The sequence below is a fragment of the Myodes glareolus genome, chromosome 16 (genome assembly GCF_982192425.1).
Source record: "Myodes glareolus chromosome 16, mMyoGla1.1, whole genome shotgun sequence".
NCBI classification, from domain to species: Eukaryota; Metazoa; Chordata; class Mammalia; order Rodentia; family Cricetidae; genus Myodes; species Myodes glareolus.
The window spans coordinates 18,003,783-18,292,140 of NC_142041.1; the positions used below are offsets into that span (position 1 = coordinate 18,003,783).

At 44.0% G+C, this 288,358-nt stretch overlaps 3 protein-coding genes and 2 long non-coding RNA genes across 8 annotated transcripts in view; 3 read left to right on the top strand and 2 right to left on the bottom strand.

The window, feature by feature from the left end:
• Positions 1-34,045: 34,045 nt before the first annotated feature.
• On the top strand, positions 34,046-206,674 carry Svep1 (sushi, von Willebrand factor type A, EGF and pentraxin domain containing 1). 2 transcript variants are annotated; one of them, XM_087897112.1, is made up of 48 exons: positions 34,049-34,969; positions 60,758-61,013; positions 64,253-64,429; positions 93,530-93,688; positions 94,609-94,788; positions 100,719-100,898; positions 106,511-106,705; positions 108,774-108,892; positions 115,391-115,520; positions 118,168-118,275; positions 118,995-119,126; positions 122,838-123,032; positions 124,197-124,318; positions 128,182-128,290; positions 129,674-129,838; positions 130,410-130,643; positions 132,606-132,767; positions 133,021-133,182; positions 136,624-136,785; positions 137,352-137,443; positions 138,602-138,698; positions 140,388-140,501; positions 141,715-141,828; positions 142,392-142,593; positions 145,993-146,150; positions 148,289-148,490; positions 151,696-151,871; positions 154,195-154,319; positions 155,397-155,520; positions 156,470-156,640; positions 157,417-157,590; positions 158,202-158,321; positions 160,596-160,772; positions 160,971-161,055; positions 162,323-162,514; positions 163,623-163,790; positions 175,061-175,733; positions 177,405-180,163; positions 181,869-182,094; positions 183,626-183,781; positions 189,306-189,369; positions 191,317-191,490; positions 192,625-192,801; positions 198,995-199,165; positions 200,029-200,124; positions 202,315-202,410; positions 205,087-205,180; positions 206,300-206,674. In XM_087897112.1, the coding sequence occupies exons 1-48, from the start codon at positions 34,436-34,438 to the stop codon at positions 206,319-206,321; spliced, it is 10,680 nt and encodes a 3,559-aa protein (XP_087753238.1). In that variant the 5' UTR covers positions 34,049-34,435; the 3' UTR covers positions 206,322-206,674. The 2 variants fall into 2 exon arrangements, with proteins under 2 accessions (XP_087753239.1, XP_087753238.1); XM_087897113.1 differs by lacking the exon at positions 183,626-183,781 and having other exon boundaries at positions 34,046-34,969.
• LOC148119537 (uncharacterized) lies at positions 56,209-76,991 on the bottom strand. Its single transcript, XR_015735090.1, has 4 exons — positions 76,888-76,991; positions 76,312-76,409; positions 75,180-75,233; positions 56,209-56,833 (listed from the first exon to the last, which is right to left on the bottom strand). It is a non-coding gene; the product is annotated as an uncharacterized LOC148119537 (long non-coding RNA).
• Positions 206,675-227,641: 20,967 nt separating the features above from the next.
• Positions 227,642-251,364, top strand: Txndc8 (thioredoxin domain containing 8). 3 transcript variants are annotated; one of them, XM_048420421.3, is made up of 6 exons: positions 227,642-227,767; positions 229,696-229,800; positions 234,059-234,118; positions 236,558-236,623; positions 249,859-249,924; positions 251,255-251,364. In XM_048420421.3, the coding sequence occupies exons 1-6, from the start codon at positions 227,750-227,752 to the stop codon at positions 251,315-251,317; spliced, it is 378 nt and encodes a 125-aa protein (XP_048276378.1). In that variant the 5' UTR covers positions 227,642-227,749; the 3' UTR covers positions 251,318-251,364. The 3 variants fall into 3 exon arrangements, with proteins under 3 accessions (XP_048276378.1, XP_048276377.1, XP_048276379.1); XM_048420420.3 differs by having other exon boundaries at positions 227,644-227,782; XM_048420422.3 differs by lacking the exon at positions 249,859-249,924 and having other exon boundaries at positions 227,646-227,782.
• Positions 251,365-252,195: 831 nt separating this feature from the next.
• LOC148119538 (uncharacterized) lies at positions 252,196-262,166 on the bottom strand. The gene is made up of 2 exons (XR_015735091.1): positions 262,024-262,166; positions 252,196-254,358 (listed from the first exon to the last, which is right to left on the bottom strand). It is a non-coding gene; the product is annotated as an uncharacterized LOC148119538 (long non-coding RNA).
• A 15,505-nt stretch (positions 262,167-277,671) lies between these two features.
• Txn (thioredoxin) overlaps positions 277,672-288,358 on the top strand; it is a 10,998-nt gene continuing 311 nt past the window's right edge. The window contains exons 1-4 of the mRNA XM_048420179.3: positions 277,672-277,829; positions 282,092-282,196; positions 283,057-283,116; positions 287,314-287,379. Of these exons, the coding sequence (XP_048276136.3) occupies positions 277,806-277,829; positions 282,092-282,196; positions 283,057-283,116; positions 287,314-287,379 (255 nt within the window). The 5' untranslated portion in view covers positions 277,672-277,805. The remainder of the gene's footprint in view (positions 277,830-282,091; positions 282,197-283,056; positions 283,117-287,313; positions 287,380-288,358) is intronic.

Genomic DNA, 288,358 nt, shown 5'->3' on the forward strand with positions numbered 1-288,358 from the left:
TTCTTTCTTTTTATAGTAACAGAAAGCTAAGTAATACAAGTTGGTTAGAACAGCCTCGGGCTAACAGACCCCTCTTCAGCACATCTAGCAAACCTATTCAAGCATCAATAGTATTGGGGCAATGACTCAATTAATACAATGCTTGCCTCACAAGCACGAGAACTTCAGTCTGGCCTCCTAGAACCCATATAGAAGCCTAAGCAGGGTGGCACACCTGTGATCCCAGCAACGGTGAGACAGGAGCTGGAGACAGGTAGATGCCTGCAAGCTTTTAGGTCTACTATCCTGGCCTACTCTGTGAAATCCATGGCCGTGAGAGACTGTCTCAAACAAAAAGGGTGAGAGGTGCCCCAAAACCAACGTCTGAGACTGTCCTATGACCTGTACATATATGATGTCAGATAAACACACACACACACACACACACACACACAGAGAGAGAGAGAGAGAGAGAGAGAGAGAGAGAGAGAGAGAGAGAGAGAAACAATGAAGGCCAGGATATGACGGCAATCCAAAACAGCACACTGAGGAGTAACAGCTGTTGCTAGATGCTAGACTCTGGAAGAAATTTTCTGTAATTATTGGACCAGTGAAAGTGAATCCATAACGAATCTGATTTGTGTTCTACACACTCACTGCTTTATGAAATGAACTGTTCCTGCCACACTGGAGTCTGTGGGACAACTGAAAGGCGCCCCCTTCTCAATGTCTTCATTAGGAAACACTACTCACTGTGACTTGCCTGAATGAAAAAGACTTCTCAGCTAAATTGTTCACCAGAGTGCTTGGTACAAAGTAAATAAGAAGCAGACAGTAGCTTCTCCATGTATCCACCTACATACTGATAGATATTTCTGCACATACACAGAAAAAAAGAATTTGGAAGAGCTGACAATGGTCAAAAATGTTGACAGCTTATTACAAGATCCGGGAGGAAGTCTAAGAATCTCCAATTCTACTATAAGACCCTCACTCTTCAAGGTATCAAATCAGGAACACTAAGCCAAGCTGCATATTCATAAATAATTTGTAATTTGTGCAGAAATAAATGCTTGTAAATTAGAAGAATAAAAAAAATGAAGTCACTAAATTTAACCCTAAAATGTTAAGAAATAGAAGTCAGCAGAGACCAAACAAGACCTCTTATGAAATGGCCCCAAAGTAATTATTCACGAATGCAATGCTATTAGTTTTTTCTCCCAGCGTCTACATTTTTTAGCAACAGTAAGTTTCTAGGTTAGCTTTTATAATGGTGGTTGACTCATTACATTCTGGTTACATTTGAATTTCTGGTTCTCAGAGTGGGCATGGGATTTGGGGTGGCCATGGAGGGTACTTCATATCTCGTCAAAATGCTGGTGCCTTTCTTGCCCCTTGCAAGGACCAGTGAGCACAATGGTGTCACAGCCCTTTGGGGAATTCAGAGCTAACTACTCAAAAGTAAAGAGAGCCTTTGTCTTATCCTTAGGGATAGAGCAGCTGGATTGCTCCCACGGTAGATAACCTTTCATTTGAGGTGTCTCCCATACCTGCACGTCCTCTATTCCTATCCCCATGAACACAGTTTTGCAAACCAAGAATCAACATCTTTAAGATCATCAGGAAAGAGATGATTGGCAGGTGACTGACAGGACTCAAAAACAATCTGTTCACCCCAATTGGGTGAAGGCTTAGGGTGGCTTGCCTAACCAGCAACCTTTATAATACAACCTCAGGTAGCTATTTTCGCTCATGAACTTCAAGTGCCAAAACCAAAAGTATTTTTTCTTGCCTTGTTTGGTTTCAATGACTCATATATCCTGACTGACCTCTAACTCACTATGTAGTTAAGGGTGACCTTGAACTTTTGACCTTCCTGCCTCTATGTCCCAAGTGCTAGGATTACAGATATGTACCACTCTACCCTGTTTATGTGATGCTAGGGATCAAACCAAGGGACTCATGATGTTAGGGAAGCACTCTCCCAACTCAATACCTGGGTCTTTTTTGAGATTTATTTTCAGCTTCCATGACGATGAATTCTGCCCAGTCCAGATCTGGAGAAAAAGCAGTGACTCTGAGTATTTAATCTAACACCTTTGAAGTTCAAAATTTGTTTAAAAAATAGCATAAAAGTTGTATCCCATCATTTTGTTGCTATATATTTATAAAAAGTGGTACTGGGGTATCTGAAGATGTTTGATGTAAGTGTTCAATTTACATTGCACATATTTTCGACATCAAAGTGTCTTTGTGACATGTTGACTTGAGGCCCATCGAGAACAGGTATGGCTGCATCATCTGTAATGTTTGCTGTTAGTCCTGGGAGAACGCTAAAATGTTGCAGTCAGGAAAGTTGCTTTGCTACTTAAAAGTCACCTAGGCAAGGTTTTCAAAAGTCGTGATCCTCAGGTTGCAACTCACACAAGTCAAATCAGGGTGTTCAGATAGGACTTGGCTCAGTACTTTTAAATGACTCCCTCTCTTCCTAGGTGCAGTCAAGTTTGAGAGTCGGTGTTCTGAAGGACAAAGGCAGTACAAGGTCACTCTGATTCCTACTCATCCTGTGACTCTCAACTTCAACAAAGCATTGGATGCTATCATATGCATCAGAAAGCATCATTGATGGTGGGCATTGCACTTCATTATAACATCAGCAGAAGGATTTGTTTGTTTTTGTTTCCTTGCTTCATTCCTTTAACATTGTTTTCCTTTCTCTCTCACCTATCAGGCTATAAGTCCTCTGATAGCATTGGTGTCACAGATGTGGAAAACATTTTGAAGTCAAAGTTAAGCCTTAAGTTTAATACATCCCAGGACCAGGAGGAATAAACAAGGGAACAAAAGAGGAACACTTGTTTTAGGAAATGGAAACACAGGAAGAAAACTGTATAGTGGCAACAGGAAAAGATGGATAGGGCTCCTGACTGCTCACGGTTGGAATCAGTACAGTCAGCCCGTGGGAGTCATGTGGCAAGAGAGTGAAGATGGACACTTAAAAGAATCCCACACTAGCTCTGAATTGAGTCTAATAAAGGGTTATTTATTTAGGGGTAGACTCACAGATCACAATCCTCTGCATGAACAGGAAACAGGAACCAAATCACACCGTGGGAAGAGAGGCCATGTTGGTACCCGGGCTTTTTCTCCTTTCTTCGAGGTGCTATGCAGGGCTGTTTTTCTCCTAGCTTCCTGCCTTCTCTGCTCGCTGCACAGGCTTGGGGGATTAGTTTAGAGAGAGCTTGGTCCTCTTTTGATATGGTAATTCCACCTGCAAGCAAAGGTTCCCACCAAGTCTGACTTCACAGCTGCTGACACTCCCTCCCCTCAGTTCTCTAGCTGGCGGCGCCTGGCACCCTCATTCCCTGTCCCAGATGGGAGGGGGCTCTTGTCCTTTTGCCCCCAGTATTTAAGCCGACATGTGCTGAATAAAATTGACATTTACCCTTTGGGCAAATGTCTCTGTGTGTGTGCGTGTGTCTGTTTAACTCCTAGGATATTGATCCAGTCTCGCGGTTCAATACGGGAAGTGCGCCCCGTATTGGAGAGTAGGGCTCCGCAGATTCGGACGAGACAAGGCCAGACACACATTTTATATCAGAATATATAATATAAGAGGCCACACCCAAGTGGGCAGGTGACTTAAAGGCTACTGGCTGTAAGAATTCCTACAGCACCTCCCCTTTTTGTTTAAATAAGAAAGTTCTAAGCCCAATACAAAATTATATGCAATAAGAACAAATATCAGGTATAAAAATTAGAATTATAACCAGCATAAACAATATCAAGCAAGAAACATGTGATAAATGTTTCAATAATTATCCTATCCTAATGAGTTTAAGTCTTGTATAATAAATAATTTGGTCAAGTCATGATAGGAAAGTAACCACAATTATCTAGTCTTCAACCCCATCAAAGACCTAAGAAGAGAAATAATATTACTTGAGTAAGCAGGAAATACAATCAAGCAACTTCCAAAATGTGCAACAAATGACAGAAACAACTGGCTACCTGGGCAATCATCCAAAGTCTCATTTGCAACATTTGAGCAACCAACTTTGGCTAAGGGCTAGAGTAACTGACAGACCATTTTCAGAGGCAGAAAAAAATTTTCAAAACTGTCTTAATCTGTCTTGGCAAGATTTGACAGTCTTTTTTTGTGTGTCTGTCCTGTTTGTCCTGTCTGGACATCATGCATTTTGTCAGTGGTCGATGCATGGGCAGTTCCTTGCCCAAAGGCCAGTTTTGCCAAGAAGAAAACAAGCTCCAAGTGGAGTGTCTTTGGTGCTCAACAGTCTCTTGTGAATAGATCGTTGTGCCAGGAGCACTCATGTCTCACATCAACAGAACCCTAAGTTATTTATGTGTCATATTCTACAGCTCTTTGAAGTGGTTGAAGATTGCCTATCTATGCAGAATACACTCTCTATGTAGCTAAAGATCCTGATTAGTCTAACTATAAGTATGACAAACATGGATGACTATTGACCTATAATTCTTGACACCTACAAAACTTAAAGACTAAGACTTCATATTAGAATATTAAACAATCTTTAAACAACTGTGCAACAAATGAGGACAATGACCTCAAAATATAAACAATGTATAAGTATCAGCCAGCCTTACAGACCAGGCAGCAATGACACACACCTTTATTCCCAGTAGCCACACTACCTTGCCATAGAAACCAGGTGGTAGTGGTGCATGCCCTTAATCCCAGAACTAGAGAAGATTATAAAACAAGAGGAGACAGCTCTCATTCTCATTCTGATATTCCTGGAGGCAGGATGGCAATTTCAGACTGAGGTAGAGGTAAGAACCAGTGACTGGCTGTTTTGCTTTCCTGGCCTTCAGGTTGAACCCCAATTTCTGTCTCTGAGTTTTTATTAATTGTGCCTGCAAGGTGGATCTTTCACCACCTCCCTTTAAAACATCCTGCATCTTAACAACTTCCCTCCTTCCAAGATGTATGGTTTTATCTCAGAAGAAATTGCAGCACAACACATGGAGACCATGGCTTCTCACTCATGGGTTCTTCTAAATTTCCAAAGAACCTGAATGTTGCTATCATCATCTCTCTGATCTAAGACCTCGATGCTTCTCCCTTGTTTAAGAAAAAACCACTTGTTTGTTTCCCAGGTGCCCAGATTCCCAAAATAATCACACAGAAACTGTATTAACTAAATCACTGCTTGACCCATTAACTCTAGCTTCTTATTGGCTAACTCTTAAATATTAAACTAACCCATCTCCATTAATCTGTGTATCACCACAATGTCATTGACTACCAGCAAAGTTTCAGTGCATCTGTCTCTGGCTGTGGCTCCATGGCTTCTTTCTGATTCTGCCACCTTGCTCCCAAAATTTGGTTTAGTTTTCCCCACCTAGTTTTGCTCTCCTATAGCTCTGCTATAGCCCCAAAGCAGTTCCTTTATTAACCAATGATATTCACAGCATACAGAGAGGTACCCCATATCACCTCCCCTTTTCTGTTTAAATAAAAAGGAAGGCTTCAACTTTAACATAGCAAAATTACATATAACAAAACAGGTATCAAATAACAATTACAGTTACAATATTTGTATCTACTTTATCTTTTATCATAACTAAGGAAACCTATAATTATGACTATCTATTCTTCAACTACATTGAAGACTCCAGAAAGATATAATATTACCTAAGTAAACAGCAAGTGCATTGTAAGTAACTTCCAAACTCTAGAATTGACAGAGACATCTCACTACCTGGACAGTCACCCAAAGTTCTTCTGTACCATTGGGACATCCATCTTCAGCCTACAGGCCCATAGTATCCAGCATACTTTTCCATAAAGCAGGAAATTTCAAAGACAATTCCACCTATATTGGCAGTGTGTCAATCACTTTCTTCTGTGTCCAGCAGAATGTCTTGCAGACTCTTTCATGGAACAGAAACCCTGAAGGACCATCTCACCTTTAGGCAAGTTCAGCAGTCATTTCTTTGTGGGTCCTAAATGTCCAGTTCGCATAGCATGCCATCAAGCAGTCCAGGCAAGAGCAGTTTCTTGCCCAAATGGTGATCTAGCCTCCAGGAATCTCAGAATGAGACTGAGACTGAGAGCTGACTCTTCCTGTCTTATAATACTCTCTAGGTCTGAGGTTAAGGGTGTGCACCACAGGAATTAAAGGCATACACTGCCTGGTTTCTATGGAAACTAGTGTGTCTACTGGAATTAAAGGTATGTGTCATTGCTGCCTGGTCTATAAGGCTAACCATTGGATTGTTTTACTTTCCTGATCTGCAGGCAAGCTTTATTAAAACACAAATGAAATGTCACTACAGGCAGGCTCTTTAAGTTCAGGCAACAAACAACTAAAAAGCTTCAGGAAGTCTCTGAAAAAGACCAGATTCACTAAACCTTGTCTTCCCCAAGCATATGTAAGCAATAAGGACTACTGGGAGACATTCTCAGAAAAGCCAAGCTGCCCAGAAGAGGTTCTGGTCAGTTGAACTGCTTAGAGAAGACTCTGTAACATGCAAGTTGTTCTGTGAGCACCACAATTCTAACTTTCATAGGTTGTCACTCACTTTTGGGCAGACTCTTGGTGACATACCTGCTTTAGAGTTATTTCTGCTTCTGTAAGTCACCCCACACACATGCTTCTGTAAGAAACCCACTAAATTAGTTGGTTCATCAAGTTGGACTTTAATGGTATACTTATTTTGTCTGTCATTGGTTCCCAGTCTGGGTTGAGTAGACATTTGTGCATACTCCCCCCACCCCCAAACAATGTCACATGACATAATTGGTGGTTGAAGACAAGTTGACAGAAGCAAAAATGAATCTGGGAGCAGTGGTTGCATGGTCCTGGTTATGAGTAGTCAGACATGCAACTGAGGGTGAGCAGTCCAAGGATGGAGCATCCTTGCGGTCAGAGGACGAATCCCATATGGCTACCTTTTCCTACATGGTATAGGATAGATAATGTACCTTCTGGCCAGGTCAGTGATTATGTGGCCTTTACTATGGAGGCTGAGACATGTAGCCAAGACTTAATCCTCTCTCCATGGGAGAAGTCTATGTTAGGAGTCCATAGAAGAAAACCCCACATGACTACCTTTTCCAATATGGTATGTGATATGGTGCCTTTGTCTTTAAGCCAACAGTCATAGGACCCTTAATATGGCTGCTGACACACGCAACCAAGACTGAGTTCTCCACTCAGTAGTACAATCTAGGTGGGGGAGTCTGCGGGATAAATCCCAGGGAAGCTCTCTTTCTTTATATGCACTGGGGAAGCGTGCCCGCTTGGTAAGTGGAGTCCGATGTATGAGTATAGAGATGCCCTCACAAAAAGTAAATGGTTTAAATAAATTTCACAGTCCACGAGAGTACTAAGTAAGAGAGGAGAGGGTCAGCACACTGCCGCAGAGGCCACTGTGTGTGTAGCAAAAGCTGTGTTGAAGGCTGAGATCATTGCTCCATGGGATTTGCTTGTTTAATAGAGGATTGATGGAGATGCTGTATACAAGAACAAGGGAGTACGTGAGGTCTGCACTAATGAGCCTCTTACTAGATCCAGAAGCTTTGGACCCATGGGAAGAATCAGTGAGTGAAAAGAACAATTACAGGACAGGATCAATGGGAGGCGCCCCTTAGGCCAGAACTTTAGTTTAAAAATAAGAAAATTCTGTGATTCAACATAAAGGCAGGCCTCATAGTCATCTGGTACAGAAAGACAAGGTAATTGGGGGACACTAGGCCCCTGGTCTTCCTGGATTGAGTAGGACTGCTAAACAGTGAAAGACTCTCGTCACCTAGCTTGGGAGGCTAGGGTTGTGGGGCAGGAGGGATCAATCTAAGTATATCAGAAGTGGGAAGGTTGATATCATACACACACACACACACACACACATATATATGATATCACATATATAGCATATATAGAATATATCATATATATAGCATATATATGTATGTTAAGTAATATACATAACCACCTCTGTCCCCAAGAAGACTAAGTAACCAGAGGCAGCGTGAAGGCAATCAGTGCTGATGGTTTGACTCACACAAACCATTAGAGACACAGGCCTTGCCCAAAGGAGGAAGACATTTGTGGGGCCCGAAGGTGGTGGATGCAGGCTTAGTACACATGCAGCCCAAGGGAAGAGAACACAGACCCATCCCAAAGCAGGCAGACATAAGAAGAGCCCAAGGGGACAGGTGCTGTTCAACCTTTGGCCCTAGACTAAACCAAGCAGCTCCAGCTGGTTCCGTTGAACTTAACAGGGGTAGGGAAATGCCGAGATCCCGTAAGAACGGCCCAGGGTAACAGGTTTGCATAGCACAGGGGGAATGACCAGAAATTACAAAGAACTGAACAGTCATCCACCATAGACGCCAATGAAATCCAGACCTTCGTTAGAGAATACTTGAAAACTTCTGCTCCAAAATGCTGGAAAACCTAGACGAAAATGAATGAGTCTCTAAGTGCCTGTTATCTATCAAAATTAAAGCCAGGAGATAAAAAGGACCCAAGGCAAGGAGATTGAAGCTGTAATAAACCCCCTGCCAAGGCAAAGCCCCAGAACATATGGAACCTGAATTTCATGAAACTTTTTTGGAAGATCTTAGAACAAATCTTCTTGCTCCAAAATATAGAAAGCAAAGGAATATTACCAAATTTATTCTATGAAGCTAGCATTAATCTAATACCAAAACCAGTTCAAGTAACAACAAAAACTACAAACTAGTTTCTTTGCTGAAGACTTACACACAAAACACCCGCAAACTGAATTCAGGGACAGATTAAGAAGACAGACATCGCTAAGTGGGCTCCATCCTGGAGACACAGATTGGTTTAACCTGTGTCAACCAGTAAACGAACTGCTCCAAACACACATAGTTAAGAATAGAAACCACATAATTATCTCTGTAGTGCTGAAAGGGCATTTGCCGAAGCTCAGCAAGCTAGAGAGCTGCCTGGAAAAGACACTGACCGATCCTGACCGCCTTCGGGTTGTACAGTGAGCTCTGGGTCTCTGGCTCTCCTGAGTCATCATTCATGAAGGGTTTGGCCTTGGGTGACGCAGTTGTCTCTGGATCATTTCTGCTCCTGTATGTAACCCCTCACCCATACCACAGACAACCCCAATAAATTCACCGGTTGGCTAAGCTGGACTCTACTGGTGGCCCTACTTAGAGCTGTCAGCTCTTCCCATTCTGGCTCGAATAGGCATTTGCTCCCTTCTTCCCAGGTGGATGTGACCACAATCCCATATAACTAAAAGCAGGAGTTCGGTGTAGAAGACGGCACACAGACCGTTTCTTTCTCGTCTTGAATTGCTATGACAGTCTTGGACGAGAGTCAGAATTTTCAAGGAGTGTGTGGGAGAGGGATGAGGCCCAGTCTGGTGGTTTAAAGAAATCCATATTAAATATGGGGGTGGCTCTTGGGAGGCTCAAACATTATAACTTTTCTGCTTAATCAGTGACTCTATTGCTCTCTCAAACGGCAATCTGCTCATGCCTCCCCCACTGGTAACAAAACCCTGCCTGTAAGTCTGTAGTTTCCGTCACAGGAATTGTTTAGCAAAAGGTTCCTTGGGATCAAAATAAGAAAAAGAAATGGTGTTTTGAATTTTTTTTTAAAAAAAATAAACTACTTACACATTTTAGGCAGAGAGGAGAACTCTACATTCGCTGTAAATTTCTCCTAATAAACTAACAGTAACAAAAGCTGAAAAGAAAGGCAGGTCTGAGTCGTCTAAGCAGACACTGGGTCTGCAGGCGTACGTTGTATGAAGCACACTGTGCTCTTCCCTGGCCTAGAGGAGAGTTGGAGCAGATGTTCTGTTTGTGTCCTAGCCTTGCCACAGTCATTCGGGCAGGAACTTGGCTCCTCTGAGAACGCTGTTGCTTCACGTATAGCGGGAAATAAAGCTCACGAGACAAGCCACGTGCGCCCGATAAATTGGTTGAGCGGGGGAAACAGTGTTGCAAGACCCAAAGAAAGAGAAGGCCGTGCTGTTAACAGTGATCACACCGCAGAAAAATCACCCAGAGTCGTTCAGCTCTGAGTCAGAAAAGAGAGGAATGCACAGATCCGTGGGAGATGGTCCAAGGCCTCCAGCGCACCTCTGATGTAGAAGGGTTTCAGGCGGCAGTGAGGGGAGGACTCCAGATGGGAAGACTAATCAGATCATGTCGCACATGTTCCTGAAGAAAGCTGAGCTACACGGGGTTCCTGAAGGCTGTAGAGTCCTCACTCCTAATGAACACAGTCTGGGGAAAGAGCAGAGATGGAAATAGAGGATTATGGGGGAAGGGTCAGATTAGCCGAGATTCAGAAGTAAGCTCTGATGGGAGCAGCCAATAATTCTAACAGAACCCTGGAGAGTCTCCTGAAGTAAGCGCCCTCACTTTGATTTGGGGCGACTTCAAGAAATTGGCCCATTGTATCTAAATTGTCAAATGTACACATGTGGGTTGTTTATAGTATGTGCTTTCCTTTTTATTTCCGTGCCCTGCAAGGTCTGTAGCGATACATTATTTTTTTTGGTCCTGGGTTGATTTTTTTTAAAAAAACTCTTTTGCCTCCTCCAAGCTCCAAGATCTAGTGTTTTCATCAGAAGACCTCTTTGTCTCGCTGACTTTTAACTATTGTTGTTCTCCTTTCCTGGTCATTTTTCTTAGTTCATAAGCACACATTTTTCCCCCTTGCTTTGAGTTCAATTTGTTCTTTTTCTTTTCTTTTTCCTTTTTACTAGCTTCTTAAGAGGTTAAATTATCAATTTGAGGTCTTCTTTTGAAACATGAGCATTTCATGCTATAAAGAGTTCTTAATGTGAGCATGAATGTTGTAAAGTTTTCTGTAATTACTTCCTTTAACTGCATTCAAAAGTTGTTAAATATTTACATTTTTGTTCGGTTTAAAATGTGCTCTAATTACCCTTGAGAATTTTCCTTTGGCCCACAGATAATTTTGACTTCCAAATATTTGGAGAGTTTTTTGATATATTACTCATTGATTTTTCATCGAGTTCCATTATGATTGGAGCCTGCGTTGTTATAAATCACCTGAGATTTGTTTCCCGGGTCAGGATATGGTCTTGGATGGAGCGCAGAGGCCAGTTTTGGTCTCTTGCTTCCCTCCTTTCACCCACTTCTAACTACCGAGTACAGCATCCCCGGTTGGGCTTGTACTGTACCATGTTCTCTTCAGTTTTATTTTTCCTCTTTCTTCCTGTGGTTTGTTTCTTGTTGTCAGGGACAGACGCTATAGGGCACTTACGTCTTTTTTGGAGATTTCTGTCCGTATTCAATGGCCCTCCTTGTTCTTGCTAATTTGCCTTACTCTGACTGTTACTCTGATATGAACGTAGTCACTTCAGTGTTCCTCTGAGTGGAATCTCCACAGTGTCTTTGGCTTTTCTTTTATCTCTCCTCGTATTTAAAGCTGATCTCTTATAGTCATCATAGCACTGAGTTTAAAAAGATTCTAATATGCCAGCTTCTTTTTTATTGTCACATGTAGAAATATAGAAATTTTATATAAATAGTTCCCCTTATGTGGTGCCTTTTTATATTCTAATTATACATACACTTTTCTAGTTACCTTCAAAATATAACCAGAAAACGTTTTAACTTTCCCATCTGATAGTTACGCTTGCTGAAGAACTTTAAAGGGCAAGACGAGGCCATTAAGTTTACCTTCAAGTGTGCGGTTTCTGCTGCTTTTGTTTCCAGAATCCTCCAGTTTCCTCCGGTTTTATTTGGTTTGGTGTGGTTGGCATTTTTGTCTTTGTTGTTCTTGGTTTTTCATCTTAAGAACTGAGAAAAAAAGAGAAACGTCTTTGATGCAGCAGTTTGATTGTGTTTTGTCTGGACTTGGTGCCTTTGATATTATCCTGCATGAGGGTCTCAGAAGCAGCTGCTTTGGTGAATATTTTCCTTAGAGCTGCATGACTTAGTGATGTGCCCCCGTATTCCTTCAAATCACATGGCGCATCTCTCTCTCTCTCTCTCTCTCTCTCTCTCTCTCTTCTTTCTAGGACTCTAAAGTACAGTGTTAGATCTTCAGTGCTATGCCCCTGATGCTAAAGACAGCCTGTCGCACCCCTGCACTCCCCACCCCTCCCGTGCAGCTGTGCTTTCCTTCCTTCCTTCCTTCCTTCCTTCCTTCCTTCCTTCCTTCTCTTCTTTTTTTATTTAATAATTCAACTGTTTCTATTTATCTAACGTCAGGTTCAGTGAACCTCTCTTCCCTCTGCCATCTCTCTTCCACCACTGAAGCCATCTGCTAGATTTTCATTTTTTCAGAAGTTGTACTTTTCAGTTTTAAAATGTGCATTTGAATAAGTTTTTATGGTTTCTGCCCTCAAAGCTCCTACTCTTCCGTCCATTCTAAGAACGTTTGTTTTCACACATAAGCAGGTTTCTGAGAGGTGACCTGACTTCTGAGTCAACTCAGACCCCAAGGGTCTGCATGTCTTCATTGTTTTCTTGATACATGATTGCTTCTCTGGCTCTTCCATTCTTAAAAATAATTTGGGATTGTGTCCTGGAAATGTTGACAAAAATTCAGTGAGTTTCTTTGCTATTTAAATGTCTTTTAGAGGTGTCATTGGTTTGGCTCTGTTTGAGCAGTCAATCACCCCAGTGGGTGATCTATATCATAACTTCTCTCACTCCTTCTGTGGGCTGCAGCTCTAACCTTCAAAGCTTTTCCAACTCCTATTCTGTAATATAGGTGGGAGGTCACTTTTCAAAGCTGTGTTGTTTGGGTCTGCTCCATGTAGTTGTAGGTCCTGAGTAAGGACTTGCCAGTTTGCATGCACAATGAGAGAATCAGTCCCCCACACCCTCTTGTCCTTAGGGTTCCTTTCCTTAGTTCTTTAATTATAAAGCTAAGGTATTTCTCAGAATGCAAGCACCTCATTCTGGGCATAAACTATAGAACCACCCTCAGGATGAAGTGTCAAATACAAGAGACAAAATTAGTGACGGTTCTCTGAACATCCTCTGGACCACCAGACACCCCTTCCTGAGTCTTTCATACCTGTATTGCTACTTCAGAGTCAAGTATTCCAAAACTTAGCACAACAAACACTTAATGTCTGACATTTTCTGTGATTTAGGATTATAAATTACGGAGTTGGATGGAATTTACAGTCATCTCAAGGCTGACAACAAAAAGTCTACTTCCAGGTTCTCTCACAGAGCATTGATAGAATTGGGAAGCTCTAATGTCAAGTTCTTAACATTGACATGCGAGATCCTCACTGGCTCTTGGCCAAAGGAAGATTCTTACCGTTTGGGTTTCCACAGAGCATTTCGCAACATAGCCATTGGTTTTCCTCAGATGAGCAAGGATGATGGTGGGGGGAAATGCCAAATATGGAAAACAGAGGCTTTGTGTAACTTAATCTTGAAAATGTCATCTGAGAACTTTCTACCATATCTTGTCCAAGCGAATTATCAAGGCCCACTCCATTCAAGAGGAAAGAATTACACAAGAACAGGATAGTTAGGGGTTGCCTAAAGGTTGTCTCCAGTGCTATTTTTTATTGATTTTTATTGAGCTCTACATTTTTCTCTGCGCCCCTCCCTGCCTCTTCCCTCCCCTTCAACCCTCCCCCAAGGTCCCCACGCTCCCAATTTACTCAGGAGATCTTGTCTTTTTCTACTTTCTCCAATGCTATTCTTAAGCTGCTTGTCTGGCGTCTGTGATTCGGAAGGGCGTGTTTTACCTTTAGACCTCTTCACAGAACAAGGAGAAGAAACTGTGTCACATGCTTTGTTTTCCTTTCCTGGCAAATTTAGGCTCCATCTGGGTTCAATCGAAATTAAGGACGTTAAAAACTGCAAAGCAGGTTGAGAGAGAGCCAAGGGTATGGAAAATACATGCGGGTGTGTTCGGTGCATCATTTGAATGCTAGAATAGTTTCCTAGTCTGAATATGTTAAGTGAATTAAATATAAGAAACATCTGGATGGAGGCAAACAAGGTACCAATTAATAGGATGAGCAGAAGCTAGCAGAGCATATTCTAAAGGGTTCAAGTTCGCACACACTCTAAGTCTGAGATAAAAGCCCCAGGGAACTAATTAAACTACTGTAACTTAGTCTGTTATCAAGCAGTGGAACGAGACATCCCTAAACAATTCGACTTTGCATGAGGTTAAGACCCACTGAGCGCACTAAAGTTCTTGGTAGGAGATAGAAAGTTGGAAGAACAAGAGGGAGATCCCTGAGAGTGATAGACTTGGGTGTAATATTGACTGCCGGAGTGTAGTTTCCCCAACTGGTTCCTGGCAGTATCATGTCCCCTGCTCCATGTGGTCTGCTGCTGTCTGAATCTAGATTGGACTCGGGTTGGTTCTGGCCATTGGAATATGGCAGAAGTGATGCCGTTCCAGTTCCACACATCACTCTCAGTAGGTTTGTACGCTTCTGCTTTCTGCCTATTGTAGCCATGCACAGCTGCATAAAAAGTTCATGCCATTTTCTGGGGAAGAGAGCAACACAGAAATGGGTTGTATTTTATAAAGAGGATGGAAAACGCTGCTTGGATGTTAATGAACTGTGTCTCTAGATGGCCCCAGACCTAGCAGTTAAGTGTAGTCTCATGGAAAACACAAATAGGAATCATTCAACTCTTCCACTCAATTGACAGAACCATAGAAAATAACAGCACATTTTCTTTTCAAGTCATTAAATTGTAGGGTAGTTCATACACAATGGATAATTGATACCCATTATTTGTCTAAAAATAAGAATTAGGAAAGCATCATTATATGATATTTAAACTTCTCTGGATATTTACAGCATTAAGTTACTTAAGTTAAGGATCCCATTAAGTTATTAATCCTGGGATATATATTTTACAATATGACAGTATGTGCCTGCCTATCTGGATAGACACACACATTTATATATAATATAGCTTAAAATATAATGAATAAAACAGTCAACAGCAGCTCAGGTAAAATTATTACATATGTTTATATTTCTTCTCATTATCTTTTCTATGCTCAGATATTTTTTAAAAGTCACATGACATGAGCATATATTTTTTTCCTCCTCCCACCTCACTAGAATGAATGGAGTGTTTTTATAACATATATATATATATATATATATATATATATAACAGTTCTGAAAACACAGGCGTAATGCTGTATGGATTATCTTCATATTCATCTAATGTGCTCTAACCACTCTACTGTTATTGGCTACAGGTGTTTCCAATATTTCCAGCATTTAACGTGGGTAATTAATTCTGTATGTATGTAAATATGTGTGCTCACTTCTCACTATTTCCTTAAGAAACTTTCCTATATAAATAATAAGGTCATCATCATAGCATTTAAAAATAAATACACTATTGAATCATCTCCATCAACAGCTAACCACATAAAGCAACTCCACTTTTGCCAAAGCTTGGCTCATGAGTGGCAGTTAGATCTTCTCTGTGGTACCAGCACTCATTAACTAGCAGTGATGACTTGGTGCTTCTTTTTGAGAAGGACTGTAAGGCCCCATCTGGGAACGGTGGCAGAAAAAAAAAGTTAAGATAAATGGGTAACATTTAACCTCAAGGAAGGATGGATGGAAGCAAGCAAGAGCAAGCACATATGGTTTGTGTCCACACACACAAGCATAGCCATCTCGGGAACTAAAATATATTAGTCAACTTTTGCCAACATGAAATGCAAAAAAGAGAGGTTCTTGCTTTTGTTACAATGCATATTTCCATAACTGTAAGTGTGCTTGAATGGTTTTCTGTGGGGGGCCGCAGCCACATTCTCCATCATCAAGATGGCGCTGACATCCGGCTTCACCGCCAGGTGAACGCACACGTGTTGGTATTTTTCCACTAGTGTCCCCGCCTACTCCCGAGGCATTCACCTGGGATTATGGACAATTGACCAATCCAAGAGTGACACGTCCGAAGCAGGGTCTGTTTCCTTTATAAGGGATGGGTTCCATCTTATCTGGGTCCCCGGCCATGTTGGCTGATGCTCGCTCTCCCAAGGGGTATTAAAGCCATTCCTGCAGAAGGATCCTAGTGTGCCGCGTGGTTCTTGCTGGCGAGGATAGCATGGGACAGTTTTCCACCACCTTGGAGTCTCTCTCTGTTTACTCCTTTGGGAGTCGCCTTTCTAGAAAATCCACATTTTCAATTCTCTTGCTAATATGTACTTATAAGAGGGCTTTATACGTTTATGAAGACCATAAGATTTTCCTGCCATTTTCAAGTTAATCATTTGCATTTTATTTATAGCATTTTCTGACGAACCAAACAATATTTTAATGTGGACAAATAAATAACTTTTCTCTGGTTCTTTCCTTTCTGTGTATTTAAACATTCTTCCTGGCCCTATGATCTTATAATCATCTATACATTCACCTGACTACTCATCATTTAATTTCCTCGTGAGTATCTCTTACTGCCTTCAGATATCTAGCTATGTATTCTTCCATAATTAAAAATCATCCCAAATATAATTGTCAAGCAAGTATTTTCAACTCTTCTGGAATGTCATTGTTCCGGTAGTCTAGATCCTTGGAGTGCCAGTGTCTTTCAGGCATTCCATCAAACGTTTCCCCAGGAAGGGCATTAATAATAGCAGCAATAATAATTGACCCTCTAAGTCATTTAGGTTCTGATTCAGCAGCTAAATCCAGATCCCCTGTCCAACAAAGAATCCAAATTTCCTTGTTGACTTGGAATTTTCATGGCCCCACAGCAACAGGCTAGGCCCCTCCACCAGGGGGCAGACCTCCCCGATACTTGAAGGGCACCTGGCTGCCTTGGTAGGAGGGTTGACATTCAAGGCTGACATTCTGAACTGCAATTTTCTGGTTCCCTCCAGAGCACTGTTTCCTGCTCTGAGCTCTGAAGCTGCGGGCTCTTCCCGCATTTTTATATATCATCCTTTCCAACAGGCAAGCCGTACATAAAATGAAGCATCTCTGAGGAAGGCTAGTCTGCCTTCTTGGTCCATACTTGCTGTTTTATTCTTCATAGATTCCTGACAGTTAAACCCCTGTCGTTTTCTATGAAACAATTCAAGAACTGCTTGTTGTTTTCCTGATCCAAATTTTTTTTTAAAAATCATTTCCTCCTTCCCTCCTTTTTTTTTCAGATTCATTTTATTCTACTTCCTAATGTTAGGAACTGAATTTTTAATTCATCGCTGTGCATTGAAAAGTTGTGGTAACAGGAGGTGGAAGGAAATTCCCATCTTTGCAGAGAGCTGAACCCTGTTGTCCATCAGTACAGTGAGTATTCATTCAATGCCCTCAGGGCTCAGCCCTTACCTGGGAGCTGGTCGCTGCAGTCAGCAGCTCACCCAGAACCCTGTCCAGAGACAAACCCTCTTCTTACCCCAATGAGCACCAAACCCAATGCCTCTTTTAACCCAGTAAGACGGTGAATCAAATTAACATAGTTTCTCAGTCCAAGAAAACGCTGGATCACTTTTCTATTGTAGCTACTAAATATTAGCATGGATTTGACTTTTTTGCTGTGTTCACACGAGGGTCTGAAGGCTGTTCTCCTTAAAAGTTTACTTTTTGATTGTGATTTATTCCCACAGTGACACTACATGATAAAGTAGTAATTATTCCTCTTAAAAGCATGCTCAGAAGGAGTTTTGTTACATGAGGGTGTGTTGAAAATTGCTTCTTATTGCTTATTATAAAAAGAAAATGCCATAACATAATGAATATATTTAGAAGGACTCTTTTAACAACTATTACGTAAGTTAGACTGTTACTTAAGTTAATGTCAGTAACTTGTATTTCTTAAATTATAAAATATTTAAAAATTCTCTTTCTATCCATAATTGTACCATGTTTGTAAATGTGTATGTACATATATAGATACATAGATATATGGATATAAATATGGATGATATAGATATGCATGGTATATAATATTTGGGTATGAGTATGCATGTGTATGTGAGTGTGATGTGTGTGTATATGTATGCATGGTATATGGTATACGTGTATGGATATGAGTGTGCATGAGTATGATGTGTGCATTGTGTATATGTATTTTTATATGTGCATGTGTGTGTCCATATGTGCATGTATATGTGTGTGAAACATGTATATATGTATGTATATATGTGTGTGTGTGTGTTTGTGTGCTTTCCAAGATGGCTACCAGATCAATAATTTATACTTCCCACTATATTGATTCTCCTCTCATTGAAGGATTTATATGTGAGAAAGCCATCAGAATCTCTCTGGCGCGGCCACCCACCATTAAAATGCACAATGAGCAGCATTAGCAAGAACCATGTCGCTGATGCCCAAGCCATGAATAATAAAAATTAACTCACTGTAAACGGTCCATTGGCTCAAAATTGTTTTGCTCTTTGGTCTTAGCTTTAACTAAGGTTCATTTGTTTTCTTCCCACAGCCTTCAAACCTACAGATGGGTCATGTTTTATCTCTTAAAATCTAGATATTTGGAGATTTGTCATGATTATTAATTATCTTTAAATACTAAGCTGTTCTTACCCTAATGAGCACCGTACCCACATTTTAAATGACCAAACTCACTTCTTCTTTTAAACTACTAAAAACGAAAGGATTGCTACAAGAGCACTGACCTGACAATTTGCAAACACGTGGGAGAAGGTAAGCAGTGATAGGACGGGTCCTGAGGTTAGAGAAACAAAAGTGAACATGGAGACATCTCTGCACAGCAAGGCCACACGGTGAGGAGACAAGCTGCAGAATGTACTCCATCCATCAGAAGATTGGCATCCAGACAGATACGAAACTCAAAAACAATTACATAATCAAGAAAGCCAAGCACTCAGTAAATAAATGGGAAGGTGAATTGAACATGCACTGCTCAAAAGCAGAAAATGGTAAATAAATAAACAAACAAAATTCAACATCTTTGGATGACTGAGATTTCATGTCCCAGGCAGGATGGCTGGGAAGGAGGAGGAAGAGGAGGAGGGAGAGGAGGAGGAGAAGCCAGAGGAAGAAGAGAAAGAGGAGAAAGAAGAAAGAGAAGAGGAGGAAGAAAAGATGGGAGATGTGGGGTTAAAATTATACTCTGAATGTAGAGTGTAAATTAGTCCAGCAACTATGGAGATTGGTATGGAAGTTTCTGAAAAACTTAACAATAGAACAACCAAGCCTCTTGTCCCCAGAGAATGCACACCAAACATTATGCATCAGGTTAGGGTAGAGATAAGTACACATTCATGTTTATCACTGCACTCTACACAGCAGCCTAGGGCTCAGCCGAGGCGCCCATTAAAGGCGAGTGGGTAAAGATGGTATAAGTATGCGATGGAGCATTATTTAGCCATCAGTGAAATTAGGCTGTTTTCAGGAAAACACATAGAACTTGAGATTTTCTTGTGAGGAAAAAATAAGTCAGTCTACAAAGATAAGTGTTACCGCGCCAGCACGGTCTGGAACCACGAGTCTCGGCGGAGGGTGTCCAGGTTAAATGGATCCACAGAGCACGAGGTTGAGGTGAAACAGCAGCTTGTTTATTGTTCTGCTGGGGCTAGCTTTTATACCATGGCACCAAAAGGAGGGGGCTGCGAAGGGACTGTTACCTGACCCCAGGAGGAACTGTCACCTGACCACAGTAAAGGTCAAGGACTGATCACATGCACTCAACCTTCACCTGTCCCCAGTAGGGACTGTCACCTGACCCCAGCAGGGATCAAGGAATAATCATGTGCACTCAAACTTCCTTATCCAACTCCAGGAGCAGAGGGAAGTTATGATTCTTTGCAGATAAGCACCTCAAATGAGGGCAGGGAAATGTAACTTGGGGCAGCAATTCCCACAAAGTGGCTCATTTTCTCTCATAAGAAGAAATTTGGGGAGAGATGGGTATCTAACTTATGTGAATATGGAAGGGGGAAAGGGAGTGGAAGGGAGATGAGAAAGGTTAGTAAATCTGATCAAAGTACATTACATATGATGTGTAGAAATAAAAAAAAAACCCACTCTTTTGTTCAGATGCACTAATAAAAACTGAAAAAACCCAACACAGTGCATTAACTTCTACAGAGCTGTCATGCTTCACTTCCAATTAAATCGGAACAAATAAAAAGCATTTTGCTAGTTTTTTACTTTAATTTTAAGGACAAAGATGATTCTTATTTGTCGTACATATTTTGTGCGCACACACACACACACACACACACAGAGAGAGAGAGAGAGAGAGAGAGAGAGAGAGAGAGAGAGAGACTGTATACATGAGCTGTGTGTTGATGGCTCCACATTTTTTAAAGCCATGGTAGTCTAGCAACCAGAGAGAGGCTTAGCCATGGAGGGGCACCCAGAGCTACCATCCCATTCCTCTTTAAGAAGGAAGAGCTCTGGATGTGGCTCAAGAGAACAACTTAGCTCTGTACCACTGGGACAAGGGTTCTCAGTGAGGACTGGTGGCTGCATAGCAGCATGACTTGGGGGGCTTTAAAACTGAACAAAATCAAAGGCTGCCCAGGTCCCCACTTCATTGGGACCATGACATTGTCTGGATATTTGTTAGGAGGCAAATGCAGCCAGGGTTGAACATGTTTGCTCTTGAGGCGGGAGCAGGAAGCTGGTTCCCCAGAGGGTGGTGACCTCCTGACTTTCTAGGGTTTGTGGAAGACTCTCTTTGCTGGACATGTTGGGTGATGCATCCATCCTAGTGGCCCTCTTGAGCGGTGGAAGGATTCCTGCTGTTTTCCCATTGTCCCCTGAGGACCAGGCTTGGACCGCATGATAGCCGAGCCATCCCCAGGCTCCAGATGTGCCGAAGCAGCTGGAGCAGTACGTGGGAATGATCAGAAGGACAGACTCCAAGCAAATGAAGGCCATGGAATTCCCTCACTTGCCTTCTACAGGAAGCGAAGTTCACACACAATGTCGGGTAAGAAGGCCCAGGAATTAATTTTATTTATTTATTTATTTATTTATTTATTTATTTATTTTCATTCAAAAATTTACACTTCCTCCCCTCCTCCCATTCCCCTCCAGCTCCCCCACTCACCTTCTTCCTATCCTTCTCCCTCCCCCTCCCTCCTTAAGAGGGGGCAGGGAACGCTGCCCTGTGGGAAGACCAAGACCCTCCCCCACTACATCCAGGCCTAGGAAGCTTTGCATCCAAATAGACTAGGGTTCCAAAGAGCCAGTACATGCAGTAGAAACAAGTCCCAGTGCCTTTATCAATGACTTCTCAGTCAGCCCCCATTGTCAGCCACATTCGGAGAGTCCAGTTTGATCTCATGCTCATTCAGTGCCTGAACTGGCCTTGCCCTACTATCACACTGATGATTATCTTGAATATCACCATAGAATCTTCCTCCAGCGACGAATGGAGATAGAGACAGAGACCCTCATCAGAGCAATGGACTGAGCTCCCAAGAGCAGAAGGAGGGAGAAGATGAGCAAGGAAGTCTGGACCACGAGAAGTTGGTCCACCCACTGAGTGGTGCCTGTTCTAATGGGAGCTCATCAAATCCAGCTGGACCAGGAAATAATTTTAAAGAGAATTATTCTCCATGTTCAAGAGCAGAGGACAAGAAAGGAAGCTTAAAAATATAAAATATAAAATAAACCAGGCAGAAAACAAAACAAATAAACCTTGGAAACTAGAGGCTCCACTACAGCTGATTTTTTTTTTTTCAGGAAAACAGAAAACGTTCCAGTTGCCAGCCTCTGCATGGGGTAGGAGGTGGCTTTTGTTTTCTGGGATACCAGACACAGGATGCCCCTCTGTACGAGTTTGAACTGGAATAGTTTCTAGGCTATTAGCACTGGACTGCCAGTAGCTTGCCAGGCTGGGAGGACGGAGATGCTCCTTCACTTTGTGGGGTTTAGTTTGTCCTTTCTTTCCTGGGGATCTCTGGGTAAAACGTAGCTTTGGTCTTGGTGCATGACTGGTAAAAGCACACTACAGCCCAGCAGTGGTCGGTGTTTCTAGGACTTTTCTCCATCATCTGGGTGGTTTCAGCGTGGACCTGCACTGTGACATTTCTGTGGATCCTGGAAAAGTTAAATAGGCATTATCTTTTCCTTAAGTGAAAAACCAGAGGCTTCAGAAAAAGCTTGTCGTGGAAATACACTTCAAGGCCAATTCTGTGTCATATTCTCAGCGTTTTGTTTGTTACAGCAAACCATGAGGCTTAGCTAAAATTGAAGATGTGAGGGTAGACCCATACCGCGGCAAGGGGGAGGAGAGAGAGTAATCTCCCAAGAAAAGTAAGTATGGAGACGAGGACTGTGAACAATCACACACATGGGGAAATCCGCACTAAAGCTGTTGGTTTTAGCAGTTCAGGTGCCTTGATACCTTCTTAGGGCATCTGAAAGAGAGACAGAGACAGAGAGAAAGAGATGGGGGAGTCAGAGAGAAGCCATGGAGCCGCCATAGACAGACACTGGGAACTTCAGTCAGTAAGCCACTATCATGTGGCAATACACAGATTACTAGAAATGGGTTAAATTAAAGTAAGAGTTAGCCAGTAAGAAGCTAGAACTAATGGGCCAAGCAGTAATTTAAATAATACAGTTTCTGTGTGATTATTTCAGGTCTAAGCTAACTGAGCAGCCAGACACCAACAAGCGGCCCCCCTCCTCTAACATGGGAGAATAAAAAGACAGACTGAAAGAAAGATTAAAGACAATGGACAAATGATGTCAACAAACTCAAAGTGTTGGTGTTGGTGGAGGATGAAATAAAGGCACCATCTGGAGATAAACAAATTCAAGGCAAATACATTAAAATGGGGAAACAGGAGGGATGCCACAGTGGTTAGAGAACTTGCTATTCTTGCAGACCTGCGTTTATTAAGTTCCCAGCACCCACCCATTGGGTGGTTCAGAGTCTCCCACAACTCTAGCTACTGGGAGATTCAATGCCTTCTGGTCTCCAAGGGAACCAGCACTCACATGGCGCACGCACACACACACACACACACACACACGGATGAATACAAATAAATCTTTACAATATCTATACTAAATAACTAAAGTTTAGTTGTATGTTCTTAATGTTATGAATATTCACAGAAATTATGTAACTATTATGAGCATTTATGAATAAAAATTTAAAGACTATTCAAAGCATGAATTTTGAAAGCACAAATATAATTTGTCAAAACTGGATCAGACTTGAACACATTCTCAGTCTCCTACAGCTGGAAAAGATTAAAGTGAATAGAGACACAGAGTCTTTGACTAATGAATAAAATAAAGATGATTTATAAGACAGGAGAATTTATAGCCCACGACCAAAAAATGCTTATTTTTGTCTCAAAATCTAATGGCTTGTCATATCATGTGCCATGTACTAGGTCATGAGACATCTCGCTGAGTACATAAAATGTTCATGCCTGCTCTTTAACCTTTGTGGAATGCTCTCAAAAACAAATTAGACAGATGTAGGTTAACAAAACACACAAAACCCTTAAAGTTAGAATAACAAGATAAAAATAAAACAAACCAACACCTCCATAATTTTTGGAGCAAAGAGAAAAATAAAACTCTGATTATCGGTTGTTTAGAAAGTAATAACTATGCCACAGAGAAGGCACAGCTAATGTAACCCTCTGTGCACAGCTGGATCTGGAAAAGCCCAATTTAAGAAAAATAATAGGAGGCAGAAGAGATGGCTTAGGGGTTAAGAGCCCTTACTGCTCTTGCAGAGGACCCGGGTTGGGTTCCCAGCACCCATAGCGGGCAGCTCACAACAGCCTATAACTCCAGCTCTTCTCCCCACTGAGAGCACTGCATTTGCAAACCCACATATAAACACACGAGTAAAACTTTAAAAACACAGCATTTAGAAATGCAGTTGGACTGGTGATGTGGTGCAGTTGGTCAAGTGCTTGTCCAATATGCTAGAACCCTGGGTTGATCCCCAGCACCATATAAATCAGATACGGTACATCTGTAAGCCTAGCACTAGGAAAGGAAGGGAAGAAGAGAGCTAGGATCAGAAGTTCAAGGCTACCCCTAGTGGCACTGTGAGTTCAAGGACAAACTGGAACATAAGGCACCCTGCCTAAAACAAACCAACAAACAAAAAATAAAATACACACACACCCTACAGTAAATAAAAATAAGTGTGAAGAAATTTGAAGTCAAGGAACTACAGAATAAATTGCCCAGGGCAAAGGCATAAATTAATGTATTTAAGAAGTGCCCAGGTGTTAGGTCTCTAAAAATTATAAAATAATCAGCTGTCCACGAATGTAACCAAGATGGGAAAAGATTAAATACATAATACAAAAATGATATTTAAAAATGTCATTGGTAGACATAGAAGAGATGCAATAAATGCTATGAACGTATCCGTGTTAATGAGCATTCACTGGCAGTGGTTTAAATTAAGGACACCATCCTTAAGAGAGTGTAGATGGCTGAAACTTTCTGGGGGAGTACAAAACTTTAAGTGGAAAAAAGCCTTGCAAGAGTGATTGGGAAAATGAACTTGTAATTTGAAAGAAAGAATCTGAGGTCTCAGGAAAATGGAGGAGGTTCCTTCCACTGCTCCCTTTCCACGGAACAGGACTTTAAGATGCGCACAGAGAGCATAGAGCCGCTCTTAGTGGACAAAGAGAGGTTAACAGTAACAAGCTGTTTGGGTGGGAGACCAGAATTCACAGCGTTTCCAAGTGACAATGAGTTTACCACTTTTACTCTCCCAGGGCAGCTGCTGCTAATCCAGGATAGCTTGAAAGGCCCCGTGTAGACCCTGATATAGAGAGACCAGCGGAAGATGTGTCAGAGCTTGAGTACAGATGTGCGTGTTGCTTCCTTCCTTGTTTGGGTGTTTACTTTCCTTTTCTCTTACTTTCTACTTCCAGACAAGCCCTTCAAAGCAGCCGGCCAGGATGAGGTTGCAATGAGAGAGGAACCTTTGGTACAGATGCAGGCGTATTCATAGACATGCACAGGACTGCTGTGGAACAGAGATCTTGTAGCCTGGAAAAATGTATCAGTTGTATTGCTTTAATAAAACCCTGATTGGCTAGTAGCCAGGCAGGAAGTATAGGCGGGGCGACTAGGCAGGAAGTAGAGGCAGGGTGACGAGAAGAGGGGAATTCTGGGAAGAGGAAAGATGCAGTCTGCAGTCACCCAGACACAGAGGAAGCAAGATGAAAATGCCTCGCTGATAAAAGGTACCAAGCCATGTGGCTAACACAGACAACAATTATGGGTTAATGTAGGGTGTAAGAGTTAATAAGAAGCCTGAGCTAATGTGCCAACTGGTTTGTGATAAATGTAGACCTCTGTGTGTTTCTTTGGGACTGAATGACTGCGGACCTGGTGGGACAGAAACCCATGTCAACACAGGATAGCAGAGCACCTCAGGCCCTAAGCGCTGAGCAGAAGACTAGCAGGGAATGTCAGGAAATAAAGAGTGGAGGTGGCAAGATGGCTTCGGAGGTTAGAACGCTTGCTGCCAAACCTGACATCCTGAGTTAGATCCCTGGGACCCAGATGGTGGAAAGAGATCCAAAGCCCAGGAGTTTTCCTCTGACCTCTACAAATGTACATGAATACACACGTGGATACATACAAAAAGTATGAAACTCCTTTTCAAAAAGAAGAACTAAAAGAAGTCCAAAGATTCTGGGAGTAAAGGACTTGGCAGGTCCAGCTCTTTCCTGAACTGCGTGCAAGAATCTGCTCCTAATCACTTGTTGCATTCTCAGAATTCCACCCAGGACTCCAGCTGACCACAGGAGAAATCCCCAAAACCCTGAAATCTGATTTGATGTTGGAATTCCTTCTGCGACCAACACCCACAGAAGGCAGGGTGGATATTGTGATCTGAAGCTCCCTAGGCTAACTACCAACTACAATAAGAGCACCAAGCTCCATCTGTGTGCTTTAAAACAAGACTTCTAGGTCCATTGACACAATACCCAAAATATCCAAAATACAACTGAAAACTACTCACCTTTTCTAAAGCTAAACACACCCCCCAGAGCATGAACAAGTTAAAACAGCCCCCAGATGCCGTCAGAACCGCACCACAGAGTTTAAGGCAAGTCTCACAGAAATTCCCAGTGTGCGTTCATAAACGCTCCGTAAAGTAAATGGGAAAACAGAAGGTTCCATCTAAGAAATGGAAGAGATGAAGATAGGTGTAAAATTTTTTAAACTGTCAAGAAAATAGAGTAAGTTAAAAACAAGTGGGTAAAATATAGATTTTTGTGAGTTTTTTTTGTTTATTATTTTGGGTTGTATATTTTTTGAGACAGAGCCTTGCTATATAGTCTAAGTTGGACTCAAATTTGCTATGTAGCCCAAACCAGTTTCAACCTCACAACCCTCCTGTCTCAACCTCCCCAGTGCTAGAATATAAGTACATAGCATAACGCTCAGCTCAATAGTAGATTTGTACTAAGACAGACAAGGGGGGTTCTCTCTTTCTAGAACTGTACATCCAGCAGAGGCCCAAACTAGGCCCTTGGAATGTGGGCGACAGAGTCAATGAGCTTCAAATTCTTTTCTACAAAAGCTTTCTAAAGGAACTCTTCACAAAAACGAAGAGGAATCGTGAACTATAGGTATGAAGAATAATGTCCAGCACCGTTGCTTATTTAAAAATGGTAAATTGCAAGAGTGAAGGCGGAGAGACTCAGCAGGCGTCCCTGCTGAGATGGGTGTCCCCGGACTTGCAAGCATGAGAACTAGAGTTTGGACCCCCAATACCATGGAAAAGTCAGGCAGGCGTGGCAGGTGTGTAAGTCCCGTACACAGGAAGCACAAACAGGGAATCCTTGGGGGGACAAGATGGCCAGCTAGACTAACCAGAATCGGTGAGCTCTGGACGCAGGGAGAGATCCTCACTCAATAAATAAAGTAGAGAGCAATCAAGCAAGACACCTGAAGTCAACTTTAGGCTTGCACACACACACACACACACACACACACATATGGTTTGCCCTGATACACGAGAGCATACGTACACACACACACACACACACACACACACACAAAATAAATAAAAATCAATTGCTTTAAAAAAAAACTGCAATGAGATACCATTGCAGGTTAATGTGAAAGGTGATATTATGTGTGTATATATACACATATATATATTTATCCTCCAAGTCAAACAACAACTACCTTTGGCAATTTGGCTGGACCCACTTGCTAAAGATCATCACATAAGGGCTTGGTGACTCTTTCCATGCCCCGTGAGGGGACAGGAGTGTTGCACTAGTATTGTTATAGTGTGCACCAGCCCCTCTACAGCACCGTTTGTAGGCAGCTTTGCCCTAATTGCACACGGCCTTGGGGAAGGGCTGGAGCATAGAGGCTGGAAAGACTAGGGGAGGGGGCTCCATCTTTGCAGCTATGGGAAAACCGCCATCCCTTCTGAGTAAAGAATTTCTGTGTGGCTTTTGGGGAGGGGCTCACCCACATTCCAGTAAGCAACCCTTTCTATGTGCTTTGTAAGAGAGCCCAATAAAGTCATTGGTTTCCTAAACTGAACTTTGGTGGAATGGTGCCTCAGTTTGTCATTTGGAACCTTTAAAGGAGGGGTAAATGTTGCTTACACCTCCCCGCCCCCGGAAGGAATTTTAGCAACCGTCTGTACATTTGTTCACAGACATGTGACTACTAGAGAAGATGCAGGGTCAGCAAGAACGCACACACATCTAAAGTGATTGAAACCTGGTGTGTGAACCCCTCTGGAAAACGCTCTGGCAATTCCTTATAATGAAATCATACTTTTGTCATATGATCTAGCAATCCCATCCCTAGGCATTTAGCCGACAGAAATGAACATTTAAGTTCACACACAAAATGAATGAATCTCAAAGTTATTACGCTAAGTGAAAAAGAAGTGCTTGTCTCTAAAAATTGCGTGCTATTCCATTCCAATTCTATGTCCTTCTCAGGAACACAAAACAGACCAGTAGTTGGGATGAGGCAAGGGTGTAATAGAGAGGAGGCTTTGGTAATGATGGCGGTGTACCATGGCTGTAGTCATGGTTCCATGAGGCTGTTTATGGACTTAGAATTCCACTTGGACAAAAGATAATTCAGTTGGGCCCTAATTTTTAAAATAAAATGTCTGAAGTAACTACAGCTAGAGTGTTGCCAATCGGAATGAATGGTGGTGGCAGAGTTTGACCCTAGGAAATCAACTGTCCCTCCCTGGCCCCTTGCTCATTTCACACAGGAGTGAAAGAAGGAAGGGAAGCATCAAAAGGGTGTGCCTTTCCCAAACCACCCTTAATTGATTTTTAGTGGACTCTCTTTAGTGTCATAATTAAGATCACAAACGGCATTTGGTTCAGTCCTTGACCTCGGATGTGATGTTGAGATATGTATACTTTAAAAAAAAAAAAGGTTAAAAGTGATGAAACATGGCTGTGTACATCTGTGGCTGTCTGTAAGCATTCATAAGGGCTGTCAGAGAATCTAGAGAGGTCTTCAATCTATGACATCCTAAAAGAGAGGCTGTCTCACACATTACCTTTGGGAAATCCAAGGAGATGGGTAATATTTGGGGCATGTTTTTCTGTGGTTTGTTTCTGAGGAGGTAAAGGAAATGGCTATTGTGATCCTAAAGTCAACTTGAACTGTCACACAGAAAATTCTAAGGCAGTCACGGTTCACCAGTCCCAGACACAAGCTTTGTGGTGTTTGGTTTAGGAGAACCTCTGCAGTTGCTTTGAAATCTTTCCTGGGCTCAGATCTTCCAGATGTAAGAACCCTGATCTTCTGCTGATGACGCTTAGAAACCAGCTTGCTGTTCACCTAAAAAGAGAAGCAGATAAATGTCTCGGGGGACACTGGCAGACGTCAGTCACCCATTTGCAAGGCCAAGGGATGATGGGATGTGTCTTAAGGAAGGTGTATCTAGGTACCATTTTTCTTTAAAACAGTTTGCCTGATTTCAACACATGTACTTTTCCATATAAGTAAACCAATTAACACTTACGTGTCATAGGTTATGACAAGGACTCTGCAGTGGTCCCAATACCTGGCACTACACCCCGCTGAACCAGTGCAGTGAGAGGAGGACCAAGTGATAATTTTCAAAAGTGAGTTGGCCAGCGTGGCTGTGTGAAGAAGACTGCATACTGATCAGGTGTGAAGTCTCTCGATTACTCTCTGTAGGGATTGTCAAGGCTCAGTTTGCTTCAGCAGAGAGTTCCTTGTCTGGGGACCTGCAGAGTAGATGCAAATGCAGGGAGTGGCAATGACATTAGCCTACCAACCACCCCACCCTCACCCGCACTCCCCACCCCCCACCCCCTTCCACCCTCCCATCCCCATACTGCATGCTGTGGGAACTCATTCAGCCAATAGCCTTTTGGGTACCCGCCCATTAGGGCGTGGTCTGAGGTGCTACTTGTAGACTGATCTGTGCATACAGGAAGCAACTTGCTCTTGGCTGGTGGTCTCAGTTTCTGTACACAGCTCCCAGCCTGCATTACGTTACATTTTCCTATTTGCCGTTCACAGCCATCTGTAATGCCAAGGGCACATAACCGAGATGCAGCTCGCGCGTATAACCCAGTACTTAGGCGGCTGAAGCAGGAGGATTACTGTAAGTTCAGGCCAACCTGGGATATGCAGTGAATTCCAAGTAAGTTTAAATTGCTGAGTGAGATTTTGTCTCAAAAACCGAAAACAGAAGCAACACCCTGCCACTTGCCATGTATTGACATGGTGTACAAAAATCCATTTATGTCCTCAAGTGTGTCTGTTGCCCTATATGGTTCTATTTCTTTAGCTTTAAAGCAGAAAGAACTATAATATAAAAAAGAGATAAACAGTATATTCATTTGCAAACATACATGGTAAGTAAAATGAAATTCAGTGATAGGCATTCTCAGATGTTTTGTCTACAATAAATACTACCATCAGATTATCAGTATTAATTTATGTTTTACTTTATATTTTATTTCATTTTTTTTTCTATTTCATTGTTCTCAGTGTCTCAATACCAGGGTCTTTCTACTGTAAACTCCACCCCTAGGTAATTCTACCTACACGAAGTATAGAGTAGTGTACTTTCCTAAGTATGACAGGAAATGTCTGTTAAATCCTTACAAGTCACAAGAGGGCATCTTCCTCTCATCACCACTGCCTGCCGCTGCCATTCAGCAGCAAGCTTGTAAATTTCGAAGCAAACAGAACGTAATTCCCAGCAGGAACCGGGACTGAACTTTGTCCCGCCTCTGCTCCCATTTCTAGGCCTGTTCTTGCCATCCCAGAGGATCTTTGCTGGGACCAGTCCAGCCTCTGCTGCCTCTAGTCCCACTTCCAATCTCTCCTAGACACATATGCATCTTACTTCGCTTTGACACAGGGACAGATGGCAAAGGTGACGGCCTTGCTTTGGGAACTGGTCCCAGTAGGAACACAGGATTTGAGGTTTCCATTTTCTGCTAATGTTTTTCTGCTGATTTTGAAGCAGGATGCAGGAGAGACTAGCGTGCCCCTTTAGTCTCCCACCCTCCGATGCAATTGATTTTGTTTCCTAGAGAATTTATTTCACAAGATGAAGCCTCAGCAGTTTCCCTCAGCTCAGCTCCATATTGCCAAGTCGTTTAGGTTCTTCTTCTACTTAGTATTAATATTTTATCATTTCCTGAGCCTACCATTGTACTCTTGTATAGCCCATCATTTCTGTCTGACTCGACACAACACATGTGTTGATATGGATGATTGTTCATGGTGAGGGCTGTACCGGACACTCAAGCGGTTAGCTGTGTCCTAGTCTTTATACGGTCATGCCAGTAGTGCTAGTGCACCCCCTCCAATACACACACACACACACACACACACACACGCATGCACGCACGCATGCACGCACGCATGCACGCACACACTACCCGGTGTTTTCAAGGTGAGGTGCAATAGCAGACCGCCCCTTGTTCTCAACCACTGCTGTAAAGTATTTCATTGGCTCCCTTTGCCATCTTAGTGACAAAAGCTTGACAGAAGCAGTCTAAGGGGGGTTAGCCCATGGTGGCTTAGCTGCATGTGCTGAACAGAGCACCCCAGAGGAAGAAGCAGATGGACAAGAAGCAGAAAGGGTCAGATTCAGCCCCTCCAAAACACACTCTCCATGGCCATCTCCTTCCAGTTCTATAGGCTCTACCGAGAAAACGAGACCAGTGTGAAAGAATCACAGATAAAAGCTGCTGCTGGTTTTTGTTCGTTTCTAAGAGAATTTCTGGGAGCTGTGCATAAAACCAACTCAGAACCTGGTTGTGCAGACATATTCAACTGCAGAAGATGCTAGGAAATGTGGATGCCTTTGTGCTCAGCTGAAATTGGGGGACTCGGTTGCTCTTAAAGAGGGAGGTCTGGATGTAAGAGTCTAAGGTGACGGTGGGTAACTTCTGCGAGTGTATGAGGTGACAATTAACTTCCGTGAGTGTATGAGCTCAGTGGGGACACTCCTGTGGCCTGTCCTTGCTTTCACCAAGCTGAATGAATTAAAATGATCTCATTCTGCTTCTTTAGGTGATGGTAATGGTAGGTTTTGATAAATTGGGGCTCATAGGCAAGAATCTTTCTCATCTCATCTGAAAGGAAAAAAAAGACTAAATGTAGCATTGTAAAGAGAAGCAGATTGGGGGACAAAAGGGAGGTAGGAGAGGAAGGAATGGGGGGAGATGAGGGAGGGGAAACTGTGGTCAGGATGTAAAAGAAATAAATAAATAGATAGATAGATAGATATTTTTTAAAAGAGATGCAGAAGTGGTTCTGAGTGTATGTGTGTGTGTGCGCGCGCACGTGTGTGTGTGTGTGTGTGTGTGTGTGTGTGTGGGCTAGAGTCTGATGTCAAGTGCCTTCCTCAATCACTCATCGCCATATTCTGTGAGTTAGAGTCTCTCCTGAGCCTTGAGTGCACCAATCCAGCTAGACCAGCCAGCCAATGAGTTCCTGGGATCTACCTGTCTCTGATTGCAACCGCACATCACTGTGTTTCACTTTTTACATGGATCCTGTGATTCTGAACTGAGTGTCTCAGGCTTGCCTGCCAGGGATCTTACACAGCCATTTCCCCAGCCCCCTAACACCCACGCATGCTCTTTTGTGTGTGTGTGAGACAGGATCTTACTTGTGATCTAGAACTCTCAACCCTCCGGCCTCAGCTTCTCGAGTGCTGGGATCGTTATATTCAGGCAGACTCTACTCTGCCTCGTTTTCCAAGGCTTTCTGAGCCAGGCTTCACCACCCAGCCCTTTCCCCAGCTTCTCTGCTTGAGCCAATAAGTTCCTTTTGTTTAAACAAGGAGGAGCTGGATGCTCATTGCTTGCAACTAGAAGGTCTTTAAGCAACTCTCTACCTTTAGCTTGTTGAGGGTGGGGGTAAAGGACACACAAGATAGCGCATACAGCAGTCACCACGAACCCAGAATGCCAGCTCTTAATGATGTGTTTTAAATAACATGGTGTAGATGAAATTTGGAAAAATTCTCCTTTTAAAAGAGTTCCAAGTTGATTGAGCTCTTATCCCCTCTCAGAAGATCCAGATCTTTCTTTGCCCTGCTCCTTGTCCCTTTTGCAAACACACAACAACTCCGGAATGATTTTCAAACCTGCGTTTTCTTCTGATGTGGTCTGACCAGGAGTACTAGGATTGAGTCCCACTCCCTTTTCAGTTCAGGATTTCGTAAGCTGGCACATTCTTGGTGGTCAGCCAGAACTGCTGGACGTGGGTCTTGGCGAGCATTCTTGAATAAAGGCAGCGATACGAGCCGCCAGCATTTACTGAGTACGTGCTGTGTTCTGAGCATGTTCCTAAGAGTTTTATGATTTTATGATTTCGTTCTTAATATGTTATTATTACTCCAGCTTCCAAATGGGCAAAGTGATACAATCAATAAATCATAAGCCAGGATTTCGTGTCAGGGAAATTGATCCAAGAGCGCGAACACCTTGGCTTCCATGCTCTGACACCTCCGCTGTTGAAGGCAGTTCATTAAGGAGAGTTGGAGTCCAACCACTCCTGTCAGAGACCAGGAGAACTCCGGAGTCATTTGATCCCATTGCAAAATAAAAGTAGGCACTGGGCCAAAACCCAGAGGTGTTGGAAGTTTATATAACCACACCGGGTTTCTGATTTTTAGCTGGAATCTTTTAACCAAGGGTCCCACCTTTCGTGTAATAAGTGTGTGTTTTATGCATGTACGTCTTTGAGGTCTTACTTGGTAAAAAATCACCCCAAGTAACAACTGGTATTCCCAAGGGTATGTATGCCAGACAGATCCCATTTGCTGAATTAGATCAAAATAGAGGATTTTAAGAAAATTCATAGGTAAGAATTCACCATGAACTTCACACCCTCATAGAAGGCTTGCCTGCCCTTGCCAAGATCAAATCTGTCTTTCCAAACTCTTCTATTTAACCACAGTCAGTTGGAATTACTTGTAAGTATCTGTGTATCTATGTGCATGCACAGAAAAGTGTGTAATCATGCACATACATTTCATGTATGGATGTCGAGTTGGTGGTGACGGTGACAACACTTTTACTTATTACAAGTTCCTAGAAGACAGGGTTCATGTCAGTTTTTCCCCTGCTCATCCTCTTGGCACCTATCAGACATCACAAACTGCTCCAGGAAGGAAAGAAGGAACAAACGCATGAATTATCAGATGCAGGAAAGGAGTGCAGGAATTCTGCATTTGCGAGGCGGAGGCTGGGCGCCACGTCAATACTTGTGATTCGAACTGGTTCTCAGGAGCCTGCGCCACTGATCAGGCAGGCCCTTCAGGGAATTTATGCAAACATCCCCTTTGGGCGGCTTAGACACTCCCCACCCACCCCCAAGAGTGGAAAAGAAGCCCAAAAGGTGAGCAAGCAGTTTTCAAGGCACGCTTTCAACTCGGCCAGCTCCCCCGCGTGTTTTCTTCTACAATGTTTCCAATTACTGTGGCACTCTCGGTATCCAGATCCATCTCCAGCGAATTCCTCCGCAGCTCCTTGCCAGACATATGGGATCAATCAGTGCGCTTGTGAGGGAATGTTGACAGCATGACAGGCGAGGGGTTCTGGTGTCATGGAATCTCCAAGAGTCTTAGGCTGGATCCCAGGGAAGAGAGAGGGGGAGGAGAGAGATAGGGGAGAGATAGAGAGAGGAGAGAGGAGAGGGAGAGGAAGGAGAGGACAGACGAAAAGGAGGGAAGTGACTCTGGCTTCACTGCCCCCTTCCTTCAAACATTTTATAGGCTTCGGGAGAGAGGGGAGGAGGAGAGAAAAGAAGTAGCCGAGAGCCAAAGGAGCACAGCGCTCCAGTCCCTCCAGAGTCCCGTCCGTCCCCCGAGCTGCCAGAGGAGTCTGGATCCTGTCCCCAGTGTCACATGCAAGGGCTCTGAGTCCGTGGCCGCTATCCCGGGTCCCGCCTGCCCAGCTCGGGCCGCCAGGCTCTTCTCCGGCACTCTCGGGGACTGTCGCCTTGCACTCCCTGGGGCCGCTGCTCGGTCCCCAGCGCGATGCGGTGGTGCCTGGCCTTCTGTTGCTGGTCTCTGACACTGGTGTCCGGCTGGACCAACTTCCAGCCCCTGGCTCCGTCGCGCAACTTCAGCTTCCGCCTGTTCCCCGAGGCCTCGCCTGGGGCTCCGGGCAGACTGACCCTGTCACCCGCGTCCGGCGAGGAGGAGGCGACGGGGAGCAAAGTGGAGCGTCTGGGCCGCGCGTTCCGGAGCCGCGTGCGGCGCCTGCGGGAGCTCAGTGGCCGCCTGGAGCTCGTCTTCTTGGTGGACGAGTCGTCCAGCGTGGGCCAAGCCAACTTCCTCAACGAGCTCAAGTTCGTGCGCAAGCTGCTGTCCGACTTCCCTGTGGTGTCCACGGCCACGCGCGTGGCCATCGTCACCTTCTCGTCCAAGAACAACGTGGTGGCGCGCGTGGATTACATCTCCACCAGCCGGGCACACCAGCACAAGTGCGCGCTGCTCAGCCGCGAGATCCCGGCCATCACCTACCGCGGTGGTGGCACCTACACCAAGGGAGCCTTCCAACAAGCTGCGGTAAGACCCGAACTCCCCAGGCCAGCGCTCCGGGGTTCCTCCCGCCCACAACTGCCATCCTCTTCTCCGGTGGGGTTCAGCCCCAGCAAGTCTCAACACGCTGGAGGCGAGCTTCTTCAGCCTCACAAACAGGACCATTCTCCTACTGTCCTTGTGGGGGTGCCTTGGGATAATTGGTTTAAAATAATTAGCGAGGTGCCAGGCTTCTCAAAAGATCCCTTTGACGGATTCTGAGAGGAAGGGACCCCTAATCTACCTCTCACATCCACACTTGTGTGTATCCGAGCCAGAACAGATATGGTTTCACTAAAACGTTTGTGAAGAGGGGCAGGCAGTGAACTGAGGACAGCCCTGAATCTTTTTCACGTTGTAGAAAGAGCACACAGTAACTTCGCTCCCAGCCTTTGCTTTGTTTATTTGTTTGTGACAGGCTCTCCTGTCTCCCACACTGGCCTCCGCTTGCTATGTAGCAGAGTGTGTCCCTGAGTTTTGATCCTCCTGCCTTCATCTCCCAAGCGCTGGGATGACTGTCATTGGCCACCAAGACTTTATGCTACAGGTCTTTCATAGATAAATGTTGAGCAATTGGCAAAAGTCAGTTTCACGTGGTAGGCCCTTATAAAAATGTGTCTTTTTCCTAACTTCACAATAATACATGGCTGAGCATAATTTGGAACACAGAAAAATAATTAAGGCAAGTCAATGTTTGTAGAATAAATGAAACATAAAGGAGCTGGGAACCCCAATAATCTCTTCATCCTTAAAATTCCAGTTGATATGCAGTTGAATATGTCCCATATGTATATTTATATATTATTTCAACAAACTTGCTAGCCTAGAGCTTTGTAGCCTGCATCCTTCAGCCTTTGCATGTGACCCAAATGCACATTAGTTCATACTATCCTGTGGCATGACCATGGATGTCTGAAGAGGAAATTGGGTCCCCTGAGTTACAAGCAGTTAGTTGTAAGCTGCCATGTGGACGCTGGTAAGGGAATGCAATGCATGTGTCTGAGCCAGTGCTCTGACCCCTGAGTCATCTCTCCAGCCTCAGGACCGCTGAGTGTTCTGAACTAAAGTGTAGGCAGCACACATCCATGTCTTTTAAATAAGGAATTTGGGAAGCTCTCCTTGGCTGCTTCTCTAGGAGGGCTTCTCAGTTCCATATTTAGTAAACGGTCACCTCCTCCATTGGAGAGCTCTATAAATCTGCATTCATCTGTTATGTGCACACAAATATACGTTTTTTTTTAAAAAAAAAACATTTTGCTAACTTGATAGATAGCTAGAGGCATTATTCTGGAAAGTTCAATTTTATAATTTTTCAGGAGGAATATTAACACTGTATTTTATGTATGTAGCTAATATGTAGCTACTGGGCATTTGTCCTTTTTTTTCAGCCTGGTCATAGCTTTTGCCTTTTTGCTATTACAGGAATATTTGTTTCTTCTTAGTGATTTCTATACACTCTTTTTGTAGTGTATATGCAGCAAATATATTTTGCAATTTGTTGTATTTTACCTGCTTATTACAGTGTTGTGTCATTGAGTGAATGGTTCAAGTCTTCTTTTGGTCAAATCTTTCAAAGTTTGCTTTTAAGATCCAAATTTGGGTAACTTTGGAGAGATGGCTCAGTTAAAAGCACTTGCTGCTCTTGCAGAGGATCCAGGTTCACTTCTCAGCACCCAAGTGGTGGCTCACAGCCATGCTTAACTCCAGTTCCAGGGGATACAACACTCTCTTCTGAGCTCCCTGGGCATTGGCATGCATATGTTGTGTATTCAGCGTGCAGACAAATCACTCAGACACGTATAATAAATAAATCTTTTAAAATTTTTAACAATGTATTTGCTTATACTGTTAGGACAACTGCCTTACTGCTCAAATGAGAAGTGCTTTCCACTTAGCAGTCGGCTAACCTGGAACTTTGTTAGGGGTCCCATGCAAAGATGTCTCGTTTTGTGGAATGTTAATTGTCCCAGCTCACTAGTTTGCTCAAGTATCACTAATTCTTTCCCAATTTAGTTGAACCTCTCTCTCTCTTTTTAAAAAGATTTATTTATTTTATTGTGTGTGTATGTATGTCTGTATGAAGGTGCCAGATCCCCTGGAATAGGAGTTACAGGCAGTTGTGAGCTGCCATGTGGCTGCTGAGAATTGAACGCAGGTCCTCTGGAATTGCAGCCAGTGCTCTTAACCACTGAGCTGTCTCTCCATCCCCCCAGGTGGTTGTCTCTTTAATCACCTAGTAAATGTGCATGGGCACTTGGTCCCTGCTGGTCTTCTAGTTCATCCTATCTTACCTTAAGTTGCACCAAAGTGATTTAGTTGCTGTAACTTTAAAATGTATTTAAACGTGAGATAGTAGAAGATCTCTTTTGTGTCTTGACTTTTTCATCAGCCCTCCCTAGGTGTTATGCAGCATAAATTTTTATTGTTTTCATATAGTTCCAATAAAGCTAATAAGACTTTTTGTTTCAATATAGAAAATATTGAAGTGATTGGAAACTACTGCATTTTTATAATAGTACTATGCTCAACTATACTCTTTTATACCAATCAATAGCTGTGGTTTTTCAAATTACTGTAAATACTTTTAAAATCATAGACCAATATACAACATTATTGTCTATGAATCTATCCTTTGTGGTATCAAGGATCAAGCCTGGGCTCTCACATAAGCTGGGTAAGCACTCTATCACTGAGCTATATCCCCAGGTTTCTTTATTAACTTTTACTATTATGAGGCAGGGCCTCATTTAGTTGCCAAGACTGGTCTTGTTCTTTATGATGCTCTTGCCTCAGCTTCCTGAGTAGCTGGAATCACAGGCCTGCTCCAAGAGGCCCAATCCATCTTTTGCATGTTATTTTAAACAATTATTTTTGGATTATAGAAACATTCTTAATTTTTATATCTCTATTTCCTTTTAATGCATATCTCTTAGTCATATCATCCCTCATTTCTTTCCTCTAGCATGCCCTAGCCCCGAACCTCCAAAATATCTCCCACTTCATTTCATTTCTTTATTTTTATTTGTTTGTTTGTTTGGTTGGTTGGTTTTGGTTTTTTGAGACAGGGTTTCTCTGTGTAACTGTCCTGGTTGTCATTGAACTCACTTTGTAGACTAGACTGGCCTCGAACTCACAGAGATTCAACTGCCACTGCCTCTGCCTCCCAAGTTCTGGGATTAAAGGTGTGCACCACCACCACCTGGCTTTTATAATCTGCAAAGTCCAGTTAGTGCCGCCATCTGTACATGTGTGTCTAGGACAAAATCGCACTATACTGACCAAGTCATTCTTGAACCCCGGGAACAGGGAATTCTCCTGTTTTCACATCCCACGTAGCTAGGGCCACAGACTAGCGCCACCATACTTAGCAATCAGATTCTTAGTCAAGTCTCTTAGACTAACGTTTTATTTCCTCTTCACAAATTGTACTTTACTAACAATGTACAGAAAATCAAATAATCAGAAAAGTTTCCTGCAAACATACTGTGGTATGTTGATGTACAATATGTACATATATGTGCATATGTATGGGTGCATAAATAATATTTACTTAAACGTGAAGGAATTGCCCATTCTCTTTAGGTTTCTGTGTCACCCCCTTCCCTCTTTTTTTTTTTCAGCCTACTGTTGATAATGGAAAATTCACTTCTACTATATCAGTTTCATTTATGGTCACGTAGTTTCTTACCTTATGATTAGCTATTATTGTACATGTAGGCTATTACAAGCAACATGTTATGTATTTGTTCACATCTTTGATCATCTTGTAAGTACAAACCTATGAAAGGACATCACTGCATCCGAGAGTATGTGTGTGCCAACTTGCACAGCAGAAAATGGCACCAGATTGTCCTCCCATGTGTGGTGACTATGTAGTACTAGGGTGTAGATTGGCCAACCCAGGCCAGTATTTGAATACTCCCTGATTTTGTGTGTGAGGGGATGCATTCCCCTATTAGTAAGGCTAAATATGCCCCCACGCGCCCTGCCCCCACGCGCCTTGCCCCCACGCGCTCTGTCCCCACGCACACTCTGACTAGTTCTCAAACTGCTCCTTTCGAGTGCGCGTTTGAATATTCCTGACTTATCCCCCATTTTTCATCTGGGCGTGGTTCTCTCTCTTCCTCAGATTGGCAAACACACCTTAAATCTTAGTGTGGCCCTCAGCTGACAATGAGATGGTACCTAACATCTTATCAGTCTACCGAATCTGGTTTTCTTTTCCTTTTCTGGCATGCTTTCCCCATGAAGTAACAACCCAGGGGTGGCTTTTTATTTATTGAAATAGCTGTACCAGGCAGAATTCCCTTTAGAGCACAGCCTGGCCTGCCATCCACTCCCATTACCTTTCAGACCATGAGAACTGGCTCTATTAACATCAATCATTGCCCGCTTTGTCAAAGGGAACACAGCTGCCCTGGGAACACCATACTGTGATCCAACTCTTCTCTTTGGTTTGGCCAGGCTTGCTCTGGAGCTCTGAGAATGCCGACCCCTACACATGGAGTGAGGAATGAGTCAAAGACACAGTGCTCTGCTTCAAGACCTGCTTTGCTCTGCCCCAGGCTTCCCCCTTCCAAATACTGCATATTGTCTTGGAAATCAGAGTGGGAAAAACCAGGTTCCTGATGTATTGATTCTTTTTGGTGCCACCTGTGACTAGCAAACAGAGGTTTCCCAAATGTTTTTCTTAATTGACCTTTGTCCTGACTTTATTCTCTTTCTTCATTTTGACTGAGTTATGAGGAGAGACAGAGGTCAGCTGGATTCAGTTCCCGTCCAGCCAGAAACCTACATGCCTTTCTTAAAACCTTTGCAAGCCTCTGATGGGCATACTTAGATATAAAATATGGTATTTCCCCCCTTCTCCCCTCTCCCCATCTCCTCCTCTGTTCTCTCATCCTTTTCCTTCTGCTACTATCAGGAAGTCATTCCAAGACCTCAGACAGAGCAAAAAGACAAAGACAGTCACACTCCATTTAAGGAGACTCCTGTCACAGTCCCCAAAATATTTTTCTGTGTATCTCTTTGAGGAAAACTTGCGCTTATGCCCACCCTTAGCTTCAGGAAGCTTTACTAATGAGATGCAAGACCAGGATAGATGCCAACATATCTGATGTATATCAGAGTCAATAAAATCGTGTTTTTTAAAACTGTTCAATAGCATGGCAAATTGTCCAGAGGTATATATTATCAAAAACTTCCTATCGCATAACTGAAATCTCATTGGCAATTATATTTGTCATTACCCAGATGCCATGGTATACATCTCTAAAGCTAGCAGTTGGGAGGCAGAGTTAGAAAGATCAGGAGTTCAAGGTCAGCCTTGACTTAGTAGCAAGTTTGAGACCAGTTTGAGTGACATGAGACTGTATCAAATAAACTATGTACATATGTATAAGGAAAAGGCAAAACAACCCTCCAGAATATGAGCAGTATTCATGTACAGGGAATATATTTATCAATTTGAGTACATATGTTTCCCTCCATTTGTAAATGTAGTTATAGTGATCACGTCCAACTTACTAGGAAGCAAAGTGTCAATCTCATACATGAGCCAAGGTGACTGAAAGGGGACAATACCTTTGGGACTTCGAGAGGTCCATCCTAGTATGACTGCTTTCAAGTATGAAATGCTTTTAATTCTTTAAATATTTATTTGCTTTATGTGTGCGAATGTGTTCTGCAAGGATGTGTGTGCACCATGTAAGTGCTTGGAAGCAAACCTAGGTCCCTTCAAGAGCAACCAGTGCTTCAAACTCATGAGGCCTCTCGTCAGGCCCTAAAATCCTCCTTAAATGTCAGCGTTCCCCCTTAATCTTCACGAGAATGTAGCATCTACCCCACAGGGCAGCTCTACTTGCAAAACCAAGAAGATGTCCAAGTTTCTTGTCTGGAAGTGGAAATGAAAAAATTCCAGTCTTGTTTTGTCAAATGCCTGAGGCTGTAGCGTTGAGTCTGCCGGGCTTTGCACGCCGTGCTGGCTGCAGGAGTCACCGTCTGTGCCCTCCTGCTCACTCCAGCTGTCCATCTCTCTCCCTGGAATTCACACCAGATCTTGAGGCTGCAGGCACCTGCGTACATGACAACCTGGGTACCAGTGGCAGGGGCTCCTTCAGTGCCTGGAGACCTCTGTGAAAAGGAGACGTGACAGTTAAGCTATGACACCCAGCAGGTGCTGAGGCTGCAGGCGGTGGAAAGAACCAACTCCCTCCCCTGGGTGAGAGGCCGGGAGACAGTGGCCTTTCTTGGCTTGTCACACATGCATAGGTCAGTGACTAATATTCTGTCAGGTGTTCTCATTTTTCCTAATAATGAGCATCAAAGAACATTTCCAGGGAAGAAAGGAGAGATGTCTTTTTTTTTCATTTATTTATTTATTTATTTATTTTGGTTTTTCGAGCCAGAGTTTCTCTGTAGCATTTCAGCCTGTTCTGGAACTAGTTCTCATAGACCAGGCTGGCCTTGGACTCATGGAGATCTGCCTGCCTCTGCCTCCTAAGTGCTGGGATTAAAGGCGTGTGCCACCACCGCCCAGCAAGAAATGTTTTCTAATATCTGATGCTATCCCACATAAAAACCCATCACATCAAAGAATCCATTTTTTCTTGGTTGATTCTCCTTCCGTAGCTCCCCAGCTTACTTGAGTTGTGAGTTTTGTTCTGTCCAGTCCAAGGCGGCTCTTGGCTTCTTGACTCAGAAGAGATGTTTGTTGCTTGCTAGGGGCATCTCTTTGCATCCTTGGCTCCAGCGTTTTTTGCCTTATACCATTGTCATCCTATTTGCATCCTAAAACTGCGCCCGTTAGTCCCGTGGTATGGCCCCACCTTTCCGACTGCATCTGAATGAGCCCTTGAGAAAAAGACAGCACTTCATTTGCTTATTTCTGGGTTTTTCTTCCCAGCACCGTTTCTACCCAGGCTTTGTCTTTTTAGTCACATTTCCCCGAAAAATATGCACTCTTGACTTTTGAGGGTTGCTTCAAAAGGAATGATTTGGGGGAACTAATTACTGGAATTCTCTGGCCTTAAAGATACCAGAGTTAAGGCTGTTTGTACACAGCTCAATCTAATTAGTAAAACCTCACATTGCAAGTAAGCTGCAAGGGACGTTATAGGAGAGTTTGTTTTCTGTCGCCCTAGATTTGGTGCCAAGACCCATGGCTGGCAGTAAGGAGCACTGTGCATTCCACATGTTAATGAGAGGCACTGACAATTGAGAAGAATATGTTCCTCAGAGTTCATGTGTGGATCCACCCCTGCAGAGTCAATTACACCTCTCCCTCCCTCCCCACTGTCCAACGCCTTTCTCTGGCCTTGACAAACAGGCAAGAAGGAAGTAGAGAAACAGCGAGAAAGGAGGTATTGGATTTTAACAGAGAGTGGTATTCTTATAGAAAACCAGGTCTCTCCCATCTCTTGTCTTTGTGTTTCCCTCGCTCCAACTGGGTGGAGGGAAGACCCACAGCCTATGTGCCAGCTGTTAATTTAGCTGGACCAAAGCCTCGATTTGACACTGTGACTGGAAATACAGCCTGGGTCTTGATTTAGATTCGGACAGAAGTCTAACCCAAGAACAGCATGCAAGTGTTAGAGGTAGCTGATCTGGGAGGTGATCCAAGCAGCTACGGGTAGGAGAGGAAGGAAGCGAGACAGATAGGAAGGATGCCAATGACAACACCAGTGGTAGTTGGTGTTTAATTCCACCATGGAACACTGGGAGCCAGAGTCGATGCAAGCCTCAAGCCTTAAGTACCACAGCTGGAGGATGAAGGGAATCGCAGGCCTTTTCAAACCTCTTCATGTCAGGCACTGTTGAAGGTTGCTGCGGTGGTTAATTCTCTGTCGCCGGCACGCCCCCTGCATGTGACCAGAGAGGTCTTCAGGCAGTCAGGTAAACCTCAAGCAGAGAGGTGGTGGTATGAGGAGTCTGGGTAGGGGGAAAAGGTGCAGAGAGGAATGGGCGAGGGCTGGGGCTAGGGGTCCGTGGTGCAGCGGATGCCATGCATGATGCGCTGACTTCAATGCCCAGCACCACAAAACAAAGATGTGTGGTTTTACATGGGAGGAGAATCACAGGAAGCAGCTGTGCCCGCGTGATGCTCCAACCTCTAAGCAAGAAAACCACAGTAGCCTAAAATTGTTACTGAGGTAGAAGGTGAGCAAAACCTGGAAGATTCTCCAGAGAGCCCACCATGGGCCAGCCTTTGACATCCCACAAGTGCAGAAAGCACCGCTGAAGGCGTTTCCTTATCTCCTCTCACGTTCTCTATTGCAATATTCTCTTTCTCTTCTGGCTTCAAGGCTAAAAGAACTGAAGACGGGACTTATCTGGCAACAGTGGCCGCCATATCAACAGTATATTTCTTTTCAGGAATTCTGCAAAGTGCTTTCTTTGACGTTCCAAAACGTGGGAGAAATAACGCTTGAGCTGCTTTTCCTGTTCTGTGATAAAATCCCCTGCCAGAAGCGGCTCAAGGGGGAAAAGGGTTATTCTGGCTCACAGCCCAAGGGCACAGGCCAGCAAGCAGGGGCGGTTGCAGAAGCAGGAACACGAGGCAGCTGCCCCCTTGCATTTGCAGTCAGGAAGCCGGGAGCTAAGAATGTTGGTAAGCAGCCATCTTTATTCTCACGCCCATCTAGGTCCCAAGCCTGGGTGGGGAACGGTGCTTCCCATGTTTTCATAGCTCCTCCCATCAGCCAGCATGATCAAGATGGCCTTTTGCAGGTGTCTTACTTTTCTATTGCTGCAATAGAGCACCATGACCAAGGCAGCTTATTAAAGTGTTTAATCTGGCTTACAGTTTCAGAGGGTTCTAGAGCCGAGAGCTCACATCTTACTCCACAACCACAAGGGGCAGAGGGAGAGAAAATCCCACAAGTCTTTTGAAACCTCAAAGTCTGCTGCCTGTGACACACTCCCTCCAGCTAGATCACACCCCCTAAGCCTTCCCAAACCATTCCCCCAACTGGAACCAATATGAGCCTGTGGGACCAAGTATTCAAATATATGAGCCTGTGGTGGTATTCTCATTCAAACCACACAGCAGGCAGGTGTGGTCAGGAGCTTGTCTTCTCCATGATTCTAGAGCCTATCAAGTTGACAATCATCAATCACCACAAATAATACAGGGAAAGTAAGGACCCAGCATCCAGGACAGTTAGTACATAATTCTCTCAGAACACTCATTGGCTAACATTAGATCTCCCCAGGACCTAGCAAGAGTCTCGGGGTCCTTGCACAGTGATACATTCAGTAAGGTAATGTTGGCACAGTAAGGGTAATCTGGCGTTTCTCTGACTTCTCTTCTGCTCCAGAATGGTGCAGTTAGGAGTCTCAGGGATGCTCCCCCTTTTAAATCATCAGCGAGTTGGAACAAATTCATCCTCCTGTGGGAGCAAGAGGAAGCATACAGGTATGGATCTCTGTAGTTTTCTCCTAAAGTCTGATTAGGGAATCATATATCAGCTCCTATAATGAGAAGGTTGTGTGGTAAGCTCAGAGAGAATGTGCATGTTTTAAGCTTCGGAGCACATGTCCCCTCAATGTCACCATCAATATCACCTTTGGCCACCTCTAGGGTCCTCATCAGTATAGGGTTTGGAAGCCATTCTTTTCCATTCCATGTCCAGGCAATGCCAAGTCCTTCTTGTGTCTGATGGAAGGGGACATTTAGTTGTTGGAGAATCACACTTTTCTAGAATCTCTGGTTCTTACTTTATCAGCCTCCAAAAGCTCTCAATAAAATTCTGGCTCTATTGTAATAGATACTTGTCAGGTCTGTTCTAGGAACATCATAGAATTAAATCATTACAAATAGTAGGAGTGATGGGTAATTACCAGGTCCCCCTCTAAGCACTTTCCCTGTGTGAAGTGACGAAACCCCCACAAGAGCACACTTTAGTTAGGTTATGTTACTGTTATCACCCCAAAGTACAGAGGACACAATGGAAGCAAGTAAGACCAACGTCATACCATGAATAAGTGTGTGAACTGGAATTCAGATCTAGGGAGTCTACACGCAAAGCTACCTCTGTAGTCTATACCGTATTATCAGGAGGTCTAGTGCATGCAAGATGTACTCATGTGAGTTTGATGGTTATGCTGGTTGATGAGTCTTTCTGGAGAAGGCAGCTGGGAGAGGAACCTTTGATGTGGGGTGCCATTCTGTATGCTGTGAATATGTTTTATTACCATTGGTTAATAAAGAAGCTGCTTTGACCTATGGCAGGGCAGAATATAGCAAGGCAGGAAATCCAAGCCGAGATAGAGGAGGAAAGAAGGCAGAGTCAGACAGATGCCATGTAGCTGCCAAAGGAGAAAGATGCCAGAACCTTACCAGTAAACCACAAGCCTCATGGTAAAATATAAAATAATAGAAATAGGTTAATGTAAGATGTATGAGCTAGTTAATAATAAGTCTGAGCTAATAGACCAAACAGTTTGTAATTGTTATGAGCCTCTGTGTGTTTCTTTGGGACTGAATGGCTCCAGGACCAGGCAGAACAGAAACTTCCATCTATAAACCTTGGTGGACAGATGACAGAGGCGTGATAAAACAGACACACAACCAAAACCCATGAGCATTTGGAGGCTATCATTTTCATTGATGCTGTCTGAGGTGCATGGTAATCCCTATTGGCCCCCATTGCCCTCACTGGTTCTGCCCTCTTTCAGTCCAGATAATTGCTTTTCTTGTGTATTTTCATGTGCTGTAGTTGGATCCACTCCCACCCCCCACCTCCCATGCCAGTCACTGTAGAGTCACCTGTGGACATTGCAGGATCATACCAAGTCTCCCTTAATTGTCTAGATTTTTTAAATCTCAGGTTTACCTAATCCAAGATAGCACTATGCCATATTCATTATTGAGATAAAAATATAATGCAAGGAAAAACTTCAACATTTTTAGTCCTAGACACCTTAAATGCTACTATCAATCATGCAGCTCAAGATTAAGTTTATAAATTTAATTGATCTTTCAGCTAAATTTTATTTATTCTAATTTGAGATCTTCAAAGTTTATCTCCCCTCAACACACAAGTATCTTTCATGTACTCTATGTATTAAACTAGGTTTTTGTTTTTATAAATGTAATTCGTTAAAAAAAAATGTGTGTGTATGTGCTCACATGCACATGTTGGTGTGCGTCTGCAAACTGGTGTGTGTGTGTGTGTGTGTGTGTGTGTGTGTTCTTGCACCCTAGTAAGTGTGCATGCTGGTGTGTGTGTGTGTGTGTGTGCGTGCGTGCGCGCGCGCACATACCTCAGTCCAGGCATGAGTTACAATGTGTGTGTAGAGGTCAGGGAACAATTTTAGATGTTGTTCCTTACCCTCTAATTTGCTTGAGATGTGACTTCATCTCCGTCCAGCTTCAGGAGAGTATCTTGTCTCTGCCTCCGGTCCCACCACAGAAGCAGTAGAATTCCAGGCATGTGGGCTGCTGGATCCAATGTTTTTGTGGGTTCTGGGGATCTGAACTCATGCTCTAAATCACACCCACTAAACTACCTTCCCAAGTCTCTAAAGCATTTCCTAAAGAGTGGTCGTTGTTCTAAAGGTATGCACGCAAGTGAACTGTACAGGTTATTGAACACCCCTAGAGATAACACTGTATTCGAAGTCATTTCAAAGTCTATACCTTTGAACAATGACACATGTAAATATCTTAGCCATCCCTGGTTGGTAATTTAAATGCAGACACCAGTTGAGCAGAACCAGAAATATTTGGGCGTTCAGAATTTAATATTTGCACAAGTGTAACGTACTATATTGGAGATGGAACTTAAGTCTAAGCATGAAACTTGTCTACATTCCATGTACACATAGCTTGAAAGATTTTTATAGAATAGTGTCAATGATTTTTCTTGTGGACAGAAGTTTCATCGTTGGGATTTTGTGCTCATGACATCGGTTTGGAGCTGGAACATCCCTATTTTGTAGCATTTTGGATGTCAGAGTCTCAGATTAAGGGTCCTGCAATCCTGCACTTGTATTGCAGCATCTAATCCACAAACAAAGCTCAACTCTAAATCATTTAATGGACTTTAATTTCTGCTTTCCAAAGATATAAACAGAGCACTTTATTCCATGTTTTAATTAATGTAGTTATTTGTGCAAGCCAGTATAAATGAGAAAAAAATACAACAAACTTCCAAATATCATTTACTTGGAATGCTAATAGATGTCACAAATTAAATGTGTTTTTAAAAATAAATTTACGTAACTACAACAAATAAAAGACATCATAAGTTCATGAACTTAAAAGTCTCTCTTCAATCCTCACCCCTTTGAGTTTCCCATTTCTTAGTTGATTTGACTTTTAAAAAAATCTCCCTGACTTTCTGAAGTGCTGACGACTAGCGCTGTTAAAGCCCACATATTTTCAATTGAACAATTAGAATTCCTGCATCTTTCCTGTATTCTAAACACCTGCTGATGTTTTTTCTTTTCCTGGTTAATAAAATGTCTTGTAAAATGCATCATTTCTTTCCTAATGAATTTGCATCATAAATAATACTTTCTCGGGAATTCATACACTTGAGTTTTCCAAACTTTCTCACCATGCTGTCCAGTGTCTGACCCCCATGTGGAAGGAGAACTGATCTAATAAACTTCTCTAGCATCTTCTCTACTGGAAACATCGAAGCATACCAGTTAGACCATTTCTTCTCTGTGTGGGTTTTTCGCACATGTCAATAAACAACACCCTTTACTGAGAATCAACACCACCCCCTCTCCGCTTGACCACCATGGAGGTTACCACTCTCTGGCTTTATCTGTTTCTCATGGGTTGATATGGCCCCTTTTGATTTCCCTCCTAGCGATTTGGATTAAGGCACAAGGAGCCCAACAAGAATAAAGTTTGTTTTGTTTTCTTTGTTTAACCCGTAAGTAGGGGAGATAGAGTCAGTACACAGGACACAGGAGTCCTGCCAATGTAAGGAAAGTGAGTAAGGATGTGCAGAGAGGAACCCACATCATGCTGTGCCCCCCAGGAATAGAAAGCAGGCGGAGGACTGAAGGGGGAGGAGCCACATCTCTTCCCAGAGACCTCTTGTTTCTCCTTCCAGTCTTTTCTAGGGTTCTGCTTTCCTCTCTGTCCTTCGGTTGGGAAAGATATTCTTGTGTCCAACTCCCCACTTTGTTTAGGCCAGCTAAGTAGACATTCATTCCTTATGGACCTCCAAGTCCGATTAAGGTGTCTTTTGAAATTTTTAAATTTTAAAAGTGAGTATGGTCAGATGGCATTATATACATGTATGATACTGTCAAGAAGTAAACGTAAAGATAAAAAAAGGAAGTGCTGCGTTTGACTTTGCAAGTTAGGCAGCACGGTGTTTGTTATTTTCTAATAAACAGCAATCTAAGAAGTTATTAGAATTAAAAACCTTTAAATCAATGATAACCATGATTTCTCAATTAACTTGCACTTATGTTTTAAATGAAGCAAAAAAATATAACTTTCATAGTTGTGATTCTTATCTTTGTTTATATTTGTGTGGATTCATTGATACTCATATATAATATATAAAAAAATACTTCCTAATTTTTACTTCTGGATTTGGATACTCAACAGTTTCCCATACAAGAAGATCTTCTAAATAGCATGTTTCAAGTATAAGTTATCATGTAAACATAACCGTGACTGAACTTTTTAACGTGTAGCTTTCGTGTGTCTGCAGCCCCGGGGATGGACCCCAGGACCTGACACACACTAGACAAGTGTACCACTGAGTTGCATCCTGAGCACACAACTGAAATTTTAATCTACTCATGTTCATTTGTTACTATAACATTTTATAAATAAAATACTTACTCATACATTTTTCTCAAAATCTCTATTCTTTATCTTGATTTTCTTCCATCTGAAGTAGGATCTTTTAATTACTAGATTTGCCTCTGGTTTTTGCCCCGTCATATTAGCTGGCATCCCCACTCTTCAATAATGGAGACTTTGGTCTCATTCTTGAGTTTAGTGAGAATTCTTCAAACATTATTTTGGCCATTAGTTTCATGCTCATTTTTATTTGCCATATTAAGTAAACATTCTTCTATTCTTTGTTTAATTCGCTTGCAAATTACAACTGTGTGGTCAATGGCCAACGATAGTTGTAGTATTTGAGATTGTCTTTATCCTTTGATTTTTGGATGTGAATCATGTGAATGAATTCTTTATATATGGTTTTTGAGCACTAAATGATGTTTGATAATATTGTATAGGCATTTAATACATCAATTACTATTATTTGTGTGTGTGTGTGTGTGTGTGTGTGTGTGTGTGTGTGTGTGTGTGTGGTGTTAAGTGTGCCACGGTTCATGTGTGGACATCAGAAGATAACTTGTAGGAGGGGTAGGTTCTCTCTTCCACCATGTGGTTCCTGAACTGAATTCAGGTTTGGCAGCAGCACCTTGCCAGCTCGATTGAAGTTGTTTTATGAAAATTTCACATCAACAATGCAGTTTACTTTGGTATTTACTTTGGTATTGTCTGTGATAGGGTGACGATGTGATTGTCTGAGATAGGGTGACAATGTGATTGCCTTCAATAGAGTTGCAGCGTATTTGTCTGGGATAGGGTAGCAGTGTACTTGTCTGTGATAGGGTAGCAGTGAGCTTGTCTATGATAGGATAGCAGCATGCTTTCTGTGATAGGGTGACAGTGTGTTTGTCTGTGATAGGGTAGCGATGTGTTTGTGATAGGCTAGCAGTGTGCTTGTCTGTGATAGGGTGGCAGTGTGCTTGTCTGTGATAGGGTAGCAGTGTACTTGCCTGTGGTAGGGTGCTTGGTGTTCTGATGACTCTGCCTTTACCATTCAGATCTTCTGGATCTCTGGGTGGAAGGAATGAATGTTGGAGGTTGGCATGAGTAGGCAGTTGTTTGGTCCTTGCAAACCTGTTGTTGTTTTATGGTTGGATTGGGTCGGCTACTCATCATCTCTAGCACACAGCACTTTCTAATTTGATGTACGGTCCCTATGGGTCCACTTCAAACTGATGCGTGTCCTTGTTTAATAACTAAGGCATGTATGTGGGTGGATGAACTCTGGATCCATAAATCTGGGATTAAGTTCTCCTCTGACCCGCTGGTTCCTCTGTGATTTGATTAGACCATCACAAAGAGCCTAAAGACTCCCTGAGCCAACATTTTTTTCTCATTCTAGAATTTCAGTCCATGAAGGTTGAGTAAATACTTAAAATAAATGAGACTTACTAAATATGATTCATTTGAAATTACAAGATTAATGGGAAAGCTCCATTCCTGTAGAACACTCTACTTACATTTCTGACATTTTTGTCCGATTTGGTTAGTGCTTCTTTTCCCTCACCAAATAGCAAGCACAATTAGGAAACACTCAACACAGTGCCTGCTATATTATAGAGATCCAGTACAGATGTGCTGAAATGGCCTTAAAGATGATATTTGTCAGTTTTCAGTTCAGAAGAGCACAACAAGATTCACTCTGACAGTTTTGTGTCTTGGGTTTATTATTTTATGCTATTGGACGTATAGAGAGCAAAAAATTATACCATGTATTGACTTGTTCATTTGCAGGTTTTCATGTTAGTCTGGAGACGGTTTCATGTAGCTCAGGCTGGTTTGGAATTCCTGATCCTTCTGCTTCTGTTCTGAATTACAGGAATGTGTCACCATGCCTGGTTCCCAGTCGCCAAGAGAATAAGAACATAAGATTGATTTTTCACATTTAAGTCTACTTTAGGACATAATCAGACATACAAGCCCCAACCTTAATTTGATAGAGTCAGAATGATGAAAGAGGAACAGGGTCACCAAGATGGGTTTGCTTTGTGACAGAAGAATTAGAAATTTCTACAAGATAAACTTTGAGTCTAAACTCTGATAGACCAGTCAAAGAGGGTGGGACATGTTGGAAAAATGAAGAAGAGTTGTGAGGAATTTTCAGGTCAAACAATAAGAAAGGATTTTCCATTCCAAAAGCCCCCACTGGGCCACCATAGCTAAACCAGATTGAGGAGGTGGCATAGTGGACTCGAAAAGAAGCAGGCAGGTGGGAAGGGAAGTGCCTAAAAGGATTGTTTAGGATTGAGTTTCACTTTACAGACTGATTAATAATATTGCAAGTTTGAAACATGATTGCATTGGATTTCAGAAAAAAAACCTTCATGGCAGGTCAGAAAACAGGCTTGAAAGAAGAAGCCCCTTCTCTAGAGTTGCTCAAATGGGCACCTGGAGCAAGGCTGGGGCAATGAGATGAGAGGGACGCAGGTAATGTGGGTGAAATGCACGGTTTGGGCTGCCACTAATAGTGGCAGAGCAGAGCAAGGCCATCATAGGTTACTCCAGGACTGTAGTCTCGGAAGGCAGGGGATGCAGGGCCCTCTTTGAGGTAGGGAACCCTTATTGGTGCATGAACTGAACGTACTGGGTTTGCAGCCCTTGTCACACGTTCAGATAGAGATGCCCACGAAGGGAATCTTGGGGCTTCATGTGGGGGAAGCCTTGGAGTTTAATTTGGTGTAAGCTTAGGAGCCATTGACTTGTAGGTGAGCCTCAAATGACATTTTCTGGGAAAAGTCCAGAGGAGAGGAAAAAAAGAAAATACGAAAATGGTGCAATTCTCCATTGTAGAAGTGAGGAAAGGTCCCCTAAGTCCGCTATCAGGAGGCAGTCGAATATTTTGATGTGTGTTGTTCACCACGCTCAAGCATAGGCTTGCACACTTACACAAATACATAGGTTTACACACTTAAACTCACATAAATATAGTGCATGCACACTTCAGTGCTCATTCGTGGTATTTCCTTCTGTTTATTTCACTGAAATTTCTTGTTAAAATTAATAGTTTCTGATGTTTTTTTTTTTACTATTTCAAATTGCTCTGAGATGCAAAGCCTTTTGTCTATTTGTATGTGTGTGTCCATGAGTATTTACTCAGGACAGTTATAACTGTAGTACTTACTGGCAAATTGTGTGAAAAATGTAAGACTTTGATCACTTCCTCAAACGATATTCCCTATGTTAGGGTTCAGGTGTCTTTCCCAGCAGTCTCTGCCTTGCCACATGTTTAATAACTTAAAATATTTAAATAACCACAACCATATGAGAAGTCAAAAAAGAATGCTTTTATTTTTACCTATCATATTTTGGCATTAATAAGACTAAATATTTTTGTATATTCTACCAGTAGCCTGCTTAATCTCCCTCCTCTTCCATCTTTTCCTTCCTTCCTCCTTTTTTTTTCTTTCATTCATTGCCTTTGGTTTGGGCAAAACACACACCTAGTTTCCTGTTACTTTTCTCTTTCTAGTTAGATTTCTGTAAATTTTCTTTATCTTTTAAGGATAGTAAAACATTGTGATAAACATGATGTGTATGTTTGTTCCTTGTTTTTTAATGTTGATTAGATAGATAGATAGATAGATAGAGATTTATACAGAGAGAGAGAAGACTAGTAACAAAACAAAGTGACAGTTTCTAATGATATGTCTTAGAATCTTCACTAGAAGTTTCAAAAGAATCCTAAGTAATGGTAGAAAAAACTGAATCACTGATTTTTTTTCCTTTTCTACTTGGGATCTGCTAAGTTTTTGCAGTTGGTCAAAGTTTCTACTTTTGTTTCAAGGTAAATAATTTAGGGCTAGCAAGATGGCTCAATAGATAAAGTACTTGCCACCACACCCGATGACCTAAGTTCAGTCTTCATGTCCTACATGGTAATGGGGAATTGATTGTGAGTTATCATCCAACCTCCACACATGCACCATGGCATGTCCATGCCTCCCCACAGCTAATCAGTAGACAAGCATCATTAAAAATTAAGATTATATGCAAAATATTCATCAGTATGGTTATGGTCTAAGGCCAGTTCAGGCACCCTCTCCTCCGCTGCCCAGGGAACAATCTGGGAACCTCTCCTTGGGCCTGGGAACCCCTCCAGAATCAAGTCTCTTGCAAACCCCAAAATGGCTCCCTTAGTTGAGATACACACCTCCCCGCTCCCACATCCATCCTTCCTCCCTCCCCCCATCCCATTCCCCCAAGCCATCCCCAATCCTCCCCCCTCCCTTCTCTCCAACCATCTCCCCTTAATTCCACCCTCCCGCAATGCCCCGTGCACCCAAGTTTGCCTGGCAATCTTGTCTAATTCCAATATCCAGGAGGATAACTATATGATTTTCTTCAGTTTCACCTTCTTATTTAGCTTCTCTAGGATCACGAATTATAGGCTCAAAGACCTTTAATTAAGGGAGATAGAGACAGACACACATTGGAACACTGGACTGAGCCTCCAAGGTCCAAATGAGGAGCGGAAGGAGGGAGAACATGAAAAAGGAAGTCAGGACCGCGAGGGGTGTATTCACCCACTGATACAAGGGGACTGGTCTGGTGGGAGCTCACCAGGGCCAGTTGGACTGGGACTGAACGAGTGTGTGATCGGGCTGGATTCTCTGAATGTGGCTGACATGGGTACTGACTGGGAGGCCATTGACAATGGCGCTGGGTCTTGTTTCATCTGCATGTGCTGGCTTTCTGGGATCCTGGTCTGTTTGGATGCTCACCTTCCTGGACCTGGAGGGAGGGGGGAGGAACTTGGACTTCCCGCGGGGCAGGAGGCCCTGACTGCTCTTGGGACTGGAGAGGGAGGAGGAGAGGGTATTGGGAGGAGGGGAGAAAGTGGAAATTTTTTATAAATAAATGAATAAATAAATAATTTAAAAGTTAAGATTATATAGTTTGTACAAGTTATATAATTTTTTCATAATGTATTCATTGAAAAAGCAGAAAGTTTAATTATTTTTTTGAATATTTTAGTTGTTTTCTTACTGTAGTACTGCATGGTGTATATGTATCCTTCTAGACTCTCAAGTTGATTTTGTATTCCTCTCATTTACAGCCTATCACAAACCTACTCAAGATTTTCTGTGTTTGTTTGGCCTGGAGTGAAAATACAACTCTCTTTGTCTGTCCTGGCCAATCCTGTAGCCTCTGGCAATGTTTGTCTACGTAAATATTAATTAATTAAAATTAAGGACAATTTTCAGTTTGGTTCCCAACTACAACAGACCCAAGTGCTCAACAGTCACATGTGGCAAATGTCACTGTGTTTACACACAGGTAACCGGCTCTGCTGCTGTTTTTGTTACCTTGACAGAAGCCAGGGTCACTTGAGAAGAGAGAAACTCCACAGAGAAAATGTCACCATCAGGTTAGCATGTAGGCAGATCTGTGGGACACTAATTTAATGGCTGGTGTGGGAGCGCCCTGTCCATTGTGAATGGTGCTCCCCACCCCGCCCTGTAGGTGGCGCTGCTGGTTCTAAGTAAGCAGACTGAGCAAGCTATGGAAAGCAAGTCAGTCAACAGGGTTCCTCTATAGCCTCTGCTTCAGCTCCTGCTGCCGGGTTCCTGCTTGAGTTCCTGCCCGACTTCCCTTCATGATAAGAGTATCAACTGGAAGCTGAGGTAAAGCCTCCTCCCAAAGTTGCTTTGGGTTATGATGTCTTATCCCAGCAACAGAACACTAACTAGGACCCTGCCAATCAGAACAGAAAGGTCTCCTGGGCAGCGCTGACCTTGCTCATCTGCTTTCAAGCAAATACAGCAGGTAGCTTATTCATGACCCTTTTCAGTGTTCACGTGGGTTGCTTATCAGCTTATTTTAATAAAGATGATAATGGCCATCATGGCAACGATAATAGGTAGGAGCATTAATAGCCGTGGGCTCCAAGTGCTTTATTCTCCCAGATGTTTATTGTTTGTGGCAAATGGTTTACCAAGACACATATCTTTGTTTAAAGATAAGCAAAATGAGAGACAAGCACTCAGCTCTTTCTGGTTTCCTTTTTTATTCTCTGATAGGTATTATAAAGATGGGGTGTAGATAAAATATAAGAATTCACTGTGGGGGAAAAAAGAACTAAATCCTAGCATGCGTTTGTTGTATGCCATTAAATAAATAAAAACCAGCTTCAGAGGGGCAAAAAATGGACAGAAAACAGACAAGACAAAACTAATAGAAAAACTGAAAAAAAAATAGAGGACTGAGTAAGAGAAAGAAATATTGAAGCTGGAAAGATAAAGTACATTGCTAATATCAATCCTTTTGTCATTTCAAAAATTTATTCTTATTCTTTGAGAATATCATATATATATATATATATTTCTTAAGGAACATAGGAGAAAATAAAATAATATCATTAAACAAACAAAGAAGCATCAGCAAAAAGGATATTCAAGAAAAGACTTGAGATGCCCCCACTGGACCCAGACGGTATTAGGATGAAATCAAAATGAAAACAAAGAAGAAGGAGAAGGAGGAGGAGGAAGAGAAGGAAAACCTAGAATAGGTGACATCCAGAAGATGGTGAATCAACAGGGAAATTTCTTTTCCTATAATCTCCAGAATATTCATAAAGAAAAATTCCCAAAGAGCATCAGGCAGTGTACAATGAAAATAGCAGCTAGTACTCGAAGGAAGTTGGCGTGTGAAGGTGAGGGAGTCCTAATGTCACTTCCAGTACTCAATTTGTGCTTAATGGTTCCCAGCAAGAAAGTGCACCATGTGGAAATCATGTGGAAACTCTGCCTTGATTTACTAATCTGTTCCAAGGCAAAGAGGTCCTCGGACACCATATGAAGCCATTAGAGGTATCTAATGGCCTTCTCTAGTTGGCATCCTTAGGACAGGCTGGCTGTAATGGCTAGTTGCAGTTTGGTTCTCGCACGCAGTGGCTCGTGTTGTGTTCTGTATTTAACAACTGGGGTTCAGGAGAAAGTGCTGTCTACTTTTCCTGTCACCTCCTTGTGTTTCCATAGCATTTTTGCAGCCGCTCTTTGGAGGGGGGAAAAAGCTTTGGGTAGGGGCACCAGTGGGCGCTTGTGTGAGGGTGATGGATCTCCCTGTTAAACCTGAATTGCACAATCCTGCATTTTTATCATTCTGACGACTCTTGCTGGACGCAGGAAGCCTGTTTCCTTGCCAGCTGTTTATACTAGCAAATCAGAGGCTTGATACAATGCAGATGGCGATAACCTTTTGCCATACAGAATCCATGTCCAGTTTTTCTTTGGCAGCAAATTCTTTGTCTCATTCAGCATTCTGGATGTGTCCCCCCCTCCGCCCCCCGATATGTAGCAGATGATGTAAACTATTTCAGAAACACAAAAGAAAAATGCCAAGCTTCTACCACATTCCATGGCCATTACCACAGACTCGTTTGGCTCTGAAGGCTTGGTATGAAAAGTGTTTTATTGAATCATGTTTTAATTCAAGAATAATGGGATAAGTAGATGGGGAGAGCTGTAGATCATTTTCAGTAATGTACCCTCCCTCGTCCATCTTTAAAGCACATTCCAGGCCTAGCTCTTGTGTAACTCTTTGCCTGGACCGCTCGTCCTGCCATTATTCTTGCTGTCTTCAGTTTCATGTACTGACTTGCCAACAGAGCTAATGGCTCCTGGAAATACCTACCAATGCCTCTGCAAGAGAAAATGGCAGAATCCCAGCTTAAGGTTTTGTGAGTATTTTGTTTGTTTTAGATTTATTTATTTTTCTTAGTGTACACAAGTGTTTGATTTTCATCTGTTCCCGGTGTCCATGGAGGTCAGAAGAGGGTATCAGATTCCCTGGAACTGGAGTTATGGATGATTTTGAGCAACCGTGCGGGTGATGAGAACTAAGCCTGGATCCTCTGCAACAGCAACCAATGCTCTTAACCATTGAACCATCGCTCTGCCTCCCAGCCAGCTTACGGTCTGTGTGTCTGATGAGCAGTAACTGTGAGAAGGATGTGCCGAAGTCCACTCAGACCTGAGGGAAAGGCATTGGGGTCAACTGAGGCTAACATTCCAGGAAAGGATTTGTTCATTCTGGAAGGCACAAAAAGAAAATTAAATTTTAAGGATTATTTTAAGTATTTGTTAGTCTTTGAAACATTCACACATTTATACAGTGTTTATTGACCATACCCACCCCCTATTCCCTCTCTCCAACTCCTCGTAGAGTAATTTTTGTACAAATATTACACGTTTACACACTCACATTCCTACTACTTATTCAGGACCAACTCGTTCCAGCATCCGAGAGTTTACCCACTCGGTTCACTGAACAAATGTTTATGAGCACATACTTCACACATACACTGCTCTTGATAGCATGATCAAAAGGACCACAGTGAAAAAGAAAACCTCCTCTTCTCCCTTTCCCTCTTCGTCATTGTGCTCTTGTTTGTCATGTCTTGCTCACAGCTAGCAGCCATGCCTCATCAGCTGGCCATTCAGAGTGACCATGAGCACGATGGAGTGTCTGTGGAGGTGCGATTGTGGCTTCCGGGTGGAACTAGAAAGAGAGAGCGTCTGTCTCGATCTTTGCTCATGGTGAATAGCAAAGATGAGGCAGACCCAACCGTCTGCCTCCTGGAGGGCTGGAATGAAGGCTTGCCCTCCAAACATGGAAAAATTGGATTTTACAAATTGCCTCATGTCATCGCAAACAGACAATTGGGCTTTCCCCCAGAAAGAGGACTGAGTTGAGTGTGTGTTCATATGGATGTTTCGGTCCATTCCAATTATTGTTTGTGCTTGTACGACTTCCCCCTTTAATGTATACATACTACAAATGTAAACACCCCCCGTAAGTATAAACTTGAGGTACTTAAGTCCATCCAGTTTCTCATCTTTGTCCGCACCCAAGCTGCCCCTTGCTGCTGTGCGGGGGAGGTGGGGGGGCGACTCCGCAGCTGCCCCTGGTTTCTTGGACTGGTCCATGCTAGTTCTTAGGTTTCTCTGTCTTCTGTCATGAGAAGCCCCAGCCTGTGTTGTACATTTCCTGCCCTCGGACAGAAACCAAACACTTTCTTCACAAATTGCTGGCACCTTCTACTGGGCAATGGTATTTAGAGACTGCAGCCAGCTCATTTCTACTGGGCTTGGTCCTTGATTGTGTGCGTGTGTGCATGCATGCCTGTGTGCGCGCGTGTGTGTGTGTGTGTGTGTGTGTGTGTGTGTGTGTGTGTGTCTGGGTAGATTCCTAGAAGTGAAATTGCTGGGTCAAACAGAATTTAGAGAAGAATTTCATGAGCTGATTCTTGAGCTCAGCTGACAAAAGAAACCTTTAAGTCTAACCACAAATACTTAAAAAAAGAAAAAAAGATGGTTAAAATTTCCTTTCCAGTTATAAAAAAGACTATAAACCAATAGCACCTCAAGTTCTGTGGCACTAACCAAGGACAGACAAGAATAAAACAGAAAGGAGAGGCTCAATTAGGGAATAGAGTGGGGGAAATCATTCTCAAGTTGAATAAAAATGGAGGTAGTCTCTGCTGTTCACTAAAGCACAGCAAAATTCTAAGTGTACTTAAGAATTTTATAAATAAGAATTTCAGTGTAATGCACAGAATATTGAGCAGGTTTGGGGTGAGGAGGTAGCAATCGCTGAGGCTTTCTCCTGAGCGAAGGCGGAGCTGCTCCTTACTGGTAGCCATAGACTGGGATTGCTGTCTGGCTCAGCTGCCGAGGAGTTTAAATAACCTGCCCTCAGAGGATCTCACTTCCAACCGAAACCGCCCTTACCCTCGAGATGCCCGGCTGCCACTCTGACCACCCTCGAGCTGTGCAGCAGAGTCACCTTCTCCTCTCCTCCCTGCCTCTCATCTCTCATCCTGGAAATGCGCGGAGATGCAGAGGTCCCAGTGAGACTCTCTACTCACCGCCCAAGCCCAAGGGACCACGAGGACCCATTGGGATGAGAAACTGTGTGTTGGGGAAAAAAAAAAAAACAACATTTTCTTACAAGCTGGTGATGGTTTTTAAAACTCCATCTTACTGATGCTGAATAGACTCACATTCTGTGGACATTTCTTCAGCATTATATTGGGGATGGAGTCCAGGTGTGACTCATACTAGCCACGCACTCTACTCCCAGCCCAGGACTTTTTCTTTCATCCATTTCCACCTGATGAGGCAACAAGGCCATCTGTGGGCATCCAAGAAACTCAAAACTAGAAGTTTCCAGTACTTCACTTTTGAAAACTGAGTCGTGAATAGAATTTCTCATCTTTCTGCAAAGCCGCCCGGGGAATGGTCCCTCCTCAGGTCTCTGCACTTCTGTCTTCTGAGTTGTACAATGGCCTCATGCATGGTCACATCACCCTCCTGAATATCCAAGTGGAAGAGGATATGTGACTCTCCGTGCCTCATGGGATGTCCATCTGTCAGCTTTTCTGTGATTCGATGGGTGTGGAGAGAGATTGGTACAGACTCAGAGGCTCACAGAAGAGGAGAACATCTCCTTTCTCTAGCCTTCCCCATCACCCACCAGAGATTCTTGTCTGGGGATTAGACAACCTCACTCTTGGCATGCCTTCATCCACTTGTCCTTCACCAAAGGGACAGCTTTCTAAACTCTAAGAACCAAGCCCATGAAGGCTGTTGATTGAGTAATGTCTGTTAACACTGTGTGTCTTGTTCTGTCCCACGCCCAGCCTTATGTGCCCGTCTTCGTGGCTCCCATCTGACCTAGCTTACATCACCGGGCTTGATCCTTAGGATGTGTGGGGACAGAGTTAAACACTTCTTCTCAAACTGCTGGCCCTTCTAATGGTTTCTGGTGTCATTTGCAATTTGATTTTCTTTAAATTCGGGTTTGGCAGCTTTAGTTGCAGCTTACAATAGCAAAGTTTACATAAGAATAATTCAATTATAAGCAGCATCCGTTGAGTATCTAGTAATAGACTTTCCTTTACATGGAGATCGGTCTTATAATCTGAAAAAAAAATCTATCCTGACTCATGAGTCTGCTCCCTAAAATAATTAAAATCGAACTTATTTTTCAGAGCATATCTTATTTTAATTTTGAGAAAATCTAGGGTATAATTGTTGCTATTCTGGTCCACTTTCTAGAAAACAGGTAGTGGCTCTCCCATTATTGCCAGATAAACCAGGCTGCCTTCTCAGATCTTGCTAGAAAATGTATCCTGCCTCTTCCTCATCTTTCCCACGCAATTCTAAAGAAAAGTCTCAATAGACAATTGCATGACAAGGCTAGATCCACCCCTGGAGCTCTGTTACCTTTGAGGTTTGATAAAGCATCTCTGGCAATGGAGTGTTAAAAGCGTCCCTTTGCTTCTGTCCATGGTGAAGGAGTTACACACATCATAAAACAGAATGACCTGTCCTAAAACAATAAAGCTCAGATGTCAGGGTTGGCGGAGCCGTGTTTTCCCATGAAGATAGGGTGCTGCCAAAACCTGCTGATTTCATGCAAATCCTGGGTGGTCCAGAAAGATGAAGCATCGGATTAATTCTACATTTTTGAAGGAGTTGTGGAAAAACAAATATAGGCAGGAGGTCAGCCATCAGAAGCCCTGAAAAAGACACTTTCCGATAAATTTTTCTAGTGAGGCTGGGGGTGGTTTAGATGGAGAGAAAGGTGCAATGCAGATGCTTAGAACTCGGGTTGGTTCATGTTTCCAGGTCTGGAGGAGACCTGAGAGAAGATTAGCGCCACAAGAAGGGGTAGTTATTGAGTCAATGTTATTCTGTAAATCCTTGTTCCTCATTGGCCAGTTCAGTAGTATTGAGGATCATGGAGCCGTGATTATAACGATGACGATGACCACGACACTTTTTACATGCTATTGAGGCTCATTTAGCGTCTGTGAGGCCAGAGCCGATCCCAGTCTGTGTTCCTGGTTTTCTCTCACTGACTGGTGTTTCTCAGGCCCTGCCTCAGCTGGGAAAGGAAGCAGAGGGGCCGGCGCCACTCACGCTCGGATCTTCCCTGTGTCCTTACAGCAAATCCTTCGTCACTCTAGAGAGAACGCCACCAAAGTCATATTTCTCATCACCGATGGCTATTCCAACGGCGGAGACCCTAGACCCGTTGCAGCATCCCTGCGGGACTTTGGAGTGGAGATCTTCACGTTTGGGATTTGGCAGGGAAATATCCGGGAACTGAACGACATGGCTTCCGCCCCAAAGGAGGAACACTGCTACCTGCTCCACAGTTTTGAAGAATTTGAGGCTCTTGCTCGCAGGGCATTGCATGAAGGTAATGGAAGCTAATAGCATTACAGGCACCTTGAAATGTTGTTTTCATTTGTTATTTTCTCTCTCTCTTCTTGCGTGAAGAAGAGTGATTTCAAGCTCTCGCGTTGCTCTTGGCGGAGCGTGAGGCTCAGGAGCGCTTTGGGTGTCACGGAATCCTCTGAATTGCCCGGAGATGGCATGCTGACCTGGCAGGAATCTTGTTTTGCCTTGTTTCTTAACAGCTGTGATGCATCTTGCCTAGAATATCCATACATCCCCACCTAGATCCATGGGATGAATTGAGGTGTGTTTGGAGGCCACACACAGAGTGGGAAGCCTTGACTGAGCTCGCCTTTACAGCTATCTGGACAGATGAAGTAAACATTCTGAGGCATGAGCCCTGAATCTCATCAGAATGTTTCCAGAAATAGGAAGATAGGACGCTAAACACTTAACGCACACTTCTTCCCCTGACAGCTTGGAGATAAATGGCTTTTGTCATAAGAGCGTCGGTCTTCAAGGGGGAGAAAAATTGGCAAATGCATGCATGCGACACACCACATAGAAGGATGGTTAGCCATACAGTTCTCCGTTAGATGAGCTCGCCGGCTGTAATGTGAGCCAGGAGAAGAGAATGTGAACTGTGAGGAGTTGACAGGAGACTTAGCCATGGGCCAAATTGGGCATGATCCTGGCAGGTACTCAAGTGAAAACTCTGACATAGAGTGGGAATCATAGCAATAGATTCGAAGCACGCTGTGAGGCTCAAAAAGCAAACAAACCGACAAGCAGGTTAGCCCTAGTGTAGTTCCAAGAGAAGGGTTTCCAGCAGGCTATCAGGCTATTGCTGTGAATCTAGTAAAAACGATTAGACTCTCTGGGTAGGGGTGGGGGGTCTAGCTAAGCTTATTGGGGATAAGAATCCTAGAAGAAGGAGAGGGACTTAGAGGAGGGCTTGGAAGTGGGGAGGGGGTGAGCATGGGAAGGAAAATAGGGCTCACATTTAAATGCTAGGCCTATAACTGAAGCTTAATTTTTAAGAGCTAGGTCATAAAAATTTCACAATTCTTGCATTTGGATCCCAGTTTCATCATCTACTAAGAGAATGATCTGGGGGCAAATTATTTGTCTTTTGGCCCTTCTTAGGTTTCTGGTCAATAGAGTAGTACTTCACAGGCTTGCTATGGGGGTCAAGCAGGTTAAGGCACAAAATGTTGCTGGAGAATTGCAGACGAGGCCCGCAAGGTGGAACATTGGGTAAACGGTGCTTGCTGCGAAGGCGGACAACCTGAGTTTGACCCCCAGGACCCACGTGGTGAAAAGAGGGGACCAATGTATGCCCACATACACGTATACTATATAAATGCAATAAAAATAAAAATTAGCGATGGAATGCTTAAAGGCTCAATAACTACTTTTCCCGCTATCAATTGCTTATTAAATATAAATGACAGTGAGCCATTTGTTTTTAATTGCTTCAGGCAATCAAGTCTGGGCCTTAACATTCTCGTCTTTCAAAATAGGGATTATGTAATAATCTGTACCATGGTTTTCTCAAGGGAATGAAATCTCTGCATTGTACCAAGGCAGCAGGATCTAGCCCGTGACTGGAAGTAACTGGTACCTTCCTTTGCTTCTCCTCTCTTAGAGAAAGTGGCATGCTATCTGGGGGAGCAGGGAGATTAGAGTTGGGGATGGTGGGTGTTGTTAGATGTGAGTATGAAGTTATGGATGCTGTGATCTATACATGATATATCAAGTGACTCTCTAGCCCAGTTGTCACTCTGTCTTATGGGACCAGAGACTCTGCCCTAAAGAGAGTTATAAGAAGAAGAAATAAGAGCAGACAGGGCTTTCAAGGAAAAGGTTGTTTTACTGTCACACTGGACTTAGACGGCGCCACACTCACGACACTAAACTCACTCCTAGAGTGTGTCACACTTTGGTTGACTCTCCAGAAGAATTTCTGCTTTTACCGAAAAGATGTAACGGCCTCAGGGGCGAGTCTGATGTCCTCGCCTCCACGCTCCGAACACTCACAGCGGTCCAGGTTACAGTATGTTCCCTCTTACTCCTCCTCTGGGCCCGAAAGCTACTGCACCACCTCTAGTAGCCAGGCTTTCCTTGCTCCCTAAGGTCTTCTGTGGCCAACAGACCTCTGGTCCAGTTTCTCAGAGCTAACTCCCGGGACTACTGTGCAAAACCTTTCGCCCATTGTGTGGTCTCCAGGTTGGGCTTTTAATGTGGTGCCCTGATTTTGAGCTCCTTTCCTCGAGACTGAGCCTTCCCCTCATTTTTGCCCCCAGTTACAGTACAGACTTAACAGAAAGTCAGATAGTTTGTATTCGAGGCCATCTCTCATCTCCTTCCCAGATCTTCAACTGCAGACTGTCTGCTTTGCCAACAGTCACCCACTTGCATTCTTCCTAGGGGCCCATCCCTGTATCTGGACTGAGCAGCCTGACCCTAGCACTGGAATTCAGGCAGAGATTTCTTAACTTCTTTAGCTGGAGATGCTTACCGACTGCTTGCTCCATTCGAGGCCATCCATCCTGGCTCAGTCATCTGCGGCCTTAACCCTGCCTCAAGTCTGTTTCTGCATGACTCTGCACAGAGATTCCTGCCATGCTTTCTTTCATCTCTTGGCGCAAATACTCAGAATTGTCTCTTTCTACATAACATATGTTCCTATGCTTAAAACTAAGAGGCAGACTGGATTATGGTTGTGTTATTTAACTTATGCGGTGATGCTCTGGAATCAAATGACTACAGTTGTGATGCTGTTTATTCTAGAGTCGGTCGCCCACAGCATCCTTACTCAGTGGTCAGGATTGTGGTTTTGTTTCTAACTTCAACAGGATTTGGGAAGTCTGGCTACTGCCGCCTGACCTCAGCCAGAGGTCAGGGAACGCTGCTCTGGGAAGCCAGGGGAATGACCAGAAGGACCGAGTGTGTTAATTACCTGCGGCAGCTGGACATTCCACTCCGCAGGGCTTCATTTCTGCCTGACCCTGCGTGGCCTCGAGCACTTAGGATGAGATCCCAGAATGAAGTAACTGAACTGGCCAACGCTAACCCCCAGAGTGTGTTCCTGCAAACAGCACACATTCATATGTGGGTGAAGGGAGGTAGGGAACCGGGCAAAGCAGACAGGTTAGAAAAGCTATTTTCTCCAGTTTGCTCTTGGTCTGTAATGACTAGACAATGTAACAGCCAGTTGTTGATTTGTTTTGATCGCCTGATATCATATGTTCCTGGCAGATCTCCCTTCTGGGAGCTTTATCCAAGAGGATATGGCCCACTGCGCGTATCTCTGTGAAGCTGGAAAAGACTGCTGTGACCGAATGGCCAGTTGCAAATGTGGGACACACACAGGTCAATTTGAATGCATCTGTGAGAAGGGCTATTACGGGAAAGGTCTGCAGTATGAATGCACAGGTAAGTCTCCATTTGGGTCTGTCTGTATCAGTCACCGGTTGCCGTGTAACAAATGAGCCTGCAACTCGATGGTTTCGGAAGTGGTTCTGGTTGCTCTTGAGTCTACTGGGTAACTCCTTTGGTCTTAGATATTCTGTCATCAGCTACAAGGTGGTTAGGATCTTGAGTGGGTTCTCTGAGATGTTTTGGCGTTCGTTGACTGTGGACTGATTCTAAAATCTTTTCAGACATAGGAGTCTGTCTTATATGAGGCTTCTCATACTCCACCAGGCTATCCTGAACTTGTTGGGGAAGTGGGTGGTGGCAGGCTTGGAGGATGAAGAATGAAAGCTTGCAAGGCCCCAGAATGTGGAGGGATAATTGAGGTCTGTTATCTGTAGTCACTCTGTCTTCTAGGTGTCTGAAGCTAAAATATGCCTCTGTCTATTAGATCAAAGTCAGTGGGATTCTGGTCCCTGTGGGTGGAGTTTTTCTTCCCCACTAACCAGTTCCCAAATAACCATGCAGAGACTTATTATTAACTATAAATGCTTGGCCAGTAGCTCAGGCTTATGACTAGTTAACTCTTACATTTTAAATTAACCCATATCTCTTATCTACCCTCTGCCACATGATGGTACATTCTTTCAACATGACACATTTATCTTGCTTCTGTCTACCTCTGCTCATGACTATGAGACTCTATCCTTCTTCCCAGCATCATTTGTGTCTTGCTACCCCACCAAACCTCCTGTCTAGCTATGGGTCAGTCATCTGTTTCACTGAACCAATCAGAAGGCACCTTGGCAAAGACACATCTTCACAGAGTACAAAAAGATGATTCTATAACAGGCCTCTGGTCTACAAACACTTGTCAGATTATCACAAAGCCAGCAGCATACACACTATGGTGTTTTAGGTGTCTTAGCTTGTCACAAGACTCCACGAAAGGAAACGAATGGGTTCTGAATGTGCCATCCCTGAAACAGAACTCATTCCAATGACATTTGTAATTTTACTTCTCCACGTGTTCTAAAAAGACCTTAACACTCAATAATGAAATGTCCTCTGGTTTCTTGTGCGCTGCAATGTATTTGAGGTGTAATTAATATTAAGAAATAGTCTATAGTTCTTCTGTATAGGGTTGTGTCCTTGCTTATACTGATTTTAATCTAAAACAGTAGCTTTCAGATTTCTATGACTTGTTATTTGGAAAACTGTGTCCCCATGGAACTCAATTCCCACCAGGACCACATAGGATCAGAGCTCTGCTTTCCTCTGTGCTACAAGGTCACCCCTGGTTTTCTTTTTTTTATTGCGTGTAATATTATTTTGCTCTGGTGATTGGCTGGGAGGGGTGAGCTGCATCATAGACACACAGAACACCCCCTCTGTACCTGCTATTCTTCTTTTGCTCTTTCTCCTTCCCTCCTTGCAGGACACTGCCTTTGTGTCATTGTCTAACTCTCTTTTATTCTTACTCCTCTTTGTATCTCCTGCCTCCCCGGCTCTGAGGCCAGATGGCCAACACATCCTTGCCAGATCTGACCATCCATGTTCACCCAGCAGATCTGCTACTCTCTTGGCCCCATTCCCACCCCACCCAGCAGGCTTCCCCATTTAAACAGAAAGGAAAGAGAGGTCAACCCAATGGCCTCCTACCTGGCACAGAGCCTCCTCTTGATTTTTTTTTCCCTTCTCTCAAATCTTCCCACACTCTCATCAACAGCTTGGCACTTTCTGCAGCACTGCTTCCCTCATTCCTCCCGTCCTAACCTACCAAACAGAGGCGGAAAATCTTATTTTCTTTGCTTGATGCTGTGTGGTCAGCATGTCTGCCTTCCGTGTGGTCCTAGACTGCACTGTTCCCTGCCAACAGACTGCTGTCTTCACCGTGTGACTGCCTGGCCGCATCAGTCACTAGTGGCCACAGTCCCCGTTGCTTCGAGGGGACTGGAATTTTGCATCCCAAAGAATAAGCTGCAAGAACAAAGAGGGGGGCAGTTCACAACCCTCTGTCCCCACTGGAGACTAAATACTGAAAGGAATAACCATCCACAACATGTAGGAGGTTGGATGCCATTGGAGCGTCAACAAAGGGGATCGGAGGCCCTTCTGTTGTTCCTTCCAGCCAAGATGACGCACAGAAGGCTTAGTTCTCCACACAGTGTCCTGAATTAGCAAGCCTCCATTTGATGCTTTCTGACAGGCAAGCCCGAAGTCAGATGGGGTTACACTGGTGTGAATATGCACACCGTCATCTTCAGCTGCTGTCTTTAGGAGATGGAGGAAGTGATATTAGAACGTGAAGATACACACTGTGACTTTGCCCAGCTGGAGGGGAGCACTTGTGGCTGACTGCTCTGGCCCAAGAGAAAATAAACCGAGAGAAAATCAACAGCGTGCTTCCTACAGCACGAAAGACACCATGTAAGACGTGTCTCCCCAAAGGGCAGGGAGAAGTATTAGGTGTGTAGTAGCCAGTACTGAAAACTCAAGAGCACAGAGTGCCTTTTAGAATCTATTTAGAACAAATGTCGTGGGGCAGCCAAGGAACCCACATCCATGCTCACTGCCTTTGGATCTGCACCCTAACTAGGCAGGTCAGTTTGTAGTTACAAACTGTAATTGGTGCCGCCAAATACAAACGCCTGTGGTGTGATAATTTAAAAAAAGAAAGGGCAGGGAGGGGTCACACCATGCGACAGAGTTCACATAGGAAGAGGAGAGAAAAGAGGCAGAGAAAGGGGCCGAGATGGGGGTCAGAGACTGGTCCCTGGGGACAAGAGCAGGAGAGGGAGGGAGGGAGGGAGAGAAGGAGAGAGAGAGGGAAGGAGAGGGGATTAAAAAGGAACTTACTGAATGTGCACAGGAGCTGCTCTTAGTGACTGCAGCTGAGGTTGTAGCCTGTTAGGACCCCAAGGGCTGGCCAGTACAGATGCCTGAATACTAACCTTCCTTCTTTTTATTTATTATAAAAGATGAGAAGTTAGAAAGGGGTAGTAGGTAAGGTGGGGATGAGGACACCATGTTCTCGAGACTACTTCCTACTGACATGAGGGGCGTCATTCGTCTTTGGGAGAGCTGAGAAAGCTGGGATGCTGGCCATGTCCTTGAGTATCTGGCTGTTTCGCTTCACTGTACAGTCTCTGTGGAACCATCAGGTGCCACTTGGACCTGGCAAAAATGCCGTTTGAGCTGGATCCAAGTCGACTCCTTAGGGCTCAAAGCACCTGACCCTTTCCCGTCACCACAGCCTCACCTGAACACCCACTTTCTACCCAGTCAACCAGAAAACACAGGTGGTTGTTTACTGAGGATTGTTTACAGAGTTAGCACTTCTGGGGTGCTGTTGGTTCTCACCACCCACACGTGTTTGGTAGTCTTGCGCCGCCAACTCTGTGGCCAACAGCTGGTAGTCCTGCAGCGATAGCTGATTAGGAATGGTCAGTGGGGCTCCAAAAAAAAAAAAATCCCAATGAAAAGGAAGAAGTCTAAACCATGACACAGTTCCTATGAGTGAGGAGACGAAGTAAGACCTGAGAGTCTGTGATTCCTAGTGCTTGAGGAATTCAGGGAGGGTCGATTTTAAGAGGACACAGGCTGTTCCGTGATTTGTCAAACACAGAGCAGCAGCCAATGGCTCTGAGCCTGAGAGATTCACAGTTGCCTGGTACCAGGACTTTGAGAAAGTCAGAAGGGGAGGGGAGGATTGTGCTCGAGAAACGCAGCCTCACATCCAGGAGAATAGTCAGAGGTGGGTAGCCCTGTCAGAGACCCAATTGCCCATACTGATTGGAAGGCGAAATTGCCAGTGGAGGAGAAAGCAGATTTGTTGCAGGTGCAAGGGAGCAGATCTGTGGGACAGGTGGGTAGGGTCCCAGTGTGAAGTGATTACCTTTCGGTGAGCTCTGCCACTGAGCAAACATGCCTCATGCAACAGAATGAATGTAAGAGGTTTATTGGGGGAGGGAAAAGGCAGAAGAGTGAAAAGGTGATACTTCCTTCCATCTATAGGGATCGCTGGCAGAATGTTACAAAGTTCCCATAGACTATCAGGATATAAAGGCCAGGAACTTCCCCATGAGTGAGGTAGAACAAGATCCAAAGGCTTTTAGCAAGTGAGGATCAAGCGAGAAAGGCACAAGCCGCTTGGTGATTTGTCATTCAAGGAACGGGGCCGAAGGGCAAAGCCCTAAAGACCCAAGGGTCCAAAAAACGAGAAAGGCACAGTCTACCAGTATGCCATTATGCAAAAGGCAGGGGCTAAGGGCTCTGAGAGGCGTGATTGCCTGGTACCAGGGCTTCATGAGGCTAAAAAGTGAGAAACCACACTCAAGAGACAAGTCCTCCTTCGCGGGAAACAGCGAAGGGGAAGGGACTCATCAATCATGCTGCTGTTGAATGGAGGGACCCAGTGGTCTGGAGAAGCAAGGCTCTCTATGTGGACTGGGTTCCAGGGTCCCAGCATACCTCAGACCACCTGTGGGCAAGAGGAAGCAGAAGGAGAGTCTTTCCCTGTGGGGGAGCCAACATTATAATTTAAAAAAGAAACAGCAGGAAGGAGTCACACCGTGCAACAGGGCTCATGTTGGAATTGTATTGCAAGAGGAGAAAGAAGGGACAGAGAAGAGGGCAGAGAGGGAGGCAGAGAGTGGTCCCTGAGGACAAGAGTGGCAGAAGAGAAACGTAGGGGGAGAGAAAGAGAGAGAGAGAGAGAGAGAGAGAGAGAAAGAGAGAGAGAGAGAGAGAGGGAAGGAGGGAGGGAGGGAAGGAGGGAGGGAGGGAGGGAGGGAGAGAGAGAGAAATGGGAGGTGGCCAAGGACCACCTTTTAAAAGGGAACGTAGTGAATGTGCACAGGAGGTTCTCTTAGTGGCTGCAGCTGAGGGTGGACGTATTCTGTCTGGACCCAAAGAGCAGGCCGGTACACATGCCTAGATACTAACACATGGTAAGGAGTAAGGCTCTAGGGAAGGCTAACACACCCTAGTAAGAGGAACGAGGCTCACTCTATTCAAGGGAGAAGATGCCAATGTCCATTCTGTTAGAAAGCCCAATGTATGTCCTCACAGAAACTCTGCCTTTTGGAAGCCAGTTACTTCTTCAGAGTCAGAAGCAACCTTAGAGATGATCTATTTTAAACCTCTCATTTTGCAAGAGGAAATTGAGGCCTTGGCAAGATGAGAACTTGATCAGGTTGACACCCTAGCCATCGGTAGGGCATAGAAATCAAGCCAGGATGGTTCTCTCAAGTTCTCTATCACTTCTAAGCTGTCTGGTTGCATTTTTTCCCAGTCTTTGAAAATAACCTCTTGTGCATCTTGCTTTTCTGAGACCAGAGACGTGGAACTTTGCTCAAAATATTTAAAAATTTAGAAAGATCTGGTTTAAGCTAAATCTCTGCTAATTACTGTCAGGTCAAAGGAAGCTCCATTTCTGCAAAGTCTGGTTAGAAAAAAGTCAGCATTCCTCGGGAACTCGTGAAGTCAGTTCCCCTCTACCAAAAGATGAGACTTTGGACAAGTTAATCTCTTCTGATTTAGTTTTTCTTTTTCTGCAAAATGAGCTTAATTATGGCCATGTGTGCTCGTGCACACATGCATGGATGAACACTATAGTGCACACTATATTAGTTACTTCCTCGTTGCTGTGACAGTACACCTGGCCAGCCACCTTAAGTGAGGAAGGGTTTGATTTCGCTCACTGTTTGAAAGTACAGTCCATCATGGTGAGGAAGTCACATCTCCAGAGGTGTGAGCACATTCCACTTTCATTCAGGAAGACATGAGAGATGAATGCCAGGGCTTCAGCTTGCTTTTCCCATAGGACTTCAGTCTATGGAAGGCTGCAGCCCATATATAGGGTGGCTCCTCCCACTTCAACTAACCTAATGTAGAATCTCCCTCACAGACGTGCCCAGAGATTTGTCTCTAGAGTGATTCTAGATCCTGTCCGGATGATAATATTAACCATCTCGTGCGCACGTGCACGCACGCACACACACACACACACACACACACACACACACACACACACACACAGAGGCACATGTATGTCTATGTATATAGGTTTATATTGATATATAGAGATCTATGTGGAAGCATGTATAGATATGAACATACACAAAGTGTGTGTGCATAGACTGTGAAATTAGTTGAGACTATTTCTTCCATTTCTAACTCTATTGCCGGTCTAATGTCTTGTTCTTGACCCTCAACAGGCATCTGGACTGTCATACTGTTGATGGCAATGGTGGTGATGGAAGTGACAACATAGTGACTGATAACAATATTCAGTAATAAGAACTAGATGAGAGACACCTTTCCAAACATTGGTCTATATCAACTCACTTAACTCTCTGAAAGGCTACGAGGTCAAATCGCTTGGGCATACATAGAAACATAGCTATTAGAGCCGAGGTGTTAGCAAGTTATCTGGCTCCAGTATCTCTTGTCTAACCATAATGATAGACATTTAAAAAATATACTCAAATTGAAAACATAGTGTCAAGGTGTACATAATGTCACATGCTTGTAATCTTAACACTTGCAGGCTAGGGAAGGAGGATCGTGGGTTCAAAGCCAGCCTAAGCTATATCGCAAGATTGGTGCAATAGAAATATGTAACATTAATTTTAAGTTAATTTATTCCCAATAATATTATCATTATCTGGCCTTCTCAACTCACAAAATAGCAGATTCATATGGTTCAACCAAGTACCAGAACGAAAAAGAACAGAATGAGGTATATAGATCCAAGCCAGCACACCACACACTCCTGCTTAGCGTATTAAACTATGGTCCCTTTCCAGAATAAGCTGAAACTCCACAGCATTGTATAAGGGATTTTCATGCTTAGAGGCCTCTTTCACCTTTGGCTAAACGTCAAAATGCTTACACTGTCCTCGGAACTCTATGCTATCTCATGTCTCAGCCCCACACTTTGGCTTCTGGCTCCTTTCCCCAGCATGGGTAGCTATTGTCTTTGTTTCTGCTTCATCACACTGATGGGCAGTGGCTTCCTGCTATGTCCTGTATTTCCACCTACTTTCCTTCAGACCACGAAATAAAAGTTCAACAGAAAATGGCTTAGAGTGCTTACCTAAGGCACTAGTCACTTTTCACATTGCCGGAACAAAACAAACAAACAATACGGCAGCAAAAACAGCAACTTCAAGGAGGAATGGGTTATTTCCTCCTCTGGCTTGAATAGATTTGGTCCATCAGTTCCACAGCAGCAGGAACCAAAGGCACAGGGCATCCGCCGTCAGGAGACAGAGTGACAGACCCTGTGCTTGCTCACTCTCGCTGTTTATTCAGCCAGGACCTCAGTTCATAAAATACTGCACTCTGCATGTGTGTGTGTGTGTGTGGGGTCTCTCTACCTCAATTTACCCAGCCCAGAAACTCTGTCACAGACATCCCCGGAGGTTTGTTTCCATGGTGATTATAAATCCCATCGAATAAAAAAATAAGACTCATTATAACATCGAACATGTCCAAAGCCTCACGGAGTTCAATATCCGGCTTTAAAAAAGAAGAAAATGTCCTGGAAAAGGGAAATGGGTAAAAACATAGACAAAACTCACAGCTGAAACCTCAGACAACTGTATTTTTTTCATGTCTGCCTTGCCAAATCCTTCAGCCAAAAGCATGTGGCACAACACGTTTTGTTACAGTGTGGTTGATATATTTGGAAGGAAAACATTTATATTTGCTTGACCCTTGCCAACAACAAATTAAATGCAGTGTCCAACTGATTTGCTAGAGTGGCCCATTTTAAGATGGATAGATCATCAAATCAGTTTGAAGAGGCCAGGGAACGCTTGTAAATCTGAGTGGTTGCAGCTGTCCTGGGTTCCCCAGGAGAGGAGCAAGAGACGTGGAGTACAGGACCATTAGGCATCTTGAGGACAGTACTTCTTCCAGAGACTGACTATTTCAGTGAGTGTGGAATGAACCAGGTGAAATTGTACCTCCATACGGGCCAAGGATGAGGCCCCTACCTAACCTGAGCAAAGTTCTAACTATATTACATTTCCACAAAGGAGGACACCATACAGAAATAGAAATGTACAAATATTTATATAGGAATATCTCATTATACATGTACCTAAATGCATGCAACTTCCCACCCCTGCTCTGCACACAAACACACACACACACACACACACATGCACACACGTGCATGCACGCATGCCTATATAAATATTAGGTCATTCCTTTGGAAAGAGAGGACAACGAATTCTAGAAATTCTTGCATGGAAACAAAAACATTGGGAAATCTTGTCCTCCAAGGAGAACTTCGCTGTTCCCTCCTCCCACCTCCCCAGCGGTACCTAGTGATAGATTTATAAGGTGTAAGGAATGTGTGCAGTGAATTCCTCTTTGTGCTTTATGAGGGAACATTGCTGGTACGGGGACACGGCTTCCTGTCAGCTCAGAGGAGAAGTTTGTACCTGCTGCCTAGAGCAGGCTGGTTTCCTCTGGTTTCCACTCAGCGAGGTGAGTGATCAGCCCTGAGGGCATTTTCCAGTCAATCTGGAAACCACTATGCTATAGTTAGACCATGAGCATACATTAGTGTGTACTAGTTCCCTTTCTGTTGCTGAGATGAAATACCATGACCAAAAGTATCTTACGGAAGAATTAACTTACTTTGGTTTGTGGTTCCAGAGAGAGTTCGCAGTGCGGGCTTGACGAGACAAGGCAATCAGTGGCAGAAGCAGGAGATCCTATCTTTAGCCATACACAGGAAGTGTGTGTGTGTGTGTGTGTGTGTGTGTGTGTGTGTGTGTGTGTGTGTGTGTGTGGCGGGGGGGGGGGACATGGAACGACCAGGCAAAGCTCTAAAACCTCGAACGACCAGGCAAAGCTCTAAAACCTCAAAGTCGGTTCCCCAGCGACAAGCTTATAGCAGGCAGTACCTTCCAGGAAAATAAAAATACCTAACCTCTGCAAACAGCGCCACCAACTGACAGCCAGGTGTAATGCATGAGTCTACAAGGACATTCTCAGTCAAACCACTGCCAACAGGGTGTATCTATCATAAGACGCTAATGACAATGTGCTTGACTCTGTAGACTGTTGGAATATATCCAACAGTCTAAAGATTTCAAGCAAAGAATTGCCACCAAGAATTCTGCTTTGTTGCAAAACATCACTTCCTTTCCCCTGCCCTACTGCCCGCAGCTCTTTCCATCCACAATGACAAGAGGACAAAGCGAAGCATTGAAAATCTGCTAACCTATGCTGCCAGACCGTGTAGATCATGGGTCAAAATATCGAAAACCTGTGGAGCCCTGCTTGATTCCAGCGTCTTGGTGTTTTAAAACAGATATTGCATCACTCTCAAACACAGCTATTGAAATTTAAACAGTATAGAAAGTTCGATTCTCTCAACAGAGGTTCTAGAGGACCATCCCAGGCCTTGGCATAATGCTCAAAAGCAAAGAGTTGTTTGGTTGTCTGTAGTATATGTAGGGATGGATTAAGGGACTCACTGGGACCTGAATCCATCCATATTCAGAGTACTGATGGGAGCATTAGGTTGAGGCAGAGGAAGAACTGAGAGGGAACGAGAAGTGTGCATAATTAACAATCATGGCCCAGGTGTGGTCCCCTGGCTCATTGTCTCCACTCCAGCCCTGTAAGGTGGGGGAGTCCTCATGCTTTGGGGAAACAAGAAGGTTCTCCTAAAATGATTATTTCTGCTCCAGGCCACAGTCTGAGTCTCCTGGGAACTGCCCTGGAGCCTGTCAAGCCTGGGAGGAAGCCGGGGACTCCAGAGGGAGGCTTTAAGACAACGTCTTTATCTTTCAGCCACAGCAAAGGAGGTGACAGACCCAGAGTGAGGGCACCAATGGCAGGCTTCCACAGGGCTCTTAGTTACCCAGGGGACTTGGGGCTTCCCGGCAAAAGCAGCCTCCAAAGAGCTGCTTCGATGGCTCAGCACATTCATCTGCGAGCAAGCACATTTTTAAGCGCAGAAATCTTGCCTTTTTTCTTTCTCAGTTCTCTTACAGCTCTCCCACATGCTTCTAATGCTTGTGTCTCAAGTCTTCCTACTAGTACAGCGTTGTTCTTCCCCGCCACCAAAATTATTGTGAAGACCGACTGTTTTTTTTTTTTTTCTCTTGAAGATGGTCAGTGTTCCATGAACCATCTTTGAAACCCTGTGCACGTATCTGTCTGTTTGACCAACTCCAGGACACTGGTCCAACTAGACTCTGCCCTTCCCACCTGCTAGATTCTGAAGTTGGGACCCCAGCAGTGGGGTGAAACACAGTCACTGCCCTGCAGTAGGATACAAACTAAATGTTCCACCCCTCATCCAAGTGCTGGCTCGCCTGGTTGGGACTGCTGTGCATCTTTTTGGAAAAGTAAATCACCTTGCCCAGTTGCTTTCTCTTTGTTTATGTGTCTCTTTGTGTGACCCCGGGGATATTTTTTTAAATACGGTGAATACACATTAAAATTTAATTTTAAATATTCTCTAACAATAATTGTTGCTTGGCTGAATTGTCACTACTGTTTGCACATGATTTTCCATATATACATTTTGATTATAAGGATATTGGTAGAAATTCATCCCTTATTGAGGTTGATGATGAATGTTCACGTGGATTTTGTTTTTTTACTACTCGATGTTTTATTTTTAAAAGTATAACATGAACTTCATTTCTCTGAAAGAAAATCTTAATGGACTTTAGTCTTGAAAATGTCCTTCATATAAATATATAATTGGGGCTTAGAAGAGTTTGTTACTGACCTTTGGAGTCCCAGTCAGTGCCCCGAGCCAGGTTCAGCCACAGTTCTCAATAAGCTAGCAAAAAAAGCAGAATTGGAAGTAGAAAGCAGAAAAGGGAAGAGGGTCAAAGGGACCCAACAAAGCCCATGAGTCTGTCCTTAGGTCCTGAAGTGAGATCAAAGTTTCAACAGAGGGCCAAGGCTGTGCACATCCGAGCAGTCATAGCCAACGCATGGTCCAGTACACCATAGACTCATCATTACCGGGGCTTCGGTCTTATCCCACATGGCAATCTAACAAGTTGTTAAAATTATGTAAAATCTCTTTCAGGGGGAAAACAAGTTTCTGCTCTGGCTGGCACCTTCCCTTTCTCCCAATCTGAGATTCCTGGGTGAATTCCCATCTCCCTGGTGCCTACTGTTTTAATAGCCCGATGATCTGACTGAGACCCAAGTGTCTCTGTGGAATACCTTCATTCCTGCCAGGCCTGATACAAGATGTGTTATGTCGCTGGGTCTGAATTCGTGGAGTTCCTTCCAACTTACATGCCAAAGGTGACAGCAGTTATCTGTCATTTCTAAAAAAGCTGCAATTAATGGCTTATCAGCTGGTAATTCCTCTGGGTCCCTTTTCAACTTCACTGGAATTGGGAAAATGGAAATCATTTGACTTGGAAAAGGAGCTAGTACTGTGTCCTTATTGGCACCATGTTCTCAATCTCTGAGAAGGCACCAGGGGGTTTACTAGGAGTACCACTAGGCTGCCTGTTTGTGTCGTGCTTGCCAGGTAAGTCCTGATGGGGAGGGGGGCACCTTCCAGGGGCCTTGGTTAATGGTTTTTAGAGGGTTTGCAAGTGGTCATCCACTATGGTAACAGGGAAGGAAGGGACTGGCAAACAGTGAGTGGGTTCACCCTTAAGCTCAGTTTTGTAAAGGTGACTATGGAATGTCCTTTGATAGAGCAGGGAGCCAGGCAGCGAAGAGTAATGTCTATACTATGAAGGAAAGGACCACAGGAAGTCTCCATGTGAGAGAAGTGCCTTGATGCTTAGGGTGAGTTTCTTGCGAGCACTCTCATAGGTACCTTCAGTTGATAACTTGCTGTATCTGGAGAGAGGGAACCTCGGGTCAGGAGTTGCTTCCATCTAACTAACCTGTAGGCATGTCTGTGGAGGTCTTTTCTTCATTGGCATAGCAGGGCCCAGCTCTCTGTGGGCGGTCCCATCCCTAGGCATTTGTATCAGTTGCTTTCCTGTTGTGATAAATGATAAATGATAAGACCAGAAGCAATTTAAGGAGGGGTGATTTGGACTAAAGTTCAGGGGGCGTAGAGTCTGTAATGGTGAGGGAAGTATGGCACGGTGGTGGGAGCAGGAAGCTGGCACACTGCATTTCCATCCAGACTCAGGAAGGAGAGAGAGAGAGAGAGAGACAGAGACAGAGAGAGAGACAGAGAGAGAGACAGAGAGAGACAGAGAAATAGACACACAGAGACAGACAGACACACACACACACACACACACAGAGAGAGAGAGAGAGAGAGAGAGAGAGAGAGAGAGAGAGAGAGAGAGAGAGCAGCAAGCATGGCAAGACTTTAAACCATCCAAGCCCAACCCAGGCTCCACAACAGTCCCAAACAGTATCGTCAGCTGGGCACGGAGAACACATAAGCCTATAGAGAATGTTTCTCATTGAAACCACCACACTGCTGATACTTATAAACTCCACACCTCGAGCAGTCTGCCTCAGTGTCCCTTGAGAGCATCTACAGACAGTTGCGGAGAGCTGCTTTCGGGTAGTTTCTCAGGCGTGTCTGTTAGGAGGTATGCGAACGTGGAGGCTCTGGGAATGATCCGTGCCACGTCCACGCGCCACTCGCCACTCGCCGCGTCTTTGCCTACTCGTTTTCCTATTTTGCGAAAGAGGAAACGGTTCTAATGATTTCAAGACACTTTTTTGTTTTTTTAGCACCATTGCCCTCTAGGAAGTGGAGTTCACACTCAGTGCTGAGACCAACAGGGAGGGGAGCACTGTCACGGGGGGAGAGGGGGTGTGGAGAGACAATGGCCAGAGAGATCTTTGTGCACGAAAATGTTCTCAAGGGTCAGAGTGGAGATTGGCCAGAGAGACACTGAAGAGAAAAGCACTTTGATGGAAGAAGAATGGACAGTGGGCAGAGAGGCCTCTGTGCTCTCCTCCATGTTTAGACCGGCTTATCAATATTTTCTAAAGTTTCAGGAACAGACAACTTCCTTGAGGAAGTATTTTCCTATTCTGATGACAGACAGGCCTATTTTCAGAAAGCCTCCGGGTGCGTAATAATCTTAGAACCTTTTTAGCAGTTGAAAGTGATATGAGTTCCAAGGGCTTGAGATATGACTCAGACCCCATGCTTTTGACCCAAAATTATGTAGTAGAACAGATTCAATAGAATTAAACAAATCTACAAAAAAAAAATAGTTTGTGCTCTACCAGGAGCAAGCAGCCTTCCTTTCAGGGTCCCTAACAAAGCCCCCTGCCTCTACCTCCCTACCTCTCTGGGATCCAGCCCCGTCCTTCCCTGTGATGTTTCAAATTCTAAGGAGAATCAGTTTCACCTTCTTCTTATTTTCATACATTAACGGTACTTCAATTACCAAGGAGGTTAAATTGCAATATTTATTCTTCTTTAAATCAGTATGTTGTCAGGTACACAGGAGTTGGGGTCCAGAGCTGATACGAGACAGGCTCCACCCCCAGTGATCTTCTAGCTTGCTGGTTTCTGCCTAGCAACCTAACGCTCTCTCTCTCACTTGCAGTCCCGGCATGGTTTGTGTGGTCATTGTCCTTCAAGGAAGTTATTGCTCTGTACTTAGGTCCTCATATTTCTGCCTCAGTTTCCTTGTATGTCAAAGAGCTTAGAAAACAGAAAATGATAAAGAAAAATGGACTCGTTCACAGTTTGTCCAAAGCAGGGGGAAAAAAGAATTCTAATGTTCTCCCCTGATGCCTGAGGCCACCTTACAATTTGTAGAAAGTCTTTAGACAAGGGCTAGAAATTTGTAAATGTAACAGACACATGTTTGTCCTTCCCTGGAAGCAAAGGGGTCCAGGACACAGGTTGCCTCCATTGTCTCTGCTCTTGTTTGACAATACAGTTTTATAACTGAAGTCAGAGAGGAGGAAAATGGGGTCTTAAAGACCATCTGTTCTTGAAAGTAAAAATAGTCTCAGGGGCTTTGTGGAATGTAAGATCCCCTCATCCCAGACCTGACATAGTTCTTTGGCTCTAGGTTCATTCTTCTGAGAGCTCTATTATAGATGTAATTTGGAATTTTTCTCTGGATATTCTCTTGAACTCCTCTTGCATATCCATTAAACACACTGTGATTGGTAGCGTTAATTGTCAACTTTACAGAATCTGAATTGTGTAGGTGCCAGGCCTCTGGACATGCCTAGTGGGTAGTGCCATTCCCTCATTGGGATCCTGGACACCATGGTGGAGAAAGGGAGCTGAGTGACATTCATCCGCTGTCCATGCTTCTTGACTGTGGCTGCAGTGTGATGAGGGACCTCAAACTCCTGTGACTGAAGCTTCCCCATTATGGCGGACTGAAATCTAGACTGGTGAGCCACAGTGTACCCTTCCTACCTTAATTTACTTTTGTCAGGGCATTTAGCCCGGTCAGAGGAAAAGAAGCTAGGTTACACTGTCGTGAGGCACCATCAAAAACATAGATGAACACGTCCGTGTCTTTTCACGGTGCCAGGAATCATCAAATAACAAATTCACAAAGTGCAATAGTTTCATTGGCAGCAGCTGTCCAGATAGCTCCACTTCGTTCTCAGCCCTTGCCAAGGCAAATGCAGGTTATCTTACTCCAGTTTTAATTACTCATATTAAATTATTATTATTATTTAATTACTCATCAGTTCACACATTCCATTTCTCACAACAAATCTCTCTCCTTTGCCCTGCTCTCTCTCTCTCTCTCTCTCTCTCTCTCTCTCTCTCTCTCTCTCTCTCTGTGTAGGTTACATAATTCCATCTTGGAGGGAATCTCTTGAGACACAGGATGTTAAAGGAAGATTAAGTCTTAAGTCTTTCAACCTACTAGGCAAGACCAAGAAATGAGCACATCAGAGGCTGCAGGAAGTCCCTGAAACTGGCTAGATCCAGTCTGTTCCTTTCTTCCCAAGCACACACATAGCAGTAAGGACGTCTGAGAGACTCTCAGACCAGCCCAAGCCACCTAAAAGCAGGACTACCTGAGCTGCCTAGAAGAGGCTCAGACTGGTCAAGCTTCCTGGAAGGGGCGCAGCCCAACTGAGCTGCCTGGAAAAGAAAGAAGTTTCCAACCCTTTGAACCACCTGAAAGTCATGCAGTGAGCTTTGGGGTCCCAGCTGTTGCTAGCCATCACCCATCTGGAGTGGGTCTTTGGTGCTGTGGCTGTCTTTGAATCATTTCTGTTCCTGTAAGTAACTCCAGTAAAACTCATCGGTTCACCAAATTGGATTTAGGTGGCACCCTTATTTTGGTTGCTGTTGGTTTCCTATCTGGGGTGAACTGTCATTTCTTCTCATTTTCCCAGAAACAGTGTCACACAACACAAACATAGTAGAATCTATTAAGTGATGGGGTGATGGTCAGGGAAGCGACATGGTCCGTACAAGACGCTGCATAACCCCAAGTTCCAGTATCAGTAGCACAAGCAGGAGAAAAACCTATTCAATATTAACAAATTAAACCTGTGCAAGGACATGAGATTTACAAACACTGCTGTGTCTCTTTGTAAAGAGTTTAAGAAGAACTACTAGAGGCAGGCGGCGATGGAAAGGTTGAATTCTTGCTTGAGTCTATAGAAAGAGACTCACACTGCAGCTTCCTCAAACTGCTTGTGGTTGTGAAGGCTCTGCTTGTGTCCCTTCAGTTCCTTTGCCTGGAATCTTCCATGGCTTCTGTGTTCAGCACTCACCCGTTCTCCAGTACTCACAGAAAATCCTTCTCCGACACAGTTTCGGCTCGCATCTCTCCCTCCCAAAGCTTATCAGTCTGACCCAGATGGAGGTGCTGGGGTGCCCTTCATTTTCCTCCCTGTTTTCTTACCATATAGCATTGCTATTTGGGATATTCCTTCTTTTACACTTTGTGAATTGCTTCAGGGTATAATTATATTTTTTATTATTATTATTTTATAACCCATGTTTCATGGCACATGAACTTGGAATGTTCATTAATTTTTTTGTGAATGAATGAATGAGTAAATAAATAAAATGAGTTACACGTTTAGATATTAGAGCACGGCATATGGGAACTCTGCTGGATTCTCAGTTTCCTGGGAATTTTCCATTCCTCTTATAGAGAATTTGAGGTGAACAAATCTACTGACCCTGAACAGCCCTGGCTCAGAATCAAAGGGAACCATCTGGAAGGCTGAGTTCAACAATAGGAAGTGGCTAATCACACACTTATCTCTTTCATGTTATTTAGTTACCAAGATTGCTTCCAAATTTGTTCCAAAGATTCTCTCTCTCTCTCTCTCTCTCTCTCTCTGTGCGTGTGTGTGTGTGTGTATGTATGTATGTGTGTGAGCGTGTACACGTGTGCGTGCACGCACGCTTGCACACGTGTGTGTGCGCGCACACGCGCACACACACACACACACACGCGCACCCGCGTACAAGTTGTTTGCCTGCTTTAAAGGCCAGTGATGATGTTTCGATTCATACAGCGGCCAGCACAAGGCATTAACATTCCAGGGTGTTTTGCACATGTTTACCATTTACCATTTGCACAGTATAACATCTAGCAAATGCACAAAGCAAACCATGATTACTGTATGTAGCATGAGGCTAACAGATGGGAGTCTTTTGTTAGGATGAGATTTACAGATCTTGCCAAAAAAAAAAAAATACGGGGGACGCTATATGAAGATAAACATAGAACAATTTTTGAGAAAAATGCATGCTACATGTTGATATTTATGGCAAAAGGAGAAGATGTCACAAAATAGCATGTTTTATTATTTTATGAAAATGTCACAAAATAACGTGTTTTATTATTTTATGCTTAATATGAAAAGAATTGTCTTATCATTTGCATGTTATGCTGTTTCTCCCTTGGAAAATCCAGAGGAATCAACTGGAAACCAGTAACATCAGCAGCATAGTAAGGAAGTCAGAGAAAACTTCAAAATCAATAATTGTCTTAGGAATGAACATTAAGCTTAAAAATGGAAAGTTTTCATTAGTAGTAGTAAGAAATCTATGCTCTTCCTAAAAAGAATCTGAAAGGGCTTTGTGTGCCCTTCCTGAGGAGCTGTCTTGGACAGATGACAGCATATTAATCTGCAATCTGCCCTTTAGTCTCCCAGTGCCTTTCTTCAGCTTCTAGTCCATGTCTGGAGATGTCTATAAAGCAGAGAGAGCTAAATGGTTATGGCAGGTCTTTTGTGACCTTAGAGCCCGCCCCCAGTGACACAGCTCTGCCAACGAGGCTACCCTTGCCTACCCTTCCCAAACAGTTCCACCAACTGGCGACCAAGTATTCAAGTATATGAGCCTGTGGGGCCCATGCTCATTCAATCCACCACAGCTGTGAGATTGATACCACCATTTTTGCTGCCACAGGGATCACTCGGTTTGTCTGATACAGCCCTAACAACTTCCTCCAACTCCTAGCACCCCCACCCCCACCTCTGGAAACCACCAATCGGTTGTCTAATTACATAATGTCATTTCCAGAATGATCTATAAATGGAGTCATGCAGCATTTTGAGACTGACGCTGTTCATCCAGCCTGGCTCCCTAGGCTTTCCCACTTGCATGTTCGATAGTTTGTTCCTTTGTGCGGGTAAGGACTATTTAGTAGTAGAAATACACCCCAGTTTAACCACATGTCTGATGGAGAGCATCTGGGCAATTTTCAGGTTGGTTTTAGTTTTACCCTATTGTTGTCATCAAGCACCCTGAGCAGAAGTGGCCTGGGGAGGAGAGGGTTTGTTTGGCTTACACTTCCAGGTCATCGTTCAATCATTTGATGGAAGTCAGGGCAAAAACCTTGGGGAAATGCTACTTGCTGGCTTCCTCTCTAGCCTGTTCTCTGGCACATGCATGGCTGGATTTCTCACTCAGCCCAGGACTACCTACCTAGGGATGGTGTAATGCACAATGAGCTGGGCCCTCCTGCATCAATTAATAATCAAGACAATCCCCAACAGGCACGCCCACAGGCCAATCTGATTGGAGAAAACTCCCAAACAAGACCTTCTTTTCAGATGTCTATAGACTGTGTCAAAGTTGACAGTTAATGCTAAGAACGGGTGGGAGTGGAAGGCTGGAAAGGGGATAAGGAAATGGGGAGGTGGGGTGGACGGTGAGGGTTTGTGTTATGGCTAAGGCTGCCATAAACATTTGTGCATAAATGTATTTGTGTGCTAAATGTCCAGAAATGACATGGAATGGTAACATAGTACCCATGTGCTTAGTTTAAAAAACAAAATATCCAACACAATTTTACAGTCCCACCAGAAATACATGAGTGAGGCTGAGTATGATAATATCTACCATATTTCTAGCACTCAGGAGACTGACACAGGCATATTCAATGTTTGAGGCTAGCCTGGGCTACATAGGAAGATTGACTTTAAAATAAGATAAAAAGGGAGAGCAAAGAAGAGGAGGGAGGGTGTAGAACGAGAGAAAGAGGGATTTGTGCTTCCGTGTCTCTGTATCATTTTCAGCGGTTTCTTATTGATTTCCGTCATTCTGATAGGAATGCTGTGGCGTCTTATTTTCCTTTGGTTGTCTCCAGCGAAACTGGGTATCCTTTTACACGCGTGTTTGTGACGGATGCCTTCTGCAGGGAACCGTCTCTGCTGACTCTTTATCCTTCTTCTGATTGGCTCTATTTGCTTTTTATTTTCAGAACATGAGAATTCTTTGTATTTTGTGCATGCTAGGTCTGCACCAGCCATGTAATTCACAAACGGCATCCCTCATTCTCCAGCATTTATTTCTCATTCTCTCTATTGTCTGAGAACATGGTTGTCTTATTTTTATTAATTATTTTTGGGAAGCCTACAAAGTAGTGGCTTTGTTGTGTTTTCACACATTTATACCGTTGTATTTCATCCACCCCCTGCTGTCCTCCCACATCCCTGCTTCTGCCTCTTGTCATATATGTAATATGTTCCTTCACCGTCCTTCATTTCCTCTTTGCTTATTCCTCTCTCATAACCACCTTTGTGCACTTATGTTTCACACACACACGGGGCGGGGGGGCGGGAAGAGAGAGAGAGAGAGAGAGAAAGAGAGAGAGAGAGAGAGAGAGAGAGATTGAATTCAAATCTAGTCTTCTGGGGTCTGTTTTATTTCAATTAACACAATTATCTCCAATTTCATTCATTTTCCTGTGACGATCATAATCTCCATCTCCTTATAACTAACTAGGACTCCACTATGTATATTTCTCAGATTTTCTTTATCTGTTTATCTGACTCCATACCTTGGCTGTTGGGAAGAGAGCAGTGATCAGCATGGACCTGCAAGTGTCTCTGTAGTCTGCTGACACAGCATCCCCCATGGCGCAGCTAGGTCATGCGGCAGTTCTGTTTTTAGTTCTTTGAGGACCCTCCCTGCCGATTAAATGCCCACAGTGCAGAAGAGTCCTCTTCCCCAACCCTTGTCAGCGCTTGTGGTGATTGTCTTGATGACGGCTCTTCTGTGGATGCTCTGTGGGTTTAATTAGCAGCTTCCTGGTTGCTAAGGATATTGGACAATTTTCCAATTAGTTATGGTCCATTTGTACTTCCTCTTTTTATTCAACTAATTAGTCCATTTATTGATTGGGGGATATTTTGGGTGTTTAATTTGGGGGTTCCTTATAGATCCTTGAGGTTAAGTTCCTGTCCTTTGCACATTTGTCAGTGATTTCTTCCCAATTCTGCTGGCTTCATTCTATTGATTTTTCCTTTGCCGTGCAGACGCTTTGAATTCTATGCATTTGTCAGTTCTGTGAGATTTGCTGCTTCTGGAGTCCTTTTTACAAAATCCTTGATTATGTTTGTTTCTTTAAGAGTGTTCTCTCTGTGTTCCTCCAGCGGTTTCAGAGTCCCGGGTCTTACGTGAATATGCCTGATCTGTCTTAAAATGTTTTGTTTGGGGTAAGAGATATGGCTCTTGGGTCATTCTTTTAAGTGTGGGAATGCTGTTGAACTTGGAGGTGTCCATTCACCATCATTGCCATCTGTGCATTATACTTTCGCCTTCCTGACTGCCAAGGATTTTTATCTTATGTTCACTTCTAAACGCATTTTAGCCTTGCATTGATATGGACATCCGTGCCACATTTTATTCTTAAGGTGTGAGACTTACGTCTGGTCGGTGGCTTTACCTGTGTGGACCGAGTTTCTCCACAGTTTCCTGGAAAGTTGATGCTTCCCTCGTTGAACTCATTTTGCGCTTGTTGGATGTGTTGCTGTCTGGTTCTGAGATGCGCTCTGATCCATCAGACACAGTGTCAACCCCTACAGCCGTGTACTAAGTCTTGACATTGGCTGTGTTCATTCTCTATCAGAATCATTACAGCTATTCTAGCTTCTTCATCTTTCCATATAAACTTTAAACAATCTTATCTTCATGTACAAGAAAGGCTGCTCTAATTTTCACAGGCACTGCCCTGTATCTGTACATCACTTGCTAAAAACTTGACACTTTTGCTATGTTAAAACTTCAAATTTATGAACACGAAGTATGCTTGGGTCTTTGGGTTTTTTTTTCAGCATAAGTTCTGTATAGGTTTTGCGTGATTTACACATGTGTTTTATTTTTGAGTCACTGTAAGTGATTATTAGTACATTTTTAGTTCCTCCTGTGTGGTCATTGCTAATCTATGGAAACACAATTGAGTTTTGTTTGTTTTCCTTGTAAACTAGTTTTATTTAAGCCATCTGCCAGTTTTAAGAGGGATTCTGGTTTTGATATATACCTTAGAACCTCCTACAAAAACAATCAGGATATTTGCAAGTGAAATTTTTGTCATTAGACTGGCCACTCTGGAGCTGTTGGCTGTCATTTCAGGTCATACACATTCATTATCAATTACATTCATATTCTCCTACTTACAAAAGAGAAACTATGATCGAGGTTAAGTTCGGAAAGTAAAACAGATGGACAGACTCTTTCCTGCCTTTTGTGTCCGCCACAGGTTTTGTCCCTTTCTCATCACATTTTTTGGTCACCCACTTTAGGGTTCCTCTCTAAACATCATATCCTCATTTACAGCTGTTTACACATCCATTACAGCTGTGATGTGCATATGAGATAAAATATGTGGTGTTTTTTCTCCCGCCTTACTTGATAGACTTTCCTACAAATTTTCCTACAGATTTCACTTTTCTGTACAGACAAATACTATTCAGTTTTGCACAGATGCCATACTTCCACTATCTCTTCATTTGCTGATGGACATCTAGGTTGGTTCCACTCCTTGATATAGTAGTTAGAGCAGTAATGATCACACATGTGCTGATATCTCTGTATCAGGATGTGGAGTTCCTTAGGTATATGTGGAGCGGTTGTGCCGTATGAAACTTCTGAACTCGTTTCCCTAATGGTGTATTAATTTGCTCTGCCGCCAGCGGTGAGTAAGCATTCCTCTCTCCCCATAGTCTCTCTAACATTTGTGCTCAGGTTCCTTGATAGTGGCCATTCAGAGAAGGGGGAGGTGGTGTCTCAAAGTAGCTTTTGTCTGCGTTTCCCTCCTGACTAGGGATGCTGAGCATTCTCAAGAATAGCCATTGGCCATGTCTGTCTCTTCCCTCGACATTTTTCTGTTCATTTCCTTAGCCATGGGGTAGTTTTCTTCCCTCGGTGTTGAATTCCTGCACATCCTTGTAGATTCTGGGTGCTCGTGTTCTGAGGTGTGGCTGGTAAGGGTTCTCTATTCCAGAAGTTGTCTGGATGCTCTTCTGGGTTGCTGGGTGTTCTGTTTGGTTTTGTCTGTGCAGAAACGTTATTTTCATGTGGTCCCATCTGCTGATACTTGGGGCTGGCTATGCTCTTGCTGGTCCCAATGCCTTTAAGAGTTTCCGGTGGGTTGTTATCTACTGCAGTGCCCCCCCCATTAGTTTGTGTTTGATGTCGTCCTGCATAGGATGGAATTCTTTGCTCCATTCCCCATAGCCTCTTTTTCGTCCTGTTTTAGAGACTCTGAATTTAAGTTTACAGCTTTGCTCCCCCATGCAGGAGTGATTTCGGGGGTTGGGAAATGGCTTTCTAATTAGTTACATACTGTAGGATCAGAAACGTCAAAGCCATCAGAATTTTGGGAATTCTCCTTCCTTCCACACCCTCTCATAATGAGTGACATGGGAGAGAGATAATGATAGAGAAATCTCGTGTGTTGAAAGAATTGTGGCTGCCAAAGTAAAGTACTTGCAATTTAATTTACACAAATGTCAGTTAGAAGACATGTCAGATGTTTTATAATGGAAGTCTAAAGGGGAAAGAAATGCATGATGACTTACTTCAAGTATGGCAGCCCAGACAACACAGGCAGGCCCAGTCATTCCAAAAGGGGTTTTATGGAAACCACAGAAGAAAGTCATTTAAATTTGTTCATTGACTTCTTCAACTGTCTGTTGATTATTTTAGGTGCTCTGGCAGATAAGAGTGTGGCACAGGACTTGCCTTAAGATAGCTTGCTATGAAATGAGGCTGGAGTTACCAGAAACAAGTCAGAATAGGTGTCATGACCAAGATTTAAGAGCCACACATGTCTGTGTGCACGAATGCATGGACACTATGTTCACCCATGCACAAGTTCACATGTGTGAGTATGGACAGGTATGTGTCCCAGGGCGCATGAAGAGATCTGTGAATAATCTTCCAGGGCACACGAAGAGATCTGTGAATAATCTTTGGAATTGTCCCTCCCCTTGCACCTCACTTACGACAGGGATGCTTTGTTGGACAAGCCCAGGTTCACCCACATGTTCTTCTGCCTCTGCCTCCCTTTTCACGGTCACAACAATGAACTATTGGGGACTATTGATGATTTTGATACCTAGGGAAAGAGCTCAGTTAGTAAGGTGCTTGCCTTGCAAACATAAAGTCCTGAATTCAATCCCCAGAACCATGAGAAAATGCCAGGCATGTTGGTACATACTTAAAACCAAACACTGGGGAAAAAAGAGACAGAAGGATCCCTGGGGCTCACTGGACAGATGGTCTAGCTTCACTGGTGAGCTCCATGCCAGTGGAGAATGATGGAATTAATCTCCAAATGAAATTGATGGAATTACTCAGGATGATGCCTGAAGTTGTCCTCGGGCTCACATGTGCACACACACACACACACACACACACACACACACACTTAAAAATTTATTGCCAGATGTGGTGGTGCATCTTCTAATCCCAACATTTGGAGGGAGAGGCAGGTGGATCTCTGAGTTTGAGTCCAGCCTGGGATATGTACTTAGTTGCAGGTCAGCCAGGGGTATATAATAATAATAATAGTAATAGTAATAGTAATAATAGTAATAACAATCAAATAATAACAAAAGTCTGTTAATACCAAGTAAAAAAGAAGTACAAGAAGCCACTTATCTATAACCTTGTAATGGGGCTATATAATAGTTTAACTTTAATGCCTCTGGAGTTAAAAAAAAAACAATATTTTTAAGCTAGAATGGTGTGTGTGTTTGTGTGTGTGTGTGTGTGTGTGTGTGTGTGTGTGTGTGTGTGTGTGTTGCTGTCTGTCTGCCTGCTTGCCTGACTGTCTTTCTGTGTAGTTCTTAATTTACCAAGGCATCCTGTGAGGGCTCAGGACTTCGTTTTGTTGACAGTTCTGGTAATCCATCACCCTCCTGGTAAGACTGAACCGGTGCTTCCTATCACAAGCAGGGAAGCCTGCAGTTAAGGCACCATTTGCTGGTAAGGCACCCCACAGGGTTCAAATCCACAATTTCACTTAAATAGCCTGTACTCTAGCCAAATGAGCTAATCAGTCCCCGGGGGAGTAGCAGGATACTTACGCATTCCTCACGAGCACTGATGTGTGAGGCTTCAGGGTCGCTTCATTCACGGACAAAATCATGACGGATCAGAGTTGCCGGGTGGAAATAAAGTCCCTCTGCGTACAGCTAGGTCTTGTTTTTGTGAACGGCTCGACACTGGAAAAATCGGAGCACAACTCCCTGCAGGAACAGATTCTGCATTCAGACCAAATGCATAAGGTTGGAAAGAAGTGTGGTGTTTCAATGTCGACCTACGTAGGTAGAGCAGAAGCGAAGGCTTCTGCATGGCACGGCTCCAAGGGCTGCTGCTCTGTCTACAATAATGGGCATCCTGCACCCCCAGATGCATCTCATGCAATCTCTCAGGAACTGCGCTCCTTAAAATTACTCACTAACCTTTAGAGATGAGTTCTGCAGGGGTGGAGGCTTCCAATATCCATTATGGCTTTAAAAGTTAATCTTGGAGCATGCATAAGGAGGAATTAGATAGAGCGTCAGTCCCTGTATGTTGTGTGTTATACAGACACGTAACACACCTTGGATAGTGTGTGTTGATAGTTAATGGGCCCAACAGACTAGAGAGCATTGAGGCCTCTCTTTTTACAGATTCTAAAATAGTTGATGTTTGACTCTGCTTCGGTCAAACAATTTCACCCCAGCTGGTGTTTGACCATGACAACCTCAAGACTCACACTTCCAGTAATAGTAGCTACTAACACCAACATGTTTCTGAAAAGAGAAAGTGCTTATTTTTAACAGCAACAAAGAGAGGAGTTAAGAAATAATATTTGGTTTACTTCCAGGAACGCCTTGTTTTAAACAGAAAACAAAACAAAGCGAAACCATGCACCTCTAGCAAGCCTTGAGAAGCTTGTTCAAACCGCAGATTTATTTCATCTTTTCAGCCTTTGCTTAGTTTGGGATGAGGATGTATTTCTCCCTTGAAAGTCCAAGAAGTTGATTACCCCTCGCCCCCTAGTATTGTGTAATGCCTCCAAATAGTTCTCCTGGAGTCTGGTTCCCATCACCACTGCGAATTTCACAACGTGTTTCCAAATGTGCTTTCAGATATTTTTATCCCAAGCACTATGCTCCAATATTGTAAACCCTTATATTCAAGGAGGCTTGGCAAACAGTCATGTAGGGCTAGTTTCTTCTGTAGTTATATTGCTTTTTAATATAAAATATCAAATCTGCATCCAGAAATGACTACACTTTGCGAAGACTTCTTCAGGTGGCTTTTCCATATTCTATTTATGGAATCTTCACATATTACCTTCGGAAAGAACTTAGACATTATTAGCTGTAACTTCCTAAGGTTACAGAAATAGAAAAATGGAAAATCCTATTCCAGCACCCCATAGCTTGTGGCTGGAAGAGCCAAGACTGTGAGACGATAGTCTTGCTTCCAGATCTAACATCTTCATTTCATCCCATTGACGTCTTCATGATATTAGTATGGCCTCCGTCTAGGCCCAGCCTCCACCGGCTGGGAACCACTGTTTTCTCTTGCCCTCCTCTGCTTGTGTGGCTGCCAACTGAGGCAGTGGGGTAGACAGCTGCGGAGTCCAATGGATTGGAAAAATGTGGGAACTTCCCAGAGTGCGTTGCCCGCTTGGAGAAAGAGACAACTAAGCTATCACACACCCTGGCACCAGAGCACAGTGGGTAGGGATGTGCTGTGGGACTCAGAAGAGAAGGGGCGTTAACTGTCCACAGAGTTGGGGAAACTTTGAAGAATAAGCGAGAGTCTCGGAGGATGCTGAAATTTGCTTAGCAAAAGGGGAACACACACAAAGACAAGCTAAGTGGAGGACAAGAAAGAGAAAGAAATGGGGGGGGGAATATTTACAAAGTGTTAGAAATTCTGTTGATTACAACATACCTATAAGATGAGAATACCCACCCACACACGCGTGGCTGATGAATGAGAATAACCCACACACATGAATGGTTGATGAGATGTGAATACACACACACACTCACACACACACGCATGGTTGGGAAATGAGCTGGGAGTTGATTGTAAATTTAATGAACAGTGGGTGGAGAGATGGCTCACTGGGTCATGAAAAGTACTGGCTGCTCTTCCAGAGGACAGGATTCTCTCCCAGAACCAAAATGTCAGCTCACAGCTGTCTGTCACTCCAGTTCTGGGGTATTCAGTGCCTTCTGCTGGAGTCTTGGAGCATCAGACACGCGCAGGCAAAACCCCTACATATAAAAAGAAAATTTGAAAAAATATTTTTTTAAAAATTACTGAATATTTGACTCCTTTATTCGAAGGAGAGAGACAGAGAGAGAAGAGACAATGTGTGTGTACATAGTCGTGTGTATGTGATGGGTATATGTAGTAACAACGGAGGCCAGAGGTTGGTGTCTGTTGTGAGACAGGGTCTCTTTGAACTTGGAGCTCACTGATTCAGCAAGCCTGGCCAACCCGCAAGTTCCTGTGACCTGCCTATCTCCACACACCCAGCACATGGATGACAGACGTGTACTACATGGATGCTCGATGGTGTGAACTCACACAGGAAGCACATTACCAAGGGAACCATCTCCCCAGCTCAGAACCTATATTTCTATGGCGACTGTCTAGTTGGTTGGATGTGTCTTAAGAACTCAAGAAAGCCTTTCTCTGTGGACATTTACATCGTCATCAATGTTATGCAATAATCAAAAGTGTCTAGTGTAGATCCTTGCTCATATTTAGTTGGAACACCTTTAGAGACAAAGTCATCAAAGGGAAGACACACTGTGAGACTTTTCGTGGATTCCCTCAGTTTACCCTAGAGAAACATTACGTGTTTTTCATGGCTCAGAAAAGAAACCCTTTCCTCACACACCTATCTGGAAGAGGTGCTAACATCATTTGAGAGGTTGCCAAACTAAAAGGCAGCCGTTCATTTTCCCCGTGCTGATTCATTTTTACTTCATGCTGAGCAATAAACCATTTGCCCTGGGATTTTTAGCCTCATACATTTCTTCTTCATCTATTTATTCTCACACTCATATCTGTCTTGTGTTATTAAACAACTCACCCCCATTCTGCCTTTTTTCTCCTCCTTTCTCCCCATCTCTTCAGGGACTTGTTATGTAGTCCAGGGTAGTAGTGAACTCACACTCATTCTGTCTCAGCCTCCTGAGTGCTGAGGTCCTACATTCTTCTTCTTATTCGTAGCTACACAAGTGTTCTTATGAACAAATTGGAACCTGCATTTTCCTTTCATTATATCATATTGGTACGTGTGAATGAATTGCTTTCTTATTTCCACTTTTCTTCCTGGTTCTCTTGTATCTGAATTATTTCCTCTTTATACTATACAAAAGTTATTTTCTGTCTCTTACCGTGTATTTTCTTGAGAAAAGGGAGCTTTACTTGTTATTCGTTTCCGTTTTCACAATTATTTAATGTGACACTAGAATATGACTACATGTTCCAAGTTTCTCTCTCTCAAGCAGTTTATTTAACACTATTTTTCACAACCTGTGTTTTTGATTTTGATTTCGTTCTTAACCGATGAAATGACTTTATTTTCTAGAATCATGTGTATCACCCATGTACGTGCCCAGTGTCTTCCTTGGTTCTTGCCCAGAGTTCTGACTGTTGCATCCATAGTGTCCTTTTACACAGCTCTCTACCTCAATCCATGCTGATTTCCCCCCACCCCCGCCCCCTGAATTTGTTTTTGTACCGGGGACATGAAGGATCTGCTTGATACTCATCACTATCTTATTGATTTTCCTCGTAAACTTGTGATGTGTTTCCTTCCTGCTGGCTGTGGCTTCTGTTGATTTCATTTGGATATTGCTGTGAATCTTGCAGTCTCAGCCTTGATAGCATAATAGTGACTACGGCTGTGCCTACTTGGCTCTGTTGTCCTGCAATTCTGTTGCTCCTGTCATTTTTCCATGGTAGCAAGGATCATTTTGCAGTTGTATTTTCTTGCTCTTATGTATGACTGCCTTTATCTCAATCACTTGCCCGTGCAAATGCCGGCTTCTCTTTAAAGGAGGCCTTGTTGTCTTGCAATAACCTGAGGTTCCTGACCCTCAGCGTTCGGGTGAAGATATGTCTGATATAATGTGTAATTCAAGAGCACTTACTGGTCACTAAAAAAAATGCTTTGAAGCAATAGTTCTTTCCCCTATGCCAAACTGTTTTCCATAGGCAGAGACTTATTAGTATTTTTAATGTTTCCCTCATTTTTAAAGTTTTAAATGGATTCAGAACTAGAATTTTTTAGCATATGCCATGGGAGTTTGATAGTCTATTTTTTTAATGTAAATGAAGAATTATAGAACCACGGTTATTTTCCTAATGGCTGCATTTTACTATGAATCTTACTTTTGATGCAATTGCTTCATGCTTTTGGCATGGAAATACACGCTCCTTGGTTGTGGCTTCTCTCAATAATCAAACCCACCTCATGGCTGTGCTTCATTTAATTACTTAGCTGAATACCGCCAAGTCCCCTTCGCTATTAAATGTCTTATTTTTTGAGCTGTTTTACAGATGGGCATTCCCAAAGGGCTGAAGCTACAAATTCAAAGCCACACACTGTCAGTGTAGAGGGGCGATCGAAGTAAGGTCAGTTAGATTCTGCCTTTAATCTTTGCTCCCTGAGAGCCTGGCAGAAGCAGGATTTTTTCATTCCTTCTTCTTCACAAAACCTTTTCCCATCAGTTAAGTTTCTGCCTTTAGCCCTTCGGTTTCTCCTCATCCTTTGTCAAGGTCTCCCAACGGACATGATGGGGTGAATTTGCAGATCTGCATTGAGGGGACCCAGGGATCTTGGGGTAGAGGTGGAGTGACTGCACAGAATGGGGAGATGTAATATGTATTTCCTATTTGCTGTGATTTGCTTAATCTGTGGAGTGCCATTGATTTCTTTGAGTCCCTTAATATATACTGCTGTGCTGAGTTTTTCCAAAAGTCAACCCCAACATGTTATAATGTCGTATTTTATGACAGACACTAGGGTTGGCTAGAGAAGTTTCATGCCTTGCACATAACAAATGAAATATGTCAGCCTTTGGGGACAAATGGCTCAGTGGTTAAGAGCACTAGCTGCTCTTCCAAAGGACTGGGTTCGATTCCCAGCACCCACACTGCAAGCCAGTTCCAGGGGATCTGATGCCCTCTTCTGGCCTCTATCAGTACTGCACACATGTGATACACATACAAACCTGCAGGCAAAACACAAACGTAAAAATAAAAAAAAAAACTTTTTAAAAGCTTCTTTTCTGCTTGAAATATATAATAATTATTTCTATGTAGAATGATTATCTCCACCCCATTCTACTCAACATTTTTTCTAAGTTTCTATGGAGATAAACGAACTTCTTTGGTCACTTTTCTGCCCACAGCTTGCCCATCAGGGACGTATAAACCTGAAGCTTCTCCAGGAGGAATCAGCACATGCATCCCATGTCCTGATGAAAACCATACCTCTCGACCTGGAAGCACATCCCCTGAAGACTGTGTGTGCCGAGAAGGGTACCGGACATCTGGTCAGACCTGTCATGGTAAGCCACCTACTGTGAGCAAACAGGAAATAGAAAGCTGACCTTGAGCTTTTATTTTACAGAGTGGTGGCTTCACTGGATACATTTAGGGTGGTCTTTAACATCCCCATCTTTGATCACACTGCAGGGACAGGGAGTGTCATTTGTTCCTATTACATAGCACTAAACACACGGGCTTCCTGCTCTAGAGAAAAGATCTGAGCTCATAGGAGCAGTGTGACTGCAGAAACTATGAATTAGTACTTAGAAATGAGCAATGCTACAACATCAGCAATGAATTTGAATGGCAAACCAGCTTGTCTTGGGCCTGGTAGTACTCAAATTCATCTTTAAAAAGTTTTTTTTTCATAAATATTTTCCCATCGTGTCAAAAGTAGAAAATATTTACATAGTATATAGTGCACGGCAGAAGCTGGGATTAAGGTGTGTGCCGCCACACCTGGCTCTTTATCTCTTCATTATTTTATTCTACCTTTATTAATAGGGAAATTATCTAATGAGCTATGAAAGTCAAGAACTAGGGACTAGGGAATATAGCTTGGTGGTCGAGCATGTGCCTAGCACACATGAAGTCCTGGGGTTCAGCACCAGAGCTGGGGAGAAAGTCCATGAAATCTTACATTCATCTGTACCAGTATAAAAATAAAACCCTGTGAAGCTTAAAAGGCAGTGTCCAGCCTATGTTACGTTTTAATTGGTAGTAATACGTACTGGGAGTCATATGTAGGGGTTCTTGTTCCATACATACTTAAAAATTGGATGGGCCAAATGGAAAGGCTGTGAGAAATTAGTATCGATAAATAAAGATTTATATATGGAGACATGTCAATGGACAGATGGCATGCTTTGCTGAATAAACTGAAGCAATACAGTTACATAGACAAAATCCAACTTTGCCTTTTTGGTTTTTTCTCTGTTAGTTGTCCACTGCCCTGCCCTGAAGCCTCCTGAAAATGGTTTTTTTATACAAAACACTTGCAAAAACCACTTCAATGCAGCCTGTGGGGTCCGATGTCGTCCTGGCTTTGACCTCGTGGGAAGCAGCATCCATTTGTGTCAACCCAACGGTTTGTGGTCCGGGACAGAGAGCTTCTGTAGAGGTATGTGGTCTGGCCAGTTCATGTCGTTTCCTGGTTGTCTTGTCCAACTTCCACAGCTCAGGGTCTCATGGGCCGGTCAGTTATTTGTTCCTACTCCTAAGAAGGGGAAAACTGTGAGGAAGGTTGAGAACCGCCAAGTTGGATTGACCCCATCATTGCCAACTTTACCATTCATAGTCTTTTAATGAATAGGCAAAGAAATGTCTGTCTAGAGCAGTGATTCTCAACCTGCCTAATGCCACAATTCTTAAATACAGTTCCTCGTGTTGTGGTGACCTGCAACCATGATATTATTTTCATCACTATTTCATAACTGTAATTTTTCTGCCATTATAAATTGTAATGTAAACATCTGATGTGCAGGATGTCTGATGGGTACCTCCTGTGCAAGGTTCATTCAACCCCCAAAGTGCTGTGGCCCACAGGCTGGAAACTGCTGGTCTAGAGGTAAATGGACAGGTTACTCAAACTTCGATAATCAAGATGGGGTAAGAAGAACATTAGGAAAGATGCCGAGACTTGGGATAGTCAGAGTGAAGGCTGGATTACTCCCACAAGACAGGGCTTGCGTCACACCAGAATTTTGCAGTGGGAGCGCCTCAACTCAAATGTCTCCAGCTCCAGAAAGTGGAGAACAGGTTCTGGTGAGATTCCAAGGAGCCAAGTCAAGCCAGCAAGAAAGAGTGGGAACAGCAGTGGGAGTCATGGCTTTCACGGCAAAGACAGAACAGTGTCTCAGATCCACCCCACTCCCACCCCCGCCAGTTTGACCGGCTGTTACCTGAGTTCCTAGTTCTTACAACTACATAGCCCCAGCCTCCAAAGGCTTCACCTGGCAGGAAGGCGGAGGCTTCCCAAGGAAAGGTAAAAACAAGTCAAGGACTTGAGGACTCCCTCCAAGTGCCTAGCCCCCAATGCTACTCTGTCTAGAGTACTAGATTTGGGACATAAGTATATGTAAAATTTAATAATTGATTTTTCTGAAGTTTAGACTTAAGAAGCATCTTGGTGGACATCTTGGTGGACTGGTTCATTCATGACTGAAACTGGAAGCCTTATTCTGTCTATCATCAATGTCCTTTGCTAAGGACTTGATATCTCCAAGATGCCACAATTTCACCTAGATCCCTCGGCAAAGGGCACTGTCTCCTGAGAACTGTGCGTCTATAACTATGCTGGGCACTCACTGGCTTACATTCCAAGAGCATCCAAAAGTTCTACAGACATCTATTGTCTGTGTTTATTAGCTACTAAAACGGAACCCCGTGGTAAATAGGAAATTATTCCAATCAGATCTTTATCATGTAGCCTGCCAAAAATCAAGGGCAAACTATGGCCAGCAGGTTGAACAAAAATGGCTGACAGGGAAGCATGAAAAATTAAAGAGTTGAGCCTCAAAGGCAAAGGCATCAAATAAAGTAAGACTAGGATCCCAAAGAATTGAGGGGACATCAAAGAGTAACGAGAATCCTTAGAGCGAGGAGGGGGCTCAAAACTATCTGTACAATAAAGCATACTCAAAAGCCAGATTAATAAACTGGAAAATACAACCTTGAAAGTAGAGGATAATTTCAGAGATAACAGAATTCTGAAAACGCGTAAATTGACAGTAGAGCAGATGCTACAAGGGTCCCTCTCGTGTTAGGAAGTCAGAGAGTGGATGGGGCTGAGGAGTAGAGGCAGCAGAAGATCAAAGAACATACCCCCAAGATGAGATCTCAAAAACAAACATGCACAACCAAAACCTTCGAATCTAGTTTAAAATCAGTTAGTGAATGCCAGAAAACAGTATTAAAAACAGGTCGATGTCTGGAAATAATCTTAGTGACATTTTTGAATGCCCCAGAAAAACATAAAACAGCATTGGCTTTCTAATTACAAATATCATCATTACCTCCAAGAGGTTCTGACCAGCCCGGGGCTCTTTAGTGGGCATTCAAAATGTCTGGAGATGTAGGACTCTGAGAGAAAGGACTCAGAATACGGATTTCCAGTCTCAAGCCACTGTTGATGTGTGAAGGCAACGGAAGACCATTTTCCGTCAAGCAGTAAAGCCCACACATCCTCACTAAAACAATTGTTCTGACCACATCTGAAATATTTTCCCTGAGGCCACCAGTTACTGGCAGTTCCCAGGTCTCTGTGAAACCTCTATTTTTTTCCTCCAAATAGTGGACAGTGAAGAAGACAGATGTTTTAACTTCCTCCGCATGACTTCTCAAAGGGGAAAAGCGGAATGGACAGCCCACCGTCCCTTCAGAGAAAGGTCCTAACCTTGCCTCCCTGCCCTCTATAATCTAAACCCAAACCTTCTGCCCTACACTAACGACTGTAGAAGTTCACGGTGCCGCTCAGAAGGCTGTTCCTTTGTAAGCCTTGTATGATGCCTTTGATCTTCGTCTGCATAAGCGCTTGTGTCTCATCAACCTCTTCAGTCTGATAGGTGTGGCCCTGGGGTGTTCGCTGCAGTCTTCCCTCATTCTACCCCTTATGTGGTGTCAAGTTCACTCAGGGACACATGTGTGTTATGTGGTTAGAAACTCGTGTTGGAGATCCAAACCTACACAATTTTGGAAGGAAAATGAAAATAGCCCAGAAGATAAGTTAGAGTATCAGCGACTTCGTCACGACTCGATCTTTACATCTTTACACATCTTTACTTGATTAAATAAATGCAGCATAAACAAATGTAACACACCTTTACATGGTTCAAGTAATGTTCTGGGACATAAACAGATGTAACACGTCATTGCCCGATAAAATAATATTCCACAGCAATGGATTATGGATTGTCCTAAAATTCCTGCAGCTTCACCACCAAAGTCACCACCTACCTCACCTTTAAGTCGAGCTGCCCTGAATGAAGATTAAGTCCTTTCTTTACCATATTATCAATGCCTGTGGATTTACTTGAGATCCAATGCAACAAAACATATACTATATGTAATCAAATCTAAAATGTATTTTTTTCTTATTTATTACCTGTAAAATTGGAGCACACCTTAGAGCCAGCAGCAGTAATCAGCCTTATGGGCTGCTTTAGTAGCAGCTCATAAACAATGTTATATCTGGGGCTCTAAGATGCTTCCACTGGCCAAGGCTGGCTTCTGTTTCTGGGGGAGGGTAGTATAGAGAAGCAGCTTACAGGTAGAGCTTAAAGAACAAAGGATAATTTTTAACTATATCATTGTTTTTATAAAAATATAAGATTGAGTCAGGAAAGAGCAATTAGCAGAAATTAGATCCTAGATTCCTTGTCTTTTACACATTTTATGCTACACTGTCAATATTATGTAATGTTGAATGATGATTGACAAGCTTCATTCTTGCTTCTCTTAATGGAACACTTGTTCCCCTTCATAAAGCACTTAGAGTCATTTCTAATTTTCATTGAATCATGGTGTTTCACTCTAAACCACTAGGGGAATCTTGGTGATGCCTCAGTAAAAGCCTGCTAAAACCCAGCAGCACAGTAAGTGAGCTCCAGGGATACCAGGGTTTCTCCTAAGAAACCATTTCAATGGCAAGATGCATTTTACATCAGATTTTCTCTATTTCTGGTAATAGACAGAATCAAAATTTGGACATTGACAAGAAGCATATATCTGAAAAAAGGATGAAACCCACAGCAAATTTGTAGGTCTGTCATTGTCTGTGTCGTAGATAGTTCACTTTTACAAGACTGGATTCCTGTGTTTATTTTTCAATTTTAGCCATGTTTTCTAAATGATTAGTTGCTATATAATCTATCCATAATATTGTGTACATTATTGTGTAGAATGATTCAGTACGTGTATACAATGTGTCATGATCAAACTAGGGTAAGCTGCTGTTTTCTTCATCAACCATATGAGTTTCTTTGAAACAAATATAAATTGAGGAACAAAAAAATTGTAAGTTGAATCTAGTAATTAAATGTGTACCTATGAAAACTGGTGATAAATACTCATTCTTGAATGAAGAATATAGAGTGCTTAAGAAATGACAAGGAATGACGGTGTTTGCTTTGCTTTCCCTGTGGAGCCGCGACAGTTTATTAAAACCTTCATTTGAGAAGCAGCGCAGCTTGCACCTCTCACCCCAGCGATAGTGTGCTGTACCCTCCACAGATGCCACAACTCCTTTTCAGCTTAGCACAGGAAAGCTCTGACTTGTTCTCTGAGATTTTTTTTTTAACTGACGCTAAAAGCAATTGTCTGATGTGATTTTCCATTTTATGTATCTCAGTCACAGGAATTTATCTCACTTACCTTCTAAGACAGTTGACATAACCCTGTACATGATGGACTCCCTCAATTACAGTCCCCCAGGGCAGACAGACATTTTGATAAATATTTAATTCATAGTTGACTTCAGCCCAACTTGTCCCAGGGATAGCAAAGGACACGGTTTCAGATTTCTCCTCTCATTCAGTTCTCGAATTTTCCCTATGGAGTAATAAATCTGAAATTTATATCTAATTCACTTAGTACTTACGCTCTGCCAACTGATGTAATTTGAAAGTGTTCCCACAGAATAAAGTCTGCCAGTAACTCCAGTAGAATGCACACTTGAATATTTTGCATGAATTTTACTTCCTATTCTTTTAAAGCTTTCAAAATAAACAAATACATATTCTTGCTATAAAAAACTTGTTCATACATAAAAGTACACTCAGAGTCCTCACAACATTCTTGCTTCTCAAACCTTGCAATGAAGATTGTTTAGCGATCGCTGTATAACCCTCTGGCCTTCAGTGTTGAGCACAGTACTGTCTCTAGACCCTGAACTTAGCTCTTTTGAGGGGGTATTTTTGCTTGTTTTTTATTCAGTATCTTTCCCTGGTGAATTGGTAAGGGGAACAAATGGGTACTGCATAGAAAGAATTTGACTCGTGTATAGCTCCTGGTATCAAAATCCTAATTACTAATACCTCAAGGTTTCAGGGTTTTCTCTTGTCTAAAGGAAGATAGTATAGATAATCCCAAACTGGTGGAAGAACCCCACGGTCACCAGAGACTAGGGATTCCTTTGTGTTTCTACACCATCCTCTAATGCATGGTACTTTTCCTGTAGTGCTGGTAAATATGCAACAGTCCACTGGCATAGTCTCTCACATGCCTTTATTTGGGAAGAAAAGAAGAGGTCAAAGACAAAAAGCACTCCATTGGTTGGAAAGTCTCACTCAAATTCAGCTGTATCTCATTGGCTCTCATTAATAGCCGTGAAGTTGGGCAACTATGATGCGCACATTATGATGCTGTGGTATTCTGGGAAGAGTAGCTACTGGGTGGGTGTGGTTTTTCAATGAAAATGGCCCTCATAGGCTCAGAGAGACTGACACTATTAGGGGGTGTGCTCTTGTTGGAGAAGGTACGGCCTTATTGGAGGAAGTGTGTCACTGGAGGAGGGCCTTGAGGTTTCAAATGGTCAAGCCAGGCCCAGCATCACTCTCTTCCTGCTGCCTTGCCAATCCAGATGCAGAACTCTCAGCTACACCACCATGCCTACCTGCATGCCACCATGCTTCCTGCCATGATGATAATGTTCTAAACCTATGAACCTGTAAGCCAGCCCCAATGTTTTTCTTTATAAGAGTCACCATGGTTGTGGTGTCTCTTCACAGCCATAAAATCCAAATTGAGTCAGTGGGCAATTCATAGGTTCTGGCAGAGAAACAATCTTTGTTGTTACATAGCTGTCTTCATCTAATCAGAGGTAGACTTCTCACACAGTTAAATTCCCTGCCCATGGGCTACAAACTATATTTGTAATGGTGCAAATAAAATATAGGTTTGTAAGGACTCCATATTTTTCAAAAAGAGGTTATTTTATCTCCTGACACCTTGAGAACAGGTAATAGTCATGTTATTATACAAAGCCAGTATTAAAGTAACAGTTTCTGCCTCTCTCTGTATTTAGTGAAATGTAATTGTTGACATTTTCTATAGTGAGAACATGCCCCCATCTCCGCCAGCCCAAACATGGCCACATCAGCTGCTCCACTGTGGAAATGTCCTACAACACCCTATGTTTGGTCACCTGTAATGAAGGATACAGACTAGAAGGAAGTGCTAAGCTCACCTGCCAAGGAAACGCCCAGTGGGATGGTGCAGAACCGCGGTGTGTGGGTAAGTGGCCAGAGGGTGTGAGGTCTGAGCACTTCATTTTGTTCAGGATTCTTTAGGGAACTGGAACAGACCACATCCTCCTGAAACATATGAATAAATATGTGCATGTGCATATCTGTGGTGCTGTAGATGCATTGTCAAATACATTTGTTAAGTCACTCCAATCCTTCTAGCAGGAACCCTGAAGGACCATCCCATCTTTTAGAAAGTTCAGCAGTCACTTTTCAGTGTGTCCTGCATGTCTGCATGTCTAGTCCATAAAGCATACCATCAAACAGTCCAAGCAACAGCAGTTTCTTGCCCAAATGGCTAGCCTTGTCACATTGAAGGCAAGTTCCATAACTAGTATCTTCAATGCCCATCAACCTCTCAAAATTAATCGGTGCTACCAGAAGTAGACATGTTTCACCGTCGAGAAAAGTCTATGTTCTTAAAACATTTTAAATGCCATATTCTGTAGGTCTTTGAAGTGTTGAAGATTACTTAACTTAAATACATCTCTGCATATCTGGGAAACCTAACTAACACAACTACAAGTTTGACTATTATAAATTACTATCTATTAATCTGTGATTTTAAATTATACATTACATTTTTAAATGAGCTGCACAAACACAATACATCAAACAAGAGTAGAAATATAAATATTAGAAAATTGTCCTTAAATTTGTATCAATAAATCAAAGTCCATACCAATGTAAAATATTCATTTCTCTATCATATCCCCCTTTAAATATGTATAAGCAATCATTTGGGGAATTTGGGTATAATTTTCTCCAAACTGCTTCCTGATGTTTGTTAGGCAAAATATTTTTAGGGTTCATGGAGACCTTTCAGGGGTTCTTGGTCCATCAAACCACATTAGCCCGGAAGAAATCCACAGGTTCTCATCTTCTGTGGAAACAAAAGCAGAACCTCTTTTCCAAGTAACATATCCTTAGACTCAAATTTTGAAGTCAAAATACCTTTATGTTGGTTTAACTTAGCAGCTCCCAGAATCAAATATCTCTCTGCATCAAAACATTTAAAGAAAATGCAATAATATACATAATCAAGACTCTCTCATGTATATTCCATCTTTATGTGACTTATTTTTCTTTATTCCTTTAATCAGTGACTGTCTGTACTCTTTTATATTACTTTTACTGTCTCTTTTAAAGACTTTGTTTTGTTTTCCAAAACTATTTATTATTTTTTTCTCTCTACCAAGCCTATATACATTTTTAAACACACTGTGTCTTGTTCAGAAGTCTTTTATTGTCTATATGTGGCTTTATTGCATATCTGTAATCATTTTCTGACCAGGAGTGCCTTTTTTATTAATGCTAAGTGGGCTTGGCTAGGACCAACTCTGCATCCCTACCAGTTTGTTCCTCCCAGTCCAACATGGCAGAGATACATTCACCACCTCTGTGAGCCATGCTCACCACCCCAGCTCCAGGGACACAGTGGGTTTATATTGCCATTAAGCAACTAGTAGCATGCTTACAAACCCCATTTAAGTGCAGGACCTCCCAAAAGAGCCAGGGTTCATTCTGCCAGTACAAACCAGAAAGCTGTTTTTTAAGGAAGCCTCACAGTTTTTGCTGCTTATGCTGAGTCAGGAAGCCTTCTCTTAAAGGAGCAGCACCTCTGCTCACTGCTAATAAACAGAGTCTATCTATAAAAAAAAAGCGACTACCAAGAAGCTGAGCTTCACTCTGTCCTTTTGTGTCTAGAATTCCTTCCCAAGCTCTCTAAGTTTCTATGTGGATGTAGTTGCCCCACACTGGTGCCATTTTGTAAGCAGCAAGTACCCATTTGTTTTCTGGCCGCCCAGACCTGAATAATCACACAGAAACTATATTAGTTACAACACCTTTGGTCTATTAGCTCAGGCTTCTTATTAACTAACTCTTCCATCTGAAATTAACCCATTCTATTAATCTGTGTATCACCACAAAGCTGTGGCCTTCTGGTAAGGTTCTGGAGCATCTGTCTCCTTCAGCAGCTACATGGTGTCTCTTTGACATAGCCTACTTTCTCTATATATCTCTGTTCAGATTTTCTGCCTGGCTGTACTCTGCTAAGTCATTGGCTGAAAGAGCTTTATTCATCAACCCATAGGAGCAATACATATACAGAAGGACATCCCACATTGACAGTAATTCTCATACCATGTAATTTGATATAGAAAACTATTGAATTCATATTATCAATCTATTATTATTTTGTTCTCAACCTGGTACCTAATAACAACAACAACAAAACCCTGAAGCTATAAACTAATCTGTGTGTGTGTGTATGTGTGTAAAACTAATAAGAAATATAAAAGCTATCTACATTCAGAAGAATGTTCTACCAAATCAAGGAGATTTTATCCTAGAAATCCAATAAAATTAAAATTTGGGAACCCATCAATATAACTCACTGCTTCATGACAACAAACAGGAAGAAGTTATGTGGTTGCTTGGTATAAAAGAAGAAATTTATTCATTGTCATCTCAAACACATTTTCAACAGAACTGTAAGAAACTGATATCTAGGGGCTGGAGAGATGACTTGGTGGCCAGGAGCGCTTACTTCTCTTCAGGTGATCCTAGTTCAATTCCCAGAACCACATGAAAGATTACATCAGACTGTAATTCTAGTTCCAGGGATCAGAGCCCTCTTCTGGCTTCTGCAGGCACCAGGCAAGCACATGGAGCACATACGAACATGCAGACAAAATATCCATCCATACAAAATAATGTCCACCGTAAACCTGCAACTACCATGGAGAAACAAAATAGCAACCTTATGGAAAATGGGAAAGAGAAGGATGTATGATCAAACGTTATTATTCAGTATCAGTCCTGATAATAAATCACAGGACTGAGATACTGATATTCAGTCTCATCATGATTGGTGGATAACTGAAAAGTAAAATTAATCAACCCAAAATACTGAGAGTTCATCTGAGTTGTGAGACTAGCAAGTAAGCAGCTTGTGTTTACACTGTGAGAACTAGGTCAGATGGCAAAAATACACTGAGAAGATTGGTGTGCTGGGCGTGTAGTTCAGTTGGAGTGCTTACCTAGCATGCAGAGTCGAGGGTTCGTCTTCCTGCACCCTGTAAAGATGAACAGTGTGACACACACCTGTAACCCTAAAAGCCTGAGAAGCAGAGGCAGGCGATTCAGAGGTTCAAGGTCATCCTTGGCTATATAGCAAACTCAAGAACTACCTGAAATATTTGAGTCACTGTTTCAAAAGACAAAACAAATAAAAAAAAACAAAATATCAATATGAAATATGGAAGAAAAAATCAAACAAATATGTGAAACTTGTATTAAACAAACTAAAAGATACTTCCAAGAAGCGAAAGGGACATCTTAAGACTATACATAATTTTATGAAACTGTTTTCTCCAAATATATATGCATACAGAAAATGCAGCCTTATTCCATAGCCTAAATGGAATTTTTCTTTTGTTCTCCTTTTTTTTTTTTAAATTAGAGACTGGCTCCAAGGTTTTCCTAGAAAATTGTACATTCAAAAATGACTAGGATAAGTTTGAAAAAGAAGAGCGACATGAATAATAATAGTCAGTGTTCTTGATTTTAAAATACATACAAAAACTGCAAAGATTAAGACAATGCGAAGGTTGCAGACAGCTCAGGGGGCATCATAACCCCGTTCATGTGTTGCTATGGAAACATCACAGATCAGTTATGGAACAAAGATTCATTCAACAGATCACACAGAAATCTGTTAACTCTTTGGGGTAAAAACGAAAAAAAAAATATGTCCTTAATTCACGTCATTCACTGAAGTAAATTCTCTTAAATTTAAAATATGAAGTAAAAAAATAAAACCACTGCAAATGAAGAAAATCTATTTAAGTGAACACTTACCAGTCTCAGAATTTATTGAGCATAAAAGCAATAGGTATTTTTAAAATATTAAGAAGAAAAACATCAGTATATTAGATAAAATAAAAATTAAAATGTATAGTCACTTAAGTACCATGAACAAGCAATAACAAAAAGGATAAAAATTTCAACAATTCTCGGGGTCAAAAGGTAATTGTGTTATATTGTGAAGATTAAAAAAAGCATTAAAAAAGGAGCATTGGATCTTAAACATTCATTAGACTTATCCCACAAGTTTAGCTGTAAGCTTCCTTCTGCTCTCAGCAGACCAGGATGTTAGAGTAGGCCTTCAAAGCTTACCCTGTGCAAAATATCAAGATAAACTAGCTTCTTAGGGAAGATGGCCTTTGCTGTGACGAATACATTGAGAGAAAGCAAGTCAAGGAGACACACGGTGGTAGAATGTTCAGGAGCAGGAGTATTCTGCCACTTCCTGCTGGGCGACAGGACACTATCACATTTCATGCGCCTTAAAATAGCAATACTTCTTCCTGTTTGGAATTAAATGAGTCAGCACGGCCCTGCCATAGTAGGCATTGAATAAATGTTGATTTTCATTCCGTGAAAAAGAGGAGAGAGGCTGTAATCACACATGTGTTCATTCACACATTAAGTCCTAGCCTGGATTTGCCACTTCTGTCTACAGTCTACTTAATCTACCTACTACTTTTTTGTTTGTGCCAAAGATAGTACAAAGGGTCAAAGGTGGTATGAAGGGTGAAAGCCCCAGTTATAACACAGTTGTCTGCAGAGGTAAAGAGTTTTCTAAAATATACTCACTTAAAGATAGAACCCCTGTTGGCAGAGATATGGGTGAGCCAGTCCCAGTGTTATGAGTGTGAGAGAGCTGTTCCCATTGCTCATCTGTCATGTGGCCAATGATTCTTTGCAATGAATGACTACATATAAAAAAGTATGAATAAAGGGTTTCCTTGTGACTCGCTGCATCACACTGCAGCATCAATGATGAGATTTTTCCCTTCCTTTTTTCCCGCTTTTTTCTCTTTTGTTTTATTGGGAATGAATGGGTGGGATTGGGAGACATGATGTGAAAGACACAATGAATAAATAAAATAAAAAATGAAGTTAAAAAAAATGACAAAGCCCAGAAGCTGATTCAAATAAAATCAGTTGTCGAATACATCACTGAATCCATGAAAGATGGAGTCCGATTTAAACTTCAAATGCATGATTACTATCAACAGTGAATGAAGTTTCCTGAAGCAAATGATAAAAGTCACAATGAGTAAAATGCCAGAGACTTTCAAGGTTTTGATATGATGGAGAAAAAACAAAAGATGGTCTGGGGATATAGCTCAGTTGGTAGGATGCTTGCCTACCCTGCAGGAAGTCTGGGGTTTGATCCCACATAAAACCAGGAGCTGCACTTCATGCCTTCAATCCCAGTGCTCAGGAGGTGGAAAGAGGAAGGTGAGAAGTTCAAGGTCATTCTTGGCTGCACGGCAAATTTGAGGCCAGCCCAGACTACATGAGGCCCTGTCTCATAAAGACAACAAAACACAAACAAATTAAAGAAGAAGTAACCAAAGAGATAGTTACACACTTTTTATAATACGTTGTACATACAGTGTCACACGCAATCACTTATGGGTGGGGCATGTCAATCTAAGGTAGCACAGTTACACTTGGGGGTAAAGCGACTCCGTTATTCCTATTTTGTGGGAATGCCAATGATGTGCTGTCGTTTCTCTGCAACAGAACGCCACTGTGCTACCTTCCAGAAGCCCAAGGGCGTCCTCATATCTCCACCTAGCTGCGGCAAGCAGCCGGCCAAGCCTGGGTTGATCTGCCAGCTGAGCTGCCGCCCGGGATACGTTTTGTCTGGGGTCAGAGAGGTGAGCTGTGCCACATCTGGGAAGTGGAGTGCCAAAGTTCAGACAGCTGTGTGCAAAGGTAGGTGCCTGCGTGGGGCAGGAGAAAAACCAGATTCCTACATAATGGCATATGGATGTCGGGTAGGGCTGCCCCTCTGCGGATTTTACCGCAAGTCCATGGTAAAATGGCAGGTAAAAACCACGTATGAACTGGGAAGGTTTCTGGTTCCGAAGAGGGAATTTATGAAAATCCAGCTGGGAGAGAATGACGGAAGAAATAGGAAAATGTAGATGATGCTAGGGCCGGAATCAGCCGAGAGTTCCCTTCGGGAGCGGGAGACGGCGGTCTGTGAAGAACCTCTGATGCCTAGAAAGCAGAGGGAATGGTGCTGGCTCAAAGGAATGGGCCACAAGCACTTTGAAGCCTGCATCTCGCTACATTTTTGTTTACCCCACAGCAAGAGCAACCCAGGGAGGAAAACAGTGTTAAAAACAAGAAAGAGTCCTGAGAAGTAAAAAACAGGATAGATAGAGTCCTCCAAAATAAAAATGTGTGTGTGCGCGCCGCACACACACTCCAGGAGATGAGGGGAAAGAAAGTATAAAAGTGATATTGTTGAAATATCACTAATTTGAAGTTTCAAACTGAGAATCCCTTGGGAATAAACAAGTACTAAACAAGAAACTCGAATATCTCAACTGATCAACCCAAGGAGACTGAAGTTAAGAGTTGTGAATGAGATTGAGGAGCCCAATGCCTACGTCATGAAGAGAATCAGAAACTGAGGGGGGAAGGGGCTGAGTTTCCTTTCTGTCCTTCCTACTATAGAACAGCCTCCCTGAAAGATCTGGGTCTTTAGCCCCCAAAGCCCCTGAGCACTGGGGCTGACAAACTTCCACTGAGAAAAAGTTCAAGTTGCATAGTCTATGAGGCAGAAAGAAAAACTGTACCAGAGAGCTGAGTCTGATTCGCATTACAGAAGGAAAAGCAACCGTGCCTCAGGAAGGGGTGGGGGGTAAATAAAAAACTATTTCAAATCCAACCAGACTATTACTTAACTAGAAATGAAAACTGCAATACCATTCTTTTTTCAGATTATCAGTATGCACTGTGCATCTTCATACGGGAAACAGAAATTGAATAAAATTCCAGAGAAGCAGTGAAATGAGACACAGGATAGGCAATTCAGATCTATCTGTCTGGGAAATTGAGCAGACCTCGTTCAACATCGTTTAGAAATAAAAGATGTATTCTAACCCATAACAAAAAGTTGACTTCAAGTCCCTTCAATTCAATCTATACAGTGCTAGCAGGCTTAATTCAGCTCTTGTAGCGTGTAAAGCTTTTCCACTGTCAAAAGTATCATTAGCTTAAATTTGCTGTTTGTTTGATAGTACCTTCTGGGACTGCTAATTAATTCTGATCGATGGCCCCATTTTCGAGTGTACTTTCTGCCCCCGTCAGCTTTCTTTTTCTTCCATTTATTCCTCTGTTTCATTAAAAAGACAAAATATTGACCAAGTTACTACTGTATGCCAGGCACTGAATAAAACAGCACGGAGAGAAATACTCTTTTCCTTCAAGTAAATGGGCGAGAAACTTCTGTTTTGCTGTGGCTTGCTGAGTTTTCTGGTTGAGAAAAACAGAGGCTATGTGGGCTCAGGGAGTGCGCATACCAGGTGGTTGGAAGAGCCAGGGGCAGCTTTTGAGCTTAGGATGAAAGGACCTGCAGTTGCTCTTGGCCGGGGTGGAGGGAGGATATGGTTGGTCATTAAGGCAGGCAAAGACAAAGAGAAGAACCAAGGCAAAGAACCAAGTACAGGGCAGACTACAGAGTTCCACGGGCTAACGGCAATCCCAAGTGGAGCATGAGTTCCCAACAGTGGAATGCGAATGTAGGCGGGACCAGTTCAGGAAGGGGCTCCTAAGTCACATAAGATAGACTATACAAAGTAGTTGTGCCATCCTAATCAATTGGTAATCAGCATATTAAAAATTATAAAGTATTAATATAACCTGTTTGGCCACCTTTTAAAAATAATTTAGAAGTATTTATTACTTCTAAATAACAATTTATTCAGGGTGTGGTGTTTAATTGATTTGTGGTTTTGTTTTGTTTTTTTTTTTTGCGGGGCGGGGACATCAGATGTGGAGGCTCCACAGATCAGCTGTCCAAAAGACATCGAGACTAAGACTGGGGAACAGCAAGACTCTGCCAACGTCACCTGGCAAATCCCAACAGCTAAGGACAACTCTGGTGAAAAGGTAAGGTTGTTAAACATCCCGTCCCTTCTGAATGGACTCTAAGGAAACCACACATGCATGCAGCGTGGCAAATTACTGTTCCCTAATGACGTACAGTCCTGTCTCTCTAGTTCATGCTACATTCTAGTGCCTCGTCTGAGAGAACTGCCAGCGTTGTTTTTAAATAAAAATATCAGATAAAAATCGGACCGAAATTTTTCATTCCCTGAGTTTGTCATATTGTTCTTTCCATTAAGACCCATCATTGATGATTCTTCGCTCTGTGGATAGTTCTGAAAAATCTAAGAAAGCTGTCGATTCAACTTTAATTCCTAGTCATGGGCCTATCTTTTCAGTGATGGATGGCATATTGACCAAGCTGAAGGGTGGACTGCCAGCATTTCTTACTGAGTGTTCCTCAATCCAACCTTTCTCGGTATTTTAGCCTTATATGCACTCTCAGTGGCTACCAGAGATCAACCATCAGCTGCTGGGGAAGAAGAGCTTCGTTTAGGAATTAGGAATGCCGTCTCCTGTTACAGCTGGGCTGTGTCCAAAAGTAGGCAGATAATGTTAAACAGTATTTTGCTTTCACAGCTGCGTGTAAATATATGTAAACCCTTCCAGGCAGGAAATATTGAGGGTGGGGGAAAAAAGACAATAATAATTGTCCCGATAATCATATTGAATATATTTACATTCAAAGCAGCTTTTAAAATTCCCACCTCTGGGACTAAACGTAAGGAGGTGTCCTCAGGCACTGTGAGACTCCTTTCTAATAAAGGTACAATCATGCGCCATCCTCACCAATACCCAGCAGAAAGCGGTGCATTTTAGGATCTGATGAGACATTGCAGGTAAGGGTAGCGCCTGTGTGTCTACAGATGGAGAAACTATGTTTCAGTCTCTGAGAAAAGTCAGCCCAGCCAGGATCAACAGGAAGCAAATCTTCACTTCCCCTGTTTGCTTTTCAGCAGTGTCTCAAAGGCTGTACCAATACATACATCACTGTCTTTCATTCCCTGTTGCCGTGAGAGTCAGGATGGCTTCAGTTTTTCTCAATGACTTCTCGTGTTCTTCTAACCAATGCATGCAGTTGAGTGCAAATCACTTCCAGTGCCTGACTCTTGACTCCCAACCCAGTCATTGTCCCCTTGTCAGATAGTTCATCTCCTACAACAAAAGCTCGCTGGAAGAACATGCAGAATTTCCTGGGACAGTCACATCCAGGTATGTGTGGTCCTTTTAGGAAAGCTCTGTATTTCGGGGAGAGTGGCTCCAGGGAAGCAGGATATTTACACAAAAGCGGTACCTGTCATGGTCCCTAGGATCCTGTGCTGCCCAGAGGCACCGAGGACCAGAAAGCCTGCCTAGGGATCTGTGGCTTGTTAGCTCAGTGCCTCATGTTCAGAAATTCAGACATTGCATCAAAGAGGAGCCTCCTGGCACTAAATGAGGCTCATCAGTAGTAAGATGGCCCTGTGAACATTCAGTCTCAACATCACCATTATTCTGTCTGGTGACATCAAACTGAAGTGATTACATTTAGCCCGTCTGGATGAATCAGGATAATCTTCTCGTATGATTCTTAATTCAATCATATCTTCTAAATGCCTTTTGTCATGTAAAGTAACATTCACAAGTTCCAGAGTGGACATGAATGTCTTCCAGGGACTGTTATTGAAGAATAGCTCAAATGTGCTTAAGAGACAGGAAACAGAAATAGAAGGACCCATTTTTGGAAGGAGAAGTTGGGTATACAAGGAAAAGCTATCGTGTGTGGCTCATGGTCAGAAAATGGTCAGACTCAAAGCACAGTTGACGAGGTCTGCCAGAGAGAGAGAGATTCTGCAAGTGTGAGGAGAGAAAGGAAGAGAACGCCCATCAGAGAAATACAACAGGATTATTAGACAGTGTTCAGTTCGATCTGAGATCAGTGATCATTCACTCTAGCAAGATTAATCTACAAGGTCATGTTAATATCTTCAGAACCAGTATGATATTTTAGAACAAACACAAGGGAGCAGGTGAGGTGGCTTGTTTGCAGCAATATAGAATAGCCAAAAGAGACAGAGGCAAGGCAATTCCAGAACTTAAGTAACAATGCACAAGACACAAACTCAATAAGCGAGGCTTCTGTGAGGACCCTTTTCTAGACTGCTGCTGCCTTGATCATTCCTGGGACAGTTTTAAGAGGGGTTTATTGGTGGGAAAATAGGAGGCTAAGTTACAGATACACTGCAGTCAAAACTGTAACTGTGTGACCCAACTTGAACAAACTCAACTGGGACAGACACCAATAGAAAATAACTGTCTTTCCCTGTCACACACAGGCTTGGTGGCTTGGCTACTTTGGGATAGAAAAATAACTTCCTTCTGTAGTCAAAATCCACTCTCAAGGATTAAAAAGAAGAATCTCGCTGTCTAAATAAAAATTTGAATCTTCTATGCACTTCAAAGCTTTATCCTATTATTGCCCAGAGCTGACCCAGGGGATTGGAAAGTTGGCTCTGTGGATGCTCTTTTGTTTATTCTAAGCCACCCTTGCTTGTGCTTCCCTAGAGCCAGAGTTGGTATAATCGACAGAATCATGGCCACGCCAAAAATGTCACTGTCCTCCAGACCCAGTGATTGCTTCATTATATGGCAAAGGGATTCTATAGGCATTATTAGACAATAGATTTCAAGGTAGCAAGACTACCTCTTATTGTCTAAATGAGCCCTGCTTGATTACCACATCCCTTAAGAAAGGAGCACCAGTCCCAGCTCTAGCTAGAAATAGATGTTCTGGGGGAAGAGGAGCTAGAAGGTGAGGAGTGAGAAGGGCTGTGTTTGCATCGCTGGCTTTAGAAGCTGGAGGGAGGGTCCATTCTGGAAGTCCATTCTGGAAGACTCTGTGCAAGAAAAGCAGAGAACCAGATTCAGCTCTACGGATAACCTTGATTTCAACCTTTTATGAGCTATGAGCACCTTGATTCTTAAGACTGTGGCAATAAGTGTGTGCTGGTTGAAGCTGCTGACTTTGAAGGACTGTGTCATGACAATAGGCAACAGTTGAGTGAGGAGCGATTTTGAGACAGGTTCACTTTTCCCTTTAATTAATGCTGTTATCATCGCAATATCACTGAGATGCTCAGAGCAGTGAGCTTGCAGCTACTGCCTTTCATCCCTCCCGTACACAGATTCCGCTGGAGACCTAGCAGGGTGCCCTACCTCTGCCTCATACGGTTCCTGGACATACACTGTGCTCTAGCAGAATGTTGTCTACCCGCTCCTTCAATTCCTGTGTTATGGTTCACAAGTTCTTAATGCCGGAAAGGATCTAAGGTGGAGTAAAGACAGAATGGCTCAATCAGTTGTTCTCTTTCCCTTAGCCTTCATGACTTCACCTTGCCAAGGCTAACTCATGATTAGCATCTGTATTAGCATCTGTACCTGTTGCTGATAAAATACCAGGACTATGTACCTGTTGCTGATAAAACACCAGTACCAAAAGCAACTTACAGGGGAGGGGGAAAGCTTATATGGGGCTTGTAATTCCAGAGGGATAAGAATCCATTATGGTTGGGAGGCATGGCAGCGCGCTACAGGCATGGTGGAAGCTGATTGCTCACATCCCTAACACATCAACAAAGCAGAGTGTGACTCAGAAGTAGGGTGAGGCTATGAACTCTCAGGGTCTAACCCCAGCGATGTACTTCCTCCAGAAAGTCAACACCGCCTTCCCAAACTTGGGATCAAGTGTTCAAATACCTGAGCTTCTGGAAACATTTCTCCTTGTAACCATTTCAGTGCCCTTTCTCCCTCACCACCCACAGTGCTTGGCCAAGCCTCCCGCCTGCATCATTCACCCAAGGAAGAGCAGGCACCTGTCTACATTCACATCTGTCCCTAAACTCCAAGCGGTGGAGGCCAATCTCACTGCAGCAGACAGACTACATGGGTTTCTGCTGCCCAGCAAGCTCCCATCTATCAGTGGAAGGCAGAAGCCCATACAGCTTAGTCTGCACTATGGGTGTTCTGCGGGATTGTCTGAAGCGGCCACTCCATTTGAGGCAGACACTTTCCCTATGGATAAAACAGAAGTTTCCAGAGCTCTACCACAGCGAGCACCCGTTTTCACAGAATCTCTCAGCTCTGGTGTGTTGATGGGAGTGCGGGCCATGGACCTATTTGGCAGCTTGAGTATCAGCTCCTGCCAATTTGTCTGCCCAAAGGGGCTCTGTAGAACATGGCACTATTTGGCCTCTATAATCCTCTGTTCTGGGACTTTAGTTACAATCACGTACAGAAAAATATACAATCTTTTAAATAGCCTTCTTAAAATATGTAGAAACCCATAATTATTTAGCTCTCAAGAGGGAAGAGGTGTAAAATTACTGGTTGAATCTCTCCCAAGCAAAATAATCAAATTTATTAGTTGACCTTTTTAGCTATTTTAGGTTTTTGTTGATTATAATGTGCAATTCTTATTCCAATTCATTATTGGTTAATTATTAGCTATTCACATTATGTATACTCCCTTCCCAAAATTATAGCTTTCCATGTTTGTTTCATAGCCACAGTTATGAGCCCTTTTAAGAGAAAGTTCACAGTGGTGTGGTTGTGGGGTTTGCAGCCAGTCCTTTAATAGCAGGGGACCAGGACTTTCCTTATTTGTGATGGTTTAAGATTCATCTTTTGTTTGGTGTGTTTAAAATTCTTTCCTTCAGAAAAGAGAGAGAGAGAAAGAAAGAGAGAGAGAGAGAGAGAGAGAGTAGAAAGCTTATAGAACATTCACATGTCCAAGAGCTCTCTTATTCCAGGCTAGCAATTAATGATAAAGAGAATTCAGTAGGAGGTGATATGCCCCCACTGAGCCTTGTGGAAGTTTTTCACTGTGCATGGAATTGTCTAAGAGTTTCTGTACTATCTGCAGCTATACCTTCGGTTTCTTCAACTCAGTTTTCCTCTGTATTTTTAGAGCATTTCCCTCCTCTTCTCATTCTACCTGCATTTCCAAGAATGTCCTGATATTTTCTGGGAAGATATGAGCATTAACATTTATTCACCCCCAAATAGGGCAACGAGGAGAGACCAAAGGAGCAATGCTACCTGTCTAGTTTGGTAAATAAGTTTACTGGGTTTCAGTGACCTACAGGCAGCTGTGTAACCAGGAAGCCTGCCCCAGCCTGACTGACTGCTGACAAAATCTGCCTTCCTAGAGGTCACTGCCCAGGCTGCGGTTGTTTCCATTGGAGTATTTTCTCCCCAGCAATTGCTGTTTTGCTTTGTGACCTCCTGGGTTTCATCAGCTCCCTTGACCCACCTGTGGGTCTGGGTGTTGGGCAATCCTCTGGAGCATGGCCAACTCACCAGTGGCTACAGCACCGAAGACAAGGTCTCCTGTCCACTGGCAGCCCTCAGCTGACATTCACTCCCATGAGAGGGGCCATTCCGATGAGCTCCTCCCAGATCTATGGCTGAATGCTGAATATCTGAGTCTCTTAATTGTTAAAAATAAAAAGGTACCGTCAAATTCATTCAGATGCTTACCAAATCACTTCATAAAGGCTCTCTGAGCTTATTTAAAATATTTTTTAAAAAAAATATAATGGAAAATAAATATATTAAATACTCTAGAATAAAAACAGGACTAAACAAAGGGCCTGCAGTGTCCTTCTCACTTAGTACAGCTGAAGATCTTTCACATAGACCTGAGAACCCTGACACCAACATCACATCCCAGACAATGGGAATACAAGCTGTTACCATACTTTAGGAAAGAAATTTAAATACAATGTTGATCGTCTGAGGTCAGATCAATGCCTGAAGAGATATTATAAGGAAATAGCAAAAATATGTTTAAATGAGTGTATAGAACTGTTTACAAGAGCAAAATTTGGAACCCAAATTAAAAGTTTTTCAACATATTTTTCTGGAAGGAATTATATTTTGTATAGAACATGAGGGGGGCATTTAAAAGTCATCTTAAATTCTGGAGATCACTAAGTGTTGAGTGAGGTAACCCAGAAACAGAAAGGCAATTATCACATGTACTCACTCATAGGTGGTTTTTAAACATAAAATAAAGAAAACTAGCCTACAAATCACAATCCCAGAGAACCTAGACAACAAAGAGGATCCTAAGAGAGACATACTTGGACCTAATCTACATGGGAAGTAGAAAAAGACAAGATCTCCTGAGTAAATTGGGAGCATGGGGACCTTGGGGGAGGATTGAAGGGGGGAGGGGAGAGGCAGGGAGGGGAGCAGAGAAAAATGTAGAGCTCAATAAAAATCAATAAAAAAAGAGTATCAAGTGGTCTACTGTATTATACTTAAATCATACGAAGCAATATGTATCCACCTGTATGAACTGTGGAAAGAGTAGTCTAGATATTACACTCCAAGGAAGTGCCTCCTCCCTTCTTTCCTCTTTATAAAATACTGTATCATCTCATTCCTTTGCTGATAGGATATAAATCAAAAGAGGATAAATGCGCGGCTGACCTTGTCAAATATTTACGTCTCCATCAGGTGTCAGTTCACGTCCACCCAGCCTTTACCCCACCCTACCTCTTCCCAATTGGAGAAATGGCCATCACCTACACCGCAGCCGACTCATCCGGTAACCAAGCCAGCTGCACGTTCTACGTCAGGGTTATTGGTAAGTCTTCTCCAAATCGTGCAGGTGGTTTACAAAAACAATCTGCTTGTGGCCATCGGTGTCCTCGGCCCAGACTTTCCTCCTGGAATTGAAACCCTTCAGGTCCCTTTCTCACTGAAGCCCTACGTATCCTGTATCTGTCAGCATGTCTACTTCTTGCCTGGTGAGCACTTTGCAAAGTTCCGAATGGCTGCTACCTCTCTCTTCTTACTTGCCATTTATTCCCAGTCATTCAAGCCTAGACTCTGTTCCCTTTATGCCTTAGAACTGTATTATTGCCAGAGTCACCAACAATCTCTCCTGCCATTTCTACGATTCCCTTCTAGACCTATGTTTGAATGCTGAACATCTGAGATTCATTAATTTTTTTAAAGTACCATCAAATACATGCAAATGTTTATGAAATCACTTCATAAAGGGCTCTCTAAGCTTATTTGAATTTTTTTAAAAAATCTAATGGAAAACAAATACATTTCACTATATAAATACTTTTACTCAGGTGTCATTTAACTTTTCAACCTAACAACAAATATCAAACTTGAAAAAAACACTTTAAGTTTGTCAAAGGTTATGATGTTTATTATCTAACATGCTATTATACAACATATTTTTCTGAAGGAAATTATACTTTGTACAGAACACGGTGGCGGCATTAAAACGTCATCCTGAGATCCAAAGATCAAGTGTGCTTTGACCGTGCGACTTTCAGTTCTTATTTTACAGGATCTCTCCTCAGAGTTTATTGATAATCCCTGCTTTCTTGCCAGCATTTTCTTCTCCCCTGGCTTCTCTGCTGTCAGTCTTTGCTGGGTACACACACACACACACACACACACACACACACACACACACACACTTGTCTTAACTGTTCTTTTTCTCTTCTCTAACCCTTTGGTCCTTCTGTACCTACAATTCCCTTTTTAAATGTTCATCTAAAAGCAGATAAGCTTAGATGATCTTGGAATGTTGATTTGTAATTTCTTTGTGGGTAAATGATGACGGCTTCCAGACTCCATGGTTAACCAGGAGTTGACTTGACTCAGTGTTCTCAAAGAGCACTGGCCTGCCAGGAACATTTCTCCCGTTTTGCTTTATAAAGCTCTTTGCTTTGAGTACTATCCAGTGGAGACTTGAATTTGAACAAAAGGGACTCCATTGCTGGTTTGTGATTAGCAATCTAAAACCCCTAAGCCAACGTTCCTATACTCATGAAACGGCAAGTGAGTAAAAAGAGACAGAAATTGAGCATTTACTTGTAAAATATAGGTTAAAACAGAAATACATGCATTCTCAGAGGTACAGCTCATTTGATTTCAGAATGTGCTTTTATGCACAGACCCAAATGCCTTGCCCTTGGTGCTCTAACTACAAGTTATTAACTTAATAACCTCAGGTGAGTTCCTTAAGTTTTCTGGCCTATGTCCTCACATAAAAAAAAATTAAAATAGTAATTTGTACTCTCTCCTTTAGACTCTAAAGGTGTATAATTAAAAACACTTTGAACATGTAAAATCTATAACCAGATTGTAATTCCTTCCTGTGCAATTTCTTTACTGTCATATATATTTTATATGTGTATATATACATATGTGTGTATATATAATAATTTCACCATATTCAATCAGTACTTTAAAAAAAGGCTTCCCATCCTACCTCAAAGTCATCTATTCCAGGCACACTTCTGTGGTTGTGATAAAACAGCTTGATCAAAAGCCATTTAATGAAGGACAAGATTTGTTTGGAGTATAATTCCAGGTTACAAGTTAATCACTGGGAGGGAAACTGAGGCAGTAACCAAAGCAGCTGGCCACATCACATCTGCAGTCAAGAGCAGAGACAAGCAAAGGCACCCATGCTGCCTGCTTGCTTGCTTGTGCTCAGCTGGCTTTGTTCTTGCTTACACAGTTCGGAACTCCTGTCTAGGGAGTGATACCGCCTACAGTTAGGGTGAGTCTTCCCATCATTGAGATGGGAACCAGAACAGTCTCACACAGGCATGCCCACAGCTCATGACCCCTCAGCTGAGACTCAGATGATTCTAGGTTATGTCAGCTGACAGTTAAAATTCACCAGCATGCCACCCTTCGATCTGAATTCTAACGTGTAGTAATCGAACTGGAAGGTCACAGTCTGTGCTTCCAACCGTGTTTGGCCGCTCATCTTTAATAAGCCAGTTAAAGGAGTCAGATCAATACTGGAAAGAAAAAAATGTATTCATTGTGGCCACATTGGAAAGAGGGATAAAGAGATCCAGCAAACCCCCAAGTCTGTCTCTAGGGCCCTGAAGTAAAGTTAGAGTTTAAGTGATTGGCCAAGCATCTGAACATCTAAGCAGTTCTCTTCAAAGAGTGGCCCCACCCACCGCTGACCCATCATTGACTGGGCTCCAGCCTCATCCTGTAAGATGTCTAACAAATTGTTAGAACTGTGTGAAATCTTTTTCTGGGAGACAAGCTCCCTCTCTGGCTGGTGCCTTTCCCTCCTCTGAGCACAAGATTACCTGTGAACATTTGGGATCCACTGCTTCAGTAGTCTGATAAACTGGGAGGTACACGGGTCTCCTTGGAAGACTTTCATTTCTCACAGGCTGGTTACAGTTGTTCTAAAGAACAGTCATGACCTGTCTGTCCGATTCCTTGTTCTGCAGACGTGGAACCACCTGTCATAGATCGGTGCCGATCTCCACCTCCAATCCAGGTCTTGGAGAAGGAGCACTCTGCCAGCTGGGATGAGCCTCAGTTCTCAGACAACTCTGGTGAGGACACACAGACCTTGTCAGCTGGGTAGCGCTGGCCAGGTTTTACTCTTAAAAACGTCTTCAGATGGCAAAATACATAACAGCTAAGAAGAATGAGAAACGGCACCGAGTGGTGTGTTTTGATACACATACTATTGAACATTAGCATCTTGCTTGGTCACTGGGCTTTCTCTTTATTCAATACTCACTGGGCATTTATTAAACCTTTGCTAGGTTTCGAATGTACAGGTTTTAATGGGTTTACTAAATTGAGTCTGTGATGCCCTGGAAATATAAACAATGAGTTCCTACTGGCATCCCCAGTCGAATTCTATGTATTCACATTCATCCCCAAGCATTAGATGGATAAATTACAACAGATCATAGAAAGGTTGGGGGAAACTCAAACAAATGTCATTGAAATTCATTTTAAAAACTTTCCCTCAAACAACAAGAAAAGTTAGATCAGTTTCTTAAACTGTCAATATTCTAACAAAGTGAGTCAAAGATACTTCTGTTCATCGAAAGTTCTTAGTTTAGCAGGACTTTTGAGTCTATTGTTTCTCTGCTACAGCCTAAGTACCGAATCTTTATTCTCTAGAAGTAGACAAGCCATGCTAAGTGGCTTGCTCAGCCAGTTTGCACGAACTGAAAATGAAAGCGCCTCAGATGGAAGGGCAATGTCAGAACTGTGGAGGGATACAACTTAGGAACCACAACCTCTCTTCCCTTCCTAGGGGCTGAACTGGTCATCACCAGAAGTCACACCCAAGGAGACCTCTTTCCTCACGGGGAAACTGTCGTCTGGTATACGGCCACTGACCCCTCGGGCAATAACAGAACCTGTGACATCCACATTGTCATAAAAGGTACGCTCTGCCAGACCCTCCCCCAGCCTAGCTGACATTTGGTCTATGTGCTGCCCTCTGTTTGGGGGTGGGGGAGATAGGCTGTGAGTGCCGAGTCTTCAAGTGGAAATGCTGACCCATTGTACATTTCCAGTTGACATCCTTGAGTTTGTGACAGGTCTTCTTTGAGGGTGGTCCTTAATTCCTATGTTGAGTACAGAACTAGTTAGAAAGGTGTCGTGTCCGCCTTATCAGCAACGAAGACGCAACACCAGACTCTTCTTAACTGTGGTTTATTCAGGTCCTTAAAATAATCTTCTCATCCTTTCGCAACCTCTCGCCCCGGGGAAAGCCAGTCTGCAGCTTAAATAACCTCTGGGTAGCCAACCCCAGCAAGCCACGTGGGAGACGCAGATAGGTGCAGAAACGTGGAAGCAAGCCAGATCTTAGCATTAGCCATATATGGTGTTGTTACACATCTGAGAGCATTCACCATTGGAAAGGTGGAAGGTGGGAATCAGCGCCACCTGTAAGGCACGGCATCACGTGGCTCTCTACAGTTCCCCCTTTTTGTTTTAGATGCAACAGGCAAGAGTAGCCTTGCATCCTGAGCGTGTAGGGGGACTGTCCTGCTTCAGTGGCTGTAACGGCTTTAGTAATCATGACTGCTCCGCGCTACTGAAAAAAACCTGATCTTGCATATACACCACAGGCAAGCCAGGGAGACCAACACCAAGAGGCCTACTGACATTCCCAAGCTTGCCCACTCTTTTAGGTGTTTTATGGCAGTGGGGATCTAGGACGAGACTCCTTCAGTCATTCCCGCATCCACTCAGGTAGAATTCACGGTGACGATGATCACCCTCAGCTGTTCCATCACGGCATCAAATTCTCCAGTCCAATTACCTAGAAGATAACTAGACAATTGCTTAGACAAATTTATAGCACAGTTCAGGTAATAACCAGTTACTACATCTGGGATTGTAGGGTGTGATCCTCCAACTGCATCAAGAAGTCTACCAGAGGCGTACTGGACATTACAGACTTTACTTCTCCGTTGGTCACACTTGGCAGGGCATAAACCCCATTAGACATTGCCCCTTCAGGGGAAGCCACGTGGCCCCCTGCCACCGAGGTGGTCCACACCACTCCACGGGTTCCCCGGCTTGCTCGGCTATGGAGCCCATGGTGGCTCCAGCCCAGGCCTCCCTGCCTTCCCTGTGGGGCTAGCCTTTCTCTCCGCGGCTGTGCTGGTGGGGAGTGTGGCAGGAGCCGACACCGGAGGCGCGGGACCCGTGACCGAGGCGGCACAGGCCAGCACCATCTCAGGGTCCGCGCTGGACATGCTGCAGCTCATGGGACTGATGGGAGAGGCGGCGAACAGGGTCTCTTCCTCGTTAGCAAACTCTGTCAAGAGGGCTTTCCAGTTTAAATACTGTCCTGGGCTTAAACACGCACATGCAAGCCATTCCAATCACCAGGTGTCATGCAGTATCTATTCAAGGCTTTCACCTGTGCCACAGTAAAAGGGACTGTAAATTCTCACAGATTTAGCCAAGGACTTAATCACCTTAATATTCAGGGGTTCTTTGTACCTATATAAGGGTTTTAAGCAGTTCTTAAAAACTTAAGTTGCACCATGTAGAGGTAATACGGTACTGCCTGTTTACTGCCAGTCTAAACCTTAATTGTGCTTTTATTATGATAATTATGACCAGTCCTGCCTGAGGTCAGCACAGTTCAGCGTGGCCAAGTGGAGCCCCTCACAGTTCCAGGCACACTGCAGGTCTTTCGGTTTGACAGCTTGTGGCACCGCTCCCATTCTCGGTTTGATGGCTTGCGGCATTGCTGTGGCATCCGCCAGTCTAGGCACTGACTGGGCTGGGGCAATGTGCCTTTTACCACAGCCACCTAGCAAAGCTCTGTTCCAGCTGCGTTCTAGCCCCAGCTGCATTCGTTTTGGGTCCAAACTGGTGCACGGAGTGGAGTGGAACTCAGGGAAGCAGGCTTGCTGCTCTGCAACCACTGAAATGACCCCACTTAAACAATCTTTTAGGGAATTTGGGCATTGTCAGTCTGTCTGGCTACTTCCTGCTGAACGGGAATGCTACATTCTTAGGAGTATTTACTACAACATTTCAGGAGGTCTCAGTGATTCAAACCACATAAATCTCAAGTAAATTCTTAGGCTCTCATTTTCTGTGGAGACGAAAACAGAACCTCTTTTCCAAAACATCAAATCCTTAGGCCCATATTTTAAATTCAAAATACCTTTCTTAGCAGTTCCTAAGTTCAAATATCTTTCTCCTGTCCAGTACACAAAAGACAACACAAACAACATAATATACATCTGTACACATTTACACTAACCCTGCTCTTGTTGCAGTCATATTAACCCCACTCTTGTGGTCATTAACCTCGTTCTTGACGCGAACTTCCCCTTTACCTGGGAATTTACTAGACTTCCCTGCCGCAGCAAGTTCTGAGTCCAGACGAGAGGTTGTGTCCCCGTAACGTTCCTTTCCCTGTAATGTTCCCGGGCTTCAGCACCAAATGTCGTGTCTGCCTTATCAGCAACAAAGATGCAACACCAGACTCTTCTTAACTGCGGTTTATTCAGGCCCTTAAAATAATCTTCTCATCCTTTCGCTACCTCTTGCAACCTCTCACCCCGGGGAAAAGCCAGTCTGCAGCTTAAATAACCTCTGGGTAGCCAACCCCAGCAAGCCACGTGGGAGACGCAGATAGGTGCAGAAACGTGGAAGCAAGCCAGATCTTAGCATTAGCCATATATGGAGTTGTTACACATCTGAGAGCATTCACCATTGGAAAGGTGGAAGGTGGGAATCAGCGCCACCTGTAAGGCATGGCATCACGTGGCTCTCTACAGAAAGGGATTTCCTAAGTTGCCTTAGACGATATGGACTGGAAAGCCCAAGGGTGGTTCCTGCACACTTGTGTGATGCGGAGAACCCAGTCATTGCTCAGTCCAAGAGACTGGAAGCCTGAGGGTGTATCCTGCATCCTCAGGATGCAATCCCAGTCCAATGATGAAGGCCGGGAAGCTCCTCGGAGAGTCACTGGGAAACTAGAGGGCTGCAAAAACCTGGGTGCACCCAGGAGTGACAGCAGCTATGGCAGATGCACTAGTTCTGGAAGAATGGACCTACCTGCTAGCTTTCTCTTCCTCCCTTTATCCTGCCCCGCCTCCCAGCCTACTAGAGGGAACTGCCACATTCAGTGCAGGTCCTTCCCCCTGTTGATGACTCTCCCACTTGCTGGTCACCTTCACTGACCTTACTAATCGTATAGGCATCACTCCACCCAGTCAAGTTCACAGTCAAGGTTCACCATCACAACTGCAGTTCTGTGAACCTTTCCCCTGACAATACAAAATGTTGCTTTAAAGACCCTGAAGTTGTCTTTGCCACATAATGTTACCCAGGTTTTTTATTTGAGCAGTTATGCCAGAAAGGACAGAGTAAGGTCAGATATACATCTACCTTCTCATAAAATGTGCAGGACTCCTCACTGCACATCGGTACAGCCTTTTGACATCTGCCCACAATACAAGGAAGCAAAATGTGCTGCCCTCCCATGCTGAGGACTCTTGAGAAAATGTTCCTAGGGCTAGCGGGAGTCAGGAGGAGTCCTCTTCTTAGCTCGGCTCTAATTCCTGGACTATGCTTCTCCAGAACTATAACTCAATAATACAGTGTTATTTTGACACAGGTTCTCCCTGTGAGGTTCCCTTCACCCCTATAAACGGGGACTTTGTCTGTGCCCAGGACAGTGCTGGAGTCAACTGTACCCTGAGCTGCCGGGAGGGCTATGATTTCACAGAAGGGTCTATGGAGAAGTATTACTGTGCCTTCGAAGACGGTGTCTGGAGACCGCCGTATTCTACTGAATGGCCAGACTGTGCTAGTAAGTTCCAATTCTGCACCCTTCCAAGTGCACCATCGAGTGCTTTGCTGCGCATTACACAGAAAAAAAAATATATGCTTTATAATGAGAATTAGCAGGGAGGATGTCATGGATGGGCAAAGTATATGGTTTAAAATACTAATCACCTGAGTCTTGCTAGAGACTGGGTTGCTATAGAAAGGCAGAACTATCTTGATCTTCTCATGAGTTACTTAAAAATGCCTGAAGAAGTTTGTGAACATGGAGTTCTCAGTGTGGAAGCCTGAATCTGAAGTTTCTTAGTGAAATAACTTATGTAATTTAATATCCAATATAGGTGACATAATACAGTAGATTGTGTGGTGTTTTTAGATTTAACTTTGATTCAGAGCTGCTAATTCTAAGTGTGGTGGTGGGTGGAGAGTGTGGGGGGGGGGCGTGCTGGGGCTCAAACCCCTGGGTTACCACATCCTAGACTCTAGAGTCTACAGTGCACAATGCCCACAATGCGCACTTGCTTCAAGAGCAAAGTTGCCTCTGTAAGAAATTATACTTTCAAGGATTATGACTATACATAATAGTTAAAGCTTTTAAATGTCTGTTAGTTGAAAATACAGACACATGATAAAAACTTATATCAATGTAAACAACTTTGAGGTAGACAAGATCAAAGGATCTCTTATTCTCCTCAATGCTCCTTTTCTCATAGAACTGGAGGTTACAGAATACTCGGTCAAAGCAAACTCATTTGAGCAAAGGAGCCCAGTGCCACCGGGCTGTGGTTTACTGTGGCCAGTGGATGCCTGGAACCCTTCACTGCCACCTCTCCACCATCTTATAAATCTTGTCAGAAGCAAAAGAAAATCAGCTTTAAAATCCTTCTGAAGTTAGCATCCAAAACATTAGCCATCACTGTGGAATTGCCACGCGTGTGTTGTGACCCTTTGTAGAACTGGTCCTCCTCTGGGAGTCAGGCTTAGATTCCATTTCCTCATAGACAGCTAAACCTCTGGGCTGGAGATATAGGTCAGTGATAGAGTATTTATCTAGCACAAGAACAAGAAAGGGGAGGAGAGGAGGGAAGGAGAGCAGAAGAGAGGAGAAGGAAGGGAAGGGGAGGGAAAAAAATTGAATTTATCTTGGAAACCCTACCCAACTGAAGCTGCATCCCCTAAACTTTTCTAGTCAAACGTTTCGCAAACCACGGGTTCAAGTCCTTTGAGATGCTGTACAAAACAACTCGCTGTGACGACATGGATCTGCTTAAGAAGTTTTCGGCAGCGTTTGAAACTACCCTGGGGAAAATGGTATGTCACCAGGGGGCCGTGGCTCTATGGGGGACACTTAGGACACCGTTAAGGCTGTCTTAACTTCTCTGGATTGTTTGCAACTGTCGTTCCTAGTCCTGAATGTGCCTCTCTTTGGGATCCAAATTTGTATGTAGAATTATGCATTGAGTTTAGACTTCTGAATTCAATCTGCATTAAAAAGTTAAGTTTTGAAATACCATGAACCAAAAAGCTTAAAAAGAGTTTAGGAACTTCGTGATTTAAAAATACTTGTCTTATTATTTAAAGTCTGATAGAAAATGTCCAAAATTATGTTATATTATTTTATGATAAGAATAATCAAACATTTAAAGTTTTTCTTTTTTGTTGTTACATTTTGGTTTGATTTGGGGGTTTGAGAGAGGGTCTCAGGTAATCCACTCTGGCCTCTAACTCACTATGTAGCCCAGGATGGCCTCGATCTGCTGGTCTTCCTGCCTCCACCTCCCTAGGAATGGGATTACACTGCAACAGTTCTCAAACTGTGGGTTACAACCTCAATGGGGTTGACCTAAGACCGTCTTCAAATCAGATCTTTATATTATGATTCATAGCAGTAGAAAAATGAGTTATGAGGTAGCAATGAAAATAATTTTATGATTGGGGTCAACACAACATGAGGGCCTACATTAAAGAGTCACAACATTAGGAAGGTTGTGAACGACTAGGTTACAGACATGTACTGCCATACCCAGTATGTGTTATGGGCATTGTATCCAGGGCTTCATGCATGCGAGGCAAGCACTCTAGCATGTGAGCTACATCCCCATCCTAAAGGATTTTCTATTTTATGCATTTTTGTTTCGGTCTCAAGACAGCCGCGCAATGCACATAACTGAATCGAATGTCTAGAAGGCAGGAAACATGCTTTCGTCTGCCAGGATGGATGGAGATTTGTGGATTTGCTAATACACATTTTAAAGCGCTGCTTGTGAAATGCCAACTGTTGTTATAAAGATATCCAATGTATTATCTGGCATAGACTTAATAAGCTCTTGTTTTAAAATGTTTTGCTTAAGTTGGTAGAACCAAATTCCCAATAGGAAAATCATAGACATCATTGCCAGCAAATGGAGGGAACACTGTGTTCATCTGGTCATTGCGAGTACAGGGCAAGGATCCACTCACAGTATTCCCCCCATCCCAAACTGTTCCTCAAGTAATAAATAGAACTCACAATTGAAAACTGTGTAGAAGTGACCGTCATTCGTCCTAGTGACTTTCTTTTGTCTAAAACAGACAGTAATAGGTTAAAGATAGTAAAAATGGAGCAGAATGTGTTATTCAATGTACATTCATTTAATTAGTATGTAGTCAACATCTATGTCTTATGGGATCAGGCTGGTCAAGCCTTATGTACTCAAACCACACATCCTAATGAATAGAGGATTAATAAATTACAGGGGAAATGCACAGCAGGCCAGGAGGCAAGTGCTACAGGATAAAATAATGCAGAGTGTGGGAAACCTTGCCAGCAAGTGTCCTGCTTGAAAGAGGACTAAAGGGATAAGATGCAGAGCCAGGCACCCACCTCCAGTGCTTCCTGCAGAAGAGACAGCAAGCAGGGAGGCCCCGGGGCAGGAATGTGTTTGGGAATCTGAAGCACTACTGAGTTCAAAGTGGCAAGAGCGGGTGTAGCAAGGGTATTGGAGTGAGGTAGGGTAAGAGATGCTCCAAGAGTTCATGTGGGGCAGAAAAATAGGAGTGAGAAGGAAAAATCAGACTGTGGGGAGCCATCGGAACCACTGCAAAGACTTTCTCTGGGCTCTGAGATGGAAAGCCGTGGACCTAGGCCAGTTTTCTCACCACCTAGCAGAAGGTAGGAGCGTGTTAGATGATCACACAGAAAACTAAAGCGAGAAAGGGATGTTGGCTTGGGTACCATTAACAATTGCGAGAAATAAGAGCATTGGAGGATATCTGCAGACTCTGTTGATCTAGCTGATGGGCCAGATGTAGACCATGAAAGGAAGAGACCAGGCAGGAAGCCGAGCAGACAAGAGCACCGCTGTAGGCTGTGTGCTCCCGTGTGGACTGGAAGTGAAGGAAAGAAGAACCTTCACTGACTTTCATTTGACTCGTTGAGCCAAGATGATCACCAGTGCACAGGGATGAGGAGTAGGCAAGAAGAGCAAGGAGAGAGACAAACAGGGCAGTTTTTAGGTGACCTTAACTGACCTGCAGTGAAATGTGACAGGATTGGCGAAGGCAGAGGTTGTAGATCCTCTCAAGCCATAGTCAGGTGAGAAAGCGGAGAGGAGGGGGAGGAAGGGCAGGGGGATGGGGGGACGGGTGAGAAAGGAAGTGATCACTTCAACCTGTTTAAGGTTCTTTAGCAAACAGAGTAAGAAGGAATCCAGGTGAGCAGGCATTTTACAGAAGGGGTTATTTCTCAGGAATGGACCAGGGAATCTAAGACAGATAAGGAAAGGTGGGAGGGGCTGAGGGAGAGAGAAGGCAGGAGACTTCACTCAATACAAACTCCGAGGAGGCCAAAGAAGTGCTGGATTCTTGAGCAGAGGAGCGGATGGAGTTGCTGGTGGTGACATAAAGTGGCCACAGGAGTGGTGACGTCAGACAACTGGAGGACAAGAGAGAAGAGGAAGCTAAGGGACAGAAGAGCAGCCAGGAGTGAGAATGACTGAGCAGGAAGTGGTGTTCACGATGCGCTGGCTGCAAAGGACACCGAGGGTGGAGCTGGCAACCTTCCAGGCTTCAAGGAGGCAACAGGGAACACGATGACCTAGAAATAGGAGGAAAGTGTAGGGCGATGCTTCCACTTGTGGACCTGCAAGATCTGGGTTTGTGATGGTTCCAGAACCATCCTCTGAAAAATAGTCCCGAAATCTGGCAAGTTGTGCTTCATTTGGAGCAAAGGTAAAGAGAATGTAGAGAAAATATGACTTTGGCTATTTTTCTTTTACTGACTGAGTTTCAGAGAACACAAAGGAGAGCTGGGGAAGAAGAGGAGGGTGAGATAGAACCTTACAAAAGGGAGTTGCCCTAGTTAGCTTAGGGTTTCTTCCCTTTTCTTTTTCTTTCTTGGTTTTTCAAGACAAGATTTATCTGTAGCTTTGAAGAGCCTGTGCCACCATGGCCCAGCCTAGTTAGGGTTTCTATTGCTGCAAGGAAACACCATGACCAAAAGCAAGTTGGGAAGGACAGGGTTTATTTGGATTATACTTCTACAATATAGTCCATCATTGAAGGAAGTCAGGACAGAAACTCAAACAGGGAAGGAATCTGGAGGCAGGAGCTGTTGCAGAGGCCATGGAGGGGTGCTGCTTACTGGCTTGCTCATCATGGCTTGTTCAGTCTGCTTTCTTATTGAACCTAGGACCACCAGCCCAGGGATGGAGGCACCCACAATGGGCTGGGCACTCCCCCATCCAATCACTAATTAAGAAAATGCTCTACAGCTTTCTCTTACAAAGGGATTTTCTCAATTGAGGGTCCCTCCTTTCAGATGACTCTACCTTGTGCCAAGATGATATAAGATTAGCCAGCACAGGGGTTAAAGAATCTATACCATGGTAGTCTCAAGTCAGAGACTACCTCTGGTAGGTGACAGAAGTGGGGATTAAAAAGTCTGAGTTTAATCCTGGTGGCCTGAGATAGTGAGAGGCTGTAGGTGAGGAGGGAAGAAGGAAGGGAGGGAGGGAAGGAGAGAGGGAAGGAGGGAGAAAGAGAGGCAAAGAACTTTTCCTTACATGTAAGAGTTCTGGAGCCATGACGGGCCTTCCCTCTTCTCTGGCTGATGGGAAATGAGGTCCAGGAGAGCCAAGGGCTCAGCAGGAACACAGAGGGGATGTGATTTCCGTGCTCTTCCTCCTCCTCTGCAGGTCCCGTCCTTTTGTAGTGATGCTGGTGACATTGACTGCAGACTGGAGGACCTGACCAAAAAATACTGCATCGAATATAATTATGACTATGAAAATGGCTTTGCAATTGGTAATGGCATTATGGAGCGGTGGTGGGGTGCAGGATGAAATTACCAGCAAAATGAATTACTTCACAGGAGCGGTGAAAAAGAGAAAAAGAAGATTTAGCTTTTATTAATTTATTCATCAAGTGTTTTAGGATGGCTATATAATATGATCATGTGATAATTCATTATGAATATCATAAATTTTGGTATGAAATGAATCACTTTCAAATATTAGCCAAAGCGCTTCAGGATAAGGTCACCTTATGATGGCAATTTAAAAACTGGCTTATCACATAATATAATCATAAGAGTCAGAAAGTATTTAAGCCGTGTTTTTTATCTGGCATCCATCCAATTGGCCTTGCAAGTAAGCCAATGATTCAAAATAATTATACATGAGACATATCCATATTTCTCACCCAGGTGATAAAATCCAGTTATTAAAATCTAGTATCTAAGTCTAAGCATGATTTCAGTCCAAGTAGACTGAAATTTTCTCTCCAAGATTTTCTAAGTCTGGTAAGTCAATTTTCCATAATTGCTCCATAGCAGTTGTGGGGAACGATGTAGCTACAATCACTAAAATATCAACCCCAGCTTTTTACATACATACAGAAAGCAAACAAATCCTTGAAGACAGTTTCCGTAGGTGATAGACTCACGAACACAGCAAGTCTGTAAAGGATATAATTAAGGTCAGTATGGCCAGGACAACATGGATGTCACTTAATTAGCTGACACACTGGGGTTTTGTAATGAGTCAGATATTAAACCAGGCGTTGCATATAAATTGTCCCATTTTATTACAGACAATGAAGTCAGGCTCATGATCCCCATCTTTTAATGAAGGAATCAGAGCTCAGAAAGATGAAAGCAGTTGGCCCAGGTTGTACAATCACGCGCCACACCTCATGGCGTGAAAATCTGGTGTCTGCCTGTTAATCACAACGCCATAAGGGGCACCTTGCAAGTCACACACATCCATGTCTTCTCCAGCGACACGAACATTATAGGCTGCCCTTGCCAGCTTCCCCACCTTTAATACAGGAGGCAGATATTTTACTATGTTCGTTAGCTTATAAAGCCATTTTAAAATGGAGGAAGGATATAGAAGAGAAATAGGAAATGATGAGATTCCCACACCTCCTCACTATTTCCCTCTGAGGTGAGAATAATTACCTGGTAACTGAAAGATGCCCTAAATCCTATATACTCTCGGAAGTAAATGGATAATAGTCTCCAAATTAAAAGCAAAATACCCCCATAATGGCAAATTAAGGTGATGGGCCAAATCCACTGTACACCAGGGGCAACTGAATAATTACTGCAGGCAGTTTGACTTGTGACATTAGAACCTGAACATGGAGGAAGATGTGCCTGTCTGATCTCTTGTTTCTCGGCATCAGGACCAGGGGGCTGGGGTGCAGGTAACAGGCTGGATTACTCTTACGATCACTTCCTGGATGTGGTACAAGAAACACCTACAGGTGTGGGCAAAGCCAAATCGGCACGGATTAAAAGAACTGCCCCATCGTCTGACCCCAAAATTCAGCTAATTTTTAACATCACAGGTAAGGATAAACTTTCCATTTGCCGAAAGAATATGATGAGAAATTTGGGGTTGGGAAGCTCGCTCTGAACTCTTCATGCCTCGTGTTTATTAGGACGTGATCCTGGAGGGAAATAGAGAGAGCCGTGACCAGCTAAACGTGGCCATGGTTTGCGGTTTACTGTCACAGATGGGTTTTCTGATTCTTGCAGTAACCAGCACCTGCTTTACTTGCATGCTGACAGGATGAACTTAGGCCTGTTTTAAACAGTAAGAATATAGACTAATTCATCCTGTCGTGATGAATTCCTGCAACAGGTGATGTTAGCACAGTGTCTCAGAAAAGGACTCAAACATACATATTTTGTTCTTAATACTGCCCACGTGTGACCTATTTAGTGAGAACTGATTGGTCTTATTCTAAATTACTTTCCTTTTCTGAAGGACTTTAAGATACGATTTCGTTGACGGCAAAAAATGAGCATTACAGTTAGCACCTAGCAGACCCTTTGCGTGGGTGTGTGTGCATGCGTGTGTGAGTGTGAATGGGTGTGTGCACATGCATGCTTAATTGTGTTGTGTTTTTATCTCAGCTAGTGTGCCGCTGCCGGAGGAAAGAAACGATACCCTTGAATTGGCAAATCAGCAGCGACTCATCAAGACCTTGGAAACCATCACCAACCGCCTGAAAAACACCTTGAATAAGGAGCCCATGTACTCTTTCCAGCTTGCCTCGGAGATGGTGGTGGCTGACAGCAATTCCCTGGAGACAGAGAAAGCCTTTCTCTTCTGCAGACCGGGCTCTGTGCTGAGGGGGCGCATGTGCGGTAAGCCTCCCCTGGGACCCAGCTGTTTACTGTGCCCAGGGTCAAATGGCTGGGTACAGACAGTTTCCAAGTGTGCATAAAGAACATTGATATGGAACAGGCATTCTACATTGTTGTGTGGTTGCTACTACACTGTGTTGTCTTGAGAACCTGACTATACACCATTGTGGAAGACAGGTAAAGTATTTTATGTGGGGGAAACAAATCTTATTTTCAGCTCTAGTTCTTTAACCTCATAGTGGTGCAGGAGCAATGGCTCAGCATCCACATTTGGCAGCTCACAGCCACTGGGAACATTAGCTCCGGGGGTTCTGATTCCCTCTTCTGGGCCCCACTGACACTTGTGTGCACACACCACACACACATACACACAAATAAGTAAACAAAAATAAATCTTAAAAATAAATAAAGCCTCATGACATTTTGTCTATTATTTCAACAATAGCCCACACATATGACCATTTTTTGTATATCAGATACACACCTCTTCCAGTTAATCTTATTCAGCATCTCTATGGTGTATGGTTAATATTAATACACACTACAGGTGAGAAAAGTAAAGCCAGAGAGGTTCAGGACGTACTCACAGAAAGTGATATAGCAGAGATTTCCAAACTACACAGTCGATTCTAAAATCTTGACTTTTTTTCAGTTAGGGCAAAATTCACACAAATAAGTCCTTTAAAATGTACAATTAAATGGTGTTAAGTTCATTCGCAGGGTGCAACCATTACTTCTGTCTATTTTCAGAACGTCTTCAAACTCTTGGATTCACTAATCATTCCCCACTCTTCCTCCCTATCTCCTTAACCCTATACTATACAGCTACAGTACAATCTGGATTAACTCCAGTCTGATTCCTAAAGAGACCACTGCACACATGCGCGTGTGCACACAAACACGCACACACACACACACACACACACACGTGCACACACAGACAGTGAATAACATGAATCTTATGTTAGTCTCCCTTAAATCATGCCCGTGTATTCTGTCAGGGGAATCTCCTGCGACAGTTTTGCTGCTTTGTCATTTGTACTTTCCCTAGTGTGTCAAAACCAGCTCATTCGGAGCTCTTATTATGACCCTACTCGGGTCTCTTTTCCACTCTCTGAGAACAAGCAGGAATCATCTTGACTACTGCTTCTCCTGTCTCAGTGGGGTCTTCAGACAGCCTGCACCTGGCACTTTGGGGATGGAGAATTAGAAACCCATTTTTAACAAGCACCCAGGTTCTAGTTATAACCACGAGCGTCTCCGGGTCACCAGGCATAGAGTTCAAGCGTCTCTCTAGAACGCTAACTTACTAACAGCCCGATCAGTGAGTTTTTCTATTTGACCTCAGAACATCCATGCCACTACGAGTTATAAAGTGGGCCTGTTTTCTTGGAGCCCCTGGATTAGAGGATGCCTTCGTAGGGTGAGAACTCCTCTAGGCATGGCGAAGGCTCTTCCTCACCTGTTTCAATCCTGCTGTGTCGACTTGTCTCTTGTCTCTAGAAGTGACAGTGTCGTGGACACGTCATTTAGTGTTATGGGGGCGGGGAGCATGCGGAGAGACAATTTTGAAAACATTTTCAATATCACAAAGCCATCACAAGCTCATCTAAATACCCATTATTTTATCCTTGTCTTCTGGCAGTTTTGTTGTTGTTGTTGTTAACTATGTATTTTCTACAATGCTATGGTTTGTCATAGCTTTCCTCCCTTACTTAAAGCCCCATTATAGCAACACTAAAACTGGTCAATAAAACTTATGCATCTCCTCCAAATTAAAATCTACCACTTGGGTTTGTAGAAACATATTTCTGGAAGAGGGCTCCTCACTGTGGCTGTAAAACTCTGACAGTTAAATTTCACACATGAGTAATAGTACCTAGATGCAAGCTTCATAAGGAAAAAAGAATCGAAGGGTGCCATGGGGAGGGGATCTGAATTTCCTGGCTGTTTTCTCCACAGTCAACTGCCCCCTGGGGACCTATTACTCTCTGGAGCACTCCACCTGTGAAAGCTGCCTGATGGGCTCCTATCAAGATGAAGAAGGGCAGCTGGAGTGCAAGCTTTGTCCCCCCAGGACTCACACGGAGTATCTCCACTCGAGAAGCATCTCCGAATGCAAAGGTACAGGCTGACAGGCTTGGACCGAGACCGCTGGATTTTGCGTCCAGTGGCAAGAGGAGAAAGGTTTCTTTGTCTATCCCTTGGTCTTGTCAAGGCTCCTGCAGCAGAAGATAAATTAACAGGAGACAATCAAACTCATTTATTTAATCAAAGTTTTCTGTGGCACAGGAGACGTGAAGACGCAGGGAAGCTAGTGTGTGTCATGCCGTGTTGGATGATGAATTCGCTCATTGTGTCGTATGCTTCTTTCCAGCTCAGTGTAAGCAAGGCACCTACTCTTCCAGTGGGCTCGAGACCTGTGAGTCGTGTCCGCTGGGTACTTATCAACCAGAATTCGGATCCCGGAGCTGCCTCAGATGCCCAGAAACCACCACGACTGTCAAAAGAGGAGCTGTAGACATTTCTGCTTGTGGAGGTTATCATTGATGCCTTGGGTGTTTATATTTATTTACATGTTAAGTTCTCTGCGCGGAGGAGGGGGATGCTTTTAACAAAACTAAATGTCCACAGTATGCCAAGAATGTAAATAACTGTCTCTTCATGGGGAGTTCCTTTTTCTCAGCTGGTCGGCACTTCAGGATAAACAATGGGCTCTCTGTGATAGCACAAGACTTCCATCCCAGGCCTCAGTAATACACATGAGGCTTCCTGGGACCATAGAAATACAGGTTTCTGGATCCTGTCCCCAGAATTTTGATTCACTGGGTATAACGTGCATTTCTATCTGGTACTCAGGTAATACCTACTTTTACAAGTTCAGGAATCACACTATGGCAAGTACTGGCTTAACCAGAAATGACAAGGTCAGCACTCCACTTTGAATATGTCTAATACCCCAACTGAGTATAGTCAGCCAGCCAGAAATTCCTGAAGATGTAAACAAAACTGGAAGATTAAAAACTTCACACTATCTCAAAAGCAGGACTGAGAGTCAAAATTGATCTGTTATGGGCAGGGGAGGGGCTCAGTCACTGGATGCTTGTTGTATGAGCATGTGGACCTAAATTCAAATTGGCAGCACCCCTGTGAGAAGCCAGACATGGCAACACACATGTAATCTCAGAAGTGGGAAGAGGGACAGGAGCATCTCTGGGGCTTACTGGCCAGCCAGTCTTATCTACTGATGATCTCCAGGTTCAGTGAGCGACCCTGTTTTAAACAATAAGATGGATAGTGACAGGGGAAGATACCCAATACTGACCTCTTGCCACACACACACACACATACACACACAGACACACAAATGTATATACACACAAACACGTATACAAATGCATACACACACGAACACATATACAAATGTACATACACATGAACACATACACAAATGTATACATACACAAACACATGTACAAATGCATACACACATGAACACATATGTGAATGTATGCCTACACATGAATGCACACTAATGTGTATATACATACAAACACACACCAGCCTGTTGCTAGAAACTCTGAAAGGTCATTTCCCTATACCGCTTGTGGAGCTGTATTCACAAGGAAAGGTTGCTGGACTCTCTCTACAGTATGGACTCTCTCTACAGTACCACAGAGGCTCACAAGCAGGCCTGCATGGTGACTCTTACAAGTGTGCATCCTCCCATGCCCCATACTCTGCCTTAAAAGCCTAAGGTTTATGGAAAGCCAGAGAGTACAAAGATGGTTTCTTATTGAAAGGTTGCTGTTCCTAAGAGCCAGCCTGCTCTGTGCCAGTTCTCCGGGCTGCACAGCGAGCCATGCACACACAGCCATGCAGAGCTACAGCCACCAGAGAGAGACTGCGATCCCTTGCTGCTGGTCAAGTGGGCAGTTTACAGGGGGCCGGGGAAGGGTATGCTAGAGCTGTGTCTAATGCGGTGTCATCCTCAGAAGTTAAGAGCCATAGGACATAGGAGAGTGGACGTTGAACAATAAGATTTATACATCTTCCCATTTGTTTAAACTGTCTCCATGCACCAGGGTCATGGCAGATAAAAATTTAGACAGAATTCTTGAGTTGTATTCATCAATCTAACGTTTCACCGAAGAGTTGAGAAGAAAACTTTTTAGACCATGGTGGAAGCCCATCCCATAAAAAAATGCCTGTCGTGTCAAAGCGGCCTCCAATTTTTTTTTATTTAAAAGTCAAAGTATGTTTGAAATAAATTTGCTAGACACTCTTGGATTTTCTTAATATGTAAACCAATTTTGAAAGGAAGTCTGCAGTAAAATAATTCTGCCCCTGCTCCAACATCCTCCAACCACAAAACAACTGGAATTTTTTTCAGGGAAGCAAGTTCGTATTTGACTTTTCTTTTCGCTTTCTAAATAAGCTTTGAGGCTTGTCTAATGCCAGCTTTGCAATTAAGCAATTCTAGTTCCCAGAACGTGGCAGAAATTCTGGGAAATGCCCCATGTCTTCCAGTGTTCCTAGCACAGTTAGCCACATTCCCCTCAACACGGGCGAGCAGCAGGAATAACTTAGCTCTCTCCGTGGGCTTGGGCCAGCACTCTGTACTTTACAACTGACCCTCGCATATTCTCTCTTGGTTTCAACTTCCTTCCCTCCTTTTCTTGTCTTTCCTTCCCTCCATCTGTCTATCTTTCATTATTACTTTCTTCCTATACTGATTGATGTTTAGAGATGTGTCGGTCTGTATTTTGCTGAGTTTACCTTACATTTCTTAAAAAGAAAATACCTGCTATGTTTCAGCCTGCTCAAAATTGTTATAATCACTATAACAATCATATGTTATGTGTTACTACCATGCTCATACAATACAACCTGTATGCATCTTATCTCTTCTTACATACATGTCCTTTGGCTTGTGGCTAAAAATCTGAAAGTTCTTGGTCCCATAAGTGACACCAGGTTGTCATTATTGATGCATCCACCCCAGAAGACCAGACTCTATATTTTATGAGGACCAGAATGATATCACCTCTCACTCTGACCCTTTATGGTGTGTTAAGTGACCTCTGGCCTTGTCTTTGGAAACATTAACTTATTTGTTTATTCATTTTTGTGTGTTTAAAGTGTGTTGCATGTGACATGCTAATATCATACTTATATGCCCACTGTAGCCCAACCAGTTCATGCATCGCACCATCTCTGTGGGTGGCTCCTGAAATCTGTTCTGAATTCTGTCCCATTGATACTTCCCAGATTGCAACACAGTATTATCAAATGTCCCATACATTTATTTAAAGGCCAAATTTATTAAGCTCCATGGTTGTATTTGCTGTCCTTAACACCACCAATTAACAATATTTGCAAGGTAATATTTTTCCCATGGAAATTTTCCCATTTCCGTGGACTATTTTAAATTTGACTTATTATTACCAATATTACTACTGATATTGGTAATAAAGGAAATTGCTGCATTCTTTCCCCATGGCTAGGACATTAACACATGTATGTTCTATGTATGTTTAGCTTTATATTATGTACTAAATTGTACTGCTATGAAAACATGTGCCTTTGTTTACTGCATATATAAAGATGTACCATTTTTCAATTTTCTTTGTTTTTCTTTCTTTGATTTATTGAGGAAGGGTTTCTCTGTGTAACAGCCCTGGCTGTTCTGGAACTCACTCTGTAGACCAGGCTGACCTGGAATTCACAACCATCCACCTGCTTCTGCCTCCCAAGTGCTGGGATTAAAGGCGTGCGTCACTGCCACCCAGTCCTATTTTTTGTCTTATACGATCGGCTGGCAAATTGAACTAGGTGTCTGGGACTTTCTTTTCCAACAGAAAGAGGGGATGCAAGTGTTTCATTTGCTTTCTCACAAGCAAGAGTTGGGGAACTTATCTGAAATGTAATGAGTCATCTCACAAACACACACATCCTTTTTTTTTTTTTCCCTTTGTAGTGCCCTGTCCAGTAGGAGAATTCTCCCGCTCTGGGCTAACACCCTGCTATCCATGCCCTCGAGACTATTACCAGCCCAATGCAGGGAAGTCCTTCTGCCTAGCTTGTCCCTTTTATGGAACTACAACCATCACTGGCGCCACGTCTATCACGGATTGCTCAAGTGAGTTCTCAGACTTTATGCCGGGGTCTTGACTGTGCCTCTCTGGTCTCTTCTGTTCTGAGCATCACCATGTCAGGTGGACTCGTAAAACAATTTCATTACATTTATTATTTATGTACTCATGTGTGTGTATGTCTGTGCGCATGTGTGCATATACACATGTGCATCCAACAACACTCATGTGGAGGGCAAACACCAGCTTACAGGAATCATAACTGACAACTTTCACCATGTGTGTCTTAGCTTTGAACTCAGGCCACCATTCTTGACGGTAAGTGCTTTTACTCACGGAGCTGTCCTACCGGCCCCTTTTATGATCTTTTTGATGACAAGACTGAAAGAATTATTTTGGAAACTTTGCACTTGGTAACTCCCAAGTGTCTCTCTCAGAGTCTAGGATAGAAGGACATGCCACCCATGGCTGCTTTCCTGTTTAGCCATACTGAAACAAAATACGCGTGGCGTGACTCACTCTGCAACGAGATCTTACCCTGAGTATGTGGAGAGAGTTTAATTAGGAGCCTCACCCAACACCCGCTGACATTCTTGCCTGTTTGTCTTGTTAGGTTTTAGCTCCACTTTTTCTGCAGCAGAAGAAAGCGTTGTGCCCCTTGCAGCTCCTGGACACACCCAGAAGAAGTATGAAGTCGGCAGCCAGGCGAGTCTGACCCCTGCGCGGAGCATTGTTTTTGATGGGGCACTTAGAAACTAATTTGCTATTTTACATAACATAGAAAGCTGTGGGTGAAACCTTCATCAGGTTATGAATACTGTATAGAAATATTTAGTTATGATTCTTAATAAGCACTTTCGAAAAGCACAACTTTGAACATTTTTAGTACCAAAAATTGGAGTTGTTTTTTCTGAAATGTATGCTCAACAGTATGTAGATGTGGGAAGTTTTGATCCACTAATTGGACCATCATTGCAAAAGGTGGACTTAGTTACCACAGGGTTTTTCTGGGGGTAGAAAGGTAATTCAGATTTTATTTCAAAAGTATTTATACATTTTGGGGCCAAAGAAATTGTTTCTTGGAATAATGTGTAATGAATTAAGAATTATCACTCAGAAACATAACTAAACTAATAGCTTTTCTTATGTGTGTGTGTGTGTGTGTGCACATGCACGCGAACATGCACGTGTGTGTGTACGTGTATCTGCATGTGTGTATGTGCCTATGTGCCTATGTGCATGCATGTATGTGTGGTTTTTTTTAAAAAATAGAGATGATATTTTGGGTAGATTCTGGCGTTACCCTTAATTCATCCTACCTAAGGGTCATAAGTCCCTTGCAATCGACATTTTTTAAATCAATAACACTATAGATCTTCTGCCAAACTCCTCCAGACCAACGTAGTGAACTGCAAGGGCTCTCCACGTCGCATTTGAAAACGAGCTCCCTGAGCACAGACATTTGCAGGAACCGCTAAAGTAGTGGTGTGATGGAACCCACGGGCCGCTTTTAAATAAGAACGTATTAATGTCACACTAGAGGCTCTGTTTTACCTGGCCTTGATTGAGCCCTGTCCTTCCTGTATTTCAAAGGCATCTCTAATGGAGATGCAACCAGCATGCAACATGCAACTGGCATGCAACATGCAATATGCAGCCAACTCTTAGGAACACTGCATTCATTGACCTCACTGAAGTATCATCATTTGTGCCCATGCATAGCAGCTCCTATGATACAGCAGTGACCTAGCTAGCTTGAATGAGCTCACCTGGAAGCAACAGGACAACGTTAAGGTCCCTAGGTAGGGATGCTCTGAAGTGAACCGAGAGCTTCTCTGTGATACATGTCTTCTGCCCTGGTAGGTCTTTCACGAATGCTTCTTAAACCCTTGCCACAACAGTGGAACCTGCCAACAGCTCGGCCGTGGTTATGTCTGTCTCTGTCCACTCGGATATACAGGTAACATAAAGAAATGCTAATTTTAACACAATTTTGTGTGAAATTGGTGTAGCTATTGAGTCAGACTTTGAAATACGTAACACAGATTATAAGACATGTTAGGCCATGTTTGTGAGGAGAAATACTGAGGGAACAAGGTAAAAGGTGTGCAGACTTAACAGCTTTTCTTTGCACAGTTTGGAGAAAAAGAAAAAGCTCTTCACTATGAAAGCTAACACTATATCTGGGGGGTTTAATTGGAATATAGTCCTGAGTCATGTCCAAGGTTTTGTTCTAACACAAATTAGAGGCATAACACTCAACTTTGCCCAACACAAACATTTTAGAACAAATTCCTGGCTTCTCTCCTTGGTTACCCAAGAGTGGAAGTTCTTGTTCATCGATGAGAGTGGTTACTTTGTTTCTAGCTTCAGAAGAACTCCATGACTTTAGACTAGAGACTGTAGGAATGAGTAAGAAGTAATTTTTACTTGCCGTTTGGTTCACTTTACCGATGTGTCCAGAAACAATTTCAGGAGAAAATAGCTGATATTTTTAATTGCAATTAATTTAAAACAATCCCTTATTTTCTCTAAATCGGTTTTTTGCTTCAAAAAAGTATGCAATGAATTCTGAAAGTTTTTCATGGAAAAGTATATTTAAATAGAATTCACCAAAAAAGTAATAAGCAAAAGGAAAACTGGAAGCAAAAGATAGCCAGAGGCTAGCAAGAATATTGGCATTTCGTTTATCACAGTTGACTCATGTGTATGTGTTCTTGAAAAAAGAAGTACTGACATTCCATAGGATATATGAAATTTGCAAAGCACAGTGGTACATGGCTTTAATCCCAGCATTGGAAGGCAGAGAGCAGGGGATCTCTCTGAATTCAGGGCCAACTTGGTCTACAAAGTGAGTTCTAGGACAGCCATGAACACACAGTGAGATCCTATCTTAAAAGACAGAAAGGAAGGAAGGGCAGAAGGGAGGGGATTTTTATCTGAGAATTCTGCACTTCAGTGGTAGTTTAAAGAAGGCGTCTAAGATATTGCATCTCATCCATTAGTGCATGCCCTAGTCATTTGGAAGGCTTGCCAAGCTACAGATTGCTGGGCCCTTCAGAGTCTGGCAGTGCCAGCATTTCCGATTCAGTAGTGTAGGCTATGACTTGAAATGTAGTGTTTCTCTTCTGTCTGAAGGTGATGCTGATGCTGGTGAGCTGAAGATCACAGTCCCCTGATAGGGAGGACTATCAGAGCAGATAGCAGAGCTATCTATTTCTAGCAGAGCTAGCCCAGCAATCCTGTGTGCATCCCATGGGAAGACGATGCCCACTATAGGGCATCTGGTTTAAGAGCTAAGATTTACAGAAACTTGACCCCACCTCACCCCTTGAGTCAGGTGACCTTGGTAGTTTTGTGGGTTTTGCTTTATGGTTAGCATAGCTTATGACTCTTATTTAATCACTACAAACTTCCCTCTCCATCCTCTTAATGTTTTAAGATATTTTGCTGTTTTCCATGTAGTGTTGTAAGGTATCTTAAATCAAATCTATACGGAAACATGAAATTAACATAAAATATTAAACACGACTGGATGGTAGCTCTTCCCTTTAGGTCTAGATTATGAAGATCATTGCTCTCAAATGATCATGCATGTTTAATACTCCCTTACTTGGATTTATCATTCAGTGTTTGGTTTGCATTGTAGGCTTAAAGTGTGAAACAGACATTGATGAATGCAGCTCACTGCCATGCCTCAACGGTGGAATTTGTAGAGACCAAGTTGGGGGATTCACTTGTGAGTGCCCATCAGGTTATGTAGGTAAGGAGCAAGATCAGTGTCTTTACAATATAAGCCGCGTCTTGTTTTGGATTATATGTGTACATTTGGAAAGGGCTCATTATTATATTATATTATATTATATTATATTATATTATATTATATTATATTATATTATATTATATTATGTAAGGAGAATAAGATATCAATTTGTCCATATGAAACTGCTTATGGCTTATAAAATGCTAAAATGGGTAGACCTAGTTCCTTCTTTATCTACAAGATGTGTGACTTCGGAACCTCCGAATGGTCCTGAGCCTGTTTTTCTGGTTCCTAAGTGGAGATGAGGAAGTGAGATAGAACACTTTGTCCTCAGGGAATGCCAGACCAGGACCAGATCCCCCCACCTCTCCACTGTCACCTCACTGAAATCATGAACTCTGTGTGTGTGTGTGTGTGTGTGTGTGTGTGTGTGTGTTCCTCCAGACCAGTCACTTCTGTCACTACAGGCTCTGCTCCTCTCTAACTCAAAGGTGACCATGTGTTTAAGTGTGCATCGTGTTTAAGTACGTATTGCCTTTATGTCAGGGAGCTGCAGCCTTTCCAGAGCCTCCCTCTAAAATCGCTCAGAACATCACCCTCACTGCCGATTCCCTTGTTGAATTTCATCATAATGATTCCAGTATTGATAATAGAGTCCTATGGAACAGAATGTGTATCAGCCTTTCTCTTCTGTGCCACCAACCAGCTCCCAAATCAAGACATCGTATTAAATAACTATGAATCCTCGGCCTTACCTTAGCTCATCTGTCTGTCTTTATCTACATTCTGCCTCGGGGATTTTTACCTTTTTCTCCATCTGTATGTCTTACTTTCCTTGCTTCTTATGTCTGACTGGCCGGCGGCCGCCTGATTCCTGGCCCTGCTCTTTTCTTCCTTATTCTCTCTCGGGCCTAGATTTCTCCTCCTATTTATTCTCTCTGCGCCCCTGGCCCGCCTGTCCCTCTCCTGCCTAGCTATTGGCTGTTCAGCTTTTTAATAAACCAAATGTGTTACATTTCTGGCTACATGTTTTTCGAAATTCAAACATGGAAGTTAAATATTTGTATCCATGTATTTGGCCAAGAGCAAAAATTTTCACAGGCTCATTGGCCATGATTTCCGGTTGCTCTGTTCTCATTCTAAACAGCTTGTTTGAACAAAATTTAATGTTTTCTCCAGCTCAGAGACTGTGGTTTTTTTTTTTTTTTTGCAGGCCAGCTATGTGAAGAAAACATAAATGAGTGTAGCTCCAGCCCTTGCTTGAATAAAGGAACCTGCACGGATGGCTTGGCCAGCTACCACTGTACCTGTGTGAAGGGATATGCTGGTAAGAAGTCTGCAGTTCTCTCCCTTGTCTCGAAATTCTGTGAGTAAAAATTAGTGTGTCTACTGATACAATATCTAAATATTATCCTTGGATTTTATGAACACACTACTGGAGATAAGCCATACAAATGATGTTCATTAAACGAATGTAAATAGATGCAAAATGTGATATTTTGCAAGTTTAGGAAGGCAGTATGGCTAAAGAAATATGTACTTCATTTTTAGGGAAAAAGTCTGAGGGGGTAAATACTAATGAAGGAAAAACATGAGCTCAAAGAAACGAAGAAAAGGGGAACTAATTTATTGTCCTTTTAAACATTATTTCAGTTCGATGCCCATTGCTAACCATAGTGTCAGAAGGAAGATAAACCAAGCTAAGTATCAAAACTGCGGAGTCCTGAAATGACCCCACAAAGTCAGGGCTATTCTAAGGGGTACCATGAGCAGGCTAATGGCGGTGGCTCTGCAGTCTCTCTTCTGTAGGTGCACCCAAGGAGTCCCATTAGCTCAGTTTTCCTACAGAGGTAACTCACCCGAGCTCTTTCTGGTCCTCACCCCTCCCAGGTGTGCACTGTGAGACAGATGTCAATGAATGCCAGTCGAGCCCCTGCCTAAACAATGCAGTTTGTAAAGACCAAGTTGGTGGGTTCTTGTGCAAATGTCCACCTGGATTTCTGGGCCCTCGGTGTGAAAAAAACGTGGACGAGTGTCTCAGCCAGCCGTGCCAAAACGGAGCCACGTGTAAGGATGGAGCCAACAGTTTCAGGTAAAAGGCCAAGTCTAGAGTTTTGCTTCGTTTGTTTCCTTGACTGAGCCATCACTGGGCAGTCTCAGTAGAGTATTAGCTGCAAAGTCCGCACATGCTCACCCGAAGATAGGCACAGTAGAATCTCACCACCACTTGCAATGCTAAGCAATGCAAAGCTGAGCCAAGATGTGAGCCGATAGTTTTTGTTGTTGTTATTGTTGCTTTTTTGGTGTGTGTGTGTGTGTGTGTGTGTGTATGTGTTTCTCTGTGTGTGTCTATGTTCTCTCTCTCTCTCTCTCTCTCTCTCTCTCTCTCTCTCTCTGTGTGTGTGTGTGTGTGTGTGTGTGTGTGTGTTGCTTTTGAGAGTCTCCTGTAGACCAGTCTGACCTAGAACTCACTATGTAGTTGATGGCTTTGAACTTCTGATCTTCCTGCCTCCACATCCCAAGTGCGATCAAATAAAGGTACCGCTGTGCCTGGAGTTTTATAGTGTTGGAGGTGGAACCCATGGCTTCCTTCATGTCAGGCCAGCACCGCTGAACTACCCTTCCAATTCCAAACCTGTAAACCCCAAATTTTAATGTAGGCAACCTTAGGTGTTTGACATCTATAAGTCTGATCCATGCCAGCCAGGTTTAGAAACTTTTGCTCTTGGCAAATCATAAAAAGTGAAAGGAAGGTCTGGTTGTCACGTGTTTGCCAAGAAAGCATGAAGACTTGAATTCAAATCCCCAGCATCTGCGTAAATGAAACTCAGCATGGTAGCACCTGCTTGTGATCTCGGGGAAGGGACAATGGAGACAGGCGGATTCTGAAGTTCACTGGCTGACCAGATCAGTCAGATTGGTGAACTCTGAGTTCAGTGAGAGACCTTTGAAGTAAGGTAGAGAAAGAGACAGGAAGATACCCGACAGTGACCTCTGGCCCCAACATGTGTACACACATACAGAAACACACACGGACACAAAATAATGCTGAGAGGAAAGAGACACAGTCCCAGCACATGGAAGTTAATATAGGAGCACTAGACAAAAACCTGATATTTTTAAACATTTGACATTTTAGCTGAAAATTTTGCTCTGGGTAAGATGCATCATACTGCCTGGGGGGCCATCTGCCTTGGAAGTCCATGGTGTTCTAGCATCTACTTTAGAAGTCTTTCATCAAAAGAAACCTAACATGAGCACAATTAAATAAAATAATAAAAGCAGAGCCTTTGCGGGTGAAATGGAAGTTCTTGGGGAAAAGACTTTGCCCTTCCTGGGGGAGCACATGGGTGTCAGTAGAATGCAATTTATAACCAGCCCCTCCAGTCATCTTCTGGAGACCCCGTGCATCCCCTAGCCTGCAGGGAGGTGCGGAAGACAGCATTTCTACAGCGCAGACAATAGGCTGGTCTTACCATGATCCTAAAGCTGCCGCTGGATCTATCAGCTCTCTAAAGAAAAAAGAAAAAAATCAAAGTCACCGCCTTACATTATGCATTCCCCTCCCAGCCCCACCCCTGCCTATTATCAACCCCTCTACAATCAAAGCTCTGTGTATGTAAATACATACATGGAAGATGGCTAGACCTGCGAATGTATTGTCAGTGTGCAAGTGAAAATGTTCACCAATATAACATCCTCTTCTCATGGAAGCTTCACTCTTCCCAACAAAGAACGCCTCACCGTAGGCGGTAAGAAACTTCAGGTGAGCTCTAAGAGTTCTCACCTCACCCCAGGGTTCTAAACAATGGAGGAATATATAATTCATCTAGAACCAGTCAGAAGAACATAGCCCTGTGGATTAAGTGGGCATTGTGGGCAGAGCTATGGCAGTGCTTTCCTGCCAGATAAAGACACACGAGGTGCTAGCCAAAAAAGATACACCATAAAGTGCAAAGACCCGGATAAGATGGTCCTCCACTCTAGGATTTCCTCTGAAACCCCTCCATTGCCATGAGTTCACACTAGTCACCTTCAGACCATTGTCAAGGACAGCTCCAGGTGAATGTGCTAGTGCTGATAATATGACTTCCTTAAGGAAAGTATTTCAGTCACACAGAAAATTGCAAAGAATAATAAAGGTGTGACTTCAGCTCTGTGATTAGCAAATATTAGTGTTTACCATATATGATTTGTACCTTTTTTAAAAGAGTACTTTCTAAATATAGAATTAGATATACTTTGCATACACACACACACACACACACACACACATGTTCTCATCCCTAGTGTCAACCAATATTGTGAAGTTCCTATATAGGCAGATAGAACTCACTTACGTTTTATATGTATTGCCTAAGTCACATCTAAGCAACCTACAGAGGGTTAGATGTTAGACAAGTGGATCACACCCCAACGGTGCCATTTGTCACTTGTCACTCAGCATTGTTTTCAAGTGTTGTCAAGTAGATACATTTGCCGTGGTTCATTTGTCATAACGGCTGCTTAGTATCCATGACGTGAGTGTACTGGGGCGTGCTCTCCCATCCATCCCTCTAGAGAACTGTCGTCACGGACACAGGACGCAGTGTGACATGAAGTAGATGCACAGGGCTCTGGGGGACAGGCTCTCAACCACCCTTGACGCTGTGGGATTGGGATTCTAATTTCCATCTCAGACTCCCTGTTTCACAACACGGTGGTCAGCACTTGTCATCATGGGATATATTTTTTATTGGCGTGTGTGGAGACAACTGGTTGTGGCCACAAAGAGTAAGAATGAGGTTAAGAATCCCACCCCACCCCTGAGTGACAGCAGTGCTTCCTTGAGTGACGTAACTGCCGTAGCAAACTTTAACTCATCAGCACAGTGGGAATGACGTCAGCAAAGCGGGAATGATGTCAGCAAAATGGGAATGCTGTCAGTGTGGTGGGAATGACGTCAGCAAAGTGGGAATGATGTCGGCACAGTGGGAATGACGTCAGCAAAAATGGGAATGCTGTCAATGTAGTGGGAATGACGTCAGCAAAGCGGGAATGATGTCATCGAAATGGGAATGATGTCGGCACATTGGGAATGACGTCATCACGGTGGGAATGGCATCAGCAAAGTGGGAATAACGCCAACATTATCTTATTGCTACAGAACTGGCATAATAAACTAAAAGGCTTCAGAATAGGACCTGAACTATCCATGTTTTTCTAGGAATTTCTGCAGGGAAAGAGCTCACATAAACCAGATTTCACTTGGATCAGAATTCCTTGTTCCTTTATTTTGTTCTGTTTATGATGCAGAGTGTCTTAAAGGTGTTCAGTCACAATCAGATGAAAGGGAAAATTAGGCGCAACTTCAGTGCTTTCTGGATTGCGGGATAGGATTTAACATTTCAGTCTTACAAGTCTTCTGAGACAAGGTCGTCCTAAGTCAGGGACACAGTTTCTCTAATGGATCCTCTAATGGCTCCTGGCGCTGCATTCCATTTTCTTCCAGATGCCAGTGCCCAGCAGGCTTCACAGGGCCACACTGTGAACTGAACATCAATGAATGTCAGTCCAACCCATGTAGGAACCAGGCCACCTGCGTGGATGAGCTGAACGCATACAGTTGTAAATGTCGGCCGGGATTTTCAGGCCACAGGTGTGAGACAGGTATGTATGAACTTGGATGTGAGACAGGTGTGCATGAACTCAGGTGTGAAACAGGTGTGTATGAACTCGGTGTGAGACAGGTGTGCATGAACTCAGGTGTGAGACAGGTGTGCAAGAACTCAGGTGTGAGACAGGTATGTATGAACTCGGGTGTGAGACAGGTGTGTATGAACTCGGGTGTGAGACAAGTGTATATGAACTCTGTGTGAGATAGGTGTGTATGAACTCAGGTGCGAGACAGGTGTGTATGAACTCAAGTGTGAGACAAGTGTGTATGAACTCGGTGTGAGACAAGTGTGTATGAACTCGGTGTGAGACAGGTGTGTATGAACTCAGGTGTGAGACAGGTGTGTATGAACTCAGGTATGAGACAGGTGTGTATGAACTCAGACATGAGACAGGTGTGTATGAACTCGGGCGTGAGACAGGTGTGTATGGACTCAGAATGACTGACGGCAATATTTAGAATAATTACAGAACAGGGACAACTTTGGCCTATGCCATGCACTACCCACATGCCAGAGGCTCTGCTAAGCACCTGCCTTTATTTCGTCTTCGCGGCCATCTATAAGCTGGGTACTGCTGTCATAGACATCTAGGAGGGAAATGCGGAAAGCAATTTGGCGGACCCTTCCATGTTTCCCTCCTAACCTTCTGCATGTATCCAGGCTCTGCCACACACCAGCTGTTCAATTATTATGTCTCCTCCTCCGTTCTCCTTGTCTTCCTTCTTTGTGCTCTTGAAAGTGTGTGTATGTGTGTGTGCATGTATGTGTGCATACATGTGAGAGTTGAAGCCAGAAATCAATGTCAATGGCTTTCCACTTTATTTCTTTTTGAGACGGAGTCTCTCACTGAACCAAGGGCTCACTGTCTAGACTGGCAAACCAGTGAGTTCTAGGGATCCCTCCAACTCTGCCTCCCAACCCTGGGATTATAGACGTGCCACCCTGTCTGGGTTTTTATGAGGGTGCTAGGGTTGGGAAATCAGGTCCTCAAGCTTGCATAAGCTGGCACTTGACCCACTAAGCCAGTGGTTCTCAACCTTCCTAGTGCTGCAACCATTTGATACAGTTACTCATGTTGTGGAGACCCCCAACCATAAAATTATTTCATTGCTACTTCATAATTGTAATTTTGCTACTGTTAATGAACCATGATTAAAGACCTGTGTTTTCCAATGGTCTTGGGCAACCTTGTGACCCAGAGGTTGAGAACAATTGCACTAAACTCTCACCCCCAACTCCAATCTTGTTCATTTTAATGGCATTTTCACAATAGAAAGTTGAAAAATTGCAGTTACATAAATTTATTGGACTATGAAGAGCACGTTTTGACTTATGAATACAATGTAGAATGTTTGAATCAATCTAGTTTTATTTATTACCCCAACTGCTTCATACATTTTGCTGGGAGAATGATTAAAGCATTCTCTCAGCCATTTCGAATTGTGTATGTGCTGTTATTAACCATATTTATTATGTAATGAAGTTGACCTCAAGCAAATGAACCAAATGAGTACTCATCTCTGAGACTGCAAACTTCTAATTATTATCTCTATTTCTTCCATGTGTCTAGAAAGGATACTTTTAAAAGCCATGTGGCTTAGGCAGTGAAGACTGAGAGATAGCTAGGTCAGAGAGGCAATAAATCAATGCTAATATCCCCCACCCCCAGGAGACTGAAGTCTTGGTGATAGAACAGGCTTTGCAGAGCCGAACAGGGAAAGAACTGAGCTGTTCATCAGCTATGGAAAAGACAGACGCCTGCGTGAAGGCAGATGCTGCCCTTGAGTTAGCGTCTCCCTCCTCTGTAACTTCAACCCCTCTCTCCCCACAATCCTTCCCATCGGAGTCCACTCCGCCTTATCAGCTCTCAGCCTTTCTACCCCTACAACCCTGTTCTTCTGCTCCCTTGCATGGCTGTTATTATATCCACACACTAGTTAAATATATAGAGATTAAATATGTACATTTTGTAAGAACTCTCTGTTTGATTTTGAAATCACTTCTGCCCACATCTTCATGTTCGCTGAAGTTAGCTTCTTTGGAACTGGTGCTTCTTGCCCCCTGCTTTCCCCAGACAGCTGGAAGTGTGCAGGAATGCCACATTCTGCACACCCTTCTTCTTTGCTGCAGAACAGCCTTCAGGCTTTAACCTGGATTTCGAAGTGTCTGGCATCTATGGGTATGTCATACTGGATGGAGTGCTTCCATCTCTCCATGCTGTCACCTGTGCCTTCTGGATGAGATCCTCTGACGTCATCAACTATGGGACGCCAATCTCCTACGCTCTTGAGGGCGACAAAGACAACACCTTCCTCCTGACCGATTATAATGGGTAAGCAGAAGTGTTAGGATGGATGTGGCGGGGAAGGCTTCTCCTGACACCAAGTTAGAACTGAATCCTGCATAGGGCTCGCCTTCTGACACTGGGGTTGGGAACGAGGGGACTTGGAGGATAGATTGACAGCTAGAACTCCTAAACAAGCTCTATGGAAAACCAAGCATGGGTGGTGTCATGGGTATTGTTTTAGTTTATCTTAACAATGCCCGGAGGAAACACTGCCCCTTCTAGAGACAGCAAAACAAAATTTCAAAAAGCCTAAATAATTTGCCATGCCATGCCCCCTACAAGTCATCTCTTGGGAAGGTCAGGCCTAACTCTCAAGAGACTGATGCTTTTATTTTTACCTAGCAGGACATCCAAAGATTAGGGTCATCAGCAACACTTGTCTGTGGGAGATAGGTATGTTGGGTAAGAACCAGCGCACAGCCTCCAGGGTCCAAGGGGGCCAGCATTCTGTGTTCCTTTAAGAGCAATTGAACCTAACTCCAGAGTCCTTCCATCTACACTGTCTGTAAAGTCATTCCAGTTGTATCTAGAGTTTTGCTGATGAGCCACGAACTTGGACAGCCCCCACCACTGGTGGCCTGTCCACACTAGTCATGCTGAGCTGCCCCCTCCACCCCGGCTTAGCTTCTGTTATCCTATGAAGACCCTGCACTCTTTCCAACACTTGCCTTCCTTGGTGAGGCTGCAAGTCCAGCCCTTGTTCAGCCTGGCTCTTTTTTCTCAGGTTCGCCCATCACCTTGGCCTAATAAACAGGTTGCAGGTCCCATAGACTTCCCAGTGTGAGGGCCGGGTGCCAGATCACAGCCATGACAGGTTTCTAATAGCCCCTGCAAGGGACCAGGCCTTAGTTTCGGTTTATTGGAGGTGGCTGGAGCTGAGCAAACAATTCTCAAGGAAAACCACAACTCAGGGGCAACCAATCAACAGGTGCACCCTTGACCTTCTGCTGGCTCAGCAGGTGATCACAGTCTCCTGATAACTAAAGATAGTTTTCCCTACTCTCCCGCTGAAAAGTTCCTTCCCACTAGAGCCCCCAGACTAATCTCCCCTCACCAATCAGCCCCAGACTAATTTCTCCTCCCTGGTGGTGTGGGAGAATTGTCTGTATTCTGTCAATCATCATATTTTAATAAAACGCTGATTGGCCAGGCAGGCAGTATAGGCGGGAAAGCCAGACAGGAAGTAGAGGTGGAGCAAAGAGACTGAGAATATTCTGGGAAGCAGGAAGCTCCCTCTGCCATTCCTGCCCAGACCACCAAAGAAGCAACATGTGAGTTGACAGCTGAAAAAGGTACCAAGCCATATGGCTAACATGGAGTAGAATTATGGGTTACTGTAAGATGTAAGAATTAGTTAATAAGAAGACTGAGCTAATGGGCCAATCAGTTTATAATCTTAGGGAGTCCTGTGTATGATTTTCTTTGGGATATGCCGGCTGTGGGGTACTGGGCGGGACAGAAACCCCAACAAGCTGGCCCTTGTTAAAAAAAAAAAAAGAGGGAAATGGTGTGGGAGAATTGTCTGTATTCTGTCAATCATGTATTTTAATAAAACGCTGATTGCCAGGCAGGAAGTATAGGTGGGTCAACCAGACAGGAAGTAGAGGCGGGGCAATGAGAACAGGAATATTCTGGGAAGCAGGAAGCTCCCTCCGCCATTCCTGCCCAGACCACCCAAGAAGCAACATGTGAGCTGACAGCTGAAAAAGGTACCCAGCCATATGGCTAACATATATGAGAATAATGGGAATAAGCTATAAGAGTTAACAAGAAACCTGAGCTAATGGGCCAATCAGCTTATAACCTAATGTAGACTCTGTGTGATTTTCCTTGGGGCTTGCTGGCTTGTTGGGGTACCGGGTGGGACAGAAACCCCAACAAGCTGGGCCCTCATGTTACACCCTGGAATTACCTTAATCTGGTTTAAAAGGAGCCTGTGAGTTTCTCTTTTGGTCGCCACGTGCTACCCCAACATGCTTGAATTAATAAAGAGCTCTTGCTTGTTGCATATGTGACTGGTGGTCTTTCGTGGAACTTCTCATGGCCCTACCAGCTGTAACCTTTCTTCTTCTCAAGCTAGGGGAGTCTCATTATTTTGGTAGAAATCTCATTGAACACAAGTCTTCTTAGTGAACTTGAACTTTCAGGGAGAAAAACAATCAAGGTATTGGCCAACGCTTGAGGGAAAATATACATAAAGAGATGAACTGTTGCCTGCTTGGCTGCAGAGAGGCAAGGGAAAAACAGATAGAGTAGAAACAATGTGGCAATAATATTCCTCTCCCGTGGATGCTGTTGCTAGTGTCTGAGAAGACTTCTTCTCCCATTCGGCTTTCCACGATAATCTCATCTCCATTTGCCTATGGACACTTTCCACTTTAATCTGTTTACTGACTTTACACCACTCTCCTGAGTGGTGGGGTCTCTGTAACCTTCTTTTGGTTCTTTTATTTGGGTGGATGTATTTGGGTTTCCTTATGACCAGTTTGACAACTGCCTTAGTCTGTTCAGGCTAATATAAAGAGCCTATGATCAAGGTCATGGCAGAATCAGGGACTTGGAAGAGCCCTTACTGGTTCCCGGAGTCTCCCCAGAAACGTTCTTCCTGTGCCCTCAAAGGCTGAGGCAGCAAGGGGTTGGTTCCTTCTGACCTCTTCTGTAACTGTAGTAATCCTGTTCAGAGGGCCCTGTGCTCAGGACCTGGTCACCCCCCAAAGGCCTCCCTTCTTACACTGAGATTGTTGGTGAGGACTTTGAATACACAGTTTTTGAGGGAACACAGATGCCCAGGCAATAGTAGAAGCCCTGAAATATACTATCTTTCTATGGTCAGAAGTTTGCTCCTGGTTTTGGGAAACACCTATTCTAGAGGAAGGCTCTCAGACATTTCAGCAGCCCCTGCTCCTTCTTGACTTTCCAAAGGGCGGTAAATTATTTCAATTAACTTGGCTTATCCTAAGACTTTTTTCCTCACTCATCAGTGTTTACATTGAGCTAGAATTAAGTGTAATTAGTAGCTCAGATCTGCTTCTAAAATATTATGAGATGGAGGGAGAATGACTAATGGATTACACAAGTACTTCACACACACACACACACACACAAATATACACACGAGATAAAGTGTAACATGCCCCAGGGAAAGAACCGGGTGACCATTGACTACATTCCCTGGACTCTCTCTCCACAGCTGGGTCCTTTACGTGAATGGAAAAGAAAAGATCACCAACTGTCCCTCTGTAAATGACGGCTCTTGGCATCATATTGCAATCACGTGGACAAGCACTGGAGGAGTCTGGAAGGTCTATATCGATGGGAAATTATCTGACAGTGGTACCGGCCTCTCCATTGGCAAAGCCATACCTGGTATGTTTTAGTGAAATGAGTACGTGTGTGAGAGACTCTGGAGGTGGCCGTGCTTACACAGACGTGACGCTGGCCAGCTTTGTTGTCATTGCTTACAGACATGGTTATGTCTTTCTCTCACCAACTGTCAGCTATCTAGACTGTAGCTGTCAGACCCTTTTCCCTGGGTGAAGTACATGGCTATGTAAGCAATGCCTTTGGGGATCTTGACTTGACCAAGAAGCAAGCTGAGCTAAGAATGTTTATTAAGCTGTCTTCTGAGGAAGCAATTATTGAGGTTATTGATGGACCCTGCTTGTTTGCTTTCTGTTATTTAGGGGCTTTCTGTTTTGTTTTGGGACTGTGTATATAAGCTGAGACAAGGTATATTTTCCAGCTTTTGTGGCCTTTCTCAGGTAGAACTCTTTCCTCTGAAGTCACTTTGAATATTCAGGGAGCTTTCATTTGAAAATTGCAAAGACTTGAATTGAATTGAAATTGAAAAGACTTCCTTGGCAAGAAAGTTGACCGCCATGGAAGAGCTGTGTAGATGCCGTTTTCCTTCACTTTCCTCATGTTTCCAATACTTAAAAATGTGTTTAGGTATAGAAATCAACTAAAATAATTTAAATATTAAAAATGAATGATTATCTTCTAGAAGCAAGTTATATCGAACCAAGGTAAACATACTGCTTATTATATAACAAAAGATCAACCCTCATGGAAACGTGATGGGATTGCCTTTGCAGGGCCAAAAACAGATATTTAATTGTATTTTAGGAGCTATGTCCCTTTTTTTACTTTATAATACTGAAAGATAATAGAAATGGCATTAAAATTCATTTATTTGTGACAATAGAGAACATATACTGAGAACCTGCCCCCTAAGTAAGGTCAACACTCATGAAAGTACTGAATATCTAATGGTAAGCAAAAGCTCATGTGATCACAGTCCTCTAAAAGGCTTTAAATGATGGTAGAGGGGTGATATATGTTTTGGATCCATAATCCCATGCAGTTCAAGCTGAAGTAATCACTGTCGAGGAATGGGACATAGCTCCATGACAGCCCACAGTCATGGAACTGGGTAGAGTAGACACACTAATGAAGGCTGGGGAGGTGTTTTTCCTGAGTCCTAAGGCTAGCCAAATGTTGACCAATGAAGAGACTTAGTCTTCATTAAACAAAGACCAACGGCAGAATCTGGAGGGCAGATGGAGACAAGCAGATGTACTCTGCCCTGCTCGAGTCTGTAGAAAAGGGCCATGGCCAATCACACACAGTCTTGTAGGGCAGATTAGCAACCAAGGTTTTCCTGTTCCCTGTGGTGGGATGCCCCACTCAGCCTTGATGCAGCGGGGAGGACATTGGTCCTGCCCCAACTTGATATGCCATGCTTTGTTGACTCCCATGGGCGGCCTTACCCTTTCTGAATGGAGACAGAAGAGGAGCAGATGGGGGAGGGAGGTAGAATGGAGGTGGGGAGAGGAGATGGGAGGAGAAGAGGGAAGAAAAACTGTAGTTGGTATGTAAAATAAATGTCGAAAATTAAAAGAAAACAATTGAGGTTTTCATCCTATAGTTAATGGCCTTTAAAGTGGAATCGTCATCCCAGGCATGGTCAGAATGAAGCGATAAGGTGTGTGTGTGTGTGTGAGAGAGAGTGAAAACACACCAAACAGTTGTAGTCCTTCTGGTATTTTACTCCTTTGCCCTGAAACTGCATCTTTTATCTGAATAAAACTAACTCTTAGTCAAACATGTCTTCATAATCACTTCTCTCTCTCTTCCCCCTCTCTCCCTTGCCCCCACAGGTCTTCCTTTCTGAATACTTCCATGTTTGTACTCCCCGCGCTATACTGAGAGGGGGTTTGTGTTTATATCATCTCTTAGAATTAGTCTCACAGGCAGAAAAGCTTTCTGCTCCGTTTTCACACCCGCACACTTCCAACCCTGGTGTTGCAGCCGGCGCATCACTGGGAGCTGCATGAGGGCCTGCTGTATTCACCGAGCCTTCGCTGAAGGCTGAGGCAGAGGTGGCTAGATGGGAAAGAGGGTAAAGGCATCCGAGATGTAAGAAACTCTGAGATCAGAGGCAGGGAGCCTGATAGGCTCACCCTCCAACTGCCTTTGACTATCGACACAAATGTGATCTCAATCTGTCCGTGTTGCTAAGCCACGCAGTAAAGTTCCATAACTGAGCTTCAATGACACCGTCGTACATCTGTATTACCTATCCTTTCATGACATTAGCATTTGGGGCACAAGAAACCGTGAGGCCAGTTTTCCTCTTCTTTATTCTCATGCTGTGTCCCCCCTTCTCTTTCTCTCTCTCTCTCTCTAGGTGGTGGTGCGTTAGTTCTTGGGCAAGAGCAAGACAAAAAAGGAGAGGGATTCAACCCAGCTGAGTCTTTTGTGGGCTCCATAAGCCAACTCAACTTCTGGGACTATGTCCTGTCTCCACAGCAGGTCAATTCCATTTTCAGTGTATGACAGTAATGAGATACACAGGTACAAACCTAGTAAAACCACGAACAGTCTAACGATGACCTTATCTATTCGTAAACTCCTAATTAGCAGGATTTATCACTGATCTTGGAGAGCGTGAGTCTGTTAGGTGGATGTTATCTACAGTGATTTCCGGTGATGACCCTTTTAGTTTCTCAGTGATATTCTGACATTTAAATGCAGATGTGTATCTTGTGGAATATTCATTTGTTAGATGGAAAGAGCCTAGAGACTATCCTGAGAAAATAGGTGTCAGAACATCCACAGATGTCAACAGATTTATACGTCAAGCTGGGATTGAATCCAACAGCCTGAGATCCAAGCACAGCTCAACCACAGTCTTTCTGGGATGATTTTGATCATGTTCCATCTCTTTAGCCTTCATGTTTCTTAACTATGAAGGAGAGAGAAAGACATCTATGTAAAAGAGTTTTGGCAACATTAACAAAAGACCACCTACATACTTGTGGGATTGTTTATTCCACAGCTATGGTTTGATAAGTATTACTTTCAAAAATCATGCTGATAGATGGGGCTGGAGAGATAGCTCAGGGGTCTAGAACACTTGCGATTCTTGCAAAGGACCCAAGTTCAGTTCCCAGAACCCATGGGAGGCAGCTCATAACTGCCTGCAACTCCAGCTACAGAAATATGATGCCCTCTTCTGGTCACTTCAAGCACCTGCACACAGGTGGTGTGTGTGTGTGCATGCACACACAAACATAAATAACATCTTTTGAAAAAATTGTGACTTAACCAACCGTAACATCTAGACAAGAAACTGTATGCAAAGGATTTCACAATTGCAGGCAACCATGAGTCTGTAAGTGGAAGAAATACCAGGAAGACCTAATGGTGGGGATTGGATAAAGAAGGGAGAAGGGAAATTTCCTGTGGTCTTTGCAATCATAGTAGACAAGAATATGTTTCTCTCTGCCTCTGCCACAATGATCTGTCACTGTTTCAACAGGGTTAAGTGTGATGTACAGGCTGCAGGTTAATAGAAGTTTTATCTAAAAGCATGTTTTAAACTCTCAGGTGAAGTCGCTGGCCAGCTCCTGCCCAGAGGAACTCAGTCGGGGAAATGTGTTAGCCTGGCCTGATTTCTTGCCGGGAATCACAGGGAAAGTGAAAGTTGATTCCAGCAGCAGATTCTGTTCTGGTGAGGATTTCTCTCTTATGCCAACTTTGCCATGTCTTGGCTTTTCTGAAATGTTCTGTCGAAAGCACGTAATTCAGAATTCTCTTGGGACCGCATCGCGGCACCTGTCAGCCGGCCCCTTCACTAGAATCCACCTCTACCTCATGTTCGCCCAAAGACTGTTTTGATTATTGAAATTATTTTTGCACAGCAGACTACAAAGTAATTGGGCAGGATATTTGGCTGAAGATAAAATAAGTTTTCAAAGATGGATGGGGATTTCTGAGTGTGTGTTGTTTTTACTTTTTGAGATTTTTAATTTTATTTTTATACATATGTGTTCCCTGCACGTATGTCTATGCACACACCAGTGCTTGGTGCCCATGAAGGCCAGCTAAGGACACTGGGTCCTCTGGCACTGGAGCTAAGGGTGGTTGTGAATATCGTTGTGAGTCCTGGGAACTGAACCTGTGTTCTCTACAGAGCAACCAGGGCTCTTACCCACCAAGCCATCTCTCCAGGGCTCTTTGTTTATAATAAATGCCAAATCCCTAGGTTCCTGTTTGAGATGTGGATACTTTTGTGAAACAGATAAACCAATGCCCGTCCTCATCCACACCCTGGACATTCACTCTGGATAAGCCAAAGTATTTCCAAAAATCAATACATTTGGATGACTTTGAAAAGTGTTGTGGAATTCATGGCTTTAGATAATTACTGGTGTGCTGCTATCCCACAATGCCATTTGTTCCTTTAAAAATACCTGACAGATTTCTGCTGGGTGGACGAAAGTTACTTGATGAAAATAAAATCTTTTCTTACCATTTTGTGAGTGATGGGGTGCGTGAAAACTTCTTTTGATTCGGTAAAGCTGGTTCCCTCCTGTGCAAAAGAGAGTTTGAGCTCCTTGCCTCCACGGCCCTGTTGCTGTGTGGCTAACCTACTCCGTGCCTGTGTTCTTTGCCCTCAGACTGCCCATCTTTAGAAGGAACCATACCACACCTGAGAACTGCGTCAGGAGATCGAAAGCCGGGCTCCAAAGTCAGCCTGTCCTGTGATCCCGGCTTCCAGATAGTGGGGAATCCTGTGCAGTTCTGTCTGAACCAAGGGCAGTGGACACAACCGCTCCCTCACTGTGAACGTGAGCAGTCTTTGTTCGACTCACCTGGGTGGCTCTGGAAAGTTAGGGCACCCATAGAAGCCCGTGCGGAATGCTAGATAAATGCTCCTCTCGCTCCACTGTAGCAAACATTTGTCAAGTCCTTGCCCTGTGTGAGAGACTAGGCCAGGCACCAGGTGGGAGGTGAGTGATGAGGGTGCAAAGAGACCCCTCACAAATCATCCAAGGTGGTAGCCTGGACCTAGAGAGAAGTGAAATAAGGACCTGTAGGCTGGAGAGCCGCCCTGAGGTGTGCCCTTGCTGGATGAGGAAAGAGGAGCACATGTCTTCCCCTGAGCACGTCTGCTCACTCACTGCCTTACCAAGTTTTAAAATATTGACCTTATTTACACATTGATATATGTTCTAGAGATGCTGGCCCTGTCCCTGTGTTTACATTCTAGTAGAAGAGGCAGGAAAAAATAATAAGCAAGCTCACACAGTCTGTCCACTTCACTGGACAGGAAGTGCCACAAAGCAGGGATCCCATCTACTTGGTTCCCTGATGTAAATCTAGTACTTACGACAATGCCTGATGGGTAGTGAGCGTGCCACGGGTGTTTTTGAAAAAGTTATGAGTTACATGGCTTCTGTGAACCAGACAGTGTGCTACATGCTGACAGCCCCCGTGTGTTGCTCCAGCAATGAAGAGCTCCAGCCAATGCAGTAGGGAAAGTCCCAGGCAGCTACATGAAACTAGGTTAGCTGTCCTTTGAGCACTTTGCTCCAACTGCAGTGTGTTCCTCCGCCCCATCCAGGTATTCGCTGTGGGCTGCCTCCCGCCTTGGAGAATGGCTTCTATTCAGCTGAGGACTTCCATGCTGGCAGCACTGTGACCTATCAGTGCAACAACGGCTACTATCTGCTGGGCGACTCCAGAATGTTCTGTACAGACAACGGGAGCTGGAATGGCATTTCACCATCCTGTCTTGGTGAGATGAACTGGCCACTGCTGTGTGGGTTCGGTCATAGTCTTTGGAAAACATTTACCACAAATCCAAGGCTCTCCTGGCATCCCCGTTAACCCCACCCCAGTAAGCCCTGGACAAGGGAGTAATGGCAAAGTGGCTGTTTCTTCCCCGAGGAGCCAAAAATGTTCCTCGCTTTAATCAAGTTCAGTATTAAGACTATGTCTCCATCCCTGTTTCTCTGCTTGCCTACCAGCTGAGGAAGTAGTAGATGCTACTGTTTATTTGCAATGTAATCACCGTGATGGCATTTAAAGTTCATGAAAAGTCATCATACAATGGGTCTGGAGAGATGGCTCGGGGGTTAAGAGCACTGGCTACTCTTCCAGAGGTCCTGAGTTCAATTCCCAACAACCACATGCTGGCTTGCAACCTTCTGTAATAGGATCTGACGCCCTCTTCTGGCCTGCAGGGATATATGCAGAGCACTCAAACACTCATACATGAAATATAAATAGAAAATATTGACGAATGCATTCAGTGCTATGTGTTACGTGACCTAGAGCAAAAAACAAATGTTTGATACATAAGAACAACAAATCCACTGGACCATGTGTAACCTGTCTTCATTTCAGATGTTGACGAGTGTGCAGTCGGCTCAGACTGTAACGAACATGCCTCCTGCTTGAACACCAATGGATCTTACATCTGCTCGTGCGACCCACCGTACACGGGAGACGGTAAAAACTGTGCAGGTATTGAAATTCTTATCTCTGGTGCTCAATTCAAGTGTGTATTTTAAGGGTGTATTATTTAAAAACAAGACAGGAGTTTCGTGTTCAAATGCCAAAGGGATATAGCATTCTGATCAAGGACACATAGTAACCATGAAAGATACAATTAATTGGCATTGAACTTCCCCTGACTTCCCAGTTTCAGAAGCACAAAATTGAGTCAATGTTGCCTGATGTTAAAGCAAATTACATAGTAGAAGGATAACAGAAATATCGTTTGCCCTCATGGCCTCAAACAGAGCAAGGAAGATGCTTTTCATGGCTTCACCATCAACCTCTTTCCTCAGCCTCAGGCACAAGGAAATTGACTGACATCTTGCCTCAGGACATCACCCTCCTCTGTTAGCTTTGGTGATGTAGGCCAACTGCTCAACTCACTGATGTCTTCCTGATGTCCTTGTAAGCACAACAGCCAGAGGACAGTGAGACAGAAAGTAAAGAGGAATTTTTTTGAAAACGAGTCAAAGCATCCGGCTGTGGACCTCCAAAGTAAAATGATACAGGTTGAAACAGAGAGAAAAGATGAACGAGTTAGACGAGGTGGGAATCCTGTTTGGCGGGTGGGAGGGAAGAGGAAGAATGGGGGACAGGAAGGATGAGACAGCAGCAACAGTAGAGCCAAAAGGCGAAAGACTCCCACAGTGGAAACAGAACTGTGACCCCTGTTGTCCACAGACAAGGCCTTAGTTACAGCAAATGCTGACCGTCTGTATCTGTGGCACGCTAGTTTCAGGCTGCAAAGGGCCGAGCACCGTCCCTGGACTGTGTGAGAGCAAAATGTAAAAATGTTCCTCATCAATATCTTATTTAGATGCATTTCCTCTCTTTAAAAAAAATCAGCCTTAAATGGAATCAAACATAAGAACACTGTAAAAAATACGTCTACTCAATGAGAAAGGAAAGTAACCCCCCAAAATACCACATGTGACCCTGAAAGTGAGCTAACACAGGAACCAGGAAACGATTCCAAGAGGCACCCTATGCCTGCTGGGAAATGGACTCATTTATTATAATTTCATGTCCCAAAAGAGTTTGAGAACATAACTTTAATTTCTGTTTTATAATCCACCTTACAAATTTCCCATGAGTAATTTTTCTCTGTGTTTAACGTTAGATAATATCCACTATGGAAAAATAGTATTTGGACATCGCTTTTTGTGCTCACTTATAGCTACTTTTCCAGAACTCAGTTACGTAATTGCAATAAATTTCTGAGATTATTTATTTAAAATCCTTAAAGGACTGAGGGTGTCATTAAATACTAGAGCAATTGACAAGGACTTGCTTTGCTAGGTCTCTAATGCTACTAAGTAAATAAGTTAACAAAATCTTTGATTTCCATAGCCTCGATGACCCCCCCCCCCCGCCTTTTATGCTTTTTGGCTACTTGTGGGAAGATCAAGGACAATTTGGAAGAATCAGTGCTCTCCCTTCCACCATGTGGGTTGCAGGGATCGAACTCAGGTCGTCAGCCTTGGCAGCAATCAAGATTATGCAATCTTTACCAAGCTGGGTCTAGGTTGGGATGCGGTGCATGAGAGAAAGCCTTTGGAGACAACATCACTGCTCCCCCACTAGATAATCACCTTTATGGTCACATCAGATTTCCATCTTTTCAGGATTCATGGCAATTTCAAAATACTGTTGTTTAGAAGCTAATGGGAAGACTCAGCGGTTACTTAAAAGTATACACTGCTCGATCACAGGACAGCTCACAAATGCCTGTAACCCCTGCTCCAAAGACTCTGGCGCCCTCTTCTGGCCTCCACGAGCACCTGCGTGTGCTCACACACACACACAAGCATGCACACACGTGCACACACGCAAACACTCAGGACTAGGAAAACATACTGCTCTTGAAGAAGACCTGAGTTTGAGTCCTAACACCCACACTGGGCAGCTCACAACTCCCTATACATACAACTCCAAGAGGATCTGAGAGCCCTAGTCTCTGTGGGCACCAGCACTCGAGTGCGCCTACCCAAAGGCCATACACATAATTTAGACTAATAAATCATTTGAAAACATTCAAACTGACTGAAAAACACTGTTTAAATGCTATCCAGTGTATCTTCTGGCTAATGTCCAGCAAATCCCTGGCCTCTGTGCCTCTTCCCTCAAGAGCCTTTGTCCCGTGTTCACAGTCCCCTTAACTGCTGTCCAATTCTTTTTGCTTTGAGACTTTGTGTGATTGTGTGAGTACCACTTAGTATTTCACAAAAACTTTCCTTCAAGAACCTGTAAAATGTAAGGCTCCAGAAAATCCAGAAAACGGCCACTCCTCGGGCGAGATTTATACTGTGGGTGCCGAAGTCACATTTTCCTGTGAGGAGGGGTACCAGCTGCTGGGCGTGAGCAAAGTCACGTGTTTGGAGAGCGGAGCGTGGGATCACGTCAGACCGTCCTGTGAAGGTACTTGGCGAAAATGGCCGGGAGTTACTGTGTTGGGCAGTCCTAGAGAGATAAAATGATTGTCAGTCTTTGTTCTGCAAGCCAGGTGTTGGGCTCAAGTTTAAACACCACAAAGGGTTGCAGTCTGAAAGCCGTGCGCTCTCGGAGGCCGCTGCACGGAGTCTCAACAAACCGCCCTTTCTGTTTCCCTCCCTCCAGCCATTTCCTGTGGCGCTCCACCCGCTCCTGAAAACGGTGGTGTTGTTGGGTCAGTGTTTACGTTCGGCAGTAAGGTGACGTACAGGTGAGTGCCAACCGTAAAGCTGCAGTGCAAGGCCAGGCACAATGACCCACTTCTTCAATCCCAGCACTTGGGAGGCAGTGGCAGGCGGATCTCTGTGAGTTCGAGGTCAGCCTAGTCTACAAAGCAAGTTTAGGAGAGTCAGGGCTATTACACAGAGAAGCCCTGTCTCGAAAAACAAAAGCAGTAAGACAAAAAGCAAACAAAAGATGTAAGACACTTGCTAATGGCATGCCGGCAGAGTACCAGGGGAAAGGGAATGATCCCAGGAGATCTCTTATAGAGATTTATTTTTATTTTTTTATTAATGCATCTGTGTGTCTGTATGAATAGATGCCCCAGGTATGCAGTTACCCATGAAGGCCAGAAGAGGGCACCAGATGTCCTGGAGCTGTAGTTACAGGAGGTTATGAGCTGCTAATGTAGATGCTAGGAACTAAACTCTGGTCCCCTCTAAGAGCAGTGTACTCTCTTCACTGCTGGACCATTTCCCCCAGCTTCCCCAGATGGTTTTTTTTATTAATAATAATAATTAATTGGGTTCAGTATAGTGTAAAGAAATCAAATCTGATAACCTACTGATAGCCATATCCTTAAGTCTCCTGGCCAATAGCTTGTTGTGGCTGATAGCACCCCCCTGAGGCATCATGATGGAAGACACTCCTAACTAATGGTTAACCTTGATTATTGAGAGTCCAACCTTATAGACTAGGGGCTTAGCCCACACCACTCTCAAGCCCAGAACTGTCCATTTCCAGCTATTCATCCATGGGACATATTGAAGAGAAGCCAAATTCTTACATCTGTTTTTTACATTCTACCCAAGGTTACTACGGGATGATGTATGACATTCAGCCTTGTAGAAAACACAATTTTAAATCATTCCAATGTGGAAAAGTTCCCCAATACATAAATTCCTTGTTTTTTTAAAGGTTTGGGAGAGCTCAGGCAGAGCTGGGAACACAGGCATCTGTAACCCTACATTGAGAGGTGGGGCAGAGACAGGAAAAAAAAAAAAAAACAGAATTGCCACACCTGTTCAACTAGCATATGCAGCAGCAAACAGCAGAGACCCTGTCTCAAACAAGGTGGGAGGCAAGGACGGATACCTGAGGTTGTCCTTCAGTCTCCCCGTGTACCACATGGCATGTTCATGGCTGCACGCACACACACGAACACACACTCATGCACACACATCGTACACTCACACAATTTTAAAGTATGCAAAGTAGAGCTCTTCCTCTTCCGCCACTTCCTCTGTCTTCTCCAGGTGTGATAAAGGCTATACTTTGGCCGGAGATGAGGAGACGGCCTGTCTGGCTAGTGGTTCGTGGAGCCATTCGTTCCCTGTGTGCGAGCTGGTGAAGTGTCCCAGTCCCGAGACCATAGATCATGGGAAATACATCTTAAGTGGGGTCACCTACCTTTCTATTGCGTCATACTCCTGTGACAACGGCTACAGGTAAGGATGGGCCGCCGGCCCGGCTTCCTATCATCGCCTGCTTTTCCTAGGCTGGAGTGGCTAAACCAGATAATTTTCCAAGCGTATTCTCAAATGTGTGTGCTTCTCGAGCATCCAAATTCTAAAGAGGAAAGCCAGGTTGGTTAAGAGAGGAGCATGACCTTAGGAAATGCCTTTCCATGGATATTTTCTTGTATGCACACCTTATATTTATATTATTAGCAGTACATGACATAGCATAGGAAAAGCATGGAAAGAAAGGTCTTAATTCTGTGAGTTCATTTGATTGATTGATTGATTGGTTGGTTGATTGATTGAGTGCGTGTGAACAGAAGGAACATTAGAGAAAAGGCTATACCCAGAAAGACATGAAACAGGTTCTGAAGTGAACAGATCATGCGGATAGGAAGTAAAGAATTAAGGGTCAGTGAGAGGGCTCAGAGGATGGAGGTGCTTGCACCCAAGCCTGAGGATATGAGTTCGATCCCTGGGACTTACATGATGGGAAGCAAGAACTGACTCCTTCAAGTTGTCCTCCGACCTCTACACACACACCCAACAAATAAAAAAAAAATTTTTTTTAATTTTTGAAAAGAAATAATCGAGGCTGTCAGAGTCATGCTGGAGGCACAGGAGGGAGAGCCGCGATGTGGCATGCAGGGTTGGTGAAGTTAAATGACAGCTAGCAGTCAATCTTGAGCTACAAAACCCAAACCCCAGGTCCTAGAAGGACAGTGCCCTTTGACCTGGGTGGCTCTGATCACCTGTCCAGGTGTCCACCTTCCAGTCGGATAATAGTTAGTCTGTTAACCCTTCTCATCCCCGTTACCTGCCAGTCAGAAGTCCTGGAGTTCCTCCACCCACAGGCATGTCAGACTTGAACGTTGCGCCCAGTGGTTGTTACGTTTCCTGACCCATTTGTTATTTTAAATGGTCTGGGGATGGAAATTTCTCTTCCGTTCATAAAAGGCAGTACAACGTGAAAAGGCATTGTTTTAGGCACTAAAACTCATATGCAGCCCGTATCTCCTTCCAAGTTCTAGTTCTCCACAGCAGTCACCGATCACCCGGTCAAAGGGATGACCTGAGCCCTCTCTCCTCTCTGTAGCTTACAGGGCCCAGCTCTTCTTGAATGCACAGCTTCGGGCCGCTGGGACAGACCACCACCTACCTGTCACCTCGTCTCCTGCGGAGAACCCCCAGTCCTCAAAGACGCTGTCATCACTGGGTCTGATTTCACTTTTGGGAGCCTGGTCACTTACACATGCAAAGAGGGGTAAGTAAAGCCTGTGAGGAGAGGAACAGGGAGCACCAAGGACAGCAAATGAAACTCCCTGGCAGTCAAACCTGAGAGCGTCCCGCTCTTTCTTATTTTCTGAGAGCAGAGAGGAGGCACGCTTCTCTGTGGAAACAGGGTGTCCCTGGAATGCACTATAATTATCAAGTTAAGATTCAGATAATAGCTGGGTGGTCATGGCACACGCCTTTAATCCCAGCATTCAGGAGGCAGAGGCAGGTGGATCTCTGTGAGTTCAAGGCCTGCCCTGGTCTACAGAGCTAATTCTGGGACAGCCAGGTCTTCACAGAGAACCCTTGTCTTGAAAAAAAACAAAACCAAAAAGATTCAGATAACAAACAATAAGCAATGCAGTATAAAATATCTTTCTACTTTAGCCAAGAATGTGGAAAAAATGTCAGAGCTGGCTTGATCTGTCTATAGTCCACCAAAGTCAAGACTTCAAGTCACAATATAAGCATAATAGTCAGCAGGAAAATAAATAAGAGAGGGCTTGGCTCTCTCCTTTTGGATGATCCGACTTTGTTGAAAGACGACAACTGGAAAACCAGGAGACAGCTTACAAGGTTTTAACTCGTGTTCTCATTTAGGGTCTCAGGCGGCAAGGCACTGAGTGTGGTTAAGCCCCAGGGGCTCTTCCGCTGATGCCACAGTGGTTCTTCTCTGTCTGCAGTTTCTCATCGCCCACATTTGCACACTCCTGAGTGGCCACAGCCGCTGCCCACTGGGTTTCTGCTTCAACTCTGTCCCTTGATACTTGTGTACCCTCGGGGAAGCACCATGTCCTCTCTGTGTCTTGCGAGTTCCCCCACATCGGGCAAGTTGACTAGAGGTTAATATTTGCAAGTGTCGTGAGGGAACGGAAGACCAGGACGGATGCTATAGCGGTGGGGGGGGGGGGGGGAATAAATCAATGAAGCAGCAGAGACGCCTTACCTGGTGCCAGGGTGAGAGTGCGCAGATTCGGTGCTGTCGGCGAGACACACCTCATATCATCTGCCCCGATGCTCTCGCCAGCAAGTGGTGACAAGTTCTTGAGGAGATCTTGAGCTTGAGCTTCTGACACCAAAAATACTGACACCAAAAGTTCCTGAAATCGTAAATTAAAACAACAGGAACTGACACACGAAAGCACGTGCCCACGTTGGTGGGGCCCCTATCGTGTTTCCACACACATGCAGTTTGTGCTGTTTACCTGGAGTTTTGAATGTCTATCTCTTTGGGTGCTCATCTTCCCCCACTTCTTCGAGGAAGGGCTCTCAAAATCCCTGCTTTCATCCTACTGAGATGTATACTCCATGATGGTCACCTGCGATTTTGCTTCTTGTTCCTATCTGACTATAGCTTACTTTCTGTTTATGGACGTTTCCCCAACCACTCATTACCTGTATTAGGTATATTTCTTAAGATGAGCCTCTCTGCCAATGCAAATAACTCCAATCAGACCAAATTAGACCGAATAAAAGATGCCCATGTTTAATGCAGCGCTCCTGGGCGGCACCGGGAAAGCTTGGTGAGGGGAAGAGAGCAGGGGAGAGGTCGCAAAACCCGGAGACCATGCAAAACCCAGAAACCATGTGTTCCTTTTCTGGGCGGCAGCCTAAATAGCCTGTGGGGATGGCCCACCACTTGGTGGGCTTTTTTGACCCTCCCTGGGTAGGGGTCACTGCTTGGCGGGCTTTCCCAGAGGTGGAGTCCGGACCAAGGCCACTCCCAGGGGAGGGGCTTAAAATGGAGCTTCCAATTCTGTTCCTGCTCCATTGGCGCTCCAAGGATGAATGCTGGGGACTAGGGTGATGCTTCCAACCCAAACAACCTCTAGCAACCACCATTGTATTCCAAACGTCTGTAAGATCAACTTCTTCAATTTTAGTGTTGTGATATCATAAGTCAACAAGAGATCTCTAATGTTAAATGTCAGTGCAGGGCTGGAGAGGTGGCTCAGCAGCTAAGAGCACCAGCTGCTCTTCCAGAGGACCCGGATTTCACTCCCAGCACCCACAGGGTGACTCACACCATCCATTAACTACAGTTCCAGGGTACTGATTCCTTCTGGCCTCCCAGGCACCGCACACATGTGGTACAAAGACATACATGCAGGCAAAACACGCATACACGTCCAGTAAAAATAAAGAAAAAGAAAAATGTTTATGTCTGCTGTAGTGACCCTGTAGTGATGCTGTAGTCTCCCGCATCCCCTGCAGATTACTTCACTTCAGATTAACCTCCTGGGGCTAGGGAGGTGGATCGGTTGGTAAACTGTCTCATGTTCATGAGTGAAGACCTGAGCGGAAAAGTCAGATGGTGAATTACAGCAATGTATGACTATCATATACAATGAGGGAATATAAAACTTATATGTAGAGGTGCCCTCTGATTCTGCTGTCTACAACAGCAACAACATTGACACTTTCCCCCCAGAACTGTGTATCTGTTTTTAATATTAGCACTCATGACGCCCACAGCTTGCTCTCTCATCTTTCCTTCATAAATTATTTGCATAGTCAGAGGGGATTTTATGTTGAGCAATTGTTACATCTCTCTATCTTAGAGTGGTTTATTTGCACAACAAATAAAAAGAGCTAGGTAAATTATATCCAGCACGTTTGCTTGAAGAGATTTTTAGTTTATTCGAAGAAATTTCTTGTGAATTATTTACACGATGACATAAGAATCACACGTGACTTTCTTAGTCACAAAAAGCTTTCCCTCCATGGGTTCTGGGGCTCGAACTCAGGTCCTCACGCCTGCACAGCAAACCCTTTACTAACTGAGTCACCTCTCCAGATTCCTCTACAAAGACGAAATTTGGAAGAAGAGACATCTTAGACATAGTGCCTGGTCTTCACAGGGAATGACTGTGGCTTCTTTATCAGTGAGTAAATGGTAACTGGATTCTCCCATGTAAGTCTTAGCTGCTGAGGAAAGGTGACGTGTTTCCGTAGTGGTACTTTATAAACACATGAATCACTAGCACGAATGTGATTTTAGCGTTGTAATATGGTCGTCGTATGAAGCAACGGGCACCTGCTGGCAGCCCATAACACAGGAGGGAGCCGTCTTCACTGTCGGAACAAATGAACAGTTAAGTGCCCACAGTCGCAAATCACTACCCGTCTGCAATGTTTTATGAAAGACAAAAGTCAGCTATTAACAATTTTCCTTTTCTGGAGTTCAACCTCTCGATGATGGCAAGGACGTTAGACCCTTTGTGGACACCGTCCTCTCCTTGGGGTTCCCCAGGGAGCAGCAGCACTGGACGGGGGCGGGGAGGGTCCTATCTCATCTCCTTCCTTTCTCATTTTTAACAAAGCCTTTGAAATGCAGGCGTGACAACAAACAAATCCTTTGTTTACAGCCGCTGGTGTTCCCATTGCTGAGATAAAAGTACACGTAGTTGGCCTTTTCACGCTTACTCTCGCTGTTTGGGGGCTCACCACCCAGTTCCCAAATAAATGCTCAGAGACTTATTCTTACTTATGAATGCCTGAGCTTAGTTTGTTTCTAGCCGGCTCTTCTTAAATGACCCTGTCTACCTTTTGCCCCTGGGCTTTTACCTTTCTCTACTCTCTATCTCTTTCCTTCTAACTCCAGGGTTGCCTGTGTCACTGGGTGGCCAGTCCCTGGCATTCTCCCCTCTTTCTCCTTTTCTCTCTCCTCGCCCTCTTCCCTAGATTTCTCCTCCTGTTTATTCTCTCTGGATCCCAGTCCCACCTGTCCCTCCCCTGCCTGGCTATGGACTGTTCAGCTCTTTATTAGATCAGCCAGGTGTTTTAGACAGGCCAAGTAACACAGCTTCACGGAGCTAAGCAGATGCACCATAAAAGAATGCATCATTAAGGAAATATTGTGCAGCATAAATAAATGTAACACATCTTCAACTAATATTCCATAACAAGTACATGTTAAATTTTTGCTATAACTAAATCAATTTATGAAAGAAATATGATATGAAAGATTCTTCTGGGAGATTCTCAATATTCTTCTACTCTCCTCAATGAAACAATGCCTATTTTGGCATTATTACATACACATTTTGCATAGGCAATATATACTTTTAATTTACCTGTTTATGTATATTTGTACATATTGTGTCATTGAAGAAGTAAGCTTTAAATTTTCATTTTCACATAAAATGACTTCTTTCTTTAAATAGCTACCTTATCTTTAATTACGTACATGCATGTACGTAAATAATAATCTTCCCTCTCAGATACATGTTAGTGAGCGGAACTACTTTCTCACTGCTATAAACCGCGCCCCATAAGAACGTGTCATTTCTGGGTGCGGCGATGGCTCATGGATAACATGCTTGCTGCTTAAGCATCAGACTGAGTTCAGATCTCCAGCACCCGGGTAAAAAGCCAAGCAGTGTGGTGCATAGTGTAACGTAAGTCACAGTGCTGTGGAGGCAGAGGCAGCAGGTCCTGGAGGCTTCCTGGCAGCCAGTCTAATCAAAACAGCAAGCTCCAGGCTTAGTAGAGAACTTATCCCAAAAAGTAAACTACGAAGTCATGAGAAAGACACCTGGTGTACACACACACACACACACACACACACACACGTGCACAGGCACCACCATCTCTAAATTACCCACATCTCTACTGATAATAGGCTAGTTTGTTCCCACTTTATTTTCTAATAAAAACAGAGCTGCACTGACTACTCCTGCGTGTTTCCTGGCACATATAGAAACGGGATGGATATCCTTGGCCTAGACATTGCAAGTTATGCCCATGAACATGAAATTTTCTTATTTTGAGCTTTGCAAGATAGTAACAAATAGCTAAAATAAAAGACGTTGCCAGCCCGATTAAGGAACTTACAAGCTCCTGCCAGCAGGTGGCGACAACATCTTCAGGCAAGTAACTTTGAGGTTCCGGCCATGGGCAGCTATCTGGAATTTCAAATCTATTTTGGAAAGCGGATGAGAACCAGCAAACCAGGAAGTTGGCTGTGGTATTGAGTCTCTAGAAATGGCAGGAAGCTGCACCCATAATACCTCAACAATGTGGCTATCCAAACAAGACCAGCACGAGAACAATACTGATAGTCATACTAAAACAGAAAGGGAATTCTCACAGGGCCCCACTCATAGACAAAGAATTATAGGTAATTAAAGAGTCTTGAATGAGGGAGAATTAGTCTTCCCTAGGGATGAGTCCCCTAACTGGCTATCTAACAAGTGGTCAGCCCTGAAATCATACCTACAAGCAACCCTTAATGGACTCAGCAGGTTGTGTTTATGTGTCTATGCACAGATATGTAACAATAATAATTATTAGAAAAAAGAAGATCATCAGTTTGAGAGAGGATGAGATGGGGGATATATAAAAAACTGGAAGGAGGTGAGAGAAAAGGGTAAACGATGTTACTATATTTTAATTTTAAAATGATATTTTTAAAAACCGAGGCACGAAAGTCTAAGAATGACATACGTGATGGGGGCGTCATGAGATACTTCAGTACATACGTACATAGTGTAAAGCTTCCACCAGGCTGAACACACCTCTCTTCTCAGCTATTGTCGTCTTCTTAGAATGAAAACTTTGAAAGCCCCTTCTTGTAGCGTATTGAAATGCAGGGTGCGCGGTAGCCGCCTGCGATTTCATCTTTTATTCTGTGTACCTGTAACTTCATGCCTTCTCACCAACATTCTCCTACCTCCCAGACTGCTGCTCTTTCTGGTCCCCGACACCCAGCATTTTGCTCTAAACTTTAACAAGAGCTGCTTAAAAAAAAAAAAACAAAAACAAAAACAAGAAAAAAAAACCAAAACAGTATATTGTTTTCTTCTAGCATCTCATTGATCATACCCTATTCTGGCAGCTCCTTGTGTGTGCTGAACTTTTCATGATGGGAAACACGCTCATCTACTGGCTAGTTCTAGGTCAATTGACACATGTTAGAGTCATCAAAGAGGAGGTGGCCTCCATTGAGAAAACGTTTCCATAAGACTCAGCTGTGAGCAAGACTGTCAGGCATTTTCTTAATTAGCGACTGATAGGGAAGGGCCCAGCCCATGGTGGGTGGTACCATCCCTAGGCCATGGTCCTAGCTTCTATATAAAAAGCAGGCTGAACAAACCCTGTAGAGCAAGCTAGTAAGCAACACACTCCATGGCCTCTGCATCAGCTCCTGCCTCCAGGTTCCCTACCCTGTTTGAGTTCCTGCCCTGACATGCTTTGATGTTGAACAACAATATGGAAGTGTAAGCCAAATAAACCCTTTCCTTCCCAACTTGCTTTGGGTCATGGTGTTTCATTACAGCGATAGCAGCCCTAAGGGAGACACCCGTGTGTCTTGTCTTTCCAGATTCTCTCCTTACAGGAAGCAGGGTGGCTGTGTCTAAACAACCCCTAGTGAGCTGACCCTGAACTCTTTTTTTCTACCAGCTACCCCAGGGCCCTCGGCTTCATAATTAATTTGTCATTCGGAAAGGTTTTGCATACAAAGCGCGTCTTGTGAATTCTAGTGTGAAATCCATATCTGCTACAGAATTATAATTAGCTTGGGCCTCATTTTTCTGCCCAGCACCTCTGAAGACACAGAGATGGATCAATTTTTTGAAGGTTCACTGTGTCAGCAAACCTCCTTCTACGATGCGGATTCCTGCCAGACACTCCAGTTACTAATTCAGTTCCAAGGCTGTGTTTCTTTTCCTCTCTGGTTCCTTTCTTTGTCTGATCCGAAAGCAACCACAGCGTTCATTGGCAAGCTTGCTCTTCTGGTTTCAATTTCTGCTTCTTGTTGGGAACATGGAGATTTCCTTTCTGGATAGCTTAGCTATGCATTTAAAATGACGTCTGTTACATTTCATCAAGTATTATAGAGAGAGCATCTGCAGATCGTGGGGTTGATAGCCAGAACCAGGAATCCTTTCCCATCCCCTCTCTGTCATTTGCATTCTCCTCTCGGGTTTCTCTGGCGCATCCCCTGCATCTTGTTATATTAAGAACAGCACCGTTATATCCAAGCCATGACTTCTGTGTAATATAACCTGTTTTCCTGCCTCCTTCCACATCCTGAAATGCCCTCAGCCTCATGAAAGTGGAATTTACTCCCTTCCAAGTCTCAAGTCTGCCTTCCCTCTGCCCTCCATACTGGATAAGTCACCCACACCTCCATACGCCATGAACACACACATTCTTGCTTGTATCTCACCACTGTTCTTTTTCTTAGTTCTTTGAGAATCTCATACATGCACACAATGTTCTTTGACTGTATTCTTCCACCCCGCCCCATAAGTCCTCTAGGATCCAACCCTCCTCTCTAGACCCTCCTCCCAGCTTCATGGCCTCTGCTTTGCTTTCCTTGCTTACCACCCACTGAGTCCAGTTTGTGCTGCCCACATATGTATGAATACAGAGCTGTCCCCTAAGGCTTGGACCACCTACTGGGAACCGCACCCTTAAAGAATGCTGTCTCTCCTTCACTTAGCGTCTGTCAGTAGCTCTTCAGCTAGGGATGGATCTTGGACTGTTGTCTGGTTGATTGCTTTTAACTTTTATACTGGTAATGAGCTTTGATAGAGTCTTTCCCTGAATCATGGGAGCAAGACAGTCTTAACATTTACAGCGAGGAGGCAGGAACTTCAAGAGGCCAGAGTAGAATACTGAATGCCAGGAAAGGGGAGGAGCAGGTGACTTCAGCAGACTCACCATTCCCAGTTTTATTTTACTCAAACATTTATCTTTCCTAATTTTTTTATCAGCACCCAAATACCAGGGGTGAGGTGCTTCGGTTGTTTGGTCAAATATACGGGTGGTCATTCGTTTCTCATCTTTCTTCCCGTCCTTAGGTTGACATTCATTGGTGTGAAACTCAGAGGCATGGAAGGGTTAGTGATGTCACAGAAAACCTCACTGATTCTTCTCACATATTAGCTTCTAAATGTAATTATTGGCTCTATTAAGGCGACAGCTTTGATCTCCGATTGTTGTTATGAACTGAAACAAGATCAATTACTGATGCTTCTTCACGCTTTCTGCTTTTGCCATTAACCTGCAGCTGTTTAATAAGCTGCTTTCATCTTTTCGAAAGGAATCTGACGTCACTCTCAGAGCTCACTCATAAAGCTCCCAGGGCCCGTGCTAGCTAGTAAGATTCCTCTAGGCGTGTAAATCCAACTATGGAAAAATCGTATCTGAAAAGTATTCTGTTCGTTTTCAAAGGACGCTTGTGTATTGCCGGGGTCCTAAAGCAGCCTTGGGATGCTGATGGACCATCTTACCTGGAACCTAGTGTGTGTGGACGATGTTTAATAAAAGTATAAAAGATTGTCCCCAAGACCCCTTGAATAAAAATACAAAACTCTTTGTAACAAAGAGTTTAAGGGAGTATCCCTTCAATTCACATTGACACAGATTCCGAGTTTTTTCTCACATTTCATACTTAGCCCAGTTTCACATTTTCTCACTTTGGTAGCCAGCATTTAAAGGCACGTTATCGGCTGTAAAATGTTTATCATCCTCTGAATGATCCCTCAGAAAGTAAGTGGATAAAGATGTCCCCTATGGCCCAAATGCACTTTCAAACTTCTAACAGAATTAAATAGCACAAGCAATTTGGCTTTCTTTGCTAAGCGACTGAGCCGCAGCTTATGGTCATCCCCCTGCTGTGTCATTTAGAATACATATGCTCCTTTATCATTCTAAAGTCATTACATTAAAAAAATTATCTTTGTCTATCATCCGGCCTCACCTTCACTGTGCACTGTCTTGCGGTAGAAACTCCTGGAATGCTAGCACTTGGGAAATCGCAAAGGCCTCGGGGACTCCATGTTAGGCACACGATAGAGGCCAAATATGTATCTTACAGCATCCCACTGAGTAGGACTCATCCTGCCTCATCATGCCATTGGCCATGACAAACAAGTGCTTCACTAGTGCAGCGTCTGTGTCCCAAGGAAGTGACTGACCCACAGCTGGCTGCCAAGAGTCATGCGTGAAGAAATAAGTGTTGCCTGCCATGCATTAAAAAAAAAAAAAATCAAAAGCCTTAATCCAGATTGGGGGATATTGAAGATTCTAAAAATGAGTTTGTTACATTTATATATATCTTAAAAATGTGTATTCTGTGGTTGTTATTCTATTAGACAGCTGGTTTGCGGTGTTTTTTTTTTTTCATTAAGAAAATTGGTGGAGAGTTATCAGGAGGTCAAGGGTCAGAGCCCCCACCAAGTGCTGCCAAATTACAAAACACTGTTTTCATGTTCTCAAGATGCTCTGTGGAATAAGGAAGGTTCTAGAGACAGATGCTCCTGCCTTGGAGCGTCTGGAGCCAGAAACTAAAGGAAACCCTTTATGTGCAATGGATTCCTATAAATCGGGGCTGTCTGGGTCTGTGCACGTGAACTTCAGTCAGTGCAGAGTGCCAGCCACATCAAAGGGCCAGGGACAGTGATGACGCAGGTTTCAAAGTGTGTGAAGGATTCAAGTTGAGCTGTAAAACAAGAGGAGCCTCCGTAAGTCGACCTTCCACCCAGTCTATGTCCTGTGCAGGAGCAGTCGGATCAGCAAGCCGGGTGTGGTGGGTTTTCACCATAATGAGATGATGCTCTAAGCACACCGCTGTGGGTGCCTTCCTATAACTGTTAAGAAAGATGCCATCTAAACACCTGCTAAGTCCACATCTACTGACAAAGACCTGAGTTTTCCCCCAAACTGTGGCCTGGGAGGGACCTAAGTGGATACTTCACTCAGCTCTTGGAAGTACCAAGGAGTGTTTAAGTAGAAACCACTTCTGAGCGTTGCGTGGTGCATGATCATAGGGAAGGTGGATTATAGTCTTCTGCAGATATGTTACTTTTGTTAAATTGTCCATCAGTCTCCTAGAGATACAATGAATATTTCTGGGGAAGATGATGGAATCCCAGCTTTTCTCTAATAGATTATTCTTTTTAGAATTAAAAGGGACCTCAGTGGATGCTTTGGTTACTGACGACTTAAGAATCTTTGCCAAGAGATGGGCTAAATACTTTGTACGGTGACAGCTCTGTGTAGTTTCCATAGCTTGTCCCCACACATCGTCTTAACTCACTAGTCTGAAAGGAAGGAAAGCAAAGAGAGAAAGCAGCAATGTGGGGAATGTGTCAGTCTTGGAATCTAGTAGCCAAGTTCAGACCTGACATCTTCTGCTAAGAGCTGGGCTATTAGGCAAGTGACCGGGCCTGTCTTCTTCACCCCTCAGACAACTGTAAGATGAACCCATCACAATGTCTAATGAAGACTCAACTAGGCTATTTCCATTCCCTTACTTGTTATTATTATCAAAACACAGATTGAGTGGATGTTAGATGCCCCTTGACAGCTGTTGTCTAAGAGACTGAAGCGAAAAGCAAGATGCCTCGGATGCAGCTTCCCTAATACCACACAACCTACTGGTTTGTTGTGTTTTATTGAGATAGCCCTGGGGAGCATACGTAAAACCAACCTGTCATCAGATATAGGCAAATACCTGGTATATGAAGAACGGCTGGGAGGCATTGGGCATAATGGATCCATGCGCTCATTGCATGGCGGAGCCATATGCAGAACAAAACTTTGTAACTCTAACCACGTGGGCAGAGGTTCTGAAAACACTAAAGCCTCAAATTATAAGCAGTGTTTTAAATTTCACTGAATGCAAGCGCGCAACTAGAAACTGTGTCTAGGCTAAATACGGCTCAATGAAGCTTTTTTAAAATATGAGTATTAAAATCAACAGACTAAAGCTATCAAAGCTACCAAGGCCTAGTATTGAATTGAGTCAGATATGGCCAAAGCTTATTTCTCATTTTTATTTTAAAAAATGTAAAATAGTCAGGGACTGGGGATCAGGCCGAGTTGACAAAATAAGGACCTGAGTTTGATCTCTAACACCCATGTGAAAAACTAAGTGTGAGTGTGGTGGTGTGGTCTGGGGGTCCCTGGCCAGCCAGCATAGCCCAAGCAGCAATCTTCAGGTTCCAACAAAAAAACCCTCTCCAAGCATGTACACATGCACAACTGCGTACACACACACACACACACACACACACACACACACACACACACATCTGTAACAATCATTAGTTCCTTAAATAGCAAAAGTCTTAACTCTGATTCCTTTCTGATCAAGCATTAAAATCATTTGACCAATAAGCTCAATATTCAAATGCTAAATATTGTTTTTAAAAACAAATAATAAAAGCAAAGGTTTAAAAAAAGGACAGACGAAATGCCTTTTCTCAATTCCACACTGAGTTTCCTTTCTCCTCCATCCCATAGCTTCACCCTTGCTGGTCCCGACACCATCATCTGCTTAGCCAACGGCAAGTGGAATTCAAGTAACCCTCAGTGCCTGGCTGTCTCTTGCGATGAGCCGCCCACTGTGGACCACGCCTCTCCAGAGACTGCTCACCGGCTCTTCGGAGACACCGCTTTCTACTACTGCGCCGATGGTTATAGCCTGGCAGACAATTCCCAGCTTATCTGCAATGCCCAGGGGAAATGGGTGCCCCCCGAGGGTCAGGCTGTTCCCCGCTGTATAGCCCACTTCTGTGAAAAACCCCCATCTGTTTCCTACAGCATCTTGGAATCGGTGAGCAAAGCCAGATTTGCAGCGGGCTCAGTGGTGAGCTTTAAGTGCCTGGAGGGTTTTGTGCTGAATACCTCAGCCAAGATCGAATGCCTGAGAGGCGGAGAGTGGAACCCTTCTCCCCTGTCAGTCCAGTGCATCCCGGTGCGCTGCGGAGAGCCGCCGAGCATCGTGAATGGTTACGCGAGCGGGGCCAACTACAGCTTTGGGGCCGTGGTGGCCTATAGCTGCCACAAGGGGTTCTATATCAAAGGGGAGAAGAAGAGCACCTGTGAGGCCACCGGACAGTGGAGTAGACCCATGCCCACCTGCCACCCTGTATCCTGTAGTGAACCACCTAAGGTTGAGAACGGCTTTCTGGAGGTAAGAAACTTAACTACCAACTGATCGATAACTTTCATCACTCATAGGGCCGTCTACAGTGGCTAATCCAGTGTTTAGAAGTTCAGGCAGTGAACATTTTTTAAAATTTATTTATTCTTATTTTATATACATCGGTGTTTTGCCATTGGTGTTGGGTCCCCTGGAACTGGAAAATTACACACAGTTGTTAGCTGCCATGTGGTTGCTGGGAATTGAACCCAAGTCCTCTGGAAGAGGAGTCAGTGCTCTTAACCACTGGGCCATCTCTCCAGCCCCGGCAGTCAACAGTTTGATTGCTGAAACAGAAGTGTAACTAAAATCTACACATGGCATGTATTGAATAAAAATGATGCAAGATAATTGTGAAACCTTAACAATATATCTTTTAATTTTTTTATTTTATGTGCACACGTGTTTGCCTGCATATATGACTGTGCATCATGTGTGTCCCTCCCTGGTGTCTAAGGAAAACAGAAAAGGGCAACAGATTCCATGGGACTAGAGTTACAGACAGTTGTGAGTCTCCATGTGAGTCCTGAGAATCCAATCCTATTTCCCTGGAAGGGCAGCCAGTGCTCTTAACCACTAAGCCTTTTCTCCAGCCTCCTCAATATACATCGTTCTGCATTATAGTAACCTAGAGATATCCCAACGCCTTTGTAGCCATATCTTAGTTTTAAACATGAAGTTAGAGTAAGCCAACTTTAATGAAATTTTGCTTTTATATAATTTGTCACCTACATGAAACTCAGAGGTATTTATTGTCACTCTGATTTTTAAATGGGTGCTGTTTTTACATTGCCCTTTTGAGATGCCCGAAGGTGATTTCACCATGATGAACAAATTGTTCAGCATGATACAGATATGACCTGCTTCCATGCTAACATGTCTTCCCAGTAAGTGTGTCAGGAAGATAAGAGCAAGGGCTGTAGTGGTATTTCAGGAGAGAAAGTGTGTTCTGCTCGAGCAGTGTGTAAGCTTGGTTTCCAAAAACCAGGATAAAAAAAAGCCAGGCACTGAGCTGCACACCTGTAACCCCAGCGCTGGCCAGGCAGAGATGGGGGTCTCCAGGGCTCACTGGCTTGCCTGGCAAACAGTAGTTAAAGACTGTCTCAAAGAATAAATAAAGAAAAGCAAGGTAGATGGTGTTGAAGAAATGACACATGAGGTTGACTTCTGGAATCTGTGCACAGGAGCCTACATATACCATATACCAAGAGAGAAGACCAGGAAGGGGAGGGGAAGGGGAAGATAGTCTAGTCTTCCAAGTCAAAGGCCATGGTGCCATTTTAAATAGCCACATTTTTAGTGAAGCAGTTTTAAAGCACCTATGTATACTTTTTATTTTTATCTTACCAAGTCCTCTATGTATTCTGCTGGTTTTGCTGTTCGACTCATCCACCTGTATAGATCCCTGATCTTCTCTCCTTTGGGTTCCATAAGAATTTCTCCAGAGGAAATTACCTCACTAGATCTTCCACGTTCTACTTCTGCAGTTTTGTTTCCGAGAAAACGTAGGGCAGACCTGTTGCAAACAGCATAAATCTTTACTCACGGACGTCCTGATGAATTCCTTGTGGATGTGGGCTTTTGAGTTCTGTTTGGCTAGCAATGTACTCCATCTGTTGGCTTGCCTGTTCTGGACTGATGTTTTCTCTCCATGTTGTTCAGCACGCCACGGGCAGGACCTTCGAGAGCGAAGCGAGGTTCCAGTGCAATCCAGGCTATAAGGCAGCTGGGAGTCCTGTGTTTGTCTGTCAAGCCAATCGCCACTGGCACAGTGAGGCCCCTCTGTCCTGCACCCCTCTCAACTGTGGGAAACCCCCTCCCATCCAGAATGGCTTCATGAAAGGAGAAAGCTTTGACTTGGGGTCCAAGGTTCAGTTCTTCTGTAATGAGGGATATGAGCTTGTTGGGGATAATTCTTGGACTTGCCAAAAATCTGGCAAATGGAGTAAGAAGCCAAGCCCAAAATGTGTCCCCACCAAGTGCCCGGAGCCTCCCCTCTTGGAAAACCAGCTCGTATTAAAGGAATTAACCTCCGAGGTGGGCGTAATGACCATTTCCTGTAAAGAGGGGCATGCCTTGCAAGGCCCTTCCGTCCTGAAGTGCATGCCATCCGGGCAATGGAATGGTTCCTTTCCCGTGTGTAAGATGATCCTTTGCCCCTCGCCTCCCTTAATTCCCTTCAGCCTCCCTGCTTCTGGCCCTCTTCACTTTGGAAGTGCTGTCAAGTACTCATGCGTAGATGGGTTTTTCTTAAGAGGTGATCCAACCATGCTCTGCCAGGCTGACGGCTCCTGGAGTTCTCCGTTGCCCGAATGTGTCCCGGTAGAATGCCCCCAACCTGAGGAGCTCCTCAACGGCATCATTCACGTGCAAGGGCTTGCCTATCTCAGCACCACGCTCTACACCTGCAAACCAGGCTTCGAGCTAGTGGGCAATGCCACCACCCTCTGTGGGGAAAATGGCCAGTGGCTTGGAGGGAAACCAGTGTGCAAACCCGTTGAATGCCCGGAGCCCAAAGAGATTTTAAATGGCCAATTCTCTTACATAAGCTTCCAGTATGGACAAACCATCACATACTTTTGTGACCGAGGCTTCCGGCTCGAAGGTCCCAAAACCCTGACCTGCTTAGAGACAGGTGACTGGGATATGGATGCCCCCTCTTGCCTTGCCATCCACTGTAGTGACCCACAGCCCATCGAAAATGGTTTCGTAGAAGGTGCGGATTACAGATACGGCGCCATGATTATCTATAGCTGCTTCCCCGGGTTTCAGGTGGTTGGTCATGCCATGCAGACCTGTGACGAGTCAGGATGGTCTAGCTCCAGCCCAACGTGTGTACCCATAGACTGTGGTCTCCCTCCTCACATAGACTTCGGAGAGTGTACGAAAGTCAAAGACGGCCAGGAATATTTCGATCAAGAAGATGACATGATGGAAGTCCCGTATCTGACTCCCCGCCCTCAGCAGCTGAAAGCAACAGCTAAAACCCCTGCTGCGCATGCGTCCCACTTTCTATACGGCACGATGGTTTCCTACAGCTGCGACCCCGGCTATGAGCTTCTGGGAAACCCCGTGCTGATCTGCCAGGAAGATGGAACATGGAACGGGAGTGCTCCCTCTTGCATTTCGATCGAGTGTGATTTGCCCGTTGCTCCCGAAAACGGCTTTTTGCATTTCACACAGACGACCATGGGCAGCGCTGTGCAATATAGCTGCAAGCCGGGGCACGTCTTAGAAGGCTCCCACTTAAGGCTTTGTCTGCAGAATAAGAAATGGAGCGGTGCCACGCCACGCTGTGAAGCTGTTTCGTGTCGCAAGCCAAACCCACTCAGGAACGGACTCGTCAAAGGAAGCGACCACTCATACCTGGCTGTGTTACGCTACGAGTGTGACCCTGGCTATGTGCTCAATGGAACTGAGACGAGAACATGCCGGGAAAATAAAGACTGGGATGGGCACGAGCCCACATGTGTTCCTGTGAATTGTGGCTCACCCCCAGTCCCCAACAATGGCCAAGTGAAGGGAGAGTTCACGTTCCAAAAGGAGGTCACGTACTCTTGCAGTGAAGGGTTCATCCTTGAAGGAGCCAGGAGCCGTGTCTGTCTCACCAATGGGAGTTGGAGTGGTCTCACTCCCAGCTGCACGCCTGTCAGATGTACTGCCCCACCGCAGGTGGCAAATGGGGTGACAGATGGCGTAGACTATGGATTCAAGAAGGAAGTAGCATTCCGCTGTCTAGAGGGCTATGCGTTACACGGGGCTCCTAAACTTACCTGCCAGTCAGATGGGACTTGGGATGCAGAGGTTCCCGTCTGTAAACCAGCGACCTGCGGTCCTCCCGACGATCTTCCCCAGGGCTTCCCCAATGGCTTTTCCTTTTATCACGGAGGCCACATACAGTATCAGTGCTTTCCTGGTTTTAAGCTCCATGGAAACCCTGCAAGAAGATGCCTCGCCAACGGTTCCTGGAGCGGCAGCTCGCCATCCTGCCTCCCTTGCAGGTGTGCCACGCCCCGCATTCAACACGGAACTGCCAATGCAACCGATGTGACCTGTGGAAAGACAGTCCAGATTGAGTGCTTCCGAGGCTTCAAGCTCCTTGGACTTTCTGAAATCACCTGTGACGTCAATGGCCAGTGGTCTGGCTTGCCACTCTGTGAGCATGCTGACTGCGGTTCTCTCCCAGCCATACCCAATGCAGTCGTCAGCGAGAGTAGTCCTTTGGAGGACAACGTGGTGGCCTACAGCTGCAGGTCTGGCTACATCATGCAAGGCAGTTCAAATCTGATCTGTACAGAGAAAGGGACATGGAGCCAGCCTTACCCAGCCTGTGAGCCCCTGTCCTGTGGACCCCCACCGCCTGTTGCCAACGCAGTGGCAACAGGCGAGACATACACCTATGAAAGCAAAGTGAAACTCAGGTAAGACGATGGGTGGCTGTAAAATGTGCAAGGAGTGTAGGCAGGATTATAAAATGAAGTGAGGTGTCAACATGGAGCTTTTAGGGAGACCCTCCATCCCTGGACTTCCCTCCAAAGCCCAAAGCATTTAACATTTGACTTGATTTACTCAGGGTCATGTAGAAATCCATGTATACCATTTAAATAAATGTATACCATTTCCAGACTATGGTTTCTAACATAATCCTCACAGCGTTCATAAAATCACAAGGTCCTCTAACCAGCTTCATTCATGTTTTATTCTATGAGCAATTTGAATTAAAGAAACTACCCAGCCTGTGCTACCTAAATTATATGTTGCTCCAATAATGGAAACTCTCCTGTCTGGACAGTATTATTAAATATTCAAATGAAGGGTGTGAAAATTTGGGATGAATTTGGGAATTAGAATTTTTATTGGAATAAGTAAGCATCACATTCAAATCATCTCAACTGTCTCAAGGCTTTGCTTGCAATCCTGGTGAACCGCGGCCTATCTTCCAGGCATTTATACCTCAGATCTGATTGATAATTTAGCCCCTCTTCTGGGGCGATCCACCATGAACATTTTAGCCTGTCTTCCTGTTCCCTAACTGTAGTAAAAAGTAGACTCCGTGGAAGGATGGCGTGTGAGGAAGCTGGACAGTGGCAGAGGCCTGTGCACAGAACGGAAGAACAAAGGGCCACGCCTGGACTTTGAAGTACATTTTAAGACTTCCGTGTGGATGTCGATGCATTAGGCATTTTGAGAGCCACGGTGTCACCTGCTCGTCGGGATTCCCCTGGGTTTTTTTCCTCGGTGTGTGATGATGACACTGAGTAGTAGACCTTTACTTAGTTCCTACTAATCGGGTTGTTCCAACTGTGTAGGACTTCTGCCTCCTACCTAGCCTGGTAATATTCAGAATTTAAAAGGTGTCCTCCAATGATTACTATGAAGTGATTAAATGATTTGATCTAAAAGGAAGCATATAAGAGTGGTAGGAGCATGGGTTCTAGAACACTCCCTCTAGAGTTCATAGTCTTAACATATCCCACACAAACTACGAAGTTATGTGGCTTCAGGAAAGGTACCTAATCCCTCTGGTGCCAACCTCATCAATGCCAAATGGCAATGAAGGTCCTAATGGCGCCTGCTAATGGCATGGACATGAGAATTGGATGGTTTGATATTATACAGAACCGTTTGCTACATAAGTATGCACACTTTTAAGTCACGGGGGCTTTAGAGCCGATTTGATTTGAGTTTGAACTAGACGATAGCTCTGCAATGCTTAATGATCAAGCTTAGAAGTTCCTAGTCCAAGCACCTTATACAGTGCTTGTTGCACAGTAAACCATAAACACTGTTATATTCCTACCAGTACCTAAGTACTAGCAGTAATTAGACTTCTCTATAGTTTCTTGAACTGGCAACTGTTTTAATGGATAAATAAAAGAAACTAACTTCAGCCACATCTAAGACAACTTTGCTCTCGGCTCATCTTGAATGTGGATCACTAAGAATTAATCTGGGTGCTGTTAAATTAACGTTTTTGTGTCATGATGTGATCCATCTGACCTTTGAGCCAGTTTTAAGGTTTCTCATAAAATGTCTCCTGAGCCTTGCGGCAACTTCTTCAATCTGAGCATACGTCAGGCACAGCGTGCTACCTTCTGCAGGTTCATTTTCTCGTCTGCATTGCAGGTGTCTGGAAGGGTACGTGATAGATACAGAAACAGATACGTTCACCTGCGAACAAGATGGCCATTGGTTCCCTGAAAGAATCTCCTGCAGTCCCAGAAAATGCCCCGTGCCATCAAACACAACACGCCTGCGTGTTCACGGAGACGACTTCCCGGTGAATAAGCAAGTTTCTGTGTCCTGCGCAGAAGGGTTTACCTACGAAGGAGCGGACTTGTCCACGTGCCAGGTAAGATACTGCCTCTGAGCGGGGCGTGTAAGTCTAACTGTGACGTCTGGAGCTGTGAACGAGTGCACTTCGTGCTGGAAGTACACTTCAGGAAAGCTAAACAAATGCCGCAAGTTTCATTCGCATCCGAAGGGTTGAGAAGTTTCTTAATAGAATGTGGAGCTGGAGCAATGCCTCGGTGGTTAAGAACACAGACTGTTCCTCCGGAGAACCTGGGTTTGGTTCCCAAAACTCACATGGTAGCTTGCAACTGTCTGCCACTTTAGGTCAGGGGATCTGACGCCCATGGGCACAGAGAATTGTGCAGGCAAAACACCCACAGGAAAAAAGAAATAGAGCATGTTTTCCGCCCCCCCCCCCGCCCCCAATATTTCCAGCTTTAAACTTAAAAAGAGCCAGTGTTAGAGAAAATATTAAAAACAAACAAACAGAAAAACACCTATAATGAGATGTAAGTAGCAGTCGGTGGTGGTCTCAGTGGAAGGCCTGAAAGCGGCACCAGCAGACGGGAAACCGTAGTCAAACCCTGCCTCCACAAATTATTGTTTGTTTACTTTAGAAGATCATGTGAGCCCAGCATGGTGGCCCATTGTATAAACATAGCACTCAGAAGGCCGAGGCAAGAAGATCACTAGACCTGTCTGGGCTGTATATCAAGACTATGGGGGAATAGCTCTGCTGCTAGAATGTTCTCCCAGCATGCCTGAGGCCCCAGGTTTTCTCTTCATATCACAGAAAACTGAGTATGGTGATACCCACCCGTGATGCAGCATTTAGGAGGGAGGCCTGAGGAGCAGATGTTGCAGAGGGGGTTTGAGGACAGTTTGGGCCACAAGATTGGGGAGGAGGAACCTATACTTCAGGTTCCCTTATTGGAAGACAAGTGTGTAAAATAACACTTACCTTATATAACTGTTGTGCAAAACCACACCAGTGATGGAGGAAACGCCTGACTTCTGCAAACTTTGATCTTTCAAAAGTCATCAGCCAGTTTGTGCACACAGACACTCTTGGGCATAAAGTTTGCGGTTGGTTTACCATGAAGTGCTCTCTGTGCACAGCTGAAGAGCTTGCTAACTGTATCACCTTGTTAAAGATGTGAATTGCCCCACAGATAGCAGGCCTTCCTAGCAGAGCCCCGTCTCCTAGCCTCCACACCAAGACTGTAAAATGAATCCCTCGGCTTCCCTTCATTTGCTGAAGTTAGGCTGGGGGCTGGACGAGGAGGCCTACATAACACAGGCATGCCCTTCCCCCCAGTATGTGGGTTAGATGGCCGTCACTCAGATTTGGAGTTTCCTCGACACATCATCCTTCAGGTTGTTTATCTGCAAGTCTGTGCTCATCGAAAGGATAAAATTATTTCATGGGTATAATGGGCTTTGAAGAACTACAGATAAATAACAAACAACAAAGTTCAGGGAAGCCTTTGGTCCTTCTGACTCTCACTTTGGGGTGAGTGTGCCATTTAAATAGAACATTCATCCCTGAATTCCTAAATATGACATACGATTTGTGGTCTCTTCTTCAGCCTGATGGCACATGGGAGCCACCGTTTTCTGATGAATCCTGTACCCCAGTTTTGTGTGGCCACCCTGAAAGTCCAGAGCATGGCTCGGTGATTGGCAGTCTATACAGCTTTGGAAGCACCGTCACTTACCAGTGTGATTCTGGCTATGAATTAGAGGTACAGTAACACATTACTCAGCAAAAACTTAATGCGCTATTCTGATATGCTTAGGATTCTTTTTAATATTTGAATAAGTTCATTTTACCAACATGGTTTCAAAAACATCCTGTTATATTTTGGGTCTTTTTTATTCTCTTAACAGTTTTTGGAAAAATAGTTAAGAAGACTTAGAATTTTTAAACACACAAAAAACATGAGCCAGGTGTGGTGACCTACACCAGTGATCTCAGCTACTCAGAGACAGAGGCAGGAGGATGACAAGTTCAAGGCCTGCCTGGACAACTGCCAAGGCTCTGTCACAAAAAAAAAAAAAAAAAAAAAAAAAAAAAAAAAAAAAAAAAACCTACAAAAAACCATAAAAGGAAGGATAGGTGTGGCTCAGGGGCACAGTGCTTATCTAACATCTCCTGATTCAACCCAGAATTCAAAGAACAAATTGGGGCTGAAGAGATGGCTCATCTCCTAGAATTGGGAGTTAGGATCCCAGCACCCAGTCAGGCAGCTCCCAACTGGCCCCACTATGCGTCACTATAGCACAGCCCCAACAAGGAGGTGCCTGAGTGAAGCCAGGCCTTGACCAATAGCGAGCACACAGGCACTGGCAAGCTCTTACCTGCAATCAGGTTCCCCTGTGATATATCTAACCCGAGACTCCTCGGAACCCGCCTAAGAAAACCCCAACTCTGTCCTTAAGTGACTCCTGACTGCAGTATTATAGCCCCGTGGGCAGCACCTACATCTCCCTATTAGCTGTAACAGGAGCACTGAGGTTGGTTTCTCAGATTATCTCACCATCAACACCGTGGAGGAGGGCTGGTGTCAACCACAAGAGATTGTCATCTGGCTTTTCAGGAATCTCTTAGTGTTTGCAGTGGTGTGTAAGGACGGGCTCCCTGATGCATTCTTTACCAGTCAGCTGTTAAATGTGTGCAGTGCGGCCCTTTCTCGTTGTTGTTGTTTTGGTTTTGTGTGTGTGTGTGTCTGTGAAATCAAAGAGTTGTCATAAGAAAGGGCCATAAAAACTGGAACCAGATTGCTGTGGTTCTTAGTTTATTTCTTCAAAGGATAAAAAATTAAACATGTAAAGGATGACAGCAACCTAATAACACATTGTAACCGGAGAATTTTCCTGGTTTTGAAACTGGAGCATTCACCAGTTTCAAGATCAGATTCCTGATCTTGAAATTTCTTAAGAAAATATATACACACTTTTGGAAACAAAATATACCACAAATCCATAAAATTTGAAGAAGTTGGTAATTTAACTTAAAATGTTGGGGTAAACAGCCTGCCGTTAACTACAAACCTGAAAGTTTATTAATAATAACTGTTCTCATTCCAACCAATCGTTAAAATCACCTGAGAGTCTTTTCAAAAAAGGTTTATGCCAGTTACTTGGAGAAATAACAATACGGGTCTATAGCGAGAGATGGAAAAGGCTCCCTGGAAACCCTCATCACCTGAAATAGTGGGAACCCGGAGCGGGCTGGAAAGAGAGCTCAGCAGTTAAAAGCAGCAGCTGCTCTTTCCGAGGACCTGGGTGCAATTCCTAACACCCACATGGTGACTCACAACCGTCTGTAGTTCCAGTCCCAGGGGCTCCACTGCTCTTTTCTAGTCTCTGGGCATTGCACACACATGGTGCTCAGACATATGTGCAAGCCAGACACCCACACACATAAAATAAGTCAGTGATCCTTTAAAGGAAACATAGTGCCAAGTAGAGGAAGTTTCGAAAGCCATTTGTGCAGCAATACAGATGAGCCTCCCAACCCAGTGACAGGCATCAGACAGCACAAACAGATAGGAGACTCTTAACGATGCTGACACACAGTGATTTGGGACTATCAGCAGATGCAGCTGTGCAAACCAGTGTCGAGAACACACAACTGAAGAGGAAGGATTGGCTCCTTGAAGGAGACTGCAGACACAGATAACCAGATGCCAAGTGAAGACCAAAATTTTCAATCCCTGTGAACTGCTGGATTTGGGCTTCGATTAACTGTGTCTATTGATGTCACCCCCACACACTAGAGATGGTAGCCATTTAGGTCTCTGGATGGAAACAGCTCATCTGTGCCGATACCTTCCTCCCTTCCAGGAAGAAAATGAACTTGGTCTTATCAAGCTTCGCAGTCTGCTAAGTAGTACCAGTGACAACATGTAAGACACACAGCAGAAGTGTGTCTGGGAACATCAGCAGAACAGATGACAGGACCTCCAGACCTGAAACACATACATGGACAGGGAAGGAACCTAGAGGTTTAGGAAGGCATGGTTTTTTTAAAAAAATATATGATGTTATTATTATTATTTACTGTAGTCATGGTGTTCTGTGGAGGCATGCTGGTTAGTTTTTTGTCAGCTTGACACAAGATAGGGTCACCAGGAAAGATGAAACTCCAGCTGAGAAAATGCCTCCGTCAGCTTAGCCTATACACCTGTCTGGAATGTTCTTGACTAATGATAGATGTTGAAGAGCCCCAGCCCACTCTGGGTAGTGTCACCGGGGCAGGTGGTCCTGGGTTTTCTAAGAAAGCAGACTAGACAAGCCATGGGAGCGAGCCGATAAGTGGCATTCCTCCATGGTCTCTGCATCATTCCTAATTTTAGGTTCCTGCCTTTTGGTTCCCACCCTGACTTCTCATCGTGAACTCTAAGCTGTATGCTGAAGTAACCCGTTCCCCCTACAAGTTACTTTTGATCATGGTCTTTATCACAGGCCTAGAAAGCAAGCTAGGTCAAAGGTTTTGCATTTTTAACCAGCATCCGGTCCCCAAGGCTGGTGGGTGGGAGAGTGACTCCAGATCAGTCCCAGCAGACTTCTGGACAGACTGTCTGCTCTGCTGAGGGATCTGAAGGACCCTGGAGCACCAACCTGCTCGCCTTCGGCCTGTTGACACACACAGTAGAGTAAGCTTCCTGGCTTCCTCAGCTGCAGGCCAATGACAGTGACAAGCACCATCCTCTCTGGATTATCCCCAAGTCTCTGCGGGTGATTATCACCATCCACTCCCAGGATTCAAACTGCCACCCAAAGCAGGCAAAGCAATCAAGATACCCAATATAAATTATCGCATTCTTCTACTGTGTAAATATGTCCCCGTTAGTGTGAGGCAAGTCGCTTTTGGTGAGCTATTTGAATCTCAAAAGAAGTTTACCATGCCTGAAAAAAAATTTAGGGAAAATATATTTAAAGTCAACTAAAGGATAAATCAAAATAAACAACTGGAGACTGGGTTGATTATTTTAAAAATCACCACCAGCGAATAATAAAATGGATGTTAAGGCTCTAAGGCATCAAGCAAGAATCGGTGTAAGTTGGTTTGAAACTTGGATACAACAAGGGGAAAGTGTGCTACTAGATCTAAAACTCACACTGAAGAAAAAGCAAGGCGGGGAAAGGGACAGTAAAGGAGAAAGGAAAGGGAAAACTGCATGAATGGATACTGTGTGCTGTTTAAAGTTAATAGTGACTGATAATTTATTTGAATTTATATTAGAATAAAAATTGACTCAGTCAAACAGAAGATTTATCATTCGAATCACTAGAAGAGAACAATTTAAGGACTGGGAAATGGCAGAGCTGTTGACTAAGACGCTTGACTGCAGTGTGTCTCTGTGTGCCTGGTTAATGAGCTAAGGAGGTCCTGACTGCAGTGTCTCTGTGTGCCTGGTTAGTGAGCTAAGGAGGTAGGCAGTCGTCTAGCTCTTTTAAACTATTCAAAGTGGCACACAAGTTAGAAAAGTCTTTTTCTGGCTACTGAAAAGCACAAAGGTCAAAATTTGTATTTGGATGAATAATTGTGGAAGCATTATTTTTCTTTACTTTCCTACAATGAACGAATGCTACTATTTTATTAAGAAGAAGATAATAAAAATATGCTTCTAAAAAACAATGAAACCTATGGAACCAGAGTTTTGTTTTAGTTTTGTTTTGTTTTGGAAAGGCCAGATAAGACCATCTCACTAAAGTCAATAGGATCTTTGCAAGTAAAGACTTACCAATAATTAAACTCATGACTCGAGAAAAAAGACCTCCAAGGAGGGCGAAAGGATCAGTCGATCAGGATAAAAACAAGAGTAAAGGATTAGCACTTCCTAGCTGTTGGTGATTCAGGACACAGCTTTAAAAAAAAAAAATCATGATTTGGAGCTTGAGAGATGACTCAGCTGTTCCTCCAGAGGACCCACGTTAAGTTCACAGCACCCGAGTCAGCTGGCTCCTAACTTCCTGTAACTCCAACTCCAGGCAATCCATCACTCTCTTCTGGCCACGCTCAGCATCCATAGACATATGGCATGCGCTGAAGTACACATAGGCATAGATAAGGTGACAAAATCCATGCGCTGAAGTCCACACTTAAGAGAGGTGCTCCTAAAGACTTACCAAGGAGGGGAGAGATGGTTCAAGAGTGCGCACTGCACAATCATGAGGACCTGAGTCTGAAAAACTGAAACTCTCTCATTAAAAAGCAGATGTGCACATGCCTGTAACCGCTGTGATGTGGGAGGTGGAGGCTAAAGGATCCCTGGGGCTTGCTCGATGTCAACCAAACTCCAGGTCCAACGAGAACTCTGTCTGTCTGGATGGATGGATAGATAGATAGATGGATGGATGGATGGATGGATGGATGGATGGATGGATGGGTGGGTGGGTGGGTGGATGAGAGAGAAAGAGAGATACCCAGGGTCCTAGTCTGGCCTCTCTGACTGCCATTTCTTCACAATATATACCACACATAGAGGGGCAGACAGAGAGAGACAGAGAAACAGAAAAGGCTTAAAATGTGGTCCTTTTAATATGTAATGTTACAAACCTTTAATTAGTTATTGTTTCATAGTTAATTAGGAACATAATATAAGTTGGGAATACAGATGGTTCTGGTAAGAGACAACAGAAAAACAGCATCTACAGAAATTATACTCAGGAATCGAAGAATAGTCCCATAGATGCATAGCCCTGAAAGATACAGGATATTGATAAAATTCAGATAATTACAAATTATTGTTCAAGAAAGTGATATTGCAGAAGGCAGGGAAACAAATCTTAGACTTTACCCAGATTATTTAAAATGTTATATACATTGGCCTTCAATACATTTAGGTTTAACAGGTAAGTCTCATCATTGGAATTTGGATGAGGACTCATGCTTTGTTTTATGTATCAAGTATTGAAAAGATAAATGCAATTCAAAATAGTTTTAAACGTACTGAGCAAATTTATCTCTGACATTTCTGACCCATTCTTTGTGAGTCTTTGGTATGGATTATAATTAGCTGTCACTTAAAATAGAAGATAAAGTTAAGTCTGTCTTCATCACGTGATTCTGCCAGAGAAGAATTTTGGTGAAATTGTTTTTGAGAATCTCATCTTTACATTACATCCATTTAATATATTCAATCAGCATTTCAGTACTAAGTCACTGAAGGCCACAGTTAAGATGGCTTCACAGTCCCCTCTTGTCTCTCTATTCTGAAATTGGGATCCTGTTCATGCCCCTTCTCTGCTTCTCTACAGGGGAACAGGGAGCGAGTCTGCCAGGAGAACGGACAGTGGACTGGGCAGGTGGCAGTGTGCAGAGGTGAGTTAAGTGGCACCTAAGGGTCCCAGAAATAGCACCAAGGACACAAGATAACAGCGTGTCTCCATTTTCTTTATATATCCCTTTTGTGCGTTAACAAATAAAATAAACACATAAACTACAACAGAACACTTAAGGGCTTTTGCTTAAGGACCCCAACCAATTAAGGGCCAGAGATTAACCGGAATATGGCGTAAGATTGCTGGTTCAGCAACAACACATGGTTTACTTAGAAACTTGTTTTTATTTGCACTTTTGTGATATTTTCTCCAAAATAGGTATAAAATGAAGGCTTAGAACTGTTGCTTGTATATAAAATAACTGGCCCTTAATGACATTATTCTTAAATGGTGCTGGGACATCAGTCAAATAGAGAGCAGAGTTGAGCAATTTCTGAGAATAGCCAAGCTTCTCCAGCAGTGTGTGGGCTGAGCCACACCCACCATTTCTTCCCTCTGTTTCAGCCGTATGTGCAGAGGAAGAAGAGGGAAATAACTCTGTGTCTCTAGGAACCTTAAGTCTGAAGTGAATATTATATGCTTGTGATTCAATGAAGAAAATGGCTTTTCTTGGTTCTCAAAAACTTGGGTAAACATTATAATGAAAACATTTTTAAAAATTCAGTAATATCTCAAGTCACAAAAATACATTTATGACTTGGCACAGTCCTTAATAACATTTCATTTTTTAAATTATCCCAATTTGTTTCTTTTGACTTCGGGTATATTTTATTTAATATCTGAATTAAATCACATATGGCAAAATATTGTGTAGTAATAAACATTCTCTATTTACATATTATTCTTAAAATTTTTGCATTTTATATTTCTTTATGCATGGAATTTACATGAAGGCATTTTATACAAGTTTATACCATGTATTGAACTTGTATATCCCAACCCCAGTAGTATGCTATCTAAACTGCTTATGTTCGAAAAGAGTTTGCCTGTATAGGACATAGGAGTGGAAACAAAGAGGAATCCCACATATCTGTCAACGAACACATCCAAGGTGTTAATAGAGTGGTCATTTTAAGTTACTAGTCATACAAATTTCAAGAAATCAGACAACACAAATCAGGAAAATATTTTTAAGATCACCACTCAAAGTAAAAACTCTTGATACCTGCTGTTATATGCTTTTTTTTAGGTATACTGAAAGTCACAAATATTTGTGGGGATAGAAGTATAGATAGAGAGAATCCAACCCATAAATCCTCACATAACTTAAGAAATTAGTGTAGTCTTGATCAAGATTTTTAGCTTTTCTGAGACTCACTTCCTTGTAAGTATTATTGAGCTCACCTCAGAATTGCTGCTGGACTAGGAATGAAAAAATATACAGTACTAAGTCAAATTTTGATTTCAGATGAAAAATAATCTGAATATAAATATGTACCACACAATATTTAAGAAGTATTTATGCTAAAAATGTATGTTATTTATAGGGCATTCAAATTTATCTGAGAATTCTGTGTTTTTATCTGATCTTACAAACCAAGTGTTATAAAACATAAGAGTAAAACTGGTGTCATATAGGAAGTTCACAGTCATAACATTCCTTTATTTATTTTATGCATAGGCTCATTAAAACCACTACCACATCCATCACTATTAGCAAAATACATAAAGACAAATGAACTACAAGGGACTAAATAGCAATCTTCACATGGAGCATGTGGTTATCTGACAGAAATATACAGTATGTTTTTTCTATATCAGTAAATATTACTGTGTTTAATTCGTAAGTAGGCGTGTGTGTGTGTGTGTGTGTGTGTGTGTGTGTGTGTGTGTAGTGGATGTGTGTATATATATGTTCCATGTGTGAGCACAACTCTCTCTCTCTCTCTCACACACACACACTACAAAATACCTTCAGCAAATATAGTAAGAGAAACAAAGGAGATGTGGGAAAACATTTAATACAAGGCTTTATTCTTCCTTTTAGAGAACAGATGTGAGGCTCCAGCTGAGTTTCTGAATGGCAAGGCTGTCCTGGAAAACACCACATCTGGACCTAGCCTGCTGTTTTCCTGCCACAGAGGCTACACCCTGGAAGGGTCCCCTGCGGCTCATTGCACTGAAAATGGAACTTGGAATCACCTGATTCCCCTCTGCAAACGTGTGTGTTGATTTTAAGGGCTGTGTTAATCATATTTGGCGTCATAGTTAGCTTCCCACATGTCTTAAATGAAGGGGAAACACTAATAGGTGAGGTAGGTCCAGGGAAGGCCACCTGTGATCGGTGAGCCCAACTTTATGGGATATTATAAAATTCTACTTGTATTATGTGATAACAGCCTTCTAAGAATTAGCTCTTATCAGATTCCTTGGCTGGTTATAAATTCAGGCATTCAGAGAAAATACAAATTAGCGAAAGTATTTTGAAGTGAAGATATTGTGAATTCTATTGACAAGAAGATATGGTTAAAGGTAAAGAAGATATGGTTAAATGATGTTAATATAAAACATATAAATGTGGTAAATAGAGACAATTTGACCACCTCAATGAAAACAATACAAATGAAGTATAACCTGAAAAGGTTTCTGGCTATTGTTGTGTACAGTGGAGCCTTTAGAATTAAGACAAGCCCTACCTCGGTGTGACTTATTTTATACCCACTTAGAACCAGAAAAACTGAAATAGCTTGAAGCCTGTGTCAATGTGGGGCACGCACGCGCCTGAACAAAGCTAGGCACTGGCGTCACTTCCTGTGGGTCCCTCAGAACCGTGGGAACTTCCTGTTCTCATCAGGCCCACAAACGCAACATGAAGGTCTATCATTTCGTTCCTCACAGAACGGGTCTGAAGTCAGGCTAAACTCACACAGCAATGTCAGGTGACTCTCTACGTCCATCTTCTCTGAAGAATGTTCAGCCAAAGAAAGGAGTTCAACAGAATTTATCACACTGTTGACGTGATATATGTTATCATCAAATATTGAAGGAATGCTCAGCATAGTCCTTGATTTCTTATATGCCTGACCTTTAATCTGCACACATAATTTCACATGGGGTGAAGCAAATCTGTGCTTAATGTTTGCAGTTCTGAATTGTTAAGCCTTTCGCCAAGCATGGTGAGTTGAGTCAGGAGGAGCATACGTTTAAGACCAGATTGTTTGAAATCTTTTTAAAATTATCCGTATTATTATTGTCATTGAGGATCTTCGTTCAGCAAGCCTCTACTTTGTCTTTAAAGAGATGAGCTAGGGAAAGAAAAGACATCTCAGTAAGCTCCTGCCCCGCCTCTTCACAGCAAACCCGTGCCCTGTCCCTTTTGTGATCCCGGAGAACGCTGTGCTTTCTGAGAGAGAGTTTCACGTCGGCCAGAACGTGTCTGTCAGGTGCAGAGAAGGCTTCCTGCTCAGAGGCAACGGCGTCATCACCTGCAACCCTGATGAGACGTGGACACAGACCAACGCCAAGTGCGAAAGTGAGTCGATGGGTAGAGCCCCATGGAGGTCCGCTCGTGTGGAAGGTTTCCTCTGTTTCTCAGATTCTTTAATGTATATTTTATTTACTATTAGTGTGGAGTGGGAGAGGGGAGAAGGAGGGAGGAAGAAAGAAGGAAGCAGGGAGAAAGAAGGGAGGTGTAACTTAAAACATACATGTAAAAAGGTCAGAGTCAAGTCCAAAGGATCCAGTTCAGATTGTTGTACATGTTTCACAAGTACTTTTGCCTGCTGAGCCAGGTTTCTGGCCATGTGAAGTCAGGGGAGGGGGTTGTTTCTGGTTTTAATTCATACTTGATTAATTAAAGTATTTAGTTAATTTAACTAATTAAAGAATGCTGTTTGCATTACAGCAATTTTTCTAAATTTTATTTTTATATGTATGAGTGGTTTGCATATGTGTGGGCATCATGTGTGTCTTTGGTGCCTACGAAGGCATATTGGGTCCCGTGCAGTTGAAGTTATAGATAACTGTGAGTCACCATGCAGGTGTTGGGATCTGAACCTGGGTCTGCAGGAACAGTAAATGCGCATAACGTCTGCACCTTCTCTTTAGTCCTGTGAAGTCATTCCCAGTAAAGTCAATGATTTGTTCATAGTTATCTAACTCTGCACTCTCTTAGTTAACTTCTGCATTGTTCCCTAAAAATGACAAAAATACGGTTTGAATACTGTAGTGAGGAGCTGCGGGCAGGCCTGCTTTTCATCCTGCCCAGCTCCTGCATGGCTAGCTTAGCCCTGGAAATAAGAACACACAAATTGTATTCATTTAAACACTGCCTGGCCCATTATCTCTAGAGAGTTAGTTACTGACTAACTCTCACATCTTGATTAACCCATTTCTAATAATCTGTGTAGCACCACGAGGTGGTGGCTTACCGGAAAAGATTCAGCATGTCTGACCTGGTGGCTGGCTCCATGGCATCTGCCTCACTTCCCTTCTTCCCAGCATTCTGTTCTGTTTCCTCCACCTACCTAATTTTCTGTCCTATCAGAGGGCCAAGGCAATCTCTTTATTAACCAATGAAAGTAACACAATAGACAGATAACCCTCCTCCATCATTTCCCCTTTTTCTGTTTAAACAAAAAGAAAGGCTTTCATTTTAACATAGTAAAATTACATATAACAAAACAGTTATCAAGTAAGAATTACAGTTACAATATTTATATCTATTTTATCTTTATCATAATAATGGAAAACTATAACTATAACTAACCATTCTTCAACTCCATCAAAGACTCCAGAAGGATATAATATTACCTAAGTAAACAAGAAGTAAACAACTTCCAAAACTCTAGAAATGACAGAGACATCTTGCTGCCTGGACTGTCACCCAAAGTTCCCTGTACCGTTGGGGCATCCATCTTCACCCTACAGGCCCATGGTATCCAGCAGACATTTCCATGAAGCAGGAAATTTCAAAGGCAGTTCAGTTACTATCTGCTGTGTCCTGCAGAATGTCTCGCAGACTCTTTCATGAATCAGGAATCCCGAAGGATCATCTCACCTTTAGGCAAGTTTAGCAGTCCTCTCTCTCCAGGTTCTCTGTGTCCAGTTTATACAACAGTCCAGGCAAGAGCAGTTTCTTGCCCAAATGGCTAACTGACTCCATAAGGAGCCTCTTCGATGTCCATCTTCCTCTTGAAGTAGATTGGTGCTGCCAGGAGCAGACATGTCTCATTGTCATGAAAAGTCCTAAGTTATTAAAATACTGAAAATGCCATATTCTGTAGTCTTTGAAAGCTATGAAGAATGTCTAACTAAAATGTATCTCTATACCTAGAAAATCTAACTAACATGACTACAAGCTTGATTATTATCAATGATTATCCATTAACAACCTATATTTCCTAATTATACATTACATTTTTAAGTGAACTACACAATCACAATACCTTAATCAAGATCAGAAAAACATATACATATAACAAAATTGACCTAAAATCCATACCAATGCAAATGATTTATATCTATAGAATACTGAACATTTTTGTAAAAAAATGAGTTTTCCAGACCAAATTAAAACCTTCCTGGTTAGGAGAATTAGGATTCACTGAGTTGATTTGTCAGCTGTGCTCCTCCGAGAACAAGCATGACACTAAGTGAAAACACAGATTTTCCTCGACTTCACAGAAGTCTTCATGTTATCCTTTAATGGGCTACGAGTACTTTATGCAAACAAAAAAATTACCCTGAGATGGTCCTCAACCGTGAGCGTGTGTCAGTAGAACTTCAAAAGCTCTCTAGAACATAGATAGCTAGGGTCCACTCCGCCATTTCTGATTCTGTGTTCTTGGGTGAGGCCAGATAACATCAGTTTCTCACAGTTCCTGGGTGTCCCCTACAGAAGTTGTTAATGGTATCAGTAGGAAATGTCTTGTATGCTGGGTTCCCGTAGTGGCAGTATTTTGAGAAGTGCTAGGAACTTTAGGAGGTGAGATCCAGCTGGAGGAAATAGGTCCCTGGGGCAGGACCTTGTCCCCCGGCCCCTGGCTCTCTCACTCTGAAATGCTGTGAGGTAAAGACTCACCATTACCACAGGGTTCTGTCCAAGCACCGGAGCCCACCAGCCGTGGACTGAACTATATGGAACCATGAGTCTAGATAAGCCTTTCATATCTTAGGCCATTCCTGGCAGTTATTTCATTCACAGTGATGAGTAGGCAGAGGGATACTGCTGGTCCACGCGTTGTAACTTGAGAACGGCTGGCCCAGCACCTTGTTAATCCATCCAGGTTACAACACTGCCTTCTGCAGGCTAGAGAGTTAGCCTGCTAACTGTGACTATCTCCTGACGTCTCTTACTCCCCGTTTCTGCTTTAAACATCTCCCCATCCAACATCCTACGTCTTGTCTCCCTTGTTGCCCAAGCCACTCTGTCAACAGCACTCAGTGAAAATGTTCCTTGGGTCTAACCACATGCAAGGTACTAGGCTACATAACGTAAGAATATTTTGCCTAAGATGTAGTCCATCTTCAAAGCACTTGTACTGCAATTAATGAAGCAAGAGATGTGTGTGCTGGAGCCACCCCCAACAGTGGACAGGTCCCAACAGAGGATGTAAGAAGTTGGCAGGGGAGGGAGGGAGCCAGGCCATGCTGGGCGGGAGAATCTTGCAGCCTGTCTGACCACAGACAGAGTGCTTCTTTATTTATACAAAATTTAGAAAGGAGGGATACATTTTTGTTGTTCCAAAACATAGATGATATCATTTTTGTTTTTGCACGTTTCACTTCCTTCTGCTCATCTTTTAGTCATCACTAATAAACTATGACAGAACAGAGTTATCAGTTCCTATCATTCTCCCTCGAGTTTTGACATCATTGATAAACAGAGCTGTCATTTTTACTCATTAACCCTGTAACCCAATTTTTAGGAATCTAGAGGCATATGACATTGTTCTCAGGCGGATCACCCTTTTGACTACAAGGACATTTGACCAAAACAATCTTCAAGCCATCCCGGGCATGGTGCCACGTCCCAAGCAGTGTATTATTAACTCTTAATTGTCAGAGTGCCCAAGAAATATCCTCAGGCCCAAGATGCTGCAGTTATTGTTCAAATTGTGGCATAATATAATGTTTATATATTTTATATCTTTATGGAATACTTTTATCATCTTTCCACATCATATTTTGCCCATCAGTGTAAGTCTCTGTGTAGGACAGAGGTCGCTTCAGTTAGTCTTTGTTGCTGTCTATGCCCTGTAATCACCTGGGTGTGCAGTGGGAAGAGGCTTGTGATCTGAACTGTGGCCTGCTCCTCCAGCCCACCGAATCTTGCTGGCCTTTTTAAGTTTACTTCGCTTTGGTTATCTTGTTTCTGAGTAAGTACAGGGACAGATGTTTCAAAAATGTCTCATAGCCTCATAAAGAGACCTCTGGCTTCTTTATGTGTGCCACAGCCTCCAAGACGTAAGGAAGACCTTCAAGTAGATAAGGATGTCTCCTTAAAGCGGGGGCTGGGGAAGCTTGGAAATAGCATTCCTGGGAGAAGGCATAAATGATTCATAAGAAATTTCCCATAAGTCCAGTATTCCCAAATTGTACAGATACTAAGAGTCTCTCAGGTATGCAGCAGGTGGAGATGAAACGCAAAGGTGGCACGGCGGCCATCGTGTGGCTCAGCTTTGCTGGGTCTTTGTCAAACAGCTCCTGAGTTTATGATGTCTGCCATCCCCAACAGATATGGCTGTTCCACATGCGCATGAAGACTAGGCTGGAGTTCTAGCCTCCAAAATTCTAACTCTGAACTTACAATAATGCCTTAGCGTCCTTTCAATTTTGGGGTTCTCATTTGTTAATACTAACACGACTGCTCATCTCGTGGGTTTGTATCAGCGGTTTCTCTGCACGGGAAGAGGTACCCAGTCACTCGACCTCCCCACTCCCAGAATCTTTAGCTAGAAGCCAGCCTACTGCAGCATTAGACTTTTTATTTTTAAAAAACAAAAAGCCAGAAAATTCCACACTATATTTTTAGCTAGGATTTAGCTCCCAGACACTTACGAAATCTACCCCTAATGAAAGGGAAAGAAGTAACTGAGCGTACCTTGGATTTCTCTTTGACCCTCTGGTCCGGTTTAAAACCACCTGCCTGAAGGGAATCAGGCCAAGTGGCCTCATTCTGCCCACACATCTTCACCTTGGTTCTTGGCTCCCTGATGCTTGCCATTCAGACCACTGGAAGTAAGAGCCGGAAGAGACGTGTGTTTGTTACAAATGCGCCTTCTGTGCATGCCGGATGACTCGGTATTCTAGAGTGGACCACGAGTTGCCCTGGAGAGGAGACGGTTTCCGTGATTGTTAATCCTCCAGCCTCCTTCACATTTCTATCAGCCAGGAAGTCTTTGGATTAAAACCACACATCCTTCCCTTGTCTAGGCCACAATCTTCCCCCTCCTGACTACCTGCTTCTCATATTAATCCCGACAGACCAGAGATTAAAATTTAATGCACATGAGAATTACCCAGGGCGGGTACGTAAAATACAGGTTCCCAAGGCAGAAACCTCCAGAAATGTGTATTTAAAACCCCAGATGATTCCCATGTGGGCGCTTTGATTATCAAATTGCTATAAGCCAGCCATCGGTTCCCTGTGATCTTCTATAGGCCGTTGTCCCAGTTAGAAACCTTCCCTATGGTTCATACCTTGACAGCTCTAGCATGGTTATATTTGCCTCGATGTTTTTGTGGCTGTCATCTATTCTTACGGCACAGCTTACAGGAGGCTCACTGTACCATGTGTCTGCCCTTCCCTACTAATCTAGACAAAGCGTGGCATTTATTTCTTTCGGTCTTTGATTTCTCATAAGCATTTCATCTGGCCCAGAAGGAAAAGAAAATGTAGAAACATCACACAGATGTCGTATTTCCTCTACTAAATCTTAACAATAGCATGGTAACAAAAAGGCCTTTTGTAAGCGGGTCATGTGGTCTGAGCACCTGTTAGGTTTACACAAACTAGGTACATGGTAGAATACTGAGTTCAGCCCAGTCCTCAGTGCACACCAGAACGATCTTGAGACAGCTTATAAAAATCTTCAAAGCGAAAACAGCTGTCACAATCTTGATTTAAATATACAGCACGTGTACTCTTGAAGAAAGGAGGGTTACTCAGTCTAACACAGATGCCCAAAGACACTTTGCAGTCTCAAGAAGGGGTCTTGAATTTCATGGAACTCAGCCACAGGCTGCTGTTGGCATCCATTCATTTTCTAAATACACAGTGAGCTCTGGTAGGGTTGTTACTCTAGACAGTAACAGAACATTTCATAATCCATGATTGTTCCTCTGAAACGGTAGGCTACCATGCTCCCTTCCTCCCTGTGCTCATTTGGTAAGTATTCTGTTTCCACCTTCTCTGGCAGCCGCCGTTTTGGCAAGGTCTGAGAGCTCCTCCTTGTTCTCTGCCTCGTGTCTTTCCTTGGGTTTCAAACAGCTCAGCCTGGATATTTGAATCATGGGACAAAGACCCTGTGATGTTATGATCTAATTTGTCTAAAACGGCAGAGTATTATTTCGGTTCCTAGTATTCTAGACATTATATAGGTGAAAGAATTTCATCTGTGTATTTTGTCTATGATCCTCAAACTGATGTCAGTCTCCATGGTAAGGTTGTGCTCAGTCTTGGCTCGTTGGACAGGCTCGACTGTTATTTGTTCTTCCTATAGAAATTTCGTGTGGTCCTCCACCTCGTGTAGAAAACGCCATTGCTCGAGGTGTCCATTACCAGTATGGGGACATGATCACCTACTCCTGTTACAGTGGGTACATGCTAGAAGGTTCCCTGAGGAGCGTCTGCCTAGGAAATGGAACGTGGACACCGTCTCCTGTGTGCAGAGGTACGAGAATATTTGGTCATTCCCAAGTGAGGCTGCAGGGATGGGTACACGGAGGTCAACATGACCAACCATCACTGTGTGGCTTGGCCTTAAATTGGGCTTAACAGCGGCATCATTTTCCAGAACTAATTGACATTTCTGAAAACCTGCTCACTTCTTCACAATGGAAGCAGGTAACGAGGTCTCCCAGGCACATGCCTCTAAAGCTGCTGCTTTCCTAACAACAACCGAATGGTTTGGGAAACCACAGTTGCGCCATTCGTAGTAAAAGCATTCGCTGAAAATTGAGAGCCATGCTGCTAGACGGACGGTCTAAAGTGGTCAGACTCAGAGAGCCGCGGAGTGCAGTGTGATTCAGGCCCTGAGGGAAGAGGCAGATAGACATTAGCCAGAGAATATAAAGTTTCAGTTAGTTAAGGTGAGCATGTTCTGAAGAGCTGATGCATTTCCTCTGCAGTTAACAGTATTGTGTTGTGGTTTTGCAGTTTGCAGGGAGGGATAAAAGGGTGAGGGACGGAGGGAGGGAGGGACAGAGGACGGAGGGAGGAAGGGAAGGAAAGAAAAGGGGGAGAAAGAACTGGTAATTGTGTGTGCTGGCAAATGGTAATTAGCTCGACTATGCCTGATTTATAATACACGCATAAAACAGGCTATCACGTTCTAAGTTGTCAATACAGTTCCCATTTGTCGATTTCGCCTCCATAAAGACGAGATGGAGTCATGGTAAGAGCCACCAGCACGTGCCTCTCCTCACATGCTGGAACTCTTTCTCGGTGTTTCTTTTCTCCTCTCTAAAGCCTGCATCACTGAGGTACTGTGAACGAGAAATCCTGGAATTAGGAATCACCTTGTTTTCTTTCCAGCTGTCTGTCGGTTCCCATGCCAGAACGGAGGTGTCTGCCAACGTCCAAATGCTTGCTCCTGCCCAGACGGCTGGATGGGGCGTCTCTGTGAAGAGCGTGAGTCTGTCTATGACTGTTCCTTTGCTCCCCATCCTTTGCCGAGACACCGCTGGCTTATGAGAGGTCCTGGGAATGCCTTTGCTGTCTCGCAGAGTTGCTTGCCCCAAATCCTTGCTGCAGACCCGAGTGTACAGGGCTACTCTCAGGGATCGCTAGGCTGCAGGAGATCTAGCTACAGTATCTCCGACTTGGAGTTTGCAGTTGCCTCATCCAATGCCTCACGTGCATCCTGGCGCCGGCACCAGTCTTTTAGGGGAGGGGCTTGTGATCACTGCCGGCACCTGTCTTGTTAGGGGAGGGTTCTGTGATCACTGCCGGCACCAGTCTTGTTAGGGGAGGGTTCTGTGATCACTGCCGGCACCTGTCTTGTTAGGGGAGGGGCTTGTGATCACTGCCTCAGCGCTCGCTCTCTTCCCTCGTCTCAGTTCCATGACAAGCAGCCCAGCCTTTGCTACAGAACTGCAGCATTGCAGAGGACCATGCCTTCCAGGGGACTCATGAGACCACTGTGGCTCTTGGCTATGAGAGAATCACTCCTAATTAAGAAAATAGGGAAAATTGGAAGTCCTAGTCTATACAATACTTAACAAATTAATAGGATTTTTATCCTTACTTAAAATATGCTTAGCTTATTGAGGGCATAAAAATAACTGCTTTGATTTGTTTAATTTTATTATTTGTGTCCATGCATGTGCGAAAAAGCGTATGTGGAGGTCAGAGGTCAACCCTGAAGGTGGTTCTCTCCTTCCACCAGTGGACCTGGGGGTGGGGGTCAAACTGGGATCATCAGGTTTGCCAGGCAAGGGCTTCTACCTGCTGAGCCATCTGAGTGGCCCTCAATAAGTTGTTTGAAATTATTTTTAATGTCTAAACTTTACTCTTTCTTTTTACTATGTATTATTATTATTACTAATACTATTGTTTTGGTTTTGGTTTAGTTTTTTGAGACAGGGTTTCTCCTGTCTATCCTGGAACTAGCTCTTGTAGACCAGGCTGGCCTCGAACTCACAGAGATCCGCCTGCCTCTGCCTCCCGAGAGCTGGGATTAAAGGCGTGCGCCACGACCGCCTGGCTGAAAGTTTACTCTTTTCTACGTCCCCGTGTGTAAGGATAAGACATCCTTCTGTGTGGATAGGCCATGCTGAGTCATCGCTGTGACAGAAGGTGATAGAAGTCAGATTAGACCAGTTGGGGTCTCTGTCCCCCTCCACATAAGGCCAACTCTAAAACTTACTCAATGTGGTTTTTTTTTCAGCTGTTTTTTTAAGGAAAATGAATAATGGCTGTTATCAATTAATCAAATCAAGTATTTTCACAAGAATAAGGGGAAAAAAGTGTCAAATTTTTTCCCTTCCGTCTTCATTCCTTTTCATATGGGGCTGGCTCCCAGGCTTCAGTGCCATAATACTAAGGGTTCAAAGATACTGGGGTACTCCAGCCACAGGCTTAGCTGGCCGAGCATATGCCTGCCCTTCAGCGTAAGGGGAGGGGACATCACAGACTTTAATTTGCACAGAAGCCAGCTTGCAGAGGCTTTAAGATACAGACTGGTTCAGTTGAGCAGAAATGAGACCTAAGAGTCTGTGCTTCTAACCAGTTCCTAGTTCACACAAGGCAGTGATCTCACATACATGAAACACCCTCTGCCTCTTCTAGAGAAGTGATTGCTGTGGAAGGTAATGTCTGGCCCTGTAACCGTCAAGCCTCAGTTCCTAGGAAATAGAGTGAGCTGTCCGATTACTGCTGAAATATTACAGCCAAGAGACGATGGGTCAGCCCGGCCTCCTCCCAGCCTCACATGTAGTTCAAGAAGAAAGCCTGAGGCAGCCGAATCCTCTCACAACAATTTAGACAATTCTCAGAAGAAATTTGAAATGATGATAAATGGGGTTTGTTCTGCTGGTGTTGCAGAGACTGAAAGCAAAGTGCTTAGCAAACAGCCGGGACAGAGCCGGGAAAGAGTGCATTTGGCCTCCCTGGTTACACCTGAGTAAGGCTCAGACTTCCTCCTGGCTTTGCTTTCCTGGCAGTAGTCATGAGTAAGCCGAGTGCATACGGGAAGATCTCAGTGAACCATGAGAAGTTTCTCCTCCAGCAAAATGTATTTTGAACATCTAAGCAGATCTGAACACAGGTGCTGTGATCAAATCCTTTGCCAACGCACTTGTATCTGTTTTATTTTTTTAGCAATATGCATACTTCCCTGCTTGAATGGCGGGCGCTGTGTGGCCCCTTATCAGTGTGACTGCCCGGCAGGCTGGACTGGATCCCGCTGTCATACAGGTAGGCTTCCTGCCATGGTTTCTTTTCTTAATGGTTTGGTTTCATGAAACCATAGGCGACACTGATGGGTTGAACTTGGACTGAAAGGTAAGACTGCAAAGGAAGGGTACCAGCCATTCTCAAGTGTCTCAAGACCATCATGTCACCCATTCTAAACACTGAACTAGATCACCCTTGAAAAACACCTCTCCAGACAACGCACCAAAGGACATCCTCTACATCATCACCTCTTCCTGGTCCTTCCTGAACGTCTCTCACACCCTCCTGAACCCCATGAGCTAGAAAGACTCTTCTCTGGATCCTGTCCAGCATCTACTAGTTGATTCTTAGTTCCATTTCCAGACCAACCATCACTGGACGATCATTCCACTCAAAGGCATGGAGCATGCACACACATAGGTACACACTGCTGTGTAACTCAAAGGCATGGAGCATGTACACACGGATACACACTTGTGTAACTCAAAGGCATAGAGCATGCACACACATAGGTGCACACTGTTGTGTCACTGAAACTCAGCCCCATCTCACGGAAGTCACAAAAGAACACAGGAACCTGGCTGGAAAGATGACCAACGTCAAGTTAGGAAATGCACGTAGCAGTTCAAGGTGCTAGACTACGTCGTGAGAGCACAGGAGGCCTGGAGGCTTTTAGGCAGGAACAATTTATGACAACGAATGAGGGCTGAGTACCTGGTCAGTGGTTAGTTAAAGGCACTGGCTGCTCTTCCAGAGGACTGGGCTCCAGTTTCAGCACCCATGTGGTAGCTTGAACTGCCTGTAACTTAAGCTCCAGGTGATCCTGTGCCCTTTTTCTGGCCTCTGTGAGCACCCAGCACGCACATGGCACACAAACGTACATGCAGGCAAACCACCCGTATACTTAAAAGACTTTTGTTTTTTTTTTTTTTTTTTTAAGAAAATGTGATTTTGGCAGCAGCAAGGAATCAGCTGGGAAGTCATAGGTACACTCTACACAAGAAGTGGCAATGTCTAGAGATGTTAAAATAATAAAGTGGAGGCTGTGTGAGAAGCTGGAAAAGCAGAATCGATGCTACTTGATACTGACCTGGTTGGTGGCAGGGAGGAATGATTCTATTCTTTCCAGTTTGGCCTCGGGGATTGAAACCAATACCATTTACTGAGCCAGGGGAAACAGCTTGGTGTCTAGGCACAGAGCTGAACTAGAAGAGTCTGGGACACACAAGGACAGTGGTCTGAACTGCAGACTCATGATAGTGTGGGTTCCCAGCAGACACATCTAGATTGAAGACAGATTTGTATGTCATCAATGAAAGAGGGAAAGAAACGGTGCTGTACAGAACACACCGCGGCATGGGGGGGGGGGGATGTTGACCACATGGGCACAAGAAGGAAGGAGGAAGTCGTTCCCGCTAACGATGACTCCAGCTAGGGACCACCAAGCAGTGTGCTCCTGAGAGTCACGGTTTCTCATCTCAACAAACAGAAAGTGCGGGGCCTTGGGCTGGGATGCTCGAGTTTTATTTTTTGCCAGGCTTTGTTCTGTTCAATCTCATCCTTTTTTCTCCCCCCGCCCACCACTGATTGAATTGCAAGTGAGTGTGCCCTGCTGACCCTCTGTTACTCGCACTTAGCAAGAGGATCCTACAAGGGGAAAGCCTGTTTACTTCTCGTTCTCCCTTCTCCTCTTCACCCCTGGTACTTGTGCCTGGTACCCACTCAGCAGACAGTTCACTGTATTTTATGAAGGATGGGGTTTTTTTTAATCCAGGAAAGGGCCCGGCTCACTGTGCTAAAGTAAAACTCAGGTCAGCTCTCTACTGACGGGTCCATATGGACTCACCTTCCCTCATGACAGGTTTAAGTGGGCAATGTACTTCTATCAGTGTTTAGACTCCATGGTGTTTTAAGGAGCAGACTTGTGCACATGAGTTACTTTGTGGGCTTGTGGAGAAGATGCCCGTGTAGTCGATCTTTGGATGGTCTCTAGGGCCTCATCTGTGAATAATTTTAATTTTAGCCCTAATTAAGGTTCTCAATTCTGATTGTGTTGGTTTGTTTGTTGGTCAGTTGTTTTATTTAAAAGAACATGAGATGTGTCTCCTGGCCAAGCACAAAGGACTCTTGGGCACCTATTTTATGTGTATGAGTGTTTCGTGTGCATCCATGTTCGTGTATCCCTTTCAGGCATGAGTTCCTCTGAAACAGGAGCTGCAGATGGTTGTGAGCCACCGTGTGGGTGCTGGAAATCAAACCTAGATCCTCTGGAAGAGTAGCCAGTACCTTTAACCACTGAGCCATCTCTCCAGCCTCGTGTGTTGTTCTGGGCACTCTGTGTGACAGACATATTCTTTAGAGTTTATTGCTGCCCCCCACCCCCACAGAGAACCGCAAGTTAACTGAGTGTATGAGAAACTTAGAGCTCAGAACAAAGTGCTGTAGTGGTTGCATACATTAAAATAATAATAATAAAACCCAGTGGACTTAACATGATCAGTAAGGGTGATCTTAGTGTGTGAAAACACGAATCCTCAGGAGGGGCGGTGATGCCACATACGGATGTAAGGTGTGTGAAGAATGGCCAGGGATGGCTCAGCAGGAAGAAAGGACAGTCCCTACCATGAGCCTCTGTGACATCTTTAGAATGTCTAAGTATTGACTAAGTGAATTCATGCATTTTTTTTTTAATCATAGCTACTTGCCAGTCTCCCTGCTTAAATGGCGGAAAATGCGTAAGACCAAACCGATGCCATTGTCTCTCAGCCTGGACGGGACACGACTGCTCCAGGTAAGACAAGTGCTGAGCTATAACACCTGCACTGTGTTTCAGGGCCGACAGTAGTTCAAGAGCCAGAGGTATCTCCAGTTGCAGTGTAAACTTGGTTAATCACAGGATTTCGAGGTCTTCTCTCTAAACCTTTACTAAATCCAGAGCGAGAAAAGATTAAGTCGGGCGAGATGAAGAAAACGAGATCTCAAAAGTCAACAGTATTGGGCTCCCTTCAGCGGCACATACACTAAAACAGGAGCCATAGGGAGACTGATGTGGCTCCTGTGTGAAGGTGATGGATATGGAACTTGCAATCCTTCTGCCTCAACCTCCCAAGGCCTGGGGCAGACTTCCATGATGAAAGAAAACAATTCAGGGCTGGTGAGGTGGCTCAGAAGGTGGAGGTGATTTCTGTAAAGCTTGAAAACCTGAGTTTGATTCCTGCAGCCATGCGGTGGGGGAAGAGTATCCATTTCTCCAGGCATGAGCTGTGACACAGGCATACACACGCACACACGCGTGTGCACACACACACTCATATGCACACTCACTTTAAAGAAATACATACATATTTAAAAACAGTAAAAATTTACACAAATGATAAAAATAATATTCTTAAACATAAAATATAGAATAAACAATGAATTTAACATATTTTATTGGAAATGTCCTAGCAAAGTAGGGTATAATGGTGCACACCTTTAATCCCAGCATTCCAGAGGCAGAGACAGGGGGATCTCTGTGAGTTCCAAGCCAGTCTGGTCTACAAAGCAAGTTCCAGGCCAGCCAGCACTACATAGTGAAACCCCGTCTCAAAAAAATAATACAAAGAAGGATGGGAAGGAGGGAGGAGGGAAGGAGGGAGGGAGGGAGAGAGAGAAAGCCCCAGCCGATGTCTGAGATTTTTTGTCTACATTAACACTATTAAAGTTGATAAAAAAAATGTTTCCTAATACTTTTATTTTTCCATGCCCCTTCCTTCTCCCGAGGAATGAACCTCATCCTTCACAAGTATTTTTACAGATATGCCTACTGGGCTAAAATTTACTGTCCCCTCTTTATGAACATCCCAGAATTTCTCCCTACCTCAACTTCATCTCCTCCTGAACCATTGGTTTTGTTGTTTTCTTTCTTCAGGAGAAGGAGAAGTGGGTTTTAACACACCCCGCCCCCACCGCCTCTCCCGAAGCAGGGTCATCTCCTCCTGGTAGCTCCTGGAACTCACAGCAAGGAAGACCAACACGGTGCTTGGGCTTGTGTGTTTTCTAAGCTTGAGGTGGACTTTTTAATTTTGCCATCTATTTTGTTACTCTTTGTGACGTCCTTTCTTACGTGTCTCCATTGTTTCAATACGCTTGCGTTTTCTATATGGAAGTTACATTAAACAGATGCTGCTCCACCCTCACCAGATGTACATACTCTGCCGCCCGCTGAGAAAAGCCCTGGAACACGTTTTTATTCAATTACTTAAAGATGACTTTCCATTAAAATATATTTTGCTACTAAATAAGACTTCACTGGATAGTAGCGTCTTTCTGAGGTGGCTGGGGAAGAAAGAAGACTTGTGAACACCCTTCTAGTCCTCTGGCGGAGGACAGGATTGCGTGAAGCGCACACTAAACAGTTACGATAAAGGAGGCCGCTCCTTTAGTCCTATCTTGTTTACAGTGTGTGGCTGCAAAGGTTTCTTTCTTCATTAAGAGGGCAACTGTCACACCCAGTGCCCACTGCAAAAGCCTGTCCTGGTGGTGAAGGTGACCTGGGGGATCTTTTGTCACATTTGGAAAGTTGGTTAGATCCTAACTTAGTGGTGAGGGGTGGAATGATTGCGATTTATGGGTGAGTGGACTCTGAAAAGTTCTCAGAGGTGGCTCCCTGGAAAGAAGGGGAGAGAAGGGATGGATGGAAGGAGGGAGGGTAGAAGGGAGAGTGGGAGGGAGGGAGGGAAAAGAATCACCAATGACCAGGAGACAGTGAAGCTGCCTGCGGTTTCCATGACTTCATCTACTTCCGTTATTACACCTATTTCAGAATAAAGACTTCCCAGGCTTCAGAAAATGAAGCCAAACCCTAGATCTTGTTTTAATATAGGAAATATATAATCATATTGGCTCCATTATCTGGGGGAACTTCTCCCATGAGGCACAGGGTACGCTGTGGCACAGCAGAGATGCAGGAAAAGAGACAAGGATCTTGCTGTTCCTGGGGTCTCTTAGCCATTGCCTCATTCTCCTGACATCCGCCCACTTCCCATTCTGGTAGCCTGTGGGCCGCTGGTCATTCACTTTGTCCACAGTCTGTTGGTTTCCATCCTGTGTTCATCTTTCTCCTTTATAATCATAAAAATACAGAATAAAGTTTAAAATCTATGATTAACCAGAAGAAACGTGATAGCAGAGAGAAAGCCCTTGATAATAATGCTTGGTTCTCAAAATACCTTCTGATGAAACACATTTGCCAAGTGGAGTGTGGCTTCTGTTACTCTGAATAGATTTAAGAGTTTAGAATTTGGGGCTGGAGAGGTGGCTCAGTGGTTAAGAGCACTGTCTGCTCTTCCAGAGGTCCTGAGTTCAATTCCCAGCAACCACATGATAGCTCACAACCATCTGTAATGAGATCTGGTGCCCTCTTCTGGCCCGCAGACATACGTGCAGGCAGAACACTATAAACATAATAAATAAAATCTTTAAAAAAAAAAAGAGTTTAGAATTTGGATGCTTTTACTTTGAATGGATTAAAAGGTTTATAATTCCAAAGCAAGCCAAATAGGATGCGCTATGTATGCACAGTTTTAAGGAAGCAACCCATCATAAAAGTGAGGATTTCTGCTTTTTTCATCTTTGGGGTGGGGACGTATGATGTTTTGAGGGGTGCACATGTGCACGTGCATGCCTGCAGGTACACATACTGGTCTTCACTTTCCACCTTGAGACAGGCTCCCTCACTCACTGCAGCATACTCCAGGCTCGCTGGACAGAAGCTTCTAGGAATTTGATCTCGGCCTCTGGTCTTGCCGTAGGAGTCCTGGAGTGGCAGGCATGTGCTCCTGCACCATGCTAGTAACACATAGGCATCGGAGCAGAGCAGCAGCCTTCTTCATCAGCACAGCCGCGGCTGATTGCAGTAGGCCATCAGGAACGGACCCGCGGTAATAACGGTTCCCTTGGAGAAGGGGAACACAGGCAGGTTTTCAGACCCTCACCTGAGGCAAAGCCGAGTGAAAACCAAATCATGCTTTAGGATAAGGCGGGGTTGAGGGTCAGGATACAGAATGTTCTAGACCAGGGTGTAGCTCAGTGGCAGAGTGGGTGCTTATGTGTAGGAGGTTCTGGCTTTAATCCCAGCTGTCTCTCCTTTCAACCTTCCATGCTCAGAAGACTTCAACATCTATGTTTCAAAACTCAGAAGGAAAATGCCCAACATTACAAGTCATCTGTGTGTATTGTATCTCAAGTTACAATGTGAGATGGCTCCGTAATTAAAAGCACTTAGTGCTCTTGCAGGGAAACAAATTTAGTTCCCAACACCCATATCAAGTGGGCTCACAAACACATGATATTTCAGCTCCACAGGATCTGAGGCCATCTGGGTCCTTCAGGCAACTGCACTCATAGGTTCATACACACATACCCATAGGCGCGCACGCGTGCACACACACACACACACTTTTTTTTTTAAATGCTGCCATCAGACTGACCTATGGGTAAGTCTTGGCCTTTTCTTTTCTTTTAAAGATTTATTTATTTATTATGTACACTGTGTTCAGCCTCCATGTATGCCTGCAGGTCAGAAGAGGGCACCAGATCTCATTACAGATGGTTGTGAGCCACCATGTGGTTGCTGGGATTTGAACTCAGGACCTCTGGAAGAGCAGTCAGTGCTCTTAACCTCTGAGCCACCTCTCCAGCCCCCCCCCCCACTTTTTAAAAATGAGCTAAATTTTAAAGCAAGACATATATAAACCCAAGTATCTTTGGGTCAGATAAATGTCTAGTCCCTGCAGCTTCTCCACAAAGAGAAAGTATGGAAGAGAATGAGCCATGATCTGAAGGAGAAAGAAGCAGAAACAGGCAGCACAATGAAGTTTTCTGTTTGCTTTTTGCAAGATACGACAGGCCCTGGCGTGTCAGCACAGTACAGAGCTGAGAGCCAAAGGACACTGTACTGTGATCTCAGGTGGTTGAAAATGAGGCAAATGCCAATAATAAGGAACAACTGGACCATCCAGTTTGTTCTTGAGAGGAAGTAACTTCAACCCTCAACTCTGTACAGTCAAGCTGTTAAAGCCTAGACTTGGCTCTGTGGTTCATGGTTTATTTTTGGTATTAAATATTAAAACATTATTAAATATGTTGTAAATATATTAACAAAGGCGGTTAATGACACGGAAAGTCAGTATGACAGGATTTGGAAACAGAACATAAGATGTGTTTCTAGTGGTTCTCAGTTGCTGTGGGACAATGGTCTTGTGCCCTGTGAAGATTTGTCTCTTGTACTTGTTTAATAAAATTTTTGGCCAGTAGCCAGGCAGGAAGTATAGGCAGGGTGACCAAAACAGGAGAATTCTTAGAAAAGAAAAAACTCAGTCTACAGTCGTAACCCAGATGCAGAGGAAGCAAGATAAAAATGCCTCGCTGATAACAGGTAGCAAGACATGAGGCTGACACAGACAAGAATTATGGATTAATGTAGGACGTAAGAGTTAATAAGAAGCCTGAGCTAATAGGCCAGCCAGTTTATGATTAATGTAGACCTCTGTGTGTTTCTTTGGGACTGAACAGCTGTGGGACCAGGAAGGACAGAAACCTCTGTCAACATTCAGTTGCCTAAAATATGTACATACAAAGTACATGGAGATCTGCCAAATTTCGATAATAATTATCATTTTCTCTAAGAAAGGAGACTGTGGGTAAATTTTACATCTTAGTTCAATTTTCCCTTTTATGTCTGATTTATTTTCAATGAAGATATGTCACTTTTAGAATCAGATGTGTTGAGGCAGGCCTGCAAATCCCAGCACTCAGCAGACCGAGGTGGGAGGATTCCAAGTTTGGGGTCATCCTGTGCTAGATATCAAATGCCAGGTCAGCCTGGACTACATAATGAGTCTTATCTCAACACCAACAACCAAAGCTATACCACATCTCTGTTTGCAAATACACTTTTCCTCTTCATCGCAAGCAATGATCTCCAGAAAAACTAACTGAAATAAAATCCCCACATTAATATGTATGTACATATAACTGGATCATCATAGTCATAGGCAGATGCCATATAAATTTAAAACCTGCCTCTCTTTGGTTTTGTTTAAACACACCTTCAGAAACCCCTGGAGAAGAATTGAGATCACTGTGACTATTGGTTTAATATGATGTGGGAAAGCCTGGTGATGCACAGCTGTGTGCGGAAGAGGAAACCGCCTGACGGTTCAGCTAAGGTATTTATAAACCAAGCATTAAAACCAACCCTGGAGCTTATCCTGTGTACTCTATGTTCTCCAGGTAAAGGGCTCCATAAGAGGAGATATATATATTCTCACATTCCCCAGCCATGGTCTACTATAATTACTTTCTGGGCCTTCCTTAGCAACCAGCATGACAACAGTCCGTGGATGATGGCTACTATAGTAGTCTCCTCCTGAATACTTTAAGGCAGTGACAGCAACCTCCTCTTTCAATTAATGTTAGATAAGCCAATTCGAGGAAACCTAGGCCCAGTCCTGGGGTTTGTGCAAAAACCGAATGAGCAGTCAGTCCTGACCATGACCATGAAAAGCAATGACCAACATCAAGGGCCACAGGACTGCGGGGAAGCATAGTTACACGTTCTCAGCTCCAAAGCCACTTAAAATGCATGCCTTTCAGGGCACAACACTTCTGAATACTTCAGATTTTTGAAGAGTGAAGCCACAGCAAACAACTACCCCTCAAAATCAGGCTCTTAGGTGTCTGGCCGGTTAGAACCCGACACTACTGGCCTCCCCTTATGAGGAGCAGTGGATCCTGCCCGCTCCTCGCCGAAACCTTTATCAAGTAAATTTTCTCATAAGCCCTAGGTCCCGAGGTTGTCTAATTACACACCCACTCCTCAGTCGGTCATTAAGATTTCTCCTTTGATCGCGTCCACTGGATCTCTTTGCTCTCCCAACAGGGTTCAAGGGAGGCTGCTGCTTCTTTAAGCTAAAGTACATCCTATCATGGACGGTAAGAGGGAGCCGAGTCAAACTAGAAAAACCTGACCCGGGAGACTGAGGCCAGAACCACAAGAAGGCTACCTGCATGCCTTTCCCAAGAACCACCACATTCTCCAACTGATTCCTGTCGATGTATGTCATGATTAGAGGGGAAATACTCCAGAGTCTTTCCCGGCACACCTCAGAGTTGGAGTTCCGCTTTGTCATTTAAAAAGCTTTTGGTTTTTTTTTTCTCTGCACCATAATCTAAAGCTACGAGGAGCCGAAGCTCCGTGAACGCCTGTCATCTTAGAAGTAACCAAATAAATCTTCATCTGTCCTTCTTGTTCCTGCCTCCTGCCCAGCCCTCCCTGGCCTGTCTCGGCACATCCCAGGGAGCTCCTCTGTTCACTAAGAACTCAGAAGCAGTGAGGAACCCTGCCCACATGACCCACACCCAACTCGAGGGCAAGCTCTCCCAGACCATCCCAGCACCCTTTCCAGGGACTGAACCTTAGCTTGGCCCTGACCTCGACGTTTCAGCCTCGTGGAAGGTTTATTAGTGTGGTAGTTTGTTATTACAGCCTATGTGTGTGATGTTTGCGAGAGAAAATGTCCTAATCACAAGGCACCTCTGCTTTAGGAGAGAGTCCCACCAAATACCTGCAGGCTGTGATTACAAGACAGCCCACGTGTTTCAGAAGTTATGACTGGGAAACAAAGAGACACTCATGATGAATGGCTTCTGGTCTCTGACCACGATGGCCCCTCATCCGGAGGTATTTCTCTTACTGGGACCACCTCGCTCTACCCCCTGGTCCCACCTAGCTCGACCATCATGATCCCACCCTCGCAACACCCTCCCTACATTTGTTCTCATGTGGGTGCGTGTTTATGTGTTTATGTACATGTGTGTACATGCACCTGTGAGGGTTGGAGGGCATCCTTGGAAGTCATTGTCCTGTTTTTGAGACATGGTCCCTCACTGGCCTGAAACTCACCAAGTAGACTAGGTTGGCCCTTCAACAGACCACAGGGACCCTCCTGTCTCGATTTCCCCCAGTACTGAGATTACAAGCACTCACGACCACGCCTGGCTTCTTTGGTGTGGGTTCTGAGGCATAAACTCAGATCCTTCTGCTTGCAAGGCTTAAATGGCTGAATTTTCTCCCCAAGGATTAGAGTACTGTTGACCTTGCTATACACCAAAGTGTGTGTGTGTGTGTGTGTGTGTGTAGTGTGTGTGATATTGAGATTCAGGAGAACCAATAAGTCTGATATTATCACTCTCACTCACACACCACAAATTTATTTATTACTATTCAAACAAGTCCATGACCTTGGTGCTGACTCACTGCCCAGCTTGCTAACCAAACAGCCACCCAAATGTAGACTTAGACCCCAGAAACAAATGCGTATGGTACAGCCATGTTTTACCGCTGTCTTATGAGAATATCCTGCATGCTGGCATGGAAGCTGGGAAAACATGCATACCCTGGGACTGATGCCTCGCTCTGCACAGGCTGCCAAGATTGTCAAGCTGAAAAAATCATCAGTAAACGGAGGTGGACACAGGAAGGCATGCCCGTATCTGAATCCTGCTCTCATGTGCATCTTTAGAGCGCTATGCTATTTTGCTAACTCTGTGGTTCCAGTGAAGGCAAAGCAGATGTTCACAGCACAGTCAGGCTTCTCCCCATCCAAGTGGCAGGACTGGTCTTCATGGTCTAGTCCCCCGAACAGCTGTCTGACCGCAAGAACCTCTTCCAAAACAGAAATGAGTACTGGCTGCGAGGCAAAGCTAGCTAGACCACAGGGACTCCTCCTGCAGGCTGCTTATTTACACTTTAGATTTCAACCATGTTAATGCAACTCCTAAGATTTCAGGATCCAGAGCCACAAGTAGGAGTATAAAAGTGTGTCTTCTCGTAGCAAACTCTCGCAGATAATTCTTTCTGGTTTCTCCCCTGATTTCACATTTGGATACATTTAAATTCAGACATTTGGCTTGTTTTGTTCCTGCTGTCTTCCCTTACGTAGTATCTCCACACCCCTCTGATTTCCCACTGACCAGTAAGAGTAGGCCCTCCAGTCGGGTCCAGAGCTGTCATTCACCTGACTCACTCCCTGGAGAGGATCATTGTACCATCTTCATTCCTTTATCCTTGGCAACACTCGGTGTCTAATAAACAATAAGCACCGTGGAAGAGAAATAAGACTTAGGGGGAGAAATAGGTCATACGATTTAGGGGAAAACGACCAGAGGAGTTTCTAGGAACATTCCATCATAAAAATGGAATAGTCTACATGTTTTTATGTTTATATACATACAAACACAGCAATTTTTTTTTCTTCAGGGCAAAGCAAACTTTTTTTTTAATGGAAGAAAGTGTTCATTGTGGCTTACAGTTCCAGAGGAAGACTCCATAATAATGAGGAGAGGTGTGGCAGAAGGAAGCCAGGGCAGGAAGCTAAGAAAACGCATCTTCCACTGTAACCACGAAGCAGAGAGCAAATTGGAAGTAGTTACCCCACTGAGTTACTTCCCCCAGCAAGGCTGTAGCACTTCCCCAGAACCTGACTTTTCAATTCTGTTTTTATAACTTGTGTTTCCAGTGCCAAAGACAGAATAAACAGATCTGACAGCTACAATTGTTGCTAGCTACCTTACCGTGGAGGCTGGATTAGTTCATCAGGTGCCAAGAGGAGTTGTGCATGGCCACACATCGAGGCAATACTGAGGCTTTGAAAATGGCTTAATCATGAAAAATGCTTTATCCAAAGAAAACTTCAGAAGTTTCAAATCACCGTCTTGTGAGGTTTCCAGCGAAAGTGGCCACCTCACTCTGGAGTTTTGCAGCCCAGCTCCCCTCCCCCTTCCCAGCTCTCACCCTATCTAGGGTGCTTCTGGGCTGCTGTTTATTGCTACACTCAAGCTTTTAACCTCACACATAAGCTCTCTACTCTCTTTCCTCCCCTAACTACCTAATTGTTCAGTAGGAAGGTTTTGAATCCATGGATACAAGCTCTGAAAGTACTTAGCAATAACGTGTGTTGTGTCTTAAGACAACAGCATGGCTGATTCACTCTCAGGCTCAGATTACTTATCAGCAAGCAAGCTCCCCGAACCTAACCATCCCATCCTTTGGGCTTCGTGGCACTTCAAACACATCTCCATTAAAGCACATCTCTCTTTGCAGGCTGGCTACTTTATGTGTCTGGACATCTTTAATAGCTAGGTTTATTTCTTATTTATGGGTGCCGAGCTCTGGAACTTTACCACCCACATCAATCCATACCTGGACTTTCCCAGCCCAATGACTTGGACAAAGGGCTGTTCAAATGCCTCGCTTTCCTGCAGGCGTAATGGAAGCACTGAAGGAGTAAAGACGAGATGCTATATACTGCATACTATAGATACTCATACTACAGATACTCACCCAGTCTGTTAAGTGAGTCGGCTTCCCTCAATAAGAACCCCGTGGCATGAGTCCACGGTCCACTAACGGTTAGTGAGACTAGGCTCTAAGCTTTCATTCCCTGACTCCACCCGGGACCCACCCAAGCGGGTTAAACTGAAGGCACCTACACAGCAGCCATCACAATGATATCCACAACTGAGACACACTCCCTTCCAGAGGAAAGCACAGCCATGGCCAGCGGCCTAAGGCTCTGGGGCCTTGGCATTCCCAAACTTCTTTCAGGAATGAGGAAGGACCCATATTAGGAGGTGTGGCCTTTGTTGGGGTAGGTGTGGTCATGTTGAAGGAAGTGTGTCACTGCGGAGGTGGGTTTTCAGGTCTCATACATGCTCAAGCCACGCCCCGTGAGACAGACCACTTTCTGTTGCCTGTGAGTCAAGATGGAAGGACTCTCAGCTCCTTCTCCAGCACCATGTCTGCCTGCACGCCACCATGTCCCACCACGATGACAATGGACTGAACCTCTGAACTGTAAGCCACCACAATTAAATGTTTTCCTTTATAAGACTTGCTGTGGTCATAGTGTCTCTTCACAGCAATAGAACACCGTCTAAGACATATGCTCTGAGATCTAGTGACCAAAATATTTTCTTTTCCTAACCTCCCATCCTGGTTCTTCTGCTACAGTAACAACGATCCTCCTCACTTAGCTTCTCAGGCCTGTCTTCAACACTCAGGCCCAGGCGGTAGAAAATGTTGAGGACTAAGGAAATCTAAGCCAGAAGGACCCCCTCCACACACTCCCAGATTCAAGTGTCTTGAATCAACTCGAATCTCAATCATACTTTTCAGCAGAGTTAAGCCAAGGAACGTGTTAAATTCACCCAGAAACTATTTTTCACGGTCGATATCTCTGAAATAAAAATACCTCTCACAACAGAGAGGCATAGTGTAAGTGTTTGGCAATTTAATGATATCATTAAATTATTATTTACCAACTTAAATTCAGTAAAAACTGATGACGCTGAACCTGCAGTGGTCTGCCATGGTCTCGCTATGATATCTGATGTGTCAGAACTTACAAGCCCAGGTGAATCAATCCCCCCAGACTCCAGGGGTATTTTCTGCATCTAAGAAAGCCTTGGGAGACTTTTGTCTGGGAAGCTTCTTCTTAAACAACTGAACTGAAGCGACAGCTCAGCGGGTAAGAGCACTGGCTGCTCTTCCACAGGACCTAGGTTCAATTCCCGGCACCCATGTGACAGCTCACCACCTTCTCTAACTATACTCCCAGGGCATCTGGAGCCCTCTGCTGGCCTCCACAGGCACCAGGCGCAGACTTGGAACAGAGGCATCCACGCAGGCAAAACACCCATACACATAAAGAATAAAATAAATGAATAAATATAATTCTGCTGTTTCTAAGAAAAAAATAATCAGAGAAAAGGAAAGCAGTGTCATATGAGATCCCTGAATCTCTGAACGCTAAGGCATCTTCCTAAGCATCATTTTTTTTGCTTAGTTGGTTGGCTGGTTGGTTGATGTTTTGAATGAATCACTTTGCACTGTGCACCGACTCGCTCAACCCTTCATCGATTTTCCGGAGAGCTGAGTAGAGACTATGAGAACAAGGAGGCAATTGAGAGCTTCTCACATGTTCAGTCGGCCTCCTCCACCCAGCACTGGCCTGTCATCCGTTCCCTGGTGAGTCACATAAACACACAGCAGGCCTGCCTCTTTGGCGCAGCTTCTGGACTGGACTCCACCCTCCACCGTCTTTGTCCTTCTGCTGCTGATAACATCATCCTTCTGTTTTCGCTCCTTTGCTCCTGCTTCCGGTCCTCTGGGAAATGTATCCTCCCAGCACCAGCTTCTACAGGAAATCGGGACTCCTCAGGCCGCTCCACAGTGCAATGCTCAGAAGGGGACTTAGCTCAGTGCTGCACATTACTCTCAAAACAGTGGCTTTGAAGGTACAACAATGTGGTCAGAAATAAGCTTAAAAATATGCTTGTATATGTCTGTGAGAGCAAGGAAGGGAGATGAGAAAATGGTTAAGTCAGTAAGTGCTTACACCATGAAAATACAAGGCTCTGGGTTGGACCTCACAGAACCCATATTAAAAGCAAGGTGTATACACCATCTCTATCCCCCAGCACTGGGTAGGGGGCCAGAAATAGGAGGGTCCCTGGAGATCACTGGCTGGGCAGCCTGCTGAAGCAGGGAAAATAAATTGAATAGTTGAGGAAAATACGAAATACCAAGCTCTGAACTCCACACGTGTGCATATTAAAGTACACGTGCACGCGCGCACGCGCGCGCACACACACACACACACACATACACACATATGTATATACATACACACATACATAAATATGCCACACATGGTTACACATACACACACATACAAAAAGAAAAGAAGATTAATAAAGAGAGCATGGTATGAAGACCCAACAATGGGCATGGACCAAGCTTGCCTTTGGCATCCTCCCTCATTCAGACAATAAGTTCCCACTCTCTGACAATATCTCCTCTAGGTTCCTTTCCTGACTAGATTTATTGTCTATTTTTTACAGCAAAATTATACGGTATTGACTGAAGAATTGTCCTTCTCCTCCCGATGCATTTGCCATAGGGAGTGACTGGCTTCTCTCTTGGACAAAAACATTTGCCAACACGTGCACAGATGCACACATACACACATGTACAGGAACGGACACACAATCCTATCAAGACTCAATAATTCTGTATTCTGTAAAGACAATAAAACTGAAATTCAACAGACTTAAGTAACGGGGTGCAAAGGGCCAGGCCAAGCGCCTTCTGGTCAGCCCCTGGACCCCTTGCTTTCTAAACAGTGTGGCCCTCCCTTCCCAGACTCCAGAGGGGATGCTCAGCATTACAGAGATGCCAAGCCAGAACTTCCCCTTCTCTCCTACATTCTTTTAACATTGCTTTCTTTTATTTCTTTCATTTTTTTTCAAAAGTTCCACCTCTCTTTGGCAATGATCCCTAAGTATACAACATCTCTGGAATTCATGTTGAGAAATTATTTTCAGAACTTGCCTCTGCCTTTTCTTACCAGATGTCCATGTCATCTACCCTGTGCCAGTCAGACACACCTATCACTGCACACCCATCGTGACACAGTCTAGCAGGATGGGCATCAATGAGAGCTCACATCCCCAATACCGTCCATGGTATCTGCGGAAGATCCGGTCTGCTGTGGGACAATGGTCTGTACCCTGTCACTTAATATTTTAAATAAATGCTGATTGGCCAGTATCCAGGCAGGAAGTATAGGAAGGGTGACCAGGCAGGAAGTAGAGGTGGGGCAACGAGAATTCTAGGAAGAGAAAAGTTCTTTCTGCAGTCGTGACCCTACCTCTATGGAGCATGGCAGAGCTGCCTCACTTTCTCTACTCAAGAGTTTGTTGCTTATGAACTTCAAAGTCCTCTCTTTAAAGTCCTTCCATAATCCAACCCTGGTCTCTTTACCTCATCCTACCTTTCTTGTGCCTCAGCTCAGTCCCGCCTTACCTAGGGGGACCTCAGTTTTCAGACATTTGTCTTCCATAGAATTCACATTTCTGTGTCACGTGTTAATACTATTGTCTTCCATAGACAGATTCATTTTCACACCTCTTTACCATCAATGATTTTCATAACTCTGTTTGAAGCTAAGAGAAGTTGACAAAGGAAAAGTAATGGTTTTAGCTTTTGTATTTTAATTGACTATGCAATAAATAAGCGTGGGTCTGTTGAAGGAATAGATACATAAATCACTTGGAAATGCCTTAAAATTGCATTATCACACATGACTTCTAGTAGTTTTTTGAGAAACATCACAAAGCAATGAGGAAAAATTGATAGTAAATTTTTTTCTTACTTCTTTCTTCACCCATAAAGTTAATTTGAAAAGTACTTAAGAGTCTTTCTGTGTAGCTGACTTCAAACTTGAAGCCCTCCTGCTTCAGCTTCTGAAGTGCTACTATGCCTAAGTAGTATTTTAATTATTTAATGGTTAGGTACATGATGTGCGATTCCCCTCTGTATGCTGTAAATATCATTGGTTAATAAAGGAACTGCATTGGGCCTATAGCAGAGCTATAGGGTAACAGAGCTAGGCAGGGAAAACTAAGCTGAATGCTGGGAGTAAGAAGGGTGGAGTCAGAGAGAAGCCATGTAGCCCCGCTGGAGCCGGATGGAACTTTACCAGGTAAGCCGCTGCGAAGTGGCGATGCACAGATTAACAGAAATGGGTCAAATTAATATGTAAGAGCTGGTCAACAAGAAGCTAGAGCTAATGGGCCAAGCAGTAATTTAAATTAATATAGTTTCTGTGCTGTTATATCAGGGCTAAGCAGCCGGGAACGAAACAAGCGGGCCTCCTTACTACAGGTACATCTTTATCCTTTATGTATTTTTATCTTATATTTGTCATAATACAGATTTAAATCATTATCTACAAAACTTTTTTTTTTGAAAACTAAAATTTGCCATTTGATTCCGGGAAAAATATAAGAATGCATAAAACACCACAAAATAATCATATATTTGAAAGCACATGATGGAAAAATGACTTTGTGTCAAGACTGTAAAGCACTCACATATAGGAGCTTGGCGCTTGGAGCAGCTTTCATGCATGAGTAAAGCAAGCCTATCACATCCCTTCATGCGTGTGGCAGGGGCCGAGAGAAACTGGAGAATGGCAGTTCCCATCTGGGTCTTTCTTTGAGTCCTTGGTGTTGTAAAATGAATGACGACCTAAGCCAGTCGTTTATTTTTCTGCCTTACCCATGGAAGACAGGCTGACATTTCTAATTTCTACCAGCAGATGACTAAATGTAAAGAGTTATACCACATGGGCAACCACGGCTGCTGCCATCTTGTTTGAACTTAAGAAAGGGAGGAGCCACAGACTCATGAGGTTTGCCAATGGGTGGTGACAGCCTGCTAAGAGGCTTAGCTGCCCCCAGCTACATGACCTATCACCAGCTACCTTTAAGCCATCAGATATGCTTTTGAAAATTTACTTTTATGCTCTATTGCATTTGGTGGATCTGCATAATGGTTCACTTCGGCAGGGCTCGCTGAGACACTCGTTAGATGCAGAGACCGACCTGCAGTGCCTCTCCTCCCCTGCAACAACTCTGCTTCCCAATAAAAAAGCCAGTTTTCTCTCGCTCACTTTTCTCTTAACTTTATGTGGAGCTTAAATTCCACTGTGTGTAAACGTGCATATACTTACTGTCAAATGTTTTAAATAGTCTGTTCATTGTATCTCATTCCAGACTAAGAAATCAATGTCTCATACTTTAAATTAATATGTACTTTTAAATCTCTTTCGAAAATACTGTATATGTGATCCAAACCTAATTTAAAATATATTAAGCTGTTTTCCACTATTGTAAGTTTCTATTGCAAACAGTTTTTTCTTCTCTGTCCTTCACAAGTATAAATCTCACCTGTTAGGTTAAAAACCAGTGCAGTCAAGCTTGGACCCAGCTCTCCAGGCAGATTCTAAACTGTAACCAAAACTTATCTATACCCGATAACCGGCCCTCAGGTGCTCAGAGATCTGGGGAATACGGTAATTAAATGTGTAATTATAAAAAGCCTTTTCATAACAGAGAGACAGACTGGCTCCTAGCAGCAGCACCCCTTCTCCTCCAAAGAAGACAGAAGACAGATGGGCACAGACCAACGTCCATCAGTAATTCGCTCCACCAAGTGAAAGCACTAACTATTGGGCGAAACTGCCTTTCATCTAAACCCCTGAAGATATCCAGACAGTGGACAAAGTCGCTGGAATCGACAGCCTAGCTGCTCAGGTCAAGTTAGGCTTGTCTTCCTACAGATTTCCTAACCCATAGGGTCTTCTGAAGCCTGGCAGGCCCTGCGCTAAACAGCAGAAGACAAACACAGTCCTGATGCCCCTGCCCTTGACGATCATGGAGGACCCTGAGGAGTGGCTCTAGGTAGCCAATCGAGTAAGTTCTCTGTCAATTTTTAAATCAATAACTCAAGTAAAATTTTATCATTCTCAAAGATCTCTTAAGCAGTTTGACAGCTGATAGGTTTTGCCATTTTAAAAGGACAACCTCATCAAATTTCAGCACAATTTCTTACCATGTTCTTAATAAAGGGTGTTTTAAGATGTAGAAATGCAAGTTATTAAGGTGTGTACCTGCAAGTTTTAAAGGTCTGAGGGCAAATGCAAGTTATCAGATTTCTCTCTCACACTGCCGTTCGTAGTCTTAACATTATCAATAAAATGCCGATAAGCTATTAATCTGACTCTGGCCAAGTACTGCCACTACCACTGCTGCAAGATCAGGATTTTAAATTCTCTTTGGTCATTCTCTAAGATACTTTTCGTTGTGCAAAAACATCTGCCACGGTCATTCTGGTATAAATATGCTGCTGTTTATACAATGTACGTGTCTAAAACTTACGTTTTTACAAACTCAAAAAATTCTTGTAAGTTCCAGGGAGCCGAATTGAAAGATTCACATTAAACGGGTCAGACACACCCTTCTCAACTCCCTGGTCCTGAAAAAATTGTTTTCTTCCTAAACTTAACTTTGCCCTCTGCTCTGCCAAAACCTTGCCAGGTTCAAGGGACACCAGACAGCTCCACACCACAAATCCTGGACAGAACTGAAGCAATCAGCTACCCCAGGATGTGACCAGAACCCAGCTTTCTCAGCCCCCCAAAGAAAGATTTTGACACCCACAAATAAGCAGGAAGCAGTCTTGAGAACCCACCACCCCAATCCCTTCAACTTGCCATGCCTGACTCCCCACCTTTTTATTATAAGAAAAAGTAGGGAATATTGCAATCTACTGGCGAAGCCTGTCACCTGGGTACCCTGTCCCTTTGAGAGACAAGCCCTGACCACTCCCAACCTCCCACCTCCTCTCCAGTTCTCTCTCTCTCTCTCTCTGTCTCTCTCTCTGTCTCTCTCTCTCTCTCTCTCTCTCTCTCTCTCTCTCATCCCTTTTCTCTTCTGAAGAGGTAACTACTTATTCTCTCTCTTCTCCCCTTCCCCCATCTTTCCTCTCTCTCCCCTTTCCTCTTTTTCTGTCCCCCCTTCTCCCCTCCCCTCCATAACCCCTACTCTTATACCGTTCCCAATACCCACCCTCCGCATGGCATATCTGTCTGTCTCTCACCAACCCCAGTCTCCCACTGCCAGGGGACCTGCCAAAGTCTCCCCGCCACGAATGAGAACACTTGATGTCTGCTTTTCTTTATTTTCACACACTACGCAAAAGGTGTAACTGCCCAACAACCCACCATCTTGGCTCCTTGAGCCTGTGCGACTGAATACAGCTCCTTCCTGCCCTGGCCTTGGTTCAGAGGACGCGATAGAGTTTTCTTTCCTGAGAGTAAAGGGATCACTGACAGTAACAAATTCCACGGAGGAGCCCATTTGAACTCTAAATTTCCAGACAAACGCAATTTTAAATCAATATTTCCTCTTTTAACAGATTTTTAGATTTATTTTTCGTATACGAGTTTTTTGCCCACATACCGAGGGTTAACTTCCAGAGGAACCTGGCTCCGCCCCCTTGAGGACCTGACAGTTGCCCTGCCTGCCTTGCCTGTCGCTGTAAAAAAAGAAAGAAAGAAAGAAAGAAAGAAAGAAAGAAAGAAAGAAAGAAAGAAAGAAAGAAAGAAAGAAAGAAACTCCACCTACTTCTCTCTGCATCTCTCTGTCTCTCAGTCTCTCCCTCCCCGTTTCCTTTATCTCAATAAAACTCCTTAGTCAAGCCTCAAGTTTTGCCTGCATGGCGTATTTGTCTCTGCCCCACCCCCTCCAACCCACCCCCACCCCACACTCCCCTGCCAAGGCCTCTGGTCTCACCCCACCAGGTCTCTTGAACTTAGAATCATTATACCGAGGTAGTAAAAAGAATCAGTTCTATGGCACTATAATTGCAGAAGGATGGATGTGAACTACAATGTGGGTTTTGGGAACTGCGCCAGGGTCCCCTCCAGAGGACCTGGGTTCAATTCTCAGCACCCACATGGCAGCTCACAACTGTCTGTAACTCCAGTTTTGGGGGATCTGATACCTTCATGCCAATGCACATAAAATAAAGTTAAATAAATTATTTTTTTTTAAAAAAAGAGCAACAAGTGCTCTTAACTGCTGAGCCGTCTCTCCAGCCCCACAAACACATTGATTTTTATGACAAACAACTAGCTTTTCGATATTGATGTTGAAATCTTGGTGTGTAGGGAGGGTAGCTGTTTGTTACCTTCATTATCAATATCACAAGGCATTGTTCAGAAGGTATGCACAGAGAGAGTCACACAAGATGATAAGTTATTATAAAATACAAGGTGGAAAATTGGGTGGGGGTAATAGCTCAGTGCTAACACACTTGTCTAGCGTGGGCAAGGTCCTGGCTTTGATCCATAGTACACACACACACACACACACACACACACACTCATGCATCATGCATGATTCCATAGCTTTGGGTCTCACTGCTCTATCTCTTTTTTCCACCTTGCTGAGGTTGAGCATATCCTGGTTCTCCCCCAAATCCAGCAATCAAAAGGGTTAATGCCCAGCAGGAACTGAGCAGATGTGCTTCAGGCCCTTCCCATCCTGGTTGAATAGCACCAAGCCACAAAGGGGTTAAGTATACTGAATGTCGTCCCACAGCGTTGGGGTGTTGAAGCTGCCCCTTACTGGCACACATCAATCAGCTGTGTTTTGTTTTGCTTACATCTCCACCAATACTGCTCAAACTTGAGCCTGCAACAGAACCCCTGGAGGACGTGTTAAAGCATGCACTGCTCGGCCTCACCCTCAGAGCTTCTGAGTCAGGAAATCCAGGGTGGGGTCTGGGAAGGAGCGCCGTTCCCAGGCCACGAGGATGGAGCTCCTTCACGGATCTACAGAGAGCCTCAGATAGAAACAGAGCTTTAGAATCAGACTTTTAAGATAGTAGAACGCGCACGAGTAACATGCGGTCTCAGGATGCAGGCTCTTTCTTGTTCCATGGATCTGATGGAGAGTCTGGAGCCCTACAGTTCTACCAGGCTCCCCAGGTGAGGTCAATGAGGCCTTCACCTTGAATCAAGGTCTATGTGGGACTTGAATAGCAAGGGCTGGGGCACCAAAGAGAATTCACTGTTCATCTCCACGCAATGAAAGTCCCGCTTGGAAGTCTGTTTCTCCCTGTCTACAATTCCCTCCTGACTCTCTTTCTTTCACTGACTATATTCTAACTCTGTCTTCTTCTGTTCTTCTTCTCCCTCGCTTCCTTTTCCCTTTCATCTCTCTACTTATTTCCTTCCCACTCTCGCTCTCTGGTTTTCCTGCCGTCTTTGGAAGTTTTTAAAATCCCGGCCTTCTCTCAGGACTGCGTTTCTGTTTGAATTCCTTAAGTAGCAAACAAAACGAAGGAGACCAAAAAATACAGCTCTGCTTGTTCCTAAGGAAACTCTCTTCAGACTGTCGCTGACTTTGACATTTCCAGTGACGATATCAGGAATGAGTCTCGGTGTAGGAAAAGGCATGTGAGTACACGTTAGAGGAACAATGCAGGTAGCCAGGGCCAAAGAGAATGCCCAGACTTCTCTCATTCAAGAACGTCCTTCACTTGGACCACTTTTTCTGGGGCTAGGAATTTCTCCTGTTTATGAACTAATGTAGCGAACATTTTTTTTAAAGATACGAGTATTGTAAACCTGACTCTTTGCTAGTTTTTAATGCCTGCCTAAATCCTGAGAACAAACAGGCTGCCGTACGCCTTCATCTGTACTCTCCTTGCCCTAGGGCTGGACAAGCTGCTTGGCAGCAAATTCTGTGGAAATCTACAAGTCTTAGCACTGGAGGACAGAAGTATGGCCCAGCCTCACGGCACTCCAGAAACCAGAAGATGAGGCAGACGCCCGTCACTAATTAGCCGTGTCTGAAAGTTACCTCTGAACTATCCCCTTTAGCCTTGTCTCTCTGTGTGACATGATTCTAAACCAATTCTAGCAGCAGAAGGCTTCAAACTCCGCTGCCCTTCTCCTTACAGTGAGTAGACGAAACTATCCAGGAACTTGAGAGGTAAACCCTTGTCTAGACGTCAGCTCTCCCTGTCAAAGCAGTTGTGACTGAATGCAGGCACAAGTTTGCACCCCCAGAAGGCGTTTATGGTTAAGACCACTCAGGGATGCTAACGACACCAGTAGGTAGAGTCCAACATCCCCGTGCTATTGAATATCCTACTACGCAGACAAGGTCCCCCACCCTCTGTGATAGTGAAAACTATGGTCCAAGGCATCAGTAGGGCTTTAACTGGAAAGTCTTGTTCAGAGGATGCCCAATCTGCGCTAAGCCCGTCTTCCCTTCTTGAATGAAAACTGAGAGAAGTAAGGGAGAATTCATGAAGATAAGACCTTCAATCTGTGCATCGGAACACTGGAATGAGTTCCTAAAGCCCAGTTGAAGAGTGGAAGGGATGAGAATATGAGCAAAGAGGTCAAGACCATGATGGGGGACGCCCACTGGAACAGTCTACCTGAGCTAATGGGAGCTCAACAACACCAGCCGTACTGGGAAGGAACAAGCATAGGAATCAATACAAAAAATAAAAAATAAAAGACCTTCAATCTGTAATCATGACGTTTGTATTTTGGGGGTTTGCTTGTGTTTGTTTTATTTCATGCTGCAGTTTGCCAGACCCTGGTTTGGGTGACAGAAGAATCAAAGGTGGAAAGCTACCATGTTCTAATGCCAGCCGGGTCTAAATGAGCAAAAGAAGCAAATACTTCAGGGGCAAAAAACGGGAGACGTCAGAGATACTCTGCCTCTTGTTTGTTAAAGAAGAAGTCAGCAGCACACCCACTGCCAAAAACAGCATCTTGCTGTTGACCACTCCTGATTCAGCCTTCCCAGACAAGGAAGACCAAGGTCAAGTTAGCACAGGAACATTGTTCCTCTTCAGGTGGGGCCGCTTGTCCCTCTACCATCAACACAGGACCTAGGGTATGAAAAACCCAAACGAAGATATTCCTCACTTTTATTATAGAAATAGCTATTTCTCATATTTTCTGGTGTCTTTGTTGCTCTGAGAAATTGAGAAACAGAAGCCATGGCCAGGTTTATTTGTTTTGTTTCAATTCTGAAAAATCTTAGCTTGGTGGCTTTTCTTTTTGTACAGCTTGCAAGCAAAGAATTTTTAATTTTTTTTGTACAGTTTTTAAAAGTTGTAAACACAAAGATGGTGCCACCACACAGCGGTCTGTGGCCTGAAAAGCCTAAAATATTACCTGCCCCTTCCTAAAAAGTTTGCCAATCTCTGACTGTGTGAAAGTGAAGTCTCTTTATATTTTGCATGGCTTCGAACAAAACAGACACGTTCTGGAATCTGTGAGTCATAAAATGAATCGACAGGAAGCTCACTAGAGGATTAAGGTGTCAGTCCTTTTCTAAACAGCACAGGGTTTGTTTTGGGGGATTCTGTGGTTATTTGTGGGTTTAACAATATGTACCTCAATCCCACTTATTTCCCGTCACTTTGTATCTACCCTCTGCCCTTGCAACCTCCCTCTACAAAATGAAAAAAAAAAGAAAAAAAAAAGACAAAAATGAACAAACAGAAGTCTCACCGTGGAAGCTGAAGTGTGTCACAGTGAATCATACAGTGCACCTTGTAGTTTAGATGTCTGTACTGGCAAATGTTCATTGCAATGAGTCATGGGTCTGTTTCGAGGCCTCTGGCTTCTGCGACACTGTCAATACTGGATCCTCCCTGAACCTGCTCTTGGAAATCCTGCTCTTGCCCTGTGTCGTGGAGATCCTGCAACATTGGATCTGCAGGGCGGGCGCTCCAGCAGTTCATAGTTGGGGTGGATGTTGAGGTGGACCAACTCATAACTCTGGATCTGGACCTGGGTGGTAGCTGAACTGGTCAGCCTGCCAGCTCTCCTGCATCCTCGACGCCAAGGCAAGCTCTCCATCACTGCTCTGGCCAGCTGACCCATTGCTGCAGGCAGCAAGGGGGCAGTGTCAGTTCTCCCACTCGCATGCCCTCAAGGCCAGCTCGCCCTCACTGACACCACCAGGGCCAGCTCTACTGTGCCGCTCAGTTGAGGTGCAGAGTCCGCTCTCCCAAGCGCAGCAGCTGGTGAAGGGCAGGGCCAGCTCTCCTGCTCTCATGCCCCTAGATCAGTTCTCCTGCCTGCTGCAGGTGGCGAAGGTGAAGAGGGAGAGGGCATCTATCCCTCAACCACGCCACCCACTGAATGGCAGGCAAGGGACAGCACAGTTTCTTTCAATTCCTAAATGAAATCAGCTGTGAGTTTCTGATGTTTTCTGCTTAGGTAGATATTGTCTGAGGCATATTTGTTTGTTTCCCCGGCCACTCAGACTGGAAATAACCACACAGAAACCATATTAATTAAATCACTGCTTGGCCTATTAGCTCTAGCTTCTTATTGGCTACATTCTAAACTAAGCCATCTCCATTCATCTGTGCATCACCAGGAGGTCGTGGCCGGGCTCCAGCAGAGGCTACATGGCTTCTCATTCAGTCTGCCTACTCTCTCCTCCTCTATCTGCTAGGAACTCCCGCCTTGCCCTATCCTGCTAAGCCACTGGCTGAAACAGTTTTATTCATTAACCAATAAAAGCAAACCATAGACAGAAGGACCTCCCACACCAGGTAATGATCCGAGAAGCAAGAAATGTGAAGAAATCAATGACAAAAGGGGAAGATCAAGATGCGGGAAACAGATGGCTTCTGCATCCAAGGTCCTTGGTTTTCTGATTCTTGACTGGCCAGCTAGTTGCCTAGCCACAGCCTAACGGTGAAACTAGGTTCAAAGTCTGCCGAAGTTCCAGGTTCTGAGATGACCTCCTCAATGATGTCATAGAAAAGTTGCCTGTATGTTCCATCCAGAATGCCATAATTAGTGGGAGAGCTACAGTGATCCACCTGAGCCAACAGGAGAGGGTCAGCAGTGAGTCCCAGATGTTAATCATGGTGCAGGTGATTAACAACATGGCAAGTATTGGTTGGCTTCATGAAATCTTTCAAAAGACGCTTCCAAAGCAATGTTCAGTGAGACTTGGGAAATACTCGAAATTATTGCCTCTACCCAGGCTCCCTCTGTTGCTCTATGCCCAGGGAGATCTTTCCACTCTTTGGGGTTTTTTATGTCTTTTGTTTTGGGGTCTCACTCAAAGAAGAGCCCATGTGACTCTGGCTGACTTGGAACTCACTATGTAATGACAAAAGCATGTGAGAAGCCAGGGTGGTGGTGCAGGTTGGTACTTCAGCTTACTCGGGAGACAATGGCAGGAGAATTGCAAGTTAGAGGCTAGCCTAGGATATATAATGAATGCAAGGTCCAGCCTACGCAAGATAGTGAAATTCTGTCTCAAAATAGAAAGTAACAAGAGGGCTAAAGACAGATCTCGTCTAGCTTGTGCTGTGCCCTGGATTTAATCTCTAAGACCACAGGACATAGAGATACAATTGAAGAAACAGAGGCCTGTCTTGGCTGCGTGAGACTCAGCCACCCATCCTGCAGAAATACAGGTCTGGGAAGTGGGAGCATCTTCTTTGAATCATCAGCCTCATCTGTCTGAAACTAAACCGAATGGGAGCTTAATTAGCAAGTTCCCTTGCTGAAGGGCAAGCATGCCATCACTGTGGAATTAAGTCCACTCCTAATAGGGCTAGCCCTGCTCATTTTAATCCAGTTATGAACTAGCCTGATTAACACCTAGTCCAGGGAGCTTAAGGTGATGCCGTTAACCACAGTGAACAGAGCTCAGTTTACCACTGGGAGACACCAGTAATGGTTGAAGGACAGGCCGCCTAAACAGACAATCCCAGCCACACCACCACCCACGGGCTGGCCGTGAGAAGCTAGTGGATATCTGTGCCTTTGTCTGTGAAATCACTAGGATGAGAATATATACTGAATACAGCGCACATAAAGATTACAGTTCAGGGGACTGGAGAGATGGCTCAGTGGTTAAGAGCATTGCCTGCTCTTTCAAAGGTCCTGAGTTCAATTCCCAGCAACCACATGGTGGCTCACAACCATCTGTAATGAAGTCTGGTGCCCTCTTCATACAGACATACACACAGACAGAATATTGTATACATAATAAATGAGTAAATAAATATTTAAAAAAAGATTACAATTCAGAACAGCAAAGTGGATGAGCTAACCTCAATTCCAGTGACTAGTGAGAAAATCAACAGGGAAGAGCACTCCCTGTAGCTGGCATCCTCTCACCCAGCGGGCATCCCACAAGGGCTCACCATCTGCAAGCTGGGGAAGGACAGGGTTAAACTAGAAGTGACTCTGGTAGGGAAAAGCAGGCCCCAAACAATTAGTTTATGGCAGTCACAAGCAAATATAAATACAGTGATCTGAGGTCCCAGGATGGAAGACTCTAAGTGATAGCAAGAATTTTGGAAATTTTACTTAGGAAGTTTAGGGAAAAAAAAAGTCAAATCATTAAATGAGTGGTGTTTATTGATACTTTAAGAGCAATCATGCCCATAAAGCAAGAGATTTCACTATTTATGCGTTTCACCTGCCCTGAGAATTTCTGAATACAGAAACCCCGCTCATACGGGTCTTCTGCTTTCGCGTTAAGACTTTCATTCCTCCCTGGCTGGCCTGCTTCTACCCAAAGGCAGCCGCCACTACTGTGCCATTTGTAAGCAGACTTCTAATTTATTTACGAATGTATCGCCACTGTGGGTACTCACAAAGAAAGCTATGGCTGGCCTCAGAATCACTAAGCAAAGGCTGGACCAGTGGGAGGACGAACAGGTAGGGCGCCTGGTAGAGTTCCCCTGTTCTGGTACCCTTTGCAAGCCGCTCATTGTCTTTCTCATAAGGACTTCGGGAAAGCCCGTGACCATGCACGCTTCCCCATGTGTTCTCATTTTAGGATGAATTCAAAGAGTTATTACGAGCTGCTGGGAGAAGGCTTGTGGTGGTGGAGTTCTCAGCAAGGTGGTGTGGCCCCTGCAAAAGGGTTGGCCCCATTTTCCAGGTAAGTATTTCCAAGCGTCTGGCTCAGGGTTGCCAGTGGAATTTAGGCCCATGAAACTTTCCCCAGCCACTCTGAAGTTTTTCTGCTTCTGAACTATCCATAGGTTGTAGCTCTGTTGTTTTGTTTGTTTGTTTTTAAGCATCCCAGTGAACCTGAAGCTAATATCCTGGAATCTCATTAGGCAATACCCAAAGACTGGGATAATTTGTCTGTGGGCAATTCCACAAGGAACATCGAGATATGCTGAAGAATTACAGGGTGAAAATGAACGGGAATGCACATTATTACATCTTAAGTTGGGACTCAGAACTTACAAATATTGAAAGAGACCGCAGAGAGATACAATGTTTGTGTTTAGCTCCAGTGTATGTCTGTGCACCACTTGTGTACCTGATTGATGTCTGTGAAGGCCACGAGAGGGCATCAGATCCCCTGGAACTAGAGTCACAGACGGTTGTGAGTTGCCATGTGTGTGCCAAGAACTGAACCCAGGTCCTCTGGAAGAGCAACAGTGCTCTTAACCACGGAGAAGTCTCTCCAGCCCCCATATCAGGGAATTTTAGTCTTCTTTCTCCTGATTGTTTGTGGTCACCTTTGTGACAGGTATTCCTTCCTCCAAGTATAAAGAAGTTTTAATCCCATGATGACTGTCTTGGTTAGGGTTTCCATTGCTATGAAGAGACAGTATGATCATGGCCACTCTTATGAAGAAAACATTTAACTGAGGTGGCTCACTTACAATTCCAGGACTTTGGTCCATTATATCATGACAGGGAGCCTGGCAGCATACAGGCAGACATGGTGCTGGTTACATCTTGACCAGAGGACAGCAGGAAGTGGACTGGAACACTCAGGGGTATTCTGAGCATCAAAACCCGGCCCCACGGTGACACACTTCCTCCAACAAGGCCATACCTCCTCCCAGAAAGCTACACCTCATAGTGCCACTCCCTGTGAGATTATGGGGGCCAATTGCATTCAAAATACCACAATGATACAACTAAAAACCTTCTAGTCTGTTTTCAGTATGGTTTTTAAACAGCTTGGATTTTCTTACTTGGCCTCTTAAATCTGGCAAAACTAATTCTAGCAATAGTCACAACCATCAATATTTTGTTGTAAATGCACTTGTAGCAGATGAAGAAATGAGCTACATGACATTTCTTTTTGGCATTTACATATATGTAAAGTGTACATGCATGTGTGCGTGCTCACATGTGCGGGTCCAAGGTTGATATGTTTTCCTCAGTTGCTCTCCGTCTCACTTACTGAAGCAAAGTCTCTTGCAGAACTCAGAGCTCATTGTTCAAGCTAATCCGGCTAGCCAGTTTGCTCTAGGGACCCACTGTCTCTGCCTCCCGCATGCTGATGTTATATAGATAGGTAGGTCACTGTACCCAAATGCATTTACATGGGTTCTAGCTACCTCAGCCTTTACACTTTCACGCCGAGGGCTTTACCCACTGGGTCATTCCCCTCTCCATCTTCTATGTGACTCTTCAGCGTCCCTACTATGCCTAAAATTCTTGGACTATCCAGAAGGCACATTTTAGTGTTTGACAGACCCCTCTGTCACCCAAAACTAAAAAAAGAAGGCTCCCTAACTATGCCACAGAAATAGCCAGGGATCGGGTACAAAAGTGTGAATCCACTCAAACTACATAGTTTAAAGCTGATGCCAGTAGCCAATCAAGGGCACAGAACATGCCACCTAAGTGTGTGTGTGTGTGTGCATGTGTGTGTGTGTGTGTGTGTGTGTGTGTGTGTGTACATGTGTATATATGTACAGGTGGAGGTCTAAAGACAACCTCAGCAGCAGCCGTTCCTTCAAACACCATCTACCCTCTTGTTTGCTATTGCTGATTTGGTTTGGTTTGATTTTTTGAGGCAACGTCTCTAGCTGGGCTGGAACCCACTAAAAGGCTAATCTGGCTTGCGGCTAATGAGTCCCAGAGATCCATCTGTTTCTACCTCCCCAGAGATGGGATTGCAAGTGCATGTTACCACACCTAAATATTTGTCACGTGGGCTCTGAGGCTCAGGCTCCAGTCTTCAGGTCTTCAGGACTGAACATCAAACACTTTACTCACAGATATTTCTCCAGCCCTAAAACCCTGGTCTAAAAAAAAAAACAACAACAACTTGTGGATGCTGTGGAGAAGCTGTACTGTTATATTTTTGTTGGTAGAAAGGTAAAACTATATAGTTACCCTGAAAATAATGTAATAATTACTTATAAGGCATATAAACTATATATATATTAGAATATTAAAAGAAAAATAAAGGTCCCCAAATAACTTAATAATATGGCATGTTAAGCCATTAAACAACCCATGACCTTAAAATTAACACTGAATTAATCTATGGCTTAACAGTTGTATTCTTGATCGAATAAAATGAACCTACTCATGAAAATTCATAGCGCATACCTTTAATAGTTAAAAGTTAAAAGAAAAGCTCAGATCTTTCAATAGACAGCAACTATACAAGAATTGAAAGGAATTATGCAAATTTCATTCATTGTATATGCAGATATGCACATTTCATTCATTGTATATGCAGATAAAAGAGAGCAGAAGGATGCCTGTCAAAAAAGGGGGAATTTTTTTTTTTCGTGAATAAGTGACAATTGGAGGGAAATGGGAATGGAAGAACTTTGTGTTTGCTGTACCATAACTCTCAGCCTATCATAAGGGAGCATATCTGTGTATTTTGTGTGAGTTTGTTAAACTTCTTGTCCGTGAGGGACTGGAAGGAAGGCGCTATCTAGTCACGGTGTCTGTCAGAGATCAAAGCAGGAAACAGAAATGAAGTTAAACACAGATTTTAATACCAGGAATTAAATGCTTTTAAGCCACTGGACAGCAGGTGAGAAAGCCAGGGATGGGACCAGATTCTGGCACAGGCTGACCTGGCCTAGGACTCCCTCTACTACCCTGCTGGCCTCAGGCTTCTGATTCTCCAGCCTCAGCCTCCCAAGCGCTGGGATCAGGGCTGTGCCTCCATAGCCAGTTCAGAACCATCATTTTAGTCTGAAAACTATTCTCAAAACCCACAGGTGTTTGTGTTCACTATACAATAATTTTCTCCCATATCACCATTTCAAGGGACCACAGGAGACAGGACCCCCACGTAGATCACAATCCACACACAGAATCAGAGGGCGGGCTGCCGGCAGCAGGCTTCTCACACATCCACCTAAGCCCTCCAATGCCTTGCAGCTTCCGGTTTCTCCCTGCCCGCGGATGGCTCCAATCTAGTATTGACTCTGGCTGGCCAAGCTTTGAACCCCTTGTGTGTCACCTTCCAGGAGTAGTCTCATTTGACAGAGGTGACCAGACCTGCTTGTGACATGATTTTTAAACAAACCAGGACACGATCAGGTACCCACACAGTGTGCACACAGCTGTCTGAACACAAATCTGTGCTGACGTAAGTCACAAACATCCTTCATCTGCACCCCCTCAGTCTAGACCTTGCTGTCACCACTTCTATTAAAGACATTTCTAGAACAAAAATAGAAGCAGGAGATAGCCCCTTAGAACAAAATAGAAGCAGGAGATAGCCCCTTCCTCCTACCACCTTTCATGGCTTCCCATTGGCTAGCTAGAAGTCAGCCGGCAAGGGGGTCTGGAAAATCTCGTTTCGATATATGATAGATTGCAGAGAGTTTGGGTGGGTGGGAGAAAACTAGGCTGATGATAGTTATCAGGGAAGCCTTCTAGGCTATCAGCATCACACCTCCCAAGCCATGTCAAGACAAGAAGTTCAAAGCACCAAGCACATATCTGGGTCAGAGAACTGCATCCTTTGCTGGGATGCCAGAGCCATGGCAGAGTTTCTAACACTGCTCTAAGCCCATCCCCAACACTCCAGACAAAATCTGAAAACCATTACAGGTAATCCCTTGACACCTTCAGGGAAATACTGTTTGGCCTCCCCACCCCCGACAGGGCTGGTCCAGTCCCACTGGTCTTCCCCACCCCCAGCAGGGTTGGGCTGGCTCCACTGCACTCCACTCAATTGCTCTGGGTTTTGTCCTCAAACCTTGAACCGCCAATCTTCAGTTTTGTTCGTAGACCCTGCAATGTGTCCTTGATTGACCTTGAGGAGTTTCAGGTAACTCCTGTAACTGTAATGACCCTTCAGAATGATGCCTGGGTCTCTTTAACAACCAAGCCACACGTGTCTTCTTTTCAAAATGATATTTTGAGTACAAATGTTAATATTCACATTATTGTATTCTTTTGTCTTGAAGGCAATGTCTTTAAAATACCAAAACGTCATGTTTGCTAATGTGGATGTGGACTCATCAAAGGTAAGCCTCTTAAACCCTCTGCACGGAGCATCGAAACTTGAATGCAATGTCACTACACTGAGTCACTCTGCAAAAGTGATGACATCACCTGGCTAAACACAAGTGGAATTCCACATCTTTGCTTTTGTGATAAGTGTAGCAAACTGTTTTACACAATTTTCTTTAAATGTTAGCAAATGTATAGTGCACCCTGCTGCTGTGGCAGACGGCACGAGTCACTCCCAAGTCTTCACCACTCGCTCCTCAGCCTAATGCTCGAGGCCTGCGTTCTCAACCTGTGGGTCACGCCCCCTTTAGGGTTACATACTAGTTATTTACATTAAGATTCATAACAATTGCAGAATTATACTTTTGAAGTAGCAACTAAATAATTTTATGGGTGGAGTCACCACCACATGAGGAACTGTATTAGAAGGTTGCAGCATTAAGCCTGAGGCATTACAATGAATCTAGGCAGATATTACAATGAAGCCAAGGTAAAAAAATTATTTTCAAGTTGTGGTAAGTTATCAATAATTTTTTAAAACTTAGCTCAATAATTATAGACATTTTGACATATCTCATTTTTATATCCTGTATTTTTTGGGGGGTTGCTTATATGGCATAAAACTTCTACGAAATCCTTCCCTCTTATCCCTAGACCCAGCCTCCCTCTTCTCCTATGCCTCCCCCCAAAATAATCAGCCTCCTAGTTTCAAGCCAAATAAATCTTATTACAATATAAAATCTGCTGGGACTTATTCTTCTTAGGAGTTGTTAATTTACAATAAGGAAATGTGACTATATTAATTAGCTTTCTGTCACTATAGAAAAGTATCTTAAGAGAAAGAGAAAGGTTTATTTTGTCTCACCATCTTGGAAACTCGAGTCCCTGATCAAAGCCTAGTTGCTTTTGGACCTGTGGAAGGCAGCACATTTGGACAGGAGTGCATGGCAGAGCAAAGTGACCCCTTCAGCAGCAGGAAGACAAAGAGAAGGGGTCAGCGTCCCACAATCCCCTTTGGGACTGAAAGGACTGAGGGCCTCTGGGTAGGCCCCACCTCTTAAAGGTTCCACCACCTCCAATAGCTCCATGCTGGAGCCCAGGCTGCTGATCCAGGAGAGGCACTCAGCATTCACACTGTAGCAGAAAAGGTAACAAGTGACCTACCCAAGCACTGGATGGAAGCTGAACTTAAAAATGATCAGAAAACCAAACACTAGTTACCTTCTGTGCCATCGTCTGTCATAATTTGTCAACCTGACACTAACTCAGCACCCTGTGAAGATTTGGGCAATTGTGATAATTTTTGTATAAATTCTACTGCATAAATTTAGTGCGAGTTTTGATTTCTCTTGAGGCTGTATCTGCATGCGTAGTTCTTGCCACGACACTCTGATGGTGTATGGAGGCACTGGAAAACCATCTTGTAAAGAAACTACATCATTTTCCGTTCTCTCTGCTCCAGTAGACAGTCTTGATTTCCCCAAATCTTGCCAAAAGCTGAGTTGCTCTCAGCTTTTTGATTATAGTTTTTTTGTCTTCTTTTTTCTTTATTTTGTTATGTTTTTCGAGACAGGGTTTCTCTGCAACAGCCCTGGCTGTCCTGGAACTCTTGTAAACCAGGCTGGCTTTGAACTCACAGAGATCCGCCTGCCTCTGCCTCCCAAGTGCTGGAATTAAAGGCAGGCACCACTACTGCCCAGCTAGCTATTTGCCTTTTAAGGTGAAGCAAAAGACACACTTTTCTATTAATAACATAGATTAATAGTTGCCATGGCAACTTAGTGTGTGTGCAATGCTTCTTTGTGTTTATGTGTATTGTGGGTGGAAGAGTTCAAGTTGATCAAATAGCATATCAGTGAGAGAGTTCGATTCTTTTTGTCCATAGACAGCTAATTTTAGTCAACTTCTAAACAAGGGAAACAAACAAACAAGAAATACCACTTGGAAGCAGTCTGCTTTGGTCTAAAATCGAACCATTTCTCTTATCCTTGGGCTCCAACTGTTTGAGAAGTAAAGATAAGTAGTGAGGGAGAAAGGAAAACAAGACTTAAAGAAAAGGCTGTGCTGACCTTGAGTGTGTCACCCCTGTCTCCAGTGTGACCGATGAAGACAGGCCTTTTCCTTCCTCTTTCGGCGATATGGCATTTCCATACTAGGCTTCCTGGGGCTCCTCTGCCCACTCAGCATTGTTAAATGCAGTTCAGTTAGGAACTGTGCATCTGTTCCAATTGCCCTTCATCTCATTCCTCACCAGAGCTCTGGAATGAGAAACCCAAGAGCGCCAGAATGGTCCCCTTTCCACAGGGTTGTCCTGGAGGCCTTGAGAGTCTGTTGGGGAAATTCTGTAAAGTGTCAGGTGCTCTTAGGCTTTAAGACACTGTTTCTTAGAAGTCACTTGAAACAGAGAAAAGGAACCAAAACTGTGACTTTATAACACCCCTTTTTCTTCCCAGGAATTGACTCAACTTTGTCACATCAAAGCCGTACCCACATTTCAGATGTTCAAGTACACCAAAAAGGTATGTTTTCATGGAAACCAGCAGGGATGGATTATATGAAACTACCATTGGAGCTAAAATTAAAAACTCTGGTGTTCCTTGGTTAGATTAAAAAAATACTTGGATTTTTTGAAATATAATTTTTAAATTTCAAACACCACACCCAATGTTGAGGGATAAAGAAAATACATGACTTACAGTAAATCACTCCCTCTCTGAGGCATTCGAATCATAAAAACTCCACTATTTCCTCTACTCTGGGACAGAATTATCAAGAATCTACCTGATAAGGGCTTGATGAAATCCTCCCACAAGAGTCTATAGTCATTAACAGGATGTGTGGAAACATTCATCAAAAATCATTCCAAGGCAACACAGCCTCATGACTGGATATGCACTGCCTGGGTTCAATCCCCATGATCCAAAAACAAGTTCTCCCATTCTTAGCTATGAGGCCCTCGGTGGCTTACTTACCTTTTTGTGTCTTTGTTTCCCTATTTGTAACAGAGAGCATTATAAATATTCCCTCACTTATTGTGAACATGAAATATGTTATCATGCTGAAGTGTGAACTCCCCCCTGGTGGTAGTGGCTTAATGTGTCCTATTAGTTTCTTTCTTGTAGGCATTAATGGAATAAAATGGCTAAACTGTTAAGCACATGATAAAGCTAGTGTTCTAAGATATGACTGGGGGGATTGATGGGTACTCACATATGCTTCATGAACTATTATCATTTTGTAGCAAACTTAGGAGACACAAAATATACGTTGTCTTTCATACCAGTATCTTGCCCTTGGGAACATATGCTCTAAAAACATCTCAAGAAAAAAAAAACAGTAAATGAATATATAACAATTGTTGCATTATTTCTAACATTGACAATAGAAGCAATTACAATGCCTTTTTCAGCAGAATATCTGAGTTATGAGCCGTCTATTCCAGGGAACAGTATGCAACTAAAATGTTAGGAAGAACTTTGTGACGTTTAAAAGACATGCTTGGGGTTTATAAAGATTATATCTAAATTGGGGGCGACAAAAGCATTTCTTTGATCTACCAGCTATACAATTTTCATTTCTGTTTCTGTCTGTTGGCATTTGATTAGTGTAACTGGTGCAATAAATTTAAGATAGTTTTCAAGCACTACATATTTCTTTCCATAACTTTTGGTTGAAAATAAAACTATTTAGCATGCGTTTCCTTAACTTGCCCCCCACTACAGGTTTAATCGCCTGTCTATGTCGTCTTTGCTACCACGTCAAGCATGAGAACATGTTCTTGCAAAATCAGTCCCATCCCTACAGACTACCTACACCCCTCCATCTGTTACTTTCTCCAGGGTTGGTGTTTTTCCAGCCAGCATCCATACTGCCTAGTCTATCAGGAGCCCTATTTCCTGTCTTTAGTCTCAAAGCTCCATCTCTAGGTTCCAACCAATCAATTAACTCTATACCCATCAGGTATGAACCCTTTCATTTAACCAAGCCAAATTCATATCACACCAAAACTAATGCCAGCATTTGGTTGGAGGCGCTAAGTCAAAGTATTTGCTTTTGCTGCTACTGGGTTTACATTGGAGAAGTACAGGACAGTAGCTACGGCAAAGCTCCTCGCTACATGGGACCTGATAATGAAGCCACCATGCAGAGGGAAGCAGAATCCAGCAGAGATACTAGCGCTTTAAATTCTGAGTTTATTGAGGTGTAAGGAGGACTCAGCAGCGGCAAACACTTGCCGCTCTTGCACAGGACCAGATTTAGTTCCCAGCACCCACATGATGGCTCATAGTCATCTACAACTCCAGTCAGTCCTAGGGAGTCTGACACCCTCTTCTGGCCTTCCCAGGCACCAAGCATGCACATGGTGCACAAACATACATGTAGGCAAACACTCATGCATGTAAAAAATAAAAAATAAAAATAAATGGACCCATTCTGAATTTATCCACAACTTAAGCCTAAATCATTCCCATAGAGTCTTCTTCATGTTTATAAACTGGGTGTATTTTAACATCAATCACAACCGTGGAAAAGATCTAGTAAATGTAAGCAGAGGAAGATAAAGGGGTTGAGATCCTCTGACTCCCCTCCAGAGTATGCCTCCAACGCCCTGAAGACCTTCTGCTAGACCCAGCCTCCTCCCAGCAGCGTCCTGGAGAGCAAGAGTTACCATCTGGGCTTCTTGTGGACCCTTGACAACTGAAAATAGCACAAAAAGACTCCAATTTAAATGTCCTGATAGGCAGCTATCAGAAATTAAATTAACTAAATTGATGGTATTACCAGTAGCTACTGTATCTCCCTAGCTTCTAATCCCAGGGTCACCCAATAAGCCTCTGATTATAACATACACAGAAATGTTTCAAAAAGTTTCCTTAGGAATTGAAGCTTTCATTGAATACTATTAGCATAGCAGCCTGATTATGAAGGTTAAAAACTAAACAGTTGGGATGGAGAGATGGCTCGGCTCCTAAGAGCCTCAGTTCCTAGCACTCAGGTCCTGTGGCTCACAACCACCTCCAACTCCATCTCCAAGGAACTCAATGCCCGCTTCTGGCCTCTGTGGACACCAGCATGTATGTGCAAATATACACAGAGAGACACACAAATAAAAATAAAAATAAAGTCTCTTTTTAAAAAACATGCATCTATTTCTACTCATATGAAACCTGCTCAAAAAAAAAATAGCAACAAAACCAAAACAAAACAACTTTCGACACCAAAGGCAAGAGCCAAGAAAAAGATGACAAGATTCTTAGGATGTTAACACTCTTAAAAGTAAATCTTTTACTTCTTTTGACTCAGATGTCAAATGGACTCTGAGCAGGTCTTTAGTGCTCCATGGGGCCCCACTTTCCCCAATGCGTCAAAAGTTAGGGTTAAGCCGTGGCATCTGGATCCTTCTCCCCCAGTTCCTGTCTCACAGTGGTCTGCCGAGGGGAACCACTGAAAAGCAGGGTCTTAGGGTGGTCAAGGAAAGGATGCGATCATTTGATCATCTTTCTGTTAGGAGAACAGAGCAAGGAAGCTTTCATTGCCGTCCGATGTCTTCTAGAAAATAGAGAGAAATGGAATCCATGTCTTTGAAAGCAGCTCTAGGAATGGATTCCACGCCTTCATCTGGGACATGTAACTGGAAACTGACTTACTGAAGCAATTAAGTACCATGTATCCATTTTCTAAAACTAGAATTCAGTTTCTATTGAGAATTGTTTTAAGAAATGTCTTTATGATTCCAGGAAGACATCTGTGTGTTTCCAGTAAGACATCTGGCAAATAGCCACTGTGCACTGTGTCTCTTAAAGGTTCACAGTATTAAAAAAAAAAAGTCATAAACCACATAGAACACAGGAGACTATCTTCTCCTTTGGGAACACAATGTATTTCCTTGTTTCAGATAGAATGAGCTAAGGTTCCCCTGTAGTGGGAGGCTGCTTGTTGGTTCCCGGCCATCTGGCTATCTTAGACCCAAAATAATCACACAGAAACTGTATTAATTAAATCACTGCTTGACCCATCAGCTCTAGATTCTTATTGGATAACTCTTACATATTAACTTAACCCATTTCTATTAATCTGTGTATCACCACCTGGCAGTAGCCTACCAGCAAAGTTTTGGCATGTCTGACTCTGGCAGTGGCTCCATGGCTTCTCCTTGACTCCGCCCTTCTTTCTCCCAGCATTCAGTTCTGTCTTCCCTGCCTACCTAAGCCCTGCCTTGCTATAGGTCCAAAGTAGCTTCTTTATTCATTAATGGTAATCACAGCGTACAGAGGGGACTACCACATCATTCCCCTTTTGTTCTAAAGATGTCAAGAAACTCAGGCTTGCTTCTGCTGCTCCAGTCCCGCGACCCCTTACCTGCTATGTCTCCAACCTTTCCCATAGATGATTCTTGTGCTGTGCCATCCCTAGGCTTTTGCTCTATTCTTGGGCCATCATTCTTGCCCATGTCGTTCCTAGTGTATATACTTCATAAGTAAAGTAGAATTTTTTAAAAAATGAAAATGCATAAAGCCATATACAGTGACCTGGGGCTGTGGTACTTAGTGATCCTTCCCTGGCTGCTGGAAGTTTTCATGAAACAAGTTGCTTGGCAGGGATGTGATATAAAGAATGGTTGTCGTGGGCAGGGGGATGGCTCCATCAGCAAACTTGCCACAGAAGCACATAGACCTAAGTTTGAACCCCAAAACTCACATGTGAAAAGTCAGGTATGATAGTGTGCATTTAAAATCCTAGTGCTGGGGAGACAGAGGCAGGAGGATGCCTGAGAACTGCTGTCAGTCTGGACAGCCTAACTGGTGGGTTCCATACCATGTGAGAGATGCTGTCTCAGAAAATGAGGTGGATAGTGTATGAGGAGTGACCTGAGGTTGACCTCTCACCTCTACATACACCGTGCAAATGTGCATGTGTGCATGCACACACACACACACATACACACACAGAACAACTTCCATTTTCCAGTAATCAATCAAGTTTCTGTTCCTTTCTGCTGTATTCCTCCGTGTTTTCATCTAAGCCATCCTATCATGCTCCAGGAAGAGTCGCTGTGGTAAATAATGATTGTAGTATTCTGTTGCACATGATATACTTGTCCCCCTTTATCAAAACAGAATTCATTCCCAGACCACCAGTGGATACTGGAAACCACAGACACTCCTGAATGATCCTCTGTATAACATGGAGGGGTTGCCCTATTCATCCTTACTGTAGATCTTGGAAACATAAATAATTCTTTTCATTCCTTAGTAGGCAAAGAATGTTTTACATTTTCTTGTAAAATAAATATTTTATAGCTTCTCTTTGGCCACCAGTCATTACTCTTGGCAGTTTGGGGTTATTAGTAAGAAAAACCAGGGTTACGTGAATACAAGCACGTAGCTCTGATGATGAGAGGACTGAATTCCTAACGGACAGGTAGAAGGAACCATCACTCCTCAAGCATCCAAGTTCATCATGTTTCTCAGTAATTTCAGGCTTTTTTTGCTTACTTCAGGAATTTTCCGTGTAATATTTTTAGATCATGGTTATTTAGATAACCGAAATCATAGAAAGTAAAACTACGCCATATATTTTTATTACACATAGAGATCATAAATTTTATGGCCATCCTAACAACCCACTAAAGGCTATAACCCTCTTCAGAAAGGGAATTAGCAGACATCCATGTCCGAATAGCTGCAGATGTTATTAGGGGACCCCAGGCCTCTGAGATTAAACAAAGGCTCCACTATAACCAACAACTTTGGTTTCATGCTCAACTGATGTCTGCAGAGCTTAGGAAAGGAAGTAAAACAAAGAATTCGCAAGTCTTGGCCAACTGTTTATGCCTGAGCCAACTATCAAAAGCGAATTGCAACTGTTTTGGATTTTTTTTTTTTGGTTGGGAGGGGTTCGAGACAGGGTTTCTCTGTAGCTTTTGAGTCTGTCCTAGAACTAGCTCTTGTAGACCACCAGACTGGCCTCAAACTCACAGAGATCCAGCTGCCTCTGTCTCCTGAGTGCTGGAGATTAAAGGCGTGCGCCTCCACTGCCCAGCTGAATTGCAACTTTTATCTCTTGCCTTAGAGTAAAATTGTTTCCCAAAGCACTTGGGTAGACCCACTATTAAGAGCAATGGAAAATGGGCATGTATTTGCTAATAAGCAAATTATTCATAACTGAATAATAATAATCATAACACAAGAAACCGTTTGCTGGGCTCTTGCATTAAGTAGGAGGAAGCTCTTACCCAGATGTCTGCACCTCCAGAGCTCCTGCTGACAACACGAAAGTCATTGCCAACAAGTATTTGCCATCGAATAAAGCAGGTATAGAGATGAAAAGTATCCTACATCATTTGCTAGAAAGAGGACGGGACTGAAACAGGGCTCATACACAGGAAGAGATAATAGATAAGAAGAATTGAGGAAGGGGTGTGTCTGAAGACTCCATTCCAAACGCTTGTGTTCAACTGCTTCAAAAATAAATTATGTTTGGCCTTCTTCCCAGAAATTACTTACAACTGGGTCTCACTATCCCAGGACAACTGTTGTTTGGGTTGGGTCCTGCATCTTCCTGTTACTGAGTGACCTAGGAATGTAATAAGCCATCCCAACGTTCATCTTCCTTCTTTGTGAGATGAATACCACATCACTCATCTTTGAAATTTTGTCTTGAAGTTTTCCAACTTTTTGTTTAATGTTCTACATTCTGTTCTCTGGGGAGTTTTGTATTGATTTTTAATCGTTAAATTTCTATCAAAATGTCGTTTATCTCGATGCCTGAGGGTTCCCACTCTACAATTTTTACTCGGCCCTGTTCATCTCCTCTGAATTTTCAGTTGTTGAGACATAGCAGTGTTTCGTCCGGTGATTTGTGAGACATGAGAAGACTCAGGAGCAAGTTGTTCTCAGAGTTAAGATTCATTGCACCCAAGAACATAGAGTAAAAGCACAGGAAACGTAGTCATTAGTGGGATCCAGAAAGATCTTTTGATGCTGTCTCTGTCAAAGGACACGGATTGCTCCACAGCCATGAAAGGCATAAGCAATCAGACATAAGTTCTTTTCTCTTAATGAGTCATGCAGATAACATACGACCTTTATCGGAAGTACTTCTGGCGATAGACGGCGCTCATAAAAGTTTACGGCTGGGACCCGTGTGAACAATGGTTCTCTTGATGTCTAGACCTTGAGCTGTCTGTCCTGCCTGTGAAAGGACCTAGGGCTGCACAGCTGCGATCTACCTGCCCAGATGAAGAAGGCGCTGCTGCCTTGCATGACTCTCAAGACCTGAAAGTGAGCAAAGAGAGGTGGTGGCTTCTCACCTGTCTGAAGAAGGCAAATCTGGCTGCTGTGCCTTTGATGAGGGTGTCCCAAAAAGAGAGAAGATAGATGTGAGCTTTTCCCTCATCTAGGTTTAAAAGACATTCACTCTGGGCTTGGTGAGCAGGAGTGGGAATGGAGGTAAGCCAAGGGTTGCAGAAACCCAACACTGAACATCTGAGCAGATTTTCCCAGTAGGAACAGGAGGACAGGCATACGCCATTGAAGAGAATGACCCTGGAAGCTGTGTTTACCCCAAAGAACAAAGTCCCATTCCAGTGACTGGCAAAAGATCATCTCTGGTAGCCACAGTCCAAAATGGCCTTTCCTATTCTTAACGTGGCTGGAGATGAACTCGACATCATACCACATCCCCTCCAGTGGTAAATCCCACTGTATTGAGGATCTGGCCCTGCGGCAGCTTCTCGTGATTCAGTTCTACAGAATCAGCTGGTGGCCCAGAATAAGAATCCACACACTCCAGTCCAAGCTGACCCTCCACCTGTTCACAAATCAGTTGCACAGAAGCACAGCCACGCCAGTTTGTTTATTTAACACTCTGTCTGCCTTTGCATTTCCATGGCAAATCTGAACATCAGACCCCAAATGAGTACGATAGGAACCGAAAAGTTAGCTGTTGCCACAGAAAAAAGCAATGTACTTTTGTTGTCATTTGGGTCACTGATACCCAAAGAGTAAGACATGGAAGCAGCTTCCAGAAAATAATGTCAATCAGTGTTCTGCTGTCATCCCACCAACAGAACAAGTTCAAAAGGTGTCGTCCAGGAGGCCTGAGTGGTGGAAACAGGAGCCTGGCTATTTGCCCTCATCTTGTATTTGAATGCCCCCTCTTCCAGGTGCCTCCTGGATATATTTTAGCTCAACTCCAAAGACTCTCACTGAATTACTTTACATTATCAAGGTCTGCCTGAGGCATAGGAAAGCCAGTGAGATTCAAATACGGGCTAAGAAGTAAGCGGTTCTGGGTAGGGTCAGAGGAAGAATCAGGACAGAACCAACACTTGCCGTGGTCCCCTCCTCTTAGGTGAGGCAGCTTTAAAAGCTTCTAGTGCTAAACGTACCCTTTCTGTCTTAGTCATACCATCTAATCCCTCAGAAAATCCGTCTATCTGAAGCAGAACGTGTTCTCCTTTTATTCGTGTTATTATAAAGTACACACTGTATTACAAACGTCTCTACAGCCATTCCCCCAAGGCGATCTCGTGTTGTTGGTGGGATTGTGCTGTTGTTCTTTGTCTTTCGTAGCTGGTGCGCTGCGGGTTGCTTCTCTTGCTCTTGTTAACTAAGTACAGATGTCTGGGAGATTGATGGGCTCAGTCTGGACCATGCAGCTGGTCTAAATGTAACTTCAATATCCACTCAACCAAAATTACACAACAACTGGCCAGGGCATTTATTATAATTAGCCTATACATGCATCATTAGTGTAATTTTGTCTGTCAGACATCTATTTGTTAGGGAGGGACCACTGTCTCTGAGTTCTTTGCATCTTCCTGGTAATAGCAATAGACTGAATGTAAATGTTAGGATGCCTTTGGCATATGAGAAATATTGCCTCTAGCTAGACCTAAGTGATAGGTAAATCAGGAGTCACTTTATTACTCTATTTTGTTCATGTGTTTGTTTGCTTTTGCTTTTCAAGACAAGGTTTCTCTGTGTGGTCCTGGCTATCCTAGAACTCTCTGTAGACCAGGCTGGCCTTGAACTCAGAGATCCTCCGGCCTCTGCCTCCCGAGTGCTGGTATTAAAGGTGTGCGGCATCACCATAACATAAACATTACTCTGTGTGTGTGTGTTTGAAAATGTCCATAATGAAAGCTGTCTTGAAAACATGTTGGGTTTCGGTATTTTTTTTAAGAACTAAATAGCCTCCCTCCTCCCATCGGCCTCAAAAAAACAGGAGTTTAGCATTTTTGTTGCAACTATTTCCAGCATGCAGCAGCAACAGCAGCAGCTCAAGAAGAAGGACCGCTAGGCACACCTGCAATTTTATCTCTTGATTGATTGAGGCAGAAGAATTTCAAGGTCAAGGCTAGCCTGGGATGCATAGTAAGAGCCTGTCTCAAAGTGGGGTAGGGGATACATAGTGAAACCCTATCTCAAAGTGAGGGTGGGGAGATTATTTTGAAATCAAGGAGACGTTAAGATAGCTGTAAACTCACATCCTGAAGCTTCTGGCCAAAACTTTTGAGAGACACAGCACATCACCAGACTAAAAGAGAGAAACACTTTGGTCAGAACTCACAAGCCATTTATAGTTGACTTAGTGCATCTGCAGATTCCATGTTTTTACATTCAATGAACAATAGATCAAAAATATCTGAAAAAAATATTTACACTGAAAATGTACAAACTTCTCTTTCTTGTTATTATTCCCAAAACAATAGAGGGTGACAGCCATCTGTGCAGCATTTATATTGTACAGGCTGTTATAAATAATCTAGAAAGGATGTGAAAATTATGAGAACACAAGCCTGCGTTCTAGGCATGCACTCTGGAGCATCTCTGCACTTTGGCATTCCTCGAATCTCCAGTGACACCAGGACAATTGCAGCGCTCCCATTAGCAAGGCCACTTGTGAAATAAGATACAAAGCCCAGCACTAGACAGGGAGATACATGTCATGTCTGTCTTTGGTCAACTAGACAAAGGAGGCTGTGCTGAGCGTGTAGTGTGGTGACGGAGTTCATGCCTGAATGTGGGAAGGCTTTGGGTTCAGTTCTCTAGGATAAGAGAGGAAAGTAGAAGGAAGGGAGCAGAGGAATGGCTGGCAAGAAAGCAGGAAAGAAGGTGTCTTAGTCCCTGTCGTGACACTGTGACAAAATGCCCAGAGAAGGTCAACCAAGAGAACAATGCCCCCAAGCCCATCACCAATGGTTCTAGATTCTGTCCAGTCAACAGTTGCCACTAATCCCAGGGAAGGAAGGGGACACTTTATTCCTGAAATTTAATACAACCCAGAGTCTTAAACTCACACTTCAATGGCCAAAACTGAGTGTAACAGAACTCAATTCTAATGAAAGCTAGTTTGTGTGAGAGTTCCAAACTGGACACTACAATTATGCTGGAAAAAAAATTGCAGTCTGCATCCTTGAGCTAATGGGCAGACTGATGATAAAATCAATTATGTCACATCGTAATGGAAAGTCTAGAGTGCTCTAGGATGGTGAAGAAAATGTTTCAGAAGGTTTCTTGAGGTGACCGCCGTCAGGGAGAGATAGGACTGGATAATAAGCAGAGATTGATAGAGTAGCTCGTGTGTGTATCTGAGATAATTTACATGCTTACATAACAATAGCATGAAATTATTATTAGCATCTGAACACCTAAGAGATTTCATCTGTCTCATTCACAAGGCCCTAGCTTACCACGGGTACTCATTAAGTGCACATTTTAAAAGAAAACCGTGTGAGTATCCATAACCTAAACATCCAAAGTCACAAGCGTTCCAAAATCTGATACTTCGTAGGGATATGATGCTGTGAGACTGATGTGTCAATGTTCATAGACTTAGTTTTGTGAATTAAGATGAGAAAAAGCCTTCTACGAGATTACTGCCTTGGTAAGCCTTCATTGTCAGCTTGACACAGGCTAGGGTCATCCTAGAATAGAAGCAGCAATGGAGGAACTGTGTAAGTCAGGTTGGTCTGTGAGCATGAGGGACTGTCTTGATTACTGGTTGATGTAGGAGGACCTAGCCCACCATTGGTGGCACCATTCCTCAGTCAGTGGCCCTGGGCAGTTTAAAGCTAGCTAAGCATGAGCCAGGAAGTGATCCAGAGATTGAGCCAATGAGCATCATTCTTCCATGGTTCCTAACTCCAGGTTCCTGCCTGACTCCTCCGTGATGGATCGTGACCTAGGAGTTGTGAGATGAAACAAACCCTACCCTCCTCCAAGCTGGTTTTAGTAAGAGTGTTTGATAAGAGCAACATAAAAGAAGCTAGAGCAGACTTCAGGCTGTGAGACACGGGAAATACACACAAATTTCCAGTTAGATTTGAGTCTTATCCCCAAGATATCTCGGTATTTAGTTTCAAATATTCCAAGGTCTAAAACGCTTACATCCAAGTGCTTCAGACAAAGTGGTTTTGAAGTAAACAGTGAGTCCCTTGTGAAGTTTTCCCACGGTTCAGAGTTCACGCGGGGCATGGTATCGAGGCGGAGGAGACAAAATTAAGACAACATTAGAAGGCTGGATTTTTACAGCGAGGAAAAGAACTCTGAAGATCTTGGAAAGGATCTCACAAGCACATTTGTAATTTTGAGATTCATGGGAGAAGGTGGACAGAAAAGACACAAAACTGAACACAGAGATAGCTTTGTGGTTATTGCTACAGTCCATTTTAAAGGTGGCCAGTTAGGAAACAAAGGTTATGTCCCTTAAAGCCACCAGAATGGCTGACATGACAAAAACTGGTGATATCAAACGTCAAGGATGAGGAGCAACCAGAACGCCCATCCTTTGCTGGGATGGTTAGTTTCGGGGGCTGTTGTTGCCCTTCAGTTGGTAGAATTCTGGGCTAGCCAGCCTTGGGTTAGTTTCCAGAATGGTATAAATTGAGTGTGGTTGTGCATACAGCAATTTGTGGTCATCCTTGGCGATTCTGTATAGTGAAGACCAGCCTGCATTACATAAGATCCTTTCTAAGAAAGGAGGGGGAGAGGAGAGAGAGAAAAAGAGAGAGGACTCCCATTAAAGTTTAACCCCATAATTCCATTCTTTAGGTATACAGCAGGAAGGAACTCTTCCATGCTGCCCACAAATACACCAACAAGAATGTCCCCAGCAGCATCATTCCCCAGAGTGCAAGTGGACAAATTATGTTAGACTCACGCAAAGGAATACTGAAACACATCTAGACCACTGCCAAACAGATAAACGCCGTGAACCTGAAACTGAGTAAAAACAGTCAGACATAGTATATGATCTGTAGGACTGGAGAGATGGCTCAGTGGTTAAAAGCACTGGTTGTTCTTCCAGGGGACCCGGGTACAATTCCCAACACCCACATGGCAGCTCACAACTGTCTGAAAATTCTGTTCCAGGATATCCAACACCCTCACATGGGCATACATGCAGGCAAAATACCAAGGTACATAAAATACAAAAAAAAAAAAAAAAAAACAGGATTTTTTTTCGTTTAAGAAAGAATACAGTCTGTAGAATTCTACTTGTAAAGTTCAAAAAATATGCAAAAACAACTCATTGTGAAAGGACTCAGAATTGAGGTTGCTTTTGAGCATACCGTAATGTGAGAGGCTAGGCGTGGTATCTGGGTATAGTTACACAATACGGAATTTTGTGCAGTTTTGGCTCATGTAATAGGGTGGGTGACAGTCCCCTGTGGAGGGGTCAATGTACCTCTAGAAAGACGTCAGATTCGACAGTAGCCGTGATACTTACTGCTCCTGGCTTCTCTTGGAGGCTATAGTAGGAATCTCATAACCCCATAATCATGGAAATCACCCGCCTCTAGAGCTGTGTCCCATTTTTTGTTCTTCATAGCTTATGCCGTCCCACTACGAGACACAGCTTTTTCCAGTTAGCGAATTCTCTCTGCCCCAACCTCTTTTATTTTTTTCTGAGTTCTCACTGTCCTTTGAAGTAAGAAATAGGCTGAAATAAATCAGGTAAAACATGATCCACTGAGTATATCTCTAAAGAGATGAGAGAAATATCTTCTAAGGGAACCTAGGGAGTCCAGAAGACCATCTGGAATTAGGTGGCAGTCATGGGAACAGACAGGCCATCTTTTCCCTGTGGATGCTTTGTTTGCCTCACGTGGTTTCACTCCTACCTCCAATTGCCTTTGACTCCCCTATAGAAGAAGAAAAGATAAAGATTTAGGAGGATCCTTGGACATAAAATCCAAAAGAAGTTTAGGAGGAAGTCACTGCTCTTGCATAGCGATTCCCGCCCTTGAGCTCCCACGGGAAAAACAGAGTAAAGTGGAATCCAAAACCTTCCACAGCCTGCTTTCCACTCCAGGTCTGACTTGAGACAAGGAACAAAGTCCCTTTAAGACCCGATAGTGAATCTCCCTTCAGGCCCCAGAGGCACCCTCTCTGGTTGCCATCCTAATGATAGGAAGAACTCCCGCCCGCCCCCAAACAAGGTCTAACGTAGCCTAGGCTGACTCCAAACTCACTACGAAACTCAGGATGACTTTGAACTTCTTCACCTCCTGGTTGCTGGGGTTACAAGAGTAACCACGACAGTTGGCTGATGAGGTGTCGGGGTTCAAAGCCAAGACTCTGTGCGTGTTAGGCAAACATTTCGCCGACTGAGCTTTCCCCAGCCCTGAAGGGGAGGCCTGTTGGCAGATCCCTTCTGATACCTTCCTCCCCTGGCTGTTTATGAGGAGATGGCTACAGACCGGCAACTCAGATAAACCGTGAAATTCTGCACCCACACATAGGTCCCTCTATTCTCGAGACTCAAAAGAACACTGTGCTGTCTCAGACGTGGAGCGGAGACTAGAAAGGTAAGTGAAATGAGACCGAGACGGACATAACCCACACCTGGGGTTGGCATTCAAGGAGTCAAAAAAAACGGCAGAGCTGGAGGGGATGATGCTGAGTGGGGGAAGCAGGAACAAGAGGTTTGGGGATGGTTACATCTCTGCAGCACACTGAGCACAGAGGCTTGTTCTAGAATGTTCCAGCCCCTACTCCAACCTTACCAGAAGCTCAAGTCTTCACCTGCTCCTCGCCTCAGTTTACTTACACTCTTCCCTGGATCCCAATAACTAATACACCTAGTATTGACGTGGTAGTAGGTTTAAAGGACAGGTTGACGTCCTTATTTCAATAACTGTAATGTGCTTATTTTGTGTGTTCTTATGAGTGTATGTAAGTGCCTCTGGAAGCCAGAGGACAGCCTCAGCATGGCTCCCCAGGAACTGTCCATCTTGGTGGTTTGGGGGTCTCTCATCAGAGATCATCAATTATCTGGACATCAAAACTCAGGGATCCACCTGCCTCCACCTCCCCAGCTCTGGATTATCACCACACACAGTCCACCACACCACACTACACTCTTTAGTTGGGTTCTAGGAACTCAAATGCAGTACCTCATGCGTGTGTATCAAATACCTCACCAGCTTAGCTGTCTCCCCAACCCAAACAGAGAGAGCTATTTGAAAGGTGTTCCAGCAGGTCAGGTTTGCTGTATGCCTGTAATTCTAGCACTTTGTGGGTGGAGGCAGGAGGATCAGGACTGGACTTTATGGCCAGTGTTGGCTACCTAAGACCTGTGTCAAAAAGAGAGAGAGAGTCATTATTTGATATATTACTAAAAAAAGTTGCAATTAAAATATACCATCCACTATAAAGTTGAGTTGGGGTTGGGGAAATGTGTAAAACATGCACTTCTTAGAATCAATTATACCACCATGACCTGGGCAGAAGTCAGAAAAAGACTTTTAGTTTTGGAAAATTGTGCATATAAATGAAGAAGCCCTCAATGCCAATATATCGAAAGTTCTAATTTCAAGGATTGGGCTTCTTCATTTCCAGCACTGTCATATGCTTTAGGTCATATATTGAGAAGAATTAGAGAGACCTGGAGAAATATTCATATCAGCCATTTTGAAAGAGTAGCACATTGTCTATGACCACCTGAAGGTACCCGGTCTCAAGACAAATAAAAGGTCACGGATTTAATCTATTTAATGTGTATTAATACTTGAACAGGTTCTAAAATTATGGAAATGAGAAACAGCTATACAATCGGACACAAAACTCCGTGACACTTTGATGTCTTGCAGCGCTTGCGTCAATAAACACTTCTGTGCCTTTGTGTATTTGAAACAGATTTATGAATTTCATGGAGCTGATGAAAAAAAGCTGGAAGCGAAGATTCAAGAGCTAATGTGAACTGCCACCTAAAACCAAACATACCTGTGACATTTTCTAAAGCCTCAGCAAGTGTTTCGTGTTTTGATTTTCAGCATGCCCTGTCACCTGCTTTCTATCAGTCTCTCTCCTGATGTTTTACGGGAAGAACATGCCATTACGGTCCTCTTGAGACCTTGAATGAAACCGTTGCAGTAGTGTAGACGGAGGCTGCTCGTTTGTTTCCTGACTGCTCAGACACAGAGACTATATTAATCACAACACTGCTTGGTCTATTAGCTCAGGCTTCTTACTAACTAACTCTTAAATCTTAAATTACCCATTTTATTATTCTGTGTCTCGCCACGAGGCTGTGGCTTACCACGTAATGTTCGGGCATCTGACTCCGTCGGCAGCAATGCAGCATCTCCTTGACTCTCTTTTTATTCTTCCAGCCTGGCTCTATTCTGCCTTGCCATAGGCTGAATCAGCTTCTTTATTAACCAACGGTAATAAAAACATATTCATAGCTTACAGAGGGGCATCCCACATCACAGTAGCATAATTGTGTTACTTCCATTTTCTTTAGTCAGCCTTGCTCTGAGCATGTTCCTTGGGTAATGTTTTTGTCACCTTTACAACAGAGCCCGTATGAAACTGAGTAATAGGTCACCAAGATTTTCCAGAGCTAGCCAGAGGTGCAGTTGTTCATATGATCAAAGTACTTGGCCATTCTTAGGTATGTCAGTGTTGGGGTGGGGTGGGTATTGTTCTTTAAAAAGATATGATGTTGGGGTCCCCCAGCGGCCTGCAAGCCAGGCAGAGGCTGCCACCAGAGCAGTGCAGGTTACCCAGGCAAGCGGCAGAGTCAGGTGGCTGGATGCGGTGGACGGCAGAGTAAATAGACATAAGGCTAGACATAGAGGTAAACATGTATTACTTAAAGGGGAAGGAGAGAAAGAAAGGCAGAAACAGAAAAGAGGACAGAGAGAGAGGAAAAACACGTGTGCACACGCCAGGAGACGGAAAACAGAAGAGAAAGAGTTAAGATGGCGATGAGGAAGGTCAGAAGTGGCTGGGAGTGGGCGTGGTTAGCCCTTAAAGGCACTGCAAAGGAATAACATTCCCGGATCCTTTTTATAATAAAAAGTAGAAGGTTAGACATTACAGTTTGAAGGAATTGGGGCAGTGAATTCTCAAGACTGCTTCCGGCTGATTTGTGGGCGTCGTCTTTGGGGGAGGAGGGAGATCCGAGAGAAGGCTGGGTGCTGTTCACATCCTGGCATAGCTGGTCTCTGCTCCCGATAGGTGTCTGTGGCATGGAAATGTTTGGTGTCCCTTGTACCTGGTTAGGGTGTTAGCAGAACAGAGGACAAAGTTAAATTAAGAAAAAAAATTTAGGACCAGGGAATTGAGGGGTTTTTGTATCTGACCTGTTTATGGTGGGTTCTTTAATTCGGCTCCCTGGAACTCATAAGAACTCCTTGGGTTCATAAAAACAGAAATATTAGACATAATGGATAATGACATATTTTTGTATAATGAAAGGTATTTTTATTTGGTGAAGCAACCTGGCAAAACCTCTTAGCTACCAGACTGTCAGAGATCTTTGAGAAGGATAAGATTTTACTTGAGTTACTGATTTAAAAATGACAGAGAACTTACTTGGTTGGCATCTAGAACTACTCTTTTGGGTCCTCCATGGTCGCTGAAGGTTGTATTTGACCTTTGTTGTTTAGCGCAGAGCCTGTCAGGCTTTAGAAGACCCTGTAGGCTAAGAAATCTGTAGAAAGACAGGCCTAACTTGACCTGGGCAGCTAGGCTGTCGATTCCAGTGATTCTGTCCACGTTTGGAGGTCTCCAGTTTAGGTGAAAGGCAGTTTTTGCCCAATGGTCAGCGCTTGGCAGTCGAAGCAAACTGCAGATGGACGCTGGTCTGTGACCATTTGTCTTCTGTCTTCTTGGAGGAATCAGAGTGCTTGCTAGGAGCCAACCTGTCTCTCTTTGTTATGAAAAGTTATTTAGTAATTAAATATTTAAATATCGCATTCCCCAGATCTCTGAGCAGTTGAGGCTGTTTATTAGGTATAGCTGCAGTATAGATTCTGTCTGGAAGGTTGGGTTTGAGTTTGACTGTATTGACTCTTAACAGATAAGATCCACACTCGTAAAAAGACAGAAAGAAAAAAAAAACTGTTTGTAACATTAAGATTAGTGGCAGAATTGACAATGGTAGAGAATAGCTTAATATTAAATATGAGAGAGTAAAAAGTACATACCAGTTTAAAATATGAGACTTATGATTTTGTAGTCTGAAATGAAATGAAATGAACAATTATTATACATAGAAAAATTGAACAGGAATTAGGCAAAGTGCATGTCTCTGATGAGCCCTATCAGAAGCGCGTCACTATGCAAAACACCTGTAATCAGAGTTAAGGAGAGGATTTCAGTGAACACCGAGGAGGGGGAGAGGAAAGCAGGACATACATAAGAATGAGAGAGCTTGGTCGCGTGATCTGGCTCTCAGTGAATCTAGCAATAAAGTCACCTGGCCCCAATGAACATGGCGGCGGCCACGTGTTGTGGCTTGAATGGAAAAGCCGCAGGAATTTTAAAAGCCGGGGGCCGCCTGGTGTGGGCGATTGCTATCCAGAGTCTGAATCATGAAAACCCACGCAACGAACGCCCAGGACCACGTGAATGAGCGTCCTCGATCCACGGGTGGGGTGTTATGGGCCTAGCTGGATCTGGGTTACTCAGAAACCAGAGACCAGGGCCGCTCCGTAGCGGCAGTTACGACAAGAGGAGAGAAAAAGGAAAGAAAAGAAGTGAAAATGAAAAAAGATAGAGAAAATGAGGACCCGGTCCCCAGACGAATGTCGAATGCACAGCACAGAAATGCAGTGCTAATGCAGGCGGACCAACCCCTGGGGTCATCCAAGCACGATTCCAGTAAAGGAAAGCAACCGTCTGTAGCAGAAGGAGGAACGACTCACCGATTGAAGCCCTCTGGGAAGCCAGTGGTGGGAGTAGAAAAAGAACCCGGTTCAGGATATCCGAGTCACGGCACCAATTTTGTTCTTTAAAAAAAGATATGATGTTGGGGTCCCCCAGCGGCCTGCAAGCCAGGCAGAGGCTGCCACCAGAGCAGTGCAGGTTACCCAGGCAAGCGGCAGAGTCAGGAGGCTGGATGCGGTGGACGACAGAGTAAATAGACATAAGGCTAGACATAGAGGTAAACATGTATTACTTAAAGGGGAAGGAGAGAAAGAAAGGCAGAAATAGAAAGGAGGACAGAGAGAGAAGAAAAACACGTGTGCACACGCCAGGAGATGGAAAACAGAAGAGAAAGAGTTAAGATGGCGATGAGGAAGGTCAGAAGTGGCTGGGAGTGTGCATGGTTAGCCCTTAAAGGCACTGCAAAGGAATAACAGTGGGGAGGCTTCATTTTGTCCTGTTTTGTTTTGTGTGGGGACCAAGAATCAAGCTCAAGGCCTCACACCTGCTAAGCAAGCCCTCTCACCATGGAACTGCAGTCACAGCCTGGGAGATACTACTTGCCCCAGTTTGCTTTCTATTGCATGATAAAACACCAGTATAACTTTAAAGCACACAGTTCTAAATGAGATGTCCTCATCAAGCCTTCCCCTCAAGGCTCGGGGATCTATGTGGCAGATGGGTAGTTCCCAGGAAGCAGTGTCTTTCAGAAACAAAGACTAACTGATGCACATATAAATTCATAGACACTGTAGCAGCACACACAAGACCCTGCACATGGTCAAGCTGGACAAGGTCCCTGCACTAAGGGGGAAGTAAGTGCACGTGGGCTCCCACCCCTAACTATCTGTAATTGATACCCACTAGCAAAGGAAAAAGCCCGTTTTCATCAATGGAGTCTGGCTGGGTGTATTAACCACTCTTCAGGGCAGCCTCCATGCTCAGGAGTATTGACCAACAAGAAATTAACTCAGAGGTTTTTGAGTAGACATTTTAGTATCATTTTCATTTGTTTGGGCTTCTTTCGCTTTCTTTTGTCTTATTGGTCTTTTGATTGTTATTTTGATTTCTCTTTTTGTGTTTGAGGAGCGTATTTGTGTGTTTCTTGTGAGGTTTTTTTGTGTTGTTTGTTTTAAAGAGAGAAAAAAGCCGTAGAGAACAAAAAGGGAGGTGGGAGGAATTGGGGGAGGGGAAGAACATGACCAAGATACGTTGTATGGAAAACATTATCTTTCAATTAGAAAACATTAAGAATAAAGAAATAAAATGCCAAGAGCAAAAGCAACTTAGAAGCAAAGGGTTTGTTTGCCTGAATGAACCACAACCTATCATTGAGGGAAGTCAAGGCAGGCCCTCAAGGCCAGGCAGGAACCTGAAGGCAAGAACAAAGCAGCAGCCACAGAAGAATGTGCTTACAAGCCTGCACCCCATGACTTACTCGATTTTCTTATTCTTACAAGCCAGAACTGCCTTCCCAGGGGTGGCACAGCAGGGCCCTCCAACATCAATCATTAATCCAAACCTCTGAAGACCTGCCTATAGGCCAATCTGATGAAGTATTATCAAAGTATTATCAATTTGATGAACTACTCCCCCTTCCCAGATGGCTCTAGCTGTGTCCAATTGACAAAAACGAACCAGCCCAGAGCTCTTATCCCTACACAAGAGAGAAGGCACAAACTAATTTAATAACGTCCTCAATTTTGTTTCCAGAAGATTGTGTTAGGTCCCTGGCTGTCGGATACCTAAGTTGAAGCTAAGGGTTGAAAGAATGGAATATAGTTGAACACTTACAATAACGTCATAATTTTTTTATTCGTAATGCTACCAGTTATATTTCCTGCTTAATAAAATTAAGGGCCCAAATACTTCTGATCGGCCCCTCAGCCTGGAGGGGCAGGAAGACAGCCACAGACCCACTGGGTGCCACTGTGATGAGCAGGTACGTGGTAGAGAAATGGAAGAGAAAAGGAGAAAGAAGCCGTTGTTCACTGTGTAGAAAAAGGGAACAGAAGGCACAATGTTGGTGAGGAACAGGCTGATATGGGTGGCCTGTGATGCCACCTGGGGTCATGTGATGTCCAGGCCTGTGCTGTCACTGAGGGCTCTGTCTGGGTCCGTGGCCAAACTGCAGTCACGGCATGTGATGATATCCAATGGTATCCATGGCCCATATTACCACCAATGCCGGAGGTCTGAGCCACCACCTGAAGCCACATTGGTGTCAGAGGGCCACACTACCATACTGATCTGCGTGGCTTGCACTGCCACCAAGACCATGCCAAAGCTGTGGTTGAGGGTTGGCAGGGTCTGTGCTGATATCCATAGCCTGGGTTGCCATTGGGAGAGCTAGCCCTGGGGGCCTGGACCCCAAGTAACTGGTCCCTCCCCTAACCAGCCACCTTAGCAGGAGAGCTGCCCTCCTCTCCCAGAACTGGCACCAGTGGCAGGGGCGAGGGAGAGCCACTTCTGACCCTTGTCTAAATGGAATGGTCCTAATGGAGGCCCAGACTGGACTGACCAACTCAGATGTCACACCGGTCCACATCCAGGGCTTTGAGTTGGCCCATCCCAATATCTACTTCATCTATGACCTGGTGGATGAAGTGCATAAAGGGACTCGTCCTACAGGACATGGACTCAGGGCAACTGCAGGATATCTGTCAGGGAGGGTCCAGTATTGATGCTGTATCAGAAGCCAGAGGCCTTGAACCAGATCAGCATCTCATTGCAATGGACGTTCGCAAGTAAAGCTGTTTGAGCAACAAGGTATATTGTGTGACACACCACAGGTCCCAAGGCCACTGTGACAAAAGAGTATACGATGGTGAGGCTAGAAAGATGGAGGAGTGAAATGGGTTTTTATGGTTGCTGTTGTTTTGTTTTATTGGTTTGTATTTGGGGTGAAGGAGGCTATGCGGGTAGAAGGCAGACCTGGAAGGACTGGGAAATGAGTGGAATTGGGGTGCATGATATGAAATTCCCAAAGAATCAATGAAAAAAATGTTTAAAAATAAGAGAAACAATTAGCATAAGCACATTAATACCTACAGTTTGTGTTCTGCAAGGACCAGTAGATTAAACATATTGAATAAAGTGAAGTCATTTGAAATACAATTTTGTCTTAAGAAAAAAAATTTCAGAGCTCATCTGCTGTGCTCATCTTAATGAGTCTACTATAGAGTTTGAGATGTGGTTCGGGATAGCATGCTTGCTTAGAGTCCTGAAGGCCTTAGATTCAGACCCTAGCTCTTCACCAAAATGAAGCAACAGAGAAGGAAGAAGTGAAGGGTGTTGACAGAGGTTTCTGTCCCACCTGGTCCCACAGCCATTCAGTTCCAAAGAAACACACAGAGGTCTACATTAATCATAAAATGGTTGGCCTATTAGCTCAGGCTTTTTATTAATTCTTACATCTTACATTAACCCATAATTCTTGTCTGTGTCAGTCTCGTGGCTTGGTACCTTTTATCAGCAAGGCGTTCTCATCTTGCTTCCTCTGCGTCTAGGTGACGACTGCAGACTGAGTCTTTCCTCTTCCCAGAATTCTTCTGTTCTCATCGCCCCACCTCTACTTCCTGCCTGGTCGTTCTACCTATACTTTCTGCCAGGCTACTGGCCAATCAGTGTTTTACTAAAACAATGCAAGTGACAAGGTACAAGACCATTGTCCCACAGCAGAAGGGGAGGAGAGGAGAGGGAAAAGGAGAAGGGTAGAGGCATGCATGGAAATTACAGCTGCCAAACTGAACAGATTAAAAATGCATATTAGTTCCCTAAGTGCTTTTTGCCTCAGTCTGTTTTTAAATTCAACTCACATTTTTCATGATGTTTTGCATTTTTAAGTCCACATCCCTGCCCTTGGGGTGCACACAGCAGCCTTTGTAGGGTAAGGAGACAGACTATGACTTCTGAGGGCTTCAACTATGTGTCTCAAACCTGACACCCTATTCCCACAGTTTGGCCTTACCATAGAATAACCAGGGCTACATAGTGAGATCATGCCTCCAATAATGACATCAATCCATTAATCACCTCCTAAATGCCCCCACATCTAACACTGGTGCATTGGGGTGGTTATGCTTATAACATATTAACTCTTGGGGAACATCAACTATTAGCCAGCATTGTCTGCAAGGCAGACCCAAGTCAAGAACTGGTGTTTCAAAGCCAAATCTCAAAAGCCACTGGTCCTGTGTAAAGAGCAACCTTGAAAATGTCTTTGAAGAGACAGAACAAGGTGAAGAAGGAACCATGCTTGTACATGACACCTAAATTCTCCTGGTCCCTTACGCATCTCATTCTCCACACAGGAACAGGCAGGTGCCTATTCTTCTGCATTGCTTTTTCAGTCTGGCCATTAGCAATGAAGCAGTACTCATCCCGGAACCCAAGCAATATTATTGCTATAGACGAAGGGCTTCCCCAGTTCACCCTCAGCAGCTAGGGTCTATGTAACATGAGGGCCAGCTTGTTGGGGTTTCTGTCCCACCCGGTACCCCACAACCGGCAAGTCCCAAAGAAAATCACACAAAGTCTACATTAGGTTATAAACTGATTGGCCCATTAGCTCAGTCTTCTTATTAACTAATTCTTACATCTTACAGTAACCCATAATTCTTGTCTGTGTTAGCCATATGGCTTGGTACCTTTTTCAGCTGACAGCTCACATGTTGCTTCTTCGGTGATCTGGGCAGGAACGGCAGAGGGAGCTTCCTGCTTCCCAGAATTCTCCTGTTCTCATTGCATCACCTCTACTTCCTGTCTGGTTTTCCCATCTATACTTTCTGCCTGGCCAATCAGCATTTATTTAAAATATGATTGACAGAATACAGACAATTCTCCCACACCAGGTCTAAGAGTGACTTTGCTTGCTTAAAAGCAAGAGGTAGTGTGCCTTTCTACTGCAACAGAAAAAGAGAAAGACATGTACTTGGTTTTTTGTCTTACTGTCAAGTTGTGGGGTTTCTCATTGTTAAATTAAGTTTTACTTACCAACACTATCATCTTCCAATAATACAAGTCAATCTATCTGTGGGCCAGCATTTTTTTACAAAAAAAAAAAAATCAAGGCATATCTACTGCATGCTGACAGGCATTTCAGAAAGCTTGCTTGGTCATCTGTAATAGGCTCATGTCATCAAATCTGTTTCTTACTGTGAAGTCAGGTCTGGAAGCCAATGGGATAGAGCCTCTTCTGGGTAAGGCAAGATGGCCAGGTAATCTCAAAGAGAGGACCTGGGACCAGAAACCTCAACATAGCTTGCAAGCTTCTTAGAAAGGCACCTTTTCTTAGCCTCTTCCAGGTGCCCCAAGTCAGAGTCTATGGGTACAAGAAGGGGACATATGGGAAATCTGAGTGGTTCTGTTATAAACCCTGTTTACTTGAATGTGGTTGGAGGAGCCTGGAAATGGTTCAACAGTACTTCTGCTCCTGTAATGACCTGGGTTCCATTTCCAGAACCCACATAAGCTTACAACCGCCTATAACTCCAGTTCCAGGGAGTCTGATGCCCTCTGACCTCCTCCTCAAGCAGTTGTATGGAAATGGAGCTGTATGCAAACTAGAGCCAAACAGTTAAAAAGGGCCAGAGAAAGAAACACGGCTTGGAGCTGAAAACAGAGCCAACTCTTGTCTCTGACCAACTGAACATGAAATCAATCCATGAACAGAAAAACTAACCAATCCCTGAGCAAGAAACCAACCAATCCTGAAACATCAAATCTAGCATGGACCTTGAAGCTACAGCCAGAGGAAGAAACACCCTGGATCTGATAGCCAGGTCAGGGAGAGAAACACTTTAGCCCTGAACCCAGAACCAAAGAAACACACCCTGACTCTGAAACCAAAGCAAAAGAAATACACTTTGGCCCTAGAATCAAAGCCAATAAAAGAAACATATCTTAGCCCTTAAAATAGAGCCGAAAGGCTAAAAAGGGCTAGTGAAAGAAACACAGTTTGGCCCTGAAACCAGAGTCAACTCTGCCCTTGACCAACTAAACCAACCAATGCCTGAGTAGGAAGACCAGCCAATCCCTGAGCAGAAAAACTTCTCCCTGGGGAACCTCTGCCGCTAAGAAGCCCTATATAAGCCCCTCTGCCTGTTCAGTTTGGGGCTGTTCCTATCTCACCCTGGCAGAGGCAGTCACTCTCCCGGACTCCTCCTTCCTCCCAAAAAACAAAATCTCTTTCTTAAAAAACTTTTGGGTGAAGATCTTCCTTTGCCAGAGCAGAACCTTTACTGAGACTGTCGCTTAAGGGGGCTGAGCAGAAAAAGAAAAAGAAAAAAAAAAACAGAAGAAATAGTTATATTGGCTGGAAAACTCCCTTGGGAGTGGAGCAGAAAAGGTAACTTTTTGTCGGTGGAGATTGCTACATTTCTGCGGGGGCTTCCCCATTAACAGAGTGAAGCAGAAGTAACATCATAGGTGGGAGCTGAACAGAGCAGAAGAAACTGATACCCCTGCTAGGATGTTCCCTTAGGAGAACAGAGCAGAGCTCGGCTGTAACCACTCTCTCTGGGAGAGGAGCAGGATTGCTACATCCTATGGGGGGCACCATCCCCCGCTGCACCCCAGGTTCATGTATCAGCTGACTTCCTGACAAGTCAGGATACCTTTCCCTTCAGAGCTGTAACTCTCACAAAAGTGTAAACACACACACACACACACACACACATTAAGAAAGAAAAGCCAACGTGGGAAGGAGAGGTCAAAGGGCAACAGATAGGAAGCAAAACTGAAGCTGTGCCTTTCCATTGCGTGCGCCCAGTATCTAAGACTTGATCACATGCTTAGTAGAGCCTTGTAAATGTTGGTCATGTGAAAGACTGCATGCATGCTTTCCCATAGGACGTCATGGATGGTCAGTAGTCCATTTCCACTTCTACCAAGGTGGCAGCCAGAAATGAGAGAGAGAGAGAGAAAAAAAAAAAACATGCTCAAATTTAATGTATTCCAAAACCCATACCTAGCCTTGCAAGAAGGCTCAGTATTGTCTGCTTTATTCTCTAATTCAGTGGTTCTCAGCCTTCCTAATGCTGCAACTCTTCAATACAGTTCCTCATGCTGTGGTGACCCCCCAACTACAAAATTATTTTTTGTTGCTACCTTATAACTGTAATTTTGCTACTGTTATGAATCATAATGTAAGTAACTGCTATGCAGGATATCTGATATGTAACACCTGTGAAGGGTCCTCAATCTTCCCCCCACCCAAAGGATTTGTGAGCCATGGGTTAAGAGCCACTACCCTAGTTTGTAACAATGTAGTTAACAATTCACACACTGCATGGCAGCTAGTACTTTACACGTCTACAATCTGCTCCCCCACAGACCCATTAAGAGCGGGAGAATTAGACACAATTCACAGCCGCGGTAGTCCCCGGATGGAGTCTACTCCAGGCTGTGACTGACTCTGTCTCTATTAATTTAGCTGGCAATTAGTCACTGTGCTTGGTTTTGAATCTTTACCATGGGGGCAATGAGCAACCCTGGAGAAATCACATGCTCTGGAACTGGGGACCTCAGTGAGCAGTTATGGCTCCGCCACCATCAGACTGGGCAAAGCCAGGTCCCAGTGCTCTGGAGCTGGGCAGACCTCAGTGTTCAGCAATGACGCCACCACTGTAGAGCTGGGGTGGAGATCAGTCTTCTCATCTCTAAGCCCGGCTCCAGGGGATACCTCCAAAGAGTCATTGAGAGTATGAAATAGATAAAGCACGTGAAATGTTTGGGGCAGCGCTCACCCCAGATGGGTGTTCATGGCCGTGCGATGAGAGGATGATGAAGACAGCCATGTTTGCATCCTTCTCTAGCCAGATGATGAATGTCTCTGAGCATATTAACTTTCTTCTTTTTCTCAATCTTCCTCCCTCCCTCCTTTCTTCCCTTCCCACTCCTTTCCTCCCTCCTTCTCTTCTTCCCTCCCTCCTCTCTTTTGTATTCTTCAGGGGCTATAAAGTGCAATGAAGAACAGTCATCCCATAGACACCCGGAGAGGTTGAAGGTTTAAAAAAATCCCCAGTAGTTTAGTTTTCATAAAGTTGAAAATGTTTAACCACAGGAAAGTAAAGCGTGAGGGAAAGCATAGCATTTGTAAATGACTGTATATTGCCCCTTATGAGTCATTTACAGTTTAAGTTTGGACAGATAAGAAATTCTAGAGAAATGCCTCTTATGTCACTCCTGATAAATGGACACCACTGAAATACCCCAATAGTTGTGGTGTTTGCATCTCTCTCTCTCTCTCTTCCTCTCCTTCCCCTCTCTCCCTCCCACCTCTTTGCTTCTTTCCCTCTCTCCCTCTCTCTCTACCTGTTTCTCTCTCCCTCTCTCTCTCTGCCTCCCTCCCTCTTCCCTCTCTCTCTGCCTCCCTCCCTCTCTTCCTCTCTCTCCCCCTCTTTCCTTCCCCCTTTCTCTTTCTTTGCCTCATGGTCACTATCTCCTTTTTTTTTTTTTTTTTTGGTTTTTCAAGAGAGGGTTTCTCTGTGGCTTTGGAGTCTGTACTGGAACTAGCTCTTGTAGACCAGGCTGCCCTCGAATTCATAGAGATCCTCCTGCCTCTGTCTCCCAAGTGCTGGGATTAAAGGCATGTGCCACCGCTGCCCGGCAGTCACTGTCTCTATATGCAAGCTCTTAGCTACTGCTCCAGCACCATGCCTGCACGTCTGCTATCATGTTCCTTGCCATCATGGTCAGACTCTTTCTTCTACAAGTTGCCTTGGTCACTGTGGGAGAAAAGTAACAAAAACACCTACCATCAAATGAATGGATACAGAGAATAGCATATGTGTTCACAGTTGAATTTTATTCAGCCATAAAAAATGATGTCATTTGCAGGAAAAAATGGATGCAACTAGAGATTATCCTATTAAATGGAATGAGTCAGCCTCAGAAAGACAAACGGCATATGTTTTCCCTCATTTGTGGATCCTGAATTTTATGGAGATGCATGATTCATCCTTGGGTGGGTATGAAAAAGGGTGGAAGAGAGATTTTCCAAAGGAATAAGGAGAATGACAGGGAGGTAGGAATGGGAAGGTGAATACGGTCGAAGCATATGACGTATATGAAAATGTCTATGGACTGCAAATAAACACTAATATGAATTGTTTGTGAAGAGAAACATTCCAGAGAACTGAAGTAGTCCCTCAGATAGTAAAGAATGGTCGGCGAAACCACAGCCCTTCACGTATTTCTCAGGAAATATTCTATTGAGTATGGTCCTCACCACAGGTACCGAGCTGCCCCAGAGAAGAGTTCCACATGACCATTAACCCCTCTCAGGAGATGCTCTCACCATGTCAAAGGCCTTATTCGTCCCTAGGCGAATTTAGCTGCGCTGTCGCCCACTCTCCATAGTGAACGACTTTAACTCGAAATTATCCAAGTCCTCAAGGTGCTCACTTACCTAACCAGGTTGCCTCTACCCCAAAGCCTTGCCTGTGAGTGAGTCTGTAGCTCTAGACAATTACCTGTGACCGACTCACACTGTGAGTGTAACTCTAGGAAGGTCTAGTTTGGTCAATTTGTCTCTTTACCCACTTTCGTGTTCATTCTAGGTCAATTCAGATACAATCAAATTCATCTGGGTAAGAAGAAAACAAAGACTGAGATTTATTTTATTAACCAGCAAGGCCATACCATCTCCTTTTTACAAGGCTTAGAGACTAAAAGGAACCAGACAGGCTTTAGCGACTGTTAGTCGTATTCATTGCTTTTAGTCCAACGGGGAAAATAAATATCACATTCACTGTGTCCTGATCTACATCATTAGCAGGGCCTAAGAAGGTCATCCACCTAGCCCATCTCTTTTGAAAAAAAAAAGTTCCCAAACAGGGCTGGTGAGATGGCTCAGCAGGTAAAGGCACTCATCACCACACCTGCCCACCCGAGTCCAACTTAAACTCATTTGGTAGGAGAGAATGGACTTCTACAGCGTGTCCTGTGACACCACACACACACACAGAGCACAAATAAAGAAATGTAAATTAAGTTCTAAACTCAGGATGAGGCGGAAGAGGATAAAGAATTATCACCAATATGGCACAGGTGGGTCTATCAGCAGTGTGAGTAAAATTAAGCCTTCCCAACACGTTCTGTTGTTTCCTTATTTGACCTTTGGTGCCCACAGCTTTTATGAGAAGCTTATCCACATGACACGATTTGAACACATGTTTTTTAAATGCCCCAAGAGCATGAGTATCCACTTCCTTATGGTCGGCACCTGCTCCTCCCATAGCCTGTGAAAGGCAAACTTATGTGCTTTAGCAAATCTCCAATTTCTCTTTAAGGTTAAGATCCTTGAAAGGGAAAAAGAAGAAAGTTCCCTTGGCATCAATAAAAGGAGGGTGGAGAGGATTCCAGAAATGTCAGGCAGGGGATGAAGGTCATGCCCCTGTGCTGTGCCTGGGGTGGAATCTAGAACGGTGGATTCTTCTAGAAACTAGATCTGCCATGTTCTTATCAGAATAGTTCTTGACCCCTGGTAGACGTGACTTCTCGCAGGTTCTGGTTGCCCTCCGTTGGTGGCAGGCTGAGCACACTCGACTGGAAAAATCACACCGCATCAGGGCGCCTTCACTGAGCTTCACCATGAGCAACGATGCTGTTCCTCCGAACCAGCTGTATTCTGTGGACACTATGAACATGAAGCTAGGGAGCCCTTTCCCCCCAAAAAACGGATTCCTATCCTGCTGTGGGATCTCTCCCTCCTACATATGATCTGGCCATTGTGAGGCCATTCACCATCAAGTCTTCACCAGAACCCAGCAGAAGCTGCTGAACTGTGAGCTAAGTCAACCTCTCTTCATAATACGGTACCTAGCTTGGGGTACCTCATTATTGTCATAGAAAATGAATGACTATAAGCCCCCCCAATATATCTTAGACTCTGCTTCTAGGAATTTGACATTTATTTCCTCTATATCACCGCATCTAAAACACTACCAGCTCTAAAGCTGTTGTCACACATCAACAAGGAGGAAAGCTGCTGCCAAAGAAAGGCTGCCAGGCTTTTCCGTGGGGAAATCTTCATGTTAGGAGAGGAAGATGTGGGAAAATGAACATCTCTGAACTAATTAAATCTGACCTATAAACACAGAGACTAGCTTGCTACTCTGCACACATCCAAAAAGATCCTGAGTTTGCACAGCAAGCTTGCATATAGATAAGTAGGCCCGCCTTCACGCATAGTGATTTGCAAACCTGAGACTCAGGTTTAAACTGAGTTTTTAAGGAATTTTACTTACGGGTAAATTTTATCATATTTCAAGGCAGACAAGGTAGCAGTGTGGGGAACTAACTGTACCTTATAAATAGATTCCTGTCAGAGTCTTACCACAAAATGATTGCTATCCATACAGTGTAATTCTCACTGTAGTCTTTGGGGATAGTTTCAGACAGGGACAATAGTAAGGACAAATTTCATGAAAGCATCATTTGTTCAGGAATGAAGACAACAGTTTAGTTTTTTAGCATGACCACAGAGGTATACATGGTTGTACTCCTATGTCTATATTCCTCTCTCTCTCTCTCTCTCTCTCTCTCTCTCTCTCTCTCTCTCTCTCTCTGCCACTGGCATTCCATTCCACACAATGATCATAGCAACAGATGTCAACAGACAAGAAGCAAGACAATATCATAACCAGCAAATGCAGTATCGACACTGTTTACAATTCAACTGAGCTATGAGCACGAGCTGGAAGGCAGCTCTGTGCGTGGTTCAGCACTTGTTTTACACAGGGGAGGTCCTGGGGTTTCTCCAGCACTGGCAGCAACAGATGGAGATCCACAAACAGCTGGGATCTAGTGCAGCTTCATCGGGCAGCCACACTATCACAAACACTTGCTGGCTGAAACAATTATAAGAGAACTTGGTTTATAAGACACATCTCAACTTCAGAGAGGTCAGGATCGAAAAATTAGGTCATCATCAACTTTCTGAAATATATTAGATGACACTTTGTTGTGAGGATAGTACCTTAGCATATATGGAGTGAAGAGGTTGTTCCTATGAATCTGAGACACATAACAGATGAAGAGGTTGTTCCTATGCATCTGGGACACATAACAGATCTTCATTATCTCCAAGAAGATATTGTCACCTTGGGCAGGCAATCCTTGGCCACAGTGTCCTCTCTTTGGGGATTGACTATAGACACCAGGCCAACTAACATCTCCCCCAGAGAGTCAGCACAGTCCTCAGGCAAACATTCTCTAAGGTGATGGAAGCTATCAGGAGCCTGGAGAGAGCCAGGCTTTTTCAGCTGTGCAGCGGTGACGTAAGTTGTGTTGACCTCCTTCAACCAGTCCCATCTACAGAGGGAGAATTTAGAACAATGAATGGGTGTATAAACCCTGGAACTGTGCAATCCAGAAGGAAGCCTCGGCTATCTCCGGCTGTGAGGTTTGGAGCTAGTCATTTCGTACTGTTGTGTCTCGGTTCTCTTAGGCATAAAATAGAGATGCCATCTCTGTATTTCATAGAATCAATGATGTTCTTGACATGACACACATCGTATACCATAAAATGATAGCTACCTTGTCAAACTAAAGCTTGAATGCCCCAGAAAAATATCCGGCAAAGAGTTTTATCTACCTGTTCACTGTCATGTCCCCGGAGCCCAGAACACTGCTGACACTTAGTAGGTGCTCAGCACCTCAAGCTGTAGGACTTAGTGGCAGATTCCATACGTATTTAGATAATAATGGATTGAGAGACTTCACACTGTAGAGCAGAGCAACTATAAGTAAAGCTCGAATTGCCCACTTGCTCCTCTTCTCCCTCAGCCTTTTAAATACCCCCAACATGATGAGGCAATTTCAATGAAAATAAATCCTAGAAGGTGAAATGATATAACTAACTATGCTCCGCATAAACTGGAATAATTTATTGTTCCAAGGATGCTCACCAATCACCTAGCAACAGCAAAAAGGGAAACACAGGTGTTTGGGCTCGGTTCACACTTGTTAACTAATAAGATGAGCATTTTCCCCTTGGAAATTCTAAGTAGTTTTCAGTGGACTCAAAAAGAAAAAAAAAATTAGCTGGAACCCAAGGGCTTTTGGTAACCCCTGTTCAGTGCCTTGCTCCTGGTATTCAGCTTTTTTTTACACCTATTTTATGTTATTCAGAGAATAATAAGCTGAATCAAAGCTCTGTAATTTACCAGCCTTGCGGCTGAGAACTGGAGAGATAGTGGTTAAAAGCACGGCTTCTTGCAGAAGACCCACATGGCAGCTCAGAAGCATCCATAACCCCAGTCCCAAGGAGTCTGCCTCCTCTTCTGACCTCCACAGGCACCAGACACACACGAGATGCACAAACATACATGCGGGCAAAGCATACACATAAAACAAAAATACATGAATTTCAGGCAGAAACCAAAGGAATGACACACCAGTAGGTGACAACGAGGGATAAACAAACACACGATGCCCTGGAAGCAAGAAATGCTATATAGGTGTCAAACCTATCAGCAAAAGATGCTTTCGTTCCCCATAAACTTTTTCTATTTGATTATATGATAGCTTAGGGCTATACGTAAATTTATATCAGGCTTACAGTCACAGATGCCTCCTCCCAGTGCTATCAGAGAATCAAGCTTCCAACTCCAACCCCACCCAGCACACCCAAACCATAACAGCTAAAACACAACACTGCCCTTAGCAAAGCCCCTGGGGCACCCCTAGATCCCAGCTTCTGAAAGGCAACCTCTGGGTCTCTCAAGTGACCCATGAGCGTCCCTTTAGGAACGACTCCAAGAAGAGTTTCCCTCTTGCATCATTCCCCTAGAGATCTCAGTTCCTGCGGGAGCTGGGATGGCAGGATGATACATTCCCACCTTTGGGGGTTAGGTTCAGGAATGGGATCAGGTGTGGCTGGTTCCCACAAGATTACAGGGCACAAGGTAGAGAAGAGTGACACGGAGAAGTTGGATGCTAGCCCCACCCAACCCTGCCCCCCCAAAAAAAACAAGATGGCTCCCCGGCCAGCCAGAGCAGCAGCTGTCCACCACGTGAAGAGAGAAGGCAATATTTTCTGAAATACTGTTTATGTTCATGCTGTGAGCCTGCCCAGAAGTTAAAGACCCTTCTCTGCTCAAAGAATACTTACATCCTCGGTGAAGGTTTCACCCTCCTGGCATCCATGGGAAAAGAACAAGGATCTGGCAGTAATTACGAACTGCCTCTTCCCCTGACCTAATGAAACAGCTCTCCAGTCCTTTGCGCTGCGTGGATTTCAGTGGCCATCTTTGCCTCCCAGCTCCATCACAGCGACGGTTTCTAACTCGCTGAAACACTTCGTGCGGAAACTTTCTGATTTCGGTGAACGATGAGTTTATACAGGTGGTTCACATACTCAGGAGCCCTTTTCTCAGTTGCTGTTTTGGGCGGTAAGTACCAGAACACCCAACTCGAAACTGTAGAAGCCAAACCAAAATCTAAGAGTCCAGGTATCGGACAGTATTCTGAGAGCTTCATCAGTGATCCAGCTCCATTCTCCATGATATCCAAGGTGCCTTCTGCCCTTGTTTTACGGGATTTTCATCTGGGGCTGGAAGTAAAATGCCTGAAGGACTTCATTCACCAGTACACACAAAGCTATCTGGAAGATGATGAAAATTAGATTGTTTATTTCTCCCTTTCAGGTGTGTATGTATGTGTTTGTGTTTCCGTGTGTGCGCTAGGTCTCAAGCACAGAGCCTTATGAATGCTAAGCAACTCCTCTACCACCAAGCTACATTCCGACATCACTTCTTAAAAGTTATTAATTTATATTTTATGTTTGTTTTTATTCATGTCTATGTGCATGCCGTACATATGAAGGTGTCTGTGAAGGCCTGAAGAGGGTGTTAGATTCCCTGGTGCTGGAGTTACAGGCAGCTGGGAGCCAAGTCATGTGGGTGCTTGGAACCCAACTTAGGTCCTCTGAAAGAGCAGGAAGTGCTCTTAACTGCTAAGTCACCTCTCTAGGCCTATTATTCATTTGGTTGTTTGGTGTCTGTGTGTGTGTGTGTGTGTGTGTGTGTACAGTCATGCCACGGTACAAGTGTGAAGCCCACAAAACAACTTGTAGAGATTGGTTCTCTCTTTCTATCGTGTGGTTTCCCAGAGATCCAACTCAGTAATCGGGATTGATAACACAGCGCTCTTACGTGCTGAGCCACCTCCTTGTGCCCAAGGTCATTACTTTATGTAGGTCTCAGGAATAAAGTAAAATGTTCCAGATCCTTGGAGCAAACTTTATTCTTATCTCATTGACCTAGAGAGAGTCACATGTTTAATCCTGAAATAACGTGGCTTGAATCTGAGTTTGTCTAGTCACCTGCAAAGAGATTATACAAACCATGACTGAACTCCACCTTACTAGGCTCCACACAATAGTAAGGATGGTGGCTATTCGATGAAGTGATGGTGAGATAGGCCGTGGTTCCCTGCTGTCACGCGTACCCGAACCTCATGATTACTCTGAGCAATGAGTAATGACTTCTCAGACTCCATGTTTGAGAAACTTTTTTTTATTTTTTTATTTTTTTATTTTTTATTTTTTAGACAGGGTTTCTCTGTAGTTTTTGGTGCCTGTCCTGGAACTAGCTCTTGTAGACCAGGCTGGCCTCGAACTCACAGAGATCCACCTGCCTCTGCCTCCCAAGTGCTGGGATTAAAGGCGTGCGCCACCACCGCCCGGCCATGTTTCAGAAACTTAAGACTTCGTGGCAGACAGACGCTGTTATCCTCTAACTATGCTGGAAAACACCACCAGGAGCTTTCTTGACCCATTGTAACTGCGGCAAGGGCTTTGAACAGAGGCTTCTCTCCCCACATGGACTTGGGTTAGTTGTCAGTATTTCAAAATCTACAATCTAGAGAACCGGGAACCACTAGGAAAACCTCTTGAGTGGCAAGCCTGGCCAGTCTCCAGGAGGAGCAGGCCCAGCAGCAATAGGACACCAGGGTGCAAAGTTCAAAGGTATGATGAACTCGGAAGTGCGGGGTATTTTGAGTTCCCGAGAAATACTAAATAGTTTCAATATACATAGAGCTTGCCCCCAACCTAGGACAGTTTCCAATCCTGCTCCTAAACCACTGCCAGGAATTCTGAGTGAACACAGCACACAATGGACGCTAATATCACTCACCTATAACCTTTGATGGTGCCAATCTCAGCACCCACAACGAAGACCTGAGCACATCCTCCCGCAATGAGATTGCCATAAAACATGAGCAAGCATGGAAAAATGGGAGGTACCCCCTGCTAAAGTCCAGGTCTGAAAGTTTCTGTCTGGTCTCCAGTGGAAGGGAAATCAGGCAATCTTTCCAGCCTCAACTGAACTACATTTAAAATGAAGACTCAGACACACCACCCTTTATCAGCAAACTGAAAAACGTAAGACCAGCCTCTCAGAGTGCTTTATGGAATATTGTTGTAAAGAGGCCACTTGTTCATTTCCCAGCTGCCCAGACTCCCAAAATAACCACACAGAAATTGTATTAATTAAATCACTGCTTGGCCTATTAGCTCTAACTTGTTATTGGTTAATTTTTACATACTAATTTAACCCATTTCCATTATTTTATTTTTATTTTATTTCCATTATTTTATATTTTACCATGAGGCTTGTGGCCTACGGTCAAGGTTCCAGCATGTCTGTCTCCGGCAGCGGCTTCAAGGCTTCCCCCTGACTCCACCTTCCTTCTCCCAGCATTCAGTTTAGTTCCGCCCGCTCAGATCTACCCTATCAACAGGCCAAGGCAGCTTCTTTCTTAGGCAGTGGCATTCACAGCACACAGAGGGGAATCCCACAACAGAATACATGTGAACTTCAGCAAAATCACCCAGTTACTTGGGATACATTTTAATTTCATCCCTTTATTTCCCTCTGGCTAGTAAGGATTCACCTAGAAGGATGGGCCCCTGAAGTGCTTCTTCAGGGATTCCTATAGTTTGGATCGCGACTACCTCTCAAAGACCGACGTGTTCCAGGTTTGCCCCCCCACCCCACGCTGTGGTGTGGTGGGACACAGTGGAACCTTCAGACATGATGCCTGCTGTCTTCCTTTCTCCTCTGCTGTGACAAACACCTATCACGAAGCAGCTTAGGGGAGGAGGAGTTTATGTGGGCTCTGTTTGGGGGTGCAGCCCACCATGACGGTGGAGGTGACGCCAGTCTGTGGTGGCGTGAGCGCAAGGTCACTGCTCACATCTGCACACACCAGTAAGTGGAGAACGGCCAGACGCTTGTATTCTTTGGACTCGTGTTTGCCTCTTGTGTTCAGTCTGAGTCCCCGGCCTGGGGGATGGCACCACCTACACTCTTAGGAAATGTCCTCACAGACACGCTGGAAGGTATTCCTCACTCGTGTCCTAGGCATTTAGTAAGCCAATGAAGCTGGTAATCAAAATTAACTGTTACACCGGGTGTAAAGAAGTTAGGTGGGGGTGGGCTGCCCCGCCCCTCTTTCTGCTTCCTGTGTGCTCTAAAGGGAGCAGCTTTGCTCTTCCACATCCCTCCTATCATGTCTTTACCACGAGCCTGAAATCAAGAGTCAGCCCTGGCCTGAATCTTCTATAAATTAGAAGCCACACAAACCTTTCTTTTTTATATTGTTTATTTCTGCTGTTTGTCACAGGACTAGAGTTAACTCAGACCTTTTGGTTCTCTGTGACCCTGGATTTAGAGTAAGCATGGCAGAGCATCTGCTTAGATTGTATACATTTAGCAACGTCATCTTCCTTAAAGCTACAGTCATAGCTCCTCAAAGGTTATCGGCTCTAAAATGTATTTTTCCAATTAGCCATGTTTGACTCTCGTGTGGTCCAAATTAACAGCACTGCCTACATGTTAAAATTGATCTCATCTTTGTTGCATGGCCTTAAAGATGGTTCCTGTGTCTAAAAGGGCATTAATCAGAAACTGTGTGTTTTTGCGGTACTTATTACTGGAGGAGGTATAAGCTGTGCCTATAATAAAATATATCCATCTTAATGCATTTTCCCATAAGCTGTAGAATGCACACAGACCTACGTTACCAGCAGTTTCTCTATTCTCTCTGCAGTTCCCAGCCCCAGAAGGGATTTGCCTTGCCACCATAGACTGACCTACTTTACAACTTCATATGAATAGGCTCTTAAAATCTTCGGTGTCTGGCTCCTTCCACTCAACATATGTGAATACTCATCTCTGATTGTACATATAATAAGCAGCTTACTCCCTCTTGCTGCTCTGCATTCCACCCTGTGGATATATCACCTTTATTATTATTTCATCTACTGAAGGACATTTGGGTTGCTTGGGACTCGGTTGAGCAAGCTATTAGGAATATTCACCGGCAGCTCTTTGTATGACTGCATTTCGAGTTCTTTTCGGTAAATCTGGACATGGGATCACAGTATCATATGGCAACTGTGTGTTTCACTTCGATTGAAAACAAAAACAAATGGACTCACAAAACTGTTTTTCAGAGTGATTATACAATTTCACATGCCCATCAGCAACATGTGACTTCCAGCTAAACCATAATTGGTGCTTATTTCTCTCTCTTTTAGAATTTAACCTAGCGTATTGAATGCATGTGGAATCTCAACTGATTTGAATTTGAAGTAGCCTAGTGACTAATGATGTTGAACAGCTCTCAGATCATAGGCATAGTGCTCTCTCTCTCTCTCTCTCTCTCTCTCTCTCTCTCTCACACACACACACACACACACACACAAAACATGTGTGTCAAGTTTTTACTGAATGCTTGTCTTATTGAGTTATAAGAGGTCTTCAACTATGCTGGATAAAAGTCTTGTTAGAGGTGTGTGTCAAGCAGTTCTTTTGTAAATCTGTACCTTATCTTTTCGCTTGTTTTTAGATGTTGATTTACAGCGACCAGTGGTTTTTAGTCTAAATATTCCATGTGAGTTTCATTTTCTGGCTATGACAATTTCCCACCGAACACACATCCTTTCTCAGCTCTGCAAGACTTTTCACAACTCTCTGGTGGGCTGATTGCGTGCACGTGTGTGTGTGTGTGTGTGTGTGTGCGTATGCACATCTGTGTACAGATGCATATACGTGTGATTTTTAGCCCTAAAATAATTAAAATTGCTGGGCATAGTAGCACACACCTTTAATCCTAGCACTCAAGACTCAGAGGCAGGCAGATTTCTGCAAATCTAAGGCTAGTATGGTCTGCATAGCTAAGTACAGGCCAGCCAGGAGAGCATAGTAAGGCCCTATTTCAAAAAAAAAAAAAAAAAACGGAGGGAGAGGAGGAGATTTAAAAAAAAGTCCTGAAAGTATGCTGTCTTATGTGTAAATTAGTGTTTAATATCTAAGCATGTAAATGGAGTTTATAAAGGTAGCATCTTAGGGGTATTTTTCACTGGTGAACTGAGGAGCCCTAGAGATCTATGAATGAACTTGACAACGATGCTGATATCCATCTCTTCCAGAACAGTGCCCAAGAAAAAGACAAGATCTCCGGAGTAAATTGGGAGCATGGGGGACACGGGAGAGGGTAGAAAGGGAGAGGGGAGGAAGGGAGGGGAGCGGAGAAAAAAATGTATAGCTCAATAAAAACAAACGAACAAACAAACAAAGAGTTAATTTCTGCCGGGCCAAAAAAAGAATTACCTCCTTGAACCTTCACCCCAAACCCCCACCCCATTAAGCAGGAAAGAGAATATCTGTCGCTTCAGGGTAACTGAAAGGAACAGCAAGACACACCCAGTTTCTTCTCCATTAATGATTGCCTCAGTCATTCGCTTGTTCCTTTTCCTTCTACCCCGTTCTGTTCACTTCTGATCCAGCTTGTCACTTCACACACGCACACCTTCATCACAACTGTCCTGCTGGACACGTCTTTAAACTCCTAACACTGGCCTCTTCCTGAAGACCTGAAGGTCAAGGCTGATCCAACTGTAGTGGCTCTGATGTGCTGTTTTGTCAAATGCAGATTCCAAGGCTCTGTCTTAAAAGGTCACGTGTCTCCAAGTCTACCTCAGAGTGGTTGGAGACTCTACGGTGTCACCTGGTTCCCTTGCTGTGCTGCTAAACCTGGGAATCACCAGAGAAAGGCCACAATTTTTGAGACAAATTTGAAGCAAATGTTAACTAAATACTAGCCAGGATGATGGGCTCTGACCAGGACCATTCAGGGGTTCCCAGAATATGGCGATGAGTCATATTTTGCAGAGGCTTATACAAGGAAACCCACCCCATAAGGCCACAGTATTTCCAAACAGGACCAATCAGAGGCAAGCATATATTCTGACGTGCTTCCTTCCTGTGCATCTGACCTGCATACAATTGGGGCAAAACATACATCTTGACATATTCTCTGCCCACGTACCTTCCACTACACGTGACCAAGCACGTTCAGTGCAATTGAGTCAAACAAACTTGTTTAGGGGAGTGAAAATGTGGTCTTATTATCTTCCATAAACAATAGCCTCCAGCATTTCAGAAAGTATCTGTCCTTGGGCTTACAGATCAGAAGCATTTCTGTTTCCTGGATCTCTTAGGCATAGTCATTAAAACATAACTTTGTCTCTCATAACCCAGTGAGATGATCAAAGAAATGAATCTGTGATCTGAGAAAATCCTGCCCCAGAAACCCTGGAGCCCCATTTTCTTTAGAGCAGAGAGAGTTAAGATGAGGACCGAGCAGACCTAGATCTCCATCCTCACAGGGACTCTCAGGCTGCGTGACACTGAAACCTGAAGCAAGCTTGCCATGCACGCCTGACTTCTACTCTTCTGGATCACATGGAAAGATGCTTTTGATTTGTCTAGACACCATCTTCCCTTCCTCTGGGACTCCCTAGATTTCCTCTCCTGCTGAACTGATACTGCAAGCAAAGCTAAGCCCTCCTCCCCCAGCCAAGCAAGGTGAGCTTCTTGGACATTTGCAGGAACCAGGGAGAGAAGAGGTTCTCTTTTTGCAGAGACACTGAGCTAGAGGAATTCAAGCCTGAAACAGACATCCCACCAGAGATAGACAAAAAGGACATGGTGCTACTGAGACTGGCAGCTTGGGCACCCTGAAAATGAGCTCCTAATTCTCTTGGGTTTGACAGTTCGAGGTAGAGCTCCTCGCAAACGGGAGTACTGATCAGTACATGGAGTCAGTTCCTAGAACGAAGATCTTCACATCCTTCTCTCCCCTGGCCCCCATGCTGCTCCACACAAACGGACCTGTCATTTCTGGCCTCCCATGAGATTCTTCTGCCCACCGCTGTCCACGCTGAATGTCACTTCCTTACCACTGAAATTCTAAGGACCGTTTCCCACGCCCCTGTACACAGGGATCTTGCTTAAGGCTAGGTCCAGCTCACCCTTTGGGAGAGGAACAACCCTTTGCTTCCGAGATTCAAGTTACAGCATCACTGGTTTTTCGTTGGTTTTGTTTTCTTTTCCTTTTTGCAAACTTCCTGATTACTTAAGACCAACACCTGTTTCATAGCCTCCCCACCCACCCCAGCTCTGCCCTCATCTCAGACAGGTGTCTTTCAGTATTCAGTCCACGGGGTGCTAAGCAGTAAGCACAAGCACAAGTCTCGGTCCTTGACCCGTACAGTATCGTAGCCCAAACCTTCAGCGTGAGCTGGTAGTATCTCCATTTCACAGGGGAAACTGGGGTATGGGAAAGCGAAATAAACTGACCTAGAGTCACCCAGTTGCTAAGTGGGGACACAGACAAGAGAGGTGGCAGAGTTGGGACACTCTTAACACAGTCTCTCACCTCCCAGTTCCTCATTTCTGTATCTGCAACATCCTCCATATTTACCCCATGTGTGTTGTTGGTACTGTGGTACTGTACAGGTGCCAGGAAGCTAGAACTTCCTGAAACAGAGTCAGTGGGCATCTGAGGGTCTATGGAGAGGTGTCAGTTAAGGGAGGGATCCTTCCAGGTCCCTACAGGTCAGTGAACTACTAGATAGCCAGGAAGTTGGAATATAGCTGGATTGAAAAGACCAGCTGAAAAGCTTGTTATAGATTCTGCTCCTCCCACTCGGGGTTCCTCTCTGCCTCAATTGTCCTCATAGGGAAGGCAGCACCCACCTTCAGTCTGCCTAGGACTGTGTTCAGAACACTCCTTCTTGTCCACATCCTCACTCATTCCTCAGCCCTCTAAAAACTTCGCATAACTGCCTCAAAAGTTCTGGTTTTCTAGTTCCGAACAAAGGAAGCTGGGGGGCGGGGAATGGGAGTGGGGGACACAGGGACGGGGACAGTTTCACCATCTCCAGCGCTTTATTATAAATGCAGATTTATCAAGATCTGCTCAGTTCTGAAAATGCAGACTTGGCAACACCCTCCCAGTATGCTGGCTCTGTCCAGGCTTCACCTCAGCTTCAGGCAGCACAGAGCCACCTGAGCAATGTCTTAGCTTCCACCACACCCCGTCCTCCAGTACATCAGCCAGTGATAATTGACAAACACTCTTCCTAGCGTCTCCTAAGGCAGAAAAATCTCCACAATGCTTGTATACTGTCATTGTAAAATACAAGGCAGCCAAGCACAGCAAGGCCCGCACGGCACCACGCAAGCTTAATTAGCGCTCACGATGACTATAATTAGAAACGTTTATTGAGTGCTTCCTATGTGCCAAGCGCTGTCCTCGTCAGTTTTCAAGCCCTTAAATCCTTCAAGACAACGCTGTGAGCTGGACAATCCTATCTCCATTACGCCTGCATGAGCGTGGGGTGCAAACAAGGGCACTAAAAGGCTCTGTCCCTCTCCAGCAGCAGGTTCACCAGCGAAAGTTAAGGAATAGAGAGGAGGGCAGAGAGACGTGTCAGGGAAATCTCCAGAAAGGAGGGGAGGGCGCGCACTGAGACACTTCCTAGTCATCGTTACTCAGCACTTTGAGGCGAGCGCCATGGCTGCCCTGGTCGAAGGAGACACCTCTGCCTGGGCAGTCCTAGGGTGGTTCCCAGCCCCAGCCTGGAAGTATCTGACTTAGGTCTGTTTGGGACGTGACCAATGTGATCCTAGAGGGTAAGAGGGCAAGAGGGGACTGCGATCAACCTTCCCACGCCGCGCACAGTTGAAAGTCCCCTTAGGGCAGCCGGGTGCGTGCAAGCTTTCCACCGTGTAAGCGCAGGGCGGTGTCTGAGAGCCCGGAGATCCCGGAGCTGCGCCAGGCGCCTGCGCTAGCTCCTCCCCCTGGATGCGAAGGTCCCGGTTCGGCCGCACAGAGGGCGGGGCCAGAGGCGGGGACGGCACTAGAATAGTCCCAGAGATGCTCAAGTAGCCGGTTATTGCTCCGCCCCCTGCAAACCTGATTTCCGTTCCACCCCCTTGGAGGCGTGGCTTGGGCGTGGCCTGCCGAGGCGCCTTGGCGGGCGCGGGAGGCTAGGGAGCGCGTCCCCGCCGCGCGCGCCCGTCCGCCCCGCCCCGCCGTGCTCCGCCCTGTCGCTATAAAGAGAAGGCGGGCGCCGCGCTCGGCTGCAAGCTCCGTCGTGCACTTCGAATCCATTCCCATCGGATTCTACAGAAACTCGTGTGGTTCCTCCCCCGCGACTGCCAAAATGGTGAAGCTGATCGAGAGCAAGGTACGCGTGCCCGGGCGCCGCGCGCACCCGGCCGTGCTGTGGAGGCCGCCCTCTGGATCCCCACCGGCTGAGGGGCCCGGGGCCTGTGGAGCACGCCCTGGGGAAGGGGACAGGAATGGGGCCGGGGAGACCCTGGAACGCCGGGGACGCGAGGTGCACGCGCTGACAGCGCCTGGCTTCCCCGAGTTGCAGTCTCCCCTACCCTCCTTAACGCCAGCCCGCATCTGGCGAGGGTGAAACGATGGAGGGGGTCGTCTAGTGTCGCCCCACCCCCGTCTCAATCTGGATTGGAGTCTCGGAGGAAATGCAGAGCCGCCTCTCGGCTCGTGTACGGTGACGGACACAGCGCGGGGTGTGCTGTGCCGCAGGGGCTAGGCCAGAGTTGGCCTCCATCAGTGGCCCGCCACCTAGAGGACCAGTGCCCGGTCGGTGCACGGGGGTGCGGGTGCTCCAGGTGACTGCTAGGGAGAAAGGTCCGGGCCCCGCCCGCCGGACTCCTCCTCCTGCGGCTCAGGGCGTGTTTCCGGCAGCGCTGGCTTTGGAATGACTCAGTCCCCAGTGTCTAGGCCCAGGGGCCTCGCTACCTTTAGGTTTCAGTGATTCCCTCCACAGTAAGTGGGCTTTGCCGGAACCAGGGTTCTCCCCTGGGAGTAGTCCCCTATAAAATTTTGGTTTTGCTCTTTGGGGGGAAAAAAGTACCCAAGGGAAAAACTGTTGCCATATTCGAAAGTTACTGAGAACGAAAATATCCTCCAGATTGGGAAACCCGGAGCCTGTTACACTGTTACTACTCAGGGAGTATTCGTAAAGTCGAAAGAGAAAGGGGTGGTGGTGGGAATTGATGTAAGAAGGCTGTCTCCCAAGGTTAGTTGACTTGTTGACCTAGCTAACTTGGGGACCCCAAGGAAGGCAGGTCGATGCTTCCAGTTTTGAGCAACTGGTCGGGTACGTGATTTGCTCAGAATCTACCCAGCACCCAGTTGGGTCCTTACCGGTTTAAACTGTCTTACTTAAGAGACCTTTTCTATTCCAGCAGGACAGATGTACTTTGACAGTTATTCATAAAAAGCCTGGGCCTCAAAGGCCTATTAACAAAGTCCTGATCAGAGTCACCACTACCGGGGCTTAATTGACTACGCCTAAAGTTAATCTGATGGAATAAGTCGGTTGGTTTAACCATGCGGAAGGAATATAACTGTTTCTGGGGACTGTATGGGTAGTTAAGGGCCCCCTGGGGTCTGTCTCCAGACAGGAGTGGATTTGGCAGGCTATGATGTAATGAAGAAGAAATCAACAGTTGGTTTGCTTTGTTTATTTTGTTTTTTGAGACAGGCTTTCTTTGTAGCTTTGGAGCTATTCTGGAACTAGCTCTTGTGGACCAGGCTGGCCTCGAACTCACAGAGATCCCCCTGCCTCTGCCATTAAACACCTCCCGACTGTTTGTTTTTAAGACTAAAACTGGCGGGGCATTGGTGGCACACGCCTGTAATCCCAGCACTTGGGCGGCAGAGGCAGGCGGCTCTCTGTGAGTTCAAGTCCTGCCTGGTCTATAGGGAGTGCCAGGATAGGTCCCAAGGCTACACAGAGAAACCCTGTCTTGGGAAGAAAAAAAAAAGACTAAAACTGCCACTTTTTGAACTACACACAAGGCACATTGCACAGTGCCTTATAGACTAACTGCTCACTATGTTAGACCAGGGTGTTGACTCATGCCTCTAATAACTAGCATTTGGGAGACTAAGGCAGGAGGATCACCACCGTCTAGGCTACAGAGTGAGATCCTGTCTCAAAAAGCGAAGAACACTTAATATTATTACCTTTGGACTGAGTATGGTTTTGTTGCCTGGGGCTTTCTGTTTTGTTTTACATTTATGTGAAGGGCTAGGGCATTCACTTGGGGCGATCAGAGGACAACCTGGCAGGATTGGATCCTGGGTTTTGAACTTAGTTCCTCAGTCTTGGTAGCAAGCACTTTAATCTGCTGAGTCACCTTGCCAACCTGTGAGCTGGGTGTGTTTGAGAAGAGGCTTCATAGCAACTGCTCCAACTGCGTTTTGTCTCCAGAGCATTGGTGTCACTAATTGTAATTATTAGTTTCTGAAGCTAAAGTTTGTGATTTTGCTTCTTAGATAATTTTGAATATTCCTCAAGCCAGGAGTTCAGGCACGTTTACACACCTGGAGAAGAGAACTTGTTTATGGAGTTTGCACATCCCTGCCTCTGTAACTCATGTTCACTGAAGCCAGGGAGGGTTCGAAATGCAGTTCGTCCTGCTTTCTATGTAATCTCATCAAACGTTTATTGAGGATCAGCTATGTTCCAGATGTGGGTGTCAGTCAGACCAGCCTACCATACTGTCTTGACCTATGTCTTGCGGTATAGAGTGGGTGGTATGGACTTTTTTATATGAAATTTATCTGCAACAACCAGTGGTGGTTTGGAAAGGTATTTCCATTCCTTGGCCCTGCACACCCCACTCCTGACCCTGACACACCCGGACATGGGTTGAGGGACCCTGCATAACTAGGTTAATCTTCTGACGTTGTCATAGCCGTTCTGTGCGCGTCTCAGAAATGACCTGAAAAGGGCAGGGCTGAGGACAGGTGTTCGATTCCCAGCACCCACATGGTGGTTTGTGATTATCTGTAACACCAATCCCCAGTGCATCTTCTGGCCTCCGAAGGCACCAGGCACACAGTGATGTACAAATCCATTGTACGTATATGTATAAATACATGCAAATAGAATCATCAATACTTATAAAATAGAATTTTTAAAAAATTAGAGTAACCATACTCTGTGAAGACTCCTTAGGTTTTTGTTTTGGTTGTATCTGTGTATGTTTTAACTTTGTAGTGTTGTATATGTTTGCTTTCCTTTGTTGGGCCTGATCTTAGTTTGGCCCTCTTTTGGTTTTTTAAAAAGGTTTTTCTGTGTAGACTAGGTTGGCCTCAAACTCTTGGAGATCCGCCTGCCTCTTCTCCAACCCCCCACCAGGCTGGCTTAGTTTTTGTTAACTAATTTGACCAACCTTTTTTTTCCCCTGGAGGAAATATTACCTTCAGATGTAGCTGCTTGTGGAATTTTTTGTTTGGTTGGTTTTGGGTTTTTTTTTTTTCCTCTTTGTTACCCCAGTTTGGGTTTTAGTCAGCACCAAATGACTAATGGTTTAAATGAGTCCCTGGTAACTAGAATGTTAGGTTCCTAGGGTTACAGTATCGAGGCTTTTGGTAAATAATTCAAAGGAGGTTAGTGGTGAGGGATTTTTTTTTTTAATTGTTTTTGCTGAGACTTTAATGTGGCCAGTGTTACTTAAGCAAAACAGCCAAAGAAAAATTTCTTCCTGAAGAAATTCCTCTTCCTTCCTGAGGAGCTAACATTTGGCTTCACCTAAAAAGCAGTGAGTTTCAATCCATAGGGCAAAAGCCAAAGGTTGAGAAGTAGTGTGATCCAACTCCAGAAGGCCTGTAGAAAGCATGGAAGGGGCTGGAGAGCTAGTAAGTGCTTCCTCCTCTTCGGGCCTCTGTGCAACAGCACACACACATTAAATCTTAAAGCACACAAAATCTGTTTCTGCTAATGGGGACCTGAGTGGGAGGTTGGTCTCCTGGACGCTGCCCTGGGGTTGTGTTTCACCCTGGACAAATTCTTTCATTATTTCCCCATTGGTTAAGTAACTTGTGACTCTTTCATTGCTTAACTGTGTCTTGAGGCTCCTTTCCTCAACTCCTAAGACTCCCGTGTCTACCGTAGAACTTACTTTGATGTGAAGACATTATTGGTACAAATGCCGGTTTTCCTTTTTTGTTTGTTTGTTTAGTGTTAATAATATAAAGGAGTCGCGGGCTGGGGATGTAACTCTTGCTGGCATGCGCAAAGCCCTGGCTCTGCAGCATCGTTATTTTGTACGGTATTCCTGGAGACATAAAGACATTCTCATTTCATCTTAACAAGTGCAGTGATACCGTGTGCAAGATTTCTTCTCAAGCCACTTCCTTGGTTGCTTTGGCTAAAAAGTCGGCCTTAAGAGCAGAAACTCTTAGGTTACTCTTAGGTTGTACTTAACATCTTTTTGTTGTGTGTGTGTTTACTTGGGGGGGTCTCACTGGCTAGCCTGGAATTGGCCAGTGTAGACCAGGTTGGCCATCTGCCTACTTCTGCCTCCTGAGTGAGCACTGGGTTTGAGGGCATTGGGTCACACTTGTCTTACAGAAAGTGAAAATGTATGACACGGGTGTTTTGTTTTTTTCCTCCTTCCCCAGGAAGCTTTTCAGGAGGCCCTGGAGGCTGCGGGAGACAAGCTTGTAGTTGTGGACTTCTCGGCCACGTGGTGTGGGCCTTGTAAAATGATCAAGCCTTTCTTTCATGTGAGTATAGGAGCCCTGGGCTCCGAGGCTGCTCAGGGGTCACAGGCTGGGGTGAAAGGGTTGATGATGGGTGTGAGGCTGTGCCTTGTTTTCCTGTGCCATTGTTGTCCTAAACACCCTTACACAATAAAGCTCCCTGAGGACAACCTTCGGGGAGTCAGTTTTGTCTGTCTAAGTCATTTGGTTCTTTTACATTTGAAACCTGGGCCTAGTGTGAGATTAAGGCCTCTAAATCAAAGTCGCAGTGGTAAATTACTTTCCCCTTGAGAAAATTTGATTTGGAGACAGCTGTGTCGCTGCTTACCTAGTCTCCAAGCTGAATCTTTAGACCTGGCTGGTGAGGTTGACCGGCAGAAAAGGAAGGGAACTTGGGGCTTGCCGTGCAAGCCTGGCCTGAGTTGGGCCTTTAAAACCCACGTTGAAAAGTGAACTGGCTCCCAGAAGTTGCCCTGTGACTTCCATATACATGTTATGGCACATCCACAGACATAAAGTAATAATTAATAAAATACGAACTTTTAAATAATAATTTAAAACTTTTAGTGTATGGAATTGGAGAGATGCCTCAGTGGTTAAGAGCACTGACCGCTCTTCTAGGAGGACCTAGGTTTGGTTTCCAGCACCCAAATGGAAGGTCACGACCTTCCATAACTCTAGTTCCGGGGCAGTCAGTGCCCTCTCTGGCCTCTACAGGCACCAGGCACACACATGGAACACGGCCATGCATTTCGGCAAAACACCATCTGCATGAAATAAAAGTAAATCTTTAATCTCTGTCACATTTCCCTTGAAGAAGCTTAGCTATGTTGACTGCCATTATCCAGTTCTAACACTTTTTTGGTTTGTTTTTAATTTTCCAGTCCCTCTCTGAAAAGTATTCCAGTGTGGTGTTCCTTGAAATAGATGTGGATGACTGCCAGGTATGTAGTGAGAAACTGGATGCTGCCAAGCTTCTCAGAGGGGCCTGTCCTCTGAAGAATACCCTGTTCTTTAAAGTAGAAGTGGAAAAATAATACTAGAAATAGGACTTTGTCTGGGAAGTTCTGTTCGGGAAGAACGGGGTATCCCAGATATGGGCTTAATCCTAGGTACTGGGAGCGGTGTGTGGCACGGTCTAAAGTGAGCATCTAAACAGTAGCTCTCAGATGATGGAGGCCTTTGTGTTGCAGAGGCCTGTATCCTGCCCCCCATTCTGTGATGCTCTATAGATACAAGTGGACTTTGGCTCTAAAAGATAGTGGATTGGATAGTGTCATGGAATTGTGAGGGTGCTTTTGAGATACTCCCAACTTCCCGTGGCATGGGAGCTGTATTCATGGGCTCATTCTAATGGTGCTTGGTTTGAATCAGTGGGAAAGCCCAAACATCTCAGTGAACATTGAAGAGCCCTGGTACCTTGGAGAGCTGGGAGGACTTAAGCGAAAAGTTCTTGTTATCCACTCGGTTCTGTTCTGTGTACTTTCCACATTGATTTATCTTTAGCACCGCCCCCCATACTGGTATTGGCCCTGTCTTATTTAGAGATGGGGAGGCTGAAACAGGGAGAGGTTGTTCTTGGAGTTGCAGAGCCAGTATTTAAAACAACACCGCCCGCGGGGCTCCTGCCTTTGCTCTGCTCTTCTCCCCGCTTCCCCCTCCACACACACACCCCTTAGGAGTGCAGGTCAGGGCCTTAGCATGTGACCTTTCCTCTCACGGGCCACTGGGCTGGAAAGGGCTGCTTGGGATGGAGCACCAGGGCTGCTGAGGGATGCATGAGTACTTGTGCTCGTGGGGCGGGAAGGAGGAGAGAAAGGTGTGACCGCTGACTCAGTGGGCTGGACTCCATCCAGCACTGACTCGCTGGCTTCTGCTTTACGCTGAACTCCCATCTTTCTCGAGTCTCGTTCTCTGCCTATAATCAGATCTCCATACCCAGCTCTCAGCCTGGCAAAGGTTCTGGAGGGTCACATAGGAGCTCCCACCATGCCCCGTGTGGCTTTTTTTTCTCAGTACACTTTCTGGCCTGTCCTCATTGGTGGTGGAGGCACAGGAAGGCCCCTGTAGAACATAATATTGCGTTGGTGGCCAAGGGGGTGTGATGCATATTTTATAAATTAAACCAAAAAAAGAAACAAGTCTGTAAGCTTTCGAATACCATGTATTTCAGCTTTACTGAGAAAGCTAGGCCCGGGGTAATAGGAGCGAAGCGAGTGAGCATGGTTAGTGTTCCTGTCACTCTCTGGAAGGCTGTCCTAGCACTAAGATTTGGTGTGATCCTGTTGTACATACTCAGAACATCTGAGATTAGGCTTTAAGGAGACAAAGCAGGTCAGCGGTTAGCAGGGGTGGAGTGTAGTCAGTGATTTATTGCAGGGAGGGCAGCTGGGGAGTAAGGGGCTGGCTTACAGCTTGCTGCTGCTGGTCGCATGGCCCTGCATTGGTCAAAGCTCAACTTGAGAGCTCTGCCAGGGTGTGAGTTATTGTGGATGTGAGTTTTGGGTTATTTTTAAAAAGTGGGAAGTAGGGGTGTGACCCTGGGTTAAATGAGCAGGTGGTGAGAGAAACGCGGGATCAAGAATGGCATCTGAGAAAGTGGTGGCTCACACTGCAATCCCTGAGCATCTAAAGGGACTACAGAGAGGGATTCTAACAGCCAAAGAATCGTCTGTGGGTCTTTCCAATCCATCTAAGAGTAGGCGTCGAGGCCCACAGAGCATCAGCTGGAAGAGGGGAGACCTAGATGGTGGCGGGCAGAGCCTGCATCAGGCTCTACAAATGGCCGTAAAAGCCTTCCCAGACGGCAGTGCTGCTGTGTTCATGGGCATTGACTTGGCATGGTTAAAGTGTCAGTGCTCCCAAATTTAAATTTAACCCAGTCTGAAGCTAACGTATTTGGGGAATTGATGATAATACTCTGAAATAATACAGACAGGAAAATCTTGGGCAGTGTTTTTACTTTAAAGGAAAGGAGAAATGGGGGGCACATTAGTAAAGATATGTCCAAATATATCTTGGCTACTTAGTTAAAACATTGCTTTAAACCAGCACTACTTAACTATATGTTAATAATTAACCATTTATAATTAAACTGTTGCTGGTTTATCTTGTTCTCTATTGCATGTAAATCTAGAAGCTAAAACGTGTAGGAAATACTGGGCAAACAAGAATGATAGGCCCTGTAACAGCTTTCTCTGTCGCTGCTGGACAGAGACTGCAGCGCTGAGGCCTTGGTGGATGGGGTGTTTGAAGTCTCGCCTGGGTGGGCAGCCCTGGTGGGTTTGATGGCATGAAAGTCATGAGCCTGAAGTATAGTCAAGACTTCTGCCTCTAGGGTTAATGAATGGTAGTAGCAGATCAAACCAGGAGCATATGTGAGGATTGAAAGTACACCAGGAAAAACCATCATTTCCATATCAAATTGAATTGCTTGAAGTGTGGTTCACTCAGACCTAGAGAGATTGCTCTGTGGTTAGGAGCACAGAGAACAAAAGACCCGGGTTTTGTTCCAGCACCTACATCAGGTAGCTCCCTGTATGTGACTCACACTTCCAGGTCACACAGTCCATCACAGAGGCAAGTCAGGGCAGGAGGCTGGAGCTGATACGGAGGCCGTGGGGGTGCTGCTTCTTGGTTACTTAGCATAGGTCTTTAACAAGCAGACTATCGCTATTCATACTATTGGATGATAAAAGGGGGTGCATGAGTGTGTTTCATATGGAAAAGTCCATCTGTGTGTGTGTGTGTGAGAGAGAGAGAGAGAGAGAGAGAGAGAGAGAGAAAGAGAGAGAGAGAGCCTACAACATGCATTTTGAAAAGAAGATTGTATATTTAGGTGCATGAGTGATAAGATTAGTAAATAATGGGTAACTTCCAGTGGTTTTTTTATGAGGCAAACTGTAGAATTTTCTGGAACCTAACAGTTAGATTTTATATTTTAAAACCCAAGGATAAATGTATCCATTCACAACTATTCATACATAAGTTGGAAATGATCTTGGAAAAGTTCAGTAAGAGGAGTTAAAATGTGAAATAAAATACCATGCGACCTTTAAAAGGTCACTTTGACACACAGCAAAAAGAGAGTTCTTGGGGTTTAGTTTTTTTCTTTTTCTTTCTTTTTTTTTGATATTTTTGTTTTATGTATAAACGTTTTGCTTAAATGCATGTGTGTACAAGTGCTTGGTGCCTGTGGACGGCAGAAGAAGACATTGAATCCCCGGGGCTAGGGTTACAGATGGTTGTGAACCATATGGGTGCTGAGAATAAAATCCAGGTCCTCTGCAAGAGCAGCTGCTAAGCCACATCTCCAGACCCCATGAGAAAATTCTTAATGCTTTAACTACATGAGGATATAGTTTTTTAAAAATAAGGTATATATGAGCACAGACACTTAAGAATCTATTTCATTAATACACCCTTTTCCAGTGTTTGATTTATAGGGGTTCTGTTTGTTTGGAGACCGGGTCTTAGAGCCCCGTCTGGTCTTGAAGTGGCTGTGTAGCTGAGGATGGCCTTCTCATGCTCCTGCCTCCACTTCCCAAGTGCTGAGATTTCGGATGTGTATTGTGTACTATCGTGCTTCGCTAAGGGTAACATGGGTTGTAACTTGGGCCCTGAGCCCATTCTGTACAATCCCAGCACTCAGGAAGCTAAGCAGGAGGATCTTAAATTTAGGCCAACCTTGGCAATGTGACAGGATTCTACCCAGAGGGTTCGGAGTGTTTGCCTAGCGTGTGCAGGGCCCTAACTTCCAGTCCCAGAAACAACAGATAGTAGTTACCCAGCCATTGTCTGTATATACCCCATTCTCTTAGTATTGGAAAAGTTTAGCAAAAACTTGGACCTGTTGGTTCTGAGGAGCATGGTGAGGGGCTGTTGTGCTAGCCGATCCCAGTAACATCCTTTTTGTTAGAGTCCATTCCTGGAGGTAGATGTTAGTAAGGGTTTTTCATTGAATGCAACACATTGGGCTTTTGTGTTTGTTGTATTGGTGCTTGTATGCTCCAGGTTCTGAGGCTGGGGTTTGGGGTGCGTGGTGGAAAACAAGTCTGGGTTTTGGAATTTTTCCCTCTAAGTTTAATGTTCACATTCTTGTTTTCATCCTCTCTCCCTGACCATCTTCCCCCACACCCAAGGACGTTGCTGCAGAGTGTGAAGTCAAATGCATGCCGACCTTCCAGTTTTACAAAAAGGGTAAAAAGGTATGTCTTTAAGAACACCAACTAGAGCTGGGGAGTGGCGCACACCTTTAACCCCAGCACTCGGGAGGCAGAGGCAGGCACAGATGGATCTCTGTGTTTGAGGATAGCAAGGGCTACACAGAGAAACTGTTTTTAAACACCAAAGTAAATAGATAAATAAATAAAAGACAACAGCTGGGGCTGGGTGTTGTGGTGCACAGTTGTAATCCCAACACTTTGGGAGTAGCCTGTAAGACTGCTGCAAGTCCAGGTCAACATGGACTACACCTGTTTCCAAAAACAGAAAAGAAAAAAAATTACCAAGTGGGCAGAAGAATGTATGGTATGAACACAGAAATAACTGAACTGACTCACGAGGGAGATGTGTCCCGCTGTTTTATGTTTCATGACTGTATGGAGCCTGGCATGATGCTGCATGCTTGTATTCAAAGGCTTAGGAGGCCGGGTACATAGTGAGTTGCAGGCTAACATAAGTTACAAAGGGAGACCATGTCTCCACCAAAACCAGGAATAACACTTTGGCAAAAGAAGGTATAGTGCACATGCAAAAAGCATTGAAGTGATTTACAAGAAGTATGTCACCCCTTTCTCCATTCAAGTTGACAGTGCTGGGTGTGATATTGTGATCTCAGCACTTGAGAGGCTGAGACACAAGAAACACCTTGGATTTGAGGACAGTCTGGGAACCAGAAAAGACCTTGTTTTTTTTTAAAAAAAAAAAAAAAAAGACATTGTCTTGCGTCCTGGACCTTAGTGCCTAATTGAAAATTATTCTCTGTTAAAGACTAGTCGCTGTCTCCATAGCCAGTTCATCATTCGTATCATAAAGCGTACTTTCTTAGATCTTGGCAGTTCATTTGTTCTTATTAAGAGATATTTGTTTGGGGGAGATTGCACTGAAGTCCTTTGGCTTTTCTCCAGTCTTGTTTATTTTTGCTGTTAGTTTTTTGTTTTGGTTTGTGTTTTTTTGTTTATTTTG

What these genes read in the sequence shown, in the direction of transcription:
- Svep1 (XM_087897112.1), top strand. Translation starts at nt 34,436, where the DNA reads ATGCGGTGGTGCCTGGCCTTCTGTTGCTGGTCTCTGACACTGGTGTCC. An exon ending in GTGCCCATCAGGTTATGTAG is followed by an intron (nt 140,502 to 141,714) that starts GTAAGGAGCAAG and finishes TTTTTTTTGCAG; the next exon opens with GCCAGCTATGTGAAGAAAAC. An exon ending in GGGGCGTCTCTGTGAAGAGC is followed by an intron (nt 200,125 to 202,314) that starts GTGAGTCTGTCT and finishes TTATTTTTTTAG; the next exon opens with CAATATGCATACTTCCCTGC.
- Txndc8 (XM_048420420.3), top strand. Translation starts at nt 227,750, where the DNA reads ATGTTAATCATGGTGCAGGTGATTAACAACATG. An exon ending in TGCAGGTGATTAACAACATG is followed by an intron (nt 227,783 to 229,695) that starts GCAAGTATTGGT and finishes TTCTCATTTTAG; the next exon opens with GATGAATTCAAAGAGTTATT. An exon ending in GGGTTGGCCCCATTTTCCAG is followed by an intron (nt 229,801 to 234,058) that starts GTAAGTATTTCC and finishes TTTGTCTTGAAG; the next exon opens with GCAATGTCTTTAAAATACCA.